Genomic DNA, 259891 nt, shown 5'->3' on the forward strand with positions numbered 1-259891 from the left:
TTCTCTCTTACATGTGAGAATCTGATCTGTTTTGACCTAATTTTTGTCTAAGGTGAAAAAATACAAAGACATGATTTCATTCTTTTCTATCTGGATACCCATTTTCCCCAAAATTGTTTCTTGGAAAGACCATCTTTTTCCCCACCAAAACTCCTTGGTGCTTGGTTTCTTGGCCCCTTGTTGAATATCATTTAACCATATATGTGAGGGAATATTCCTGAGTCCTTCATTCTGTTCTGTTGGCTTATCTGTCTTCCTATATGCAGGTGACTACTTTTAGATACCCTTTCAGAATAATTCTGTCCAGGGCTGGTGATACAGTTCAGTTGGTAGAATGCTTACCCGGCCATATTCAAATCCTGAGACTCAAATCTTGGCACCACACAAACCAAGCATAGCGATACACACCTGTAATCCCAGTATTCAGAAGGTGGAGACAGGAGGATCAGAAGTTCACATCAAGTCTATGAGACGGCTCAGCAGGTAGAAAGCCAGACCACCTGAGTCGGATTTGCAGAATCTATGGTAGAAGGAAAGAACTGACTTTTAAGATGTTCTCTGACCTCCAAACATGCACTATGGCATGTGCATAAGTGGTGCATGTGTATATGTACATACACACACATAACACACAGCACACATCCACACCACATACATGTATTCATATATACAAATAATAAATTAAATAAGAAGTTCAAAATTATACTAAGACAGGGCAAAACAGTGCAAAGGTTCCTCCACCTTATAGGCTTGCTCAGGCTGTTTCAGGTTTAATCTCTCTGATGAAGAATCCTGTGGGAAATTACCCAACTCTACTCTAGGAACCCAAGGTCAAGATCCTGCAGCCAGCTTATCTTAGCTTCTGTTTAACTGTCTGCTTGTGGAGAATCCCACTACAGCTAACTGCTTATCTTAGCTTCTGTTAAATTAGTTGGTTGGTTGGTTGGTTGGTTGGTTGGTTGCTTGCTTGCTTGCTTGCTTGCTTGCTTGCTTGCTTGCTTGGAGCCCCTGAAACTGCCGAGCAAGATACCAGCCAGGATGTGCTTTCTGCCTCCAAAAGGGTTCTCTAAACACCTGGTGCTATGCTTCATTCTTGCATACCTGAGGGTTGTCCCAGCTGGATGAAATAAAGACTTTTCAATCAACTATAAACTGAGTGGTCATTTCTGATGGGATCCCTCTAGCAATACTTAGCTGTATAGGAAGTTTGAGGCTAGCCTGGGCTACATGAAGCCCTTTCAGAAGAAGGAAGAGTAGAAGGAGGGAGAAAACAAATATTCTGTTCAGTCTCCTAAAACGAAGGTTTTCTATTCTTATATATTTCCATACCTGCTCTACAAAAGAAAAAAAATCTTTATAGCCTTGGGACCTGAAGAGTACCTGGTACACATCAGGACCTTATTATGGTTGCTTTAATGTCAACTTGCCACAAGTTAGAATCACCTGAGTAGAACGCCTCACTGAAGAACTATTCTGATTCCCTTGGTGTGGGAAGATCTGCTCTGACAGTGGGGACACCTCCTAGCAGGAGCCCAGATAAAAAGTGTTCAGAAACACATCTACTCTGCCTTTTGAAGCTTGGCCTCTCTGTCTTGTTGCAGAGTTGATGCACTCTGCTGTCGCCTCCCCAGTGAGATGGAATGACTGAAGCATGCAGCCTCAAGGAGTCCCTGACTCTCAGTGGCTCAGCTGGGATCTGGTTGTTGTTACTATTTTAAAGCTCAATAGTAAGTTCTAATATGTGCGTGTATGTGTTCATGTTCATCCCCTGGTTCTGTTTCTCTGGGGAGCCCTGACTAAATCAAAGCTCCAAATACATGTGAATCCCACCTTGTCATCCAAGACCCTGGGATCAACTTTGTGCTCATCTCTTGCCCTTGAAAGAAAGTGTACATTTCCATTCATCATTGAAAGAGGTCAATCTCCATACCACAAGAGCTGGGATCATCTTGGGGAGGTAGGAGATGACAAAGATTTCATAAAATTTTCCTCATTTCCTACAAGGCCTTCCACTATTCAGTTGTTGGCCTCAGAGTCCATCCCCCCTCCTCCAAATAAGAGCCTGGTTAATTGAGCAGAATTGTCTACTGTCCTTCAGACTGAATGCTTAGAACTCCATTCTCTCCCACCTTAAGCAGTTAATCCAGGGAATTGCACACCTACTTGTGTTTCCTGGAAGGAGAATGTAGTTCTGCTTAGTTTTTTGTTTTGTTGTTGTTGTTTTATTGTTGTTGTCATTTTTTGCTTTGTTTTGTTGTTATTGTTGTTGCCAATTGTTTTGTTGTCAACTTAATGAAAGCTAGAGTTTTCCAAAAGAACCTCAGTAGAGAAAATGCCTGCATCAGATTGGCCTGCATTTTTTTTGATTAGCAATTGATGTGGGAGGACCAAGCCTACTATATATCACTCCTGGGCAGGAGTGATGGTTTGTATATGCTTGGTTCAGAGAGTGGCACTATTTGGAGTGTGGTCTTGTTGGCTCGGGCTTTAATACCCTTTTCCTAGCTGCCTGGAAGCAGGTCTTCTCCTAGCAGCCTTCAGATGATGATGTAGAACTCTCAACACCATGTACCATGCCTTCCTGGATACTGCAATGTTCCCACCTTGATGATAACTGAACCTCTAAACCTGTAAACTAGCTCCAATTAAATGTTGTTCCTTTAAGATGTGCCTTGGCCATGGTATCTGTTCACAGCAGTAAAATCCTAAAACAGAAGTTGGTACCAGGAGTTGGGTATTGCTGTGATAGGCCTGACCATGCTTTTGTTTGGAAGAATGTGGGTTTTGAGACTCTGGATTTTGAAAGCAGTGGAATCCTTTAAGTGGGGCTTAATGGGCTATCCTAGTAGGAATATGGAAGACTTTCTTGCTAAGAGTGATAGGAACTGTACAGACCTGGCCCAAGAGGGTTCAGTGGAGAAGAATTTTAGTATATGGCACTGTTTTTGTGGTATTTTGGTGAAGAATGTAGCTGGTTTTTGCCATTGTCTGAAGAGTCTGCCTGAGACTAAGGTGAAGAGATTTGAATTAATTGCTTTGAAAAAAGGAAGTCTCAAAGCAGCCTTATATAAATTCTATTGTGTGGTTACTAAAGTTCACTCTTATGAAGAATGTTTTAATGAAAGGGAACAAGCTGAGATAGGAAAAATACAAAATATATGGTTCAAGTATTAAAGAGGCACCAGGAAATAGAATGGAGCTGAATCCTATGTTCCAGGACATAACAGATTAAGGTAGTGGGACTCTGGGGCAAGATCCTACCCAGATAAGTTTAGGTCCAGGCATGGTGCTACACACCTTTAGTCCCAGGAGACAAAGACAAGCAGATCTCTAGGTTCAAGGCCAGACTGGGACAGAGCAAGTTCTAGGTGAAGAATCCTGGCATGGTGGTACACACGGTTAATCCCAGGAGACAGAGCCACGCAGATCTCAGAGTTCAAGGTCAATCTACAGAGCAGGTTCCAGGACAGCCAAGCTTAGGCAGTAAGGGAGTTGGAAACAAAAAGCTGGTAAAAGAATTCGGTGGGGATGAGTGGGGAGGGTTTCCAGTTCCAGCAAGCAGCAGAACTCGGCAGCCTTGGCCACAAGGCTCTGGCTTTAGAGTCAAGAATAGAATCCTTCTACAACTGGGACAATTGATGCCAGTTAGTTGGAGCTAAGAAATTAGCAGTGATTGAGAAGAGGCCAGCATCACTGAAGTGAAATCTTCTGGAAGTGTTTTCTTTTTCTTTCTAGAAGTGTTTTCTGAGAGCACAAAGAAGCTGTGTTCCAGAGATAGCCAAGGTTGTGCCTCATGCTGCAACTAAACTTGGTAATGTGTAAGAATTACCCAGGTGGTGCTGGTGTTGAAGACATGAAGGGGTCATGGAGAGAAGCTGGGGCTTGGCACTATGAGAAGTCAGGGAAGACCATTGGTGAAGGTGCAGCCTCAGTTGCAATTGATGGCCCAGGACTGAAGGGGTCATGCATAGAATCTGACACTTGACACCATGAAGAGAGCCGATCAGAGGCTATTGGTGAAACCTAGTTGTAGTGGAAGACTCCAGTGTATTGAAGATGCTAGTACCATAATCACCAAGAACAGCAGTAGCAGTGGAGTAGAGTCCACCAGAGCCTAGAGTATTACAGAGGGCAGAGCTGGAGATGTGACCCAACCCTTTGGAGGAGCCCAGAAGATCATGTGTGGATCGCAGATATTGGAAGCTGTAATGTTGAAGTTGCCTTGGAGACCCCAAGGTGCTCAAGATGCCAAAGCCATAGGATATCTGCTGAGGACAGCTGCTAACAAGGAATGGATCCAGACCAGGAGAAAAAAGTGTTGCAGTCAACAAAGATAGAAAAGGAGTTGGAGATCTGAAGACTCCTTTGACCTCAGATATGGAAAAACAGAGTTTGGAGTTTGCACAACTTAAAGGTTAGAGGTATTTTTGTTTTGTGAATCTCTTGGGCACAGTAATTAAAATGTAAAACATAACCTTGGCTCTCACACAAGTTAATTAAGCAGCATTCTTCTGAGGCCCTAGCTCTGGTTCCTGCCTCCAGGTTTCTGCCTTTAGTTCCTGCCCTGACTTCCTCCATTATGAACTGTAAATTGTAAGTTGAAACAAACCATTTTCTCTCCAAGTTGCTTTTGGTCATGGTGCTTTATCACTGCAATAGAAGCCAAACTGAGACAAGGGGTTAAGGGAGGGAAGAATCTATTGCTACAAAAAGAAACTTTTCCTCCATGTGGTTTATAAAAATGTGTTGAATGAATGAATCAACCAAGATTATCACCATCAAACATTAATCAGTATCAAGGCATTACACCTGCCAGAGCTATAGCTTCCCCTAATCCCAACTCCTTCTCCTGCCAAGTCAGCTACTCTTTAATGGGTTCTTGGTTTAGCAGAAACCACAGTAAAGCTATGGGTCTGATTGAGACGCCCTGTGCATTACTGAGCCATTCCCTGGTTTCCTTCCCCCTGCATGCAAATCTAATTTCTGAGCTGCCTGTCTCTCTGTAGCCTCGTGTGTCAGCATTCAGCCTAGACCCACTGCTGATCTCTGGTCCACAGGAGCCTTTGGGCTTCTCTGGCATGGCCTCCATCCCTGAGGATCTGCCGGGGGATCACTGGATACTATGGGAGAGACAGAGAACCAGTCTCCTGTTACCTGATCCTGACTCCATTCCACAGTACTGTGAGTAGCAGCTTTTAGCCAGTGTGTTTCAGAGGAATAATACACTACCACCAGCAAGCCATCAACCTCAGCTGAGTCACTCCATTTATCTGTGTCTCCCTTTCCCGTGTGAAAACAATAGCAGTACACTCACAGGCCAGAGGCTGAGTTAGTACAGTCAGTGCTTAGCTCCCGTGAGCGGTTGCTATTATAACACACATGTGTATATTACAACTCATGAATCTCCTCATTTAGTTCTCACAAGAACCTCCCAAGGTGAGTGCTGTTCTCCAAAAAAGGTGACTAATCTGCCCATTCTGAGCTTTCTCTCTCCTACCCCATCCGTATGTTGAATTGCTGCTAGCCCTAAGAACACTAGGAGGCGGGATCTTTCAGGAGATAACTAATCCTTCAATACAGGATTAATGCCTTTATTATTGAGAACACAGAAGTCTGATGTTATTTTACTAAATGGGCATGTTGCCTAACTGGTCAGAGAAGCTTCTTTTTTGCAGTGCTGCTGCCAATGTGGTGACCTGCCTAGTCAAAGTGCTGAAAGTGAGTGAGTGAGTGAGTGAGTGCTCACCCTACCCCACCCCAGGCTCAGGGAACCGCAGGGAAAAATGGAACAACTGGAGAAGGGAGGGCTGTGGAAAACTTCTGAAAGGCTTCTGAAAGCAAGACCATTGCACTCATGAACTTGCTGGAGCTGTGTTTACCTACACACGACAAGCCAATCAAAACTCCCATCACGAGGCCCCACCTTTTTCTGAGGAGCTATTGTCAACTGATGGCTGCTAGGGGTGCAAGGAGTGATTTTTCTTCAGGGGTGTGATCACTGGTAGGTTGCCCTATACCCGTGCATGTGCCGGCAGCACTTGTTGGAATCAGTCAATCAGAAGGAAAGAAAAAGAAAGGAAGGGAAGGGAGGAGGAGCATGAAGGTAGAAGTGGGAAGGAGAAGTATTTGGGAAATGAAAGGGGGGGGCATTTGGGTTGAATATGATCACGATACATTTTATAGTGTCCTGGTTAGGTTTTGTCAACTTGACGTAAGCTAGAGCTATCTGGAAAGAGCCTCGGTTGAGAAAAATGCCTCCATCAGATCGCCTGGAAGCAAGTCCTAGTCTATTGGGCAATTTCTTGATTAATGATCAGCGTTGGATGGCTCAGCCCACTGAGGGTGGTGACACCTCTGGCTGAGTGGTATAAGCAGGCTGAGCAAAGCAAGGAGAGCCAGGAAACAGCACTCCTTCGTGGCCTCTGCCTCAGTTTCTGCCTCCAAGTCCCAAGCTTAAGTTCCTGCCCTGTCTTCCCTCAGAAATGAACTGAGACTGGGCCATGTCAGCCAAATAAACCCTTCCCTCCCCAAGTTGCTTTTGGTCATGGTGTTTTATCACAGCAATAGAAAGCAAACTAATACATATACATACATGAAATTCTCAAGGAATAAATTAAATGTATTTTAGAAGTGAGGCCACGGAGAACTGCCTTATCTCTTCCATCATCGTAGGACCATGGAAATATATATATATATATATATATATATATATATATATATATATATATATATATATATATAGTGTGTGTGTATAGTGTATATATATATTATATATGTGTAATATATATACATATATTTACTTATATATACTTGTACATATGTGTGTGTATGTATATCCTGTGCCCACCACCAGACAGATAATCCACTAATGTTTTAGACTTCCATAACAGTGAGAAATGTCTGGTATTTATAAACTATCTATGGGAAGACATTTGGGGACTTAAGGTGTTCACCAGCCTAAATGACCAAGAGTGTGACAGAGGAAGTAAAAAGCAAGGTTTAAGTTAGGGACTGTTTGTCCACCAGACCCAAGCTTTTTCTGTTGTGTCAGGTTTCTGCCAAGGCCAACTATCTCCAAGGTATGCAGTGGACAAGGCTTCCTTGTGGGGAAAAGCTAGACAAAAGTGGACTCCAGCTGGGGCAGTTACTAACTCCTGGAGGTATACCTAGGAAGACATGTAGTGAAACAAAATGACTATTAAGCCAGACCTGGAGTACACATCCTTGCCTTTGACACTCATAGGCTATGTGCAGACACAGCCAATGGTCAGTGACTTCATCCCAGAAAGAGGATGCTAAGGCCATGGTTATCATAGGAATGCTGTGCTTCGAGAGAGCAGAACTGGCAGAGTGGGGGAGCTGTAAGAAAATGCCAGAGGTCACAGAAGTTATTAACAGCTATGGGCTATGAGTGCCCTTTAAAGATGGCTTAGTGGAGACACACTGTCACTGCAACCAAGGGAAATAGGCTCAGACAGAGCAGCTATCAGACTCTTTCAGATGCCAGTAGCAGGAAACTAATTCAAACAGTGCAGGGGAAAGTAGGGGCTCGGGACCCCCAAGACCAAGTTCTCAGCACAAAGGAGATATATTTGCCCCAGGGGAACAGAAGGCAGGCATAAGAGACAGAGACAGGAGATGAAGGAAGAAGGGGAAGGGAACAAAGGAGAGGGGAGAAAAGGGAGAGAGAGAGAGGGAGAGGGAGAGGGAGAGGGGGAGGGGCATTTGTACTGGAAGGGGACAAAGGACTGCCTGGAGGAACAAAGGCCTGCCTCTGGATAGAGAGGAGACAGACTTGGCCTATAGGCACGTGACAGTTTATAAAGGTAAAGGGGGAAGCCCTGTGTTAGGATGAGGTATTTCATTTTAACTGGGCATGCTAATTAGATGTATCAAAGGTGGCTTTTGATTGCTGGACCTTGATAGTAAGTCTAAGGAAGAGGGATTGGCCATATAAGGGAATAGGCCCTGGGGGCTAGCTTCAGGAATCTAATCTAATGGGTTTTAGCAAGGCAGAGAGAACAAGGGAGAAGGGCAAGGCCTGATTGAGCCATGTTTACCTTGCTCGGGATGGCTAGGGTCCCCTCAAGCAGTCATTTGTGTTAGGAGGGAGATTTCTGGAGTCTGAAAACACACATGGAGTCTCAGATCTGCTATGTTCCCAGCAGTCTCTGTAGATAGCAGCCCTCCCTACCTGCTGGGGATCAGGATTACACCTGACCCCACTAAAGAACCACAGAGCAAGAAACTTTGTAATGAACACTCCAGGAGTCATCTCTTTGTGACCCAGCTTCATGTGTCCATCTCTGGGCCATCGTGAGAGCTGGAGGGCAAAAAATATTCTAACTGCTAACCTTTGAATAAGAGAGATGGGTGAGGCCTGGCAGACACCCCCCCCCCCCAAACAGTGTTGGATATGTTGGGGGACCTGGAAAATACAAGGTGCTGTTACCCGAAATGAGTAAATGAATGCTGGACCAGCTGCAAAGGATATCCATGGGTTCGAGAAGTACCCCAGGTGTGAATGTACCCTGGACAGAATTAGGTCAGGGCAATGGGAAGCAACGTGAACATCCCGCTGAGGCAAACATGCCGGAGGCAGGGCAGTGACAGTGACGGACAGCAAGCACATGGGGAATAGTCTTGGGGCCAAGACCAAGGTCACCTTGTTAGGGGAGAGAAGACTGGGATTCAGGAGGGAAAGGTGGTTTGGTATAATTGAGGACATAGTCAAAAGGCCTGTTCTGATGGAGCTGGTGCCTCTGGCTTTCGGGTGAGTGGACAGCTTGTCCCTCTTCAAGGGCCAGGCCCAGCAGGCTGAGGAAACCATAGCAACCACAAGTTAAGAAAGACAGATGAAAAGCTTGTAAACACAGCTTCCAGCCATGTGGCATAGCTTTGGGCTCCTAGGAGACAGCCACATTTAAAAAAAAAAAAAAAAAAAAAAAAAGTCTAGCTCATGGAGATCAGGCTGAGGAGACTATTTCTGGGCACCGCTGTGGGCCAACTCCAAGTCTGCAAAGCAGCCAGGCAAACAGGCAGCACAAACACAGGGGTCTCGGGTGGGTTATGCATCTAGTTATTCACAAGTGTTGAATGGCCAAGTTTGCTCCCTCCAGTGTTGCTGCTGCTATAGCTACTGTGCTGTTAAGCCACACACACTCTCTGGGACCCACCTCCTCCTCGAAAACTTCTGCCCCAACCTTCAGCACTGTGAAGAGAGTTACCACAGGCACAGCGTGGTAGCACTGGAGAAACCTGCCGACCAGCTCTGCCTAGCTCCATCATAAATAACCAGCTGCCTCATGCAATTTCCTGAGCTGCACAACTGGCAACGACAACCTGCGTTTTCATCCATCATCCGCAGTGATGGTGGGGCCTCAGCGGGATGCTGATAACTTCATTTTTCAAGGCCATAGCCAAACCCGGTTTTTCACTGCTGGAAAGTTAACTGTTTCTCTGCGGGTCATTTTTATGACAGGCCCCACTGAAAATAACCATTGAATAGGACATAACATCTACTTTTCTCAGTCTGATTTCCCAAAGGCAGATTGTGCATGCATGTGTGTGTGAGCGAGCGGGCACACACACACACACATACATATACAGGGAGAGAGAGAGAGAGAGAGAGAGAGAGAGAGAGAGAGAGAGAGAGCAGGAGATTCTTTTCACCTGATAAATACTTGAAATTTTAGGTGCACAGAACCCAAATAGTAACTATGGCAACACAAGCCACTCCAGTAAGACAAGGATTATTTTCAGCACAATAGCCTGGCTTGTGCTACAAAAGCAAAGGTAATATTGGCTGAAAGCAATTTCAGAATTGGGGTTTTTAAAAAAAAAATCTACCAGCATTTGGAGCTTTGTGTTAGGACTCCACTTCCACTGGGTGGCAAGATGAATTGACTATGGGATCTCCAGCATGCCTCTCAGAGAAAACGAGCCAGCTGCCTCACCCTCTTCTTAGTCATTCCCCAGCCTCAAAGCTGCGCAAACCTCAGGATCTGAGGGATCAGCACTTAGCATACAGCTTGGGAAAATCATAAAACCAAGCATCTCGGCAATGCTTTGGGGGATTGTGCCTCTGGGAACCCCGAGGGCAAAGGAATATGCTGAAGGCCTGGCCCATGGTTGAGAAAAAAAGATATCTAACCTCGCTTATTTCTCAGCTTAGGAAACTGAGACCCACAGAGATTAGGATGCTTGGTTATGGTCACATGGACTCGTGTTTAAAGCCACTGGCTGTGGAAGAAAACAAAACAGCATTTGCCATCACATCAAAGCTCAGTGCGAGGCTGGCAAGATGACTCTGCGGATAAAGGCACACACTGAGCAAGCCGGACAGCCTGAATTTGATCCCCAGAGCCTGAGGTAGAAGGAGAGATGGACTCTCAAAAGCTCTTTTCTAACTTTCACATGTGGGCGGGGGCAGGCACACTCCCATGCTCACACATCCACAGGAGGAGATTCTTGCATACTGCATGCGGAATTGAAAACCCTTGCAGTGGACTTTGGAATGTGTCTGGCTTTCTGGTGCTGGGATGGAACCCAGGGCCTTGTGCACACTGAGAATGTACCCTTCCCTAGAGCTGTATCCCCAGTCCCTCAGTAAACTCTTCATACTTGATTTACCTTACCAACCTATTGGCCACTGTCTACGGACTTATATTTTCCTCATGCATCCTTTGCAACGGCACATATCCATTCATCATTTGCTCACTGAGTCAAGCAGATCATCCAAAGAGTGTCACATTTCATTATCCAATATCGTATTTACTAAGTTAATTAGCAATTTTATGAGATCGGTCTTTAAAGATTGGAATGATGTGTGGCTCACTGGAGGCAGATATTCTAATTTTCATTTGATAACTGTAATGGGATCTCTGTAACAAACACCGTCAGCTGCTTGCCTTCCCAGGCCCATGTTAGCTGTTTCTTGGAAACTCTCTTCCAAATACCCAATCTAGAGATGCTATAATCTTTATCAATGGATAATTTTTACTGGTAAAATTATTTACTATTGGGGTGCTGGAGCTCATTGGTTAAGAGCACTGCTTGCTGTTCCCGGGGATCTGGATTCAACTTCCAGCACCCACATGGTGGCTCACAACCATCTGTAACTCCAGTTCCAGGGGATCCTACACCTACTTCTGGCTTCTACGGGTACCAAGCACTCAGGCAGTTCATGCAGAATAAACATCCATGTACATAAATTCATTTTTTAAAAATTATTTACTATTGTTTCTCATAATATAAAACAAACGCATATTAAGGAGCTAATGAAGAGACCAAACAGACGTGTTAGCAGGCTCCAAGGACAAGTTAAAAGGTACACCTTGGGCTAGCGAACAGGCTCACAGAGTAAAGGCCCTTGTCAATGAGCCTGATTACCTGAATTTGATCTCCAGGACCCACATAGTGGAGAGAGAGAACTGACTCCAGCAAATTGTCCTTTGACCTCCATTCATTCTCTCTCTCTCTCTCTCTCTCTCTCTCTCTCTCTCTCTCTCTCCCTCTCCCTCTCCCTCTCCCTCTCCCTTTCCCTCTCTCTCTGAAATTTTAAAAGGTACGACTTTATAAGAAATAAAAGAATGTTCAAAGGAAAGTGTAAAGAAAACTGGCTTTCTTCCCTGGATGGGAAAAGCTAGCCTTCCACCAGGCAGAATTCACTTGCATATCTACAAGATTATTTTGTTTTATTTTTGAGTCAAGGTCTAATGTATCTCAGGTTAGTGTCAAACTCTCCTTGTGTAGCCATGGATACATCCTGATCTTCCGTCCCCAGCTGCAGAGGGCTGAGGTTACAGACATGTGCCACCATTCCTAGTTTGTATGATGCTGGGGATGTAACCCAGGGCTCTGTGTGTACTGCTACTCAAGCACTGAGCTGCATCCCAGCCAACAAGATTATTTTGTATTGCTGCAATTTGACAGAGTTGTAAAATAACTTCCACAGAATCAGAATCAGCTAAGAGGTATATACCAAACGGTATCAAGTTTTTCTTTGAAGCACGAATATATCTTACAGTTTTATGACACTCATTTTTTATGTAAAAATGGTATTTATTTAAAAAATAATTAAATTTGTATTCAATTACTTTTTAGTTCAGCTCACACCTCACCAGATGCACACACACACACACACACAGAGAGAGAAAGAGAGAGAGAGAGAGAGAGAGAGCACTCCAGTATGCTACAAGACTCTTTATCTGTACTTCCCATTTAATAAAATAAAATATTGAAACAATGTGTGCACATGAAGGCTGACATTAATTGAATTAATCATTTGTACCGCCTGATCAAAGACACGCAAATGAAGCGGGTTTGCATTTGCCTTGGTTTGATTTTATCACATGTTTGACAAAGGAGAATGGGCTGGTTGCAGCCTTCATTTCAGGGGTTCCCCCACCCATGGATTCACCCCACAGGGGATGGAAAATGTTTGAGAGAGAAACAAAGCCCTTACATCTGCACTGCATGGACACAGGCTTTTTCTGTGTCATTGGTCCCCAAACACAGCAGAGCAACTGTTTACAAAACATTTGCATTGTGTTAGGACTTATGCTGATCTAGATTTAGAGTCAGGTCAAATGCCATTCACTTTGAGGGGTGCGAGGAGCCACAGATTTGGTGGCAGGAGGGGTTACTAGATTCAATCCCCTGGGGAGAGATAACAGAGTGACTGTGCCACAGCCCCATGCTACTGCTGGTTTCTGCTGCCGGGACAGCAACCAGCAACGTTCAGAAAAGCCTATACAGTAGGTGCTGGAAAGAACGCTCTTGCGGTGGACCAGGGTTTGGTTCCCAGCACCCACATGGCAGCTCACAATCAGCTGTAACTCCAGTTCCAGGGAATCTGACAACCTCTTCTGACCTCCGCACGTCCTTGTGTTGAGGTCTACCCATCACCACCAGCAGCAACATAGCTGTAGCCATTTTGTTCCGTGCCTGCCAGCTGTTTCATATTGTTACTGTAATGTGCCTGCCAGTCATTGACACAAAAAAATAACTTGACTCAGAGCAGGGTCATGTTGACCACATTATGTTCTTTCTGTATGTTCTGAGGTTTGTTTATCTTAAGAAATTACACAAAGTTTCAGGTAGGACCCATCAAGTTAAAGGTCAATATGAATTGTGTCTATAATGACTTGAGTCTAAGCTGACCTGCACTTCCTGCACCTGCGTATGAGCTCACTGTGCATTTTGCAGTTTTAGCCTTTATAAGCTGACAGAGAAAGACGTTTATCACTGTGGCTCAGCCCCCGAATTCTGACCTACGGTCCTGATCAATCAGTATTAGGGTATGTGTTCAATAAACCATCCCTGTCTGACTGAGATCAGTGTTTGTGTGGTTTGTGGGTTGACTCATGGACTCCAACACCCTGCATGCATGTGGTACACAGAGAGACAGCCAGGGACATTTACATACACACAAAAGATTAATTTTTTTAAAAAAAAGCCAATACAGTAAAATGGGGTCATGTAACCAATCAAATATGAGGTCAAGAAAAATTTGCCAATAGCAAAAGCTTTCTGAACAGATGACAAACATGATTAATTCAAAATCAAACATCTAAGGAACTAGGGCTTCTGGAAGTTCTTGTCTAGGCTGCAATATGCTGATTTGCTGTAGCCTGGGTTCTGAAGGCAGCATTGACACTTGACACTGTACATCCTCTCCTACCATGTGACTCCATGGGAAATACCTGGATGTCAAGTAGTGTGTCTCTGAATAGTTACAGTGTTTGGTTTTATTTCTTCACTTTTGTCTTGTTTTGGCTTTCTGAAAAAGTGTCTCACTATATTGCCCTGGCTGGCCTAGACCACTCCCTGTGAACCAGGATGACCTCAACTGGAAGAGATTCATTCCTCTGTCTCTTTCTCCTTAGGGTCTGGGATTAGACACGTGTGCCACCATGTCCAGCTAAATTAGTTAGTTTGAATTTCTGTCTCAAGCTTCAGGAAAAAATGGTTCAATGAATTTTATTTGGGGTTTAGAACAGAATTTCTAACAAGTTATAAATAGCCTTAAGCACGCTTGTGCCATTTTGTACCATGTACATCTCTGCAAAGCTGTGTTCTCAGCATCGATGATTATAAAATCAAAACATCAATCAACTCTGAAGAATGTTGAAGATGCCCTTTGTCCTGAAGCATCAAATGTTCAGCCGAGATCTAATGTCTTATATACAAATAAACACATCCACCTCATTAGTATGCAAATCTGCTTTCATCTTTAACAAATGGTAAAATGCTACATATACCAAAGAATTGTTTTAAAATAAACTTCTTCATGATTTACAAATGTTTGATTCTTTTACCCATTTTATAAACCTATATATCCAAGGTCACATAAAAATTCCTCAGGCAGAACGAGCTCTGGGCGGAGGATGAAGGGAAGGCCATTCAAAAGCACCATCTCATCCCATATAGAGAGGCCATTATCAAAGGCAAACGCAGATGCTGGTGAGGGTACAGAGAGGGGAAGTCGTGTGTGACTGGCAGAGGTGAAAGCTAGTAAGCCATGAGGGGAAAGAGTGTGAAGATTAAAAAAAAAAAAAAAGAAGGAGAGAAAAAAAAAAGAAAAAGCCCTTAATAATAAGAGCTGCAAAGAGCTCAGTGTTAGAGCGAGCTCACCATGCGTAAGGCCTGGGCTCACTTCTCAGTAACATGGAACCCTGGTATCAACCAGTGGTACTTCCAAAAGAAAGGAAATTGGAATGTCAAAGAGATATTTACACCTCCACTTTTATTTATTGCAATGCTATTCACAAAAGCCAGGAGAGGGAGTCACCTGGGTGCCTATCAACAGATGAATGGCGGAGAAAAATGTAATAGTCTGTACAGCAGAACATTATTCAGACCTAAGAAACCAATGTCTGCCATTAACAATGATGAGCCTGGAGAACAGACACAGAAGCACAAAGGCCGCTTTCTCACTCAGATGTGAAAGCTAAGAGGTTGGTCTCAGAGTCTGAGAGGAGAACAGAGATTGGAGATCAGGGAATGCAGCTCAGTAGTAACAGGCTTGCTTTTAGACTCCCAAGGCTTGGGTTTAATCCCCAGTACTAACTAATAAGGAAAAGGAAAAATGAAGGTTGCACAGAGATTAAGCCAGGGCCTGGCAGAGGAAGAAAAATAGAGAAAGGTTAAATAATGGGAATCAAAAGAAAAAGATGGAAGAGAGACGCCCTAGTGTTCTAGACTGCAGTAGAATGAATATAGTTGACCCTAGTTCAGTGTGTGAGACTTCTCTCACTTTCTTCTGATGAGAGCTGCACCTGCGAGAAACAAGACATATTCCCTACAACCTGAACCAAAAGATCATCTTTTTCTCTGAAGGTGCAGAGACCCAGGGAAGCTGAAGGAACAAGCCTGGCTCACTTCCCACCTCACCTCAGATCATGTCCCTCTGGGCATAACTCGTCCCTCAGCCAACCTCATAGATTCCAACTCTTATTTTCCACTGTTCTTCAGGCCTAATCCTAAAGCACACAGGTTTAACTGTCTATGAAGCCTTCACTTCTCAAGACTCTTGTGTCAGATGACACTTAAATAAGTTTGTATGCTCCTGTTCTTGGTACAGTCTGTCTTTTTGGAGAATCTCAGCCATAAGCCTAGTGATGGGTAGGAAAAGAGTTCTCTCATCACCACACAGCACTTTAGCACCTTCACACACAAACACACACACTAACTATATATGTATATTTATACACACACACACTATATATGTATATTTACACACACACACACACACACACACACACACATATATATATATTCATATTAAAGATGGATCAGCATCTTAGTTCTCTTCCACCTCAAGAAAACTGAAAAGATGGGGCTGGAGAGATGGCTCAGTGGTTAAGAGCACTGGCTGCTCTTGCAGTGGACCCAAGTTCAATTCTCAGCACCCACATGGCAGCTCACAACTATCTGTAACTCCAATTCCAGGGGATCTGGTACCTTCACAGTCATATGTGCAGGCAAAACACCAATGCACATAAAATAAAAGTAAATCTTTAAAACAACAACAAAGACACAAAAAAAGATCAGCTGGACAAGGTGGTTCACACTTGCTGTCGTGGCGCTGGAAACAGAGGATTAAGGATTCGAGGCCTTAGCTACATATTGAGCTAAAGCTTACCGTGAGCTAAGAGCTACGATACGTGAGACCCTGTCTCAAAAACAAACAAACAACGCTGGGCAGTGGTGGCGCACGCCTTTAATCCCAGCACTTGGGAGGCAGAGGCCGGCCTCTTTGTGTTTGAGGCCAGCCTGGTCTACAGAGAAAGTTCTAGGACAGCTAGGGTTACAGAGAAAAAAATTGAAAAAACAAACAAAATGATGATGATGATTATGATGATGATGATGATGATGAGATAACAATAATAATAAAAAAGACTAAAAAATTTGAGTTTTAATCATTTCCTCTCGCAAATTCCAACTTATTTTAAATCTTGTAGTTCTTAGGCTCCCACCCCTCACGGCATTGGTCCTGGAAGTTTATTCTCTACGCATGCACTGATAGTTCTTTACTCCTCACTCCTTCCCCTGCAGACCCTTCTTCTACACAAGGTCCAGATGTCACTGATGGGACACTGGAAAGGTGACTCAGCACTTTCTGCTCTTCCAGAGGACTGTAGCTTGTTCTCGGCATGGGTGACTCACAAGGACCTGTAACTCCAGCTCCGGGGAGCCGACGCCCTCTGCTGGCCACCATGGGCCTGCACACATGCATTTTTTTTTTTTCAAATCAGAATTTCACTGGTTATGAACTCTCTCAGATTCCGCCTATTAATACCCTCATTCCCTCCTCCTTTTGAAAAATACTTTACTGCATAATCACAAGATTTGTTTTTCCTCTGCACATTTAAGATTTTTAATTGTTTTTATTTTTGCTGACACAGAGACAATGGGGGTTGTCACCATTCTTTAAAGATCTTCTGTCTCCCGTTCCTCTGTTTTGCTTGTGATATATGCTACTGTGGATTTCCTTTTGATTCTCTGATGTGAGGTTTACTGGGCTTCTTGAATGCATATGTAGAAAAGTGTTTTCATTAATATTGAAAATTTCTCAGCCGGCATTTCTGTGCATACTACACCCTCTCGTTCTGCCTTCGACATCTCCCAAATTCTTTTATGCTTTCTATGTCTTTGTCTCTCTGATTAATATTTTAATTTTTTCAGAATTTCCCCCAAACTACCAATTCTTTCCTCAGCTACATCTAAATAACTGTTGAATCTGTATTTCATTCCTAGAAATTCTTTTTTAAGAATCTTACTTGTCATTTTCAAAGTTTTTTTTTTTTACTTTTATCTCTTATATTCTGTGACTGACAAGTCAACAATTTGCCATCTCCGTGAGTCTTGTTCTACGGTCCCAACAGTCCTGTTATCCTGATGTACTTTGTACTAGTATTCATTTGAGTGAGAAAGCGGCCTTTGTCATTCATCATGACATTTCTTAAACCTCTACATGGCAAACTCCTATAAACCTGGAGGAGACCAGTGAATTAGCTTCTGTTGAGCTCCTGTGGACTGAGACCCCACCTAACAGCACCTTGTATTAATTCAGGTCTTCGGTCATCAAGAGGTTTGACCTGTGGTTACGGTAGTTTTAATTCTTAAAATTGTCTCTGTGGGGCCCTCCGTCTAACCTAACTGTTTAAGATAGGCGGTTGTTTTCTCCTTTCAGGAGACAGGATTCTCAGCCCCCCATACAGTAAATCATCCTTTCCCCAAAGCATGACCATTTAAGATAGGTTATATCATATCCTTCACTTGAACAGGGTCCAAGTTTTGGTCTACTGTCCCCCATGACTGAAGCCATGAAAAATCAAAAGTCAAAGCTCAACAAGTTCAGAACGTGTCTAAGAGGCAAGAGTCAGCTTTGAACACTATCTTCCTTAGTTTTATACTTTAGAGGACTCCTTTATTTGCTGGCTCAGGTCTGTCTGTCTGTCTGTCTATCTATCTATCTATCTATCTATCTATCTATCTATCTATCTACTTTGGATTTTCGAGACAGGGTTTCTCTGTGTAGCCCTGGCTGTCCTGGAACTCACTCTGTAGACCAGGCTGGCCTTGAACTCAGAGATCTAGCTCCCTCTGCCTCCCAAGTGCTGAGAGCAAAGATGCACCACCACTGCCCAGCTCATATGTATTTTCAAGAGAGGGGGATGCTTGATTTTTGTTTTTGAAGGAGAGCGGGGGATGCACACATGTCTGTGCAGGTATACACAGCTGTGCACATGCAGAGGACAAAGGGAGGAGTCCGGCATCTTCCTCTTCAGGCAGAGTCTTCACTTCTGAGGCAGAGTCTCTACTAAATCTGGAGCTCTCATTATTTCAGCTGGGCTGGCAGCTATCAAGGCCCAGCAATCCTTCTGCCACTACCCACACTCAGTGCTAGGGTTACAGGCTTGTTACATGGGTGTTAGGGTCCAAAGGTGGTACCTTGTGCTTGAGCAGCAAGTGTTTTTAGCTGCTGAGCCATCTCTCCAGCCCCTCAGCACGGCTGTTAAATGTGAGCCAGCATGTTCGGTTGCTTGCAGCAGGAAGATCCGGGAAGGAACCCATGCTGGCATACTGCCAGAACACAAATTCACACAAAAGCATCTATCAGGTGAATAATAAAGGGATTGACATGGTTTTATTATACACAACAGGACAAAGGGAGGGCGGTGAGACTGGAACTATTCCTCTAAGCTGTGAACACACCGGAACAGCTCAGTGGGGACTGTGCAGGGAGGAGCACTGTCTGCCGTTCTGTGTTTGAACTTTTTGTTCAGTAAATAATGAAGAAACTCGAAATTAGGACAATGACTTGTAGTTTTTCACATTAACATTTTAGAATTCTACCATGATTCTTTTTCTTTTCCCATTTGTCATGTGTGTGTGGTGTGTATGTTTGTATATGGGTATCTTTGCATGTGTATGTGCATGGTTTTTTATGCGCCCATGAAAGCTCAAGGTTGAAGTCGGGAATTGGCCTCCATCATTCTTTCTCCTTATTCACTGAGGCAGGCTCTCTCAATCAAACCTAGAGCTCATGATCTGGATAGTCTTGTGAAATAGCCTGCTCTGTCTCTGCCTTTAGAAGCTGGAATTATAGGTGGATATCATGCCCACCCAGTGTTTATGTGGGTTTGAGGATCTAAACCCCAATCCTCATGTTTGCACAGAGAGTGTTTTAACCCCTGAGCCACCTCTCCATCTTCTTAAGTTTTTTCCTTTAAATAGTGTTTCTCAGAAAGTGATCCAAACTCTGCTTACATCTAAATCCTCTAGGTCACCTATCAAAACATGCAGATCCAAGCCACAGCCCCCACCAAGCTGGTGTCCCCAGAGAGAGTAGGGAGAAGAAAAACTTCCAGAATGTAGGAAATTGACTTTTAACCAGCTTGCAAGCAAACTTTTTGCACAATAACTTAGAACCTATGAGTCAGAGGGAAGCTTTCCAAACAGTGGAGACCATTAGTGCACACGCGCACACACATGCACAAGATTCTAAGCTGTGCTTTCTGTACTGAGTTTAAAAAGTTGGACAGGCACTGCCTTAGAGGATGTATGGCCATTATTTTAATCATATCATACCTATAACTTTATAGAAGGGAAAGGAAGTCAGTATAAATGCCCTTTCACTGACCTTGTCTGTGTGTATGTGAACCAGTTCATTCTGGCACTTCCCGACTCCAAGTAAACTGAGCAAGTGAAGTATCCATCTCAACCTGGAGACTGGGGACATGCTGTTAATTGCCACCTCCCCAGGGAGGTTCCCTTATTTATTGTCAGGACAGCAAATGCCAGAGTTCCAGCTCTCATTACATCTCAGCGGATTTGCACCAAAGGAAAAGTAGGACCACAAAGTTCTGGCAAAGTACCGTGTGCAAGATTCTGTCATACTGAGTTTTGCTTCCACAAGTAGGTTGTGGGTTGATGCTGGAGCACTTTTGCTATGCAGTTATCTTCCTTCCTTGCTCTGACGCTTGCTGCAATCAAATGTCTCTGCAGCCTTTTCCCAAAAAAATAAGTAAAAAGAAAGAAAGAGGAACAACCACTCAGTGAAGCATCAATACCAAATATGCACATAAGCATACATTATACACATGGAAATACACACATAGACACGCATGTGTGCATATACACACAATATAAATGCAGATGTATACAGACACACGTGCAAAGACACATACGTATGCACATACATATGTGCATACAAACATTGGCTATCTTTAATATATCACACATTTTAATCATCCATGTATCCCTTGTATTTCTCATTTTTACAAACTCCTGATATGGTTCTTTATCTTTTTCAGATTGTATTTGTTGGGGTGTGTGTGTGTGTGTGTGTGTGTGTGTGTAAAACATGTGTTTCAGTGTGCTTGTATCATGTCAGGTGCATGGATGTCAGAGGACAACTTTATGAGGTGTGTTCTTTCACTCCACCTTAACATTGGCATCTCTGGGATCAAACTCGATCATCAGGCTTATGCAGTAAGTGACTGGCTAAGTTCTCTCGCCAGCCTGTTTACCTCTTTCCCATAACCCGAGTAACATAAATGTGGTTTTCAAAGGGAATACCTTATCCCACCCTTACAAATGAAAAACTGTGTATCACTTGGCAAAAAAAAAAAGAAGACATCTGTGAAAATGAATGTGAGGGGAGAGAAGTGATCACATTCAGGCTCAATTCTGTTGCTGACCGAGCCTCTGAAATTGAATGAAGTTTGTTCTCATTGTTCAAAAATTTTCACACAGAGAAAGACTTGGGTGTTTCTTCTTAAAGACGCGTTGGAGTAAACTGAGTTGGAGAATGTTGGCAGATGGAAGTTTAAGGGAGAAACTTATCCACAGCAACCCACTCTTCCCACTTAGATTTCCAACAGACCAGGTACCTCAGAGAATGACCGACTTGTTTCTTAGTATCTCAGACTTGGGAGACAATAGTAGAGGTCTGTGTGAGCATCCGAGATCCCCCCCCCAAAGCCTCTTAAAATCCAGATGGCTATGCCTTGTCTCCAGAGTGACTTGTCTGTAGGCAAAGCCTGAGAGTCTGCATTTTTAGCAAGTTCCCAGAGCTCTTTCCGAGAGCCACTGAATAAATAAATCCTGTCTGTGCCCCAAACCCTGCTTAGGCAAGGCTCATCTTCTCTGCTCCCCATGAAGCTTCCTTTGCTCTCTGCCCTCCTTAATCTTTTCATCCAGTAAGAACACCCCTCTCATTGATTCCCAGTGGTTCCACCAAAATAAAACATCTTATTTTTTCCTCACTTCACAAAGACTACGCTTTGAAACACTTTCTATAGAACAAAATGCATTTATTAACTGATAATGAATTCACTTTCTCATGTTTTATTAATCAAAGACTGCCAATCAGGGCCTCCAGTCAGCACGGGGTAACTGGTGTTTCTATACTGAGTTGATCTAATTCTAGCCCCAAGCAAAGAAACCTGATGTTTTGGTTTAATTAGCTCGAGCATGTCATCTCTGGTAAATAAAAGCTGCTGGGGTTCGTCCCTTTTGAAGCCTGGAAATAGCATATAGGTCTCCTCCCCTCACTCCCCATCACTGCTCTCTGGGACCCTTGGGACTCTAAGGTGCTTAAATTGGAACCATCTGATATGTATGTCACTCCAGTGGTGGTGATTAATCACTCATTGTCTTTGTCATTTCTTCTACTGTCATCCTGAAAGAGCACAAGGTAGCCATATCTGACCTTTGCTTTTCTTTTATTGGATATTTTATTTATTTACATTTCAGATGCCATCCCCTTTCCCCATTTCCCCTCCCTAGAAACCCCCATCCTACCCCCCCTCCTCCCTTTTGCTTTTATACCATTTTAATTACATGCAAGTATTGAGGTCAGTTCTAGGTTGAGGAACTAGCAATACAATAGATGAAACTAGTCAAGGAACAAGCAAGACAATAAACAAAATTCCGTGAACACTCCCGTGACCACTGTTTCTAAGGGCTTATCAGGATGACCAAAATATCTGAGCCTACTTCCCTGTCCTAGGTAAAAGTCATTTTCATGTCTGAAGCCTACTTCCTTGTTCTAACCTAAAATTTAGATTCCTGCCTGAAATTACTTCTTCGTTCTAGCTTAATATTTAGATTCCAACTGAAATTACTTCTTTGTTCTAGAGTAATGTCAGATTCCTTCCTGAAACCCACTTTTTTTGTCCTTGGCCGATGTCATATTCCTGCCAGGCAGCCCATTTCTTTGTCCTTGGCCCGTGTCAAAATCTTGCCAAGCAGCCCCAAAAACTCTCCACCTCTCCCCCTTTTTTATTTCATAAACAAGACTGAGTCTGTCTTAGGTTGGTCTGCCAAGAATGCCTTTCTTACCCATCATGGAATAGGCATTATCAAAAGCAATGCACTTCTGTCTTAGGTTAATAAGGCTCTGTGCAGAATCTTAAACATCCTTAGCTTGCCAGCCTGTTAATTTAGTAACTCTGTCTGGGGGTCTATTTTCAGGTTCAAGCCATGTACTTTGGCTACCAACATGGTGATGTTGTTAAAGATACAATGGGCAAGAATAAAAGTATTCTCAGGGCAAAAAGAGCTAGCATGATCAAGCTATATATGCCATTCTTGAAGCTTGATCAAAATAGAAATACTGACCTCAGACCATGGGTAATTTTATCAGCAGTATCGGCGGCATCAACGCTCAGCAGAGAAGCATTCTTTAAATTCATAAGCTCACTATGCAAAGTTATAACATCCAGAGAGGTGTTAGAATTATGCCAAATACACTGCAGTGTTTTTAAACTTTTTCCTAATTATAATGGCTACCACTGTAAATTTTAGAACTAACATGACGCTCATGTGTTTTAGAACTGCATGACACTCAAGATGGCTCCTTACTCTTAAACTCTGGACCTCCTTTCAATAATTTGGATAGGATAAAGAACATCACTCCATTGTTCCAAACGCCTATCTAAATCCTCTTGTATATTCAGCACATTAGTAACTTTTTTTTTTTTTTTTTTTTTTTTGCTAAATGACCTAACAAAAGTAGCTGTCTTAACTTCTTGTGTCAAAGCAATTGCAGAAGCAGTGGTGCTAGCACTTAATGTAATTAAAGCTGTTATACCAGTAATAATCAAGCCCACTACCCTCTTGCTTCTGCTTAAAGCGTAACTCACTTCTAGTACTTGCAAGTTTTTTCAGAAGACCAAGATTCTATGATACTCAGGGCAATAAAACAAAAGCTGGTTGATAAACCTCCGTAACTGACATGCCAGGTTTCAACACACTAACACAACTAGAAAGTGTATAATCAATGCAACTTACATTAAATACTGTAGAAGAAACAAAAGTAATTTTAACTTGACAATTAAGAGAGCCTTAATACATGTACTAATACTTGTTTGAAATCCAGATCCTGCCCCTACTTTATCTCTTGCTAACATAACATCATAGAGAACTGCAGCTAACTTCCAAATATATCTCTGAAAATGTCCAGAACCAGACTTCCAAATGATGACTGTTATTTCCAATATTGGATTGATTTCTAGACCAGTCCATAATTGAGTCCAGATAACCGGTTACATTAAAAAAAAAAATACAAGAGTCATTATAACTTCTCTTTTTGATTCTCTGTTCTACAAGGTCTAAAAGCTTGAGGCAAGGCAGCTGATCCCATCAGGGGCATAGGTAAGCAAAGGTGGGTCAGGAACATATGTCCAATACAGCTTCCCAGTCACCATTGTCAGAGCACTCAGCAAGCTCATAGGTCAGCATCATTCTTTGTCCAGGCATCAGTACATCTCACCCATCGATCTGGCAGCCACCATGCTTCTTCAGCATCCTGCAGAAAAAACATAAACATGTCTTCTTCCCCATATTAAATACCTGATTGGGATCATACCATGTGCCAGTAAATGGATCCTTCCCTTTCACCTATGCGTAAGTATGCCTAGTTGTAGAGTGCCATAGACACTCAGCAGAGAGTTCCTTGGCATCCAAATTTTTTTTTAAAATTTAAAATAAAAAGAACATGATTGAAATAAATTTGTGGTGTACAGAGATATACCTCCCCCTTTTTTATTTTATGAAGATATTATTTTAAGGTTCCATGGGCCCCGTCCACAGTCCCTTGTCCTTGACAATTATAAGGAATCCCAGTAATATGGGTAATATCAAATTGCTGCCAAAATGTTTCAAATGCTCGATTGTGATAGCCAGTTCCATTATTTGTTTTTTGTTTGTTTGTTTTTCTTTTTTGTTTTTTTATTATTATTGGATACTTTATTTATCTACATTTCAGATGTTATCCCTTTTCCCCACAGCTCCCAAAACCCCTTATCCATTCTTCCCTCCTCCTATTTCTATGAGGTGTGCCCCCACCCATCCATCCACTCCCACTTCTACGTCCTCAAATTTCCCCTCACTGGGGCATCCAGCCTTCAAGGGACCAAGGCCCTCCTATCCCAATGATGTCCAACAAGTCCATCCTCCACTACATTTACAGCTGGAGCCAAGGGTCCCTTTATTTGTGTTCCCAGGCTAGCTGTTTAGATCCTGGGAGCTCTGGTTGGTTGGTATTGTTGCTCTCCTCATGGGGCTACAAGTCTCTTCAACTCCTTCAGTCTTCTCTCTAACTCCTCCATTGGGGAACTTGTGATCAGTTCTATGGTTAGCTGCTATATATGTCAAGTTTTGGCAGAGCCTCTCAGGAGACAGGTATATCAGGCTCCTGTCAGCATGCACTTCCTGACATCCACAACAGTGTTTGCATATGGTGATTACACCTGGGGTGGATCCCCAGGTGGGGCAGTCTCTGGACAGTCCCTCCTCAGGTCTCAGCTCCACACATTGTCTCCATATTTGCTTCTGTGAGTATTTTGTTGTTCCTTCTAAGAAGAACTGAAGCACCCACACTTTAGTCTTTCTTCTTCTTGAGCTTCATATGGTCTGTGAGTTATATTTTGGATATTGTGAGCTTTTGGGCTAATATCCACTTATCAATGAGTTCATACCATGTGTGTTCTTTTGTGATTGGGTTACCTCACTCAGGATGATATTTTCTAGCTCCATCCATTTGCCTAAGAATTTTATAAATTCATTGTTTTTAATAGCTGAGTAGTACTCCATTGTGTAAATGTACCACATTTTCTGTATCCATTCCTCTGTTGAAGGACATCTGGGTTCCTTCCAGCTTCTGACTATTATAAATAAGGCTGCTATGAACATAGTGGAGCATTGTCCTTGTTATATGCTGGAGCATCTTTGGGTATATGCCCAGGAATGGTATTGCTTGATCCTCAGGTAATACTATGTCCAATTTTCTGAGGAATAGCCAGACTTCTTTCCAGAGTGGTTGTACCAGCTCACAATCCCACTAACAATGGAGGAGTGTTCCTCTGTCTCCACATCCTCACCAACATCTGCTATCACCTGAGTTTTTAATCTTAGCCATTCTGACTGGTGTGAGGTGGAATCTCAGGGTTGTTTTGATTTGCATTTCCCTGATGACTAGAGATGTTGACATTTCTTTCAGTGTTTCTTCGCCATTCGATATTCCTCAGATGAAAATTCTTTGTTGAGCTCTGTACCCCACTTTTAAGAGGGTTCTTTGATTGTCTGGAGTCTAAGTTCTTGAGTTCTTTGTATATTTTGGATATTAGCCCTCTATCAGATATAGGATTGGTAAAGATTCTTTCCCAATCTGTTGATTGCCATTTTGTCCTATTGATAGTGTCCTTTGCCTTACAGAAGCTTTGCAATTTTATGAGGTCCCATTTGTCAATTCTTGATCTTAGAGCACAAGCCATTGATGTCCTGTTCAGGAACTTTTCCCCTGTGCCCATGTGTTCGAGGTTCTTCCCCACTTTCTCTTCTATTAGTGTCAGTGTGTCTGGTTTTATATGGCTGTCTTTGGTCCACTTGGACTTGAGTTTTATACTCAAGATAAGAATGGATCGATTTGTATTTTTCTACATGCTGACCTCCAGTTCAACCAGCACCACTTGTTGAAAATGCTGTCTTTTTTTCACCAAATGGTTTTAGCTCCTTTGTCAAAGGCCAAGTGACCATAGGTATGTGGGTTCATTTCTGGTTGCTCTTCCTGCCTGTCTCTGTACCAATACCATGCAGTTTTTATCACTATTGCTCTGTAGTACAGCTTGAGGTCAGAGATAGTGATTCCCACAGAAGTTCCTTTATGGTTGAGAATAATTTTCACTAGCCTGGATTTTTTGTTATTTCAAATAAATTTGAGAATTGCTCTTTCTAACTCTGAAGAATTGAGTTGGGATTTTAATGGGGTTGCATTGAATCTGTAGATTGCTCTCAGCAAGATGGCCATTTTTACTATATTAATTCTGCCAATCCATGAGCATGAGAGATCTTTCCATCTTCTGAGGTCTTCTTCGATTTCTTTCTTCAGGAACTTGAAGTTCTTGTCGTACAAATCTGTCACTTGCTTGGTTAGACTCACACCAAGGTATTTGTGACTATTATGGAGGGTGTCATTTCCCTAATTTCTTTCTCAGCCTGTTTATTCTTTAAGTTGAGGACGGCTATTGATTTTTTTGAGTTAATTTTGTACCCAGCCACTTTGCTGAAGTTGTTTATCAGCTGTAGGAGTTCTCTAGTGGAAGTTTTGGGGTCACTTAAGTATACTGTCCTATCATCTGCATATAGTGATATTTTGACTTCTTCCTTTACGATTTGTATCCCTTTGATCTCCTTTTGTTGTCTAATTGCTCTGGCTAAGACTTCCAGTACTATATTGACTAGGTAAGAAGAGAGTGGGCAGCCTTGTCTAGAGCCTGATTTTAGTGAGATTGCTTCAGGTTTTTCTCCATTTAGTTTGATGTTAGCTACTGGTTTGCTGTATATTGCTTTTACTATGTTTAGATATGGTCCTTGAATTCCTGTTCTTTCCAAGACTTTTATCATGAAGGGGTGTTGAATTTTGTCAAATGCCTTCTCAGCACCTAGTGAGATGATCATGTGGTTTTTTTCTTTGAGTTTGTTTACTTAGTGGATTACGTTGATGGATTTCTGAATATTGAACCATTCCTGCATTCCTGGGATAAAGCCTACTTGATCATGGTGGATGATTGTTTTGATGTGTTCTTGGATTCGGTTTGTGAGAATTTTATTGAGTGTTTTCGCATTGATATTCATAAGGGAGATTGGTCTGAAGTTCTCTTCCATTGTTGGGTCTTTGTGTGGTTTAGGTATGAGCATAATTGTGGCTTCATAGAACAAATTGGGTAGTGTTCCTTCTGTTTCTATTTTGTGGAATAGTTTATAGAGAATTGGTATTAGGTCTTCTTGGACGGTCTGATTAAATTTTGCACTGAAACCATCTGGTCCTGTACTTTTTTTGGTAGGAAGACTTTTAACGACTGCTGCTATTTCTTTAGGGGTTATAGGACTGTTTAGATGGTTTATCTGATCCTGATTTAACTTTGGTACCTGGTCTAGGAAATTGTCCATTTCATCCAGATTTTCCAGTTTTGTTGAGTATAGGCTTTTGTAGTAGAATCTGATGATTTTTTGAATTTCCTCAGTTTCTGCTGTTATGTCTCCCTTTTTCAGTTCTGTTTTTATTAATTTGGATATTGTCTCTGTGCCCTCTGGTTAGTCTGGCTAAGGGTTTATCTATCTTGTTGATTTTCTCAAAGAACCAGCTCCTGGTTTTGTTAATTCTTTGTATAGTTCTTTCTGTTTCTACTTGGTTTATTTTAGCCCTGAGTTTGATTATTTCCTGCTGTCTACTCCTCTTGAGTGCATTTGCTTTTTTGTTTGTTTGTTTGTTTGTTTTAGAGCTTTCAGGTGTGCTGTCAAAGTCCTAGTGTATGCTCTCTCCAGTTTCTTTTTGTAGGCACTTAGAGCTATGAGTTTTCCTCTTAGCACTGCTTTCATTGTCCCACAAGTTTTGGTATGTTGTATCTTCATTTTCATTAAATTCTTTAAAATAGTGTTTAATTTCTTTATTTCTTCCCTGACCAAGTTATCATTGAGTAGAGCATTGTTCAGTTTCCACTTTTATGTGGGCTTTCCATTGATTGTATCATTATTGAAGATCAGCTGTAGTCAGTAGTGATCTGTTAGGATGCATGGGATTATTTCAATTTTCTTGTATCTGTTGAGGCCTGTTTTGTGACCAATTATATGGTCAATTTTGGAGAAGGTACCATGAGGTACTGAGAAGAAGGTATAGTCTTTTGTTTTGGAATGAAATGTTATAAATATCTGCTAAATCAATTTGGTCCATAACTTCTCTTAGTTTCACTGCGTGTGTTTAGTTTCTGTTTCCATGATCTGTCCATTGATGAGAGTGGGGTGTTGAAGTCCCCCACTATTACTGTGTGAGGTGCAATATGTGCTTTGAGCTTTAGTAAAGTTTCATTTATGAATGTGGGTGCCTTTGCATTTGGAGCATAAATGTTCAGAATTGAGCTTTCATCTTGGTTGATTTTTCCTATGACTAGTATGAAGTGTCCATTCTTATCTTTCTTGATAACTTCTGGTTGAAAGTTGATTTTATTCGATATTAGAATGGCTACTCTAGCTTGTTTCTTGGAACCATGTGCTTGGAAAATTGTTGTCCAGCCTTTTATTCTGAGGTAGTGTCTGTCTTTGTCACTCAGGTGCATTTCCTGTACGAAGCAAAATGTTGGGTCCTGATTACGTATCCAGTCCATAAGTCTATGTCTTTTTATTGGGGGAATTGAGTCCATTGATATTAAGAGATATTAAGGAAATGTGATTGTTGCTTTCTGTTATGTTATTAGAGATGGAGTTATGTTTGTGTGGCTATCTTCTATTGGGTTTGTTGGAAGAAGATTACTTTCTTGCTTTTTCTAGGGTATTTCCCTCCTTGTGTTGGAGGTTTCCCTCTATTATCCTTTCTAGGGCTAGATTTGTGGAAAGATATTGTGTAAATTTGGTTTTGTCATGGAATATCTTGGTTTCTCCATCTATGGTAATTGAGAGTTTTGCTGGGTATAGTAGCCTGGGCTGGCATTTGTGTTCTCTCAGGGTCTGTATGACATCTGTCCAGGATCTTCTGGCTTTTATATTATCTGGTGAGAAGTCTGGTATAATTCTGATAGGTCTGCCTTTATAAGTTTCTTGACCTTTTTCCCTTACTGCTTTTAATATTCTTTCTTTGTTTTGTGCATTTGATGTTTTGATTATTATGTGACAGGGGGAATTTCTTTTCTGATCTAGTCTATTTGGAGTTCTGTAGGCTTCTTGTATGTTCATAGACATCTCTTTCTTTAGGTTAGGGAAGTTTTCTTCTATAATTTTGTTGAAGATATTTACTGGCCCTTTCATTTGGGAATCTTCACTTTCTTCTATACCCATTATCCTTAGGTTTGGTCTTCTCATTGTGTCCTGGATTTCCTGGATGTTTTGGGTTAGAAGTTTTTTTGCATTTTGTATTTTCTTTGACAGTTGTGTCAATGTTTTCTATGATATCTTCTGCACTTGAGATTCTCTCTTGTATCTCTTGTATTCTGTTGGTGATGCTTGCATCCATGACTCTTGATCTATTTCCTAGGTTTTCTATCTTCTGGGTAGTCTTCCTTTGTGATTTCTTTATTGTTTCTACTTCCACTTTTTTGTTCAATTCCTTCACCTATTTGGTTGTGTTTTCTTATAATTCTTTAAGGGATTTTTGTGTCTCCTCTTTAAGAGCTTCTACCTGTTTACCTGTGTTCTCCTGTATTTCTTTGAAGGAGTTATTAATGTCCATCTTAAAGTCCTCTATCATCATCATGAGACATGATTTTAAATCTGAATCTTGCTTTTCTGGTGTCATGGGGTATTCAGGACTTGCTATGGTGGGAGAACTAGGTTCTGATGATGCCAAGTAACCTTGGTTTCTGTTGCTTATGTTCTTGCACTTACCTTTTGCCATCTGGTTACTTCTAGTGCTACCTTCACTCACTGTCTCTGACTGTAGCCTGTCTGTCCTGTTATCTTGGTTGTGTCAGAACTCCTCAGAGTCCAGCTGTCTCTGTGATCCTGTGATCCTGAGACCCTGGTTGTGATAACTCCTGGGAGTCAGGCTGCTTCTGGGATCCTGAAATCCTGGTGTGCCCAAGCTCCTGAGATCCTGTGACCCTATTATCCTATGTTCCTGGGCATGTTAGAGCTCCTAGGAGTCCAGCCTCCTCTGGGTTTTGGAGGATTGGGTGCAGAGCTGGCACCCTAAGACTGCTCCAGGCACCAATGCAAAGCAGAAGGGTCCCGTGCCACTGGTTGCAAGGGAGTTCCTGGGTCCCCAAGGGTCACAATTACTCCCTGTTTGGTGGGGGAGTGGTGTCAAGGCCTACTCACCTACAATCCTAAGTGTATTAGAGCTCCTGGGAGTCCAGCCTCCTCTAGGTTTGGGGGACTTGGGTGAAGAGTTGGCACCCTAGAACTGCTCCAGGCACTGATGCAGATTGGAAGGGTTGACCTTTGCTTTTAAATTGTCATGTCTCACTTTTGGGCTTTAGAATTAACAACTGCCAAAAAAAATTACAAAGGCAAAAACAAAAATAATGATTTAGATTATATGTTTGATTATACAACATTTGTATCCAGGGAAGAACAACTCAGTTAAAGTCCCTCTGCTGTAAAACAGCCCATCACTCTAGATAGGAGAGTAAAGCTCCAGTCAGCAAAAACCTCAGGCCTTCCAGGACTGGTACAGACTTGAAAAGAACCGTTTGCCTGGGGAGGCTGACCAGGATGTAATTCCAGTTGACAACTTTGCCTGGCACGAAGGATGGGAAAGGAGAATGGCTGAAATGAGTCCAACTTAATGAGAGGCTTCAGATGATGCTAAGATCTTAATGAACCCAATCTGCCTTCCTCAAAGGGATGGCTTTTTCTACAGTTCTGTTTAAAACTCCTGTGTCAGTTTGAATAAAGAATTGGATAAAGAAATTTCTGCCATAGGCTCAGGCGTTTAACACTTGCTTCCCAGTTGGTGGCACTGTTTGGAGCAGTCATACATAGGTCGTACTTTCAGGAGGAAGTATGTCACTGAGGATGGGCTTTCAGAATTTAAAGACTCTCACCACTTCCAGTTCTGCTGGGAGCCTGCGTGGTTAGAAAGGGTTGACTTGGAACCCAGCATCAGACACAGGTCAAAAGATTGATGATCTCCTGCCTTTTAACTCTTTCTTACTATTTTGTGCTAAAAACTCAACTCATGATTACTTGTGGTTAAATAAGCACTAATATCTGGCAGTTAGCACATGCTGTTTAGCAGGGGGAAATAAGTAAAAGGATTTATTTCTAGTGTTCCTTTTTCTGTAGCCTCTCACTGGCCAGGGAGCTAGTTAACTCTTTTTGAACCAGAGAGAAAAAGGAAAGGAAAGATGTCACTCACACAGACACATACACACTGGGTGACATGGAAAATGGCTGCACCCATACATTTAAATAGATGGATGGATGGATGGATGGGGGAAAGCACACACCCCCAAGCCATCAATCTTATTTCTTTTCTCTGGCCTTTTTATAGACAAAAGTTCTTAGAAAATTATCTCATAGATAAAATGTTACAAAAGAGGAGTTGCAAGAGGATGTTGATACTAAGTTCAAAGCAGTGTTTCATTGTATACATTCATTATAAATCCAAAGCAGCCCGGCAGTGGGGCCCACGCCTTTAATCCCAGCATTTGGGAGGCAGAGGCAGGCGGATTTCTGAGTTCCAAACCAGCCTGGTCTATGGAATGAGTTCCAAGACAGCCAGGGCTATACAGAGAAACCCTGTCTCGTAAAACCAAATAAAGAGAGAGAGAGAGAGAGAGAGAGAGAGAGAGAGAGAGAGAGAGAGAAGAGAAGAGAAGAGAAGAGAAGAGAAGAGAAGAGAAGAGAAGAGAAGAGAAGAGAAGAGAAGAGAAGAGTTCAAAGCAACAGTTTCACATGGCCTTGTCTTATCATAGTGCACACCTGGGGCTTCATCCTCTGGCCTGAATGCTTTTCCCTTGAGCAGAAATTTGTCCCAAGCCCATTTCTCTTTTTAGTGTAACTATGAAAGCTCATTGTATCTCTCATTATGTAGCCTCTACTCACTATTATGAGGAATGAACACATTTTATTTTTTATCCTAATTTTACTACATCTTCCTAGCAAAACGACTAAAACTATCTCTTAAAATTTTCTTCCTAAAATCAAATTAGGAATTCAATAAAATCAGTAGCCCATCTAAACAGCATTAATTCATGAAAGTTCATCTTTCTGTTGATCTGCAGGAAATCTGCTCAATAGGGTAGGCTAATGCCCAGAGATTATTATATTAATTTAATAATAACAGGAAAGGCATATCAGCTGCAAGAAGCAATCCTGAGATGAAGTCACTTTGGGACCTTGCCGCTCAGAACTCACCCATCTTAGTCCATGCAAAAAGGTGGGCCACCTCCCGGAAGGCTCCCTGTCAGCCCTAGCCTTTCCTAGATGGCTCCTGACAGAGTTTCCCCTCTGCCTCATGCTTGAGCCTGGAGACGTGAGATCTCAGCTTTCTGCTCCTGCAGCCAGGTCTATAGCTTTACTCTCATGTTTCCCTGCTATGGTGAACTTTTGTCCCTCAGAAATTATAGGCCCAAAACTCATTCTTTCAGAGGTTGTTTGTGGTCATAATATTTTATCACAGCAACAACAACAACAACAACAACAACAACAACAACAAAAAATAGCTAATACCACTGCTATCTTCCAGAAGCTGAGACATGGTGACTGCCACCACACAAACCTGCATGCTTCTACCGACACTTTATTGTAAACTCCCCTAGCTGTATAGTGCATTGCAATTGAAATTTCAAAATTGCTCTTCTCACTCCATGACAGAGTCCTGAAACTTGACTTTTACATAGTAGTTTCTTCATATGATGACCTTGCACGCACTAGACAACTTGAAAATGTTAAACAGCCATAGTGGCAAGCTGTTATCTCTCATTAATCTCCTCATGTGACTTCTCAATCTACACTGAGAAGAACCCTCCAATACTATTACTAACTCTGCTTCAAATACTTTACCAAAGAAACCCCAGGAAGTTCTTCGGACTTTTGATGACTCTGGGGGTAAGGAATGCAAAAAAGCAAGACTTGGGAGATTGTTTTACTTGTTTTAAGGACTTATTAGATTTGACTAATTATGCAGCTTATCAACGTAGAAGATCTTCTGGGTGCCATGTGATGATCTGCCCCATCATTTGTGCCTAATTAAATAATGTAAGTTGAAGCTAAGAAGGCCTTCCTGTAATCAGGTTCCTGTTCGGGCCCGTTGCTATAGCAACTTAGAGCTCCAGCCAAGATGACAGCAACTGTATTACACTTCACTGCATGTTCTGTCCCCTTCAGTGCCCTCAGAGCCAGGCTCTGTACTTCATACGTACACATTTACAAATAAATTATGTCCACAACTCACTTTTTGTTTGCTTCTGTATGAAAACCAATCAAACTGATACTTTTCCAGCATCTTCCCATCAATGTACAGAGACTAAAAAATATCTTATAGGACCATGCACCTCTATTCCTTCCTCTTCCTGAGAAGAGAGATTATGATCAAGAGATTAAAAAGGAAGCCAGCTGTGGCTCACACTTTTAATCTCAGTACTCTGGAGACAGAGGCAGGCAGATCTCTTGAGTTTGACCCTAGCCTGGTTCCTAGTGAGTTCCAAGACAGCCAGAGCTACACAGAGAAATCTTGTCTTGAAAAGCAAAACAGAAGCAGAGGGAGAGAGAGATATTAAAAGAGGATATATTTACATCCACCTGGAAAGTGGAAGGTACTGTCGCAATGAGTTAGATATTTTCATCCACTCCCTTTTTTGCTCTTTTTTTTATTTTTATGACATAAATTGTGCATAATACTAAATTTGCCATTTTAGGGCTGAGGACATAGCTCAGTTATGGAGTGCTGGCCTAGACAGCAGAGAAAGGAAGGGAAGGAACAGGAAAGGGAGGAAAAGAGGGAGACAGAGGGGGAGCCGTGAGAGAGAGAAGCCCTGTGAAGCCAGTCCCCTCCTTCCTTCACCCGTCCATATTAACTTTCATGCTACTTTCCATCTCGGTGTATTGCTGCTGCTGCTGCTGCTGCTGCTGCTGCTGCTGCTGCTGCTGCTGTCTCCTGTAAGCGAAACCACACTGAATACATACTCAGCCCTTTTGTGTATAGTTCATTTTGCTTTACATCCTCATGATTGAGCTGTGTAGTAGACTGTACCAATGTTTTATTCTTCCTTCAGGCTGGAAATACTCCATTGTACATATATACCACAAATACAGAACAAGCCAACAAGATTGCCTACCAAAAACCCAACCGCAAAGAGCCCCACGTCATAAGCTCTCTCTGTACAGCCAGGGCTTCTGTGGTGGCTTGTACTGACTGTCAACTTACAATCCCCTTGAAGACAACTCTCTGGGCATGTCTATGGGAGAGTTTGTAAACTGGGTTAATTCTGGTGGGAGAATCCACCTTAAATGAGGGCGACACCATTATAGGCGCTAGGGAGGCAGGAGTATATGAGAGGAGGAAGTGAACTGTTACCATCCACCTCCCTATGAGTCCTGACTTCAAATGTGACCAACTCTCGCTTAAATGCCTGCCGCCATGACCTCCCCACCATGACAGATTACACCCTGGAATTGTAAGCCAAGGCAAACCCTTCCCTCTTTCCTTAATCTGCTTTTGATAGGGTATTTTGTCAGAGAAATGAGAAGAAAAAAAAAACAATATGGCTCCCAACCAGGTTTTATGCCAAAAACATAAAATGATAATGTAAGGTCTCCAGGTTAAAAAAAAAAAAAAAAAAAAAAAAAAAGGCTTCATTAGAAGAGAGCGCAAATCGCCTCAGCAGCCGTCTTCCAGTAACTCACCAAAATGACCAACACAAAGGGAAAGAGAGGCACTCTGTATATGCTCTCTAGGCCATTTAGGAAACATGGAATTGTTCCCTTGGCCACAAACATGCAAATCTACAAGAAGGCTGACATTGTAGACATCAAGGGAACGGGCACTATTCAGAAAGCAACGCCCCATAAGTGTTAACATGGCAAAACCAGAAGAGTCTACAGTGTTACCCAGCATGCCGTGGGCATCATTGTACACAAGCAGGTTAAGGGCAAGATTCTGGCCAAGAGGATCTGTCACTCAGTGCATCAAGCACCTGAAGAGCAGAGAAAGCTTCCAGAAGCAGGCGAAGGAGAATGGTCAGAAGAAAAAGGAAGTAAGTCAAAGAGAAGGGCACCTGGGTTCAGCTGAAGTGCCAGCCTGTGCCACCTAGAGAAGCACACTCTGTGAGGACTAATGGAAAAGGAGCCTGAGCTCCTGGAGCCCATTCCATACCAATTCACGGCCTAATGCACAAAAAAAAGAAATAAAGAACCCAGACTGCAAAGTGTTAAAGAGAGAGAGAGAGAGAGAGAGAGAGAGAGAGAGAGAGAGAGAGAGACCAAAAGACCAGTAGCCCCTCCAACTGAACCAGGAATAAATAGGAAAGACCATCAATGAAAACTATAATTGCTAACCCTACAGAATTTACATATTGCAACAATCAACTTCAAAAACAAGACAAACCAAGATCTGTGAAAAAGAACTCTTTTGAAACTTAAAAGTTAATAGACTGATTGGAAGTAATCAAAAGGCAAAATGATGGGGCAGGAGGGTAGGTGTAAATATAGATAAAAATAAATAAATATCTATATAAATATAGATAAACAGGTCAGGGATCAACCCAGTTCATTCAGGAAAGAGAGGGGGAAGTCACCAAAGAAGTAACTTTAGAAAGTTTGCCTGAAACTGAAGGGCACAAGGGACTGGTTGAAAGTACTATGAAGAAAATAAGGTCAATGCCAATTTTAACAAACCAAGGGTATCGAGAAGAGCCTGGAAGTATCCCGAAAGATAGACCTGATACAATCGAATGATACTAATAACTATGTTGGGCTCCTAGAACATTATCCTAAAAACCAAAACCACACTGGGACAATACCTTCAAGGAAACATAATTTGAATAGATTTTTATGCAGCCAAACTGAAAAATCCAGATGGGATAGAAACCTCAGAAAATATTTCTCTCTTGTACCTTTCTTAGACAGACTGGATGGCATGTAGCCCACAGGACCCAAGAAACACAGGGTCCAGCATAAAAGTAAAGCAAAAGTAACTCCCAAATTACAAGTAGGTGAAAGGTCTAGAGAAAATCTCAGTGTATATAGGAGGAGAAAGACTTCACAGAAGAAAGGTTGAGAACACATGCTATACGAACGTATGAGAAATTATTGACATATCCTTATACCCATAGATAAGTGCAGTTCTCACTCCCCGGTAACAAAGCTTCTTTTTGTGCCAGAAATTATCCCTGAAAGCCATGACTGGGCAAAGAACAACTGACCATGGGGTGGCCAATCCCAACTGATGCAACCATAGCACCACCTCTACATCAGCTTAGGGACCATCTCAACACAGCAGACAAAAAGAGTGCAAGAGACAGAGGACCAGGACACCTGCTAGGAGCTCATGTCTTCTACAGATGACAGGGAAGCTGTATCTGTGAAATCGTAACAATGTAGCTGCCTAAACAAGATCTAGTCCAGCTGGTAGTGCACGCCTTTGATCTCAGCAATTTGGGAGGCAGAGGCAGGTGGATCTTTGAGTTCAAGGCCAGCCTGTTCTACAGAGCAAGTTCCAGGAGAAACCCTGTCTCAAAAAAACAAAAAAACAAAAAAAACAAAAAAACAAAAAAACAAACAAGACCTGAATAATGACAACACATGTTGACACACCAATGTGACACACAAGGCTCCACCCCTAGATAAAGAGCTACAGGCAAGTGTTGGGGGCCGACTTTTAGCAGAAAGCGGCTATCAGCTTTGCAGCCATCTTGAGCCATATACCCTGACATGAGACTTGAATTACAATAGCCTACAACAGCTGAGAACACTCCGATAATCTTGGTTTACATACCTTGAGATTAAAGGTGCATGAGATTAAAGGTGTGTGACTTAAGAGTATGACTTAGAAGTATAGAGATCAGAGTTAGAGACAAGACCTAAGGGCATGATTATAGGTGTAACTTAGAGGCGTGGCTTAGAAGTGAGACATATAAAAGGCAGAGACAGAACAGATCAGAAGATAGACTATAGAAGACAGAACCAGATGACAGACTATAGAAGACAGAACCAGACATCAGACTATAGAGGGAGAATCAGACAGGAGACACTTAGAGGAAGAGAGAATGAAGAATAAACGGGATTGAATCACACCCTGTTTGGTCTCCATTCTTTGAGTCTGCCCTCACCCTCGCTCTTGCTGAACCCCGACCCGCAGACCGGAGCAGCAGCTTGGGCCGGGATACAGTGGCCGCCCAAACGTGGGTCGGCTTGGACCCAAACATTATTTTGGCGCCCAAACAGGGACTCGAGCTTGGGCCTCAACAGGCAAGTAATAACTGAAGAGAGAGGAGAATCAGTGTTCCCCAGGGATGAGCCTCTTGATTGGCTATTCAATACCAACTGGTCAGTCCTAAAAACACATGCATATGAGTACCACTAAATGAACTCAGTAGGTCATGTTGATATATTCAAGTGTGTGTGTGTGTGTAAAATAGAAAATGAGGCCATGAACTTGAGAGGGGAGTTGAAGGGAGGAAAAAGAGGGAAACAATTTAAATACAGTACACATATACAAATTTTAGAAAAATAAATATAAATAAAATTCTTTAAGAATTAAGATAAAAAAAATTGACAAACAAACAACAAAAACAACCTACTGGTAGGCCCATGGGAGTTCTAATAGGAAAGAACTAGGTAATAATGCAAAAATGAGAGAAAATGAAAAGATATTATTAACTCCAAGAAAAACAAAGTTATACAAGGAAGGAGACATAATTACAACATACTTTTTAGATTTTAATCAGATAATCATCATACAATATTCACTAATATAATGCAATTGTGATTCATAATCAAAGTATAATATTTAATAGATATTCATTTGACTAAAAATTATGATTTTCCAGAAAGGGTAGGAGACAAGCATTGAGACATAGTTTTCTCTCAGCTATCAACAAACTAAGAGATGGTCTCCAAATTGACTCACTGAGCAACAGTGTTGTTGGTACTTTCTTCAGTACACACGACTAGACACTTTGATGACAGCGGTTTAAAACTTTTAGGTCTAATGAGCTTTATCTGACTTGGATCCTTTATGTGGAACTGGCATAAACTCATTTTTCACCAGGGTTTCCAGGGACAGTGTGGTACTAGCAGTTGAGAATACAGGTTTGGGGGTTGGAGAGATAGCTCAGCAGATGAAAGTGGTCACCACACAAACCTGACCTGAGCTCAGTCACTGGGACCCATGATGAAAGAGAGACTCAACTCCTGGGAGTTGTCGCCTAACCTCTCCATGTATGTGGTATGCATACTCAGGTCCACCCCACCTCACACACACACACATACCACCACCACCACCATCATCTCATTTTCATGATCATGATAAAAAGAGAATGCGGGTTTCTAATTCAGAGAGGCCAAGTATTCAGCTTGACTTTGCCATTTTTTCTTTTAAAGATTTAAATGTGTGTGTGTATATATAATATGTATGATAAAATATAAAATTATATGTAATTTATTATATATATATACATATATATATATGCACATATTTAAAGTTTTGTGGTCAAGTCGACAACCAAAATCAGCCAAAATTATATACATAGTCTGTTTTGCCAGCATGTATGTCTGTGCACCACATGCATGCGGTACCTACAAAGGCCCAAAGAGGGCACAAGAGCCCCTAGAACTGGAGTCACAGATGGCTGTACACCTATGGGTTCTGAAAACTGAACTCACATCCTCTGCAAAAGCAGTAAGAACTCTTTACCAATGAGCTGCGACCCACGGGAGCATCTCACCAGCAAGAACGCACTCGGGTTCCGGATCCTTCTGCAGCAAGCGTTTATTGTATCATGAAGAGGCAGACAAAAAAACCCAAATGGTGCCCGCTTAAATAGCCCTTAAGGCGGCGTGTACATTCTTGATTGGCTGCTCGCTCGTTACTCATATAATGCCCCGGGGTTGGGTCGTGAGTTTGGCACGCTCCTAGCCTTTGCGCCTGCGCACAGAACCTATCCGCCAAGATCATCAGCGGATGTGGGCGCCATCCTGCAATAGCGATTATTTGTAAGCCCAGGCACGGCTCTCTACAATGAGCCATCTCTTCAGCCCAACTTTCCCACTTCTTTTTGCTTTGCTTTGCTTTTGCTTTTTGCTTTTTGCTTTTGCTTTTGCTTTTGCTTTTGCTTTTGCTTTTGCTTTTGCTTTTGCTTTTGCTTTTGCATTGCGCTCTGCTCTGCTCTGCTCTGCTCTGCTCTGCTCTGCTCTGCTCTGCTCTGCTCTGCTCTGCTCTGCTTGAGAGCCTTGACAGATAGCTCAGGCTGACCTTGAACACATGATCCTCTTGCTGTTTTACCCTCTAAGTGATAGAATTATAAGCATGCATCACAGTATGCCAGCTCTGGTGAGAGTGAAGTTTTGCACTATTTGTCACATAGTCTGTGCTCATTAAATGTAAGTTAGTGTGTGTGTTGTCTTCATGTTAAACTCCAGTTGCACTGGTCATCCCATAATAACAGAACCAACGGAAAGTTCATGACCAACTCAACTGAAACTACCCAAGTTTATTACAGTGGTCCATAATTAATCTCCATGGTTTCTACGGCTAATTTTGATTGTCAACTTGACACACCTGGGAAGAAAGAACCTTAACTCTCTTTGCCTCTCTTTGCCTGTGGGTATGACTGTGGGGTTTTGCTTTGTTATTGATTGATGTTGGGGGGCTCAGTCTACCTTGAGCATTGATTGATGTTGGGGGGCTCAGCCTACCTTGGGCAGCCACTGCTGAGCAGGCATTCCTGAGTTGTATAAGCAAGCCAGGGGAAGCAAGCCAATTAGTAGTGTTCTTCCATGGCCTCTGCTTCAGTTCCTGCCTCTGGGTTCCTGCCCTGGGTTTTTGCCCTGGCTTCTCTCAATGATGGACTGTGACCTATCAACCACATCAAGCCTTGTGTCACCAATTTGCTTTTGGACAGTGTAGCCACAGAAAGTGAACGAGAACAATGTCTCTAATCGTCCACTTCAATCCATCTTCCATAAGGCTGCCACAGCCTCCTTCTGGAATAAAAGTTTTAACTGTGCTAGCTAGTATCCAAAGATGCCCTCAAACCAGTCTGTCCTCCCAGCATGCACTTGACTCTCCCTCCATCAGAAGCCCAACCTAATTCCCCTCTCCATGCATCTGCCCATGAGCACTTTGACCAGCATACATAGGAGATGAGGTCTGAGGATTTGGGAGTCTAGGCATCAAGAAGACCTGGCAGCTTGTAAACCAGAAAGAACAGGCTAAGAAAGTGGTTACAGGAGCAGATCCAGAATGATGGACAGGTGCCAGACATCCCACCCCAACCATGACGTCGCCACCTTGAGACTACAAGCTTAAACCAAGAAGGGCCTCGCCCAGCTGAGCTCCAGACACACCACAGAATGCTGGGGTAAACGCAGTGGCACTGTTCCACCCAGTAAGTGTGGGTGCCTCAGTATGTTGCAGCTAGCCTTCCACTTCCTTGGCTCTTTGACCAAGTTTCTTAATGAGGCTTACAAGAAATCAGCATGCACTATGTGCCTTAGGCATGCTACCTCACCACTTAGTGGGTTAGTTTCTACATCTGCAGTGAGGCAGAAGCAGACAGGTACAAGGCTCTCAATGAGGGTTAGACATTGTCGCACCATCATTGCCTTGACCTGCTTACCTCTCCTGCCTCCTAGTCTTTCCTGGTGCACGCTCTGGGGGTACAGCCATTCTAAAATTTTGCTTCTAACATGTCACACTCCGCATTTTCCTGGTATGTATCCCTTCTGCCTGGAGTGTCCTTCATTCACCACACCTGCCATTTATCCTCCTGGGAAAGCTTTTGGGATCACCCCAGTCATTAGAGTATTTGTGCCTGTGATTGTCTGAGCACCTAGCTTTTGTCTCTGTTGACCCCTGCCTCCCTAGTTGAATTCTGAGCTCTTGAAGGATGAGTGGATATCTGGCTCACGAGACAGCGAAGCATGTATACTGATTAAATTTATGTCACCTTGACCCACACTTGAGTCATCTGAGAAGTGGGAACCTCCACTGTGAAAATGCCTCTGTAAAATTGGGCTGTAGGCAAGCTTCTAAACATTCTCTTAACTAATGACTAATATAGGATGGCCAGCCCTTGTAGGCGGTGTCTTTACTGGGCTAGTGGTCTTGGATACTGTAAGAAAGCATACTGAGCAAGCCATGAAGAGAGGGCCGGTGAGCAGCGTTCCTTCATGGTCTCTGCATCAGTTCCTGCCTCTCAGTTCCTGTCCTGTTTGAGTTCCTACCCTGACTGTTTTAAGATGATGAATTATAATATGGAAGTGTAAGCAAAATAAACTCTCTTTCCTCTGCAGACTGTTTGGTCATGGTGTTTCATCACAGCAAAAGGAACCCTAATGAAGAAATTGGTACCAGGAAGCTGGCATTGCTGTGGTGCAGCTGAGCTCCCTGTTTGGGGAAGGACTGTGGGTGGATGTTGTAAACTTGAGCTAGGAAAGCCATTGAGTATTCAAAGCTTGGTGAGATGTTGTGAGAACTTGGAGATGAGCCTCAGAGCAACGCAGGGGATGGAGGCCTGGCGTGTGACGTGATACAGGGACCAAAAGACTCTTTCAGGGCCATTTGATATTTGGAATTTAGATTCGGTGGTCCTAGTCAGCTGTGGCCAAAGAATCAGCTGTGGTTGACAAGAGAACCAGCACCACTAAGGTGAAACTTTGGCTTAACTGGGACAGTTGATGGCCATTAGCTGGAGCAGAGAAATCAGCAGTGCCTAAGAAGGGGCCAGTGTCACACCAGTATTGCAGCAATAGAAATCTTAACTAGGACACCAAGGCACACAAAGGTCTTTTTTTTTTTAGGTTTATTTTAACTGTATATAAATGTGTGCACTTGTGTGTAGGTATGTGCAGGCATGGGTGCAGGTAACTGTGGAATCAGAAAGAGATTGTTGAATTCCCTTGAGCTAGAGGCACGGGCAGTTGTGAGCTGTCCAGTGTGAGTGCTGGCAAACAAACTTGGTTCTCTGCAAGAGCCGTGTATGCTGCTAACTGTAAGCCATCTCTCCAGCACTCAGGAAAAAATTTTTTAGTATAGAATAGAGTTTATTCAGGGCATGGGGGTGGGGGGGGAGTTAAGAGGTAGTAGAGCCAGAGAAAGGCAGAAAGAGAGAGAGAGAGAAGGAGGAGGAGGGAAGTAGAGGCTGGCCATGAGCACCTGGAGACAGGGGGGAAGGGAATAGGGAGACGGCGGGAACAGGAAGGCAAGAGCAAGAGCCAGAAAAATTTTAATACATTTTCAGGAAGAGAATGAAGAAGCGGTTGCTTTTACAACAATGGTTCTCAGTAAGAGAGCAGTGAAGAAACGATTCTATCCCCTACCACATCCGAAATGTCTAGGGACATTTGGCTGTCGCACTCCTCAGGGAATGTTATACTATCTGGTGAGTAGCAGACAAAGATGATAGTCACACCAGGACAGCTCCTCACAACGGCCATTACCTTGACATAGATGAGATTGAGACTTTTTGTTTAGAAGATCATCACAGGCGACAGACAGACAGACAGACAGACAGACAATGCATATATGCATACTGCCACCTTCCTTCTTCCTACCCTTCCCTCATCATGGCCTACTATCCATTTTCTATGCATTTTGTGACAGTAGTGTGGTATCTGTTTCTTTCCTTGCTAAAAGCTGTTGATAGTGCAGAGAGTGTCACATGTCCAGAAAGGAAAAATCCCAGAGAGTCTGGTCTGAGTCACAGAGTGCTTGTGTTACATCTTGGATGGCTGGATGGACCTCACGTGCCTGGGATGCAGGCTGCCTGGCTGCCTGAAGAGCTAGCCTGAGGCTGCACAAAAAAAGTGAGATGGCGGAAGGTGACCCTTGAAGGTTGCAGGGCTAAATATAATCTAAGAGTCCTTGTATTTGTCACTCAAGGGACCTTGGGGGAGCAGAAAAGCATGAATGACATCTATATCTTTGTCCCCCAGGTTAAAAAACTGCTCAGTGCTTAAGAGCACTTGCTGCTCTTCAGAGGATCAAAGATTGCTTAACAACACTCTCACTAGGCTCCCAGCGCGCAAAGCTCCAGCTCCAAGGGGATCCAACACCCTCTCTGCCTTCTTCAATCATCCCAATACAGGTGGCATCTATTCACACAGACACATTCAGACAGTAAATCAACAGAAATAAATCTAGCCAGGTGTGGCGGCTCACGCCTTTGTAATCCCAGCACTAAGGAAGAAGAGGTAAATGGATTTCTGTGAGTTCGAGGACAGCCTGCTCTAAATAGAGAGCTTCAGCCTATCCTGTGCTACAGTGAAGATCCTGCTGATCAATGGCCCTTTTTAAAAGGACCCTTTTTAAGTGGACCCTGCAGGCGTACCCTGAGTACGGATGATGCCCACACTGCTGAGGGGGTTCGTGCTTATTGGTTTTGCCAGTTTCAAAAAGAGGCAGTAGAATGCAGAAGTAAAGAGCTTAATCTTACAGATTAGCCAGGCAGGCCTGACTGTGAGGTCTGTCACTAGGCAGTGACCCTGGAGAGATGACTTTGTCACATCTGAGCCTCTTCCATGTGATGGGAACATGCTTGGTACCTACTTCCCTGGGTTGGGCTGCAGGTCCATTGAGTATAAGACCCTAGATTTAACATACCACATCACACAGCATCACTGAAATATGTGACAGGTATCATAAAAGGATGCTGTGGCAGGAATACACAGGCGAGGGCCATTATGGGCAGCCCAGCATCCTCCCAGAAGCTTCTCTGTCCAGGTCGGATGCTGGTGAACCATGATGTTCACATTCTCATACCCTATGCCTCCAACTGCAGTGAGTGCAGCTCCCATGGGATATTTTATTGCCCCAACTTTATGGATAGAATAATGAGACACAAGTTTACTCCTCACAACCCGTTATCCTGCTGCGAAGAGGATGGGTTGTGACGAGAATGGTTTGGTTCCAGGTCCCTGCCCCTAGCTGCACACACACTGCCCTTGAATGCCTCCGGAAGGGGAAGAAATGACGAGAGCCTGCCTACATCCATCCTTCTCCTGCTCCCAAACACCTTCACCCGTAATTGCAGAAACTGGCAAATGCCTAGTGGGGAAGCACTAGCTCTCCCCACCGGGGTTCAGTGTGAGGATAAGCCTGCAAGGCAAGATCTAAAAGAGTCTGCAGAGAGCTGAGTAAGAGATGCAATGCTGAGAGAAGCAGATGAAGTTCTGAATTGAATTGAATAAATCAGGACTCCACCCTACTACCACCTGGTGACGTGGGGCCTCTGGGCCCAGAGACGTATTTTCTCAAAATTTTATTTCTCCCTGTCTGAAACAAGGCCTAGACACAATATCCCAGCTAGCTCTACAATGCTGAGCTGTCCTGGCTGGGAGAGGCCACTGCATGCTGGGAAGGGGGGGCGGGGGGGGGGGGGAGTTGGTCAGAACCTATCCCGGTAAAAGAGCGCCACCTGGTGAGGCATTCTGAGAATATTCCTAGTGGCTGCTCTGACCAGATCATTGTAACCCAAGGAAGATGCTTCCATTCTCTGCATTTCAGCATTTAGAACAGTAAAAGGATATCGGAAGTTGACAATGGTAATACCTGAGATTGTTAACCCGTTTACCCCCACACATTCTCTTACCACGCTATTTCAAAATGGGAATGTGTTGTGAAGAATGCAAAGAATAAATCTTAGTCGTGCTGATCACTTGTTCTGGACATGCTGTTAAGTTACAACGCTGCCTCTATTTTTTCCCCTTAGCTTTTGTTAACTTAGGGTTTGGATGGATCTTTTTGTTATTGTTATTGTCTTGAGACAGGGGCCCACTTTATACTCTGGCTGTAAAGGTCAGGCTGTCCTCGAACTCACAAAAAGTCTTCTTAGCCTCAGCCTCCTGAGTGCTGGGATTAAAGTCATGCACCATTACGCCTGTTAGTTTGTTTGTTTGTTTGTTTGTTTGTTCGTTCATTTTTGATTTTTAAGACAGGGCTTCTGGCTGTCCTGGAAGTCATTTTGAAGACCAGGCTGGCGTTGAACTCATAGAGATCCTCCTGCCTCTGCCTCCTAAGTCCTGGGATTAGAGACATGAGTCATCACCGCCCCACTATTTGTTTTTAATTTTAAGCACTCAACATGAGACTTTCCTGTTAGTGTGGTGCTATGCACAGGCAGGATGGCGCTAACTCTAGGCATGCTGTTGTACAGATCTTGGGAATTCATTCATCCTGAATAACTTAAATGATACATATCATTTACCGAATGCTGTCTGAATACTGATCACATGATTAACCTTGCTGAGAATGATTTATTCTTATGACTTCATTTAGCCCCTCCCCCAAGTAACCACGTGAGTAGGGAAGGAACCGGAAGACTACATCACTCACTGTGTCAGCGCCTAAGACTGTGCCAATTTGAGAAGTCCACACTAACACGTGTTATGTGAATTACACTTGATAAACATGCACTTATTAAAGCCATATGACCACCTCAGGAAAGAGAGGCTGTTCTCGCAGTCACGAAACTGTAAATGCGCTGCAGTTTAAATCTTAAGTGTACTTCAAAGGTCCATGTGTTAAAGGGTTGGTTCCTGGGCCACTGTGTCGCTAGGTGTTGCTAGGAAGAGTAGAACTTCATACGGAGCCTAGTGGGAAGCGTTCGGTAACAGTGAGAGGCAAGGCCTGAAGGGAATTATGAGACTCTGGTCTCTTCGTTTATCTGCACCTGAGGCAAAGAGCTCTCTTCCATACTGCGTGTCGCCACTACGATGTGCCTCACCACTGGTTCAGAAGCAAGAGGACCAACCATTCACAGACTGAGATTTCCAAACTGAGCTAAAATAAATGTCTTCTTTTGTCAAGTTTAGTATCTCGGGTATCTGTTGCCGCACTGGAAAGCTGGCTACACGGGTGCTTTGTGCTGAGCATCGCGCTGATGTTTAGAGGCGCACCTGACCAAGGGACTTGGGGGGGTCTCCATGCTTAGGAAACTATCCATTTGGCAGGAAACAGATATGACTAAGCACTCGTCAGATGGACATACAATATGGGCGCATCTAGAAGCCAGAAGAGCTGACTCGCTCTACAGACAGAACTGTCCAAATGGCAATGCCCAGGGTGATGCTGACACAAGCATCTGCATCTCTCCTGAGGGCTCTGCTCGAAGACTATCTGCCCCATCTTCCCTTTTGACATCTCTGCTCCTTAACAGCACCTGTGTCCTGACCACTTGATAACCAGCGCCCAACAAGAAGCAGAGCAATGGCTGCTAAGTGGATATTTATTCAGAAGAGGCCTCTAATTCATCTCTGTCTTTCTTTCCTCAGAGCTTCTTCTTGTTCCCAGTACCCACATATATTAGCCCCCTAGTTCCTCAAGGGACATCTAAGGATGTGGAGATTCAGAGGCAGCCTCCGGCCTAAACAAACTGATGGCACTGACGCCTCACAGATGCGGCTCTTCACCAGCTCCCCTGACACAAGGTCAGTTAAGTCAGTAAAGCTGACAACAGCCACAGATATCCTTCACTGAACCCTTACTCCGTGCTAGCCTGCTGCACAAACTTTTCCTATGGAGACATGACCAAATGACTGCCCACCCCAAATAGGGTATGTGCTAGTTAGGGGTTTTCTTTTTGTTTTGCTTTTGTTTTGTCAACTGACATAAGCTTGAGTCATCTGGGGAGAGAGGATGTCAATTGAGGAATTGCCTTTGTCACATTGCCTCCATCTTGACAGATGGTTGACAAGGGAGGGCCCAGGCCACTGTGGTTGCTGCCATCCCTGGCCAGGTGGTCCTGGGTTGCATAAAAAAAAAAATCAGGCTGAACAAGCCATGGGGACCAGGCCAGTAAGCAGCACTCCTCCATGGCCTCTTCTGTTCTAGCCTCCAGGCTTTGACTTCTGCTCCTATGCTGGCTTTCCTCTTTGATGGACTATGATCAGAACATGTAAGCCGAATAAACTCTTCCTCAAGCTGCCTTTGGTCCTAATGTTTACCACAGCAATAGAAAGCAAATTAGGACAGAACCCCAGTGACAGGCCAAAGTAGCAATTCTCCCCGGGTCTGCTTTGGTTACCCCAAAGCAGCTGCATTACCACATGGCTTTTCCCATATCTGTACAGATGGAGTCGTCTCCCTGTCCCCACCCCTGCCTTTCACGTTCTATAGACTCTAGAGCAGTGGTTTGCAACCTTCCTAATGGTGTAACCCTTTAATATAGTTCCTCATATTGTGGTGACCCCAAGCATTAAATTATTTCATTGCTACTTCATAACTGCAATTTCGTTACTATTATGAATCATAATGTAAATATCTGATATGCAGGATTTCCTCTGCCCTAGTACCTCCTGAGATCATATGCAGCTGGCATGGGAGTGGCTGAAATCTCAGGTGAGGGCCAGTGACCTACCCACCTGCTCCTTCTATAAGGCAGCATCAACAGAAATCACAGCTGCTCTGAAGACAATGGAGATGACCACATTGGAGGACGGAGTTCCTTAACAATTCTTTACAACATAACCTTCTTGTATCCTTAAGGTCTATAAGTAACACGTGCTATCATGTGTTGCCCACCATCATTCAGATTCTAAGGAATAAAGCATTATAGAGTTGGGCCTTCTAGAAGATGGTGTTAAGACGGAATTAAACATCCAAGAGACATGCTGGGGAAAACACTTGTGGAGGAGAGGGAGCTGAAGTGGCAAGGAGAGCCTCAGAACACATGGCCTGACGCTATGGAGAGAGAGGCAAAGAGGCTGGGCAGGGAGAGCTTCCGGCTCTATCATGCTTTCGAGCTCTGTCACTGTGAAGATAGCATCAGCATGAGTGTCCCAGCCAGGCTCAAGAGGCCACAGCTAACTGAACCCCTTGCAGAAGGTCTCCCTTGAAGTTGAACTACGTAGTGCACCCCCATGGTGACAAAAGACTCCATCCCCTGGCCATGTCCCAGCCCTAGCCCCAGGCCACAGCAAGCACTCAGCAAATACTGGTTGGCTCCTTCCCTTGTTCCTTTTGTGCAAAAGAACAGAGATTCTTCCTGACCTGTTCAAACTGATGCAGTTAGTAGGTGGCCTCGCTAAGATCTGTGTCCTGGTTTTCTCACTCCAAATTTCATCTTATGCTGAACTCTGGCTCCCCCCCCCCCCCCCCCCCCCCCCCCCCCCCCCCCCCACCTCCCATCACTCCTCTTTCTCCACACTGAGCATTCCAACATTACCTGACTGTAGCATAGGGAATCCTGCCTACTCTTTTCCTCACTCAGCTAATCACTCATTCATTTGTTCATTCATCCAACAAATATTCCCTGTGTATCTTGACCCAGATACTACTGCAGGGTACTTGGATCATACAAAACAACCAGGAGAGTCCCTCCCTTTGAGAAGTTTCCTATCAAGGGCAGAGGCAGTCTGAGACAAAGAGTGAGGAGGAAGTGTTACTGTTTCCATGGCAATGTTCTGCCCAGCATCAAAGTCCCAAGCATGGCAGAAGCACTCGTGGTTCCAGCTAGATTCTGTCACTACTCACCTTTCCCCAGTCCAGCCATTCCAAACTACTGGAGAGAGCTTAACCTCTGAAAGTACAAGCCAGCCAGAGGGCACAGGGCTGGAAATGCTAATGGTATGCCATTTCTTTAAGGAGGGAGTGGTAACCTGGTAATCACAATTCCATACAACTCAGTCAGCCAAGGAGTATGACTGGCTCACAATCCCATGTCGTAGGGATTGAGGTGTTTCTTAACCAAATGCAGGTTACATTTAAAAGGTAGGTAGATGGCTCCGTGATTTAGAGCACTTGCTGATCTTGCATAGAATCCAAGTTCCATTCCCAGTATCCACATCAGGCAGCTGTCAATCATCCATACTCCAGCTCCAGGGAAACCCAAAGCCCTTGTCTGAACTCTGAAGCCACCTGAACTCACATGTACAAGCCCATACACAAGATACACATACACAGAAAAAAAATAATACAAGTAGATCTTTTTAAAGAGATAATTTAGTGAGTGGGTTGAAAGAAGATTTTTAAAGTCTATGCTGTGTTGCTTGAGAACAATTTATGGATTCCTATTAGAAGTCCAAAACAAAATGTAAATCCATGACCAAAACAGCTAAGACAAAAAGAACCCAACACAGATGGCATATGCGGCAAGGTTGATATAGGTCCTAAAGAGAGACCTTCAGAAGATTTCAAGGGCATTTTTGAAATAAGAACGCCAAAAAGGGGCCAGAGAGATGGTTCAGTGGTTAAGAGCACTAACTGCTCTCCCAGAGGTCCTGAGTTCAATTCCCAGCAACCACATGGTAGCTCACAACCATCTGCAATGGGCATCCAATGCCACCTTCTGGTGTGTCTAAAGACAGTAACAATGTATCCACATACATGAAATAAACAAATAAATAAATAAATCTTTAAAAAAAAAAGAAGAAGAAGAACAGCAAGAAGTTCATTGGCGATGTAAACACTGGAAGCAATCCTAATATCTATCAGTGAGGGACTGAGCAAATTTGCACATTCAAAACCATAAGGTTTCTAAGCACAGCGCCATCCTACTTCTTGGAGGTTCTAAAGCACTTGGAGGATTGTTCATAAATAGTATATATATATATATGGGGGGGTGTCTCATGTCTCTTATTTTATTTTATTTTTATTTTGTATGGATATTCTGCCTGCAAACATGTCTCTGTACCACTTGCACACTCAGTGACTGTGGAGGCCAGAGAGGGCATCAGATCCCCTGGAATGTATCAATCATGCCCACCCTTGTCCTGTCCTATGTGTTTACAACTGGCATTTGTAAGCCTCCATTGATGGTCTTTGCACCCTTGTACATCATCCCCTTCTGTCCTGACTCTGGGTGGTCATGTGATTTTACTTTAGTCAATGAAACATGACCAAATGTAAAGCAAACACAGCCTAGATAAGTGCTTATCCATTGGTACCTGCCTTCACTGACTTTCTTAGAAATACAATTGCTGGGTAATACGTAAAGACAAGACAGTAGGAATGAGAAACCACAAGGGGAGAAGGATCCGTCCTCATGTCCGGACTGAGCAGCCTCATGAGGACTCCCCAGGCCGTACTCATAGAATCTTCTAGTCAAACCAAGTAATTACAAGAAACAATACATTGCTGTTGTATTACACCACTGGCTTTCGGAGCAGCTCCTGTATAACAGTGAGTACAGAAACAGCCTGCAGAATATATCTCCATCACCTCACCCCTCCATAGCCCATCACCTCACCCCTCCATAGCCCATCACCTCACCCCCCATAGCCCATCACCTCACCCCTCCATAGCCCATCACCTCACCCCCCATATCCTGTCACCTCACCCCTTCATATCCCATCACCTCACCCCCCCCCCATACCCTATAAGCCTCACTTTTTTTCTCCTTTGCTTTCCACACTTCAGATAGCCTTGGAAATGCTATTCCTTTCTGCTCCACTTGACTGGCATCCCTAGGACACCCTCCTCATGTGCGACGATCTATAGAGTAGCCTGGGCTTTCAGAGAAAAGCCTGGACACTAGGGCAGTGGCATTCACCTGCGTTTAGAAGGAACTGAGATAAAAACTCCAAGACACAGTTAGCCTCCAATTTAATGTTTACTTATTCATGCAAACAATATTTTCTGGATGCCTGTCATGTGCTAACTCACAGTATTACAGTTGTTGGATACAAGAGAGTACTAGTCTCTACTCATTGAGTCTCCTTTAACAAATAGGTGGAACTGTTGTTGTTTTAAGAAGAAGTCCGACCGCAGCTCAGAACAGACCACTCCAGACCATGTGGTTCCAAGGGGGAGAAAGTTTATTCAAGGGAAAGGGCAAAGGTGGGGAGAGAAGAGAAGTAGAGGCCGGCCATGACCACGTGGAGAGAGAGGAAGGTGGGGGAGGGGACAGAGAGGCAAGAGGGTAAGAGAGGAAGAGAGCAAGAGCAAGAGAAGAAGAGAGGGAGTAAGAGAGAGAGGAGGGGGCAAGCAGCCCCTTTTATAGTGGATCAGACTACCTGGCGGTTGCCAGGTAACTGTGGGGAGGAGCATACCTGGCTGTTGCCAGGTAACTGGGGAGGTGGAGTTTAGACGGAATACTAACATTCCACCGTTTTGGTTTAATTAAAAAGAAAAAATTAGAAAGAGGTGACTGTGAAGTAGGAATAGGGACGTCGTGATATCTGGCTACTTCCTGCTGGCATTGGGGGCGACGTGTCTCTAGGGGAAACACAGAAGAATGGGTATGGGGGTGTTTGTCCGGTCGTAGAATTGGCTGTTTCCTGTTGTCCAGGGTCCATGGAGCCATCTGAGGACAGGTCAGAAGGAGCAGGTCCAGTAGAAGCAGCTGTGTATGTGTCAGGAGATGGAGCATCTAGAAGTTGCTTCTCTGGAGTTGTTCTGGATGTGCCTGGACTTGACAAGATGTAGGGAATAAGATTAAGTACATTTGGGGAAAGAAAATTTTCCTAAGATGTACATTTGAAACCCAGAGGGATCCCACCCTTTGGAATAGGTAAGTGGGAAGTTTAGGCAGATATACTTATCCAGATGACATCTATTTGGTCCGTGAAAGGTAAATCTGAGTGGGTTTCCTGTAGTTTGTAAGTTTACAAAAGCGATAACAGCATGAGTTAATAACATAAGCAGTCTTTAAGATGAACCTTTGTTGGATCATATAGTGGCATGTTTTATTAGAGGTAGGCAAGTTTATAGGAACTCAGATATTAGGACAGTGGAGTAGCAAGAAAAGGAAATAAGAAGCATTTAATTGATGGCAACTGAGTTTAGGTAATGAGGTAACAGATAATATCTGTGAAAGCTTAGCTGTCAATGTAGTCAGAAGCCTGAAAGAGTAAACAATAATCTAGCAGTTATATATTATTTTTAAAAATGACAGAGTCCACTAGTCAACAGTTCCCATGGTCTCCATAGTTTCTTGAGCGAAGTCAGTTTGGCTTCCAAGCACAGAAGGCGCAGGGCTTTTTCTCTGTGGAGTGGATACGCGTGACATGAGAAATGACTTACCTTGGTTTAGCCAAGTCATTTGACTCACAGCATCCAGTTTAGCCCACTGCCGCTGCATTTGTTAGTGACCGTATCACCGCATGTAATCCAGGCTGTATCTTCTAGGTGTCCAAGTCTTCTGAAACCATCTTGGGTCAACTGTGACAGGCTTTGGGAGTTCTGTCGGCTACAAACTTAAATATACTTTTAGCAGACTTCTGACAGGATTGAGAGCCATAAGGTTTGGTTGTAACTGAATAGAATTTAATAGCGGTAGTAAAAATCTATTAAGACAGGATAGGAAAGAGGTTTAAGTAGCTTTGGCGGGTTCTGTAGGTAGAGAAAAGCACATTTTAGTATTAGCAAGAAAACATTTGGCTAGGAACAGAATAAGAAAGCTGGCAATAGTGGCATACGATCAAATGGCTGGAAAGTTGGGGCTATGGGCCCGCAGCTGAGGGCAGAGGTCAGGTCCGCTGTGGCGGTAGGGCGGGACTTCCTATTAGCAGCTGGAAGCCACTGCCCAGTGCCTTTAGCAGCTAGGGTCTGCACTCACTTTACAGGAAAGCTGGGGCTATGGGCAGAATGTAAGAAGTAGACCCAGAGCAGAGCTAAGGAACATAGGGGAAGGGAGCAAGCAGGGTCCTGGACCCGCTGCTTTTCAGGCGAACCAGCTGAGCTAAATGGTCACAGCCAGTCGCAAATGACAGAGAAGGCAAAATGGGGAAGAGGCCTGCATCAGCAGGTGGCCAACTGACCCTTGGGGGAGACACACTAGGGACTAGAGCTTGGAGCCAGTGCTCCTGCGAGAGAGAACAGTCTGTCCAGGCCCGGCCTGGGGTACTCAGCTGCGAGAAACTGTCTCAAGAGGAGAGGGGATGTGTCTCACCCAAGAGGAGTTCTAGAAGGAGGGTCAGGGAAGAAAAGGGTTAGCTCTGAGCTCAAGAAATTTTTCTTGGGACCATGAGGATGGTTACTCTGATCAGTGGCGGATGGCTAAAAAAAACCTGAGGTTAGGAACAGACAGAACACATGGAGGGATTAGAGCGAAAGTAGATTGGATATAGGGAATTTTTCCGTTTACCAGACTGCTGTATGTATGTATGAAGACCCTTTTAAATGACTGGGTCTAGTGTGTCATTAGGTGGCCATTTTAAACCATTACCTAGAGTATACCAAATCCAGACTTCATTGTAGAGATGTATCAATTTGGAAGGCCTCAAAGTAGGCGTTAATTTTAGAGATCTGAGGTTTTTAAGGAGACAACCCAGTGGGGTGCCTGAGAGTGCGGCCGAAGACAATGTAGCGCCTATTGGGTGACAGGGAGGGCTTACCAAGCTATCGTATCGGCGTCCCGATAGAAAGGCGGTAAGAAATCAGCCAACGGCCTGGGTAACCAGGTCGTCACGAGGTTACCCAAGGGGCTAGCACGAACTCCCGGAGTTCGGTGGGAAGCAATTTACCCTGGTACCAGGCTTTCGACAGCTGCTAGAGCTAATTGGGAGGGAGGGTGTAAATTGCTTTCGAGGGGAGGGGAGTCACCCAGTGGCCAATGTCCTAAATAGTGGTTCGGCTAGGAGGCTAGTCATAGGGACCAGGGCAAACAAATGCCAACACTTCACCGCCCAAGGAAGACTGGCCAGGTCTTATTTGGATGGCTAGGGTCCCTCCCAGCCAATTGAAATTTCCTTACCAATAAGCCGGTGTGTGTTTGAAGAAATATGCAGTCTGGTATCAGGAAAGAGGAACCGCAAGGTCTGTGTGTGGGCCTGTCTGGCTGCCTAAGCCACGTGGCGGAGTACTGTAGAGTGAAAAATTATAAAGGCCATTTTATGAAATATGTGTAGATTTTTCCGCCTTACAGAACTCGGAACTGAAAATAAGATTTCAGGCCTTCACATTCCAGGTGAAGGACACTTGCTGGATTACATTCCCCAAGCCTCACCCAAGGCAGGAAGGCATTCCTGACTACAGATAAAGATGTTATCACCTAGGTGGGGCCATAGCCCTATAGCCGGAAGGAAAAAGTGACTCTAGATCGTTTGGGCTAGATTCTCTGAAATGTTCCACTGTTCTTGGTTACCCCTCCCTTGGTCTTCCCAGTGCTATGTTCAAAATTTGTAAAACAACCAATCATGTGTAAGCTCGCGAAAATGCCTTCCTCCCCCCACCCCATGCTATAAAAGACCCTTTATCCCACCACACGTGGCCAAAAACCCTGCTCTTGGAGCTAAAGAGCATGTCGTTTTTGACCGCCGGCTCCTCCCCTAATAAACCTCTGCTGATTGCATCCAGGTATGGTTTCTTGTGATTTTTGGGTGGTCGCGATTCCGGAGGCTTGAGGAAGGGTCTCCCGAGTATGGGGGTCTTCATTTGGGGGCTCGTCCGGGATATGCGACCACCTTAATCCAAGAACCACGCTGGGAGGTAAAGGGACACCGCGGTTTTTTTCTGTCTGGTTGTTGTGTGACCTTTTGTATAAATTGCCTGGTTTTTCATGTACTGATTTCTGGTTTTTCATGTGTGGGTTTGCCTAAATCGTCTGATTTCTCGTGTGCTAGGGTTGCCTAAATCGTGTGCTGTTTTGTCTAGGTTTGTTTAAGTTATTTGGTTTCTAAGTTGTTTGTGCCCGTCTGTCTGAATTATTTGGTTTCTGAAAAGTGCACTTCGGTTTGGACTGGCAGCTGTTTCTGTCTCGTGAGGGGCAGTAAACCATTTTTGTTTCGAGAGGAGACAAATGAGTGATTAGCAGACGTGCTGGAGAGTCACTAGCTGCTGCACCCCCAGAGACGTTTGGGGGTTCATCTAGGTGCCGGAGAGGACGTGGAATCCCTCTAGGCTGGCACAGGTTTGCATCTAGGTGCCGGAGAGGACGTGGAATCCCTCTTGGCTGGCACTGGCGATTGAGACGGGTTTTTTTGTTAGTCTTTTTGTGTGTTAACAATGAAAACTAGAGAGAAAAGGTCAGAAATGGCCACCGTGGTAGTTGTGCTCTCATGGCAGTGTGTCTATTTTTGGGTTGTTCATTGCTGGTATGTTAGAAATCTGTTAGACTTGGTCCAGCATAGGCTGACCAAGTTGTCTGAATCTGTTAAATCTGAATCTGTGAAGACTGACCATGTTGTCTGGTTATTGGAGTCTTACTTGGAAGGCGAGAGGCCTTCCAGAAGGTCAGGGGATCTGACCGTTGGATTTCAGGGGGAAGGTGAGAGGCCTTCCAGAAGGTCAGGGGATCTGACTGTCAGGTTTCAAGAGACTGAGCGCTCCTACTTGGGAGAAGACGTGGAATCCTTCTCCATCTGGGGTCGTGACCAAATGTAGTTAAGTGTTATTTGTGCCACCCGTGGCAGGGGTGAGCTATCTGTGTTTTATGTACTACCCGTGAGAGGGGTGAGCTGTTTGTGTTGTTTTTTTATATGTGTGTGTCTTTTCTTGGCAAATCATCTGTGTGTTAGCTGTTAATCTACTGTGTTAAACATCTTGAGTTAAAAATAGGTAACATGATTGCCGGCAGAGAGAGAAATGAAGCCGCCGGTACAAGAATACAACTGCAGAAAGGCGGGCAGGTCCTTTAATAAGGGGCAACTACCTCAGTTCATGCTCGTGGTTCGTGTTCCTACAGCCCGCCTACCGCATGTAGGGTATGCTTCAGGTAACAGCACATGGAGGGTGCCCTCACCCAGCCCGCTCACCCAGCCCCCACTTGGCGGGCTACAACTCGTGGTTCCCCAGCACAGCAACAGCGTGCAACAGCTACCTAGTTTGGTATTCCTGGCTGTACTGGGTACCTTGAGGTCACTAGTGCAACAAATGGCGGTTTTCCACCTGCCGCCTATGAAGATAGATGAGAACCCAGGTGATAAAAGAAAAAAGAAAAAAAACCTGGCAGTGGAGCCAGGACAGCTAGACAAACAGCCACAGCAAGATTGTTCACCTGAGAGTTAATTATTTTTTTTTTTAAAAAAAAGAGAGACAAGAACTGGTTAAAACTGCTTACTTAATTTAGTTTAAAACTTACTTGTGAGGCAGTCTTGATTTACACAAGAAAAACTGATAATTCGCCCTGCTCTGTGGCTAGGAGAAGGACACCAGCAGAAAGCAGAAAAAAAGGGGGCCAGCAGTTTTTTTAGCTTCTGTAATAAGGAAGTTGATAATGATTTTTCCCAGTTTTATAAGTAAAGGAGTGCTTTTTTTTCTAAAATTACAGCTTAAAAGTTATAGGCTGCCCTGAGTCAGAAATATATATATATATATGAGTCAGGAATATATATATATATATATATATATATATATATATATATATCTCCTTCAGTTTTGATAAATTTTTTAGCCATTACTGTTTGAGTCAATTTCATTATTTGTATGAGATTTTCATTAAGATTTGGTTCAAAGATGAGAGTTCTGACAAGATAAAATTAAAGAAGTGGTGAAGACTTGTGCTCTTACGTTAGACATAAAAATGTTTACTTTATTGTTCTTGTTGTAATCAGAAATAACTCTTTAAAAGGTTTTTATAGAACTATGACCAAAGTTTCTATTTTGTTAAAAGTTAAATTCAAATAAGTGTCAAATGTAACTCAAGTTGCCTTTTAAAAATTGTTAATAACTGTATGAACCTTCAACATCTTAATAATCCTTGCTGTGAAATGCTATAGATAAGGCTATTCATTCTGATTTGGTTTCTTTCTTAGAGCTTCAGAGGTGAGCTCACATTACACCTGTGGACAAGGTACTGTTTGCAGACTGAATTAGGTTATGGTCTCTAGTGTGATGTGAACAGCAGTCATGCAGCCTCACAAATGCATCAGTCTACACAGAGTTCAAAGCAATAAATAAGGTAAAAGCCTTGCTTTCACAAGACCTTTGCAGGTTCTGGTCTTCAGATTGGGGACCCCGTCAATTGATCAGGCCGTGGTCAGCAGCAGGTCAATTTGGAGCAGATTTGACTGAGACCTCCATGTGACAGAAGGTAAGGGACACCCAGAGGCCCACGCCAGATTCCGCTGATAGGTCTTGAGAGAGAAGATTATATGAGACCCCACTAAGTTTAATCAGGACACATGAGGTTAAGCAGAGATCAGATAAGTTACCCACAGCCTTTCTAGACTAGCTCATAGAGACATTCTGTCAGTGTAGACAAGGCTCCAGAGGCTACAGAGACTACAAGATAAGTCATTGAAAGATTTAGGAAGTATACTACATATTAAAATGATTGATGGTAATAGCAAGTGAGAGAAGATTTAAAAGAAAGGAATAGAGAAGAGGAATAGAGGTTTAGTGTAAGTCTAGAAGAAAAGAGTAGAGAAGAAGAATAGAGATAAGTTGCTGTGAGTCCAGAGGAATAGAGAGGAATAGAGGAGACTAGAGAGAGGTGAAGAAAGAGAAAGGTGACAGGAAAGAATTTACAGAAAGCAGAAAAAAGGGATTCCAATCAAAGAGAGATAAAACTCTTTGAAAAAGACCAGTGTGCGCATTGCAAGTAAAGGAGCCAGCTTCAGGGTCCAAGAGGGCCCTAACAAATAGAAGCCAGGGCCAGAAAATCCCAGGCCTTGAAAAACACCCCAAGTGGCGAAGATAACAGCTCTGTGTGAAGACGGCTATTGAGATAGACGGGGCAGCTTGGAGCCACCCAACCTTTGATAGACACAGGGGCTTCCTCCAGGCCAATGGGTCAAAAGGTATTCATGGACTACCCGAAAATGGTGGACTAAGAGATGGGCTGGGTATCCCATTCATTTATGGTCATCCTAGACTGTTCCTACCCTCTGTCGGGTTGAGACTTACTCCCCAGGATTGGGGCCCAGACAGGCTGCAACTAACTGACAAGAACTCACGGGTAGAGGAAAGGCTCCTCCTACTGACTCCAGCCGGGAGCTGAGGTAACGTGCTTTACAGACGGGAGCAGTTTTCTCCATGCTGGTCAGAGACAAGCCAGCGCTACTGTGGTGGACACAAATGTCATCTGGACTGACTCCCTACCCCTGAGATCATCGGTGCAGAGAACAACCTTGGAACTTGGGGCTGACAAGAAGACCAACATCTGCATGGACAACAGGTATGCTTTTGCCACAGTCCATGCCTGCAAAGCTATATGCCAAGAGAGGAAACCCTGATGAAGCCAGCAACTGTGAGTACTCGTTGCCCAGGACACCAAAAGGGAGGAGACTCAGTGGCCTGAGGCAATAACCGGACATATCAAGTGTCTTGTTCCAGCCTGTTCCAGTTGTGGGCCTAAGAGATGGCCTCACTTAAAGCACAGAGTAAAAAAAAGAACTCAGATTGCTAGCCATCCTGCCAGATACTATCTAGAGAAAAAGAGACAATGGTGCACACAAGAAGGGAGAACTATACTCCCCAGAAAGCAAAGGATTTACCAGGCTAAATACACAGATGGACTCTTAAGATATGAGTACAACCAAGTAGCCAAGAGACTTAAAGCGTATAAGGGACCTTAGGTTCTGAGCCAGAGAAATAATAAGACTTAGAGTAAATAAGAAATACCTAGGAGAAAACAGCCTAGAATAGGGACCTTCCCGAGGTTTCAAGTGTCCTAGATAATTAGATCAGAGAGCAGTTTTAAGGTAGGTCAGGAATTGTCAGAGATATTAGAAGCTCCACTGTTTATACTGTCTCCAAAGCTCAGGACAGGTAGAGAGAATATACAGAACCCTAAAATTAAACTACCCTTGGGAACTGGCGTTGGCTAGAGTGTCCCTTGTTCTTGCTCCATACCCAGAATGCCCATTTTGTGTGAGAAATGATTTTTCAGGCTACTAAAAGACTGTTCCTGGTGCTGTGGACCATCCGACCTCCTTGAAGTTCACCATCACCACCTGTGACTGATGTCAACTGGAGAAGATCCAGATGCCTGAACAACCCCCTACTCTTTGGCTCCAGGTCTTCTGCTATTCTACAAGGCTAAAGAAGCAGCAGGCCTTGACTCCTGAGACCACCCCAGAGGCACAGGGAAAATGCTGCCTTGGAGGGTGGGACTTAGTGTGTGTACACCCAAGGTTAAATGACAGCTTGTGATTACAAGATTGAAGTTGAAATGTGAATCTAGAGTTATATAGATTTGTTCCTTTTGCAATTTCTCTTTATTATATATGTGATTTTATGTATATGTAGACAGCTATGTGCCACAAAATGTGGAAAAGTCAGAAGACAACTTTGAAAGTGTGCTACAAAGAAAAGGAAATGTTTTGAAACCCCTAGTCAATAGAATAGAGCCCAAGAACCCCTGCTAACAGATACCTAGTGCCCAAAATTGATAAATGGTAGACTTACAGCTTCGGGTTAACACCATGTGTTTCCACTGCTATCTTTGATGAAAACAAAGATTATTGTGTACTTGTCCAGCTAGATCCCGCAGGTACTCTTGAACTGAGTTTGAGATACACCCTAGATGATTCTGCAGACAGCCTATTTTCCTTGACTCTAGCTGTTACATTGTGACTAGGAGTGGCCATAGGTATAGAGACAGGTGTAACTACATTGATACAGACACCTCATTACTTTCATCAGCTGAGAGCTGCCACTGATGTGGATTTGAGAGCCCTAGAACAGTCAGTAACAAAGTTAAGTTGTTACTAGACTTGCTGTTTCTTAAAGGAGAAAGTCTGTGTGCTGCTCTAAGAAAAAATGTTACTATTATGTAGACCATTCAAGAGTGACCAGAGAGTAAATTCAGAAAAAAAGTTAGACCAGAGACAAGATAGAGATGCACAGCAACTTTGATTCGAGAGTTGGTTCAATCCTCCCTTGCTGGACCCCTTGTGATTTTACTTTTGCTCTTAACCATAGGCCCCTACATTTAAAATAGATTAGTAACTTTTGTTAGAGAAAGGATAAATGCTGTTCAGCTTTTTGTGTTGCGCCACCAATATAAGACTTTGGGTCAAGAAAATGGTAATTATGATGACACTGGAGTTTAAACTTTTCTAAAGATCCTAATCGGAAAAAGTGGGGTGAGAATAGACTTATTAATAATTGAGTTTTTATGATTAAAAACATAACCAAATTGGAAGAGGTGGGGATGTAGAGTGAAAAATTATAAAGGCCATTTTATGAAATATGTGTAGATTTTTCCGCCTTACAGAACTCGGAACTGAAAATAAGATTTCAGGCCTTCACATTCCAGGTGAAGGACACTTGCTGGATTACATTCCCCAAGCCTCACCCAAGGCAGGAAGGCATTCCTGACTACAGATAAAGATGTTATCACCTAGGTGGGGCCATAGCCCTATAGCCGGAAGGAAAAAGTGACTCTAGATCGTTTGGGCTAGATTCTCTGAAATGTTCCACTGTTCTTGGTTACCCCTCCCTTGGTCTTCCCAGTGCTATGTTCAAAATTTGTAAAACAACCAATCATGTGTAAGCGCGCGAAAATGCCTTCCTCCCCCCACCCCATGCTATAAAAGACCCTTTATCCCACCACACGTGGCCAAAAACCCTGCTCTTGGAGCTAAAGAGCATGTCGTTTTTGACCGCCGGCTCCTCCCCTAATAAACCTCTGCTGATTGCATCCAGGTATGGTTTCTTGTGATTTTTGGGTGGTCGCGATTCCGGAGGCTTGAGGAAGGGTCTCCCGAGTATGGGGGTCTTCAGTACGACGTGGTAGGCCGCAGGCGTAGTTAGTCTGCAGCAGCGGTGGAAATTAACGCAGTCGGTGATGGCAGATAGCAGCGATGGAGTCCACGCGGCGTAGAGGCAGTGGCGGCGACGGGTGGCAGGTCCAGTGGGTGCAAGGCTGCGGCGCTGCCAAGCTCGGCCTCGGCCAGAACGGCAGCGGCGGCGGTGGCAGCGGCAGTGGCGGGCCCAAGCCGCGTGGCGTCCGCAATCCTGCCTGGCCACCGCAGCTAGTGGCTGTGGCGGTTCCCGGACAGCGTGCGCCACCACAACCGGCGGCGGTGGCGCAGCAGGGTCCGCGGCAGGCCACATGTCGTCGGTCCTTTTAAACCGCCCGCCGGTGTCCCCACGCCTGTGCCAGGCCGCCTGGTTACAGCATCCAGCAGCTGCCCCGAAGTTTTCGTATCCGAGTCTCGGCACCATTGTTGTTGTTTTAAGAAGAAGTCCGACCGCAGCTCAGAACAGACCACTCCAGACCATGTGGTTCCAAGGGGGAGAAAGTTTATTCAGGGGAAAGGGCAAAGGTGGGGAGAGAAGAGAAGTAGAGGCCGGCCATGACCACGTGGAGAGACAGAAAGGTGGGGGAGGGGACAGAGAGGCAAGAGGGTAAGAGAGGAAGAGAGCAAGAGCAAGAGAAGAAGAGAGGGAGTAAGAGAGAGAGGAGGGGGCAAGCAGCCCCTTTTATAGTGGATCAACAGGAACTAATACTACCCACCCCCAAAAAAAAGCCCCTTTATAAATATTTTTTTAAAAACCAAATGATTTCCCTAAGATTAGGCTAACCAGTAGCAGTGCCAAACTGAGAGGTTTCCTTTTAGCATAACCAGCAGGTGGAAATAAGTGAGCTCTTCCCCAGTGAAGATGGGTAAATAAAACAGTTGCCAAGACTGAGTTTAATTTTATTCTTAAAAAATAAGCAGAAAGTGTAATGTCCAACCTAGTGAGCACTCATTGTTTCTCCTGTTAGCACCCACATCTCTCTTTCCCTGCTCATGTTCTCATTTCAATTAAGTAGTTTGTTTGGGGTTACTGAACTTCTAACGTCGTAAGTGTATCTGGTCAGCATAAGGTCTCAGAGGATAGAGGGCACAGGGCCCTGTGCTCACAGCCAAGCAGTAAAGAAGCCAGGAATGTTAAACACACAGGCTTGCCTCCCCTGTGGAGAGGCACATCCCTGTTTCCTGCCAGAAAGCTGGGAATGGATGCAGTTAAGAGTCTAGTGACCTGTGTTGTCTGCATGGCCAGGCCACACCTAAGCATTGTTTCTCAGTCAATAGAACCCATCTCTAGGGTAGGAGTCACAAGGACTTTACAGAGCCTGGGTAAATGCTGTGATGTCTGCAGGGCCAGGCCACACCTGACTCCCACAGACTTTTATGATTATCTCAGTCGTTCTCCCTAGAACCTTATCTTGAGCATTGTTTCTGAATCAATAGAACCCTGTTGTATGTACTTTGTAAAAAAATTTCAATGTGAACATGGCTTGAGCTTTGTTTTACACAGGAGACTGAGTTAATTATCATCAGGACACTTTTTTTTTTTCCTAAAACTTGTGCTGTGCTTAAATGTGCCTAAAATAAACTGCCCGGTGTTAGACTCTAGAAGTTTCAGCCAGTACTGGCTACTGAGTCACCACGTTGAGCTGGACTTACTTCTTATCTCATTCGGATCTTGTTGTTGTTTTGGTTTTTTTTTCCAAGCCATGGTGGTCATAGAGACCCCCACATTGAGTATTGAAGTTGGCCACAAAACTTGGGTTAGGGGCAGACGTATAAAGTATCCCTCAGAAGCCATGTGTTGAAGGCATGGTCCCTAGTCTGTGATGTTATCAAGAGGTGGTGGAACAGTTAACAGGTGAAACCTAATAGGGGGTCATTGGGAACATTGGGAACATGCCTTTGAAGGAGACATTTGGGACCTGGGGTCTCTCTCTCTCTCTCTCTCTCTCTCTCTCTCTCTCTCTCTCTCTCTCTCTCCTGTTGTAAGGTGAACATGTACTTCAGCCATGATAGTTTCCTTAACTAAAAGCTCAAGGCAATGTGTTAAGTAACCAGGACTAAAACCCCTGAAACCATGAGCTAAAATAAGTTTCTTCCCTTTATTTTATTTTTTTTATTTTTTTGGTTTTTCGAGACAGGGTTTCTCTGTGTAGCCCTGGCTGTCCTGGAACTCACTCTGTAGACCAGGCTGGCCCCCAACTCAGAAATCTGCCTGCCTCTGCCTCCCAAGTGCTGGGATTAAAGGCGTGTGCCACCACTGCCCAGCTCCTTCTTTTATTATAAGTTGATTTTCTAAGGTATTTTGTCACAAAAAAATGAAAAGCTGGCTATCACACATTCCAATTCAATAAAGCCAATGGCACTTTATGAGCTGTTTCCTGGTGTTTCTGGGAAGGAACTATCCTATAAAAGCTAATCAAAGAGACAGTCTACCTTTGCTTAGGTGTGGTACAAGGTGGCACAGCGTGAGGCTGTGACAACCAGCTAATAGCTCAACAGAAGAATCTCAATTGGGCTTGATGTTTACAGACCTGCAATTTAAGCACTCTGCAGGGAGGAGACAGATTTCTGTGAGTTTAGGGCCAGTATGAGTCTAGAGAGCCATGTCCAGGCCAATCCGGGCTATAAAATGAGACCCTGTTTCAAAAACAAAAGCAATAATAATGAACTAACAAAAACTCAGAACAGACCACAGGGTGGATTTGGCTTTCAGGCCAGTTTCATCTGCCTCTGCTCTGAAATATTTCCTAACATCGGTGGTACTTGGAGATTTGAGGAACAAGGAGGAATAAGTAAGAAGTAGCAGCCATGTATCACCCTTACCCACCCTGATGTAATGGGACATATGCTGGTCAACTCTGCTATCAGGAGTGAGCTGAGAACAGCAACACTCTACTGTGGCTACCGTAATGGATGTGTGTAGCCGCTACCCCTGCTCTCCAATGCATAGAGCACACATGTACTTTGCCTCTGGAAAGTTAAGCAAACCTTCTGACATTACACCTAAGTCATGGTCAGCTGGAGTCCCAAGGAACATGAAATTTGCCAAGACCAAGCCTCAGACATTGGGAAAGAAACTGGGGGGTGGGGGGAGCTGGTTATCAGCAAGATAAATCCCCTCTGAGCCATGGTAGCAGATGCCTTCAATGCTAGCACTGGTGGGTTCATCTGTGAGTTCAAAGCCAGCCTGGTCTACTTCAAAGCAAGTTCCAGGACATCCAGAGTTCCATAGAAACTCTGTCTTGAAAAACCAAACCAAACAAAATAAAAAGATAAATCCCCATGTGGGTTCTATCTCTTTCGTTGCAGGGACACTTTATGTTCTCCTTCTCTGAGCACCTAGGACCAGGGAATGTGCTGGACTCAAACATCTTTCTACCCTTTCATGGTCACTTACTTTTCATACCTGGGTTAGATGTCTGTCCCCCATGCTCCCATATGCTCTGACCATCCTGTTTATCATATATAATTTCATTCATTAATTTATTCATTAACAACTTTGTAGATCTCAGGTTACCCAGGCTGGCCTTCAATTAGCTGTGTAGCTGAAGATGACTTTGAAATTCTGATCCCCCTGCCTCCACTTCTGAAGTGCTGAGAGTACATGTGTGCGTATCCACTTGTAGTTTACCTGGGCTTGGATCAACCCCACAGCCTTGTGTGTACTAGACAAGCACTCCACCAACTGAGTTACATCCCCAGCCTTAAACTATCCTTCAAGTTCCTTCTATGTACCAAGTGGTGTCCCAGGCACAGCACTGACGAGCACAGTACAGAGACAAATACAGTACAGAGACAGTACAAGACAAACAAAATTCCCTGCCATAGAGGAGTTACATTCTGAACAAAAATGCATTCGTTATAACTTATATTCAAAGTGGGTAAGTGCAAAGGGGGAGCACGAGGAAAGAGGGTAAAACCATCAGGGAAATCATTGGTAAAACCTCACGGAGAAAACAGTATTTTAAGCAAAGACTTGCAGTGGTTCTCAACCTTCCTAATGCTGCTTTAATGCCATTCTTCATGTTGTGGTGACCCCTAGCATACAACTATGTTTGTTGCTACTTCATTAACTGTAGTTTTGTTACTGTTATAAATCACAACATAAATATCTGATATGCAGGATATCTGATATATGATCCCTGTGAAAGGGTTATTATTGTGCCTCCAAAGGGGCACAACCCACAGGTTGAGAACCACTGACTTAGAGGATAGGCATACACAAGCCCTCTGACTTGTGGTGAATGTGATGGCACTTGCTAAGGATGTCAAGTGAATACCCAATATGTCGGAGAAACTGAGGGAAGCCATAATGGGAGAGAATGCAATTAGGGCGGGGTAATGTTTGGGGTGTTGACTGGGTTATAGAACACCCCAAACCCTATAGCTGGTGAGTAATGGAGAATCCTCAGCAGAGGAGGAGATCTTTATCTTAGTCTGTTTTAAGCTGTTCAAACAATGTTACAGACTGAGTAATTTATAAACCATAGAAGCTCATTTGCCTCAGGGTTCTAGGCTGGAAAGACCAAGATAAAGGGTTGCATCCCATGAAAGCTGCTGGGGTCATAACTTGGCAGAAGACATTGCATGGCCATGCAGGGAGAGAAAGAGGACACAGGAAGCTGAGAATACTCCTACACTCATGCATTCGTGTGCATTAATTACCTAATCACTTCTTAATCACTTAATCACTTCCCACCACTTATTCTTGAAATGATTTAACTTTATTTTATGTGTATGGGTGTTTTGCCTTCGTATATGTCTGTACACTGTATGTGTGCAATGCCCATAGAGATCAGAAGACATTGGATCCCCAGGAACTAGAGTTATGGGTGGTTGTGAGCTGCTATTCGGGATCTGGGAGCCTGAGTCTTGGTCCTCTGAAAGAGCAGCCAATGCTTTTAACCACTGCTTCACCTCCTCAGCCCCAGACAAAACTTGCATTTTTGATGGGTTGTTTCAATCATAGCAGCAATGGCATTTTTGTTACTGCTGTTATATTAAAAGATCACGAGTCATAGTGTTCCAAAATTACCCTGAGAAGTAGACTGTTTGGCAGTACTGAAGTTTTGGCACCTATGCATTTAGCCAAGGGTCCAGACCTTCTTTGTTCGTGTAACAAACTTCACTGAGCCAGACACCTGGACAGGGTGCTAAAAGCAGCTATGAGCAGAGGTTTGAGTCTTGGCTGTCAAGAAAGGAACTGAGGAGCAGAGAATACAGATCACCAGCAGCTTACCTGTCTAAGAAGAAAGTGGGGATGTGTGCTCCTCAGCTTGTACTTTCTATTGATAAACGAATGGCCCGTTTCCTGAGGTGACCATGGTTGAACTCCATTCATAAAAGAGGAGCACCTGGTGCATCCCTTCAGAGAAAAACATGAGATTCCTTTTTAAAGAAACTAAAAGATAAATCCCATTATCAATAACTTGTAATACAATAAAATAATAATAATAATAATGTCATGCCAAAGTACATGTGGGGTCAGAGGACAAACAGGTGGAACCCAGGCATCACACTCAGGAATCATCAGGCTTAGCGGCTCCTCTACCCACTGAGCCATCTTGCCACCCCTCTCTGGGCTTATTAACATACATGAGCTGTACATAACAATGGGTTTCATTCTGACATCTTCATACATGTACATAATGTGTTTTGATCACATTCACCTTCATCACCCTCTCTTGTCTCCTCATGGATCCCCTTCCTCCTCCCTGTAGCCCAAAGCTTACAGTCCTTCTTCTGCCTCCATGTGGGGCCAGGGCAGAACCCCCGTGTGTTTAATTAATCAGCTTTGCACAATTACAGCAGTATGGATGAGGGATTGTTTACAGCAGCGTGGGCATTTTACCAGTGGTTATGCCACTGAAGAAAATGCCTCTGCACCCCCAGCAACCATGAACTACCAGATGGGCCCTCCTGCGTTCCTCCCCTCTCTGTGAGAGCATGTTGGTAGGCCCCATCTTATACTGGTCTTGTGTCAATAATCACAGTTGAACAGTGAGAAATTGTTCTTTTTTTTTTAAGCCTCTGTGTTTTGTCATTCAATAACAACCCCCCCCCCAAAAAAAAAAATTAGAGAAAGGAAAACAGAAATGAATGGCTTAAATCGAGCCTATTATCAAAAAGCCATCTCAACAGACTCCCAAGGTCAAATTCCTCTTCGGTAATACAGTTCTGCACTGTTGCATATTTCATGAAAGTGGGTCACCAGCTACAGCCAAAAGCTGGGTTGGTTGCTTTGTTGATTGGTTGGTTCGTTGGTTGGTTGGTTTGGTTGTTGTTGTTGTTGGTTGGTTGGTTGGTTGGTTTTTTTTTTTTTTTTTTTTTTTTTTGTTTTTTTTTGGTTTTTTTTTTTTTTTTTTTTTTTTTTGAGTTTGGGGGGAAGTATTTTATTTCTTTTTTAATGTGTAGTAATTTTTCTCATAGTTTTAGAAGTTGGATTTTTAAGTCAAACTGATACTTTTTGTTCTTCTGAAGGAATGCATCAGATACATTTGTTTCAAAGCCTGCCTTGCAAGCAATTCCTGAACTTAATAAAGAGAGCATTTGATTCCATCGTTTTTTTCTGCCTCTTCCCTCTTCACTACTCCCCACTAAGCGTCTTAAGGAAGAGAGAAGGCTGCAGAAAGCTTGTTTTGTTTTGGCTTTTTTTTTTTAAGCCTGAGAAACTGGGACTCCCCTGCCTTTCAGAGCACAAAGGTCTATTCTTGAGGCAAGGGGCCAGGGAGGCGGCGTAATTCAATTTTGTAGGCCACCATGTACTTCCTCCTTCCTTTCTCCTGCCAAATCAAGGCTCATACCAATCCCAGTGGACCTTAAGGGGCAGTTCTCCATGAAAAAGTGAAAGCAGTCGAGGAAAAAGAAAAGGGGCCAGCCAGAAGCAGTCCTTCTGAGAGCCTGGGGACTGCTCATTATAATTGAATGAGCCCATGAAAAGGGCCTTTTCTGAGCAGCCTGGATGGGGCCACTGGCTTGGTCTCATTGTAAATTCCATCTGTGTGCTATCACTTCCTGACCCAGAAACAGGGGAGAGGTTTTGGCCACACATTTCCCTAGGAGATGTGCCAGGCAGGCTACACGAGGCCTATAAGCTCCCAGAGTTGAAGTAGATAAAGCTTTAAGATCATGTCAGCCTGTAATGAATTCCTTTTCTGAATTTACTTACTAAAGGGTCAGTTTCTCATCCCCCCCAGATTCCTTTCAGAAACTGGAGCCTCAGTGAAGCGAAACGTAATTGGAATCGTTGCAAGGAAACTTCTGGAGGGAAACGAGCTACCTGGCTTCCTAGAAGGGGCTTATAACATGCAGACCCCCACCCCAAGCAGAAGCCAGTCGAATGTCAAATGTACAAAGGGAACTTGACTGTGTTTGAGTCTGAGAGACTGGGGTGTGATAAGAAAATCAAAATGATGTGGAATGGTGGTTCTCACACTACACCATGTTTGGGCATCGGTCTGATAGGCTGATTCAGTAATTTTGAGATGGAGTCTGAGAGTGTGCATTTCTGCATCTGCAGGGACTACATAGTGAGGGCCTCTGAGGCAGAGAGGGCTACCCCAGGCCTCAGCACCAAGCAAGATAGACTGAGTCAAAGGCTCAACAACATCTTACTCAGAGTCGGTAAACACACTGTGGTGCCCAGCTACAGACACTGGTCGTGATGCTCCATCTCATACGGGTTTGATGTAATCACATTTGACTAGAGAATAAAACAGTTGTGCAAATCCGTTTTTTAGCCTGTATCCAAACAGGACAGCAAACATGTCACCAAGGTAAGGAACACCTCTAAGCTCTGATCCTTATGGAAAACCACGGAAGCTGGAAAGTGTACCTTCTGACCCCTGCTACGGTCTACCCACTATAATAGTCAGTTGAAGTTATAATCACTTTATCTGGCTCATAGGCAGGCATCATTAATCACCACTGGCGTATGCCTCGCCCCCAAGACTGCCTGATCCCTCCCAGCCCAGCAACCTTTCTGAGCTGTTGGAACACGGTCCAGGAAGGGAGCCTCAAGAGAATTCTGAGTGCTTGTGAGAAAAGAAGACAAGAGACTTGTAACCTCAGCATCTTTAAAACACAGAATTGTTTTAGGACTGTGTTTTTATGCTCCTCCTAGGTGGAGCAGATAGGAGTGAGTTTACTTCAGATTCTTCATTATAATTGGCCATTGTTATTTGATTATATGCCTCTATGGAAAAGCATGTTTTTGCCATGTGTGGCTTGCCCTTGTGCTTGTACACTTTACTCATGCGACTCCTCTTAACCCTCAGAGAATAAACTGGCTGATGCTCTGAATACAGTTGGCTACTGCATGAGACTGTAGTCTGGTTTGTTTATCAACTCCGTTCTCCCAGGTCCCACCACCTGCAGAACGGTAAAAACTAGGCCACAATGGGAATCCCCTGATCTGCTAGTGTGTCCTTTGTGTTCATAGGACTCTGACTGGAAGACAAAGCACAAGTTCCTGCTCTCTGTAACTGGCTGTGTCTCTACTTTCGTCATGCCGCATCTTCTCATCCCCATCTCTGCTCATTCCCTGACCCAAACAGTAGAATCTTTGCTGGTCTGAGAGAGAATCCCCCTACTTCAAGGCTTTGCTCTTATCTCATTGTCCATGCCAATATCTTTGTGCCTGTGTGTGTGTGTGTGTGTGTGTGTATGTGTGTGTGTGCGCGCACGCGTGCACACACCCATAGGTCAGAGTCAGTTCTTTCCTTCTACCATGTGGGTCTTGGGGGCTGCACTGGGGTTTTCAGGAGTGGCAGATGGCACCCTTACCCATGAAGCCATCTCGCCACCCCAGTTTGCTTGTTTGTAATGCAGGTTGGCTTTAAACCCCACCCCATTTAGCCCCCCAAGTGCCAGAATAACCACTGTAGGCTACCATACCTACCTTCCATGTCCTTGTCTTGTTGTTCCCCAAATGCTTCAAGTTTTTCTGAAACCAAAAGCTGGGGGAAAAAAATCTATGTTTTGTTTCATTTTATTTTTTCTCTGACATTTTGTTTCCTGAGGCAATAAGCACAGAACGATCTGCCTGTTCAAATGAGAAACACAGCATAGCAGGGAGATGCTTGGAAATGGACAAAATAAATTTATTAAAGGAATATAATTTAGCATTTGGGAATTACTATTGCCAATTTGGCAACTGGGCATGGTGGTAAGACTGAAAGCTCTCTGCACCCACTCTCTGTACTGGGATAAGATGCACAGACAAGAATTAATGGGTATTACTGTTTCTTCCTTTCAATTTTATATCTAACTGCCTTTATCTATAACTCTCCCTCATCTACCTCTCCTCTCTCCAGACTTATTAATGTGTGCATATGTGTGAGAAAGGCTACACTATAAATAGATTTTACCAAGAGATTAATAATAACTAAATCTGGATAGTAAGATATTGAGCAATTTGAAATATTTTTCTACTTTTGCTTTTCTACATTTAACAATTTTTAAAAGAAATATGGATTACTGATAAAGACACATTTATAGGGAAGTATTTTATTTTATGTGTATAGGTGTTCTGTCTGCATGTCTATGCAGCACATGTGTACAGTATTGGGAGAGGCCAGAAGAAAGCATTGGATCCCCTAGAACTAGAGTTACAGATAATCGTGAGCCTCCATGTGGGTGCTGGGAGTTGAACCCAGGTCCTCTGGAAGAGCAGTCACTGAGCCATCTCCCCAGCCTCACAGAGTGAAGACTTTTAAATAAGGGCACTTGGGCTAGGGACATAAGTCAGTGAGTGGTGGAGCACACGCCTGGCATACATGAGGACCTGAGTTCAATCAATCCAAGAACTGAAGATGCTGGAGCAGGTGGACTCCCATGATTTCAAGACCAGCACGGGCTATGGAGTAAGTTCTAAGCCAGCCTGAGCTACATAATAAGAAAGTTCATTATTCATCTAAATGACTACCTTCTGTTAGATACTAGGCAAACAGTTTTTCCATACATGAACAGTTTCATTTAAATTTCACAATGTGTCTGAGAAATGCTCTTGCTGAGCTCATTTTAAAGATGAAGAAATAATGGGAGGAGGGGAGGCTGAGATATGGATGTGAAGTGAATAAATAAATAAATAAATAAATGGAAAAAAAAGATGAATAAAGGAGGCTTGAGATTAACTGACTAGGGAATACAATTGTACAGACATGTACAAAAATGCCTGGACACCTTTATATGCACTTATCCTTAAGGATAACAGACAGAGGTGGCAGCTATTTCAAGTCTCAAATCTCAGCCCCATATATCCTAATAATAATTCTCTATTAATTACCTAGTTATATGGTAGATAGAACAAACTGACCACAATGCTTTGGGGCTCCTCCTCTTCTTTCTTTTTACAATTTTATTTATTGTTTTTATTTTATGTATATCAATGTTTGCCTAAATGTATGTATGTGCACCATCTGTATGCCTGCTATCCACCGAGGCTAGAAGAAGGTATCAGATCCCTTGGAACTGGAGTTCCAGGTGGTTTGAGCCACTTCCCCAGCTCCCAGGGTCCCTTCTTTTAAGAAGTATATGTCCTATTCCTCAAGTCTGAGCTAGCCTCGAGATCTGCTTTGACAGAGAGATTGTGGGAGATGACACTATGTAAGCCCTAGGGGACTTGTAGACTCTACCTTCAAGAGGCAGAATTCTACCTTGGAAATCCAAGAGTACCACAGTGTGACAAAGTCCCCAAATGAAAGACCCTGAAGAGGTAGAATCTCACCCAGCCTTTGTAATCAAAATAAAGCCAACCCCTTGGCAACCTTCCAAGTGAATGAAGCCATGAAAAACACTTTCCACAGAAAAGTAGCAGAAAATCTACCCAAAGAACCCACAAAATAATGGGAAGTTCTGTGAACATGCACCACTTGATGACGTCTCAGTTAGCAAAAGACACATACGATGTGGCCCCACAAGGTTTTATTACCCAGGAAACTAGTTACATAGACATACTACAGGATGATGTCCGCATACCAAAACAACTTCTCAGAATACATCTGCATCATTCAGTGACAAGCGATTGTTGACTGAGGCCAGTAAACTGGAAAGAGATCTATTATGCAGCATTATGTAGTTGATACAGCTTGAATTTACCAGTGAGCAAGGTGTCAAGTCGCTGAGATGCCTGTGGTTTGCCATGGTTATCAAAGTAACATGATGTAGTATAAAACCTTGCAGTGTTCCTTGTGCACAAATCTAGACCAAATTCCATGCCCAGAGAAGGAACACAGTCTCTCACTCCCTTCCCAAACACTCTTCTCTAAAGAGAGCAATCTGATTGATGCTACTAAACAGATTCTGGTGAGAAAGAGGAGACTACAAGAAACAAACATTGTATCAAAAGACCTCTTTCTGCTTGCAAGTGAACTGTTTGTATAGAAAAGCTGGTGATAAACCACTTCTCCCCCTTTGTCTTCACAGCGCATTGGGTTCCTGCCCCTCAAGATCTACTGGTTTGTGAAATATATTAACTGTAGCACACCAAGTTTCAATTCCGACAGAAGGCAAGGGTCATTTACCTCCAATTAAACGTCTTCAATAACACATTCCCAAGCAAAAGGAACTTGGTGCAAGAAGGAGACAGATTAGTGCAAGAAGGAGACAGATTAGTGCAAGAAGGAGACAGATTAGTGCAAGAAGGAGACAGATTGTTACTAGAGCTGCCCTGCTTATCAGATATGAATGGCTCTAGACCATTAGGAGATCTCCAAACACAATTCAGAACCCACTGCTCATTCCAGGAGATGCATCTTCTACATGAGTAGTTCCACTGCAAAATCAGAAAGTGTGACCATAAGAAAAAACTCTTGCTTGTTGGTGGCTGGACAGCTATGGTCAGTTTTTAGAATACCAGCACATTGTGTCAATCATGATAGCCTTAAAAATAAAGTTATCGTTAACTTAAAAACACTTTGCCTTTGTTTTTATAAAAGAGGAGCACAACGATGATTTAAAAAAAAAAAAAAAACACGAATAAACTGCTCTGGAGGAGGCTGGGCTGAGATGGTGAGACCCAGGGTTGCTGACCTCAGTAGGTGGTTCTGCACCACCTGGTCAACCCAGCAGCCTCTTGGTCTTTCCTTGGTCTCTCTATTTTTCTTATTTCTAGACTTGCTTCCTCATTGGTTTCAATCACTTGGCCCCTCTGGTTCCTCCTCTTCTTGTTCTCAGTCCCCTCTTTTCTGCCTTGCCCCACACCTCGAGCAAAGCTGTTCCCCACAGGACAGCCTGCATTCCTCTGATGATGGCACAAAGGGAGCCTTCTCTCAGGCAGGGTCCACTGTGAGGCAATTTCACTAATTTCTTGTTCTCAAAGACTCCTGACTTTCTTCTGCCTCTCTCAGTTTCTCTCTGTCTCTGTCTCTTTTTCCCACCCTGCCCCCAAATGTGTTTTGATTAAAGAATAAGGGTAAATTTGGTCACCAATCAGAGTATAATACATTTGAAGCCTAGGTGACTACTGGGGTTTTGTTCAGGGATTTTTAGGGCTGTCAATGGAACACAGAGCAAGCATTCTGCCACAGAGCACACCCCACACTCAACTCACAGACAACTTCAAACCTAGTTATTTATTGGTGGCTGGAGAAAGGGAGTCAGTTTCTCTCCTTACACTTTTACATGGGTTCTGGGAATGGAACTCAGTTCACCAAGCTTACACAAGTGTCTTTTCCTGCTGAGCCATCTTGCTGGTTCGTATACAACTTCCAAATGACATTTTCAAACATTCTTCCAGAGAGTAGTCCTATATAGATCTTCTAAGATACTAAAGTAGAAATTCAATTCAAATCAACAATTACTGAACGTTTACCAGATGCCAGATCTTAGCATAAGATTTGGGCTCTGTCATCAAAGAGAAAACACGTCACAAGAAATAAAGAAAAGCAAATAGTCACCAGCCGTTTGTTAGGGGCTGCGGCATAGCTCAGTAGTAGAACTCTTGCATAGCACACAGGCTCTGGCTTCCCCCAGCACTACAGAAACAACAGGCAGCTGTTAGATGGAAAATGGTAAATGGTAGTCCCTTCAGTATCGACAATGGGAAAGAAATTCTCAGGTACTCATTTAAATATGAAGATAATGAAATTGATGACAACACCTGTTTCTCAGCATTAAAACTGAAGCGATCAAATCAGAACATGTGTGTTGTTTAGACTGCACAGTCCTGGGAGTCTAATTACTGCAAAATAAAAGAGTTAAAAGAAAAACTTTAGTGTAATTGAATGTACCTTGCAACTGTATCACTCAATTTCTGTTCTACTCAGTCATTCACTCAGCCATTCTAGACTCTAGACTGAAGCCACTCTAGATTCACTCTAGACTGAAGACTAGAAAGAAAAGGGAAACCCATGAGCCCTGAAATAAAGCACCCAAGATCTAAGGGAATGGAGACACAGAAGAGATGGAAGACGATGTGGCGTGCTGGGACAGAACTACAGACGACATATCAGATGGTAGACCAGAGATTACACATCCCAGGCCAGGGAAGGAGAGCAGCAGCATGGGCTGCTCTGGACATAGAGTGTAATAGCAGAGGAGCACTGGCTCACTAAAGTTTTCTATGTGCTAGTCATATGCTGGGCATGTGACACGTAATGGGTCCAAAAAGAGACACTGGACAGACAGACAGACAGACACACACAAACATATGGTCTATACTACTTAATATATATTTATTATATACAAATAAATGTATAAATTTTAAAAGAAATAGGGTGGCTGTGAGATGGCTAAGGCCTTTGCTGCTAACCTAGAAGACCTGCATTTGATCCCTGGGACAACATGGTAGAATGACTACTGATCAACTGACTCCCATGCTTGCCCTCTGATCTCCATACATGTGCGTGTGTGTGTGTGCATGTGTTTATTATATAATTTAATCAATATGTAATTATATAATATTAACACATTGTAATATAATATTAATTATATGATAAATCTATGGTTTATGTAATATAATTTATATATAAGTATATATTTATTAATATACACTGTGTGTATGTGTGTGTGTGTGTGTAAGCATATGCCACTGTATATTTACATGGAGGGCATGATGTGTGTATGTGAGCACATGTGTGGAGATCAGAGGTCGACTCTGTGATCAGTGGAGTCAGTTAGTGAGAACAAACGCAGATTGCTAGACTTATGCAGCAAATACCTTTACCTGCTGAGCCATCTCTCCTGCCCAAAGATGTTCTTGAAAACATCCTGCTCATTGATTTGGTGATTTGGCTTTGGTGGCCATCAAGTCTCTTGGCCTAGGAAAATTAACAGTTGGCTGCCCAGATGGGAGGAAGGAAGCCTCAGACTAAGTAGAGAGTGACTTGTCCCCTCTGTTACTGTGTGGCTCGAGGATGTCCTTTGGCTCTCTGATACTCAGACTCTTCATGGGCACCATGAGAATGTAATTCCACTTGACCTGACAAGGAGGGTCACTGGGATAAAGGTTATAGAATATGCTTTGAGGGGCTGACGAGATGACTTAGCAGTTAAAACCCCTCTTTCTGATTTCCAGTACCCACATTGTGTTGTATGCCCATTCATCACTTCAGTCCCAAGGGCTATGATGCCCTTTCTGACCTCTGTAGGCAGCAAGCATGCCTGTGGTGCACAACCATACATGCAGGCCACACACTTACATGGAAAATGAAATGAATAAATCTGAGTTTTTTAGAAAAAGAAAACAAACAAAATAAAAGGCTTCAATGTTTTTCATTCAATGTCCCCATGGTAAGGCCAGACTGACGATTCATCTGCTTACTGACTGACAGCCAGCAAGAGCCCCCCAACTAAGGTCCCAGGAGTCCTGAGAACTCCTTTCCTATGCACCACACTTGCCTGTGGTATTTATTTCTGCCCCTTCCGCAGCCCCTACCCCTGAGCTGCATGTGGTCTCCTCAGGAATGAGAATACATGCAAAGCACAGGTAACTGAAGGGAGAGCTCACCTACACAGCTTTTGGGGTTCATTATCCAGGCTGGGATAGGATAATTCACTGAAGGAGCCATTTGGGGGTCACTCGCACTCTGGAAAGACAATGTTTTAGGGTAACCCACACTCTCATAAGCCCAAGAAACATAGTGAAAACAGAAGTGTTGGCTTAGAGCCTGAATGCTTGTGGCTATGAGTTTACCTGTTCTAGTCTTCCTCTCTCATCCTAAATTCCAACAGAATTAAGGTGTTCACAAAACACCTTATCGGTTCATTTACTAAGGAAAATTCTTTAAGAAGAATAATCAAATCAGCTTGTATATTTTTACTTAATTTTAAAACTTTGTTTGATGTTTAAACCTCGTTGTAAACTACATCCTTCCAAGAGCCTGAGAGATGGCTGGATGTTGAAGAGAGAACCTGAGTTCAGTTCCCAGCACCCACACCTGGCAGTTCAAAATCACCTGTAACTCCAACTCTGAGGCATCTGACAACCTCTTCTGGACTCTGTGCAGTAGCATCTACAAGCACAGATCCATGTATGGACACAAAGTTATACACATAATTTAAAAATAATAAAATTAAATTGTTTTAAGATTACATCTTTTAAATAACTTCATAACTTAGATAACTTAAATGGCTTTAAGTAACTTAGAAAATGACCAAATTTTATAAATAGTATCATTGTAAAGACACGTAGCTCATACCTATTTCTTGTGGAGGGGCATTGCCCTGAAGTTTCTCTCACTTTAAATCTGAAGCACATATTTATCATTTTTATCTAATAAACTTGCTATCTTGGCTTCACACTGGCTTGTCCTGAAATTCTTTTCTTCAATGGAGTCAAGAATCTGACTTTATTTTTTGGCGGCCTCTAAGGAGGAAATTCCTCAGGCTATCGGTAGCAGTACTGGGCTAAATCCCCTCCTTACCAATGATCTTAGTCTGCCAACGCTGCTAGAGCCTGGGGTTTTGCCATAAAAACTGTAGTTACAATGGGAATTCCCCTAATTCAGTTAGCTATTGCTGTATAACAAATTACCCCACAACTTAATAGCTGATATCAAAATAGTTTATTATTTCTGAAGAGACTCTGGTCAGCCCAAGCGTGGCAAGCATGGCTCTGGCAGGCCTTGCCCTTTCCCCTCATTCCCTCCGCCTTGCTAAAAACTGTTAAGATTACATTCCTAAAGCTAGCACCCGAGGTCTATTCCCTTATTTGACCACTTCCGCCTCCTGAGGCTGACCAACAAAGTCCAGCTATCCAAGTATTTAAGTCCAGCAATCAAAAGCCCCCTTTGGCTCACCTAATTAACACCTCATCCTAACACAGGGTTTCTTCTTGTACCTTTATAAACTGCCATTTTCCTATGTGCCTGGTCTGTTTCCTCTCTATCCAGAGGCAGTCCTTTATCCCCCAGGGACAAATATTCCTCCTCCCTCTTCCTTGTTCCCTTCCCATTCTCCCTCTTCCTCCACCTCCTGTGTCTGTCTCTGAGTCCCTGCCCTCTGTCCCTTTGGGGCAAAAAAACCTCCTTTGTGCTGAGAACTTGGTCTTGGAGGTCCTGAGCCAATATTTTTTCTTTCAATTTCTACTATTTTACTAGTTGCTTAGATAGTTTTTCTGTATTAACTGATATGACTACCTTCATTTGGAAGGTTTACTAGGACCTAGGCCTTTTATTTTCAGGTGTTATTATTTCTTTGTTTACTAATTACTGAGACACTGTCTCATGTAGGCAAGGGTGACTTCCAACTTGCTTTGTGTCCACGGATGATTGTAAACTCCTGAACCACCTCCCAAGTGCAGGTATTTCAAGAGTATATCCATTTTATGCAGGGCTAGGGATAAAACCTAGGGTTTCTAGAAGGCTACACAGGCAGTCTGCCAACTGAGCTACAATCCCTGACCCATGTATAAATAAACCTCTGATTTTAAAAGATTAATTTTTAACAGAAAACATTGTGTAGAACTGACTCACTGGGTAAAGGCACCTGCCATCAAGCCTGACAACCTGAGTTCAATCCCCTGCAGGCATAAATACACACAATAAAAACAAAAAACAAACAAACAAAAACCAACCAAACAACAACAAACCCAATTTATGTGACATTACAAAACACATCCAGACCCTTTAGTGTACATTCTATCAGGTTTTCCTCAGTCCACAGGGTCTACATCAATGACCTGGGTCCCTGACCCTTCTGGACAGAGCCTTTCAAGGTGAGACCCCAAGACCACCAGCACCTGAGAACTGTTAAAATGCAATTTCTTGGGCCCACCACAAATCTATTGATGAAGACATTGTGGACAACCTGGGCTAGTACTAAACTTTGTTTATGTCCTGGAAACACCTGAAGAACTTAACAGCCTACCAATGCCAGAGCCCCACACTCAGAGAATCTGACTTACATACCCTGGGTGCAGCAGTCCCTGTAAGATGGTAAGTGTTCTGCAAATGATTTCACTTGAACCTTGAATTCAAGGTTGAATCCAAGGGGGTTGGGAGCTAGGGATGTCACAGCGGGAAAGTACTGAGAGATTAGAAGGCTAGTAAACACCCACCTACCCACCCCATCCCCCTGTCCCAGTGCTGTGGCTCTGACTCAAGGTCCCCCAGAGGCTATTCAAGGGCCCTACCCCTGAGCTACATCCCAGCCAGAGATTCATTCTTGCAAGAGCTCATTTCCAGTTACCTTCCACAGAGTACCATGGGAGTTACATCCCAATAAACCCATCTTAAAATCAGATCATCACAAGCCTAATTCTCATAAATCAGAGACTATCTGTGTGTATATACATACTCACAGGAATTAGCTTTCATGACCACCAAAGCTCAGGATCTGCAAGGTGAGGCCAGGGGTATGGCTCAGCAGGTAAAGGGCTTGCCATGCGAGACTGGTGGCCTGAAAACGATCTCTGGAATCCATATAAAGGTGGAAGGAGAGAATCTACTCCACACAGTTGTCCTCAAACCTCCACTTGCATGCTGTGGCACAGTCCAAAGGTAGCCAGGTGAGTAAAGTTGCCTTTTCATCTTTTTGTTCAGTTTAGGCAGAAGGATATGCTTTACTAAGTGTACCAATTTCAATGCTAATATCATCTAGAAACATACCTCAAAAAAATGGCTGAACAAATATTTAGGCATTCCATGGCCCAGTCAAGTTGACACATAAAATTAATCATCACAGGGAGTATGGACTTGAATTGGTGGACCAGTGTGTCCCATGTGCTTTTCATGAGGATCTAGGCCAGTGAAATTCTCTACCGAAAAGGCCTCTGTGAAAGCACAGGTCTTGAGGAAGGCTGTGTAAGAAGGCACATTAACATATCAAAGCTATGAATCATCCCTCGGGAAAGAAGTGACTCACAACTTTCTCAACGTTAGCGTTTGATCCCAGAATCTGTTTTTTTACTTAACACCTACCTATTCATTTCCCACGGAACTAAAGTGTTGCATAGCACATATTGGGAAATGCTATGCCAAGCCATGAGAAGATAACACAGATTTGGAACGTGGGTTGGGGCATGATGGTTTAGAGGAATCTGACGGGAGTATACAGTGATATTAAAGAAAATCCAGAAACCCAGAGCCCAGCCGTATCTGAAGTGATAAAGGTTGTTCTTGGGGGGGGGGGAGATATGATAAGATATTTAATGGAAAAGTATTTGAATATATAGTTTATAAAGAGAAAAGAATAATAGAAAATCCCAAACTTTGGAGCGTATGAAATGAAAGAATAGCCACAGATGGGGTGGGGAAAGAAAGAAAAGCTGGTTTGGGAACAAAGGTATGGCATATTGGCTAGGGGTGTAGCTTAGTGGTAGAGTATGTGCCTATCTGAGGGAGGCCCTGAATTTTGATCCCAACACCCCCAACATACGTTCACAGCTGCACACATGCACACACACAAGATAAGTTCAATTTTTGATGTGCAGTTTGAGGATCACAGTAGACATAGGGCTGTAAGAAATACACAGCAGTTATCTGAATTCTGAGATTTGTCTGTAAGACATCAAAATGATTCACCAGCTTGGGACTCATCAGCATAGAGTTGGAAACTACGTCACCTTTACCCTCTTTCCTTCAGCCAGAACAATCCCTTCTTTTTTGAAAAGGCCATGCGTTTTAAGCCAGCCGTGGGGCCTCTTGTGAATTGTACAAAGATACTTTCTGAGACATCTCTGTGCACTGTGGCAGTAGGAAGCACCATCCTTCAATGAAGGAAACCTTGGACTCTAAGTTTTCAGCCCATGTTGATTGTGGGCAGAAACATTGCAATCTTTCTGTTGCATGTAAAATGTCACCTGGGGAATCTCAAAGCTCTGAGTACCTAAAACCATCAGCTTTCAGATAGATTTTATAAACTAAAACAAAACCATGCAGTCTTTTCAATGCACTAATGAGAATATGCTGGGCATCACTGTCCATCAGTTCAGTAAGTCTTTACCATGGGCCTTCTGTGTGCATAGCCATAGTGGTCCAAGGCCTTTCCCCTCCTCCATACTGTTCTGTCTGAATCGGAGCTGTGCCCTGCTTCCCCACCAGCTGTCTGAATTATAATCAACTTGCTTAATTACTTTGGGCCTTGGCTTCCTTATTTATAAAAATGTCTTTTTTGATTATTTATTTATTTATGAAACAAATGCTTCTGAGCTCCTGCCTTGTAGCTCCACTTAGGCTAAGCATAGTGTCCTCTCACAGTAGCAAAGGATGATCCCTGTAGTCATGGAGATTAAATCTCACTGGATTCGGTGGGGCAGTGGTGGTGCACACCTTTAATGCCAGCACTCAGGGGGCAGAGACAGGGAGATCTCTGACAGCTAGAGGCCTGTCTTGTCTACAGAGTAAATTCCAGCACATCCAGGGCTACACAGAGAAATATTGTTTCAACAAAACACCACCACCACCCCAAAAAAGGTCATTGGATTCTTAAGAATTAGAGATAATTTGTGCAAATTACAAGACACAGTGGTTCATGTGTGGAAGGCACTCAATAAATGCTGGTTTCTTTATTTTTGATAAATCAAAACACACAGATCCAAGTGTTTGTGGCAGCCAACATGAGCAGCAGGACAACTAGGGCAAGCACATGTGTAGTGGCCACATCCTCTCCAAAGGACAATATGAGACTCAACACCAGCCCACTGTCCCAGGAACAGATAGGGATCCAGGGTTCTTTCGATTTTAAAGAAAAGCAGTGAAAATCCCTGTTTTAGAAGTTTCAAGCCTAGTGTGGGCCAAATACAATACCTCTGGCCCAGGGAATGCTGGTTTGCAAGCTGACAGTGAGAAGGCAGTGTCTTCAAGGAACTCTCGGTTTTCACTCTCTCTGAGACATTATGTTGAAAAGCTAATGGACCCTTGAGTGAAATCCTATTTCACTCCAGCTCAATCTCAATCAATCAGCCTAACTCTCTTCACGCTCCACTGAAACAGGAACCTGGAGTGACAGGGTCATTATCACCAGAGGAAAGGGAAATCTCACCACGGGTCATCAGCTTGCATTGTGGAAATGACTGTAAGGGGTAGATGGGAACAAACAATAGAAGGGGGCACAGCAGAGAGCAGCGAAGCACATCGGTTCGAGAATCCAGTCATGCTGATTGGATCTGAAGGCATCCACTGAGGGACAGCCACATAGACAACCAAGCACTCAGTCAGTGCCTGTAAGGTGGTCTTCCACCAGGGAGATAGATGCTCACTGTTCTCATCATCTCTGACTCACTCTTTCCACTTTATGGATTTAATATCTGGTTCCATCCTTTAAAAGAGCTCATGATTCCCCTCTGTCCTCTCTTCCTCCTGCTGCTTCAGAACAGGGCAGATGGAAAAATCCATAATAAACAACAGCAGATGTGAGAAGATAGATATATTTGTGAAGCCCTAAATGAAGCTAACTTAACAGACCAGAATGTAGCAAGTCTCATCCCTTCTAGAAGAGTCTAAGTATTCCTAATGCTTTCATTCTGCTTCATAGAAATCCAGTAAGTATACTTCTGTGCTCATGCAACCTGGTTCAAAGTTTTCTTTGTATTCAACCATGTAAGATTAACCGGATATTCTATAAGACCATGTCATCCTGTAGACCCAAGTGTCATTCACCTATCCCAGATTCTATCATATGACTTGAAATAACACGTTTCCTTTATACTGGGAGGATATAGAAACAATAATACTGGTACCCAGTCCCATTCCTTGGATTGCAGGAGACACGAATCCTGTAAAAGAGATGCTAAACTCAGTTTACAATTGGAATATATAACCTTAGGTGATGGACTGGGGAGTTCCTCAAAAAGAAAAAGTCTAGGCTGGCAGAAGAATCAAAGGGCTTATCATGTATGAAAATCTTTGCAAATTAGTGTCTCACTCAGCCTGGGATGCCGTAACCAAGCACCATAGACTAAATAGCGTAAGTGGAAGAAAGTTATTTTCACGAAATTCTGGAGATTAGTTTTTGGTGAAGGCTCTCTTCTGGCTTGCACAGGACAAGTGAAGAAAGAGAGAGAGGGAGAGAGAGAGAGAGAGAGAGAGAGAGAGAGAGAGAGAGAGAGAGAGAGAGAGAATATGAATCATTGTCTTAAACCAGGAGTTCTATAGGGTTAGGGACCCACACAATTAGTACCTCATTTCATGTCACTTAACATTAACTACCTTCTTTAAAAAAAAAACAAAAAACAAAAAAACAAAAAAACCACTGTCTCCAGAGAGAGTCATATTGGAGGTTAGGACTTCACCATCTGAATGGGAACATGGAGGGAGACAGACAAGCAATGAGCTATTCAGAGCAATACGCTGCAGATGCTAAAGGGATATTACCTGATTATTCCTCAACCCCCTTGACTCCCCTTCCCCATCATCTTCAAGTGTTCTTTAACTCTATGAAGGAACAAAAACATACCCATGAGAAAGTGTAAGTGTCTTTCAGATGCTTGAGAGCATGAAAGATTGGAGAGTGGTCTTCTGAGGGAAGAGGCTGCCACCAACACAGGCTGTAGCCAATGAGCTGTGTACTGATCAGCATGTAGAGGAGGCTAGCAGACAGTGTGGTCAGAGAGTGATGAACAGTCTGGAAACCAGTGGCCCAGTGAAAGCTGGGAATGACAGTGGGAGCAAATGGAACACTATGCCTGTGGTCAAGGGGAATCTCAAACGGCAGAAGCAAGAGATGCCAAGCAGAAAGTCTGCTGTTCCAATTACACCCAAGAGCCACTGCTACCCTCTCAGCACTTCTTACACATGCCTTCCCCATTCAGAGAATCCTTTGAGACAAGAAGAATGGGTACCAAGCTTTCTGCCAATCACAAATTGAAGTATGGCTGCAAATGTCACACTTATATTCACCAGTGAGCCCAGAAGATGTGTGCTACCTGAGTTTTCCCATCAACCTATAGAGCACACACCAGTGGGGTCCTTTTTCCCAAACTGCTCAAGCCTCTAAATATGGATTTTCTCAACACTTTGCTAACAATAGTAGCGTTTGCTATGTCTAAATTGAAAGTTAAGTTGAGAAGCTAAAATAAATATCGCGTTTCTCTTTTATAAAAATGAAAACCGGTGCTGAGGGGGAGACACAGGTCTGTGGTTAAGTGATTGCTCTACAAGTCTGAGGACCAGCGTTTGGATGTCCAGAACCCAAGTGACTGTCAGGACGGCATGGTGACCTGCCTGTAGTTGCAGTTGTGGAAGGTGGGGACAGAAATCCCCAGAGCAAACTGGCTATCAGTCTAGCCATACAGGCCAGTTCTGGGTTTGACCGAGAGACTTCAATTCAGTGAATAGGGTGCAAGAGTACATGAGAATACCTCACTCTTAGGCCTCACCATGAATATGTGCAGGTGCTTATACATACATGTGAACTGTGTACCAACACATACATGTACATCACAAACACATACATGAAAAGGATTTTGTGGGACCCTGTGTATATAACTATCAACAGCCTCTAAGTGGCCAAAGTAGGGAATTTTCATCTTTGTAGCACTTGACCTCTCCAACAGCTGCCATGTGGACAATTCCCGGCCACTCTCTCCTCCAGTGACCTCCTTTTCCTTCTCAACTCTCTGGCCACTGTTGGTACGCCATTCTCAAGCCAGGCACACATAGAAAGGCAGGAATTCTTAAAACCACACATGTACCTGTGGCACTACCAGGAACTGTTCTGAGCACTTAGACACTGGAGTGATCCCCACCCTGAAAAGCAGTGACTACAGATCAGACACAAAAGGGGCTGTACTGACCCCAGACCTCCGCCTGGAGAACCTCCACTTCTCACCAAGCACTGGGCCCTGGGCCCGCTGTATGGCTAACCTGCAGGTGTCCTAGTGAGCTAAAAGGAAAGCAACAGTGAGTTGGTCCTGCCAAGCTTTAAATCCAGACTAGCCGACTGCAGGCTGGCCTAGCTGCCTGTTTGTTTGGTCTCCTTGGTGGCCTCCTGTCTTGCCCAAAGCACTTACCACTCAGCAGGAGCATTCCCTGCACAGCTCCTTTTACTGTGCACTTCCAAGAAGGCTGAGGATCACCTCAGTTTTAACTATGTGCTTTAACTATGATTTGCACTGATCATGTAGACTGCCAATTCTGCGTTCTATGCTTACAGAGCAGACACCTGGGCTCCAGACACTGACAGCTTAGTACAGGTCCCACAAACCCCTCACACCTTGTGTTTCTAAAACTGAATTCATTACTTCCTTCCAGTCCTGCCTTCCTCATATGTTCTTTCTGGCCATCACCTGGACCTCCATCAGTTCAGTTAAACAAGCTTGAAAGCCAAAATCATCAAAGGTACCTACGCTTCTTTAAACACTTATTTGAAGCCCTTCAGGGATGACAATGAATCATACTCCCTCTTTTGAATGACTAACTTTAGCACTGGCTGGCAGGTGTGGCCTGTGTTTATTGTTCTCACAGGAGCGCTGATGTCATAGGTAAGACACTAGCTATGTGTACATCAGCTTTTCTGACTCATCTACAGCAGCCAATCCTTGTTTCTCACTCTCAGTGCTGCTCACCTGAGCTGCTGTAATCAGCATCCCTTGTTCATCTTCTGGCTTCTGCCAAGGTACTGTTTTGTTTCATTGGTTTCTTGTTCCTAGTAATGTAAACATTAAAAAAAAATTTTTTTGCTGAAGTAATAAACATCTACTGTAGACATCTTGGAAAAAATATAGTTACAGATATTCGCTGTTAGTGTAGTATGTATGAATGCATGTATGTATGTATATATGCATATATGCATGTATGTATGCATGTATGCATGTATGCATGTATGCATGCATGCATGCATTCCCGCCATTTTCCCTCAATGGGCATACCTCTTTAAATGGAAAGGATTATATTACACACATTCTTGTATGTCCTATTTTTAAAATTAGTTTTGTAAATAATCTTTCTGTCAGTAAGTCTCTTTGTTTTCATTATTAATGAAAATGTGCCATCTTACTATTAGAACCATTAAGTATTTCCTAATCTTACAAAAATACACTGTAATAAACATCTTTATGCACAGATCATGATCATATTCATGGTCTTCCCCTATGGGATTAGAAAAGCCAAAGAAGCTGCATCGTTTGAAAACTCTGAGGCCGTCATCAACCACTCAACAGAAGGGCCTGATCCTGCTACATTCCCACTGTGGGTGATCTCTGTAACGCGCAACTTAGACTGCTGCTGAAAACTGGGCAGAAAGTTATAGGTTCAAATACAGAAAGGCAGAGAAGGCTCAGAAATAAAGCATTCACAAACATTCAGGCCAATGTCTCCAATTTCAGAGTTCAGTTCCCAACATTCACATCGGGTGGCTCACAACTGCCTGTTACTCCAGTTCCAGGGGCATCCAATGCCCTCTTCTGGCCTCCTTGGGCACCTACATGTATAGACACACAGCTGGGTAGTTAAGTGTCAACTTGACACAAGCTAAATTCACCTGAGAGGAGGGAACCTTAATTTTAAAAATGCCTTACTGGAAGTGTTTTCTTAATTAGTGATGGGGGAGGGATCAGTCCATTGTGGGTGATATCAGCCATCCCGAAGCTGGTGGTCCTGGCTTCTATACGAAAGCTGGTTGAGCCAGCCATGAGAAGCAAGCCAGTAAGTAGCACTACGCCATGGCGTCTGGATCAGCTCCTGCCTCCAGGTTCCTGCCCTGCTTATGTTCCAGTCCTGGCTTCTTTTGATGATGAATTGTGATGTGGAGGTGCAAACCCAATAAACCCTCTTTTTCTCAAGTTGCTTTGGTCACAGTGTTCCATCACAGCAATAGTAACCTTAAGTAGAACATACAGAGGCAGGCAGGCACACACACACATCCATGTAGATTACAAAATTTAATGTGAAAATACAGCCAAGTTTGGTGGTACAGGTCTATAATCCCACCTACTTGGGAAAATAAAGCAAGGTGATTGAAAGTTTAAGACCTGTCTGGAATAAAGAGGGTTTAGTCCAGTCTCAGCCACTTAGTGAAATCTGTCTCAAGAGAAAAAAAATTAAAGGGGGTGGGATATAGCTCAGTAGTGTTTGCCTATATGTATGTGTGAGTCCCTGGGATTAGTAACCCCCCACCAGATTAAAATAATCAAGTTTTGATTCTTAAAGCAAGCAGCATGTAAGACCAAGGACTTTCATTTTCCACACATGACTAAGTATTTAATAGCTTCCTTCGTTAATTATTAAGGGTGATTAAGCATTTATGTTCACAGGGAAAAAAGAAGTACTGCCAAGTGTTTGCAATGCTGGATTGCTCAGGAAGTTTGGCAATGATGCTAATTTTCTGCTGCACATGTGAGAACATAGGTTGTGGGAGTTTCCAGTATTTCAGAAGAATCTTCTTGTCTTCTCCACTGGTGTTTCTCCTCTTCGTCCTCTTCTTCCTCCTCCTCCTCCTCCTCTTCCTTCTCTTCCTCCTTCTCCTTTAGTACTTCATGGTGTTGTGAGTTTCTATCACAGCTCTCTTCTATGTGTTATTTCTCATGTCAAGTAACTTTGTTTTCCTGTTTTGGATCATTCTGTTCATGCATAAATGCCATGATATTCTTGCTTAGGTCTCTCTCTCTCTCTCTCTCTCTCTCTCTCTCTCTTTCTCTCTCTGTCTCTTTGTGTCTCTCTGTCTCTCTCTCCTGTGTCTCTCTGTCTCTGTCTCTCTGTCTCTGTCTGTCTCTGTCTCTCTCTCCTTTTCTCTCCCTCTCCCTCTCCCCTCCCCCTTTCTCTCTCTCTCTCTCTGTAATCCTGGCTGTCCTGGAACTCACTATGTAGACCAGGTTGGCCTCAAACTCAGATATCTACCTGCCTGCCTCTGCCTCCTGGAGTTGAAGTGCGAGAGCTAAATAAAGGTGTGCTACCACGCATGGCTCCTTTCTTGTCTTCTGTTATTACCAAGTTCTGAGCCAGCCTAGGGAGAATGAGGGCAGCACGTATAGTTTAAGGTCCTTTGGCTCCAATAACTTGGAACCAATAGTCTGAATGACTCAAAATATCCCTTCCTTGAAATTAGGTTAGTTTATTTATAAAGATGCCTGACCCCTAAGACGATCAGATGTTTTGGGGAAGGCAGGAGCCGAAAGCAATCTTTTAGGAAGGTGACAGGGAAGGTCAGAGATTTGTCTTTATTCTACCTTGACTTCAAAAACCCAGTTCTTAGGTGACAGAAGAATATATGTGGTTCTCTGTTTAACATTAGCAGGGCAAAGAGATCAGCTGTGTTGAGAACTGTAATAACACTGCTCGGTACTGGGATGGGCTATCTGTGGCTACAGGCCTGCAGAGTCACAATAGTGAGGATATGAAGATGAAAGGCTAGTAGAAAAGAGAAGCAAGACCTTCCTATCCCAGTGACTATCCAAGGAAATAGAGGTATCTGTGCAATTTGTTCTAGCTATCAGGTCAATACAGCTTTCCGAATCTCTCCTGGGAAGTCATGCTTCTAAAATGTATATGATTACCTTGACAAACAGCTTAGGAGAGGATCTAAAGTCTGATTCCAGCCAACCCAGCTTACATTTCAAGGGGTTCTTAACAGAAACTCCCGAGAAAGGACTGTTGTACTGCACATCAGTGCATTTCCACTCTTTAGTCTATAAAAAGAAGAGAAGATTGGCAATTAATCCTATTTGACTTTGTTCACATTTCTACTGCCAAGAGGAGCAGTTACTCACCAACAGACACTAGAAACACCCAGACGCTAACAGACATGTGCAGTCAGGCCCTTGTCAGGCTTTCCCAGCTTGCCATTCCACTCAGAGAAACCTCTGGTTGAAGTATTCCCAAGCACCACAGCAGGCCTCTCCTCAATAAGCAGAGGATTTTTTTTGTTTTTATTTTGTATTTTGATTTATGTGTATAAATGTTTTGTCTGTATGTATGTCTGTGTACCACATGGCCAGATGAGGGGACCATATCCCCTAAAAATGGAGTTACAGATAGTTGTGAGCCACCATGTAGTTGCTGGGAATCAAATCTGGATCCTCTGGCAGAGCAGCCAGTGCTCTTAACCACTGAGCCATCATTTCTCCGGCTCAAAAAAGTGGAGTTTTATATGCAATAAAATCATAAGCAACAATGATTTACAGATATATTTTCAGCATTTTTTCTTGGATCATAGAAAAGATGGAATAGCCAAAGATAGAAGGAGAGAAAAAAGAAAGGGAAAATCAAGCATTGCAGTGCATGCCTGTCATCCTAGTATTCAGAGGCTGACAGAGAATTGCAAAGAGGAGGCCAAGCTGGGTGATGTAATGAATCTGAGGTCACCCTGTGTTACACAGCAAGACCTGGCGGGGGTGGGGGGTGGGGAGGAGGAGGTGAGGAGGTAGAGGAAGAAAAGGAGGGGATGGGGAAGAGGAAGAGGAAGAAGACTAAATGAAAGCAGGCTAAAAGTAAGCAAACATTTTAAGAGATAATGTGAATGGTTTATTCCAGTACTGGATTGTTTCAGCTAGTGAGCATAATCTATGTTAACATTGCTCTATACCCATTGTTTAATTCAACACAGTTATTATACATGTTCTATATGTTAGTCATGGTTCTAAAGAAGGAGTGCTTTATAGAAAACAAAACACAAGACAATTTCCTCCTTCTTGGAATTCACCTCTCAGTGGGGATAGCTTATTTAGTTATCCCATTAAGAAATGGAGATAGTAAAGTCAGGAGTGTCTAAGGTACAGTCCAGTGGCAGAATGTGTGTTCAGCATACACAAAGCCCTGGTCTGATCCCTGGCAGCAAGAAAGAGTGAAGAATGCAAAGAAGAGAAGAGAAAAACCATATATAGAAACAGAAAGACGGGGACAAATATATAGGACAGAAAAAACATTGAGGGATCTTCTAATTTTGCTTCAATCTTCTAGTTTTGTAATAATACAGTGACTTGGGGAGGAAACAGTTTATTTCATCTTAAGGCTCACTGTCTATCACTGAGAGAAGCTAAGACAGGAACTCAAGGTAGAAACCTAAAGGCAAGAAATGAAGCAGAGGCCATGGAGGAGTGCTGCTTACTGGCTTGCTCTCCATGATTTGCTCAGCCTGCTTTCTTCTACATCTCAGGCCTACCTGCCCAGGGATAATGCTACTTACAGTGGTCTGAACCCATCCAACATCAATCATTAATCAAGAAAATGATCCCAAAGAGGTGTCGATAGGCCAATCTGATGAAGGCAATTTCTCAATTGAGGGTCCCTCTTTCCAAAAGATTCTATCTAGTTTGTTCCACATTGACGAAAACCCAATCAGAACAAGGGAAGAGGATCTAAAGGAAATAAGATCCTGTCTCAAAACAGATTCTTTAGGCTTGGCTTCCTCACATAGTAAGTAGCAAGAACACTGCAAAGAGTAAAAGTAGAAGCTACCAGGCCTCTCATGACCCACACTTGGGCATGACATATTGCCACATTGCCACATTCTAGAGAACCAAATCAATCCAGAGGTCAAAGCAAGCCATAAACCCAGCCCAGCCAATGCCCCTTGTTGAGAGCAAAGTTACCAGAATTGTTGGAAGCCATTTTTGTATAACCTTTATATTGCTTCCATGAATATCCACAGCCACTTATGAGCCATTCACCATTTCACCCCCTATTGTATAATTAAGGAAAACTCACTCTGGGTTGACTAAATAGACCTGTAAACATAGGCATCAGATCTAGGAGTGGCTCTTCGTGGCTGGAGAGCTCCCCTTTACAGCTGTCTTTCAAAGTACAGGGCAGTGGTTAGATGGATGGAACCTAGTGTTCCTTCTTCTCTGAGAGAGAGACAAAGTACTGAAGAGTCCAGATGCTGGGGTACAAATCACTTTGGTTTGTAATTGAATGCTGGCTCTGACTCATTGTCTCCATGACTTGGGCTAATTAGCCCCAGTTTCACCACCTTAATAATGGGATTGATAACAATATACACAGTTCAAACAATAGTGAGATAAGACCCCCTGGACACATGCAGCTAGCTCTCTTTTCTCATGGGTTCTGCATGCATTGACTCAGCCAGAAAAGAAGGATTGTTTTCAGTTACACCCGTACTACACATGTACAGGCTACTTACATAGAATTTACATTCTTTTAGTTATAAGACAATCTAGGAATGCCTTAAAGAATACAAGCAGATATTCACAAGTTAGTACTAAGACATTTTATATAGAAACTTCAATATCTTTGAATTTGGAGATCTATTGAGGCACTTGAAATGAATCTATTGCCACACCAAAGGAGTGCCTACTATTGTTAACCTGAGTGTCCTAATTCTTTGCATTGAATCAAGCAGTCTCAAGACCACTGTGTCAAGAGCTTCTGTGGCTTACTGATACTAAGTCCTTGTGACTTCACCATTGTCCCATTGTCCCCATGGACTGCCTCAGTCAGCGTTGCCTCTGACTCCAATTCTGCTGCAGTGACTAATCTCAAGGAACTCTGTCACAACGTTGACCCTGCGCCTGCTCTTTTGTTGCACCTCGCATCCCCTTTGCAGCTAGCTTCTATTTGTGCTAGAGACCTGGTGGCCATTCATGTTTATCTACACCATTTCCTCTGCCAGTCTCTTTCAGCTATGACTGGACAATTGGAAGAGGAAATGGAAGTTTCCAGGTTAGGTCATTTGCTGCATTTGTTTCCTGTACTAGCTCAACACCCCTCCCGTCCCTCACCCCCTCATGCTTTGAAATTGCCAAAATTGTTCCAGTTCGAGGAACCACTAGGTGGCAGGGCTGTTTCATTGCCTGGCTTATCGTCTTCTTTATTCCCTTCTATACATCAACTGCACCAAAAATATAGTTCCTTTAAAATGAATGAGTTGCTTTTAAATCAACTTACTTACTGCTACGCAATTGCTGAAGAACTAAGAAAAGTCACATACTTTACTCTGAAAATCCACTGTGATGTCACTAATTCCTTTTGGAGTTCTCACAGGGGTCAGATTACTGCATAAGTTTTACTGCCTTTGGCTTGAAAGGGCGTGGGAAAAGCAAATAAACCAGTGCTTGTTGAGCACAGGGCCAGAGCTGACTGTTTTCCCTCTAGTTGTCAACGCCCAGCAGGACAAAGGTCTTTAGGTTAAGGGTTCACGGACTATTAGGCTGTTGTTTCATTAATAGGATTGTGGTCGCATCTCTCCTTTCCCAGAGCCGTGCCCAGAAGGTTGCTTTGGAGGAGATGGAATTTCAGCTGCTCACTGAGACAGAAGCAGGTGCGGGCACATCCCTCCTTCAGTTACGTCCCCACAGGAATCCAACCTGCCAGGTGGGATCCCTTAACAAAATGGACTAGGAGGGACAGAGGAGGGAGGAGATGTGGAGCGAAGGCCAAGAATGCTAATAAAGCCCTCGCCTTACAGCAGGGAGGACGGGAAGAACTGTGGTAGACAGTTGACAAGAGGAGACATACAGCTAGGTGTGGTAGTTCACACTTGTAATTCTATTACTTGGGAGACAGAAGCAAGAAGATCATGAGTTCTCGGCCAACCAGTGCTACTAAATGAGACTGTAAAAATAAATAAACAGGTTTTTAATATATATTTATCACTTAAAGTTAAATGCAACATTAAGATACAAACTCTTGGGGGCTGTAGCTGTAAGGACAGAAGAGAGAGGCAAATTAGGATAAAGGAAAAGTTAAAGCCAACTTAGGTACCACAGCACAATCCATAGAAAATATAGAAAAATCAAAAACAGCAAGGAATAGTATTCATAAGCAAGGAAAAGTTATTTGGAGGCATGAAGGCAATCAGAAAACAAAACTAAACTAAAACCACCCAACCAAACAACAACAAACCCTGAAAACACAAAGAGCTGGTAATTCTTGTGTCTACACCAGAGATATAGTCACTAGGCAATACAGTAGCTGTGCCGTGTGATTTTCCTTTTTTTTTTTTTTTTCTTTTTTTTTTTTCTTGGTTTTTCGAGACAGGGTTTCTCTGTGTAGCCCTGGCTATCCTGGAACTCACTCTGTAGACCAGGCTGGCCTCGAATTCAGAAATCCGCCTGCCTCTGCCTCCCAAGTGCTGGGATTAAAGGCATGCGCCACCACCGCCCGGCACCCTGTGATTTTCTAACCACCGCCTTGCTTTGTCTTAAGGATGGGCTGGGGGGTGTGAGATAGCTTGGAAGCTAAAGTCCTTGCTACTCAAGCTTCACAATCTGAGATCAATCCCTGGAATTCATGTACAGGTGAAATGAACCAACTCTACGAAATGACCCTCAGGCTTCCAAACAAGCCATAACATGCATACACACATCATCACTACCTTCACCATTATCGTCATCGTCATCATCATCATGATAGAATAGATGAAGGGCTGGTAAGATGGCTTATGGGGCAGAGTGCTTGCCAAGCAAATCTAGTAACATGAGTTCAATCCCTAGAACCTGCACAATAGCGGAAGGAGAAACCCGACCTTGACCTCTCTCTCTGACAATAATAATAAATTACTTAAAGAACGGGCTGGTATAAAATAACTTTTATTTGCCTGAAGAAATTGTTGTCTCTGAGACTTACTGCCTCTATCTGCTATCCTGGGCCTACTCCTGGAAGCTTCTAGCCTCTGTACAATCTTAATCTAGGCCTAGAATGTTTTCAGCATCTAAGACTTGCTGCTACTGAATAAACTCACCCTTTCTTGTTCTTTCTGATCTCTGACTGGCTAGTTCAACTCAGCTGTTCTGGCTCAAACTCCTCTCCAAGATGACTAATCCAATCCAACTTCTCTCAGCTTCTCTTGAATTGTTCTGCTTGGCCTCATACTAACTCTGGCAATCTGTTCTACTCTTCCAGTTCCTTGTTCCCTGGTTCACTCAGTCTTAACCTGTGCCTAGTTTGTTCTCTCTTCAACCTGTCTCTGTAAAAATCTCCCGGTGTAGAAACTTGTAAAACTGCCTCCTCCTTTCTCTGGGCTGATTTCTTAAATAGCTCTTTTTCCTCTCTTCTTTCGAGAGTTGGGGATATCCTATTCTGTCAAATCTTTCTCTGATTCATCACTGTCTGCCACTCAATTAACATCACTTTCAAATATGGCTGCTTCCTTCTGCAAACTAATTTTACTTCATCCTTTGGGATTCAAGGTGTGTACTAAGGGCATGTCTGTATTCCAGCCAAAGGGATTAAAGCTAAGGACTAAGCCACACCACAACTAGAAAGTTTTCCCAGCAAACAACACAATCTTGGGGTTTACAGCGTGACCAAATATCCTGGAGCAGAGAAGTAGCTCAATGGCAGAGCATATATGAGAACCTGGACTCAAAGTCTAGTACTGACAATAAGTAAATAGAAAAGAAAAAGAAAAGGCACACACACACACACACACACACACACACAGAGAGAGAGAGAGAGAGAGAGAGAGAGAGAGAGAGAGAGAGAGAGAGATGTAAAACATTTAAAGATGTGCTTGTTTACTTGGAGATGACTTTAACTTAATAGAACCACTACTGTGAGTTACAAATTAGAGGTGACAGTTTTCGTACATACATGCAACTTATTCAAAATAGGCATTTTCTACTAAGGATACATTCAGTCAATATTTTCACAGCATAAATTCAGGTTATTTATGCTACAAACTAAAATTATGTTCATCTTTCTAATAAGCTGGACTAGAGATAAAGTATGCTGTTGGTTTCATTGGTGGCACTTTGGTACGAGCTTCTTAGCATTCGCACCTATCGGCAGAATGTGGTTGATCTACAGCAGCAAGTTTGTTCGGCCTGGCCACACACTTCCTTTTTTATCTTCTTTTGAAAACCACATCCAGTCTATCAGCAGTGACTGCTATTCCTTCTGAATATATCAGAACTTGACACCTCTCACAATATCCAACCCTAACACTAAAGTTTAAGTAGCACCTCCTCTTACTTGAACCACAGAAATGGTCGTTACTGCTTTCATACAGGCTCCAGAGTGGTAGTTTTTTGTCGTTTGCTTTTTAGGTTTGAAACAAGGTATCAGGTAGTTCAGGTTGGCCTCACACTTGTCAGGGAGCTGAGGATGACCTTGAACCTCTTTCTCCCAAGTGTTAGGATTACAAACCTGCACCGTCACCACATACTGGAGATGAACTCTAGTTGGCATACAAAGCAAACACTTTGCCAACTGAGCTACACTCCCAGTTCCAAAGCAGTGAATTTTTAGAATTTATTTTTTTATGTGTGTATATCCATGTGTGTGTGTAATATATGTGACTGTGTATGGAGACCAGGAGACTGTATCAGGTCCCTTGGAGCTGTGAGTGACTCATGAGCCATCCAGTGTTGGTCTGGAAACTGATCTCTGGTTCCATAATAGCAGCAAGTAGTCCTTTCTAGCCCCAGAATGGTATGCTTTTAACTGTAAGGCATGGTGAGAATTTGTAGAACATTGGTCATTTCAGCTTACATTTGACTCCTTCATTTTCCTCAGCCTAACAGCCTAATGGGCCTCTTAGTTAATCCTAGATCGATTGTACACTGTGAACCTGCTCTGGAATACTCTTCTTCCAGATTGCTAAACAACCTGCTGTCTTCCTCCAGACTCTGCTCTGTGACCTTATCAAAGAGGCCTTTCCTGTACCGCTAGTATAACATTGAATTCTTCCCTATATCTCTAACACTCCAACTAGATAGTTTTTCTTAATAATATTGATCCTCAAAAAATGTTATTACTACATATTGTTTATTATGATGTTTTTCTCATTAGAATATATTGCAGACACCCAAGGATCTCTCCCTTGCTCTCCACTGTTGTATACCCAGAACCTAAAAATATGTCTGACATATAATAAATGGTCAATATATTGTTGCCTAAATTGACATGCCCAACATATGACTGGTGGAACCTAATTAGACAGTATAAAGACACACATTAGATACACACAAGATGGCACTAAATGAGACCCAGAGAATGTCTCTTCAGTATTTTAATGCTTCAGTATGTTAAGAAGGTCTCTGTTAGTGCTGAGTTGTCTCTACCACCTGGCCATTTATCTTCACAACTGGGGAATGGGAAGCTCTATATTCACAACCTATTAAAAGCCTTTTACAATCCTAAGATAAAAATAAATAAGCAAACAAATACATTTTTAGAAAAAATAAACAACATAAACCTTTTTATACAGAATAGTAGTTGACCAGAATTTAATAATCTTATTTACACTGATTTTTTTCATGACTTTGTGTGTGTACAGGTGTGCACACATGTCATAACTCCATCAGCACTGGAGGTTAGAGGACAACCTGTAAAAGTTGGTTCTCTCCCCCATGCCATATAAGTCCAGAGGCTAGAACTCAGATTATGAGCCTTGGTGGCTGGGACCCCCACATGCCAGCCATATCACCAGCTACTGTTGAATGCCATCTATTTATCAAGTGGCTGGCAGTGTGTTAATCTCATTTACTTCTCCCAACAAGTCTAGGAGGGAAGTATGATTTTGCAGATGAAGAAACTATAAATCAGTCTCCCTTAAGATCCAAAGCTTCCTCCACCAAGATAAAATTTACATAAAACTGGCAATTTTATTAGAGTGTATAATTCAGTGTTTCTTAGTACATTTAGAATGGTGTGTAATTTATCATTACTACCTAACTACAGAACATTCACATTCCCTGAAAAGTCAATTACCTTTACCTATCACCCCAATTCCTTCTAACCTAAGCTTTCTGACTCTACATAGTCACCTTTTCTAGACACTGAATATAAGTGGAATCGTAATCTGTGGGGTGTTGTCTGTTTGTGCTCTCTCTCTCTCTCTTTCTCTCACTGTGTGTGTGTGTGTGTGTGTGTGTGTGTGTGTGTGTGACTGGAGATTGGACCTACAGCTTCTCACATGCTAAGATAAAAAGGTCATTATCACTGAGCTACATCACAGGCCTATATGTGGTCTTTTGCATCTTGCTTCTTTCATGTCACCCAGGTTTGTCCATATTGTAGCATACCTGTGCTTCAGTACTTTTTATGAGGTAGCTTATGGTAGGGTTCTTACCTTGCTCATGTAAAGCACTGGGTTTGCTATCAGGCACCACAAAATAAAAAATGTTTCAACAGTACTTTTTAATGACTAAATATTAACCTGTTGTGCATACACCACATAGATAGTGTTGTTTCTAGTTGGGGGCTATATGAACTATGTTTGTGAACAACTTCTTGTTTGAACATGTTTCCACTTCTGAGTATACGCTTGCTGATAGAATGGGCAATATGGTGAATGTATGTTACATCTTTTTCAGAAAAGCTAAACTGAATTCTAACGTGGCTGTAACATTTTGCATTGTCAGCAGCAAGATTTCATCGCTCCACATCCTTCCTGTAACATGAGAGATGACTTTTGCTATTCAATCTTGCCATTTGAATAGTTATCATAAAGTTAGTGTTAATCTCCCTAATGATTGGTGGCAGTGGCCACTGATTCATGTACTTCTATTGGTCATTTGTGTACCTTTTCCAAAAGCTCTGATGCAAGTCCTGTGTGAAGCAGGATGAAAGAGAAATTATGAGGACCTGAGAAAGGAGCCTCTCTCAACAGTTGAGAGTCATATCCCAAAACACTTAGCAACTGCTTGAGACCTTCCTCCTTTTCCATCTCTGAACCTACAATTTTCTAGAACTCCCATCAGAAACTCCGTTTAGTAAAGGGCATGATGTCCTGTACAACCCTAGTGGCTTCTATTTTATCAGATTGTAATCCCATCCAAGGTACTTCTGAAGCACCCTATAGTCTCATTCATGAGAAAATAAAGGAAAAAGCTTTCTTTTCCATTTGATGTAACTTCAGAGCCACTATGATTTGTTATTCTTAGTTCCTAGGCTTAAAATCCATGCTAACACTGTCTGTAATAAAGCTTGCTCTTTTTTTGAGAGGTCTACACTATGCTTTCAAGTGCTCTTTACTTTTGTGTGTGTGTGTCATTGTTGTTGTTTTGTTTTTTGAGACAGTATTTCTCTGTGTAGCCCTGGTTGTCCTGGAACTCACTCTGTAGACCAGGCTGGCCTTGAACTCTGAGATTCACCTGCTTCTGCCTCCCAAGTGCTGGGATTAAAGGTGGGATAAAATGTTACACCCATCACTTGGCTTTCCAACCCCAGCCCAGCCCTAAACACTTATTTATGGAGGTAAGGCTCTCATGGCACTCTTGTGGAAGTCAGAGGGTAACCTGTGGGACTCTGTTCTCTCCTTCCACAACGTGGGTCCTGGGGATGGAATTCAGATGGTCAAGCTTGATGGCAGACACCTTTTACCTGCTGGACCGTCTAAGTCAGACCTTTTTTTTAAAAAACTAAACTACAATACTCAATACTACTTTATATTATATTGGCTGGTCCCAAAGCTTCCTCTTTTAAAATGTTACATTTGGGGTTGGTGAGACGTCATAAGTGGGTTGCTTCTGACCTCAAGTGTGGCACGCAATCTCCCTCCACACACACATGAAATAAATGTAACTAAAATATATGAAATGTAACCTCTGGAATATAAAGAAAAACACGAAATAATAGTGTAATAACAGTCAACATAAAAAAGCGGTCTGAAAACCTCAGACTCTGGGCTATTCTCTAGTAACAGCCCAGCTCGTTGGCTCTTGAAGAAACTAAGCCGGGCATGGTGGCACACACCTGTAATCCCAGCATTCCGGAGGCAGAGACAGTGGCTATCTGTGATTTCCAGGGCAGAACAGTCGACAAAGCGAGCAGGCCAGTCAGGACTACACAGTGAGACGTCCATCTCAAAAATAATTCCAAGTAAAAAGTGTTGTACAAGACTTTGGAAATGGGGGGTGGGGGAAAGAATCTCTTTAGACTGGGTTTCTCTGGCTTTAAAACTGGAATCAAGTCCCAGTCTCATCCAAATGCTCGATACTTAAGGCAAAAAGAATAAAACAACTGAACTGATGCAGCGCTCGCTAGGAGAACGCCCTCCACAGAGGTTACCTCCGGCCAGGTGACCGGTCGGCAGTTCTTCCTATTCCGGGTCACAGTGCAAACAACTGCGCACAGCTTTACGCGCACACTCGCCCACCCCGAGCGCGGGAGCACCGTGACCCCCCCCAAGACCTGACTTCCGTTTCCGGGGTGACAACTCGGCTTCCGGCGGCGTGCTCTGAGCGCGCCGAGCCCGCAGGTGCGGCGACCGGAAGCGTCTGTGTTTGCAACGGGTAACTGGCCGCGGGTGAGAGTGGCCGGGTGGGTCAGACGGAGGGAGGTCAGTGGCGGCTTTGTGTAGGTCGGTGCTAGGACGGAGCGTCTGGCCTCTCTCAGGGCCTCACAGAGGTTGGGAGTGAGAGACACATCTCCCTCCAGTCGGAGCAACCCTTCAAAACTCTGCAACCTGTCTGTAGGAGTTCTATTCACAGTGGCGAACAGTGACATAGTGTGACCGCGTTAACCTTTGTGGCCTGTCCTTGGCACAGCATAAGGACAGGGAAGATGTTAGCTTAAGTCACAACGCTTCCATCACGGCGTGGAGCCTCCATCACCTTAACATCTATCCAGCCCCTTCAACCTACACAAAAACTCCCACAGGAAGTCTGTTTTACTAGCTTCCGATATTTCTAAGATCTCTGGATGCACATCATTGGATCTCAGCGTCACCATGTAGTGGGCTTTCAGATCCTTGTAATTGTTTAGATAGTGGAAGTTGAGTTAATCTTTAATTCACTGCCCACTTGACTATACGGCAGAAAATAGATACCTCACTCTCACACTAAAAGTTTTGATCATTAGTCCAGAATTGTATTATTCGCATTAAAACCTTCCAACTTTGGGAAAGAGGGATATATTTAGTTTCCAGTTCGAAACTAGACAGGATTAACTTGCTTTAGGGTCATTTGGACCTGTGAGTGAAGGAGGCAAGAATTCATAACTTTGAACCACCACAGCCTCACATGTTCTGAACTGCTAAGCTGAAAGGACAATATAGGAGCTTCTGTTTTTATGTTTGCAAGTATAAAACGGTGCTTACCAACACAGATGACCCTAAGCCAAGTATTGCATTTGGTGGAAATACTCTTGGCTTGTCTTTTCTCCTGATGAGCCTGTATATTGCTTGTTTAATCATGTTTCACTGCCTGTAATCCATGCCCTTATTTATATGACAATTTTAACTCTGGTACGTACATTGAAATATGAAAAGAGACTGAATTATTTTCCTTTTACTTTTCTGTATTGCCTTTAGAGACTGTTAGGCCTTTTAGAAACATTTCGATCATGTCTGACACTCAAGAAGCTACCAGTGAGCACCTGGATATGAACTTTGATGAGGACAAGAACCCTGTGCCTGTGACAGAAAGGGGTGTCAGAAGTGAGTCTGAGCATCTCCAAGTCACTATTGGGGCCACTGTACCTACTGGCTTTGAACAAACAGCTGCAGATGAAGTGAGAGAGAAATTGAAGTCATCTTGCAGAATCAGCAAAGATCGGGGCAAGATATATTTTGATATTGCAGTGGAAAGTCTGGCTCAGGTTTGAACGAAACAATATTTAAATTAGTCTTTTAACTTGGTTATTTTATGATTACTTTTCTGGTTTATAGACCACCTCCTTTGGAATCCTTTACTTTGTTCTGCTTAAAGTATCTGCATTTTCTGTTGTGTACTGATTTGTGAAATTGACTAGTTTACTATATTGGTGTTTATAATGTCTTTATAATGTATATCCAGTTTAGTACATTTTAGCATTAGTTGACTATGGTTTAGAAGTGATCATAGCATTTCTTGATGATTTCTTGACCGAAATGAAATATGTACCAATATTTATGACACGTAAATTTACTTTAGCAAAAGTTTGGGTATGTAGAAAAGCTGAGGTTTTTCTTTTCATCAGTGTCAAAGACATTGTTTTTTAGAAGATTTTTATTCTTATTTTATGTGCATTGGTGTTTGCCTGCATGTATGTCTGTGTGAGGGAATCAGATCCCCTGGACTGGAATTACGGACAATTGTGAGTTGCAATGTAGGTGCTGGGGACTGAACCTGGGTCCTCTGGAAAAGCAGTCAGTGCTCTTAACCACTGAGCCATTTCTCTAGCCCCTTCAAAGACATTCTTGATCAAAAGTAATTATACATGATTACAGATGAGAAGCAGAGGTTAGCAAACTGCCATCCCATTGAAATAAAAGCTACTAAATTTCTCATTACCACACAGGTGACATCTGGAGATTCTTTAGGTTTTGTTTTTGTCTTGCTAGTGTATCCCAAGCTACTAGTATATAACATATAGTAGGTGCCCACAAAATACTTGGGGTATTTGTTAGTAAGCAAGTATTTTTGTGAAGTTTGGGTTCACAGTTTTGTGAAGATTGGGTACTGTTGTCATCAATCCTTAGGTTTAAGAAGAAAAGGAGGTTGAGACAAAGTCTGATATAGCTAAGTTAGTCTAAATTTCACTATACAGCTGAGCATGCTGTACCTTCAGAAAGCTGGGATTGTAGGCATGTTCTGGTATATCTGTTTCAAGATCCATCATCTTTGCCCCTGAAGTATACAACCAAAAGAAAGGAGAGCAGAATGATGAAGTCCCACTTGTGTTCCCCTCTATCCCTTCTCCAGGCCAGTGTCATTGCCTACATGACATTTCGCACTGTACACTTTTATCTCAGTGGCCCTTTCTGTTCGGAAGAGCGGGAATCCATGGGTAACCAAATAAATGGACTCAGGATGGGAACATTTTGTCTTTATATTTTCCCCCTCTCTAAACCAATGTTGTTGCCTGTATGACATTTCAAACTGTTATACTTTTATCTCAGTGGCCCTTTTCCTGGGAAAAGCAGGAATTGGTGGGTAACCAAAGAAATGGAACACTCAGGATGGGAACATTTTTAAATATAAAATACAGACATGAGGTACTGCTTTAAAACTATTTTACTTAGTTAGACATGGTAGCTTACTCCTGTAATGTCAGTACTGGGGAGACTGAGTCAGGGGAATTGTAAGTTTGAGGCAACCCAGAGCAACATAGCAAGACCCTATCTCAAAAAGATAAAAATGAACCATTTTTGTACTTACTTTCTTTTAAATATTTAACTATAGATAGCTTGTCTGTTAATTCAAAAATATTTTCAGAAGTTTGTTTCTAACGTTTGTTTTTCCTCCCTAGGTTCATTGTCTGAGATCAGTTGATAACTTGTTTGTGGTTGTTCAGGAGTTTAAAGATTACCAGTTCAAAGCTACAAAGGTGAGTAATTCCAAGCATGGTCTTTCCCAGAGAGCTGTTCTCTGCAGTGTACTACCTGCTTGTCACACTGTCACTTAGCCTTGCTATTGGTTTATTTGTTTACAATGTTGAAAATAAAACAAGAGTCAAGCATGTGATCACAGTAAGCCTTTTCACTGAAATCCAGAAATCTCTTTAGAGCCCATCCCAGAAGCTGCTTTTAAAGCTCACTGTTAAAGAAAAAACCAGAAGTTATAGGGAAAAGGTCTTAGATTAGCTCAGTGGATAGTACACATGGTATAGGACATGTGGTTTGAAATGAGAATTGCTTCCAAGATGTGAACAAAAGACAGAGAACACAAATAGCACTCCCTCCCCAGTTTTCTTTTGTCCTGTGTTAGCTTCATGTTTTAGAATGAAGCCAAAGCAACATTTAATACCCCTTCATTTGTTGGGACAACAGCTTTGTCTCCAGCCTGTATTTATCATCCGAGTCCTAAATATTCAGCTGCTGTTTAAATTGAAAGGTTGCAAACAGAATTTGGTAACACTTTAGGTTTTTTTTCTTATATCTTTTTCTGGCCAAGTTTCCAGAATCAAGTGCTTATTATATTAATGTCTAATTTAGAGCTAATCTTTCTTAAAAGAACTCTGGTATGCTGTCTAATTCTCTGTTCTTTATTAATTTTCCAGATTATTTTAGAAAGCCAAAGTATCCCCAGATCAGTCAAACTGATCTGGGATCAGGGGCTTAAGTGATAGAGAACTTTCTTCATTAGATCCTAGTAAAAAAATTTAACAGTAACTAAAAGGCTAACAGAACACATAGCTTACCAAAAATTCAAACAGCTCTAAAAGAATATCCATTGAAAATAGCTAAAAGTTGTATTGCCTATAAAAATAACTTTCAACATTAGAACCATTAGAATTATAATCCTTCAGACTCATTTTTTTTCCCTTAGCAATGTCCTGGTGTTTTGAACCCTTGACCTTTGCATCCTAAGTGAGCACTCCCACTGAACTATATACCCAGGCTCAACTCCTGAGATTTCTGGCAGTTACTACCAACTGAATGATACCTAAAACAATTTTAGAGGCAGTCTTTTGAAAAGTTACACTGCTAAGTATTTGGGAATTTTGAAGGTCAGTTTTATGTATGAATAAATGTTATTGGACATCCTATCTTAAATTCTCTTGCATTTAAATTACCAGACATTATTAAATTCTTGGATTTTTGTCATCTTAATTTTTTGTTGTTTTGTTTTGTTCTTTTGATACTGGATTTCTCCATGTAGCTCCCTGACTGTCCTGGAACTTGCTCTGTAAACTAAGCTGTCCTCGAGCTCACAGAGCTTTGCCTGTCTCTGCTTCCTGAGTACTGGGATTAAAGGTGTGTGTAGCCTCACCCCATCCCTACCCCCCCAGCTCATCTTAAAATTTGTACAGTTGAGGCAGTTCTGATCTCTAATAAATTAGAGGTAAATTTGATGAACTTTAAGTCTACATGAGTTAATCTTTTAAAGTTTCCTTAGAAATCACTGTAAAACAGGTTTTGAAGGCAGAGGAAGGATGGTAATCTTCTATTTCCTGTTGCACAAGCACCAAGATTTGAGTTCAGTCCCTAGCATCAGCAAAAAAAGCTGAGGGCAGGCAGTGTAAGGTGTAACTTTATCACTAAGGGAATAGAGGAGACAGCCTAACTGAATGAGTTCCAGGTTGAGTGATAGGTCTTGTCTCTTTGTTTTGTTGTTGGTTTGAGACATGATTTCTCTGTGTAGCCTTGGCTGTCCTGTGGACTGGACTGTCCTCAACATCAAATCTCTGGCTGCCTTTGAGTGCTGGGATTAAAGGCAGGTGCCACTACCATCACCTAGCCAGAATTCTTGGCTCAGAAGGTGAGTCCAGCCTGGCAATGGTGGTTCACACCTTTGATCCCAGCACTGTGAAGCAGAAGCAGGAGGATCTCTGAGTTAGAGGCCAGCCTGGGCTACAGAGTGAGTTCTAGGACAGGCAGCACACTACACAAAGAAACTTTGTCTCAGCCGGCGGTGGTGGTGCACCCCACCCAGCACTTTAATCCCAGCACTTTAATCCCAACACTTGGGAGGCAGAGGCAGGCGGATTTCTGAGTTCGAGGCCAGCCTGGTCTACAGAGTGAGTTCCAGGACAGCCAGGGCTACACAGAGAAACCCTTGTCTTGAAAAAACAAAAACCAAAAAAAAAAAAAAAAAAAAAAAACCCAAAAACTTTGTCTCAAAAAAAAGAAAAAGTGAGATGCAAAGCAATCAGGATAAGACACTAACTTTGACCTCTGGCTGTCATATTTGCACTTGGATTTACACAAATGTATACACACCAACATGTGCATATACCACACACTCAGACAACATTTTTTATAAAAGTTTCAAAGGAAAGAGTAGAGTCTAAGATAAAATTTCAAGTCTATGTAAAGCAAATTCCTGTATCTTAACTATGAAAAATTGTTAAACACTTCAGGTTATGAGTGTAAATTGCACACACCCCCAGTGAAATCTTATTTTTACTTATTTTTTTATAAGTATGCACATGTATAATACAAACTTAATTTTGTTTTTTACTAAATTAACATATAAAATAATGGGTAAAGTTTGGTTGGTCTTGTTTTTTTATTTGTTTGGTTTTTGCTATGTTTTAGGGGGCATTTCAGGGTGGTTTCCTGTTTGTTTGGTCTTAGTTTTGTCATACTTCTATCATGCATTCTTTTCTTTCAAACATCTCTTTATATAACGACTTCTCATGCACTATGTTTTCTCTTTTGGAGTTTTAAGGGTTTTTTTGGGGGGGAGTGTTGTTTGTTTGTTTGTTTGTTTGTTTTTGACAGGATCTCACTATGCAGACCCTGTGCAGACTTACTGTTGTAAAATTCACTGTGTAGAATAAACTGGATTCAGATTTACTAAAATCCATCTGCCTTCTGCATCCTGGGATTGAAGGTCTGAACTAACACATATGACTCTTGTGCTTTGCTTTTTTTTTAAATAGTTTATAACTTTCATATATGTGTATATAAAATATATATTATATATAACATATACACACATATACATATATCTACAGCTATTAGCTTTATAAATACAACTTGGTATTATCTACCTAACCTACTATTTTATATTTTTTTTTATATCTGCTATCATTGTAGATGAAATTGTCATTTTTTTTCCTTATTTCCATTCTGCCTTCTGATTTTATTGACTTTTTTTAGTGTTGGCCCTTTAAATATTCTTTATCAACTTTTACTTCTACACTCTGACCTGTAAGTATAAGAGATGAGGACTACAGCATTCTTAAGTTACTTCTCTTTCCTATTATGTGCTAATGTGTAACTTTGCTTCTGTTTCATAGTCATAACCCACACTTTGTTTTTATTTTAGTCTTAAAGCCAAATGGAAAAGGACTTCGTGTCATTTGCAGTTTGCTTGTTTTACTCTGTAGCCCAGGCTAGGCTTGAGTCTGAAGAGATCCTCTTAGGATTGTGAGCATGAGCCATATGTCTGGCTGGCTCTTGTTATTTTTTAATGGCATGAGTTGAGAGATGTCTGTATGCTCTGTCAGTAGATGTAGCAGACTAGTAAAGAACTAGTCTCCCTGTCTAGAAAGAACATAGTCATCTGTTCATTTGAGTCCATCTTACTGAATATTTCTCCCTTATTGTTGCTTTCAGATTTTTTTTTTTTTTTTTTTTTTTTTTTTTTGGTATGTGATGACCAAAAAACAAGCAAACCTCCAGTCTTTTAAGTTTAAGTGTCTTTTATTATTGATAATTTCTTATCAGGACATGTCAGTCCAGTTGTTTTCTGGAAAATACCTTGAATTATTATAAATTTGAAATCTCTTAGGTAAATAGGTACATGTTAACTATTTTCCCTATTTATCATTTTCTTTTCATTTTTTTTTTTTTTAACTTTTTTGCTCATTGCCTTGCTATTTGCTTTTTCCACATCCTTTTCTGTGTTTCAGCAGGCTTCTGTAACTATTGGTTTCCCTGTGTTTTCACTGGTATTTATACGTGAGCACTCATACCCCATCTTATTCTCATTTTTAGATTTTTTTAAATGTATGGGTATTTTGTCTGTGTGTATACGTGTGCATGTACCTGGTGTACTAAGGGAGCTGTAGCCCCTAGAACTGAAGTTAGGGATATTGTAAACCACATGTGGGTGATGGGGTCCAAAATTGGGTCCTCTGCAGGAGCAATAAGTAGCCTTAATCCCAGAGTCATTTTCTAGCCCCTTCCACCTTATTGTTTTAAGATAGGGTTTCTCAGTAACCCTAAAACTCACTGTCACCTAGGCTGGTTGGTGAGAAAACTTCAGGGTTCTTTTTCCTGTCTCCCCTGTCCCAGCACCAGGATCTGAGGCACACACACATTCCTGCTTTTTAAAATGGGTGCTGAGGAATTGAACTCAGGTTCTCAGACTTGTGCAATAATGGTGTTACCAACCGCACCATCTGCTTAGCTCCCTAAACTTATTTATTTACTTTACGTTTTCTTTAAACTCTGTCAACTCCATCTCCTGGTGACTCACCGCATTTCATCTTTGCCAAGTCTGCTATGAGGCCTTATTTACTAGACATTGTCTCATATTTTTGATGTCACTGTCTTTTGTTTTTTTGTTTTGCCTTTAAATCATATTTTTTTTTAACAGTGTTCTAGGGCTAGTTTTCTTGTGAGTATTCTTTCCTACCAGTGTTTCCTTCCCCTGCATTCTTTTGTTTATTTTGTAATTTCTGTGTTGATAAAGTTTTGAACTTTGGAATTTTGGGATGAGGTAGTTTCTCTTGGGTGAGACCATGAGGAAGAGCTGTCCTTGGACTGACTGGGGATAAACAGGTCTTTTTCCTCCTTCCTTTGTCTTTTGTTTATTGTTTTATTGAAGTATAATTTTCAATCCACTGAGTGAATTGTTATAACCATTACTTCCTCCCTGGCCTCATGGCATTGGAGACCATAGAGTTATTCATCAAGCAAAGCACACGTAACTTTTGTCAGTGAACTATAGATAAAGATACTTTGAAGAAGTGAAGTTATCTAGCTGAGTGCTAGATTAGGGGGTAAATGTGGCTGATGTGACAGAGAAACTTGAGTTTTTAGTTTCCTAAAGGTTTGTTTTCTTTTGAAACAGAATCTCACTGCATTCACACCTGGCCTGGAACTCTCTTTGTAGACCATGCTACCTCAAGCTCACAGAGATCCATCTGTTTCTGTTTGGAAGTAAAGGTGTGCACCACCACACCTGGCTTCTTGATCTTTACCTCATTTAACCATCTATACTGTAGATGTTTTATACATTGTATAGCTCTGTTCGGCTAGTGCTTGCTCTGTAGATAGCAGTCCTTCGAACTTCACATTTACATATTGAACCACACTGTCCATTAACTGTGTCTTTGTTGTTTACTTTTGGAGTACTAGTAGTTGAATTTAGGACCCACGCACTGTATCACTGAGTTCTATCCCAGGCCCTCCTTCTTTTTATTATGGTGTTAATATGTTATCTAGGTTGTCTCTGAGCCCACTCTGTAGTTCTGAACTGTGACCTTGCCTTAGGTTCCTTAGAAACTGGGATTATAAGCTTGTGCCAATAAACCTAGCCTGGCAGCTGTATATTAACCACCCTTTATATGCCTCTGCTGTTGTAGGTGTGGGCCCTATAGCAAAGGTCAAGGTAGTTAAGGTCTTTTTACCATGGACTTACAGGAGTGGCCTTGCTAGTAACAAGTGCATAAGCCTCGTAGACCATACTTAGTACTGTAAATAATGTCCAAGTGGAAGGGAAGAACTGCACAGGGCAGCACCACCAAACTTACTTTTAAAAAAGATAATCTTGCAAGCCAGGTGGTACATGCCTTTAATCTCAGCATTCAGGAGGCAGAGGCAGGTCTGTGAGTTCTGGGCCAGCCTGGTCTATAAATGATTTCCAGGACAGATGGGGCTATATTGAAAAGACCCTATCTCAAACAAAACAAAAAATTAATCATACTATTTAAGATCTGGACAGATGACATTTTTAAACTTCTTACAGTTTTTGCCCGAATTCAGAAGATCTCAAAGGAATTCATTTAGACGTGTTGTCTTCTTTCTGTGTGCTGCCTTTTGTCCACCTGCTTCCCCTCCTAGGTAGTTTCCCAGTGTTGCGCATCTGCTCTGCCCTCTGCTCTATTCTTTAGCATCGTAATGTCTATATACCATTAAAACTGGAATTTTCTTCATTGCAGGTATTATTTTGTTTATCCTTTGGTCTGTACTCTCCCACCATCCCCATCATAAGGACCAGAGTTTCTACAAAGAAAGTAGGCACTTATTTGTTCGGTTAAAATGATGAGAAACAAAATGGTTTCATTCTCCATCATTTGCAGGAAGAAGTTCTAAGAGACTTTGAAGAACTGGCTGGAAAACTCCCATGGTCAGACCCTTTAAAAGTCTGGCAAATTAACACCACTTTCAAGAAGAAGAAAGCAAAGCGCAGAAAGGCAAATCAGAGTGCAGATAAAGAGAAGGCTGACTGTGGACAAGGAGACAAAGCAGATGAGAAAGACGGTAAGAAAAAGCATGCCAGCAGCACTTCAGAGTCACATATCTTGGACTATTATGAAAATCCAGCCATCAAAGAAGAGATATCAACCTTAGTAGGTGATGTCTTGGCATCTTCCAAAGATGAAACTGGTCAAAGCTTAAGAGAAGAAACTGAACCACAAGTACAGAAGTTTAGAGTCACCTGCAACAGAGCAGGAGAGAAACACTGCTTTACCTCCAATGAGGCTGCAAGAGATTTTGGGGGTGCTATTCAAGAGTACTTTAAGTGGAAGGCTGATATGACCAACTTTGATGTAGAGGTGGGTATTACCTTTTAATGATTAAGAAGATCTGTAATGTGGCTGGGGAGATGGCTCAGTGGGTAAAGTTTGCTGAGCAAGCATGAGAACTTGAGTTCAGATTCTTGGCATCCACATAAAAGCCAGGGCAGATGTATGCATGGTAACCCTCGCACTGATAGTTAGAGACAGGCAGTGCCCTGGAGCTTGTTGGGCAGACCAGCTGAAACAGCAAGACCCAGGTTCAGTGAGAGACTCTGTTTCAGAAATAAGGTAGAATGGTAGAAAGGTAATGTAAACTTGTGACTTATGCACAGTCACCCACAAAAGTCACCCACAAAAAAGTTCTCATACATTTGTAAAATTTCCAGACAAACGTAGCACAAGGGCCGTTAAACAGTAGCAGTAAAGCTAGGAGAATGTTAGGAATAGCATGACCCGTGGAGATAGACTGATAGGTATTGATTGAAATTTTTACTCAGTAACTCTCTAGAATTGGACAAGATTGTCTTTTTGAGCCCTTGTTTCAAATGGAGCCGATAATAGTATATACTTTTATGTTCTGTACTATGGAAAGCAAATGAACTGGTTTCAAGTGTTTGGTATAATATGTTGGTATATGGTAAGTGCTCAATGCATAGATGCTGTCAGAACTCGAGTAGTGGTGGCACATGCTTTTAATCCTAGCACTCAGAGGCAGAGGATCTCTTGTTAAGGCAAGTCTGGCTTACATCCTGAGTTCCAGAACAGCCAGGGCTATGTAGAGAAGAGACTGTCTTGCGAAACCCTCAGGTGTGCTCTGTTTCTCTTTGTGTCTCTGACCTTGGCATCACCATGTCCAGCACAAGTAAGCACTTTTTTTTTTTCCTTCAAATTTCGGTGCTGGACTCACTCATACCCACAACTTTGGACCAACATTCTATTTCTAAGCTATATCCCCAGTCTTCTCATTTCTAATCTAGTATTTTTCTATATTATATGAACTTCTAGATTGTAACTTTACCTAAAATAAACTTCTATCTTAGTTGGAGAGTTCTGCTACTAAACAATAGTAGAATATAATTTTCAGAACCCTGTGTCTGGGTTTTAGGGCTAACCCTCATCTAGAGGCTGGTTAGCTTGATTATCCTTGTGACTACTGGGTGACTTACATTGATAATGGTAATTGGAGTTCTTTAAATTTCTGGTGGTTTATCTAGGTCCTTAGCAGTTGATATTTTTACTAAGAAGTCAATTTTTGTTTCATTTGGGATACTCAAATCTGGGGCATGTCACTCTCTTTGTAACTTTTTTTTTTTTTTTTTTAAATTGTCAGACGAGAACAATTCCCCATTCTGTATTGTCTTACACAGCTGTGAGAAGAAAGAGGCTAACGAAAGCCATGTCCAGAAATTTGCAAGGTAGCACAGAAGACACATCCTATGTGAACTGATGTCTCTGTGTCCCAGCTCACAGGGCTTTATAGGAAATGAGGCTGAGTGAATAAGATGTGTACGGCAGGGCCTTTCATGTTGGAGTGTCAGCTCTTGACCTCTGCCTTTGGTAAGGCCATGAGGAGATTCTAGGGGGAATACTGGGGAACATTTTATCTTCTTAGAATATTTGTAAGTTAGGAAAACTAGGACAAAGGTAGTTATAATCAGACATTGTATGTGACATGGTGTCAGCTCTGGATAAAGGGTATGTTTGAGAGGCCACTGTAAAAGTGTTTGAAGTGTTTTCCAAAAAATAGTAATTTAAAAAATATATGGAGGCCAAGTGTGGTGGCACATGCCTGGGATCCCAGGCTCAGGAGACAGAGACTGTCAGATCTCTAATTTTAAGACCAGCCTGGTCTACATAGTGAGTTCCATGCCAGCCAGAGGGCACAGTGAAACCCTGTCTTAAAACAATAAAATACATACACACCTCCCTAGGCAGTGGTCATGCACACCTATAATCCCAGCATTTGGGAGACAGAGGCAGATGAATCTGAGTTTGAGGCCAACCTGGTCTACAGAGTGAGTGAGTTCCAAGATAGCCAGAGTCACACAGAGAAACCCCGTATTGAAAAAAAAGAGTGGTAAAAAAGAAACCACACATACATATTTTAAATCTATACCATCAAAATATGTTCATATAATAAAAACTGGGAGATAACTTATTGACAGCCAGCATATGTATATGTATATATTCGTATGTGTATATATATATATGTGTGTGTGTATATATGTATACATATATATACACACACACAAAGAATGTAAAATAAATAAAATATTTTAAAATTAAATGAAAATAGTATATATACTATTTTATTTTTCTTAATTCCAAAAATGATACAATTAACTTATAAGAGTAGTGGTTAGATTAATGATCACCCCAGGAAGGAGACAAAAGGGAGCTTTCTAAAGGGTACTGATATAGGTCAGAGCTCACTGAAATATATATGTACTTAAGATTTAGATACCTCTGGCCTCATGGTAGACAGATTTGCCACTGGCTGCCGACCTGAGTTCAATTCCTAGAATGCATGGTGGAAGTTGTCCTCTGATCCCCATACCCAAGCCACATACAAACAAACTAAATAAATAAATAAATGAATTTTATATACTGTATAGTAAACTTGCAAAGTATAACTCAGTCAGAAAGTTTGTATGGGCTGGCAAGATGGCTTAGCAGTTAAAAGAACTGGCTGCTCTTTCAGAGGATACAAGTTTAATTCCCAGCACCCATATGTAGGTACCTTGAAATAATTTGTAACGTCAGTTCCAAGGAATCACACATCCCTTTCTGGCTTCCATAGGCACCGAGTGTGCATGTGGTGCACAGATATATATTTAGGCAAAACATTTAGGCATATAAAATAAAATTTAAAAATTTTCTAAAAAGAAAGTTCTCTGTGTGGTGGGTGCATGAACAAGCCATGCTTGGCTTTTACTTGGGCTCCAGGGATATAAACTCAGGTCTTCATACTTGCCAAGCAAGGACTCTTTCCATTGAGTCACCTCAGACCCAGCCCTGAATAAGACAGTTGTTTTGTTGTTTTTATCTTAATTCAAAAAGTCTTAATAAGGCAGACATGTATCTCTTTCTTGTGTTATGAGCAGAGGCAAGAGGATTTTGAGTTTCAGTCCAGCTAGCCTATCTAAGAAATTCAAGACAATCTTTGCTTTAAGGCTCTGTTTGTTTTATTCTTTTAAATTTATTTATTTATTTATTCATTTATTTATTTATTTATTGTTTGAAACAGTCTATCTAGTCCTGGCTATACTGGAACTCACTGTGTAGACCAGGTTGACCTTGAACCCAGATCCACCTGCCTCTGCCTTCTAAGTGCTAGGATTAAAGCACTTGGGGGGAGTACCACAGCTAGATAAGGCCCTGTTTGTTTTTTGTTTTTTTCAAAAAAAAAAAAAAAAAAAGGTCTTGTTAGTAGGTGCAGTTTGAAGACTGTTGACTTTCTGACTTTCTCATTTGTTTCTAATTTGATGTAGGTTCTCCTGAACATCCATGATAATGAAGTCATTGTTGCTATTGCACTGACAGAAGAGAGTCTCCATCGCAGAAATATCACACATTTTGGACCTACAACTCTTAGGTCAACTCTTGCCTATGGGATGCTCAGGTAACAGAAGGGAATTTTGCTGTCCATATTGTAATGAACACTTTGCTCTGAATTAAAACACTCATTTTCTAAAAGGAAAAAGAAACTTTTCTTGGTTAGAATTACAAAGTTCCCTATTTTCCCTTCAGTATTCACTGCTCTCAGCTTTTGATCCAGAAAAGACTCTGTGGGTGGTGTATTAGTATTCTTGATTATAAATGTGAGAGTGGTGGTTGTGTGTGTGTCTTCAGTGAGGAGCTGTTTCTGTTGAGAAAGGATGTGCTTCTTTAGGCAAGAGAGTCAGTTTTGCTGTGCTTTCTTTTTATGCAGTGAAGCAGGTGAGATTCTTGAAACGTGTAAGTGAGTACAGAACTCGTATGTTGAGTGACGGTGCTGGCATGCAGCTTGGTAGCCTGAGTGCTGGGATCACAGTACATAGCACCACACCCTGCTTACTCATAGTTATAAATGTTACACTGGCAGCAACCTGGTGATCATATTGGGACTTTGAGAAGTGCAAGGCAAGCAGCCTGCCACTGTTGTCAGTCTTATGTTCTTGCTGTTTTCTTTCTCAAATAAGTCCTCCCCTCCCTCCCCCCCCAACACACACACACTTGAGATTTCAATACTGCAAAATGGGCTTGACATGGGACACCAAAGATTATTCATGTGCTCAATGTGGCAGCATGTACACTAAAACTAAAGCAACTCAGAGAAGATTAGCACGGCCTTCATTAAGATGACAGACAGGTTTGTGGAGTGTTCCATATGAACACAAAAGAAAAAGAAGAAAAGGTTTACTCATGCTAGGGAGACGGCTCAGAGGTTTAAGAATGCATGCTGCTCTTGCAGAGGACCTGAGTTTGGTTCCTAGCATTCAGGTTGGTAGATAACAGCGACCTGCAACTTCAGCTCCAAGGTATTCAACATCTGTCTTCTGTAGGCACCAGCACATATACATACTTTAAAAATTCCACCCACACATATACATACTTTAAAAAAAAAAAAGTGGTAACTGACTTTGGGGATATAGAGATGGCTCAACAGTTAATAGTTTGTGCTGTTTTTCCAGATGACCAGAGCTCAATTCTAGGCTCCCATGTCTGGCAGCGTACAACCGACTTTAATTCCAGCTCCATACCCTCTTCCAATATCCTCTTCCGGCCTGTCTATGTGAACACAGAGATACTAACACATATGTATAAATAAAAAATAAAAATTTCTATTAAAAAGTTTTGTTCCTGAGGACTAAATGCAGAAACATAGACAGGCTATCTTACTCTGTACAGTCCTGGCATGTTCTAGTGCGCTATATAATTACATTTTCTTCCTTTTCATTTTCTGCTGCTTTTGTCGTGATCATGTGTGGTCTCATAGTCCCTCACAATTGGGGCACATTAGGTTAGTAACAGAAAATTTAAGAGAAACACTTCTAAGCTTCATTCACTAAATGACATTTCTTATCTGCCTCCAACTATGATTATAGAAACCATCATACAAAGAGTTATTTGAGTGCTAGTATTAAAAAACTAAATAGAATAAAAAAGTAATGGTTTGGCTGAAGAGATAACCTAGTGCAATTTCTGCACAAGCCTGAACCCAGCCTTCCACATCACTATTGTCAGTAATCCTAGCACTGAGGAGGCTGAGACAGGATACCTGGGGCTTTCTGGCCAGCTACTATAACTGAATTTGTGAGCTCCAGGTTATGAGGTAAAGAGCAATTGAGAAAGGTGCCCAGCTGAGTGTGGTGGCACATACCTTTAATCTCAGCAGTTAGGAGGCAGAGGTGGGTAGAGTTCTGTGAATTCTAGGCCAGCATGGCCTACATAGTGAGTTCCAGGATGGCCAGGGCTCTGTAGAGACCCTCTCTCAAAAAATCAAAACAAGAGGCATAGGGGTGGGGATGCCCAATGTTGATTTCAGATTTTTGGCCTTCACATGCATGTTGGCAGATACAAGTGTACATACACATGCACACGTACACATGAAGTGATAATATGCTGAGGATTACGGTGGTTAGAGAGATGAGCAAAGATCATACGAGAGCCACAAAAACCCTTGAAAGCATCTCAAGAAAGGTAGAAACTAGAGAGATGGCTGTTCTTCCAGAAAACCTGGGTTCAATTCCTAGCACTGACATGGTGGCTCACAATTGTTAATAACTTGCCTCAAGGGATCAGATGCGCTCTTCTTGCTTTGACAGGCAATGCTCACATGTGATGCAGATATACATGTAAGCAATACATCCATATACATAAAGACTAAAAATTAGTAAGTGTACAAACTAGGTGATAGAAAATGCAGAGGACTGCTTTCCTGTCTCCTGAAAACTATGTGTTCTTGCTTAGCTCACCTGTGCACATGGCTGCCCGTCATTTAGATGCATGTACCTCCGGTTGCACATGACTGGGTCAAACAACCCAGAGCTACTTGCTCTTTAGTCCACATTCCTAAGAGGATTTGAGTGACATAATTTGATCAAGTGCCCAATCGTGGCCCATTAACAATGACTGGCATTACAGGCTTGCCCAAGAATCTGTCTTATGAGGGAGATCATTCACATGCATGGTGCAGGGTCTCAAACAGAATAGAACAGATTTAATCAGATGACTCTTAGTGACCTGAGGACTGGTAAGTAACATTTAGAGCTATTCACAGTGGACCTGTAGTCTGCACTCTCCTTATTTTGTCCTAGGAAAAATGTTTCTTTGCATCATTTTGTCTGTTAAATGGTTATAGGATTGTTTAAAGCATTCAGTGAAATAACAAGTGAATAAAGTTAAAGCAGTTATTTTATGTTAAGGACTGTATCTCCACAGTTAAATCCAAAATCAAAGGATACTAAATGGTTGTCAGCAGATGTCCACTAAAAATCTTCCTCCCTCATCTCTCTCTTTCTCTGCCAACCCCCAAAAGCATTGTACTCATAGGTGAGTCGTGCTGCTACTGAGTGCCAGCCCCAGGCTGACTTTCTAACGGTAAATTGCTGACCCTTCATGCCAGTGTGCTGACCCTATGCTTGAAGGCTCGTGATCCTAACCTTCAGGAGTTTCTGCTGTGAAAGCCTTAGTTCTTGGTTGATTTTCACATGTGCTGAACTGTTTTCTCTTTCCAGGCTCTGTGAACCTAAACCTACTGATGTAATAGTGGATCCAATGTGTGGAACTGGGGCAATACCAATAGAGGTAACAACACCTTTTTATTTTCACATAAGCAAGCGATCTATTCAAAATGTTCTAGACCCAGTGGGCAAATTGGATCCAATGAGAAAAAACCCAAAAGTTTGAAAAAAAATTCTCATAGTCAGGTTAAAACTTTTCTATCAAAGCATTTCAACCATTTCTTTCAAACAGCCAAGTGCCATATGATTATCATAGTGAAATCTTTTCTGGATCACAAAGGAGCTGAGAATGACAAACTGATAAGCCTTTTTTTTTTCCTTCCCTGTATCAAATGGATGAGGTACTAGATTGAACAGCAGAGGATAACTGAAGGGATCACCAACCTTCACATAATTAGATGTTCCTGGAGTGAACAAGTTTAGTTATGAAAAGGAGAAACCACAGTGCAGCTCAGTGCTAAGGCACCTGCCTGGCTTGCCAGACAGATATCTTGGGCTTGATCTCCAGCACTGCAAAACAAAAATAGAAACAAACCCATAAGAATACCTATGAGTATTCTTTATGTTTGTTTTGAGACAGGGTCTCACTATGTAGCCCTGGTTGGCCTCAAACTCACAGAGATTCACCCATCTCCTCTAGGGCACAAACTACCTGGTGGTTTTTACTCTTCCTTTTTTTTCAACATATTTTAGGAAATCTGACAAGGCTACATACCCAGTGACCATTAATAATTTTCAGAATTGCTACAGTACTCATAAAAAACTACAGAAGATACTGGGTGGTGGTGGTGGCACATACCTTTAATCCCAGTACCCAATGAGGCAGAGGCAGGCAGATCTCTTTTGAGTTCCAGGATAGCTAGAGCTACACAGAGAAATCCAGTCACCAAAACAAAAACAAAAAATTAACAGAAGGCAAAATAAGAAATGGGAAGATGTTTTCTTTTTCTTTCTTTCTTTCTTTCTTTCTTTCTTTCTTTCTTTCTTTCTTCTTTCTTCCTTTAACCCTTTTGAGGCAGGGTTTTGGTGTGTAGCACAGGCTCACCTTGAATTCATGATAGTCCTACTATCTGAGCCTCTCCCAAGTGCTGGTATTACAGGCATGAGCCACAATACACAGTGGAAAAGGTAGAGAACCTTCAAGATTGAACCACATCACTTGTGTAAGGGACCATACAGGAGCTCACAGTAAAGTCACTTCAAGTTTTTGTGTTTAACACAGTGAAATATTCTAGACTATACCAAAAGCCAGGGAAAAGAAACTTCACAGAAGTTCCACAGATTGGGTTGAGTGGGCAGAACTTGGACAATTGAGCAAGCCCAAAGCAACCCACAAAGGGAAAAATAATCCAGAGTGTAATTAGAAAATATATGGTCTGACTTTGATCAGGAGTTAAAATCCAAGAGGAAAATGCAGATAGTTTAAATGTCCCACTGGTGATGGCTAGGGGTGACTACTGCCTGAGATCTGCACAGGGAGCTGAGTTACCACAGTCAAGAGATCTGGAAACACAACTAGTTCTCCATCATTAAACCATGACTTACCTACGAAACGGCAGGTAAAGTGACCATGGATCAAGAAACATGCAATCAAAGTAGACATCAGAATAAAAAGAGGGAAAACCAGACTGAGCCATTGCCATGTAAAAGTAGGCATGAGAACCAAAGTAGAAACTTCAGCAGACATGATGGAAACTGTGAGGGGTCTGTGTACAGATGTGTCCACTAAAGTATCTAGTACCTGTCCTAGAATACACTGAACTTTATAAGTACAGTGAATATAGCCTGAGGCAGGAAATCCATACTGGACTAAACAGTAAAATAAAATAACAAAAGGTTGGCAAGCACAAATCACCTGAGAACTTTTACTCTGTGGGTTCTCTGTATTCCTGCACACTCAGTTTTGGCATACTTGAACATTGCTTTTGTTTGCAGTCATTTTGGAGTAATAAACCAGAATGTCATCACCCTTAAGGATTTGGGCAAAATACAATTATGAAGTTCTGTATTCATGCATGCATGTCTTTGTGGCAGAAACTGTACCAGAGTATGTCACTTCATTTCACAAATAAGTCACTGCTTGGCATTTATATGCTACTGACCTTTTTACTTAACTACAAAATCTTTTCAGAGATATGGTGGTTATCTTTTAAAAGCTAAACTCACAATCCAAGACAGCATATATCTGGTTAGTTTGGTAAATTTTTAAAAATCATGTTAATTAAGGGAATGCAGTCCCTTTTATGTGCCAGCCATTGCTGGGTAGGGATAGAATAAAATACTAGACCTATCTGGAAGGAATTCCTGGATTACTTGGAAGGCAGAGGTGATAGACATAGTTTAAAATGGGCTAAGTCAGCAACAGAGGTGTACAAAGTGCTTCTAGGGCTGACATTGATGTCATGGTGGTTGACATTGGAGCCACATTTCTAGTGGGTGAAAGTTCAGCAGGCAAAAGAACAGGGAGGTCATTTCTGTCAAGGAAATGAATGGCACAGATTGCCATGTTCCTGAGAGTTGGCCATACATATTGACTTTCCCTTTTCTCTTGTGGCATGTTTAATCAACACTCCTGTCTCATAGGGGGCTACTGAATGGTCTCACTGTTACCATATTGCTGGGGACAACAACCCACTGGCAGTGAACAGAGCAGCAAATAACATCTCATCTCTCTTGATTAAGAGCCAGATTAAAGATGGGTAAGTTTAACGACCATTTCCATACTTTATTGCAATTTTATTTCTCCTTTTTTGTTCATTATTTTTTGTGCCCTTTTCTAAAATGGTACAGTATTGTATAGGTTTTATTATTTAGATAAGGCGCATGCCTTTATTCCAGAGGCAGTGGCAGATGGATCTGAGTTCAAGGCCAGCCTGGTCTATAGAGTGAGTTTCAGTACAACCACAACTACAGAGAGAAACCTTGCCTTGGAAAAAAAAAAAAAAAAACTAATTATTTAGAACAAAGTGAGTTGAAAGAAGCATGAAAGCCATTACCATAACTTCTAAATTACCAGTTATCTATATTAGTATCCATGGCCTGTTTAAATCCTCCAATTGCTTTGCTTTTGAAGGATGTTGGATTGGGCTTTCTGTTTGTATCTATATATGTGTGTGGGCCTAAAAGTGCCATGGAGCTGTGTCACGGTGTGGAAGTCAGAGGATGACTTATGGGAGTTGGGTCTCTCCTGTCAGTCCAAATCAAATTCCCTTTGTCTGGTAGGGCAGACCCCTTTGCCAGCTGGGTCATTTCTCTGGCCTTTTAGACACTTTTTTTTTTTTTTTTTTAATATGTAAACTCATTTTCCCTGGTGCTTTCTTAACCATACATCCTTTGAAAACCAGTCTTAACCATTTAAAACACTTGTATTTCAGTTACAGACATATTTCTTCCTAACTTTTTTTTTTTTTTAGAAAAACAATCTTTAGAAATTCAGACTGCAGAATGTTTTTTATCGCACTTATTTGTATGTGGACATGAGGGTAGAGGTTAGAAGTCCAACTGAAAGATTTAGGTCTCTCCTTGTACCACAAGGACCTTGAAGATCAAGCTCAGGTCATGAGGCTTAATAGCCGCTACCTTTATTTGCTGAGCCATCTCATTAGCCTGGGAGAATATATTGAAATATCTTTCCTTTGTCTCCACAGAAAAACATCCTGGGGTTTGCCCATTGATGCTGTTCAGTGGGATATCTGCAACCTCCCACTGCGAACTGCTTCTGTGGATATTATTGTAACAGATATGCCATTTGGAAAAAGGTAGAAATTGGATTTTTCTTTTTTAAATAAATAGCATGAGTTCACTTGTCATTATACTGTCTTCTCGGTCAGAAAAACATACCGTAATTCATTTCACCCATTGTGCCATTACATGGTCCTATTCCACTCTGTAGGCTGAGGAGCATTTGCTTCTTGGGACAGCTTACTACTCAGTAGTTTGTCTTCAATGAGATAAGTTAGTTTTAAAAAAAAGTGTTCTGATAGAAAACACTATAAACACTATAAACTAACAGTTTCCTTCATTGGCATAGAATACTAAAGTTCTGGCCTCTAAAAGATGACTTCTTCATACCTTAGATTTTGTTCTTGTCTCATGTAAGAAACTACCTATTTACCTTTTGCAACAGCTTATACTTGATCCTCTTTTATAGGATGGGCTCCAAGAAGAGAAATTGGAATCTGTATCCAGCTTGCCTTCGGGAAATGAGCCGTGTCTGTCGACCAGGGACAGGTAGAGCAGTACTGCTCACTCAGGACAAGAAGTGTTTTACCAAGGTACTACACATGACAGTTGAAATCACTCACCTCCCTGCTTGTACACAATACATAAGTCTGGTGTATACAGAATACAGAAGAGGGTGTTGGATGGGCCCCTAGAATTGGAGTTACAGTTGTAAGCCACAATGTGCCAGAAACTGAACCCAGATCCTCTCTAAAACCAGCAAGTGCTCTTAACGTCTGAGTCAGCTTTCCACACTATCACCCATAGCTTCTAAGTGGAAAGATTTCAGGTTGTTTTAGAAGCAGACTGGTAGCCTAATGACTTATGCTTTTTGTGTGTGCCAGGCCTTATCTGGAATGGGACATGTGTGGCGAAAGGTCCATACAGTCTGGGTGAACATCGGGGGCCTTCATGCTGCAGTTTATCTTCTAAAACGCACTCCTCAAGCCTTTGTTCATCCTTCAGATCAAGATGGAGAAAGAGACCCTCCTTGGTAAAGAAAAGAATGAAGACAACTTAACAGTATTTGTAGTTCCTAACACTGGAAACGTCAGCATAAAGAACTTGCTTTGGGAGAATAGCAGAAAAGTAACTAAGTATTTATTACAGGTTACACTGCTTAACTACTCCAGAATGCTTTATTGTTAGCAAGGTGATTGTAATGGTATTTTCTTTAGAAGCCTACATTGCTTGGCTTCTAAGTTTCAGAACACTTTAAGCCATATTGTATTGCTTGTGCAGCCTACTGTTCTATGATCTAAATTCTTTGTATCATTTCAGAAACAGAAACATCCCTCAAGACCTAGTTTATCATCTGCTTTAAAATAAATACATACAACCTAAACAGGGCAAAGATGCTTTGTGTAGTAAGATGCTCTTAGACATTACTAAGTAGTAGAAGCATCAGTAGATGAGGTATAAGACCAACAAGCCTAATTAAAGGAATTTCTCTTTAAGTATATGGAAGTGTTACTTTTCCAAAGCCCTCCCCACTCCCGAAGGCTTGACAGTCTTTGGGGGTGGTAGGAGCTAATGTATCTTTAAATGAAAATGTAAATTATACTGCTTACTCAGGACAAATGTTTTACTAAGGTACCACACAAGAGTTAAAATCACCCACCTCCCTGTTTGTACACAATATGTAGGTCTGGTGCCCTCAACAGACTTGGGAGCCCTGTTATTCCTGCCTAGCTCGTTCTGTTGTTCTCTAGTTGTACTGATTTTTCCTCAGATAGTTCTATGAGAAATGAAATAACCTTATTACTTATCAGTTCCTTAACAGTGCCTCCTAAAAGCAATCCTTGTTTGAGCTTTATGGAAAGTTATTTTGGAGATCTGGCTTCTTTCAGCTTAGATTTTCAGTGTGATGTTTCTATTTAGAACAAAGGACACAGACAGTACTTCCTTTGAGAACAGAATCCACATTGAACCACAGTCTGTAGCCAGTGGCCTTTCAGAACTACTTACTGGAGAATGAACTGGGATTATGAAATTTTTAAAGGTTTTATACCCTAGATAGGCAGTTTTGCAATTGACAAAATACATTATTGATTGAACATAAACTTAAATTTTCATCTTTGACAAAAGAAATCATTTAAACCTCAAACCAAGGTGATCACAGTAAGATATACAACAATGGTTGTCTGTTTCATCCCCGTTTACCAAGTTCATAATCTTTGCTAGTAAGCATTTAATATTTACTAAACAAATGAACTACTACTTTTTATATGCTAAGTTCTCAAGTTAATACACCAGGTTTGTGTTTGGCTCACCATTAGAAAAACTGACTTAAGACACTGCAAATATAGTAGACACTGTCATCTTCATCTCTGGTTGGTAAATTTTGCTTTTCTGGTTACTAGAATAGGAAATAAGCTATGAAGTTTTTCCACTAGACAAGGTTTCGTCAAATAGCCCTGGCTGGCTTCTGCCTCCCAAGTTTTGGGAATTAAAGACATGCAATACCATACCAGGTGAAAAGCTTATTTTTAAATTGTGTTTGTGTGCAGGTATGTGTATCAGTACAGGTGCCTGTAGAGGCTGGAAGCTGGAGTTATTGGCAGTCTATGAGCTGACTGGTGTGGGTGATGAGATGTGAAGTCAAGTCCTCCTCTATAGCAGCCTAGGTTCCATTATCACCTTTCAGTTTTATTTTTTTGTTTGGTTTTCTTGTTTGGTTTTTGCATCAGGGTAAAGGTCTTACTCATCAGTTATGAAGATGTTAGCCACTTAAAACACCAGTTTTAGTCCAAGTTCTTCCTACCTGCCTTCTGTGACCCACTTAAAGCAATACATACTTTTCTCAAATAAAACCTCCAGTCCAGCCTTCTAGACTCTTTAGGAGTCATTGTTTGCCATGTACATCTTTGTAGAGAAACCATTTTTCAAAATTTAAAACCTTCCTTTTTTTTTTTTTTTTTTTTTTTGTTTTTCGAGACAGGGTTTCTGTGTAGCCCTGGCTGTCCCGGAACTCACTCTGTAGACCAGGCTGGCCTCGAACCCAGAAATCCACCTGCCTCTGCCTCCCAAGTGCTGGGATTAAAGGCATGCGCCACCACCGCCCGGCTAAACCTTCTAATTCTTATCTATTCCTAAAATTTTGAAACACTAACATCAGATTTAAGATTTTTTTTTTTTTTTTGGGGGGGGGGGGGTCCTGTTTTCAAGACTAAACCAGGGATGTAGCTCAGTGAAACTGAATTTCTGGGTTAAAAGGCCCAGATGGTTTTCATCTTCTGTATTTAATTGATAGGGGGTAGGTATTGGTCAACTGGAAAGCAATGTATCATGGAGTTATTTTATACATCTTCCAGAAGTTGGTCCAGGTACATTTTGTTATGACCAAATCTAGAGTCCAAATTGTCACACTCCTAACCATGTACAAGTTCCTTCAATTTTACCTCAAAGTTTAAATTTAATCACACCTGTCACCGATTTACAGGTAATAGGCCAGCTTCCCTCCCTTCCCGACAAAAGGGATGCCCAACTCCAACTGTGAAGACCCAAACTTGTCAGTCTTTCAGAAGGATATTTTAAAGTGTAAGTGCATGCCCCCCTCTTTTGTTTACACCACAAATTTGTGCTCATTGGCACAAATGAGTGCCAATGAGCAGTGCCAAGGCATTACCCACTTTATTTTTCACCATTAGGGCAAATGTCAACATAATTGTTCTGGAGAAACCAATAGATTAAAAAGTCATTCCACACTTTGACTATTTTAGGACATGTTTATTGCCAAGCTTTCACATAAATAAATACAAGCACAGTGACAAGTCCAGCCACATTTGTAAGCTTCATCCATTTGTAACATACATCTATGAATTATAGATTAGAGTTTATATCTGTGGGAAAAATTTTAATATAACAAGCTCAATATAATATTGCTCAAAAGAACCACTCTGAGCATTTCTTTTCATCTGGCAGATACTCAGCAATGTCAACTCTATGGTTTTAAATTTTCTTAGCTGTTATACTTTTCTCCAACTAATACAGCAAGCAAGTAGGTTGTTTCCCTTCTGAAATACTTCAGCTTTTTAATTTCTAGTTCAAAGCTTCTGACAGTTTTGTTTCACAAAACATGAAAAAAATCTGCATTGAAAATGTTTAATAACATTCAAAACAATCTTGACACTCACTGGAATGACTCCTTTCAAAATGACTACATGATATTGCTGGTGCCAACACTATTTAAAGTTAGTATGTTGCAGAAGACATGCCATATTAAACTCTCTTTAAAGACAGTACACTTTCTTAAAAGTTTGTGGACAATCACTTCCACATGTCAGTTTTATATATCATCTTAAAACAAACAGTGTTAATGAAACAACTAAGCATCTTAAGGGGGAAATGTTCAAAACATTTTATGACAGTAAAACACCTTTATCCTCATGTATGACGCTTACAAGACTTAAAAATGATAATTGCATAACATGGATTATGGAAGATGTAATTCATACAAAACACATGTCCTATCTAAACTACCTTAGAAAAATCCAAACTGCACAGCAGTATTTAACATAGTGACGGTATTGTCACTGACCATCGTGCCTCTGCTTGCTTTTGAGAATGTAAAAGGCAACATCTTGGGATTATGAATATCGTGTTGATCTTGAAGACCTGTTGCTGCTCACACAGTAGGAACACAGCTTTAAACAAGCACTGTCCTGTCCTCAAGGAACAATCTAAAAGAGGAAAAACAATAATTACACAATTACTATTCTTAAATAAGATTTTTAAAAGCCATGACAACATTTAAGCGGGACCAAATGTTGTATAGGGTTGAGGGCAATCAGTGAAGATTCCTTAAGAAGTGATGTTTTGAGACCATTCTCAGTAGCTCAACACTTGGTCAAAATTTTTAATTCTCCCCTCAGAGAAATTGAGTAGTCACTCCAATTTCAAGTTCCTATAAACTTACCACCAACCTTATAGTACACTCTAGATCTCTTAAAATAATATTTCTATCAGAATAAAGCTGGTAAGTATACCAAACACTAGACTAGTTTCTATCCCTAGCCCTCAGTCTGCTAGTATATCCATAGGAAGTTGCTTAAGTGCCACTGGTACCAACAGCCTCTGTTAGGGTGAATAGTACTTCATGAGATTTTAATGAAGGGCCAATAAAGCCCACTAAAGGCTACTGAGTGAATTAAAAATCCACCCAGTGGAGTTAGTATTGGTTATGTAACAAAATACTCAACTTTATAAATATGAAGACATGTTGCTATTGTCAAAAGGAGATCCAAACAAGTATTTCTTTGAACAAATTAATATGTAAAAAAAAAAGGGGGCAATAAAAGAGGGCTTCTTTTTTTTTTTTTTTTTCAATAGGCCAGCATTACTTGAACAAGGTGGGGAAAATGAGTCTATAATATCCAAGAAAACACAAGTATCTCCAATTCAAGCCTAAAGGCCACTCCATGCTCACTAGCAGGGCTAATCAGAGTCAATTCCTTAACCCACTCAAATACAGTCCTGAATATATGTTCTCCGACATAAAAACTAGTATGCACTAGGCTAGCAAACTGTCTCAACTTTAAGGTCAAATGCTTGACTCCTAGACTTGTGACCCAGTAAGAAGGTGCTCTATAGTTAGGGTTGCTAGGTCAAAGTAGCCCTTGTGCCCAATTGTCATTCTAGACCAACAGTTGCAAACCATAATTATACAGTTCCACCAAACATGACAAGTAAATGCCTTATCTAGCTCAAATTTTGAATATTAAGAACAACTCACACCTAACTTTCACATTAAGTACAAATGTTTAACATATATAACAAGTTTTTGCCATAAGTACTGAAATCATATGGCATCACCTGGTAGGAAACTAAGTTTATTTAAACAATAATCAGCCCAAGGTAAGCCTAGCACAGGATCAGGATAGCTGCAATGGTTAGTGCAGGGAAACCCAAGGAAGTGCTTCTGAGTATATAAACCAGGAGACCTTACAATAGGAGCTTTGTTTGTATTTCATGGGCTTTAACTATCACCTGAAAACTTATTTTCACAAATCACAAAACCACCATTTGTTTAGTTTCCAACTCTGCTTATTAACTAGAGAAATCCATGTCCCAATTTGATGGGAGAAACTTAAATATTATTTGGAATATTTTTATATCCCTGTGTGTATGCAGATGGTTTAAAGACAGGCAACCTTAACTGTAGTTTCTTAGTTGTCTGCCTTGTTTTTTGAGATATGTTCTCACTCACCTGGAGCCTGCCAAGTAACTGGGCTTGTGTGGACAGCAAGTCCTAGAGATCCTTCAAACATGCTCTAACAGGCCTGGCTTTTTAAAAATGTGGGCTGTGGTGATATAATTCAAGTTTTCCTTGCTTGAAACACAAACATTTTACCAATTATTACCCAAGCCCCCTTAATATATCCCCTTTAAAAGAATCTGACCTGCAAGTTCCAAAAGTATTACTACATTTTGTTTTTCCCTTTCACTCTGGGTTTGTTATTGGTTGTTTAAGAGGAAAGAAAAAACAGTTCAGGCTGAGCAGTACTTCTAGCCACACTTTTAACCTCAGTACTCAGGAGACAAAAGCAGGCAGAACTTTACATATCTAGTTGCAGGCCAGCCAGAGACTTAGTAAGACCTTGCCTCAGGAAAAGTATTTGAAACTATTGGTTTTTTTGGTTTGTTTTTAATATATATCCACAGTAAGCAAATTAACATGAAAAGACAGAATTTTTTAATCTGACCTTGGCTGTCCAGAATTTGGATTCTTTGGGTTTGAGACTAGAAAATCCAATTAAACAATGCAACAGATCCTGGTCCTAAACATACCATATTTTAAAAAAAAATGTTAAGTAGAAAACAAAAAGCCTGAATAGCTCTTTTACAGGGGAGGGACTCATTTAACATTAGTCCCACCTCACTCCTCCTAACTATTTTATTATATGACCCATTTTAAAAAAAAAATTAAAGGACAAATCTCAGTAGCTGCCCTTGAAGGCAAAAAGCTACGCCTCTGAAGCCATGGGAAGTTAGACACGTGGCAAACATGAGGCCACGTGGTGGGAAAGAGGCATTAAAGAAGCCCAAAGTGTCAAAAGAGCCAATTAAGTTGACCAGCAGCAGAGACAGAAAAAGAATACCCAGACCTCAGAAAGGTAGGCAGATTTAGCCAAATTCCATGGCGGCTCATGGGGATTGCTTCAATTTTATAAAATCTCAGCTCCCTACATTTTTTACTTCTTCTCCCCCCCCCCCCCCCAAAAGTGTTTCCCTGTGTATCCCTGGCTGTCCTAGATAGAACTTGATCTATCCAGGCCTGTCTCTACCTCCAGAGTGCTGGGATTAAAGGCATAAAGGCAAGCACCACCACTGGCTGGCTAAACTCTGACCCTAAATTTTTGAAATCCAAATTAATCAGTACTTGTTTTCATATTTAGTAATGGCTGCAGACTTAGCTTTCAGCATAGTATAGATGAAGCACAAAAATTAAGTAAAACAAGTAGTTTAAATAGGCTATGAGAGGTTCAATTTTAGTGTAAGAGAAAAACCATTAAAGTCTGCATTGTTCTTCTATTACCCCCAAGTCTGCAGTAATGGCTCCTCTGTCCACGGTTACACTTCAAATAAAAATTAGTTCCTTGGTAGCATGTCTAGTGCTTAAAGAGTAATTAGATTATTGGCTACCATATTGGAACAATACAAAGTATCCCATTGCTACAGCAAATTCTACTAGATAGTATTCTTTATAGAGCACAGGCACAACACAACAACCTAAAAAGCAAGCTTCACAAATACATTTTCGTTGCTTACTCCATTTTATTTGTGTCTGGCTACAAGTCAAACAAAAGTATAGGTCCTGAAGAAGCTTCGCAAAATCACATTTAAACCAGCAATAACACGAATAGTGCCATGAATCAAGCCAGTCCAAGGGAAAGCACTGCTTAAATAGAAACAAATACAGGCTCACAGGACCTTAGGTCAGGAAAGACAACAAACATCTGAGCTTTGCATTCCAGAAGGAACTACCTTTTACAGATGTGTACAACAAAATTCTAGTAAGCAGTAGTCAATTCCACGTAGCTCAAGAAATAAGTGTGTACACAGGAAAAAATGAAATACACCCTTAAGACAATCTCAGCCTGGCAATATGTAAGATACATCAGGCAATATTGGGGAAGGAAACATCCACCTGGAAACCATTAATAGTTAGTAGCTCAGTTTATAAATGGAGAAAAGGAAGAGAAGCATTCATGGGAGTGGAAAGCTGAGCTTTAGGTTGTATTCTCAATACGTCTATTGTTGTAAAGTTCTTTGGACTTTGAATAGGCCCAAGTGTGGAACACAACCTGAGAGGGGTGGTGATAGAAATTGATAATCAAGGATCAAGGCAAAGAATCAACAAAGTGTACTAAGGAGTTATAAAAGAACTGCAGTGTTCAGGCCCGAGCTACAGCCTCCATTTGTGGTGTATGTAACTAATCTGTCTGGTTTCATGAGTCATCAGACTTCTAAGATCAGGAGAGGGAGAATGCCAGTGCTCTGTCTAGGGATTGGATAAGCCAGTACAACAAATGAAAATGGGGCTAAATAAAATGTGTGCTGAACTAACTACCTTTTGATAAGGCCGTAGGAGGAGCGGGAGAAATGGGCATGAAGTACTGGGTTCTTTTAAAATGCTTAAAATTCTGGCTATATATTTCTAACTTGTGACACCGTAAGTTCATACTGTAGCAAGGATCTCAAGTGGGAGAGTTTAAAACTCAGGTGAGCATGTCTTTAATCTACCTCGGTGAAAAATACTCCAAGGCGGATCACAAGCAATAATAACCTGTAGTTTTGCTGCATAAAAACCCAGGTGACTTGCCTAGTCTCCCATTTTCCTAATTTGCCCCTATTACAATACTTCCCGACAAAACCGAAAATCTGAGGGAAGTCTTGCCCCTCCACTTTTACACCCATTCAACAGCCCGGCAGGACAACGCCCACACACCAGGTTAGCCTTTAAGCCTGGCCAGAAGACTCCCGCCCATCTTCCAGAAAGACTCGAGTTGCAGATCACGAGGGAAGAGGGGGAAGGGAGCCTTTCAGGCCCAGGGCGGTCCTCAGAAGACAGGAGGCAGCAGAGAACTCCCAGAAAGGTATTGCAACATTCCCCTCCCCCTTCGAAGAAGGGTGCGGCCTTCTCTCCGCCTACACCATTGCAGCTCCCTTATTAATAACAACTCAGGCCGACTTTTGGAGAACAAGCACTTCCTGCCTCCAAAACAGCCCCGCTCCTTCCTCCACTCCCCGGAGTGCGCGATGTAGGTCTGGCACAGTACGCCCCTCTGTGGGCTACAACTCAAGGAGGAATCGCGCTTGCACCCGCCCCGCCGCACAGACCGACTGCCCGTCCCCGCCCCCGGCGCGCGTTTCCTGCCACGTTGCGCAGGGGCGCGGAGCCAGACTCTGCGGCGCGGGCCGGAACCTGTGAGCGCCTCCCTGCCGCCCCCGCCAGCCAGCGTATGGACTGAACTTGCATGAATGTAGGCCAATTGCAAAGGCCAGTTTTCTGGGCCCCGAGAGCCAATCAGACGACGAGGCCAGGCCGGCGGCGGGTAAAACGACTCCCCCAAAGGAAGGGGAGGGTGGGAGGCAGCTCGCGCGCGAGCCACTTTTGCTGACCCTCCCTCCCCTCCCCTCCCCCGCCCCGCCAGAGGCCGACCGCGCCCGCACGTCCAGCTCTCCTCACCCCACCTACCTCCCGCCCCACCCAGTGGGCAAGCGAGACTGCCAGCGGCTGCGCACTCCGACCGCCGTTAACTGACAGGCGCCTCACTCCAACCAAAACACGCCATTTGTGTTTTCACACACGGCGGGAGGAGAAGCAGCCAATCAGCGACGAGACGTCGACCGGAAGCGCTACTCCGCCCCCCGTGGGAGCCATGGCCGCGTCCGGTGGAGGCTTTTCCGATCCCCTCTCCCTCCCCCTCCGGTTGCTGCAGGGCGGACCGCATTCCTGACCACCACCCGCTTGCCCCTTTCAGCGTAACGAATCGTACCCAGCTCTCCCACAAAGCGGTTCCACCGTGCTCGGAGGGCCCACCGCGGCCGCCCGTCCCCGCAAACGCGCCGGGCAACCCTCCCGCCAGAGTCCCGATCCCCTACCTAGCCGAGGCTCTCTGAGGAGCCGGAGCCCCAGAGCACAGCCTCTTCTTTAGGCGGCCCCGGCAGCCACCCCTGATTGGCGGCGAGCTGGCCAATAAGTGTGGGGCGGTGGGCGGAGAGGCCAATGGCGCGGCGGGAGGGGGCGTGTCCCGCGTGCCCCTGGCGCCGGCACTGGGAATCCCCGTGCGGTCAGTGGCGTTTCCGCTCGGGCAGCGGGCTGAGTGAGCTGCCGCTGCTGCCGCCGCTGCCGCCGCCGGGGGAGGGGCGGCCGCCGCCCGCCTGCGCTCAGAGACTCACGCAGCCCTAGTCCCGCCAGTCCGCCAACACAGTAGTGCCGGCCCCCCTCCGCCCCTGGCCCTCCCCCTCCCCGCCTTGGGCTCGCTCCGCCTTTTCTGCCCCCCACCCCCACCTCACGGGTACGGGCCATTCCCGGCCAGGAAACGCCGTGGCGCCGCGTTGGGCCTAACTCGAGTCTCGCTGCCTCCCGGGAGTGCCGTGCGCCGCAGCCCGGGCCCAGGCCCCGGCAGCGCCTGGGTCAAGGTAAGGGTCCAACAGAAAAGAGACACCGAACCACACGACCGGGCCCCGGGGGAAGAAGGGTCACCTCACTCTCCCTGCGTTCCCTCTCCTCGGGGTCGTGGGCCTGGGCCTTCCCAGGCTGCTAGCAGGAAGATGCTTGCCCTTTTCGTCTTCTCGGCTACCTTTACACACCATTGCACCCCTCTTGCCCAGAGAGAAAGGCTCCTCTTAATCTAGTCGACCCCACTATCTTTTTTAATGTCTTCCCTGGGTCAGGACTCTTCCCCTCCCCCTACTCTGGTCTCCCCTTTTTTCTTGGGTACTGCCTACTCCACATTTATACCCCTTTCAGGAGAGGCCTCAACCCTGCTCTCAAAATACACATACTTTTTTTTCTGTCCCTGAGCCCCCACCTCCACCCCTGTTCTTGCGGCCTTGTGACAACTCTGATCGCTCGTGGGGGCCCAGTCCTCCCCTCCATAATCTTCCTGAGCGCCTCCCTTCTGGTTTTCCAGTTCCTATCTCAGATGGCTGCTGCTTTTCCCACACCAAAGATATTACCTTCGCCACCCCCACCTCACATTCTTGGACTCCCTGTGGCGTATGCCCTAGTATCCTTGTGATATCCCTGTTGAATTTGTAGGGTTCTGGCCTGGAATTGAGCCAAATTTTGTCGTTTTCCCTGCCTAGGGCGTGGAGAGCAATCTTTTAAGAACGACTTTAAAAAAAGGGGGGGGGGGAAGGAATGTGCCCCTTATGAATCCTCTTCCTCTGTGCGTGCAAGCCAAGATCCTAGGTGAATGGTGGTGGGCAAAAGCCCTGGTTTTAGTAGGTGAATCGCTCTGAAGGAAAGTTTCAACTGCTGGGAAAGCCCCTTCTATGCTAATTTATTCTATAGGGCGCCTTTGCCTTTTTCATTCTTAGGAATAAGGGATCTTTCTCCTACATACTGATGCTGCAGCCCGCCCTGCTGGTCTGGGTCAGGGGTGTGTGTATGACCTGCATTTTCTGCTTTCTCATGTTACTTGTGTAACGTGTTCACCAGCAACTCATTTCTTGCCCAGAGCTCTGGGCTCTGGGTTTTGTCTATACCTGAATTCCTTTTGCCAATTGTTCCTGTGCTCAGAATACTTAAAAATATTCAGGTTCTCTAATTACCTCCATACCTTGACTAAATTGTTTTTAGATGACATATTTAACCAAGGTCATGTTTACATTACTTCCTTGGGTATATGTTAAATACCTATACTTTTGATTGGGGAGGATCCAGATGGAGGAGGTTCCAGGAGGAGGTTTGTGTGCAGCATATTGAGAGGAAAGTGTTTTGATGGTTAATTTTATATTAATAATGGTTTAGGTCGCTAAGAGGAAAGCTATAAGAGGTAATTTTAGATGTGTGCAATCTGACCTAGGACTAAAGCAGAGAATACTGACATAATTAGAGATTTCTGAGCTTGGAGGACACAGGAATTTCTTTTCCTTGGATTTCTTCCAGTTTTCTCAGGAGGATCATTAGTTCCCTGGCCAAAATTTGTGGCCTGTTATGGGATTAGAGGCTTTAAGGTTATTCAGATTGTCATGTGTAGAATATTGAATTATGTTCTTTGGTAGGACACGACCCAAGGCTCTTGTTCCTAGCAGTAAATTTAAATTTGATTGCTGAATGTTTGGAAAATTGGCTTTTTAAAAACTAAAATTTAATGCTTACTCCCAAATTGCTGGTTTAATTAAAAGGAATATTTGGAATTTGGTATATGTTGATTTTCTAATCAAAGATCTCAATTTTAAACAGTGACCTTAGGAGTGTTTCTTTCTAAAAGCATGATTCCAGCCCTTCCAGCATGAAGCACTTGTCCAAAAAAAAAAAAAGTGTGTTAAGAAGTGGGGGTGGGGTAAAGAAAAGGTTGCTCCTGTGTTGGATCACAGGAGTGAGTATACAAGGCGGCAGCAGCTGCTGGCTCTGGAGCTCTGGTTGCTACGTGAGAAGCTTGAGTAGTGCTGGCTGCTGTCTCCAGGGAAGGACAGCAGTGCAGCGTCCATTAATGCTGTTGGCTGCAGGGAACTGCACTTAGCGATGGCTGCTCAGGACTGGAAAGAAACCTTGCTTGCTTTCCTGGGAAATTGCACTGCTGAGCTGGTTTGCTTTTTGCTAGTGAAGAGACCAGAATTGGCAATTCATAACTGTATCCATTTATGGATATCAGCGTCTGAAAACTGGATCAAAGTTAAAGACTTGGGATTTTTTGTTTGGGAACGGGTTGGCAGCTTTTTGTTACTATCTGAGGTTTTACCCTTCATGAGACTTAAAGTTCATTAGTGTTTTGATCTTTTTTAAAAAGACTAAAATAGTAAAGATTTTTCTGAGAACAAGAATAGGGTGAGGAAGATCTTTGTTTTGTTTTTCCAATGCAACTGACGTGTTTTCCTCCATCTTTTTAATTGTTTGAGTCATTTCAGGTTTGTATTATCTCTCTCCATGTTAGGCCATGTTTATCTTCATGAAAAGATAGATGTTCTGCTAAACATCTTACTATAATTGGATGCCTAAACTAAGAAGAGCTGCTTTTGGATTAATACTGTTTTGTTCTTAATTTCTAAATTAATCTGTAGACCTCTCCAGATTAGATATACTTAACTGATATTTGACCTATAAATTGGATTAATCATGTATGTGCTAGATTATAGACTTTCCACCGAACAAAGATGTGTTTTGGCAGTAATCCATCAGAAGCACAGAAGGAATATTCAGAAATTGAGTAAGTTTAGTTCAAGATACTAAGAAGGCAGCAAGAGTCCATTTTAAGTTTTGATTACCACCAACCCCATGCCCACCCTACCCCTAACCAAACAACCAAGGTGATCTTTGATTAAGCCTTTTTAAGTAGTAGTTTGTCTGGCAAGGAATATTTGAAGCTGAACCATCACCCAGGCATGTACCACACATAAAACCGAAGGGTTTTTTTCCTCCCTAAGATTATTACTGCAACCAATACCTTTTCCTTCAGGATTGTGTTTGTTCAATTTTGTACAAATGTATTTAGATCCCATAAACATCCATAATTTGTAGTAATGGCTCTAGCATTTGTAGCAAAAACGAAGAAACAATGGAGAGTATTTTGCATTCACAAATGTCGTTCATACTGTTTTTCCAGTGCTAAAAGCAAAGTCCATAAAACAAAACTTTCTTAATGATTGTTTTAGATGGTAGTAATAATATTTTTGTTACGTAGATAAGGTGCTGTTATCCCATAGGTACGATTTCACTCATACTGACTGATAATAGTACAGTTCAAGGTATTTACAGTTAAGGTGCAAGTGTTTTGAGCTTAATTATAATATGCAAGTTTCCTTAGAAAATAATGACTACCACTTTTATTTCCTGTTTTTTGGAACTGATTGTGGTGTCACAGTAATCTCTGGAAGATCAAGAGGCTTTTTTCTTAGAAGGATTACTTGAACTAGCACACTTAAAAATGCCTACATCTTTTGATACTGCTTAGTATCTAGGAGCTTGCATACTTTCTGAAATTACTGACCCTTTTGATGAAGGTGGAACTTTGAAACATAAGGCAATAGCAGTCAGTAATTATTGAGTACATATCTAAGAAATTAGATCATACATAAAATAAAATTTTATTTCAACTTTTGGCTAAACTAGTGATTTGTCAGTTTAATTTGAAATTAGGAGGTCTGGCTAATGGTGAACTTAGACTGGAAAATATGTGTATAATAGTTCAACTGTTAGGCATTTATAATTTGATTTAAAGTGTCCTTTCATGTTGACTTAGAAAAGAAGAGTAATGCACCTATGAGATAGATTGGTAGTATTCTGGACCCCAGAGATTCTAACACATCAAGTAAATGGCATGACCTTCACTTGGTATTGTGATTCGTTTCTCTAGTGGCTGGAATTCAGAGAAGTTGCAAAAGGTGGAGGGAATACCCTTTCTTTCACTTATCGACACATACTTTGTTAAATCATGTAACCTTAGTGAAATTGTACTATTTTATATTAAGTTATAAACTGGGTAGAGATGCCAGTAACCGTGAGAGTTGATTCTGTTAGAAAGCATCCTTTGGACGAGTTCTTACTCAGTACTTGAAGAAGGGAGCTGTGAGGTACACTAAGAGACAGTGAAACTAAACTAAGTACAGTCTGTATGTTTTTATGAGTGAGGGTTCTCAAACCCCTTCCTTCCCTGTTTCCAATTTTTATTTTTATTTGCAGAGCATCTAGGGAAATGCCTGAATGTAAATTTTCATAAAGTATCTTTGATAAGATGTCAAGAAAATGAAACCTTTTTTTGGCTTTTTTTAATTCTTGGTATTTTCAAAACCCTAAGAGAGGTCAGTTTTGTTTGCTGTATGTGCGTGTATGTGTGTGTGTGTGTGTTTTACTTCCATGTCTCTTCTGTCTTATGGTGTGAGGCTTCTCAGAGTTTTCATGGCACATTGAAGTGATAATCATACATGTACACACCCAGAGATGAGGAAACCTTTTAGCCTTCATGTTAGGAATTACAACACAAAACAGCTACAACAAAAATATCAGTGGCTATAAGAATTCTGGCTAGGGAATCAAGGAGAAATGCCAGTTCCTTGCTGCTCTATTTGAGAACTAGGTGGAAGTATGGGAGGAGCCACAGACCTCTGCAGCAGGATTTGGTGAGTGTAGAAAAGGAAGATTTTTGTTTGAAATCGCCAGCTGCTTATGTCAGACTGACTCCCTTATTATGCCTCCAGTAGGCCTGTCAATATGGCCAAACAGCTAGATAAGTGCGGGGCAGGACAAAGGGCTCTTTGCACAGCAGGGAAGCAGTGTTGGTGGGGGAGGGGCCGGAGGTAGGAAAGGCAAGAGAAGATATTTTTTTTCCCCCCAGGAGATTATTCACTTTTGTTTACAATTAAAGAAACTGTTTTTAGTTTTCACTTAAGCCTTCAATTTATGCCAAGCATATACTTTTAAGCCTAAATTTCATACATACTAGAAATCTGAAAGAACCTATCCTATCTACCGAGGGGAGGAGGAAAGCTTTGTATGGATTAAAGTGAGTTCCATGTTCCCTGTCCTTCTAAATGTAAGTTGCCTCCTTAGTGGACCAGGTCTAGAGCATCTGCTAGCCAGATATTAGCAAAAATTGGGATGACCTATTCTGTGTGAATTAAATTTGTATTTCCATATATGTAGTATGTTTAGTTGGGTTCATATTTGACAAGGTGTACTGTTTTCCTTTGTGCAATAATTGCATATTGTAACTTTGGTTTTATTTTAGTAAGAGGAAAAGCACAGTCCAACATTTCCATGTTTGATCATTATCATGTAAAATGTGTACTGAAAAAAAAAGGTGTTTTTTTTTTTTTTTTTTTATAACAGGGCCTTTTAGCTCACATCTGTATGTTCTGTACTCAGGAAGCTGAATCAAGAGGCTGAGCCAAAGATTGATGCCAGCCAAGCTATAGAATAAGACTCTTGTATCAAAAAACAAACAGAAATCCCCCCCCCAAACTGCACGGGAGCGTGCGCGCGTGCGTGCGCGCGCACACACACACACACACACACACACACACACACAGAGCTACTGTATTGTTTCAGTCTTTCTCCTACTTCCTGCAGAATCTGATGAATCTGATATGCTCTGGAGATTACTACTTGTCCCCATCTTTTAGTTTAGGCTTAATCCTATTAGTTTGTGCTTAGCTCTCAGCAAAAGGTGATTACATCTTGCTCATTACTTAATGAAAATTATGGTGTTATATCTCTTATAGGCAAAACCATGAGCAATACTGCCAAAATTAGGTTTCTGTTGAAGGTGTCATTAAAATGTTAAGAGTCTGTCCTGAATCATTCAGCTGCTTTTAAAGTAAATGTCAAATGTTACATGTATGCTAGTTCTTTTTAAAAATTATATTTACAAATTAGACAGTAGTTATTTAGATTACAAAAGATTCTTCCTTATAAAGTAGTATATGACAGCTCATTTCCACAAATGGTTTGTTTTAAGAGAATTAATTTTTAGAAATCCTTGAAGTGTTTTTCTAAGAGCACATCTGTTGCTTGAGTGAGATAGAGAACTGGAATGCTGATTTCTTTTTACGGATTAGCAAAGAAGACGTTGTAAACTAACATAACCAGAATCCTGTATATAACATACATTGACCAAATTTTTTTTGTTGTTTTGTTGCTTCATTTCTCTCTTTTGTAAAAAGAAATACAGCATGTTGCTCACTAACATTTTAAGTATGGCAATCTTGGCAGTTACAATACACAGAATATTTTGATCTGAAAAAAAAAAATGAAGAAACTGGTAGAAGGCTCAGTTGGTCAGGTATTTATAAAAAGAGTACTTGAGTTCAGTCTCCCAAACCCACGTAAAATTTTATGTGTCATGAGTAATGTATGTTTTTAATCCCAACCCTGGGCAGGCAGAGATGCCAGGTCTCTAGGTCAGCCTGGCCTACTTGGCCAGTTTAGACCAGTAAGAGACCCTGTCTAAGAGTTATGGGGAAAGAATGACTGAAAAATGAAATGAAGTTGTCCTCTGACCTGAATATGCATACCCATGTGCACACATGCCCAAACAAGAAAGTAAATTTGTGTTACTATCACTGCTGGGATAAGTTTCTCATCAGCAAAATAGCAAAACATTTATATAAACTCTAGTGAGGTATATTATACCTTACTATAGAAATTTAGATGGTCTTTTCTTTTTATAGTCTGTTAACATGGATTATTCCTATAGGTTTGTAGGGACTAAAAGGAAGCTAGTTCTTCTATACTCACTCAGTCTCTCTACCAGATACCGATTGCTAGCATTAGGGTTCCCTTCCAAAATATTAGAAATCTCTAAAATGTGGCTTTTATTGCTTCTGTTGACTGAATCAAACTAGAGACCTAAAACAGATCTTGACATAAGTGAGATAGTAGGAAACTACGTCTTGATTCTAGTAATATTTATAACTTGTGGCTTCCCAAGTAGCTAACTAATTTCATTTTCATAAGACCAAGGCAGCAGTAGGCCAGCATGGAGGTGAAGCACACACAGCACCTCATCTTGCTGTGCAGCTGCTCCACCTTACTTCCTGCTATTATTATCCCACTACGCCTCTTCCCAGCAAAAAAGAAACTAGGACAAAGGGGGGGAATTGAATGAGCAACTGTAGTTTATATATTATGGTAGGTTGTGGATTTGTTTATATGTTCTAAAGCTAGTACTTTTAAAGTCTAGTGACAAATAACTTTTATGTCCTCCACTCTTGTTGGTACACTGTTTCAGATTCTTAGCTTACAGAAAGGTTTTTAAAGCATGTAATTTCATTGGCTGTTTATAGTTATTACTAGTACCAGATGTCACTGTATTATAAGATGAAATCCATTCTGTTTTGTAGTTTATATTGGAGATTACCAGTGTTTGCAGTTTGGATCTCTGACTAGAATTAAGAATTTTAAGATTAAACCTTTATATATAGATATATCAATTAAATAGCTATTTGAATACAAAAATTTCATGCCTGAATTCTTTGAAACCTTTTCCAGCACTACTCAAAATGAAAATTTTATTTTTATCATTTTTGTTGTATTGTGGTGCTCAGATTTTCTCCCTCTTCACTCCTGAAATGTGGAGACTTGGACCTCCCAATAATTCATATGGTGCATGTGTTCTGCTGTTATAGTAAGAGTGGGAACTTTGCAATTCTTAGACATTATGATCTGGTTAGGATTTTCTAGGATTGTGCTAATGTCAGTGCACAGGGTTTTATTATTTTATGTTTACATTTGTTGTTGATTTGTATTATGAAGTTGTTTTCTCTCCCAACTTTTTTCAAGAAAAATTTTTATTCTTGTCTTGTTCTTATTTTTATCCCATACTGAAAAATTCTATTTCCTATTACCAACCATAGCATATAGTTTTGTGCCTTCATGGCTTCTGCAAAGGAGTGCTATTCGATCTACAGTTAACAATCAACTGAACACTCTTGGTATCCAAGCAAGGTTTTACTTACGAAAAAGAACCTTGAAGGATATATTAGCAATTAGTTTTCCTCTGCATTTATTTGTTTTTCCCCCCTATGGACTGTTGAGAATTAGCTTGTTTTTAGGGGGGAAATAGTTATATTTATTTAAAAAAATAAATGTGATTATTGACATCTGAGATAGAATCAAAAGAGTGCTTTTTTTGTGGATTTTTAAGTCTTGAACTCAGGACCTTGCATGTATTGGCAAGTGCTGTATATATATATGAGCCCAGAAGGATACTTAAAACAACAACTTAAATTTTATTCTGAAGACAAGTGTTTAATCTCCTAACATAGAACAAAGATAGGCTTTTGAGGCAGTGAGATTGACTACAGGGTGAGTAACATTACATTGCTGTATGAACACATAAATTTTATTTTCTCAATTCTGTAGCACAGCCATGGAAATGGGTGTGTTTCTGTGCCCACAGCCTGAAAAATGTTAGCTTTTGTTTTGTGTTTAAAGAACAAATCTGCCAGCACTTGGGAGGCAGAGGCAGGCAGATCTCTGAGTTTGAGGCCAGCCTGATCTACAGAGTGAGTTCAGGACAGCAAGGACTACACAGAGAAACCCTGTCTCAAAAAAAAAAAAAAAAAAAAAAAAAAAAAACAGAGCTGGAAAAAATATAGGTGCAATTCTAAAATTGAAGTCTCTTTTAAAATAGTTCTGTTCTTTCTAGACAAATTTATTTATACCAAATAGAACTTTAATTTATAACCCAGCAAAAGTACAAAACGGGGTCAGGTTGGTTATGTCAAAGAACATTTTAAGATGGAGCTAAAAATACATGAAATTGTTAGGATGTTTGTGTTTGGGCTACTTTTATTCAAAGAGTGTCTATGTTTAAAAATCTTAAAACAAAAGTTTCACAGGTTAAACAATCACTTTATTGACTGCACAATAAATAAGTAGAAGTACCAAAGAATCAAAACAAGTAAACATTAATAACATCATATATATTGCTCAGAAGTCAGTGTTGCTATTTAACAGAACAAGTAAATAAGAAAGCTAACTCCAAGGCACTTTTACTTTGGGATCTTGGGCTTAATTGACCTAAACCAAATGCTTTTATTTCACTCATATACTTGATGCTTAGGTAATTAGGCTTTACAGTATTGCTAGTCCTAATGGATCAGTTCATGATTTGAGGAGAAATCTAGCCTTTTTTGAGAAACATGGCTCTGGGTTGATGTAACTTTCCTCTTATAGTTTATTATGAACTGTTAGTATGAAAAGGAATGGCTGGAAATTTGCATAGTATACAAAGCAACAAGAAGTAGGCATACCCTACTTTATAACATAGCATCGTGGGAACTAGACAGCTCAGGATTGAGAGCACGTCCTGTATTAGGATCCTAATGCTGTGACTCTCTAGTACAGTTCCTTATGTGTTGACCCCCCAATCATAAAATTATTTTTATTGCTACTTCATAACTGAATTTTGCTACGGTTATGAATCATAAATATCCATGTTTTCTGATGGTCTTAGGCGGCCTGAGGGAATTACAACCCTCACAACATATGTTAAGAACCACTGTATAGAGGATCCAAGTTTGGTTCCTAGCACACTCAAGCTTAAGGGGAGCTGATGGTCTCTTTTGGCCTCCAAGGGGACCACATTCATGTGCATAAAATTTAAAAATAAATCATACAGAGTTGCAGTGTGCTAAACAAGAGAGGTGAAAAGTAATTTTTTGGTGGAATGAGTTAGTTTTGCCTAAATGTGTAATAATAGTAATGCATTTCTATTGCAGAGGATTCAACTAATATTTTAAACTTTTACTTACTTTTTAATTACTGGTGTTTTGTCTGGCATCTATGTTTGTGCACTGTGATTATGCATGATAACCTGTAGAGGCCAAAGGTGTCAGATCCTCTAATATTTGAATTTACAGATAGTTGTAAGCCACCATGTGAGTTCTAGGAATTGAACTCTGGTCCTCTTTAGCACCTCAGTTGATCATCTTTTTTGAGAATAATGAGAGGAAAGGCAAGTGTTCTATCACTACACCCTAGACACAAAATAATTTTTCTTAATCATTTTTGAGGAGGAGGGACCATACCACATCTTAGTTTCCCTAGAACAGACTATCAACTGTGGAGGAAACTTAGTCTCTACCTTAGCAAACCGGTTTTCTTTGTAGAGTTCTGATTCTGTGATAGAATTTGTCTGTTGGTCTCTTACTCTCTCCTGTAAGCAATTTTTAAAATGTATTTCCTTTCATTAATAGTATGGCAAGAAGAAGCTAGAGATTATATAATTTTAAAACTTTATTATGAAAATTTAAATACAGCAGACTAGGAAAAATGTATTTCCTTTTGATTTTATTAAATTGTTAGTTTAAAATACCCTATTTAGAGTGGGGCATGGTGGTAAAAGCCTACAGCTCTTGAGAGGCAGAGGCAAGTAGATCTCTGAGTTCAAGGTACTTGGTCTACAAAGTGAGTTCCAGGCCTACGCAGTGAGATCCTGCCCCAAAACAACAACAGCATCAACAATAGTGGCCTACTTGGGATTGAGGGTGTAGCTTAATGGTAGAATGTGTGTCTAGCATACACCAGGCCCTAGATTTTCCCAGCACACCCTACTCAAATTCACTTGGTTAAGATAAGGGCCATAATGGAACTAGAGAAATGGCTCAGCAGTTAGAGCACTTGCTGCTTTTATAGAGAATCTGGGTTGGGGTCTCAGCATCCAGAAGGTAGCTCACAACCCTCTGTAACTCCAGTTCCAGGGAATCTGATACCTTCTGGCTTCCATAGTCACCAGACATACCTGTGGTTCTGACACATACATACATGCAGAACACCCCGTATAGAGTGAAATAACTTATTAAGGTAAGGACAATACATTGCACTTGATTGGTTTGAGTCAATAGTTTTTTTCCTCCCTTTCTTTTGTGTCTTGTGTAATTTTTTAAAAAAATTTGTTTTTATAGAGTTTCTAATTTTTGGATTTTAAAGGCTAGGTTGTCATTAATACATTTTATTGTGAGATATCCTTATACCTACATTTCATATGAATTAGTGATGAGGTATATTGCAGCATACTTAATAATGGTAGTATGTACTTTGTTGAGTTTCATAGAATTTGCCTATTATGATATTAAGCAACCATTGATATTTGTGGCCTAGATCAACCGTCCTCAAACTTTAAGGTCTTAAAAGCTGAGTTCCCAACGAATTAATGTTTGAGTAGTTCTCTACACTAAGATTTTGTACTTGGAGTTAAAACCAGAATAATTCTGGAGTGATGGCTTAGTGATCCAGAGTGTATGCTGCTCTTTCAGAGAAAGAGTTCAGTTTCAGGCACTCATGCAGGAGCTCACAAATGCCTTCATCTAGCCTCCTTGGGCATGCACACCTGTACACATAAGAGATGAATCCTTAAAATTTTTAATTACTAATAAGATTTTTTAAAAAGATTTATTACATATACAGCATTCTGCTGGCATGTATGCCTACAGATCTCATTATAGATGGTTATGAGCCACCATGTGGTTGCTGGGAACTGAACTCAGGATCTCTGGAAGAGCAGCCAGTGCTCCTAACCTCTGAGCCATCTTTCCAGCTCACTAACAAGGTTTTTAAAAACAAGGAGTATTGTTGACATGCCTGTTAGTTTTTTTGAAACAGGGTTTGTCTGTAGCCCTGGCTGTCCTAGAACTCACTCTGTAGAGGAGGCTGGCACCTAATTTACAGAGATCTGCCTGCCTCTGCCTCCTGAGTGCTGGTATTAAAGGCTTTCACAACCACCACCCAGCTTGATGTGAGGTTTTTAATAGACAGTAATTTTCTATTTTTCAAAAGACAGCAGTTTCAGAACTGCTTCTTTAATATTCACGACAAGCTGAAATCAGCAGAAGATATCAATATCCTCATGGACATAGTCAGAAAAGGGGAAACTCAGGGTGCCCCTTGAGGGAGTCTAGCTGTGAAGTATTACTATTTTGTGCTCTTGGTTTTGAATATGTTTAATGTGTTAGCTATCGTTCTACTGCTAGTATTTTGGACATTCAGATTGTACTGCCTTTAGCTGTTGGCTAAATAAATCTTTTAAATTCATCCTTAGTAGCTTCCTTGCTTGTTTCACTGCTCCCTAGTTCTAATATGACCTAACGTTTTAGAATAATTTTTACCTTTTTTCACTCCAAACAGTTGCTGGGATTTGTGGGTGTGCGTGTGTGGAGTGGGGGTGTTTCGTTTTCCTTTTGTGACAGGGTCTTGGGCACAGACTTGCCTAGAACTCATGTCTTCCTTTCTACTTTGGTGGTCTCACACAGTCTTAGCTTGTTTTAATGGTAGATGATCCTTAGAGACAAGAAATGTTCATTGTTGTTTAATTGATGCTGTTTCTAGATCTTTTAAGTAAACAAGGCTTTAAAAATTATTTATTTTTAAAATACCTAACCTCTGGTATTTCGAATTCAGTACCACATAGTTAATGTAAACTAATCTTTTTTTTCTGTGCCCACTTTTTTTTGCCACTGTATACTTGAAACAGTTTTAGATTAGTAGAGCAATGTGATTACTAAAAGTTGAATGTCTTGTTTTATTCTGTTTACTTGATTTCTTTAAAGCATATCCCTTCAAACATAGTCAACTAAATTACAGCATTTCAAAATTTTTTGGAGTGTTCTCTGTGGATACTTAGTGAAGTTGATTTTTATTTCACTTTCAAATTTTTCAGGGATTACCTTTTGCTTTGCATGTAAATAAAAATATTTTTCTAGTTATGTAAAATTTAGAAAGCTAAGTATGATCAAAATAGCCTCTTTCTAGCCATAAGGTCTTCCATTTCCTCTTTCTGTCACACACTCAGATTCACCTATTTATTATAAACATCAGAATATTTTTTGCATTTACATTTATTTGTGGGGAGGCATACATATCTACGTGCCTGAAGTCAGAAGTTAACTCGTGAGTATTCTGAGGATCAAACGTGAGCCATCTTGGTAGCTCAAGGTGGTATATTTTCTCAGGATACTTCTGTTTTAAGTGTCTATGGAGTGAGTTTATTTAAAACTATCTCATTTTAGGTTTTTCAATAACAGATAGTTTTATGCCATAAAAACAATGGCATAGAGTTTCTTAGAAACCAGAATTTCTTGACTTAGTATAACTTACTTGGGATAGAAATCTGCCTTTTTATTCTAAGAATGTTTGTTGAAGTGCTAGGTCGTGTTTGTTCCTGGTGGATACTACTGCTGCAATAGCTCCTCAACAGACATTTCTTGAATGTTTATTAAAAGTACCTTTTTATTTCACTTCAGTTTCAGATGAATTCAGATGTTTTAAAATCAGTTAAATGTTTTATTCTTGCTAACTGTGATATCCTAAGAGTTATGGTTTCACATTTCAGCACTATCAAGTTGTAATAAGTAGACTAACATTAAATCACAACAGGTGAGTTGGTAAAGAAATGATTACAAGAATGTGAAGGTTCTATAAAAGGGAAAAATGGGGGGTGTGAGAAGAATATTCTGGATATACAGTATATATTTGTGTACATAAATTTAAATTAAAAAGAAAGGAAATAGGTACACTTTGAGTTGTCCCACTTCAGCACTCACAAAAAGAGATTGGAGCTCTGAAATTGGATAGACCTTAATTCATGTTCTGGTTGTACTTCTATTAATGTTTGTGCACACGTTAATAAAATAAAACGTTCAGGTACTTGAAGACAAGTAGAAGGTGCAGGATCTCCTAGAGGTAGAATTATAGGTATTTATGAGCAACCCAGCATTTGTGCTGAGAATTGAACTTAGTTCTTTTGCAAGAACAGTATGCACTCTTTATTAACTGCTGAGCCATCTCTTCAGACCCAGATTCTAGTTTGTTTTTTTTTTTTTCGAGACAGGATTTCTTTGTGTAGCCCTGGCTGTCCTGGAACTCAGAGAGCCACTTGCCTCTTGACTCCCAAGAGCTGGAATTAAAGGCATGCACCACCACTGCCCAGCCAGATTTTAACTTTATTTATTTATTTATTTATTTATTTATTTATTTATTTTGTTTTTTTCGAGACAGGGTTTCTCTGTGTAGCCCTGGCTGTCCTGGAACTCACTCTGTAGACCAGGCTGGCCTGGAACTCAGAAATCCGCCTGCCTCTGCCTCCCGAGTTCTGGGATTAAAGGCGTGCACCACCACCGCCCTAACTTTTTAATTCAAGTGTCTTGGCAAGTTTAATTTACCCTAATAGAAATAGTACCTTCCTCATAGAGTTGTTATTATGAATGTTACATGGAAATGGAGTATAGAAAAACTTGATGGTACAGAATAATTAGTAAATAGTGATTTTTCATTTGAAAGTTGGTATTATTGCTATGAGTATTTGATTAGTTTTTAAACTCTAAATCAACCTTACTTAGGATTATGTTCATATGTTGTAAATAGCACCTGTTTTTCTTTATTCCATTGATTATATGAAATAACTAATTGTTTAAAAAGGAGTAATTGGTACTTAGCTGAAATTTGAAGCTTCTGAGAGATTTGGGTGGAATTCCAACCTAGGGTTTTGTCTGTACTTAGCAGTTTTGCCACAGAGCTCCTTTAAATTAAAAATCTTTGTAGCTCAGGTTGACCTTGAACTTGTGAATCTGACTGCCTCCAACTAAGTTTCACTACATGTTTTCATCATCATACTCAACAGGTCTCTCATTTTATAAATATGCCAGTGTTTACTTAAGAAATGTAATCCATAGGTTAAAAACTCCTGCTGTGCATGCCCAACTAGAATTCAGTCTCTAGATCTCATTAAAGTTGAAAGGGGAGCACCAACTAGCTCCCAAAAGATGTCCTCTGGGGTCAGCAGTAAAAGCACTGTCTTTGTTCTTCCAGAGGTTCTGAGTTCAGTTCCCAACAACCACATGGTGGTTCACAACCATCTGTAATGGGATCTGATGCTCTCTTCTGATGTATCTGAAGACAGCTATTTTATTTGTGTGTGTGTGTGTGTGTGTGTGTGTGTGTGTGTGTGTGTAGCACAGCCTGGGCTTCAGAATAAGGTCCAATCTCAAAATAAAAACAAAACTCCAAACAGAACTAGATGTTTTGGTTTCTCCCTGTTGTTTACTATATGTACTATGAGCCAAGTTCATCTCCTGACCATCACATATTTCCAGTCAACAACAAAATGGAGTGGCTCAATAAAAGAATATAGTGACCTATATAGATTAGGGGGTTTTTGTTTGTTTTTCCGGTTTTGTTTTGGTTTTGAGACAGGATGTAGTCTTGGCTGCCCTGGAACTTCCTTTATAGACCAAACTGAGATATATAACAATTTTAAAGTTTTGAAGAAGCCTACAGCCGGGCAGTGGTGGCGCACGCCTTTAATCCCAGAACTCGGGAGGCAGAGGCAGGCGGATTTCTGAGTTTGAGGCCAGCCTGGTCTACAGAGTGAGTTCCAGGACAGCCAGGGCTACACAGAGAAACCCTGTCTCGAAAAAACAAAACAAACAAAAAAAAGTCTACAAAGTTTGGAAAGCCTTCTTGACCAGAAGATTGAGGAAGTAAATTTGTTAATTGTTAATAGTATGTATGTTCCATATATGCTAGATCTTTGAGTTGGCTGAATTTTTGGTGAAGCATCTCATAAATATCAGATCCATGCCAGATACTGAAAACTTATCAAAGAGAACTGAGCTGGTACTTAAATATGCTTGTGTATCACTGAAGCACTAGCACTATTAGTGACATGGAACAAAACTGTCCACTCCTTACCTTCACTTGAAATGCTTGCCTTAGAAAAAGAGAAGGTGTTCCTTGTTTGTTTTCATCTAAGCCCCTATTCTATTCCTTTTTGTATTGGAAAGCTACATACCAAAATTTGTAAGTTGCTAAATTCTTAGAGCCATGCACTGAGGTGGATTATAAACAGATTTAATTAGAATGACCACACAGCTAAATAATAGACAGTATATCAAATCTGTTGATTTCAAGATCGTTTCATTATACCATGTCATTCTCCTGATTTCCAGAACATTTGACTGTACTGATAAAATCTGCACTTTCTTTTGTTTGTTGTTTAGACACATTTTGATTTTTCCTTCAGGCTGCTTCTTCAGAGAGGAAATGAATGGGAAGTTATTGAGTTAGCCCTTATGATAGAGATCTTATTTCCTTAGTAATGAAAATATCTATACACAGTAAATCACTTTTAAGTCTCCTTTATTCCAGCTGGTTACAGTTCAGAAAAGGGTATATAGAGCAAAAACTTGAGTTTCTGTGTACTTTAGATCTTTTCTTTTTTCTTTCTTTCTTTCTTTTTTTTTTTTTTTTTTTTTTTGGAAAAGGTGTATGGTCTTTATCAGGTTATTATGGATATCAGTGACCACTTAAAATAAGTTTAAGAACTACGCGTACCCTAGAATTTGTTTCTTAAGAGAGCAACATATACCAGACTCAACTAATTTTTTGGTCTGAAAAGGGTAAAAACCTATTATGAAGCCCACCAGTTCTTGTCTGAGCAAAGAAGTGATTTCTAAATTCAGTTCCTGTTTTTGAGAATTCAAATAACTTTGCTTAATAGGCACTGGAGTCAGCTTGGTTTTATTTGTATAACACTCCATTTGCTTTTGATAAGCTTTTAAAAGAATACTTATTAGAAAGAGTAACAAGTCTGAAAGTCATAAAAGAGTTCCTAAATTTGAATTTTAGAAGAATAAGGAATGGTCACAGCCCCTTAACATTTGTCTTTGCCTTTTCTGTTTTGTGAGTATATTAGAATGCAGCAAGTTGATAGCCAAAGTAAGGACCAATATATTGTCTCTTTTGAGCAGTTTATTAAAGTAGGAATTTGTAAGTGCATATACTTAATTAAGTATACGTATACTCAAGTAAAATGTATTATGTTTGAAAGCTAGTAGAACAAAACAAAGCTAACAAAACAAAGTTAACAAATATTTAGGAATTGGCTAAAGTTTGAATATTAATTGGTACTAAAGCAAATGGAAAGCCAGTGTGTTTGTTTCTTCTGAGAGTTAGAATTTGTAATTTGAAAGGCAATCTTGAAAATTAGAAATCTGAAATTTATAGAATAGTCATACTAATTTTGTCACAATTTGTGACGAGTGGTAATTAACCAGGGTATACATTGCTAGTGTAAGGACAGGAAATAAAGGATCTTATTCAGTATTGCTAGTTTTCCATAGTTTAATTTTGGAGTGTTTTTCTAAATAGTAGTAATAATTTTTGCATTTTTGTTTGTTTGATACAGGCTCTCACTATGTTTCCCTGGTTGTCCTGGAAGTCTATGTAGACCAGGCCAGCCTCAAACTCACAGGTATCTGATTGCCTCTGCCTTCTTCTGAATTTGGATATCAAAGGCATGTACCACCACACTAGCCAATTTTTGCACTTTCAAAGATTTTGGTTGGTTAGTTGGTTGGTTGGTTGGTTGGTTGGTTGGTTGGTTTTTGTTTTGTCCTCAGAAAACTGGAGTCTTCTGTGTTTTAGTTGTTAATGTTCGTTTATAAGAGGTCTGTTGAAATCTGGAGCATGGATTTTTTTTTTGTTGTTATTGGGTAGGTGAATGTGTGCATGTGCTCTGTGCATATGAATTGGGGCACCTATGTGGAAATCAGAAGACAACTTGCTAGGGTTGGTTTGGTTCTCTTCTACTATGTGGGTCCTGGTCAACAAGTGTCTTTACTCACTGGCTCTGGGACATGGAATTTTTTTTTAATCTTTAGCCTGTGTTGTGGTATATAGGTTGTACACTTGGAAGGTGATGATGGCAGGGCAACCAAGAGTTGAGGTTCATTTATACATCAATGGCAAAACACTCCTTTAGAAATATTTGCTGAGGGCTGGCCACATGGCTCAGCAATTAAGAGCACTGACTGCTCTTCTGAAGGTCCTGAGTTCAAATCCCAGCAACCACATGGTGGCTCACAACCATCTGTAATGAGATCTGATACCCTCTTATGGAGTGTCTGAAGACAGCTAATAATTTAATAAATTTTTAAAAAAGAAAAAATATTTGCTGAAGAAATATTCAAATATAGAAGGTATTTTAATGAAAAAGAAAATAGCTAGTGCTTGGAAATTCTAAAATACTTTGTGTTTTACTCCATTCAGTGAACTCCCTCCTTTTTTTAGGCTATGGCCAGAAAAACAACAAGTGATTCAGGATACAATACAATAACTACAAAAAATGTTAATATGGTATGTGATAGTGATTGTGTTTCTTTAGGAATTCAGTAAAAGTATTATATTTTATCAGTGCCCTGAAGCTAAATTTTCAAATTATCAAGACAAACATTTTATTCTAAATACAGTGAACAGTTCATTGGAACTAGATCAAAAATAAATATCCATGTAAGTTTTTCATGTCAAGGTCTTTCGCTGCCTATAATCTAAATATTTTCGATGCTGTGATAGGGACTGTCAAAGGTCCTGGATCTTAGACCAAACCACTAGTTAGCTAATTTCATTTATTCTCATGGGCTTCTAGAGAAGTATGTTCTCTATACCAAAGACTACAGTTTTGTCAGTAACTTACAGTGTGAATAATACCAGCTAATTTTTGCCAAGGCAACCTTTCTCCCAATGTTTTTTGTTTGTTTGTTTGTTTGTGGTTTGGTTTTTTTTTTTTTTTTTTTTTTTTTTTTTTTTTTTTTTTTTGCGGTAGCTCTTTTTAAGCAACCAAGTATTCTGAGGTTAATTTCATTGTCTACAGTTACGAGGTTTACTTGGGTAATGGGTGATGTAGTATTGTTTTCATTGGTGTTTATGGCCTGTTTTCTGAAAACTAGACTTCAAAGTTATGTTGGCTTTACATTTAAAATAGGAATAGTTTAAACAGTACATGTTTTTAATCTGTGACATTCAGCCATTATTACTGATTTATTTATTTTTTCCCCTGTGGAGTAAATGAGTCTGTCACCACTGAAAACTCCCTAAGTACTCAAGGAGACCACTAAGTAAAACAAGAACAGCTGGTCACCAGTGATATGATGTGATATAACTAGTTTTTATCTTTCCAGAGATAGTTTACAGAACACCACATGCATTTTTCTTTCCTTGATTTGAGGGATTGTTTTCCTATATTTTACCTATTTTTTTGTGATACAAACCAGTTTATAAGTATGGCTGTTTTTTTATATGAGAAATTTGTATTCCCAGTAATGTAAGGAAATTTATCAAGAAACTCATACAAGATAATTAAAAGTGATTTAAGAGAATTCATCCATTGAAACATTTTAAATAAGCACTTGTATAACTCACACCTGAACATTACTCAGCAGTCTAGTAGTTGGCTTACATAAGCTTTTTATTCATCTGAACCTTGCAAAAGAGCGATGATCTTGATTCCCTCCATGAACTTTATTGTTAGAATACGTATGCCTTCTCATATCACCAGTTAAGTAAGGTACATCTGTACTCAGATGTGAGTGCAGAACTGTTATTTTTACAACTTACTATAAAATAATCCTGGGGTTAAATAACATTTAGCCATCTCACCATGTTAGTCAACCCCAATGTATGTGGGAATATAAAGTCACTTAAATTTTCTGGAGGATGGTTCATTAAGACTATGAAACCTGCTCATACCATCTTAGCAGTTCTCCTTAGAACAGTTTGTCCTAAAGACTTGTGTGTGTAGTGTCAACAAAGTTCTCAGTAAGTACGTGAATGGATGTTCAGTACAGCACTGCAGAGTACCAAAAATGAGCATCTGCCTGCAGAAGCATTTGAAGTACATATATATACAAAAATAGGTCCCATTAAATATGAAACTAGTCAGGCTATTCCTTTTCTCTTTTAAGAGGATACATGAGAATTTTACTTTGTTTTTCATGTTCTTCTAATGTTGGGTTTTTCTGAGATACAATATCACTGTGTAGCTTTAGTCAGCTTGAAATTTGGTATGTAGACTAACCTTAAATTTAGAAAAAGTCATCTGCCTTTGCCTCTTCATGTTCAGGGACTACTGCCATGTGCCCACCACACCCAGGTTATGATTGTATACTGTATAAGCATTCTTTATAACAAGTTAATTATAAGGATCTTTACTAATAGAGCCAGACAACTGCAGTGAGGAAGCCTCCTGTACACATTAGAGTATTATGCTTAAGGTTTCTTTGGTGTTACTGTCCTTAGCTACTTCGTTAGGAATCAGAACATACATGGTCGAGTTCATCTCTTCATTTTGAGAAATCTTTCTGTCATATTTACCTTTGTTAAGGTAAGAAAAAAATTGTGTTTTCAAAACAGTATAAACAACTTATGTAAGAAACTCCTCTGGTAAACAAAGAAGTGTATTAGCTTTTAAGCACTCAGGAGGGTTACTTTCCCTTCAGAATTTGACTCAATTATAAAAAGAAACAGTTAAGAGGTTTTTTTTGGTTTGGTTTTTCTTTTTTCTTGTATGTGGTTGTGAACATGCAGTGCTTGTCATGTGAGTAAACCCAAAGAATTAAGAAACATCTTCAGGGACAGGGTGAGGTGATGATTTCACACCTTAAATCCAGCATTTGGGTGGAGGAGGCAGGATCTCTTGAGTTTTAGGAGTTGTAGGCCAGCCAGGACAACATAGTGAAGCTGTGTCTCCAAAAAAAAAAAAAAGAAGAAGAAGCAGCAGCAGCAGCTACTGCTGCTTCAGAGCTGATAATGGGGCTTAGTTGGTAAAAGTGCTTACCTACCATACACAAAGCCCTAGATTTGATTTCTACCACCATATGAAAATTGGTGTTTTGGCACATGCCTGTATTAGCATGCAGGGGGTAGAGGCAGGTAGATTGGAGTTTGAAATCAATCTACAGAGTACCTAAGATGGAAGACACACCTTCAGATAGCTTTTATGTTCATAGTAGTTACTGTTTGTTGTTAATGATAAATAAAGGGAAAAGTGGAAATCTGCATAATACAAAACTCAAGGTAAACCTACATAATATAAATTCCCCCAAAGAGCTGGGAGTCTTATTCTGGACTTGTTTACTATAGTGCCAGTTAATAATCAAACACTTTTAATTAGATATTGCTATCCAGGGTAATTAGTTTAATAAATAAAAGCTACACATTAAAATCTTAATTTCCTTTTGAACTCTACTGCTTTATGTGTGACTTTCTTGTGAGTAAATTTCCCCCCTTTCGTTGTCAATCATACAACCCAGAGCTTATTGAATGCTAGGCAAGCACTCTACCACTCAGCTATACCTTCAGTCCCGTAAGTTAATCTTTTTGTAATTATGTTTTTGTCTGTAAAATAATCAAGGCTTGGTGATGTCTCAGTGGTTAAAGGTACTTGCCTGAGATGCATAGGACTGACTTTGAGTAAATCCATGCAAAGCTGGACACAGTTCAGGTCTGTTACCATAGCCATAAGAGAGGCAGAGACAGGAAAATCACCTGAAGTATGCAGGCCAGCTAGCATGTATACACGGCAGTGAACAGGAGACCCTACCTTAAAGCAAGGACTGATAACTTCGGGTTTCAGTCACTTCTCTAACCTGCATACTCATTTACACATATGAGCATGTGTTCACACAGAGGTTTTTTTTTTTTAAACCATCTTCTAAGTCCTAAAATTATATTTCTATGAAATTGAAAATTTTATTTATGTAAGCCAGTACAATTATGAGGTATGCTTCCTAGTATGTGTAAATAACTCTTATCTAGAAAAGGTAAACATATAGCTTGACCTCTATTATAGCCATTATAAAAGAAACCAAAGGGTAAAGAAGAGTTAGAAGAAAAGGAAATTTTTATCTTGGCTTGAATCGTTAAGACACATATTTCAATTTATGCCAATCTATTTCTCTTTCTTTTTTCTACGACTCCTGGATCTTTTGCCTGTATTTGCTATCTTCTCAGTTAAGTCCAACTTACTATTGTCTAAATTAGATGAACTTTTCACCAGATCTCTGAATATTCATAAATATTCATGTAATATTTATCCTTTCTCTCCCTTTTACGGCTTGGTTTGTTGCATTTTGAGACAGTCTCACTATGTGCCCAAGTTGACCTGGAACTCACAGAGATTGCCTTTCAAGGACTGAGATTAAAGGCTTTTACAAAACACCACACCCAGCCTGTACCTTTGGGTGTTTGTTTGGGTTTTATTGTGGGGTCATTTACTTCTTTGTCATGTTTTTTCCCATTTCCTCTAACTGTATTTTTTGGGTGTGGAAAAGTGAAAGCTATTTTTAGCCACTTTAAGGTTATTTGTGATAGTACTTCTTCATAGATTCTTACCTAATTCTACAAGCTTTGTAAACTCCTGCTGCAGATTGTTCTCCATGTGTATCTTAGAGTCATCAGGAGCAGGACAGTATTCTTTCTGTTGGACCTATTTGAGACATATAAATTGCCAAGCAAGTTGGGACCTGTCAGGATTCACAGAAAATTTGAAGCAGGAAGAAAAAAATAAGTATTTTATTTCGATGCCTTTAGAAGTCATCTGTGTAATACAATGTTTCTGAAGTCATTGAACTAAATTATAGGCTATATCACACAATTTCTAGCTCCTTATGTAATCATTTTTCCTACTATCCTTTTCTTCCAAGGTTAAAAAAAAGTAGTATGTTATGGTACTGCTAATTTTTTCCCTTGGGATAATTGGATTTGGGTTAGAAATGGATAAACAAATAATTCAGATGGTACATGAGTTCTGCAGAAAGCTGATTGTATGGGTAAAAGCCTGCATTTTGAATGGATCTGTATTATTTTTTTGTTTGTTTGTTTTAAATGAAGTATAGAAGGAGTAAAGCAGAAAATAGAGCTTGTTGAGAGACAAGCTGGGTTTGTTAGTGGATCCAGGATTCTGTAGATCTGATGGGTTGTTCATTAATGGGAGAATGAAACTAAATCATTTTAAAGTCCTCAAGAGTTCCCATTCCATTAAAAAAGTTATTTATTTATTTATTTATTTATTTTCCCTCTCCTCTACCAGTCCCACCCTCTCAGTCTCCTCTTTTAAACTTTATAGTCATATGAAAAACTGATTTAAGAGAAAATTCAACTTACATATACAGCATTTTAGATAAGCAGATTGAAAGATCAAATCATAAAATTACTATTTTTTTCTCCAATCCTTCTGCAATTTTTCTGAAGGTAATTTTTTTTTTTTTTTTTTTTTTTTTAGATAGGACTCACATATCCCAGATTTGCCCAAAATTTGCTATATGTAACCCAGAATAACCTGGAACTTCTGATAATTCTACCTGTACTTCCAAAGTCCTGGGATTATAGCCCCGTTACACCATGCCAAGTTTGTGCAAGGCTAGGAATAGAACCCAGGGCTTTGTGATACCAGGCAGGTCCCCTACAAAATAACACCTTCAGCCTCTTTGTACCAACTTTATCTCTTAGTTACATTACTCATTAGCCTACTAAAGAATTTTCAGAGCTGTGCTATCTATGTTTGTTAATTTTCATTATGTAATTATGTAAATGCAGGGTTGAACATAATGCTTTCAGTAATATATATGTGTAAGAAACCTGAGTTTTGAGTTGCGTCCCAGTTTAAGGGTGGTTTTTAAAAAGAAATTTGGTTTGAGACTTCCTATAGATGAAGTTCACTAACCTAAGGTCTTTAACAAAGTAAGAAACAATATTATATATGAAAAACCTAGTACTTAAACTGAAAAAGAAATTGGGCCTATGATGACAATTCTAGGGAAGATTTTTAAATCGGGTGTATATTTAAGTTGAAGTCTAAGTAAATCAATTATAATCATTGACTCCAGTAAGATCTGAAGTTATGCTGCCCCTTAGAGTGGAGGCATTGTATATGACATTGTAAAGATATGTTAACTTTTATTTTGACCCAAGCAAGAGTAGATTTTCTTTTTTCTCTACTAGATGACATTGTTTTATATATGGAGTTCCATGTAATTTCAGAAATACAAAATAAACCTCTCTGGCCCTAGATTAGTCTAAATATTTATTTTTATGACTCATAATTGGGTATCAGATTTCATGGTAGTTTTTATACAAGACTATTGTGTCCCAGGTTTTTCTTAGGAAACTGAGGAAAATTAGTATAAATTTTTACTGTAAAGGTCTTACCGTTACTCTGTTTAGAGACTTCTGTTTATCAGAGTAAAAATATTTTGGTGTTTCATTTGAAATATAATTATGAGTGGTGGATACTGTAAACAGAGTTAAAGGAAAGCAGAGGAAGACAAAGGGCATTCTCAGAAAAGGGCTTGGGATGTGTGGGGCAAGGATGTTCCCTTTATTTTATCAGAGACTGAAATGAAGAAATTTGACATTCTGGTGGCTTATGGCGAGGGGAGCTGCTCAGAGGTTGCTTCTTGGCTGAGTTGCTGTCTGCAAAGGCTGCTAACAATCGCTTGTCTGGCAGCAGATCTTGTTCATCAGGATTGCATCATCTCTGGGAGAGTGGCCAAGGTCCACAGCCTCAGTACAAAGACTGTCTGAAGCATACGAGGCCTGTTCTCTTTCTAAAGCGGCACTCTTCTTCCTGCCAGTCCTCTTCACAGGATTGCTAAAGCAGACTTATGCGTTTCTTTCATTGGATTGGCTGTTTATTGGGCTCTTGTATCCCAGCTGCTTCCGCCTCACCTGTCTGATACATTTCTTCTGAAATCTCTTAAAAGTCTAGAAACTACATATAAATGGTAACTCTCAAAAGAGTACTCAGGATTGGAAGACAGGCTGGGTTTGTTAGTGGATCCAGTATTCTCTAGATCTGGTGGGTTATTAATTGATGGCAGAGTGAAACTATATTTTTACTTTGCCTCTGTCCTTTCTCTTGCTTCTGCTGAAGACTCAGTTATTTCATTTCTTCCTTTTACTATCACCTAACTTCTTTTTAAATTGTGAGTATACTTTTGAAAATATTTTTCTATAGACTGCTTTGTTTTCCAGATTTTTAAAAATTGGAAACACACACACAAACATAAATGTAAAGGGCATGCCCTCTAATGGTTGGTGACTCGTGAACAGCTCTCTTTCCATGTATATAACCTATTAATATTTTGGATATTGAGAGCTCATTTTGGTCTGTACTATATTTGACTTTGTGATGAAAACATGAATTTAAGAAATACTTGATTACCTACCTCTGTCCTTTTTTCCTCTTTCCCCAAATCTAATAGGTTACCTATTTTCCTTTCCTTTTGAGGATATAGTAAGTTGATGGAATTGACCACAGGTAGAACTGAGTCCCCTCCCCCACTTTTTTATCAGGAATGGAATGAGGGAAAAGAAAGGAGTCATAATCTAGTATATTTTGCTAGGCCCATATCCAAAGTAAATCTGGTATTTGGATGAAAAGAGGTCTGTGCCGCGTATGGTGGTGTATGCCTGTAATAGCACTTGGGAGAGTGAGCCAAGGAGGATACAAGTTTAAGTCTGATTTATGCTATAGTGACTACTTTAACAAAAAAAAAAAAAAAAAAAAGCAAACTAAAAGTTACTGAGTTTAGAAATGGTTGATGAAGAACCCCCAAGGGAAGACAGAAAAACTTGAGAATTGCCAGGGAAACAGTTTTGATTGAAGGGAAGAGAAGGGCATATCTCACCACCTTGGAACCAAAGCCATTTCCTTCCCTCCCTTAGTTATTTTGTGTGCGATGGGGCATGCAGGTTAAAGGGTTAAACTTAGTTGTAAATGGAAAGTAGGCTGATTAACAAGGCAATACAGAAAAAAAATTTTATCTGTAGCATTCCACTTTTTAAGCACATAAATGTTTCTTCATATACTAAACGGTGTCTCAGCCTTTTCTAGGGTTTCAGAGCTACTGGCAGATAATTGGGGAGACATCAAAGGTGACTGCCCCAAATCCTTTTCATTAGTTGTATTTTGAGTTTTAGTAAATGCTGAACTTGGTTACCATGATGAGTTTGCTCAGTAAACATTTCTTGAATCCTTGATATGTCAGGCATAGTATTTGGCCATTGGAACTACAGCAGTGGGTTAAAAAAAAAAAAAGGTTGGTTTTGTTTTTAAAATCCTGCCATGGTTTGTGTTCTGGTGATAAGAATTTAACTAATGGAATAAATGATATTTTGAAATTATTTTTGTCTAAACATAGTTCTTACACATCTCCAGATTAGGGGATTAAATTAATATACACTAGCTGTAAGCTTGATAAACTAGAGTAAATGTTTTCTTACATGAGATATTATAATAAAAGATTGTATGTATATAGATAATCTAGTAAAAGTTCTTTATCACTTAAATAGCTGCATTTCACATTGTTCTTTCAGTGAAGGAACTATATAAAGAGAATTTTATGTTATTAGAATTTGAATTAGAAAACATCATAGGGGCTGGAGAGATAACCCAGCAGTTAAGAGCCTTGGCTATTCTTCCAGAAGTCCTAAGTTTAATTCCCAGCACCCACAACCATCCATAATTGTAGCTTCATGGGAGCTGATGCCCTTTTCTGGTGTGCAAATGTACATTCAGACAGAACAGCCATAGAGAGATAGACAGACAGAGAAACATTTTTAAAAGAGACCCCGTTATTATGATTTAGGACAACATGGTCAAGCTGGCCTACTAAAATTGCCTTATCAGAACAGTAGCAGTAGTATAGTTATAGAAAACTTGGCAAGAGGATAAAGAATTTACAAAAAGTAATTAATAGGCTAATTTCTTAATGTTTCTTAAAGCTGTGTATCACCTGTCCAGATAGCTAGTGTAATAAAATATCTCATCACTGCATTTGAGACAAGGTCTCACTATGTAGTCCAGGCTGGCCCCTCTTGAACCTTCTTCCTTAGCTTATTTAATGCTGGGATTACTGCGTGTATGCCTAGCTATTGTGTTAGCATTTCATAAGCCAATGTAGAAATAGGAGACACTACCTGAAGTAACTTTTCCATCTTTGCTTACAATCTTTTTTCAAGTTATTATCAGAGTGGAAAAATTAACTATCAGGCCTAGATATGTTTGTCTGTAGATAATAGGTTAGATGGATAATAATTATTTTTATGAATATATGTTAGTGGTAGCTGTAGCAAAGAATTATTAATAATGTTATTATTCATTAATAATTAATAATATTCATTAATAATGGATATTTTTAAGGCCTTTTCTGACATAGAACACATGGTTTGAATTCTTCTGACTAGTCAAGTTATGATCATCAGACAGATTCTGGTGATTATCTGGTCAAACAACTTCTAGACTTTTCTTAATGCAAATTAACTAAAATTAGAGGGAGTGCCCTTTGCTATGCTCTTTGGGTTTATTTGTAGGAGTTCTCTTTGTTTCACCACTTGCAAATTTTGTGTCATTTCCCCAATTGCTTTGGTGTTCTTTGAGAGTTTTTGTTTAGTTATTTGGGGGGGTGGGGGGGTGGATATTTATTTGCAAGTTGGTTCAAAGACAGCAAATGGAGCGGTCACACTGATCTTGAATTTGCCTTTTAGTTTTAGTCTTTTGCCTTTTAGTTTTAGTCTTAACAGTGCCACCCTGAGTTGGATGAAAACAGGTGTTTTGCCATATCCTGTTTGAAGAGGACCAGGTCCTATAAAAAGCTGCTTTAGTTTGGTAGCTTTCTCAAGTAATGGTGCAAAAATAATACCTTTATGTGGTCTTCAGAATTAGTTTTCTTTTACCACATTAATGTGTCATTTATCAAAATGAAATTCACACGTCTCAAATCAGTAACTATTTAAAATTGTTATTAATTCCTAAATTGATTTAGTTGGTATCATATACTTTTTGTTTTATTTAGCTGTTTTTTAATGGTATTGATAATTATTTGACTTCTTTCTTTTTTGGTTTTTTAGAGACAGGGTTTCTCTGGGTAGGTCTGGCTGTTCTGGGAACTCGCCATGTACACCGGGCTGGCCTTGAACTCAAGAAATCCCCCTGCCTCTGCCTCCTGTGTGCTGAGATCAAAGGCTTATGCCATCACCACCACCACTTGGCTGATAATTATTTGACTTTGTACTTCTTAGTCTAGGTCTTTGACATTATATTGACTTCCACACACATAAATGCTTCTTGTCTCATCCTTCAGTGGCTCTTGTTAGATTAACATGAAACCACTAATGTGGATCACACAGATCCTGCTTTTAATGTGGATCACACAGATCCTGCTTTTACCTCCAAAGGCCTTAATCTGCTTTCCCCATATTTACTACTTACTGATTTTTTTTCTTCCTAAATAATGCCAGTTTATGGTTACCAAATCAAAGTATGTTCATTGCTCTTTTATGCAAAATAATCTTTGTCATACAATGTTGCTTAGGATTTTTGTTATCTTTCAAAAAGAAAAGCACACATGCACATTCTTTTTAAAGTGGTTATTAAGTCACAAAAAGTTGAATAGGAGGTAAACATTTCTGTATGTCCTCTATACCCACACATGCTTAGCTCCCTCTCTCCACCCTCTCATTTATGTTTTTATTCATATCTGTCAGTATATAGTGCTGCACAGTTATGGGGTTTAGATAATTGCATGATCTCTAAGACTAGTTAAGACTATTTAAAAGAAGTCAGAGAGGGGCTGGAGAAATGGCTCAGCAGTTAATTAAAAACAGTGGTTGTTCTTCTACAGAACCTTGGATTCAATACCTAGCACCCACATAGCAGCTTACAACTGTGAAACTCCATTCTGAGGGGATTCAGTGCCCTCTTCTGGCTCCTCTAGGCACTGCATATGTTTAATATCCAACATGCAAGTGAAACATAAATTTTTAACAAAACAAGTTGGGGCGTAAGAAATGGCTATCTGATCAAACAGCTAATTGATATCTTCTACCAGGTTTACTTTAGAAGGGATAACTGAATATTGATTAAATTATGTTTATTGATTGCCTGGAAGAAGTTTAAATGAAACTTTTAAGGAATAATAGTTCTAGGATACTTCTGGTAACCATTCTGAATCTTAAAAGTTTGTTTGGGCCAGGTTCAGAACTAAGTGTTTTAGATGACAGAGGTTCTGGTTAGTCGACAAAATGTTGGACTGGGTATGAGGACTATCTTGTACCTCACGGGTACAAATTGGCATAATTATGCTCTAATTGTATTTTGAGAGAAAAGTTTCATTTTAACAGGAAGGGTGATATGTAGGAGGAGATAAGGTGGGAGGAGTACTGAGAGGAAGAGAAGGAGTAAGAAGAGGAGGAGAAGAAGGAGAGGAGAAGCTAGGTGATGAAAGAGAGGGGGAGACAGGGAGGCAGATGTTCATGTATCTCCACCAGTCAAAGATAGTTGATATATCTAGGTTGGGTAGTGGGTTACACCTCTGATTGAGCAATACCAAACTTATAAAGCCTATGATTAACATTTTTTTTTAAAAAAATGTATATGTGCAAAAAGAAAAAGGGAGCATGGGATAGGGGTTTTCTAAGGGGGGGAATGGGGAAAGGGGATGGCATCTGAAGTGTAAATAAAATATCTAATAAAAAAAGTTGTCGCTGCACGCAAGTTAAAAAAAAAGTTTGATATATCTTAGGCTACTGGAAAAGTGTTCTGCTGGGCAGCTAAAGAGTGAGGAACGTGTGCTTTTTTAGTGAGCCAGTCAGACAATTGTTTTCACTTTGGCAGAAAAGAAAATAATGAAAATAAAAATTTAAAATTAAGCGTAACTTTTTACTAACCTCCTTTGTAGAACATTAGTAAATTAGAATACATAGTAAGCCAAGATATAATTTTTTAAAAACCTTATTCCTATTCAGGGAGCTGGAGAGATGGCTCACTGTATAAATAGCACTTGTACAACTATGAGGACCTGAGTTCAAATCTCCAGCATCCATGTAAAGAACAGGAGGTTATAGCTTCACATGCCTCTAACCAGTATTGGTAGGTAGATAGATCCTATAAGTGGGTCCTACAAGTTACTGGCCAGCCTGCTAACCGAGCCAAAACAGTGATTTTGCAGTTCAGTGAGAGGCCCTGTCTCAAAGGAATAAGATTTGAGAGCCATAGAGGAAGACAACCAGAATCCTCTTGTAGTGGTTTCCCATGTGCATTCATGAGTACTCTCAAGCATACACTGTGCAGAGACACCACAAATACAAAAAGTACTATTCTAACAGTACAAAATACACTACAGCATTTAAGATAAATTTAAAAAATTCTCTAGTCAGTCGTTATTTGCATTTTCTGTGGCAGGATTCCTCATGTCCGTAACATGTTGGCTGAGGCTCTGCAGTTCACCCCCACTCTTTGAGTGGTCAGTCTCCATTAATTGGACCCCGTGATTCCCACCCTTTGCTGTCTTGGACGTCATGAGCATTGCAATCCCTCTGGGAGTCACCACACCAGATACATCCTACTCAGATATGGCTGCTGGATCAGAGTAAGTGCTATTTCCTAGATAATAGGATTGCTACAAGTTTGTGTGAGGATGGATTTCTTCTGGGCAGTTTATAAGCTATATGTAATATTTTCTTAAAACCTATCCCACTAAAGAAAACATTAGGCTTGCCCTCCCCCCACCCCCAGTTGGAGGGACAAAGAAATTAGAAGGGGGAGGAAAGGAACTTTTCAGGAGGGATTTCTGGGTAAATAGAATCAAAGTTGCAAAGCAGTGGTTACATTTTCCTTTGTTTTATGGGTGGGGAAGATTGAAATGAAGTAGGTGTTACCACCTCCTTCTAAAGAGTTAATGATTATTCTGAAGAGAGATAGGTTTTCTTTACAACTGATTTTCTTTGAAGGCCTCTTCCTATGTACTTATCATTATTTTAGAGTAAAGGGGCTGAAACTTTTAATGGGCAGACTGCTTAACCAGCTCACTCTGGGGTAGAAGGCATGGAGAGCTGTATCATCTGTTTTTACAATATTCGTTGCCTAGAAAGAGGACCTTCAAAGTCAGTGGTACCAAACTTGTTTTTCAGCTAAGAGCAGCGTTAGGAATTCAGAATTTGTCGAAAGGCCCAATCCCTAAAATAGACTCAGTTCTTTGAAGAATTTAAATGCCAAATGACAATGAAGGTAGGCCTTCATTATACAATTTTATATATTATTCAGTTTAAAATTTTTTAGCCTTTTGTATCCCTTCTCTTTAAGTTGTCCAAGATTGCCCCCGCTCACAGATTCCCCCCTCTTGTCCTTTTACCTCCCTTGTACCCAATCTTCCTTGCTTACAGAAAGGAAGTGGAAGCCCCCTACCTTTCAAGACGAAGTGGCACTACACCAGGATGTGAAAGTCCAGCGAAAGAGACCCAAGGGGCCTAGGGGGCAGCACACCCCCAGAAGCCAAGTCTATTCCAGGCAGTACCAGGGATTAGGGTCTGGGCTGGAAAAATCCTGGTGTTTTGAATATGTTCAGGTCCAGTTCAGACTCTTGATCCCACAGCCACTTCTTGAGTGAGGTGGGTGTTGCTCTAATTCCCGTTTCTCTTGCCATTTTCAGTCCCTGGGAATTCTTTCCCCTTCAGCAAAGCAAAGCGACTGTTCCAGAATTCTGGGTTGAATGGCGTCCCTTGTTAATAGCGGTTTCCTTAAAACTGAGGATATTATTAAAGAGCATGTATATTTCTTCATAAAGCTACCTATGGTTGACTTTTATTGTCTTCCTTAAAGAGAAAGACATGAAACTACCCTAGGAAGTAATATATGATATTCTGGGGTAGTCTGGAATTGAAAGTTATTTTTAAGCTTATTCCCATAAAACAATGGGAGGAGGGAGGGCATAGGAAAGACTAGTTGTCTTTCTTTATTGTAGAGGTTTTTTTGTTGTTGTTGTTTTGTTGCTGTCATTTGGGGTTTTGTTTTGTGGTTTGGTTTTGGTTATGGTTTTTGCATGCCAACAAGATTTAGTTAAATACTATTAGCTAAGACCAATTGTGTAATTTTTCTCTAAAGTACTTAAAACTCTGTGTTATTGGCTAGCCAGATCAATTGTATAGTGGTTATAGGTCTTTATAAAGTCAGATAATAACTTACTGCAATGTTAACAAATAATATATAAGTAGACAGCATTAATATATATATGAGAAATAAAGAGGTTAAACAAGTTAACTTTGGAATTGGTAGGTAAGGAAAAGACCTAAAGCAGTTATTTTTAAACAGATAATTTCTTCAAAGTATAACGGTAACTGCACATATGGTCTGGAGAATCAAGAAATAATGCAAGAATGAAAGTAGTCTGGTCTGTACTATGACTGTAGTGCTATGCCCTAGAACTTTCTAAGGGTTCTCATTCAGTGTCTCCAGACAAAATTCTGGTAACTATGGTCAACAACCAATTTTACATTTTACATTTCTTGTTGGTTAGTTTTACAAAGGGTATTGATGATGTCAATCATTTAGCTTATATGCTAGTCTGTTACTAAATATTGATATTTGTCCTTACTTCATCATGCCTAACCATTGTTCCGAGCACTCTCAAGATTAAATGTGGTATTAAGGGCAACATTTGACCAAAGAAGAAACCTATACTTTGCCTTTTGAAAATTTTAACTCTTGATTGTAGTAGTTTATATTTTACAACTATATACATGCACAAAGTTACTTGTGGGAAAACTTGTAGATACAACGACCGCAAAAAGATCTTTGCATCTCTTGCATGACCAAATATCAGTTACTTTCTAAGAGATGGCCTTATAAGAGACTGCATATTGCTCATTGAACATAATTGATGGGATATATCTGTTACAAGCCCAATTTCTCTGTGTATGCCCAATTCTTTAAACATTTTAGTCACAGGAGAAAAAAGGATATAATCATATGCATAAAATGGTTGTCTAATAAAGACATGTAATCCTAATACTTCTTTTTTTGTGTGTTATTTTTTTTTTTTTTGTGGTCCTGAGGCTTGAACCCAGGTCCTCAGACTAGATAAGCACTCTATGACTGAGCTACCTTCCCATATCCTATACCGTAAAATTTTAATTTATATTTTAAAATGCACATAAAAATGTATAATTTCTAACCAATCTAGACATTGTAAAGTTTCCTCATTAAAGATATGTTTAAATTTTAGATTAGGTATGCATAACAATATTTTAAATGGCTGTGCTTAAGCTTGACTGCATACCGCAGAGCAGTAGGATGGCCTGTTAACCTCCACAATATACGTTTTATTTTTATTCCCTAGACTTGCACATGAAGTGCATATGTTCATATTTACCCAGTTTGGAGATGGGTAAGATATAACCAACATAGCTCCATCTCCATGGCCATCTTTTATTTCATGCAACTTTTATTTTTTTCTGTCCCACAAAAAACTTCATTTCTAATGAACAACTTTCTTATTTCACCCCATGTGTTTAATGGTATAAAATCCCCTACATAAAAATATGTACAGCCCTTTGAATTACTTACCTAATAACATACATAGTCAATAACAATGTATAAATCCATTACTTTCTTTTAACTGTCCATCATAGAAACTAAATTCTATCTTCATTTTATTAATGCTTGTCTGCCTTTGGTTTCATTTAGGAAACCCTACCCGTTTCCTAATATTCAGCCAATTGCCTCAGTGACCCATGTTCAGATCATCCTTTTCTCAAGAATACTGACCTGCATTCTTGATATATATTCCCCTTCCAGCCACTCCCACTGCCAATTCCCATTTTGAAGACCCTCTCAATTACTAAAGTGCATGCACCTCACTAACAGAGAATAATTTCCTCTGTCTAAGTTCCTTACCTAGAAATGACCTTTGCTGTTATTAATAAGACCCCTTCTCACAGTTGTGGACCATAAAACTAGGTGAGTTCAATACATATCTCAGAGTCTTCTTTCATCCCTCACTTCTCAGTTCATGTGCTACATTGAATTGCACAGTTTACTCCTGCTTAGTATTGTGTGTTTTGTATATCTTGAAGCAGGAAGGTAGTTATTTGGAACAAACTTAATTATTTGATTCACTAAAACTGTTTGCTCTCTGGAGTTGTGTTAACACTGATTGTTGGTATTGCTAATGGGTGAATCTTTGTTCTGATTAATATACATTACAGATAATCCATTCTCAACTTCTGCCAACTCATACAATTACATTCTTTAATTATTCTTCTAAAGGCCATAAAACTGAACCAGGTAACAAAAGTTGAAGTAAAGAAACAAGGAAAAAAACCTATTTTATCCTTGGCTATGGATACCTCTTTTTTTCTTTTTTTTAAATCAAGTAAAACTTATGTAAAATTTATGGCCTTGAATGTAAAAAACAAAAAAAAAACAAAAAAAAAAAACAAAAAAACAAAAAAAAAAAAAACATTCCTAGGCTTAAAGGCCTCAAATACAGTTTACAGATAGAATGTTCTTTCAAGTAATGCATAATGGGAAAGGAAGAGGCTTCGGAGTCAGACACCTTTGTTTCAAATCCTGACTCTATCAGCATACATACTTAGAAAAATTATGCAATCTCACCACCTCAGCTTCACTTCCCTCTCTATAAAAAGGGGTTGACCATGTTTAATAATTATAGATATGAAATGAATTAATACATGGAGACCCAAGTAATAAATGATTCATAATGGTAGTCATAGTTACTATTTAGTATTAAACAAATTTAACTCCCAAATTCAGTTTTATTTTGAAGTTCTATGTTATTATCATGCAGCCGTTAAACAGTTTCGTCCTTAAATATGCTTGCATGTCCTTGGTGGATGAGAAATTCTAGTATGTGAAAGGTATTGGGGGTTCATCAAGATGAGAGGTGTGATAAATATAAGATGCCATTGTTTTTGCCTGTACTTTCTTCAGGGTATCCTGTCTTGGTAGTGAATGGAAGAGGGCCTGGTCCCTGGGGCAGTGCAGAAGGCACTTTCATCATCTCACTCACTGCAAATGTCATGTGAGGTTTCATGGAAGTATTAAGAGATCCAATTAAGAAGAATAGTTCTGAGTCTAAACCAGCCCAGAGTGGCTTCTCTAGGGGAAACTCCCCGCTCTGCTGGTACGTTTGTGTTTGTCATTAGGGACACCTTGTATCCCAGGTGCCTGCCTTGAGACATCTGCCTGTACTGGCTTCATGTTACACACAAATCCACACTCAATAACACTATTATTTATAGGCTTAGTTATGTTAAACAGACTTTCACTAAGTTCTTATTCTAGTGGCTGGTGGTTGTGGAAAAAGAAGGGATTAGAATGGGAAGTGAACTGTTAGTTTAAGGGGAAGAGTAGGTGTTATGCTATCATGCGTTGCTTTTCGCCTTTGTGCAGCCCTGAATCTGTGGAGGCTAGTCCAGCAGTTAATGAGAAGAGCGTGTATTCCACTCATAATTATGGGACCACTCAGAGGCATGGGTGTCGAGGACTGCCTTATGCTGTGAGTATGCACTTGTTTCTCTCCAGAGCAGTGATCTTCCTGGAGTGTAATCCATTCTTATACATTGTGACTTTCTTGAAATGTTTATATGCAGCATGACGAAGTTGCCCCTTTTGCACTTCCCTGCCTCCAGCGGACGTCTAGCCCTGCATCATTGTTCTTGTTTTTATGTCCCAGTTGACCTTGGCATTTTGTTTTATCACTTTCCTGGTTGAAGCCAAAAAACGAAGGGTACTACTTTCTTCTTTCTTTCCATATGTACCATACTTTAGGGGAGAGAGGGGCCAGTGTTTGGACACTGTTGATTTAAAAAATCTTATTTTCAGGATCATAATTACGGAGCCCCTCCTCCTCCGACACCTCCTGCTTCTCCCCCTGTCCAGACGATCATCCCTCGTTCTGACCTGAATGGCCTGCCGTCGCCCGTAGAGGAACGCTGTGGAGACAGCCCGAACTCTGAAGGAGAGACTGTTCCTACCTGGTGTCCTTGTGGTCTTTCTCAGGATGGCTTCCTTCTCAACTGTGACAAGTGCAGGTAAGATCCTGTTTCATCTAAATTCAAACCTGGGTTGCTGGGATTAGGGTTTCTTATCAGTAGGGAAAAGCTCAAAGTATTCTTTCTTGTGTTTGTTAATGTAGATGATTCCTTAGTGCTCCTTGGCTCGAATTCTCTGCACTAGGTGAGAATTGCTGACAACAAGGAATGAGAGATTGATGTTAAAGCTATTGAATTTGATATGAAATTTAATGTCCTGGAAACATTTGGTAGGTGGGAGGGAGGGGGTAGTATATGCAGAGACACTTCTCCCATGTATGATGTGATGTGCTGCATGCTGCTGGAAGGACTACTTTAAGTTTATTTTCCCTCTTTAGGGGAATGAGCAGGGGGAAGGTTATTAGACTTCATCGGCGGAAGCAGGACAACATATCAGGTGAGCAGAAGGTGGGTTAAACCCACATTTTAACTGTAAATATTTTAATTTAAATGTTCTCCTATAGTACATAGCTATTTTCACATGAACAAGTTCTTTCAAAAGCACTGTACCTATGTGGAAACTTTCTTAGACCTGTAACAGTCAAATTATTCTTTGTGAGCTCCAAGAATATTTTTTTTTTCATTAAGTTACCCATATATAGTTAAAGACAGCAGATTGTGGAGACTACTTTGAAGGGAAAAAATTGATGGAATACAGAATAAATCTTACATCCTTCATGCCAACAACAAAAAAATCTTGTTTTCAGAAGAAAGGTGGGGCCTATGTAGAGTTATAATAGAAATAATTTCTTACTAGATGTAGGACATATGGAAGGGAGGAAGAAGGTGATGTTAGTGCCTGAACTGTATAATGACCTTTTTTTCAGGTGGGGATAGCAGTGCAACAGAAAGCTGGGATGAGGAGCTTTCTCCTTCCACTGTGTTGTACACAGCAACACAGCACACACCTACAAGCATCACCTTAACTGTTAGAAGAACCAAACCCAAGAAGCGGAAAAAGAGTCCAGAAAAGGGTCGTGCAGCACCAAAGACGAAGAAGATCAAGGTATGTAATATAAAAAGCCTTGAATAGAAATATGTCTGAAATAGCTCAAACATTTGATTAGAGCAAAAATACTCTAAAATTCTTTGAAGAAATTTGATGCCAGTGTTTGGCCACTTTGTTTCTACTTCCAAAAATCAGCTGATTTTTCTGTACAAGCAGACCAAACTCTCTTCTAACCTTGGTAACCATCACCACAGGCTGTTTCTTCTACTTCAACCACCATCCCAGGTATGGAATGCCAGTTCTTCCTGTAAAATCTCATGTGAGATGCAGCCTCAAATCTAGGCTTCTACTATCTTTGCAGCATCTTCCTACTTCTCTGCCACAAAGCAATCTGAAGTTCTTGTCTTGGTTACATGGCTGACCTCATGTCATTAGGCTGATTGATGTGCTGTATCTAGACTAAACAACAAGAAAACATGAAGAAATTTATCTTGAATGGTCTAGGTTTTCTTACTGTCTTGGTCAGTTTTCTGTACTCTTAGATAAAGGGTCTCTAGAAGAAACATTTGTCTTTTCTATTCTTTCTTCCTCATCATAGCAACTTGGTTGCTCCTAGGTCACTTGCCCACTCTTTGTAAAAGGGACTGGTCTTTGTTTCCTTCTTAGTTTCAAAACTGATAATCTGCAACTTTAGGATTGTAATTACTGTCTGCTCAGAATCAGCGGTTTGTATGGTGTATAAGTGGTACATGCTTTTACCTATTAGTTGTCTTGTTCATCAAAGTATTGGAATTCATGTCAGTGTTTATGAGCCTTTGAAGTGTCCTTTTTCTTGACCCTGGTTTGAGGTATACTGTTGTATTTGTACACAGAAAATGAGACAGCATAGAATACTGGTTAGTGCCTTAGTTTTAATCGCATAGGTATAACTGTTCTTCTTGGTACCAAGTTTTGTTTTGTTCTACTTGTTTTCCTCTTTGGGATAGGCATTTCAAGAAGGATCCCGGAAATCCTTTCGGATGAAGGTAAGGGGTAACCTTTCCTGATGCTGCATTTTACGTTTGATCTTGCATTTTGGTTGGCTTCTTTCCTGACATTGTTGGTCTGGGAATCTTGGAGTCTGCTTTTCACAAGGTTGTAATGTTGCCATTCAGTTTTCGTAAAGCTTTTCTCCAGAGTGGATTTTCTTGTCTATTTTATGAAATATTTTCATATCTTTGTTAAATTGTGGTAGTGTAGTGGGTAAGTCACAGTTTTTTAAAAACAAAACAAGACTAGTCTATTTTACTCCAGTGATTGGACTCAACCTCAGGAGTGAGAATTCTCTGGTGATGAGCCAGGCTCTCTTGTAAACCCTCCTTGACAACTTTAGCTTTGAATCACTGTTTGAAAGGATAACTCTTTATTAGGAAATTGGTGTTGTTAATATGTGATAGTCTTATTAAAATAGTACTATTTTTCTTGGCATATTTTTCTTGGTGGAGATTTATAATCCTTCTTATAAGATAGTAGGACTGGTGTCTATGTGTCTGTATGTTTGGAGCAGTAATGTACTTTGTAGATATTGGCTGGGTTTTGTTGTACTGGTTGGTTTTACCAAGTTAAAGGAAAGGAGATTTGGTTGTCCTTTCTTGTATCTTCTTTTGTCCTGCCCTTGAGTATGTTCACATAACTCCCAAAGTTTAGGATTTAAGAGCTTTAGTTGAATTTGAGTTGTAGTTTGGTTCTTCTAAGTATTCATGTCCCTAAATCTCTTAAGTTGACTATTACATAAATAGTGACTCCTTGAGTTAGGATGAATTTACTAGTATTACTTTGTATTTAGTTGGAGTACCAGTTGATGTTGTCATTGATGTTGAGTGACATTTTACTTTAAATTTGAAAGTCTGACCTCTTATGTGGATAGGATATTCTTTAATGAGATAGGTCTACAAGTTGCTATATGTATTTTTAACTGCTCATTTCATTTTATTTCAATTACTAAGAAGGACCTTATAGAGAATTTGGGGGCTAACTGTAAGGCCTTCTTTTTTTCCCCCTGCTATCAACTAATACTGTAACTAGCTCCAGTTTTGAAACCTTTAGAAAGCCATCTGTTTTTCTCAGAGAAGTCTGCATACACTTTGATTTTGCTTACAGTTTCAACACAGGTATGTTAAAATTTAAATAGGAAAAAAAAAAGATTTACTTTAATTATAATTTTTAAGTTGGGTTAGAAATTTTGTCCTCAGAATTAATGAGAACTTTCATAACATGCAGGTAGTAACTATAGGAATATGTAGAAAATACCATTTGGATTTTTAATCTCAAAATCAAGAGCTTTCCTATAAGACACAACTCTTAGCCAGGGTTTTGGGTCAGCAATGTGAGTGAATAGGTAACGGAACTTGCCGCCAAGCCTGACAACTTGAGTGTGATCCCTGGGACACTTGTGGTGGAAGAAGAGAATTAATTCTCACAAGCTGTCCTCTGTGGCACAGGCATACCAGTAAAATAAATGTTAAAAATAAAACAGTGTTTCTTCAATATGTTTGGATAAGTAATTTTGTGTGGTAATTTACATAGAATGATGAAATATCATTCAAAGTGTATTTGATAATGGTTCCAAATGGTAACTTTCCCTATGAGTGGTAACATCATGAACTAGGTAGTGCTATTAGAAATAATAGGTGTCTCAAAAACAAATAGGTGACTCATTTCCTAATACAAATACAAACCATTTGTGCTGCTATACTAACAGAAATGAATATTAATCTATTTTGAAATGTTATGCACTATGACAAGTTAAGATTTTTTTTTTTGTCTTTTTATGATTTCATCCCCCCTAAGGAATTTTATGTCAATCTTGATAGATTTTTTTTTTTTTTAACTACTGAAAATGGTCAAAAAACCAATAGTGGATGACGATACTGACTAGATTACATTCTCACTTTATAAACAAGCAGATGATTTTCTCATTTGAAGGTGTCCAAGACCTCATAGTTTATTGATAATAGAAGCCAGAACCCCTGATTTCAGTCCATTGCTCTTACACTACACCAACTGTCAAGTAAAAACAAGTATCTTGCTATCCTGCCCCCCACCCCATATTCATATATGGTCTCTTACTAATTCACTTGATCTTTGTTTTCTACAGAATTCTCCCTCTGAAGCACAGAATTTAGATGAAAATACCACTGAGGGCTGGGAAAATCGGATAAGACTATGGACTGATCAGTATGAAGAAGCTCTCACTAATCAGTACAGTGCAGATGTACAGAATGCTCTTGAGCAACATCTCCATTCTAACAAGGAATTTGTGGGCAAACCTGCTATTTTAGACACTATTAATAAAACTGAACTGGCCTGTAATAATACAGTAATTGGTTCCCAAATGCAGGTAAGAACTAAAGCATTAAAGGCACTAAGGGATTGAAATTACTTTAATACCTGAAGAACCAGAATGGGACAAAATTATTATTCCTTACCAAATAACAAATGAACTACCTTCCTGCTTATCATCTTTGACCAAAATCAGATTATAGTAACTAAACTGTCTAGACTCACGTTTGAGAAATGAGGAATCACAAAAGATTTATAGAAACCTATATATTTATAAAGTAGACACAGCTTCACTGATTTCTTAAGTTTTTGTTTGATCTTACCTTCTCTGGGACCACTAGTCAGAACATGTTTCCTGGGAAAATTGAGCTTATGTCAAAAAGAAATTTTCTGATCTCCAGCCTACATAATACACTGATAAAACCTGAAAGAAAGTATGGGTACCATTTTAACAGTTATGAAACACTGTAAATGTTTCCCACAATGCTATTGCTATTCTTAAAAGTTAACACTCTGTTTTTATTCAGTTACAGCTGGGAAGAGTTACTCGTGTTCAAAAGCACCGGAAAATCCTGAGGGCTGCAAGAGATTTGGCTTTGGACACTCTTATAATAGAATATCGTGGGAAAGTCATGTTACGACAACAATTTGAGGTCAATGGGCATTTCTTCAAAAAGTAAGAACATCATTCATTGAACACTGAGGGCTTGCATGGTTCTGGCTGACCAGTCATTCAAATAAGCTGTTGGTACAAAAGGGCAAATAAATCTGCAAAACACCTAGTATGTTTACTGGTGATGACTCTTTTCCAAACCCAGCATTCCTTGCTTTGTGCTTATTCATTAATGAAAACAGGCAAGTCTGTGGTGTTTGCTAGCTTAGGTATTGCAAATGACTATTCCTTATTGAGTCAGCATATGCATCACATTTGTAGTCGTGGGGTAGCCCTTTTGTGTTGAGAATTACAGGAATTTTAATTATATCCCTAGACCATATCCCTTTGTGCTCTTCTACTCAAAATTCAATGGTGTAGAGATGTGTGTCGATGCTCGCACTTTCGGTAATGATGCTCGGTTCATCAGAAGATCATGTACACCAAATGCAGAGGTAAGCTATCTTTAGCAACTTTCCTTTCAATGGAACCACCAAAGGACACGTTTACTGAAGAAACAATCTGAAAACTTCACCCAGATAAAGGTCTGTAGCTAATAGTTGTATGATTTCTAAATGCAGAAATGAAAAAGCAGAAGTGTGGTGCCATATGGAGATGGGATAAAGACAAGAAATAGGTTTTCTTTAGAGAGGACAGAAATGAAAAAAGGCAAGTTAGTATTTGCTAAGAAAACAGACTGGATAAGAAGTCTATAAATTGAACTGAAAAAATGCCATGTGGTAGTAGTTGTCGTTAATTCCATTTGTCTTTGCTGTTGTGGAAAACAGAGTTGTGAAAATTTCTAAACGTTTCTAAAATTCATTAATTGATGTATTCAAAGTAAGTGCCGTAAGATTAACACAGCTTTGTTTGCAGACTAAGAAATTTTTTTAATTCTTTAGCAGAATGCAGATACCTTTAACATATGAAATAATAGTTTCACCCTGATTTCTAATATTATTAGACTTTTCTATTTTAAGGAAGTCTAATAGATTGTTCGCTAGTGTACTGTCATGAAATGATAGAGGTAAATAAAATAACAGACTATTCAAAATAGGCAGAAATCGTTTGGATCACGCTTTTCCCATTTATGGAAAACTTGGTTTTGATTTTGAAGGCAAACATAATGATGTCTTGTCCATACAGGTGAGACACATGATTGCAGATGGGATGATCCACCTGTGTATCTATGCTGTGTCTGCTATCACCAAGGATGCTGAAGTCACCATTGCATTTGATTATGAATATAGTAACTGGTGAGACCTCAAACATTTTTACCAACATGAATGGCCTTATTAAGATTTTGAGTTTGTTTTCAATTCTTGCCGCACCCTCCCCCCGCTTTGCTTTATCTTTTTTTTTTTAAAAAAAAAAAAAAACAAGTAATGTATTTTTTGCCTGGAATCTTTGTGATCTTTTAGCACATAGGAGGCAGAAGCATGTAGATCTGTTTGAGTTTGAGGTCACTTTGGTCTACATAAGGCATTCCAGGCCAACCAGACCCTGTCTCTGAAAGAAAAATAAAAGCAGTAGAGAGAACTGATTTAGTAGGTTTGTTTTCTTTCCAATTCTGTGCATAGGTTATCAGAGATATACAGAAAAACTGAATATTTTTTAAAGTGTCATACCAATTCTGATTTATTCAAGAAAAACATCAGAGGAAATTATTATATCAATATTTCAATAAAATGAATAGTTAATATGTCATAATATTCTGTTTTCAAGAATACTGAGATACTTTTGGTTGTTTCTTTGGCATAGTAATTACAAAGTGGACTGTGCTTGTCACAAGGGAAACCGGAATTGCCCTATACAGAAAAGAAATCCCCATGCTGCAGAACTGCCACTCCCACCTCCGCCTAGCTTTCCCACCATTGGAGCAGAGACCAGACGCAGAAAAGCACGGCGGAAAGAGCTGGAGATGGAGCAGCAAAATGAGGTTCCAGAAGAGAATCATGACCCACAACCACAAGAAGTTCCAGAAAAAGTAACTGTATCCAGTGAGCATGAGGTAATCTCCCTGACCAACTCAGGGTAGTCTGATCCCATGTGTTGTTTTAGAGAGCTGCACTAAAACATTTATTGCTATTTACATACATCAACATTAGTATGCTTATTCCGATTTTCTGTTCACTTTATAATATCCAGAACCATGAGCAAAGCCTGGGTTTAGTGACACACTACTCCAGTATTCAGGAGACATAGGCAGGTGGATCGCTGTGAGTTCTAGAATAGTCTGGGCTGTACACAAAGAAACCTTGTCAGAATAGGAAGGAAGCGAGGGAGAAAAAAATGAGACCTGATACAGAAAGAAAAATAATAATATCAAAAACCATTTTTTAGGGCCTAGTATGGTGATACACACATACAATCCCAGCATCTGTAAGCCTGAGGCTGGGTGATTATGAATTTGAGGCTAGCTTAGGCAGTATAGTAAATTCCCTGTCTCAAGAAGCATACAAAAATAAAGCATCCTTTGACTCATAAACCACCTGTTTACCATACATAAGGACCTGGACTTAATTCACAGCATAGAAAGGAGTGGGGAAGTTGTGATGCCAGAATAAAGCTGGTTGATGCTGCTCAGAGTTTGAATGTGATCTAATAGTGCTTCTGTCTTAAAGGAAGTTGACAATCCAGAAGAAAAACCGGAAGAAGAAAAAGAAGAGGCCACAGACGACCCGGAGAACTCAGCTCATAGCAGGAGGGTAAGTACCGTCCAGTAAATGTCTCTGCAGTTTTCCTGACTCAGGTTTTACCATAAGGTACGTTTCATTACGTTCTTTATTTGTCTACATGTAGGCATGCTCACAGGCATATATGATAACTCTTTGTTAGTAGCTTTAAGACATTTCCTTCTAACAATTGGATTTCCCTAAAACTTGGTGATGAAGACCAATGTTGGTTAAATTAGTTTTCTTGCTTTTTTTGTGTGTTTATATATATATTTTAAAACTAAAATCAAGTAGAGCTGCTTATAGCATATTTGTCTATGCTATCAAACAAACACAAGGTCTTGAGTTCAATCCCAAATTACTGGGAGAATAGGAAGAGAAATGACAGAAATGCCTAAGAAAAAGAACTTGAAGGAGGCCAGGTTTACCTGTGCTCAGGTTTCACAAGTCCATGTCTGTTGGCTTCTTTGCTTTGGGAGCAAACAGAAATATACCAGTAGGAGTTCCCTAAAAGAAAACCTACTTACCTTTTCGCTACTGGGAAGATAAGAGGAAAAAAAGTCAAGGGGCCAAAGATAAAGTATACTCTTCCATAGCCCCCAATAGCTTGCTTCCTCCAAGAAGGTGCAGTTCCTTGGATCTCTATAACCTCCCATTAGTTCTCCAAGCCTTTAACTGAACATGAGCCTTTGGGGCACATTCCATATCCAAACTGTAGTAATTTTGTCAGATTGATTAAAGACATTTGCTAATTGTGTTCATTTGTTCTTAGGAAAAGTTAAAGACAATTTACTTTGGTTTTGAGCTCTGAAAGTAGGACAGAAATTAGTTGTAGTTGCTTTATGCACTAAAATGTGTCAAGATAGCTCATCTAATTTTAAACATTTTGCTTTTGAATTTACTTTCTTTTACAACTGTTTTCTATATTTAAAACAATTATATAAATTTTTTGTCTTAAGGTTTAGTGATACATATGCTATCTTAATAATACTTTGAATAAATTCTTGTAAGCTCCACTAATGTTACTTCTGAAATAGCTTCTGGTTGATGCATTGTTGTTGTTGTTTTAATACTCTCCCCCCAACCCCCTACCCAGACTCGGGAAGACAGGAAGGTTGAAGCCATCATGCATGCTTTTGAAACTTTAGAGAAGAGAAAGAAACGGCGGGATCAGCCTGTAGAACAGAGCAACTCAGACATAGAGATTACTACTAGCAGTTCAGAGCTAGTAGTTGGAGAAGAGACAAAAACTGCAGCCCCTGAGTCTGAAGTTAGCAACTCTGTTTCAAATGTTGCCATCCCAAGCACCCCACAGAGCACTGGTGTGAATACTCGGAGGTCTTCCCATGCTGGGGTAAGAGGGAAAACTCTTAAAGTCTTGTGTTCGCTAGTGTGTCAGTTGCCTTTTTTTGTAGAATAGTAGACGTTAGTATTTTCAGCATTGCTCTGTATCAGGAAAAGCAAAGCTATTTTGATCTCAATAGCTAATTTGTGGGATGCAGAGAGACAGGTGAAGTCAACATTTGAATAACAAAGTCCCTTAGCACTTTAAGAATCTCCCAGATAAGCACTGTGATAAGTTCATAGCATCCTTTGGCTTGGGAGAAAGCATACTGAACATGAAGAAGGCTTCTCCTAGTTCAGTCTTCATCCCTAAGGGAAGAAACCAATTCTTTGGGTCTCTCACGGATTCTCTGAATAGCTTAGGTACATGACTGGTCTTTCAGGGGCTTCTCAGGACTAGTATTTAACGTAGAACCTCTGGGTGTAAAAAAGAAACAAGAATTGTCTTTCCTAAAAACCATAATATTAGGTATCTAGCTTTAACTGACTTTTGACCTATTTTATTTTATAGTTGTTTATTAGAAATAGAATTAACTAAGCTAGATGTTTGTCTATGGCCTATTTAGGTAATAAAGTCTATACAATTTTGCACTTAAAGATTACATTTAAAAAAATTCTTTTTGTTGTGTGACAGGGTCTTCCTATATAGTCCTGGCTGGCCTGAAACTTGCTTTGTAGACCAGACTGGCCTTAAATTCACAGAGGTCTGTCTGTGTCTGTCTCCACCTCCTGAGTGCTAAGATGAAAGATATGTGACACAGTGCCCAGTTCAGATTTATTTATTTTTAAATTTATGTGTGAACAGTTATATATGTGCACCATGTATGTGCCTGGTACCCACAGAGGCCAGAAGATGGGATTGGATCCCCATCTAAAACTAAAACTCTAGTTAGAAGAGTTTGTGGGCACTGAGAACTGAACCCCCAGGTCTTTGCTGCAAGAGTACCAAGTGGTGTTAATTGGTGATTCATCTTTCCAGTCTCAAGGATTAATTGAAAATAACAGTAAATACTTTTTCCCCCCCCCCACCATTATCATTTAGAGTGTTTTAAATAGATAGAAAACTAAATAAGAAACGGGTAAGACATTTCTGATGCTGGGTGAGAGGTGCCTTGTCTGATCCTAGTACTCGGCAAGCTAAGGCAAGAGGATTGTAAGCTAGAGGCCAACCTGGGAGATTCTATCTGCAAAGGAAAAGAGAAATTTATAGTAAACATTTAACCTTGATATTGTTACAGGATGTAGCTGCAGAAAAGCCAATCCCCAAACCACCTCCGGCTAAGCCTTCTAGACCCCGACCGAAAAGTAGAATTTCTCGGTACCGGACCAGTTCAGCCCAAAGACTAAAACGCCAGAAGCAAGCCAATGCACAACAGGCAGAGCTGTCACAAGCTGCCTTGGAAGAAGGAGGAAGTAACAACTTAGTAACTCCTCCTGAAGCTGGAAATATAGACAGTTCAGGAGAGAACAGACAGTTAACAGGGTCTGACCCAACTGTGGTATCAGTTACTGGATCCCATGTCAACCGTGCTGCATCTAAATACCCCAAAACCAAAAAGGTAAGCGACATATAAATTTCTTATGGTAAGGAGTATCATGGTAAAGCAAGAGGGCTTATTATCCCCAGGGAAGAAGTAATCTTAGAATTATTAAATTGAATATTCTAGATAAATGTTGTTTATGTGAAAGCTGAAACCATCCTACTTACCTTTGTTCACTTGATTTTAGATAGAACTTAAATCACTGATAAAACAAAGTATTCTTTCTCTGTGAGCATGAAAAAGGTACACTCTGAATGCTCAACCTCACTGTGGTTGCTGCATCTGTTCTAGTTTTTAGTTGAGGTTTGATTTGTGGGCTACACTATTGCTTCTGGCAGCTATTACAAATGCAGTGGTAACTAATGGTTTTTGTTTTGTTTTTTAAACATTTAGTATCTAGTTACAGAATGGTTAAATGACAAGGCAGAGAAGCAAGAATGCCCTGTTGAGTGTCCTTTGCGTATCACCACTGACCCAACTGTATTGGCAACAACCCTGAACATGCTACCGGGTCTTATTCATTCCCCATTAATTTGTACCACCCCCAAACACTACATTCGCTTTGGCTCACCCTTTATGCCCGAGAGGCGTCGAAGGCCCCTTCTGCCTGATGGCACATTCAGCTCCTGTAAGAAGGTAGGTGTCCGTCTGTCTGTCTGTATCTCTGTCTGTCTCTTTCTGTGTGTGGGGGGTGTCTCTCTCTCTCTCTCTCTCTCTCTCTCTCTCTCTCTCTTTCTCTCTCTACCTGCCCATGAATGAAAGTATATTTAATACTATAGGATGCATATAGTTGTAGCATATTTGACATAATTGTTTAGATAAATCGTGAATCTCTAGATAATTTAGTAAGTTTATATTGTATTGTTAAACAGGGAAATAAACTCTTTAGGAGCCGCTATGGTCAAGTTGGACTATATACTGCATTTTTGGTGCTCAAACTTGTGACTGTTTACCTAGAAACTTTTCAGGTTACTGACTGAGAGCACAAAGCAATTGATGTGATAGATGTGTTTTGTATATGATTTTATGGTACTGGTTGGTGTGAGTATTTGTGACTATTGTGTGATGTTGGGCCCCAAATAATTAGAGAACCGTTATATTCATAAAAGAGATAAGATTGTGATTGTAACTAAGTAATCAATAACTATTACTTTTTAAAGGAGTTTAGACAAAAAATTATTATCTTATAATTGTTGTTACTTGGTCAATAACAATGAGTTAGAGTACTCATTCCCTGTCTTTCTGGGGCTCTCTCATTGTTACTGTTTTGGGTCTAGCACCAGTATTGTTTGGTAATTGTTTGGGAATGCACTTTATTAATTCCCACGTTTATACATATGTTCTAAGGGTATCTTGGGAATAGATTGTTCTTCAAGCCTATAATGCTTTTCAGAATTTTCAGAAACATAGGACACAGTTTACTAGCTCTTCCTTTAGATAGGGTTCTTTTCCCTGGAACACTCTTTTTTCTGATTCCTAAATCTGGATTCAGGCTGACACATGAGGATGCTGCGTGTAGCTTATTTGATGTGATGAAGTCTCCAATTCCAAGCAGGTCTTCTCTGATTCCTCCACACCTAAAAGTTTTTTTTTTTCTTTCCCCAAGAATATAAGCTATTTCTTGGGGACGGGAATATGAAGGATCAACAGAATGGCATGGGATTTGGAAGGGAAACAAGGAAACTGCGTAAGGGAAAGGCAGTGCTGCTGAGTTAGTTATACTGCAGAAGCCTAAATGCACATCCTGCAAAGGAAGGCACTCACTTGGTTTATGTGGGGAAAATTCCCAAGTAGAAGATTTTCTGAGAAATTTGACCACAAAGTTCTTGTCAAAGGGATTTTGGATGATGCAGTAACGTAAGTAACTTGGTGGCATAAGTAACAATAGAAAGTGTTTGAAAATCTGACCACTATAGGAATTTTGTCTAGGTACTGAAGAGGAGTTGGGTCTCTAGGGAATTCACTTATACCACTGACTTAGTTTCTCTTGGGTCTTTGAAGTGTTTATTGGAAAAGGAAAATGGTTTGTTGTACAAAAACACTATTGCCCATGATAATCTGGTATGATAATCATGTGTGCCTCCTGTTAAATCATTCAGAAGGCCAAGACAAGGGGATTGTGTTACCAGCCTGGGCTGCAAAATCTCACCTAAAAATCCAAAACAAAACATGATTTACTGGCTAGGTTAGAGATAGCACTCTCTAAATCCAGAATGGCAAAACAGACTTCATCTACCTACAGGTTAAACACTGTTAAGTTCTTCAGTAAGAGGAAGCTAATGTGCTGGCTAAGTAGGCAGACACTTGAATTCCATCCCTAGACTCATGTAAAAGTGGAAGGAAAAAACCTGTTTATACAGTTGTCCTCTAACATCCACACAAACATGAAATCTGCAGTCCCTACAAAATAATGATTTCTTAAGATGTAATATTTTTCAAGTAATAGCAGAATCCTAACTGCTTTTATGAAGAGTGTTGAAAATTTGAAAAGAAGGACCCTGTCTCTATCTAAGGCTATATCTACTCAGTTTATTAGGGGAGGGATATATTCCTCAGTAGTAAGAGGCACTGGTAAGACACTCCTGTAAAAAATCCTAAACTCTGCTTATTAGGTTTAAAAATAAATAAGAAAGTAGAGTCATACTGGTTACAAAAAAGGAAGATTAGAGTGGATGGGATAAGAATAAGAAAGAATGGAAATAAGAAAGAATAACTGTGTGTATATAGAAAAGTATAGACCTGTTATTGTGTGTGTGTGTGTGTGTGTGTGTGTGTGTGTGTGTAGTTAGTATGTGCTAAGAAAAGGAACTTTTTAAAAAAAAAAAAAAGAATTATTTTATGTATATGAATACACTGTAGCTGTCTTCAGACGCACCAGAAGAGGGTATCAGATCCCATTATAGATGGTTATGAGCCACCATGTGGTTGCTGGGAATTGAACTCGGGACCTCTAAACAAGCAGTCAATGCTTTTATTGAGGTAGTAAAATCAGGTTGTAAAATCTATTCTGGTGTCTTAAGAAGAGTTACTGGGGGCTTTGGAGAGATGTCTCATCAGTTAAGACCACTTGCTGCTCTTGCAGAAGACCCAGATTTGGCTCCTAGCACTCAAATGGTGGTTCACAACTGCTGCAATCCCAGTTCCAGAAGATTTGATGCCTTCTTTTGACTGGCATGAAGAATCAAACATACATTCAAAGCAGTCACATAGAAAATAAAATTAATCTGTTTTTTAAAGGAAAGATGATGATAATTTAGGAGAGATTAATATAAAGATTGTTTTAAATAATGTGGACTAACATTTGAAATACCTTATTGGTAATTATGCGGGATTGCAATCTTTTTGTTTATTTCTTGCTTTTCAAACTAGCAGAGATCCAAGCACACAAACTTGTTTAAAACTATAACCTGCATAGGTGATCTACTTGTTTGAGCTTTTGGTTTTGTTGTTTCATTACTATGTATAGAGGGGATAGGTCTCATGGGGATGTCTCCCACCTGATCCCAATTGATCAAATGGAGATCATCAGGCTTTGCAACAAACATTTTTACTAAGTGTTCTCACCAGCTCTTTGATTGAGTTCCTCTTATCTGGCTGTGTTTTGTATTTTGCTTATTTATTTACTTACTTACTTTTAAAGTATCAAAATAATCCTGGCTTGTCTATAAATCTATGTAGAATAGACTATAGACTGCCTGCCTCTGTCTCTTGAATGCTGGGATTAAAGGCATAGACCACAACACTTGGCAGTTATATCTGCAGTATCTCCATTGGCAACACATGGAAAGAAGTTGAATTTTACTGAACTCTCCATATTGTATTCTCCAAGGCTCTGTCACCGGGCTAGTTATCCAGCCAGCCATGATTCTTCTACAAGCTGGATAAGCACTTTAACCACTAAGCTGTATCTTCAGCTCTGTATCACTCATTGTTTTTAGAAAGAGACTTTTACAGTAAGGCTGCTTCATTAAAATTAATCTTAAAATTATTTGTTATAGCCAGTGATGTGGCTCAGTTGGAAGAATGTTTGCATATCGTGCCCAATGGTGGTAAGGGATCCACCTCATAAAACGGAGTGGCTGTGGTGTAGATTTGTTGACCTAGCCCTTGGGAGAGGTGGAGGCAGAAGAATCAGAAGTTTGAGGCCAACCTCATAAGACCACCTTCCCTTCCTAAAACCCTTATTTACATTGAAATTCAGTTTAAATTGCTGCTTTAATATTTCTTGGGGGGAAAAAACAGACTAGATTCTACAACATAAACATTTTCTGGGCGGAGTAAACTAAACTTTTTTTTTAAGATTTATTATGTACAGTGTTCTCCCTTCATATATGTCTGCATGCCAGAAGAGGGCGCCAGATCTCATTACAGATGGTTATGAGCCCCCAATGTGGTTGCTGGGAATTGAACTCAGGGTCTCTGGAAGAGCAGCCAGTGCTCTTAATCGCTGAACCATCTCTCTAGTTCTGTTTTGTTTTATAATTAACATGTGAGCCTTTAGTCGGTGTCCCTCTTTGTTCTGTGTAAAGTCATTTGGACATATGTAAAGAATACTTTATATCCAAGATTCCTTAGAAAATTACTATGGTTTGCATTGTTGTTTTATTTTATTTTCCTTTGAAGTTTTGTTAAAATTTGTTCCCTTAAACATTAAACATATTGTTAAAATTAGCAGGAGAGAGGTGAGTAATCATAGGTAAATGAATGGGTATATTTAAAACAGATACATATTCAGAGTCACCTGAATCATTGAGAAAAGACGTTGAAAATGTGGAGTGTTTGCAGTGCTATGCTACAAGGTTTCGTTGCATATTTGAGATCATTGGCTACAGTGTACAGAGTAAACTCAGTCTTTTTGTCTCCAGACCAGAAGCAAGTTCAGAAATTTACCCAAAGTAAGGCATGTCTAGTAATTGGGAGAGTGGGTTTCAAACTAGGTCTTTACATTCCAAAGCTTAGTTATTTTATTGTTCTCTCTCCTTTTTCAAACATGCCTCACCTGCCTTTAGGCCTCCTAAAAAGCTTTTCGCTTCAGTATACTTTACAGAAAACAGAATTGTTTTAAGACTTCGGTTATTCTAAATAGAATTTGCATAGGTGAACAGAATAGGAAGAAACGGTCATGTTCCTTTTTTATGAATCAGGACACTGAAGAAAGGGTTACTTGTTTTGACTCTCTTTAGCCTTATAGACAAGACAGGCAACACCTTACTTCTCAATGTCCCATCTGGTTTTATATACATTCCCCCTTTTTCTAGTCTTAAGGTCTAGAAAGTAAACTCTGATATGACTTTCTTACACGAAAAAATATTTTTTCATAATGTTTTCTCCTTTTTTTTCCCCCCTTATTTTTTGTGGAAAATAGAGAAATCTCAAATTTGAGTTCCTGTCTTCTGCTCTGAATGGAAAAATAAATTTAAAATAACCCATATGTAATATAAATTTTAAAACTTTCATATTCATAACAAAGGATTTTTCATTTGTCCTCCCAGGCTAATAGCCCCCATCTATGAACAAGGGCTTTAGACCAAGCTGACTTCAGAGGTCTCCTGTACATTCTAAGGATCTCTGCTTCTGATAACCTGAGTGTTGGGACTCTGTAAGATACATACACACATACCTATTCACTTACCTCTATTTACTTTTTTTCTTCAATTTAATAAACCACAAAGCTACACAATAGAGATTTTTTTCATAGTAAAATTTCCTTGGAGTTTTCCCAGGTTCTAATTAACCATAGGCCACAGATCTTCTAGAACTACTCTGTTGAAGATTATATTTACTGACTTATGTTATTCTCTAAAAGTATAAAATTATATTAGTTCACCTTTTCCTATTTGGAGACAGTCTGGCTGAAATTAGTGTTTATCAAAATTAGATCTGTCTTATGTCAAGGACAAGAGAGCCACAGAATGGTGAGCAACTGTGTATCTTAAAAAATAATCACAGATAATAAATTTCCTTTTCTACAGAATACCTAATCTTACTTTGTAATTTTTGTAAGCTTTCTTATTTCTCATCCAGATAAATTACATATTAGCTACTAAAAAAAGTGGAGAGAATTCTTGAAAAACTTCTTCCACTTTATTTTTTCAGAACCTCTTTTTTTTTTTTTCCCACCCCTTTCCCTCCTCAGTGATTTGCAGTTACTCGGGCAGAATTTGTACAAACAACTTGACAGGGAAAAGAAGCTCATATGCAGATCATCACTAAAAACCTTTTAAACTGCCAGCCTATCTTTAACAATTATACTATCCTAAGCAGTGTGGAAAATTGAATGGTTACTATTTTTTTTTTTTTTAATTGGTTGATAGGATTCCACAGCTATTGGAGTTTTGCCTAGTAGAAAAACACTGACTTGACTGTGGGCAGTTTAACTTTGGTTGGTAGAGTGCCTCCCTTGTTCCAGTCCCTGTCACCACAGACATAAACTTGGTATTATGGTCGAAGCCTATAATCTTAGCCCAGAAGGTGGAGCAGAAGCATCAAGTTCAGGGTCATCTTTAGCTACTTAGGATGTTTGAGGCCAGCCTAGGTTATACGAGACTATTTCGAAACTAATCTTAATTGAAAAAAAAAAAAAAAAAGGAAAGAGCAGTCAAAGCCAGCTTTGGTTGCACGGGCAGGACCCTGTCCAGAACCACTATCAAACTGTCTGAATGTATTTGTGCTATATTTCTCACCAATTAATGTGTAATGATTTGGTTAGTGCACTGAAAATAGGTGTCTTCTAAATGGTTATTGAAAATTCTATGCATTCCCTCCCCCCTCCATTATAGCGCTGGATAAAGCAAGCCTTGGAAGAAGGGATGACTCAGACATCATCTGTGCCCCAAGAGACTAGAACACAGCACCTATACCAAAGTAATGAGAATAGTAATTCTTCTAGTATCTGTAAAGATAATGCAGGTATGTATCTGATCCTTTTCTAAATTTGACATGAACAGTCATCACTTGAGGTTCACAGTAAAATTTTCAGTGTTGGTTCTCTGATATAAAAAGAAATAGTGTTTTCTCTAAATAGTTAATTTACATCTGTCTTTACAGAGGAAGAGAAAGATCTCGAGTCAGGGATCAGTTTTCCCAGGACGACAAAGAAGGAACTAGACAGTATACAGATAACAGCAGAAATGGTTATAAAAAAGGTTAGATATGTTTAACGTAGTAAGTTTAGGAAATATTTATTTGTATTTATAAGGGGAGACAGTAGAAAGTGGTGGAACACTAATGTTTAGGGGAACAATTGGAAATGTTAAGTGGATTGTTGGGTGGGACCTGAGTAAAGGGGCAGGAAATAATGGCACCAGTGAGGAATCGCTATTGTTTTGTTTTTTTCAAAAGAACTTGCCTCCCAGAACAATAAAATTTCTGAGATAACATGACTTTAAATCATTAAGCTATGAGCCAAATGGCTATGAGAAAAAGGATCTGATCTGTTGTCTTTTGCTGTGTTTTATTGCAGGCTTCTAGCTGAAGTATTGGTATACTGACTTATGATATCCAATTTGTTTGTTTACTTATTAGACAGGGTTTTTCTGTTTAATCTAGGCTGGTATCAAACATCCTCCCTGGTACTCAAATTCAGATCAGTTTTCTGATTATTGTGTAATCAAAAAATGCCATAGCTGGGTATGGGTTATAATTACAATCCTAGTACTTGGAAAACAAAATAAAGCAAGAGGATTGCTGCAAGTTCAAGGCCAGCATGGGGTAAAAAGCAAGACCCTGTCTCAAAAGGAAACAGCAACAACATTTACCAATACAGATTAGTTACTAAAACTAAGGCTACAGCTAACTTAATAAATACTTCAGACTTTTGTTTTGGTTTATTTGGGCGGGGTGGGGGTGTTTTGGGATTTTTTAAAACACTGTTGAATTTAAAAGAATTTTGTTAAGTAATTGCTTTATATTAAAATTCTACTTTCATCTAGATTTTAATCTGTCCACCTAATGAAACATTCATTCAGGTTTAGATTAATAAAAGTTTTTAGGCAGCTTTCAGTTGTGTCAGCTTACTGACAACTTTTAGAGTATAATTAGAGTAGCTGAATTAGACTATAATGTGTGCTTTACTCTATCTGGTGGGTATGTTGCACACATATATAGTTGATCTTGGAGAACAGACTACATGTCCTGGCTATCACACGCTCAGAGGGTTATTGTCTTTGTTACTACAAAACCTCAGTGGAATGGACTGTTAGTCATCAACTTTTATGGCATTTCTAGTCTTCTCTCTAGCAAGCAGTGAGAAACATTGTCACAAAACACCTTGCCCTTAAGCATCAGTATAAATGAAGAAAAGCATTATATAAAGAAGTCAATCAATAGTCATCACTGAAATGTTGTGTGAATTGTATGGAATTATTTTGTTTGTTGAGTTTCAAGAGTTTTGTTTACGAGAATATGGAGGAAAGTTGGTAAAGAAAGTGAGGAGATATGTTGACACAGTAGATTTAAAAATTAAATAGACCTGTATTTGAGAACTAGTTCTCTACCATGTGTGATGTTACTAAATGTCTCTGAATTTCTGTCTCTGAAATTGTAAATGCCTGCTTTATAAGGCTAATAAGAAACTAAATAATTTTTACTGAGTGCTTTGTTCAGTATCAGACCCATAATCTGAATTACTGCTTTCATTCTACATAGAATGCTCTTTCTTGTCACATATGAACTACCTAAAGGTAATAAATTCTTCCACTTGGAAAAATCTTACTTTTCAGGCCAGCTTGGGCTGTATAGTAAGACTATCTCATAAAAAAAAAGTCAAAGGATGTTAAAAGCTAAAATTTAATAAAAATAAGATGTACTGCCATTGACATAAGGAAGAGATGGGATATTCGTTTATAAATAACATGCATATATCCCTAGAAATACCTTAATGAACTGAAAAATTCAAAACTAGTAACAGTTGAATAAAATTCTTGGTTAAAAGTAAATACCTCTTAAATACTTAAGAAAATGAATGAAGACAGGTTTTTGTCATCCTCAAATTTAACAAAACTAAGAAACTACCTGGGAATGGCTGTACTTGGATATGTGATGCAAACCATTATTGTATTATCATACTTTGCAAGTTTGAGCATAAAGGAAATTCTGTACTCAATAATGAAAGAATAACTGGTATACATTTGTATTCTTTCTACTCCTATGATTTCCTAGAGCCATCTTTAAAATTTTGATTCTAAGTTTATCTAAAATTTTTAAAATAAAACTTAGAAGGTAATAATAAGTACTTTGCTGAAAATATGCACTTAGCTTTCCTGTGACACTAGTGGCTAAGTTATCATGGCAGATGAGAAGATGGAACAGAACAGCTACACTAGGCTTTGAAATAGGAATATGATAAATTGCTCTAATATGAAAGTTGCTTTCTAAAAAGGAAAGTTTGGATCTTTTGCCAATGCAAAAGATTGGCAAACTTCAAGCTTGCCATTTTCCTGCCTCCCTCTCCTAACTGCATGTACCACCACACCCAATATCTTAATTCAAACAGTATTAACTCTTGTTTCTGTGATCATGCTGTCTTTGAGTTAATGTAGAAAGAAAAGATTTTTAGTAAAATATGATATAGCCGTATTGTAGTTCATCATGAGCTTTAGAAATATAATCCTAAACTCACTAGTTCTAGATATTATACAAGATATAAAAACCAAATATTTAAGTGCAAAAATACTTATAATTACTAGTGGTTGCAAGTCTCTATGACAGTTTTTCTAAAGGCCAGAACTCCAACTGATGAAAGAGTAATAGAAATTGTTATTTGATCTGTGTTCATATACATGATCTTAATAGTTTACACTGACATTTTTAAAAATTGTGTGTGTATGCACTCGCTACGACACATTTATACACTTGATATTTCACATAGCTTTTAGGGGATAAGTGGCAGAACCTTCTACCTTGTGCGTCTTGGGGATCGAGCTTTGGTAATCAGCCTTAGCAGCAAACCTTCCCTTTCTGAGCCATCTCATGGGCCCTTTTAATTTGTATTATTGGGTTGAGGTTGTTGCTCAGTAATAGTACTTTCCTAACATGAGAAAAACGCCTAGTTTGATCTCTGGTTCCACAATCTTTTAAATAGTCTACCTTTGTTTTATCAAATTGATTTAAGACCACAAAAAAGGATAGCATTACATGTAAATCAGATTTACTTATCTTCTTGAATCTTTTATCTTCAAGACAAAGGATAATTATACGACCAGTTTTCTTAGAACTATAAAGTTGCCTTGATAATTGTTTTGAAATGGAGAGAACGATGTAACATAGCCACTCATGAATTTTATAATGAATTGTCATGTTTATAATTTTTTAATGAATTTATCTTAAAACATTTGCCAGCTACATTTATTATAAAAACTAAATTTTAAGATGAGCTCTCAAGCTGGGCTTTAATCACAGCATGCAGGACAGAGGCAAGCAGATCTCTGGAAGGAGACCAGCCTGGTTTACAGAGCAAGTTCTAGAGCAGCCAAGGCTACACCCAGAAACCCTGTCTCAGAGGGGTACAGAAGTAAGCTATCAAAGCTAAGAAAATGGCTCAGTGGGCAAGAACCCTTTCTAAGTTAGCCTCAGATACTACGTTTGAACAAATTGAATTCCCAGAATCCATATAAAAAAAAAATGGATGCATATTCCTATAATTACCACATTGGGAGGCAGAAACAGAGCTTGCTGGCTAGCCAAAATAGTGAGGTTCATATCCAGTGGGAGACTGTCTCTAGGTACAAAGTGGAAGCAGTTGCATAAGACATCTAATGTCCTCTGGCTTCTGCATGTAGCTGTACACTCCCACCCACATATAGATTTGCGCACATATGCTATACACTACCAAATTTTAAAATGTATATGTGAATTTTCAAGTTACTCCATTGTTTTATTATTTAACGCATTCTAGAATTTTTAGCTATAAACATACTTCCATCTTCCAAAAGGAAGGATGTATAAGTACTAATAAAGAGGAGTGGCCGTCGTCATATGCAAGTAATAGAGTGAGATTCCTAGAAAAGCTGAGAAAATTGGCTAGGACAGTATATAAACATTTCATTATAACATTGGACAAACAGAGAGATACATCCTATTCACAATAGTAATAAAAAGTGGAGAACACTGAAATCTACGCTCTCAGTTATGAGGAGGGAATCCAAGCTTGAATAGCTAAGAGAAATTATGCATAGTTATTGGTGAGGGTGTTCTTCCCCCAGTTATACCACCAAAGTACTGAGATTAGAAGGGATTTTTCTTATAATATGCACATGGCTGTCCAATTAGAATATTATGCTAGTCTTTCCAGAAATATTTTGGAGAAATAGAACAGGGAACATTCCTAGCCAATTTTTAAAAAGACAAAATATCAGTATTGCTAGATGTTGTATGTACCTAGAATATAGTACTGGATAGGCTAAAAAAGGAAAATACAAGTTTGAAGCCAACCTAGGTAACATTACAAGACCCTGTTGCACCGAAAAGGGTTATGTTAATATTGATTATATATTACACAGGAAATTGAATAACTTTCAGAAACAAGACTTGTATATTTAAAAACTAATAGGAATAAGCTAGGGGGAAAGCATTGTAGCTCAGTAGTAAAGGACTTTCCTAAAATAGACAAGGACCCAAAAAATGTGTAATAATAGTCTAATGGGGAAAATTGATTTCTTTTAATTCCATGAAGGAAGATTAAAGTTGTTGAATTGCAAAAGATTTTGGTTTTTCAAGACAGGGTTTCTCTGTGTAGCCATGGCTATCCTGGAAGTCACTCTGACCAGGCGGGCCTCAAACTCAGAAATCTGCCTGCCTCTGCCTCCCAATTGCTGGGATTAAAGGTGTGTGCCACCACTGCCTGGCACAAAAGATTTTCAAAGGAAAAGGTAGTAGGTATTTGCTGCTAGTAAGGTGGGGTGGGAATCAACGCCCTAACGTTATTTGTAGTGATTATATGTACTTCTTTCTTAAGAGTTTAATTATAATTTAGAGGGTCAAGGGGGGATGGCTCATTGGGGGCCTGACAACCTGGGACCTACATGGTGAAGGAGAAAATAAGTTGTTCTTTGACTTCCGAATGCATGACATAGCCTGCATGTATACACACAGACACACACGAAATAAAATATTTTTAAAAAACTAAATAGGAATTAAATGTTTAAACCTAAAGGTGATAGGCCAGTAGGTGGTATTTTCATAGTTCAGGGATAGAATTGCAAAGTCGTAGTTAGATTTATTCAGCTTAATAAAAACATTAAAATTGACAATAAACATTTTTAGATTTAATTTTTATATATGAGTGTTTTACCTATACATATGTATGTGTACCACATGTTTGCTTGGTATACATGGAGTTCAGAAGAGGGTATTAAATTTCCTGAAACTAGAATTATAGATGGCTCTGGGCCGCCATATGGGTCCTGGCAACTGAGCCTGCTTCTTCTGTAAGAGTAGACAGTGCCACTGCCATCTCTCCAGCCCCAGTAAATAAATTTTAAAAACTAACTAGTCAACGGTTGGTGGCAGAAGTCTTTAGTCTTAGCACTTGGAAGGCAGCAGCCAGCCTGGTCTACAAAGTGAGTTCTGGAACAGCCAAGGCTACAAAAAGCCACTTTTAAAAGAGAGACCGAAAAGGTTAATTTATAACGTTTTTTTACTGTCAACATCTTTATTTTTATAACTCTAAAGATGAGCATACTGATACAGTATAAGCTGGACATTGGAAATTATTCACACAAGTAAATGCAGAGGTAGTAAGCATAAGTAAGTGCGTGGATGCACATGCATGAAGATTAGAGGAAGTGATCAGGTATTTTGTTCTTCATGCTGTTGTAGCTGACCTTTCATATGAGTATTCGTGATTCAAACTTACATTCTCAAGCTTATTCAACTCCCACCTTAAAGTCATTCTTGAAAAGAAAGAGAGAGACATCAAAAGCCCTGTTATTGTACTGACACATAAGTAGAGAACAGTTTTTGTTTTCATAGTAGACTTAACAGTTGTAAAAAAGGAAAATACTTAATATTCGACATAGCTTAGATTTTGACTATTAATGACACATACATATTTTTAAAGAGTATTCATAAATCAGGCATGATAGCAAATGTCTGTGATGCCAGCTTTTGGAAGGCAAAGGCAGGAGAAGGATGCTAGTTTGAAGCCAGCCTAGATTACCTGGCCACTTCAAGGTCAGCTCAGTTTACAATAGTAGTATTTTAAAAACATGCTACCTACCACCAAAGAAAGAAACTTAAGCACTAACAGAAATTAGTGGGAAATCATTTTAACTTATGTGTAATGGGTAGCAATGGGTTTAAATGCATGAATGTTTGCATAATCTTGGGTAGTATTGAGGCAAGGCTTTAAAAAATGGGTATTCGTGTTAATACATATCTGACAACTCTACAATAAAAGGAAAACAACAAAGACTACTGACCTATGAATTTAGGCAGTCATTGGGTGGGTTTGTTTGTTTTGAGTATAGCATCTTAGGTGTTCATTGAATATCAAATATATATCACATTCATTTGTGTAGCAGTTTCTCCTAATTTTCCTACAGTAATCTTCATCACAGAATGTATTTAATAGTTTCATTGTTGAACCCTCAGTACAGAGTTCTTAAAGATTGGGTTTGAAGTCTTTAGAAATGCTTAAAAATTACTGTGCAGATTAGTCTTGAATTACATGTTTGTTTGTTTGTTTGTACCTAGGCACGTTAAAAAGGATAAAACAACACATGCTATAAAGACCAAGAGGAAAAAGTATTCTTTGAATGTAGGGAAATGAAAAGTCCTAAGAAACAAGAAAAAAAAAATTATTCATTTAAACATATTCAGTGCCTCACACCTCTTTGTATTGGCTACTTTCCTAACTCCAGTAGTTTTGCACTTGTAGTTACATACTGGCACTGTCACCAGAGGAATCTTCCTAAGCACATCCCTGATCATGATCCACATTTTGCCTTGTGGATCAAGGCCTGGTATGATTGTCATTGTTTCCACCAAGCCATGGTGCTACATTTTAGCATGCTTTTATTAAGACTGTTTAGAGAATGACTGGAGATGAAAGGTCTATTGATAAAAGTCCTTGTCTAAGGTATAATATGCCCCAGATTTGATCTCTAGCACTGTAAGAGGCAGGGGACCATGGACCAGTTGCTTCCATGTCTAGACTCTCTATATGCATCAGAGTCTTCATCTTCGATACAGGGTGATATTAATAACAAATGTTGGATTTATAGATATCTTACATTTTCATATCAAGCACAACATACAATGCCTGGTAAACATCACCTAAACAGTGATGTTCTTTTATTTGTTTTATTTTCTAAGAAATGGAACTCATAGTGTTGTTCAGACCCAGGCTAACCTTCAACTCTTGGGTTTGAGCAGTCCCTTTACTTCAGCTACCCTAGTAGCTGGGACTATAATTCTTGAACACAGAATCTCACTTTTACCTACTTTGAAGGTTTTTTATGTGTTTATCAGCATTCCTGAGGGGCCTACACTATGCATGTAGACTTCAGAAAACAATGTTTGGAAGTCAACTCTCTTTTTCCACCTTCATATGGGCTGCAGAATTGGATAGCAAGCACCTTTACTTGTCAAATCTCCATGGTCTCTTCTTTGTAGCTACTTGAGTCATTTATTTATTTATTTATTTATTTATTCATTCATTCATTCATTCATTTTAGGCAGGATCTCACTCTGTATCCCAGGCTGGCCTAGAATTTGCTGTGTAGACTAGGCTGGCCTAGAATTTGAGATAATCCTGTCTCTGCCTCAAAAGTGTAGGATTATATAGTCAAGCTTAAGCATACCAATAAGAAACTTACATTAAACATTATTTTCCATGTTTTCTCTGAGGTCTTTGAAAACAGAATATGTAATGGCCCTTACATACATGACTTTGCCCTGTAGTACATATAGTGCATACTAAGTAAGTGATTGATCTTTTTAATTGTAAGTACTCACTTTTACTTAAAAGTACATTTTCCTGAGGTATGTTTTGTCCTGAAGGTTCTCTTAAAAAACTGACAGTACATAAAACATGGTCACTAAAATACTTAGTAACCTGCTTTTTAAAATGGCTCTAAGAATACAGTTAGCCTGATCAAAAGAAGTCTTGGTTTTTTTAATAGTTGAAAAGTTTTTAATAGAAAGCATTTTCTTTTCTAGCCCCTAGTGTTTGTTCAGTACTTGAATACTAGGAGCTATATGATATGAGATGCAAGATTGTGTGTCTCCTCCTACTCAGGAGTGTTTGCAGGAAGAGCTGCTGAAAGAGTACATCAGTAAATACGAAAATACAAGTATGACAGCCTAGCGGGTGATAGGATAGAAACGAAGCAGATTCTCTAAAGCTCAGTGGATGAAAACCTGTATTTCACTCCAGAAAAAAAAAATAATGCCCTTGGCATTGACCATTACAATTGTCTATATTCCTGTGGAGTTCTCTGGGACATGGAATGTTTCATAAGTTATATTCATGGAAGTGATTAGAAGTTTGTTTAAGCAGCTAAGCAGTAGCAACAAATGTCTTTAATCCCAGGAAAAGGCAGGTGGATCTCTGTGAGTTAGAGGCCAGTCTGATCTACAAAGCAAGTTACAGGACAGCCAGGGCTACACAGGAAAACCCTGTCTCGAAATCCCCACATCCCCCACAAAAGAAGTATATTTAGGCTTTTGGCTTAATTGGGGGAGGTTATTTAATAGGATAAGGCATAGGATCCATTGCAGGTTAGAGGTTAGTGCCTTTACTACCTAGCCTTCCAGTAAGATATGATTCATCTCTCATCCAAGCCTTGTGTTTCACAGACTTACTGAGCCCATTAAAGAAATGGAAGTCTCGATATCTGATGGAGCAGAATATCACCAAGTTGCTTCGGCCTCTGTCTCCAGTTACACCACCCCTACCCACCTCAGGCTCCAAGAGTCCTCAGCTGACCACACCTGGCCAGACTCACCCAGGAGAAGAGGAGTGTCGAAATGGATACAGCCTCATGTTCTCACCAATCACATCTCTTACTACTGCTAGTCGTTCCAACACTCCTCTGCAGTTTGAGGTGATTGGGATTTTGGTGTTGGGGGTGATTGATATGAAAATTATCATTTATATCTCTTCATTTCAAATACAGTATAATTTCAGATGTTTTTAACTGTTTTCCTTCATCTCTACAAAAATCATTAACCTAGGTCACTGTGGGCTGGTAGCTGGTAACTTCCTGTCTTGGCAGCTCCTGTTGTGCCAGAATAGTAGCACTGCTGCCATGATCCCTCCTGTTTTCTTTTCATGTTCAGTCCTTCAATCATATTTTAGGGAGTACACATACAGGATCTTTATCTGTGTTGGTCAAAAGAGGTGTTTAGGTGCTTGTGGTACCAGCTAGTTTCACAACCCTGGGAGCCCAGAGTACACAGTAAGCTCACATCTGTGTGTCTGGACCTCTAACTGTAAAGTGTCTTTCCCAGGTCTTTTGGTAGCTTTACTGTGGCTTCAGGGAAACAGAGACTTAAAAACATTGGGTGGTGCTGCTACTGCTGCTTGCTGCTGTTACTGTTTCTGTTTGTTTTGATTTCCTACTCGAGGTGATTTTTTTCCCCTCCCTGTTTGTTACAATATATTAGGACTAAGGTAGAATAGAGGCTAGTAACACACGTTAATGGTTGGATTATATTAGAAATATATGTAATATCTGATTCCAAAATTGTTATATTCAGTCACTTAAATAAGTTTGAGTGGCAGGTATGAATATAATCCGTGTGTTTTTGAAACTCATTTTCATGTTGCTTTAATTAAATGGATACTTGTCAGGAGAAGAGGACTTACACTTCTGGATGTTGTGTTAATGAAGTTAAATATCTTAACAGATCACACTTCTCTTAAGACTTTTATGACTGTGTAAGGATTAACAACACCTGGGTTCTAAAGGCAGCTCAGTGTGCTGCTGTACTTCTAACTCAGTCCAGTATTAACTTACTGTAGAACAAGCCTTTGAGTGGAAAAAAATGTCATCCAGGTTACATTTGTTTTTTCTAGGTAAATTATCATAATTCTTCGTTCTTCTTTTTAATTGGTTATTAAAAGAAGAATTCAGACCTTTCTAACTTTGTCTACTTAACACCACAGTTAAGCTTTTGTTAACAATTTCACAGTAAGGTATCCAAAAGAGAAGTTGTCCCTCTGTGCAATCAGTGATAGAAGTGGAGTTGCACCTTTCCATGGCATGTTTCATTATTAGTTTGAAATTACAAAAGTAAGAAGTCTTGCAAAACAATTTTATATGTTTCTTACCCTTGCTGCATTTTAATAACTATAAAACAGCATGTAAATGAAAGGGGGTTTTTTGTTTGTTTTTGTTTTTTTGAGACGGTTTCTCTTTGTAGCCCTGGCTGTCCTGGAACTCACTCTGTAGACCAGGCTGGCCTCAGACTCAGAAATTCACCTGCCTCTGCCTCCCAAGTGCTGGGATTAAAGGCATGCACCACCACTATTTAAGATAGAGAACCTAGGTTTTAGTGTATCAAATACCAGGAAGCAGGCTAGCTCAGCAGTAAAGGCACTTCCTGCCAAGCCAGACTTCCTAAGTTCAGTCCCTGCAACCCACATAGTAGAAAACCAACTTCACAAGTGAGTTCCCCACATAGACACAAAATAAATAAATGTAATTTTTAAACATTAAAACAAGGGACTAAAGATAGCTTAGCAGTCACGAGTTTGTCTCTTCCTCGGGCACCTGCACACATGTGCACAGACACATTCATACATGATTTTTTAAAGGAAGTTGAAATATTTTAGGGGCTAGAAAATAGCTAAGACCACTTGGTGCTCTTTCCAAGGACTGGGCATTGATTCCCGGCACTCACATGGTGGTTCATAACCCTCTAGCCCCAGTCAGTTCCAGGGATCTGATGCCCTCTTCTAGCTTCCATAGGTACCAGCCACACGGGGCACATGTAGGTACAACACCAGTACATACATAAAATAAAAAATTATCAAGAAGGAACAAAATGTGTTATGTAGCAAAAAATTTAAATGTATGATTATAAAGTACCAATTTAATAATGCACTGTCACCATTCTTATTATAAGAACAGCTTCACCATCCTACCAGTCTCACCATCATTCTGATAGCAATGGTTTTTCCTGGTTTTAAGTTCAGAAAGGTTGGTTTGCAAACTGTTTTTCATCAAAAATTACAGCAGTTAGTTGGGCGCTTTGGCCATGCATCTATAACCCCCACGGTGTGAAAACATCGAAAATTTGAGCTACATTAACAAGACCCTGTCTTTTAAAAGGAAAGAATATATTGAAAGATGATATAATACAAAATTTACTTCCACATTGTTCTTTAAACATAAAATTATTATTTGGAAGAAGAAAATGTTGAAATTATGTTAAAAAGTTAAAAAAATAAATTAAAATGCAGGCTAGAGTGATGACTGTGGTTAAGAGCACTGGCTGTTCTTTCAGAGAACCCAGTTTTTCAGAACACCCACATGATTCCTCACAGCTATCTGTTACTCCAGTCTCTGGGGATTTAATGCCCTCTTCTGACATTTCCTGGCATTGTTTGCATGTGGTACACAGGCAAACAGGCAGGCAAACCACTTATACACCTACAGTAAAAATAATATTTTAAAATTTTTTTTTAAAAAAATAAAGTGACAGTGAAACATCAGAAAGTATCAAAAGTAAAACCAGCTTCAAGTAGAGAGAAAAAAAATTTGAATAGGAAACGTGTTCATATCTAGAACTGAGGGGATGAGATGCACAGTCACAGAGATTGAGGGGAAAGAATCTAGAAGGAAAACAAAGCCCTCTGCTTTGTACACCCATCACCGTCCCCATTTCAGAACATTACTATCCACCTTATTTTGCTCAAACAGCTCCATATATCCTATCATGGTTTAGCCCATGTCTGCCTTCTGGGCCACAGTTGTTGATAGTCTGTATATTGAGAACCCTCCTCTTACCCCAGTGCCTGGTACCCTGAATCCTTGTCGTAACTGTATTATCACTTTCTTGTTGTCCTTCACACCATCCCATAAAGGACTCACTCTCCAGTTCCCATGTGTTAGAGAGGTATTACCTTAGCTAAATGTCCCATCCCATGAAAGTCACAAACGAAATATATGTATATATGGACTTGGGGTTTTTTGTTTGCTTTTTGGTCCCTAAAGTACAATGGATTTTAACTCTTGTTAGATGTGTGCAGCTGTGTAACTATCACTTGAGAGGAGCTGACCATCTTTCTCTCCCTAGATAGGCCTAAAGCTAGTAAGAGAATGAAGAAAGACTGTAGTCAAAAGAAGTATGAGGTGAAGAAGCAGAGTTCCTCTAGGAAGAATAAGGAGTAGGTTGTGCCCCCCCCCCACACACACACACCATAAGAAACATTGTAAGCCCTCTAAAATGATTCACCTAAGGTATTCAGTTATAGCATGAACATAAACATAAACAGTATTCTTTAAGTTCTTTCCAAGAAGACATCAGGAAGCATTTAGCTAACCACACTGTCTGTAGAAATGAGTTCTGCAGTTAAGTATTTACCCTATGCATTCTTAACCACCCACACCCCCAATTCCCTCCCCAAAAAAGTGTGGCTAATAGGCATGCTTACCTCTTTTCCTTCTGTTTTGCTTCTTGACTTGAAGGTAAATAACAAGATTCTTTTTCCTCCTCTAGAACATATAACAAGATTCTTTTTCCTCCTCTAGAACATATCCTTCCCTGAAGGTTCCCCTGCACATAGGTCTAAGTCCCTGTTACCTGAGATAGTTACCATACCATCTCAATCATACATGCAGGCTAAGAGTGAGTGCATGGGGCAGTCTTGAATGGGGGGAGAGAGGGGCAAGGCTAGAGGGTGGCCTCTCATTCACAGCAAGTAGAATGAGTCTTACATAAAACTGACTGCATAGGACCATGGGAAAATGAGTAGCTGTGTATATGTTGTGGGATTGCATTTGTTGTCATTTGGGGGAAGGGTTGGCTGAAGAGTTTCGTTAAAGAAGAGAATCTTCAAAGGATGTAGATTCTATGTTCATGAGAGCATTGATAGAGAAAGTAATGAATAACTTCTGCCTGTTAGCAAAGAAACTGGAGTTGGTGGGCACTGTCTCAGTCTCATGTCAGCACTGTATTGTTGGGGTTAACTGACAGCTCTATATGACCAGCTGACTTTAGGTGATAGATGAGCAGCTTCCTTTAGGGAATCCAGCTTGCTTTTTTTTTTTTTTTTTTTTTTTTTTTTTTTTTTTTTTTTTTTTTGGCTTTCCTTTATTTCCTCTGGAGTGCCTTGTTGGGTATAAATATGTAAGGAAGCTTAAGCCCACATTCTAGGTTACAAACCTTCTTTTCTACAGACGCTGGGATACGGTTTCTGTACAGTGATTGATACCTATTAGGAAATCAGTTTCAGTATTTTTCTTGGAAACCCTTCTACTCTAAAGATCCAAAATCGGGATTTTAGTGTTAGCTTTTGTTACAAGCTTTAGACAAATGTAGTTATTAATCCTATAAATCTATGTGGAGCTTTTTTTCCTGTTAAAGAGAAAATTATAATCTCTGTAACCTTTTAGAAATTAACTGACATTTATTCTCACTTTCCAGAATAATTAGGGCCCTACTCCCTGACTAATCACCAAATTCTCAGTCAGTAGGATATTCTGTAAATCATCATGAAACTGAAGATTATATTCCACTAGTTTACTAGTTTACTATAAACTAGTAAACTATAAACTAGTTTACTAGTTTACTATAAACTAGTAAACTATAAACTAGTTTACTAGTTTACTGTTGATTTTCTGGGTGTTGAGTCCATCTTGTTAGAAAAGTATAGATTGTTCTGTCCTTGGTTGCTAAAGACTCAATATAGAAAGGTTTTGATACTTGACATTGTTCTTGGATTTCTGGTACTGTCATTTTAGGCAATTGATCTGTCTAGTAGAGGAAATCTTGGTGTTAAGCAATACGGATAAGCAGTAGTAGGTGGGTTTTATCAGTGGTGCATTTAAGCCTGTACCATGTATTTCAGTGGTAGGCTTTAACAGTTCGTTAATAGATTGATAGGCAGCAGAGGACACAAAGAACTGAACAGACAGAAAGTTGCATGAGAAACATAATTCAAGGTACAAGTGAATGAAGAATTGATTAGTTGCCGCCTTTAATGCTACTGTCCTACTGGGTAATTTACCGTGCTTGACTTTTTAGCTGCCTCCTGCTTTTCTCCACCTTCCCTTACACCTTCCATTGATACTAATTTAATAATGTATAACATCACAAGCCAGCAACTTAAGACCTTTCTATAGTGTGTGTGTCTACGGCTCAGATATGCCCCTGGCTACTCCGCCAGTCCCCAAGTATGCTATCAGATGACCAGTAGCTTCATGAAGGCTGAGCAGACAGAGTAGTCATGTTTGCACAGTTGTCTGATGCCTCCCTTTTTAAAAGTCCTTTGAATTTTTCTTTTTTACCATATCCCATATCTCTGTTAATCTTTATTCTTTCAGCTTTGTCACCGAAAAGACCTAGATTTGACAAAAGTGGGATACCCAGACTCCAGCACTCACAGCTGCGCTGATAGGCCTTCCCTGCTCAACTGCAGTCATCCTGATCTGGCTTCTCATCCCTCTGTTGCTCCCACCTCTGAGGCTGGCTTCCCAAGCAGGAGTGGAGATGGTCCTCAGACCTTGCTGAGAAACTCAGACCAGGCGTTTAGGACAGAGTTCAATTTGATGTACGCCTACTCCCCTTTGAATGCTATGCCTCGAGCAGATGGACTGTATAGAGGGTCTCCCTTGGTGGGGGACAGGAAGCCTTTACATTTAGATGGAGGATATTGTTCCCCTGCAGAAGGCTTTTCCAGCAGATATGAACATGGCTTTATGAAAGACCTCTCTCGGGGATCCATGTCACCTGGTGGTGAAAGGGCCTGTGAAGGAGTCCCATCTGCTCCTCAGAACCCACCACAAAGGAAAAAGGTAAGTATTCATGTTACTCTTCTAAAGAATATTAGTCAGATAATTCACAACTTTCTAAGCTCCAGTGCATAACACTTGTCCTACTCTTTGCTATAACCTCTGAAATTTAGTTCTTTTATTTAATTGCATTTACTTCTTTGGTTTATGGCAGTGGGGGGCATGAACATGCCAAAGGCACATATATAGAAGTCAGAAGATTACTTGTGGGAATCAGTTCTTTGCTTCCACCATGTGGGTCCTGGGATTGAACTCAAGTCGTCGGTATTGGCAGCCACAGCCTTTATCAATTGAGTAGACTCTATTAGTATAACTGGTAAGTGTTGTGAATAGCCAGCAGGACTGAAGTGTAGTCAGTGAGAGAGTCCTTGTGTAGCATGAGTAAGGCTTCTGTCTCCAGCATCCAAAATACACATAAAGCAAATCTCCAGCCTGGCCTAGTGGCACATGTCTATGAACCTAGCATTCTGGAAATTGAAGTGGGATTAGAAAGCTATAGCCATCCCAGGCATTTTAAACACAGCAAGTTTTACATGACTGTTATATACAACTGAAAGGCTAGCACACTGGAAGAATACTGAAAGCTTTGGTACTCATAGAATTCAGTTTGAGGCATAGCTTTAAGACCTTCAGATGTGTTTTCTCAGACAGACGTAGTTTTTCTCCTTTGTAATCCCAGCACACCCATTCGTGATGTTGAGACAAGAGGATTGAGAAGTTCTATGCCAGAGGCTAAAGAGCTAGGTCAGCAGTTAAGAGCATATACTGTTCTTCCAAAAGACTCAAGTTAAGTTGCCAGTGCCTGAAGTGGTTTACCAATGCTTGTAACTCCAGCGCCAGGGGATCTGATGCCCTCTCTGGCCTTCATGGTTGCATACCAACCCAAGCCACATAGAGACCATGTTTTGTTTCAGTAATTCATTTTGTAGTCACAGTAGTTGTATAATTAGGGAATTTCCTGTCTTGCACATGAGAAAACTGAAGCTAGTTAGCTTGTTAAACAATAACAAATAAACAAAGGAGCAAGGGCACTATCCTGATTCTAATTCCAGATTACACAATCTAATTGTTAATATAATATGCTATATTAGATTGCCTCCTAGAGTCTGCCCTAATAGAGCCTCAGTAGAAAACAGCATTAATAAATTAGTGGTTGTAGTTGCTCCAAAGGAGTTGTTCATATCTTAGCAGAGTATAAGTTAAAGAATGAACAAGAAGTCTTTTATTTAGCTTGTTTGAGGAGTAGAAATTGAGAGGTGGCAGGCTTAGCCACATTCCAAACAATGAGTAGGAATCAGCCAACAAACCTAGAGGAAGATGTCACTATACAGTTCAGCCTGTGACACTGCATTGGGATGGAGATGGGTTCTGATAGTTGACTGCAATTATAATGCCAGGGAGAACCAGGAAGCAGGTTCAGAGAGCAGTGGGTAGACCAGACCTTAGAGAGCAGAGCGTGTCATGATAGCCTGAGGCCCATAAGTAATGCCTCTTCTAAAGAAGCACAAAACCTAACAGCTGCTTTCCCTTCTCCCCCCTCTTAAATATTGTTTTGGGAATATTTTGGGTTGTCAAAGTGACTTGGATGAATTTATTGTTAGGGATTAACAAGGCTGAGGTATACTGTATATGACAGTTTCACAGAGAAACAAATAGAGGCTTGTGACTTTATTTCAATTACAATAATGTTCCTTATCCAAGTTTATTAACTTCTCTCCAAGATTATATGTAAAATTGCACACACAATTATTTTTACTGTTATTTTTGTGATATTTCACACTTGGGCACAAAATTAAAAGCACTTTGGATAGGAGAAGGAAACACTAGCGCACAATAGGGGTGATGATGGGGCCTCAAAGCCTTACATGAGCTTCTGACTTTAAAATTACATAACATGACAAATATCTTTGCATTTCTGGTTTCATTTATTATATATACAGGTAATTAAAGTTGGAATTTGTTTCAGAAATATTTCTAAAATATTTGGGCACCTGTGATGGCTGATTTTTTAACTAAATGTTAGCAATAAAAAGCTAAGAAATGGATGGCTTGGAGAGATGATAGCTCTGCATGTAAAAGCACTTATTGCTCTGTCAGAGGACCTAACACCTACATGCAGCAGCTCATAAACACCAATAATTCCAGCTCTAAGGCAGCCCACATCCCCTTCTTCCCTCTGAAAGTACATACATACAGGTAAATAAAATAATATTTTAAATCTAAACACACTGACAAACCTGACAAATCTGAGTTTGATCCCAAAGACACATAGTAAGTGGGATTTTGTTTTGTCTTTTAGTTAAATTATAATTAAAGCTAAAGTGTATATGTGATATACCTGTGATATCAAGACCTGGGAGACTAAGATAGGAAGCCTAAGTCCGTTGCCTGACTGAGCTGCAAAGATCCTGTCTCACAAACTTACAAATTAACCAAAAAGCAAGATTCAACAGTAGATTTATAGGCAATAGAATACAGTAGTGAATGGATAGGAAAAGGGTTTTTTGTGATAGCAGGGGAAAAAATTAGTAAATATTAGAAGGTGGTTTGAGGATTGGGAAAATGTTTCCAGGTTACAGACAGGTTGCTGAAATATATAAACAATAATTTCTTCTTACTTTAGTTCTTTAATACCTCTATTTCCTTATATGTAATACAGATAGTCTTAAATCCCGTTGTGTATCTTCAAAATTTGACTATTAAGAACCCTGAAATACTGGCTTTTTCTTGTTGATACCTTATTTGTTGTGGGTTATTTGTATTTGTTTTTAATGGAGTGAGTGTTCCTAAGGAATGAACTTTTTTCCAGGATACAAAAGCATTCTGTCTTTCTGCCCTACTTCTTACAGATGCCCCTATTGTTGGGCATAACTGACAGTAGGTTACCAAGGTGATAGTAATCTTGCAAGTTCTCTGAAGAAAGTAAGAGGATATAGTCTATTTGAACACCATTGTTTGAAAATGACATTAGAATATTCTTTTGTCCTCATCAGTTTCTGACTAGCTTGAGTCTGTCGCCCTGCTCAGATCTCTTTTATACCTGAAAAAGATTGTCATATAGAGACTAGAAAGATCCCTCAGTGATTAAGAGCACATAGTTCGGATCCAGAGGATCAGAGCTCAGTTCCCAACCCCCACATCAGATAGCTCACAACTGCCTGGAGCTCTCACTCTCAGGCACCTGCATTTAACATGTGCAGACATAGAGTTTTAAAATACAATAAAGGTTGTCATTGTTGATGCCTGCTTTGTTTGCATGTCTTGCTACTGCTTTACCCAGGACTCTCATCTTTTCTTTCGGTAGTAAGCCACTCACTAATGACACTGTTTCTTTTTCATATTTAGGTATCCTTGCTAGAGTACCGCAAAAGGAAACAAGAAGCTAAGGAGAATTCTGGTGGGGGAAATGACTCTTCACAGAGCAAAAGCAAGTCTTCAGGAGCTGGGCAAGGCAGCAGTAACTCTGTTTCTGACACTGGTGGCAATGGTGTACAGGGATCCTCAGCCCGAACCCCCTCGTCCCCTCACAAAAAATTTTCCCCGTCTCATTCCTCTACATCACATTTGGAGGCGGTAAGCCCGTCAGATTCCAGGGGCACTTCTTCCTCTCACTGCAGACCTCAAGAGAACATCAGCAGTAGGTGGTAAGTTTATGTTTAATTAGATTTATAATTAAATTCAAGTAGGAAGTTATACATTCATTTCCAGTTTTACCTAAAATTTTTGGCGCACTTATCTGAGACAGGCAGTCAATCTGTCATCTGTCCTGTTCAGCTAGTTAGTGTAAGCCACATCCTCACCCTTCAGAGATTCACTGGACAGTGCGATTTTGGGTGTCCATAAGTTATTTTATTTAGATAAGAGGTAAGTAAACAGTCCAGCCAAATTGCTCCCTTCCCCCCCCCCTTGGTGTGTGGGTGTGTGTGGGTGTATGGGTGTGTTTGTATATGCACCCTTGATCACTCATACGTGCATATGGAGGTCAGAGAACACTTGAAGGAATCCGTTCTCCCTACTACTATATTGGTTCTGGAGATTGAACTCAGATCTTCAGACTTGACCTTTACCTACTGAGCCATCTTGTTGACTCTAGGTTTCTCTAATTCAAAAGAAACTATGTCCCATGCTACTAGCATATACAGAGCAGCAAGATGTTCTGAAAAGAGTTGTCTAGGTTAGGGGCTGGAGAGATGGCACAGTGGCTAAGTGTCTGACTGCTCTTCCAGAGGAGCAGGGTTCAATTCCCAGCACCCACATGGCAGTTTACAACTGTCTGTAACTCCAGTCTTTGACACCCTTATACAGACATATATACAGGCAAAACACCAATGCACATAAAATAAAATTTCAAAAATTACTATCTCACAATTTTGGGGTGGCGAGATGGCTCAGTGGTTAAGATCACTGACTGCTCTTCCAGAGGTCCTGAGATCAATTCCCAGCAACCACATGGTGGCTCACAATCATCTGTAATGAGGTCTGATGCCCTCTTCTGTCTGGTTTGTCTGAAGACAGCAATAGTGTACTCATATACATACATACATACATACATACATACATACATACATACATACATGTCTAGTTTAGAAGACATAAAAATGAGTAATATTAATGATAAGTTCTTGTATTGATCAAGATAGCTTTGGGGTTTTTTTCTTTTGCAGTTTTTTTGAAGCAAGGTCTCTGTAGTGCAAGCTAGCCTTGAACTCTTTGATCCACATGCCTCTGCTTTCTGAGTGCTAGGATTATAAATATGCACCACAGCTGGGGTATAGCACTCATTTTTTTTTTCAGAAGTGGGGTATCTACATTTGGAGATCAAGATGACCTTATTTTATGAGAAAGGAGCTCTCACTGAACCTGGAGCTCACTGAGTAATCCCGAGTCTCTGGCCAGTAAGCTCCAGGGGTCCTCCAGCATGGGATCTTGAAATGAGCCTGGGGAAGGATATACAGGTCTCAAAGTATTATAGTCATTAATCTCTAAGAAGCCTATATTAAATTATGGTGTATATGTCAAGAAGAACAGTTTCAGAGGTGGAAATTTCACATTCAAACAGTTTAAAAGAAGCTAATATCTTTAATCTACTTTTTCCAGATTGCTTTCTTACTGCCACTACTTATACACATTCCATAGTTTGAAGCAGAGGAAATGCCTTGTTTTCAGTAGGTCCTGAAGAAAATAATATGAGGATGGTTTAAGAGTCTATACTACACCGTCTTTATCATGGTTATTTGTTTGAGATTCTTGGCCCTTAATTTCTGTTCCTTAAACTTACACTCTGGTACCTTTGCAGGATGGTTCCTACATCGGTTGAACGACTCAGAGAAGGAGGTAGCATCCCTAAGGTTCTTCGAAGCAGTGTGAGAGTTGCCCAGAAGGGAGAGCCTTCTCCCACATGGGAGAGTAACATCACAGAGAAAGAGTCAGGTGAGCCAAGGTCTGAACTTCACAGCAAATGCTGGGATAAAGTGAGCCAGTTTCTGACATACTTGGGTTCTGCTTTATGCTAGCTTCCAGTTCCGTCTTACTCTTTGGGCTACAGTATACATGAGATCTAGCATTGCTTGCTCTCTGTCTGCTCTTTTCCCAAGGGATACTTTTCTGTAACTCTCATCTCCAATGTTCCGGAGCTCCACCTTCATGAAGGATGAAGAGAAAGAAGGAGACGAGAATAAGATGAGGCATTTAAAATTTAGCGCATAGTTAACCACTTACTTTGCCCTTCTGGCATGCTGCGCTCACTTTTTCACAGAGATCAGCATGTATTGATGATATGACTGAATGATATCTATTTCCTATGTATTCTAAGAAGCCAAGTTGATTCTTCTAATGCCTTCCAGACCCTGCAGATGGAGAAGGCCCAGAGCCATTGAGCTCAGCACTCTCTAAAGGAGCAACTGTTTACAGCCCTTCCAGATATAGCTACCAGGTAAGTCAGAGACTTCTGGGCTCCAGAGAGAGAAGTGCCGATGGAGTTTCGATGCTGTGTTCCTAGTCGTGATACACTGTCAGTTGCTTAACGTCTGCATAGTGTAGCCCCTGTAAGTAAGTCATCTGCTTACCTCGGGGATCTCAGTAACGCAAATGAGTTAATCAGAGACCTGCATTTGATTGCCTTTGGTATTCATTAAAATGTTTGGGGGAGGAGCAGCCTAATGAGATGGCTCAGTGGGTAAAGGCAGTTGCTCTCAAGCCTGATCACCTAATTCCTATACCTCACACAGTAGAAAGTTATCCTCTGTCCTTCACAGTGCTGTTACAGCACATACTTGCATGCATGTGCATGCACACAACCTTAGTAATGTGCAGAATAAAAGTGGACTGAGTCAACTTTCTTATGCTTTCCTTCCACTCCTTTAAGCTCCTGCAGTGTGACAGTCCACGGACAGAATCGCAAGGCCTCCTTCAGCAGAGTTCGTCCCCCTTTAGAGGACATCCCACCCAATCTCCAGGATACAGTTATCGAACTACTGCACTGAGACCTGGAAACCCTCCCTCTCATGGTTCTTCAGAATCATCCCTCTCTTCCACATCCTACCCCAGCCCTGCCCACCCTGTGTCTACAGACTCGTTGGCCCCATTTACGGGGACTCCAGGGTATTACAGCAGCCAGCCGCATTCTGGAAACAGTACTGGCAGCAATCTTCCAAGGAGGAGCTGTTCTTCGAGTGCTGCTAGCCCTACCCCACAGGGCCCCTCAGACTCACCGACCTCAGACTCGGTTTCTCAGTCCAGCACAGGAACTCAGAGTTCCACCTCCTTTCCTCAGAACTCTAGGTCGTCATTGCCATCAGACTTACGGACTATCAGTCTGCCCAGTGCTGGGCAGTCAGCTGCCTACCAGGCCTCCAGGGTATCTGCGGTTTCCAATTCACAGCACTACCCACATCGTGGGAGTGGGGGTGTACACCAGTACCGACTCCAGCCACTGCAAGGGTCAGGAGTCAAGACTCAGACAGGACTTTCCTAGGGCTTCTGGATATGGGCAAACTGAACTTAATGAGCCCATAGCTGCTTCCTTCCAGCTGCCTCTGGAATCAAGGCCGAGCATATTGCTGGGGAAGAGGGGTACAAGGTGCCAGAGGAATGGGTCTGGTCAGCAAGAAATGAGACTTGTGGTCATGACTGGCCTCCGGCCTTGGAGAAAGATGTAAATCTTGTCTGAAGCAGAGACTATAAAGAAGTTTCTCCCTGCTGTTAAGGGTACATTGTTAACAAGCAAATGGTGTTTCAGTTAGTAACGGTTCTAAGTGCAATGACTTGTGTTGAAGCCTATGTCTCCCATCCTTGCCTGTAGCCTGTAGTCACTTGTGCAGTAAGGACATCTTTTTCAATAAAAAAATTTTTTTTTCTTTTCAAAAGAAAAAAGTGGAAAGAGCCAATCTTAAAGCCCCAAGCCATCTGAGTAGTGTTAGGGTTTTATGCACTTAAAGAGAAAAAGGTAGGTATGTAAATGTTGGCTGTGAGACAACCATTCCTAAAGCAGATGCATGGTCAAGGTGTATCCACCTGGAGTGCTCCCTACCTTTGTCTTAAAGCCACCAGGAAATGCAGGGAGAGGAATGCTGGGTGCCTACTCTGACTGAGGCTGGCCTGGCTCTCTGAGAGGAGGATCTCCTGGGTATTTGGGAGCAGATTTGGGATGGACTGGGCTCCAGCTGTTACCATCCACTCCTCCTTCCAAGGTGTTTCACAGCTTAGTGATAGCCCTGTGACGTAAGTAGAGAAGTGAGGCAGGCCAGTTTAGGAAGCATCCAGTGGTCTGGGTAATCTCTGAATTTTAATTTTCCTATTCCCAGTTAATCAGGAGTTGCTGTCCTAAGAGCAGGATGGCCTCCATGACTAAAAAGCATGCACTCATGACTGCAGGGTAAGAATGGGACAGATAGGGTTGTGGCGTGGCACCGACAGGGCTGTGATTGTGTGTGGGGCCTGCCCCACGTTTCTATGGGAGATGCTTGATGACAGTGGGCAGGTGAGAGTTAACAGGTCACCCCTACCCCTAACACTGTTCTGTATGAGAGACAAAGAGCAGACTGGCTTCTCCCCATCAGTGCATTGTGCCTGTTGTACACCCCTGGAGGAGCCCTGAAGCCAGCCCAGGTGGGGTACACAATCTTTTTAAATTCCATATGGTTGCCAGCTTATTTCTTTCACTTGTTTACTGTAATACCTGGCGTGTTTTTATTTATCTAATTTTGTATTCAGCTATAACCATGGTAGGGTAGTGAGTGTATGACAGTGTGATCCCTGGTGCTGCAGTGGACCGTACTTCTTTTGGACAAGATATACTGTGAGTCTCCCTCCTTACCTCTAATTGTTTTCTTTCCCATTCCCTAGATCTTTCATCTCCTTCTTTTCTACCCTGACCTACAACTATCATATGCACAGTCTTCTCTCTTTGTGTGTGACTGTTACAAAATTTCACTTTTCAAAATTGAAATCAGGTGTTTGCTCAAATGAGGGGAGATTTTGTTTTGGTTTTATTTGTTTTTAATGCTGAACCCTCAGCATAGTACTTTTTGTTGTTTTCCCCACAAACCCATCAGTCTGGGAGAGCATTGGGAGTGGAAATCATGTTGCCTGGGATGCCGGTTTCTTTGTATATTATATAAAACGTATGTAAATGTCTCTCCATTTGGGCTGGGGTTTGCATTCTCCCATTGGCTAAAAGCCAAGGGGAGAGGCCAGCGGGCAGGCGGCCCTCACCCTGCCTGGCACGTGCAGAGACCCCAGCCACTCTGTGTGGGCAGGGTGCTGTCAAGACCAGACCTCTGGGGGGGAGGGTGGGGGGGAGGGGGGACTCTTGGAAGGGAAGGAGCACCGCTTCTTCCTCAAGTGGAGTGTTTACACCTTGCTGTAACATTTGAACTTTCACAAGAGATGTAATAATTTTGATAATAAAATTCTTAACCATAATCATCATAATGTTAAGAATGTATTTGTTCACTTCTGGAACATCATTTCCCCTGATTTAACCTTTCCTGACCAAATGCAAGGTGGGCCTGTGTCCTGGGGTGCCATTAGTGGAGTTCTGCCTAGAGTAGAACCAAAACTCCTGGCTGGTCCTCCTCTGCCATCTGTGATTGAGAGCAGACCTACGATAGTAGCACACACCTCTGGAGGCTGATATGGAAGTGTCTTGGTGTTAACTCAGTAGCTAGATATTGATATTTCTCATTTAAAAGCAATGCCAGCCATTATTTGTAGTAAAAGGATATTATGTTGATTAAAATGGAAATGGGTCTGAACAAAGCAAGGTTTCTTCTCTCCTAGAACTTATGTGTAGAGGAGAGGTAAACACTAGTGTGTAATTTTAATATTCATTTGCAGTTTATTGTGCTTGGTTTCACCATGGTGATATCCAACAGCCCAAGACACTGACTCTAGAAGTATCCCAAATAGCCTTGGAAGAGCACCCTAGGAAAAATAAACAATCACATTCCCCTGACACTAAGCCTGCATGAAAAAGAGACAGTGCAATCACATTCCCCTGACACTAAGCCTGCATGAAAAAGAGACAGTGCTTGTCTTCTGTGGCAAGTGTCAAGGCCAATAGTACCAGGGGGAACTGGCCATGAAGCAGCTCTGACCTGATCAGTACCCTGATGAGGCCAGACAGAAGAAAACACAACAGTCCACTGGCTCCTCACTGGTGCTGTTACATAGTGCCAGCAAAGCTGAGATCATACAAAGCCCCTGTTGCACGAATTCTGTGCAACAGGATATCTATGAATGTGGCCCATTGTACTTGTAAACCACAACATCCTGCTGCAGTGCCCCCCCCCCCAAAAAAAAAAAGGTGATTTAAGGTATATACTTTCTCCCCATTAGAAAACACCTCTGTCCATGTTACTGTTTTCTGGACAGGTCACTATGGTTTAAAGAGCCATGCTTGTTTGTCAAGTCAGGAAAAGTTTCTAAGGAGTTGACCCTGAAACTGAGATGTTAGTGATTGGGAGGCGGGGCATGATCTATATGGTTTACTAGTTGTTGTTTTCTTACAATTACTCTCTTTTAAGATTATCTTGATCCTGGTTGAGGGAAAAATTAATAGAAACTGAGAAAACTGTTTCCAGACATTAACAGTTGTCCAGGCAAACGATGCAGTGGCCTTTGTGACAGCTGTTCTTGGTTGTCAGCTTGGCTACAACTGGGATTATCTAAAATGCAAAAATGGAGGGCATACATGAGAGACTTTTATTTTGAAGAAGGAACATCTAGTCTGGATCTTTAAGATAGGAAGGCACACCTTTAACTGATCTCTAGAGCCGGAAAAAGGCATGCCTTTCTTTAATCTGGAACTTGAGGCGGGAAGACACACCTTTTAATCTAAGGTGGTCAGCATATTCTGCTGGAAGCCTCTCTCTGGATATGGAAGAAGGAAGCTTTGCACTTTGCCTCCTTGCCCTTGTCTTGCTAGCAGATCCATTCTTTGACTGACATTAGAGCCTACTTCTTCAAGAGTCCAGTGTACACCGAAGACCTGCTGAGACATCCAGGCTTGAGGAGTGTGCAACTACTGGATTCTTGGACTTTTCTGTTGGTTTAGCTGGACATTATCTGTAAGTCATTTTAATAAATTCTCTTTCTATACATAAGAGGTTCATTCTGTAAATTCTGTTACTCTAGAGAACCCTGGCCTTGTGTTAAAATAGCCATAAATAGGATAAAAAGTACCTGAAATCAGATATATTTTGCAGTTGCACACTAGGAAATTGGCAGTGAATTTGATTGGCAGTTTACTCAGTACCTCTAACCAGCTGTGTTTTGGTGAGTGTGTAAGGTATTCAAATATGGTAACTGTATTGTTTCTAAAGTAGTTGGAAGCTAAGGATCCCTAGGGTATTTTGGAGTGGATGTTCTAGGAATGCCTAAAATACCTGTCACCTCCTCCACTTAATTCTGCCTCAGATAAGAAGAAAATACTTTGCATGGTTCTTTCTTAAAAACAAGCAGGTTCATGTTCATTGTAGCATTTGTCATAATTTTGTGAGGGAATCGGGCCAGACCCAGGAAGGTGAAAATGAGAACTGAAACACAATATTGAGACACACTTCATGACTTCTGTTGTGAATAAACCTGTTTCCTATCAGGCATGAAAGGTGTTTTTACTTAATTGGAAGGTACAACTGTTAACTGCTTATTGGGAATTGGTGTACCTGCTGTTATCGAGTGCAAAGCTGAATGCTTTGCTTCTCATGGTAGAAGTTGAAGCTGAGCTTTAAATCAGTCACTGTCTGTGTGTGTGTGTGTGTGTGTGTGTGTGTACGAGCGCACTAACCAAAAGAGGACAGCAGATCACTTAGGACTGGAGTTACAGACAGTTGTGAGCTACCATGTGGGTGGGTGTTGGGAACTGAACCCTGATCCACAAGAGCAGCCCATGCTCTTACTGGCTGAGCCATCTCCAGCCCCAAAGCTTAGTGATATTAATGGTGTAAGGTAGTCTCTTGTTGGAGCCATCACACTCCTAACTCTTGCCTACCTACTGCCAGGGTCATTGGTTATCATTTACATTTAACAACATGTAATGAGGACTCACAATTTCTTAATTTTTTTTTTCACTTTTTAAAAGAAGATTTATTTTTACTTATATGAGCACACTGTAGCTGTGTTCAGATACACACCAGAAGAGGGCATCAGATCCCATTACATATTTTGTATATGTGTGTATGTCTGCACATATACAAGCAGGTGTGTGCACATATGCAAGCAGGTGTGTGTATGGAAGTCAGTTCAACTTACCTAATCAAATCAATTTTTTTTGTTTTTTTTTTTGTTGTTGTTGTTGTTGTTGTTGTTTTTGGAGCAGGGTTTAAATTTATTTTTTTTAATTTTTTATAGGATATTTTATTTACATTTCAGAAGCCATCCCATTTCCCCACCCTAGAAAACCCCTATCCCATACCTTCTTCTTCTTTTTGCTTTTATACAATTTTTTTAATGTCAACCAAAGGCTTTATAAGTTTGGTAATGCTCAATATCAATCAGAAGTGTAATCTAATACCCAATCTAGATATATCAACTATCTTTGACTGGCAGAGACATGTGAATATTCACCTCCATGTCTGGCCCCCCTCTCTCTTTCTCTCTCATCACCTAGCTCCTCCTCTCCTTCTCCTCCTCCTCTCCTTCTCCTCCTCCTCTCCTTACTCCTCCTCTTTGTACTCCTCTCACCTTAGCTCCTCCTACATATCACCCTTCCTGTTAAAATAAAACTTTTCTCTCAAAATACAGTTAGAGCATAACTATACTAATTTATGTCAGTAAGGTGCAAGATATACCTAATACCCAGTCCGTCATTTTGTTGACTAAGCAGAACCTCTGTCACCTCTCCTAAATAAAAGACTTAGTTCTGAACCTGGCTCCCCCCACCCCCCTTGGCTTTAGAATGAATGTCAGCTGAAAACCATCCTCTCAAATCTTTTCTCTCAAAGTAAATAGCAAGGATTGGCTATGAGACTATAAGTTTTCAACCCCATCAGAAATCCAGAACTGAGTTAACTGAGGTTATGGGAAGCACAAAGCATAGCTTCTAAAACATAGCCAATTTGTAGAGACCACTGGACACCTGGACAGTCCCTATACTACAGAATGTTGGAGCATCTGATCTTCAGCCTTCTGGTCCAGGATCATCTGACAGACCTAGTGATGCAGAATTATTAAGGACTGATTACTCTGTCTTGGCAGATATAATCAGTCAACTATTCTGCAAGTGTGTCCTTTTCTGGACAGTATTTTGTCTGTAGATGGAAAGAGGCAATTCTTGCCTAGTTGCTGTCTCACCACAATTGGAATAACTCCAAAGATGCTCAATTTCTTCTTGGAATCCAAGACAGGAAGCTGTCAGGAGCAGACAGGTCTCTAATCAAAATGAACATTAATACAGAAATGTTTGTAACGTCAATTCTGTGGATTTCTGATGTTTTGAAAACCAACTATCCGTGTAAGGCTATCTGGGCTGTTGTCTGTTAACTCCTCTCAGCTATTTCTAAAGAAAATATAGAAAACTCCCTAACAATAAACTCAAAGCCATGAATTTGTTATAGGCCCTTAACTCACAGTCTAACCATCTCAAATAAGTTTAAAAAGTTAAAGAAGGACTGGGTCTAAGCCTTGTATTCCTAAATGTGTTGTACAGGTGCAATGCCTATGATAGTAACAATATTCATCTCACTTTTATATTTATAAGAAGCTCGTACCAATAAAAACCTTAAATTTGAAATCAAAGTAAATTTTGTACCATTTAAGAAATTGTAACTTCATCTTAATAACAATTATACATATTTCTACCAGTAAGTTATAGCTATGCAATAAATCCTAGCTAGTCCTCCCTGTTCCACCGAAACCACTACTTTTCCCTAGAAGGACGAAGAGTCGGTACCCCTATTCCCTGGGCTTGGGGACTGAGGTGGTTAATTTTTTAATTTTTAAAAGTTAGAAATACCCAAGTCATTTTGTGGAAATGTTACTGCCTAACAAGGAAAATGTGAAAACCCCTAGAAATACCACGGGCCCAAACTGTTCCTACACCTGACTGCTGCCTTTTCCACTACTCCTGCCCTTTTGACCTATAGAAAACTCTACAGAGTTTTGCTAATGGAGTGACCATTTGCTTCAAAACTGTACTGAAACAACCTCCATGGTACACAATAAGGCTCAGATGAATACTTGGAGGAAGGAGTAGTCATAAAAAAAAAAAAAAAAAAAAAGGCTTCCTATATTTTTACCTCCCCCTACGTGACATCCTAAAATGACAACATGTTTCATAACAGCATTTGTTGCAACGAAACTGCAAAGTAACAAGTTTACATCAAACAATGGTCATCTCTTGATGCCACTAAAGCAGACAGTAGCAGCTTGGGAGTGGGGGATCAAATTGAGTTGTTTACGGAAAGGGAATTGGACAGGAAAAAGTTAAAAAATAGAATTCGGGAGGCAGAAATTCCTTTAAGTATCTTAGAAACTAGCAACTAGGATTATCCCATAAAATCCAGAATGTTCTATCTAAGGATACTTAGTAACTCCTTTTCCTAACTCAGGAAAGAAACAATTGTATGTGAAATTTCTATGCCAAACTTAAAGAACTCAGATTTTCAGTCTATATATTTTATTAATTCTTTACATACCATAAAAGGAGAGTTCCCTCAAGATTGAGAGGAAATCTTGTCATATGTCTCCTTTCTTCAAGTGTAAGCAAACTTAACTCCTGTTATAAGGAGTAACAACTCAAAGGTTAAGAGCACTTCTGTTCCCAGGGACCCCAGTTCAATTCTCAGCACTTGGGTGGTGACACATAACTATTTGTAACTCCAGTGCCAGGCAGTCTGATGTCCTCTTCTGGCCTCTGTGGGTATTTCAGGTCTGTGGTAACATGCAGGGGAAATTCTCATAGATATAAGTTGAAAATAGTATAAGGCAAATTTTTTTAATACTCTTAACCAACTGATCATAGGTTACCCTAACCTACCTTAGCTTCTCTCAGAATGCTTACATTGGCTTTCAGTTAGGGAAATTACCTAACACAAAGCCTGTTTTATAATAAAGTGTCAAATGCCTAGTGTAATTTAATGCTGTCTGAAAATGAAGAATAGAATAGTTGTTATAATACTGTGAAGTTAGAGTCATAAATTAAGCTGTCCTAAGTGAGGATCATCTAGATATCGAGTATCATCTGTAATTTCAAGAACTCACTGAAGGTCTTGGAGCATATCACCCATACACTTAAATTACATTCTTTTATAAAATGAAATATATAGGTAGAATCCAACTGGGAGATGGTCCATATGGGGATCATAAGCTACTGGCAAAGAAATCAAAGAGCTAAGTTAGTGGAGGGATGAGATGTCTCATGTACGATGGCAGGATGACAGGGTGTGGTGCAGATGTCAGTTTTTCTAACCTATAGATTAATCTAATAATGCAATTTAAGTTAGAATCCAACAGGTTATTTCTGGACATCTGTGACCTAACTTGTAAAGAAAGCTATGATAACCATGATGATGGTGGTGTTAGTGTGGAACGGTTGGCAAACTGATCACCGGGACAGAACAGAAGCCAGAAGTCGTCACACAAGTGCTCATCTGACCTTTAAAAAGATTTAAAGCAATAGAGAAGAGACACTCATTTCAACAAATGGTTCTGGGATAACTGGGCATCCATCTACAAAAGAAAGGAGAGCTGGGTATGGTGGCACACACCTGTGATGCTGATACTGTGGAGGTAGCTATTTTTCACATTTATTTCTCTGTGTTCTGTGTGTGCATACATGTATGTCCATTGTGTACGTGTGGAGGTCAGAAGATGACTTAGCAAAAGTTGGTTTCCTCCTTCCACCATGTGGATCCCAAGGATCAAACTGAGATCATCAGAGTAGGCAGTTCCTGAACCCACCGAATCATCTCTCTGATCCAAAGGTGGCTTTAAATTCAAAAATGATGTGATCCATGAAGAAACAACTGTCAAGATGGACTTCATTAAAATTAAAATATGTTCTCTGAAGAAGACATCATCAAGTAACAGAAGAGAAAAATAGATTTACAAAAAGTTATCTGATGAAGGGCTGTTAATTCAAAATGAACAAAGAAACTTAAACCAAACAGGCAAAAATAAAACAGGCAGTGGTGATGCACACCTTCCCAGCTCTTGTGGGGGCACAGCAGGGAGAGGCAGGCAGATCTCCAGTTTGGAGGTCAGCCTGGTCTAAGAAGTGTGTTCCAGGACAGCCAGGTCTACACAGAAACCAGAAAAACAACAAACAAAACTGAAACAGGCAAAAGATTGGAACAGACATTACTGTGTATGTACACAGCAAGTAACATGTTTAGAAAGATGTTCAGCATACATCCTGAGAGACTTGGAAACTAAAGTTGTGAAATATCATCGTATACATATGGAATGACCAAATAAAAACATGAAAATAAATCCCAGGGAGGCTAACAGAGGCTCATTTCTGGAGAGCAGTTACTTCATAGTAGTATGGCAATTTCCTGAAAAATATACCTTCTTTTCATACCAAGTGAGATGCTTGCAAGCTGGATTCAGCATATTGGTAGAATAATAATGCATCCCAGTCACGTGGGGTATATGTTATGCTCAACATAGCACACCAATAAGGGCTGGTGAGATGGCTGAGCTATTAAGAGCACTGACTGCTCTTCTGGAGGTCATGAGTTCAAATTCCAGCAACCACATGGCGGCTCACAACCATCCATAATGAGATCTGATGCCCTCTTATGGGGTATCTGAAGACAGCTACAGTGTACTTACATATAATAAATAAATAAACAAACAAACTTTTGGGCCGGAGCAAGCAGGGCCAAAGTGAGAAGGGTTAAAGGAAAAAACACACAGCAAACACCAATAAATGTTTAACACATAATTTGAGCACTTGGAAGGCTGAGTTAGAAGGATCCTGAGTTGTGGGCCAACCTGGACTACACATTGGTACAGAGAGGGTGATTTCACCTTACATACAGAAACCCCTAAAGATTCAACACAATGCTGTCAAGAGAAAAAAGCCAGCCACAGACGAACACTGCACGAGTTCACTTATATGTGGAATCTACAAGAGTCATGTCAGAAGTAGAAGGGTGGCTGTCAGAGCTCACAGGATGGGAAAACACGTTAACCTTCAGCGTGAGTAAGTTACCCAGAACCAGTGTAAAAATAGTGGCTGGAATTTGTTTTAGAGAAGAGACCTAGAATGTTCTCAACCACAAAAATGAAAATAAGAAATGTGTTCATTCTTAGACTGTATATGTATGTAAAACATTGATGTTCTGAATATGTAGTTTCTCAATCATACCTCAAGGTCATAGAAGGAGACATGATTTATTAGAAGCCACATACAGAGAAGAATCTTAAATTTGTTTGTTTTTCAAGACAGGTTTCTGTGTAAAGCCTTGGCTGTCCTGGAACTCATTCTGTAAACCAAGCTAGCCTTGAACTCAGAGATCCACCTGCTTCTGCTCCCAAGGGCTGGGATTTTACTGTATTAAAAAAGCTAATCTGAAAAGACATAGTGTATGGTTCCATCTGTGATATTCTGGAAAAGGTAGGACTGGGGAGGCAGTAAAAGGATGAGGTGTGGAAAGACAGGGAGAGATGGGAGTAGTTTGGAGGAAGGGAAACTGGTTTATTTGTTTGATGCACAAGTGGATATGTGTCAAATCTTTCTCAAAATTCACAAGATGTATGGCATGAAGCTGTAATGTGAACTGTGAACTTCATATAATAATAAAATGTCAGTGTAGGATCATGAACTGAGTAGTCCTGTTGTCTTTTATTTGATACTTTATTTACATTTCAGATACCATCCCCATTCCTCCCATCCATTAATCCCTTATCCCATCCCTCCTCCTTTTTTGCCTTTGTATTGTTCAAATTACATGCAAGTATTAAGGTCAGTTCTAGGTTACGGAACTAGCAATACAATAGATGAAAATAGTCCAGGAAGACAGTAAACCCAGTTAATCAAAGAACATGCATGACAATAAATAACAGAGTCCCATGATCACTCCTGTGATCACTATTTCTAAGGGTTTATCAGGATGATCAAAATATCTGAGCATATTTCCCTGTACTAGTCCAAAGTCATTTTCATGCCTGAAGCCTACTTCTTTGTTCTAGCTTAACATTTAGATTTCTACCTAAAATTACTTCTTTGTTCTAGCCTAAGATTTAGATTTCTGCCTGAAATTACTTCATTGTTCCAGCCCAATGTCAGATTCCTGCCAGGCAGCCCCAAAAGCTCTCCACATCTCCAGCTTTTAATTGCATAAACCAGACTGAGCCTATCTTAGGTCGTTCTGAAAAGAAAGCCTTCCTTACCCATCGTGGAATATGCATTATTATAAGCAATATCCTTCTGTATTAGGTTGGTAAGGCTCTGTGCAGAATCTTACCTGTCCTTGGCTTGCCAGCCTGATAAATTAATAACTCTGTCTGGGGATCCATTTTCAGTTTCAAGTCATGTACTTTGCCTGCCAGCCTGTTGATGTAGTTAGAGACAAGCTTTAACACAATGGCCAGGAATAAAAGTATTCCCAGGACAAGAAGGGCTAGCCTGATCAAGCTATATATGCCATTCCTGAGGTTTGACTAAAATGGAAATACTGACCTCAGACCATGCATAATTTTATTGGCATTATCTGCAGCATCAAAGCTCAACAGAGCAGCATTCTTTAAATTCATAATCTCACTATGCAAAATTGACACTCCCAGAGAGGTGTTAGGATTATGCCAAATACCCTATAGGTGTCTTTAAACTTTTTTCTAATTATAATGACAATCATTTTCTTAGCATTTCCATTGCTCCATAGAAACAAACATTTAGTTGAGTCAGGCTTACAGTTTCAGAGATTTAGTCCATTATCATTATAGCAGGAAGGATGGCAGCACGCAGACAGGCATGGTGCTGGAAAAAGAGCTGAGAGTTTTGCATTTTGACCTGAAGCCAACCAGGTGAGACTGGCATCCTCAGACACCTAAGAGGAAGCTTTTTTCCACAAGGGGTAGAGCATAGGATGAGACCTCCAAAGCCCACCCCCACAGTGACACACTTCCTTCATCATAGCTACACCTATGCCAACATTGCTACACTTCCTAGCGCCACTCCCTGGGCCAAACATATTCCAACTGCCACACCTGTCCAGGATGCTATTTGGTGGGGATGGCTCTGTATCAGGTAGGAATATGAAGAATGTTTTCCATCATCTTTGCCATGAATTTAAAACTACTTTAAATAAAGCTTGTTTAAGTGACAAATACTAAAGACAGCTAGCACAGACACCATTGTATGGGTCATAGGAGTTTGAACAATAGCACCAAAGAGGCTGGAGAACAACAAAAGCTACAATTGAAGAAACAAGCTACAATTATCTTAATTGCCCTAAGATAATTGAAGCTCCACATTAGGGGGAAAATACATATGTGGTTAATTTTTGTCAATTTAACACACTAGAGTCACCTGGGAAGAGCTGAGGAGTTGCCTCCATCAGACTGACCTTTGGGCAATGTCTACGGGACATTTTCTTGATTGCAGATAGTGGTGGTTTGAATAGGTATGGCTGCCATACCTATGACTCAGCTGTTTGAATGCTTGACCTATAGGGAGTGGCCTTGTTGGAGTAGGTGTAGCCTTGTTGGAAGAAGTGTTACACTGTAGAGGTGGGTTTTGATAGTCTCCTATGCTCAAGCTATACCCAGTGTGGCAGTCTTCTTCCGATGCCTTTGGATCAAGATATAGAAGCCTCAACTCCTCTAGCACCATGTCTGCCTGCATGCTGTCATGTTTCCCGCCATGATAAAAATGGACTAAACCTCAGAAACTATAAGCCAGCCCCAATTAAAATACTTCCTTTATAAGAGGTATCATGTCATGGTGTCTCTTCACAGCAATAAAACCCAAAACAAGACAGGATTTGCTACCAGGAGTAACCATGCTTTTGTTTGGAGGAATGTAGACCTCTGGACTGTGGATTGGAAAAGCAGTGGAATGCCTTAAGTGAGGCTCAGCGGGCCGTCCTAGTAGGAACATGGAAGACAGTGGTGCTGAGTGTGTTTTGAACTGTGTGACCTGGCTCAGGTTTCAGAGGACAAGAATTTCCATATGTTGGCTAGAGATCATTCTTGTGATATTTTGGTGAAGAAATGTAGCTGCTTTTTTGCCCTTGTCCAAAAAATCTGCCTGAAGCTAAATTAAAGGGTTTTGGATTAATTGCATTTGCAGAGGAGATTTAGAAACAGCCTGTGGTTATAAATAGTAATGCTTATAAAGACTATAAAAGGGCATCAGGCTAAATCCTGTATTCAAGGAGATAAGTAGATTAAATAAAAAGTGCATGTTGAATAAAGGGTAATAGTAATCAGGGCAGGCCCCACCCAGCTAAACTTCCAATTTGTGTAAAAGGATTAAAGAAAAACTTCTGTCCAGGAGTGGTACTACATGCTTTTAATCCTGGTACTCAAGAGACAGAAACATGCAGATCTCTTAAGTTCAAATTCAGCCTGGTCTACAGAGAAAGTTCTGGAATACCCAAGCTTAGTCAGTGAAGGAAACCAGAAGGCCAGTGAAGATGTAATTGAACAAGGGAGCCATTTTCCAGCCCCAGCCAGCAGCAAAACTAAGGAAAGTGACTGAGGCCAGTTGTGTGGCAGGGGTGTCCCTGCATGGAAGCCTAGAGAGGCCATTGCATAAAGCACTGAAAGTGAAGCCTAGATTGGCTTGGAGACCCTAAGATGTTAGAAATGCCAGAGCCGTAGGATACCTGCTGAGGAAAACTCTGGAGTGGAACCAGCCAAAGATAAAGAAGTGTGTTGCAGTCAACTGTAGGAAGCCGAGGTTAGCGGTGATACATTCTGCCATTGCAAGATGGCGCTGACATCCCGTGTCTCCACAAGTAAACAACTGACTGTGCAGGTGCAAAAGGCAAAAAGCTCGCCAAAGTCACTGCCCATCCTGGGGTGTATTATGGGTAATGAGTGAACAGCCCATCAGAAGTGAACACGTCACTCTAGGGTGTATATAAGCAGTGCCTTTTCCCGTCTTTCTGTCTTTCCGTTTCTGCTTATACAAGAAATAAAGCCTCGCTGTAGTAACCACCCGAACACTGCCTCACGTGTCTTTTTCAAGGGCGAAGGGGACACAGAGGGGCTCGGAACAGTCAACAAAGCTGAAAGGAGTTGGAGAGCTGAAGAGTATTTTGGCATCAGACATGTGGATGAAGTGTTTGGAGTTGTCCAACTAGTTTTTGATCATGCTTTGGTCCAGTATTTCTGCTCCATTTCAGAATGGTAAATATATATATATATATATATATATATATATATATATATATATATATCCTAGGCTGTTAAATGTTTTGAAGTATGTGGTCTGGTTTTTGTTTTGTTTTTTAATGGGGCGTTACAGTTAGTAGATTACATGAATCTTAGAAGAGACTTTGAAATTTGGACTTATAAAATTGGTGAGACTATAGGACTTTTGAAGTTGAACTAACTGCATTTTTCATTGTATTGTGGCTACCAGCCTATGTGGGCCAGGAAATGAAATGTGGTAGTTTGAATAGGTATGGCCCCATAGATTCATGTGTTTGAATGCTTGGCCCATAGGAAGTGGCACTATTAGGTAGGACCTTGTTAGAGTAGGTGTGGCATTGTTGGAGGAAGTGTGGCACTGTGGGGGCAGGCTTTGGGTCTCCTGTGCTCAAACTACACCCAATGTGTCAACTGCCTTTAGATCAAGATGTAGAACTCTACAACTTCTCTAGCACCGTGTCTGCCTGCATGCTGCCATGTTTCCCTCCATGATAATAATGAACTGAACCTCTGGAACTATAATCCAGTCTCAATTAAAATGTTTTCCTTTATAAGAGTTGCCTTGGTGTCTCTCCTCAGCAGCAAAGCCCAAACTAAGACACTGATTGATGCGGGAGGACACACCCACTGAGGGCCATATCATACCTAGGTCCCCTGGGCCTAAGCTATGTCAGAAACTAGCTAAGTAAGCCAGTCAGCAGCATTCCTCCATGGTCTCTGCTTTGGTTTCTGCTTCTTCCTGTCCTGGCTTCTCCAGCTGGTAAGCTGTAAAGTATAACCTGAAATAAACCCTTTCCCCCTGAGTCGCTTTGGTCAGAGTGTTTGATCACAGCAACAGAAAGCAAACTAGAACACAAACTTAGTAGATTTAATCCCAGATAACCAATATAAGACATCCTGAGACAGATAGTGCCTTACACTTGCACTTGCAAGGCTGAGGCAAAAGGATCACTGAATCTGAAATCAGCCTTGACTGTAAACCAGAGGTTCTCAACCTGTGGATCACAGCCGTTTAGAGGCCTGCATATCAGATATTTACATTATGATTCATAACAGTAACAAAATTATAGATATGAAGTAGCAATGAAATAATTTTATGGCTAGGGAGTCACTAGAACATAAAAAGCTGTATTAAAGGGTCTCAGCATTAGGAAGGTTGATAACACTGTTGTAGACTGAGTCCGTAGCTCAAAAAAACAAACAGAAAACAATTCTAATTAAAGTATTGGGTTTTATTTTGTGTTACATTTTATTTAGTGTATATATGTCTGTGTGCCATGGCCCCAGTGTGGAGGTCAGAGGACAGCTTGCGTGAGTCCATTCTGTCCTTCCACAGTGTGGGTCCTAGAGGTCAAACTCAGGTCACCCAGCTTGGCTCAGGTACATTTATCACTGAGTGATCTCACTGATCCAGATAGCTGGATTTTAAAGAAAAGGAAAGATTCCTAAGTAGTCAGCAGTCCTGGTGTGTGTGTGTGTGTGTGTGTGTGTGTGTGTGTGTGTGTGTGTGTGTATCTACATGCTTGTCTTGTATTTTATAATGGAATGAAAGTTAGACCACTTCAGCTTTTTGAGGCTCTTTATTTTTCAGAAGAATAGGATATCTCTCCTTGTTGCTTTCTTGTAGTCAAACACAGAGCCCTGTCTATGCTAGGCATTCACTAATGGATCTTTCTGCCTGGTGTAATCAATATGCAAGAGTTAGGCGGGATGTGGTAATGTGCTTGGGAAGCTAGTACAGGAGGATGGTGAGTCCTAGGTTAGCCTATACTACATAGGGAATTTCAGGCTAGCCTGGGTTACAATTGAAATTCCAGACCAGCCTTGGTTACATAAGGAGAACCTGTATCAAAAAAAAAAAAAAAAAAAAAAAAAAAAGAGTAGATTTTTGAAGAACTTGAGGGAGTCTGCCATGAACAGTTCCTTGGGGTTTTATTTGAGTTTTGCTGACCAAACCCTGACAGATGGTAACTTAAATCTCATTGGCTGTGTTACTGCTACCACACAAAACTGCTAGTGAATACCAGACTAAGTAGGGTTTTAGCCATAGAGCTTGTTACGAGCAGTGTGCATACAGTACAACCAGAAGTAAGTACCAGCTGTTTCCAGTCCTCTTACTGGTGGTGTGTCAAAGGAGTTGAATATGAGATTACACTCTACAAAAATAGTACTTTTAAAAGCCAGGACACTCGGTGTAGAGCAAAGGGTGCCATGGATGATAAAATAGAGATTTAGGCAGAGCCTTTGTCAGTAGTAACTATGCATTAGTCATTGGGAGAAATCCCATAGCTATCTACGGGGTGGATGTAGTATTAGCTCTGATAACTGTCAGGGCCCAGAAATGGTTTTTAGTTATTTTAGGGAAATGGCGGATTACAAGTTTGAAAGAAGATATGTGCAGGGTTAGCCTGGAGCACATCAATGACCCAAGGATATCTAAGACAATTAGAGTCAGCTTTGAAGGACTCTCATCAACATAGAGAAGAGACTGTTCATGAAAGATGGGGTTCTCCTCAGAAGTGGTTAGGATTTTAACCTAAATTAAAGACAGTTAAACATGTTTAAATCCATGGATTCATGACCAAAACAATTGTTCATTCTGGAAGATACTAGGAAGACCACACCCTACTTAGTTTTTATTTATGTGTGTGAGCCTGAGCAATGGACATGCATCACATGTGTACAGGCATCCACAGAGCCCAGGAAAGGGCATCAGATCCCTGGAACTGGAGTTCTGTGAAGTGGCATGTGTGAGCCGGGAACTGAACTCAACCTTTAGTAGTGTAGTGAGTGAGTGCTCTTATCCACTGAGCAATTCATCTAGTCATATTCTAGCCTTTGATTTGTTTAAACTGGTAAAGAAGATTTCAGCAGTTACAAGTATGTATAAGCTTTCCTTTGTGGAAATATTCCCATAAGAAACTAAAGATCTAAGCAATAAGCATCAGCAGATGTTGACAACAGAATTGATATAATCTTTTGATTTAAAAAAAAATCTATCAAAAGTCATTAAAATATGTGTATCAGCAGCTGGATGGATGACTCAGTGGTTGAGAGCACTGGCTGCTCTTCCAGAGGACCTGGGTTTGATTCCCAGCAACCACATGGTGGCTCACAACCATCTGTAACTCCAGTTCCAGCGGATCTGGTGTCCTGGCCAATGTGGATACCAGACATACACATGGTACACAAACATACATGCAGCCAAACACCCATACACACAGAATAAAAATGTAAAACGCATATACACATTTGAGTTTGACTGAGCATCTATGTTCAATTACCAAATTGCTTGAAATTAAAACCAAAAAAAAAGGCAAAACCCAACTACCCAACAAGAGAATGTTCACACACTACTGACCATCATCATCCTAGCAATCGGGCAGCAGATGCAGTGACGTCACTGCCACGTACACACCTAATCTGCACAGAGAGCCCTAGGCCAACCACAATACCAGAGTGATATCTTGTTTTTAAAAAAGCAACCCACCAACTAAGCAAACAAACAAAAATAGAAACCAGGCCTGGAGAGATGGCTCAGCAATTCAGAGCACTTACTGCTCTCTAAAGGACCCAGGATCAGTTCCCAGCACCCACATGGTGGCTCACAATGCCTGTCACTCCAGCCCCAGGGGATCTTATGCCCTCTTCCAGCTTATACTTTGTACACATAAACTCCCAAAGGTATACACACACACATTATAAACAAAAATTTTTTAAAACATAAAAGGGATTACCCAGCAAGAGAGAAGCCAGACAAATTCCTCTTTGCATGCTTGGTCTCAAATAAGTAGAGGAAGATAGTTCATTTTTAAAAGGAACAAGCTAAATTTGTGAGGGTTTCAGTTGGAGCATAAACAGAAAACATAAATACCTGGGAAGCAATTACCATACAAGTCAAGCCACAGTCGCTCTGAAGAAAATGCTGAGGCCGTTTTTCAGCACCACACGAAGGGCTCCTGGGGTGCCTCACAGGATTCTCTTTGATGGTGTTTGGAAGGGTGTTTTATAGTTCATTAACGTGTGCATTTGTTTTATGCTGTGTCTCTGTAATGCTTAATCAATGACAAGCCACTAGAAATTGGCCCGAGGTGGTTGATTAAACCCACAAGTGGTGTGTTTCTGTACACCTCAGGCCTAGGTGCCTAACCAGCGTGGATGTTCACTCAGGGCTTTGTTGAGTGAGTTAATGAATTTGAAGACATTCCAGTCCACCTAGTGAATCCTGCAGCCAGGCTCCATCTGTTAAGGTGCCAGCAGCCAGCATCAACCCTACCCTAGTGCTTGTGTCACCACAGGACTGACCTCCCAGAATGAATGTGCATTGCTCATCTTGGCTCCCAACACCTTTCTTGCCCTGCAGCCTCTTCCCAGATCTCTTCTCTCACAGCCTGGGCCTGTCTGCAGTGTTTTCAGAACACCTTTCTCCTTTATAGGCAAGCCTCACCTCCTTCATCTCACCCATTGGCTCTATTAGGATCTCACTTCCACTGAAGACTGTGTGTGAGTGTGAGTGCGGGGTGTGTGTGTGTGTGTGTGCACGCGAGTGCACGAGCCCACATGACAGAGTCTCATAGGTGAGGCTTGCTTCCTTCTTCCTTCTTCCTAGCCAAGGATGACCTTGAACTCATGATTCTCCTGCCTCTCCCTCTCTTGTGGGAAGAGATGGGATTGCAAGACACACACCACCTTAACCTTACATGCCTTTTAAATAACTACTTAATCCCTCTCGTCTGGTTGTGTTAAGGTTCTCATTAGATTTCCCAGACAGTTGCATCTTGTCCACAAGATTAAAATACCCTTCCTCCTGAGGCTCTGGGTCTTTTACTGCTTCCTTTAGCATAGCGGTTCTCAACCTTCCTAGTGATACGCAACCCTTTAATGTAATTTCTCATGTTGTGGTGACCCCCAACCATAAATTATTTTTATTGCTATTTCATGACTGCAATTTTGCTACTGTTATGAATCATAATGTAAATCTCTGTGTTTTCCCACAGTCTTAGGTGACCCCTGTGAAAGAGCTGTTCAACTCGAAGGGGTCCTGACCCACAGGTTGAGAACCCCCACTCTAGACTCTCTTGTCACCATTACCTTTTCATTCTCTAGCAAGCTTCTATGTCATTAGGCTGCTTTGTAGTGCCTGGCCCTCCAGGGCTAACTTATACCACTTCTCCCCCAAATTGGGGGAAACAGGTGTATACAGGTTCCTCTCAAAATCTTCCTGGGAATATTCAGGTGACTGTCCTCACAGTCTCTTGTCCTTCTGCTTTACAAAAATCTCAGTCCTGAGTGGTAGTGGTGCACACCTTTAATTCAAACACTCAGGAGGCAGGGGCAGGGGCAGGGGCAGGGGCAGAGAGGCAGAGAGGCAGAGAGGCAGAGAGGCAGAGAGGCAGAGAGGCAGAGAGGCAGAGAGAGGCAGAGAGAGGCAGAGAGAGGCAGAGAGGCAGAGAGAGGCAGAGAGGCAGAGAGAGGCAGAGAGGCAGAGAGGCAGAGAGGCAGAGAGAGGCAGAGAGGCAGAGAGGCAGAGAGAGGCAGAGAGGCAGAGAGGCAGAGAGAGGCAGAGAGAGGCAGAGAGAGGCAGAGAGGCAGAGAGGCAGAGAGGCAGAGAGAGGCAGAGAGAGGCAGAGAGGCAGAGAGAGGCAGAGAGGCAGAGAGGCAGAGAGGCAGAGAGGCAGAGAGAGGCAGAGAGGCAGAGAGAGGCAGAGAGGCAGAGAGGCAGAGAGGCAGAGAGAGGCAGAGAGAGGCAGAGAGAGGCAGAGAGGCAGAGAGGCAGAGAGAGGCAGAGAGAGGCAGAGAGAGGCAGAGAGGCAGAGAGGCAGAGAGAGGCAGAGAGAGGCAGAGAGAGGCAGAGAGGCAGAGAGAGGCAGAGAGAGGCAGAGAGGCAGAGAGAGGCAGAGAGAGGCAGAGAGGCAGAGAGGCAGAGAGAGGCAGAGAGGCAGAGAGAGGCAGAGAGGCAGAGAGAGGCAGAGAGAGGCAGAGAGAGGCAGAGAGAGGCAGAGAGGCAGAGAGGCAGAGAGAGGCAGAGAGAGGCAGAGAGGCAGAGAGAGGCAGAGAGGCAGAGAGAGGCAGAGAGGCAGAGAGAGGCTTAGAGGCAGAGAGAGGCAGAGAGGCAGAGAGGCAGAGAGAGGCAGAGAGAGGCAGAGAGGCAGAGAGGCAGAGAGGCAGAGAGAGGCAGAGAGAGGCAGAGAGAGGCAGAGAGAGGCAGAGAGAGGCAGAGAGGCAGAGAGGCAGAGAGGCAGAGAGGCAGAGAGAGAGAGAGAGAGAGAGAGGCAGAGAGAGAGGCAGAGAGGCAGAGAGGCAGAGAGGCAGAGGATCTCTGTGAGTTCTAGGGCAGCCTGGTCTACAGAGTGAGTTCCAGGATAGCCAAGGCTGTTCTTATAGGACAGAAACTATAGGACTCTGTCCTGAAAAAGCCAACAAAACAACGGGGGGTGGGGGGAGGGAGAGAAGACTCCAGTCCCTTAGTTCCTCCACTTTCCCCTTCCACGAGCCTCTTTCCAGGCCCTCCTAGTCTGACATTCACTCCAGGTCTCAGGGCAGGCCTGTTTCCTCCTCAGCCTTCCCACCCATTGACAGGCACTGTGGCAGACCCATGGCCAGCTGCCAGGCCTGTTGCAGACTTAACTACTTGGGCATCCATTTCTAACCTCTACTGTCGTCTCAGCCTCTTGGTTCACCAAGAAAATAGACTTCAACAGGCCAGAGCTCCAACTGTAACCCAAAACATCTTTTCAGTCCCCACCTCTGCACTCTGGGCTGGCTCCCACCCCTCCAGAGCTGGCCCCTTTTGCAGTCCTCTCTCCCATATCCTCCACACACCTGTGAACTTTGAAAACACCCACATATTTAGAGACTGTTGCCTCCTCCGGGTAAAAATCTGGTTCTCCTCCTCTGCTGGGTAATGATCATGAAGGAACCCTTGGCACTGAGTTCTCCCTCTCTGCCCGATGATGGACAATCTCCACTCTGTCACCAACTGCTCTTGCCCCAAACAAACCTCACTTTGGCTGTCCCCAATGTTCCTACCAACTTCCTGGTGGCCTCATCGTCAGCCCCGTCATGCTGGATCTCTCTGCTCATCCTTGGTTTCCATAGCAGCACACTTGAAGTTCTCTCACGAGTTGGTACTCTTCTGTCCTCTCTGTGTATGTCTCTTCCTCTGACCGGCCTTCACACCAGGCATCGTCTCACCTCCCCTAGTGGCTCTTTACCCTGTGCAGTCAGTCACACTGGGTAGACCGATCTACACTACTGATTGCAACTATGACCCGGGTGCTGCTACCCACCACCCGCATCTGTCAGGACAGCCTCCCACACATGGACTGATCAGATAAGTCTCCTGACATCTTAGCAGATCTTTCTAGTCCCTCAAAAAAAAACCCCATTTTTTTCAAGTTCCCTGTCTTCCTCAATGTCACTGACACTGTATCTTTTATCCCAAAACCAGTTACCAAGTGTCCTCAGCTCCACTCTGGAGCACAAGTTCCTCCCTCTCTCAGATCTATTGCTGTGACCTCGTGTCACACCAGGTGTCTAGTTCTCTCTCATCCAAACTGTCGCCTCTTTAAATTGTGCCATCTCAACTTTGACAGCACATCTACTAAACTTGAAGCAGTGTAGAGATTAGTATGACTCTTGTGCAAGTATGACACAAACTTATGAAGCATTCTATATTTTAAATTTTTTACATCTATATCTATCTATCTATCTATCTATCTATCTATCTATCTATCTATCTACCTACCTACCTATCTATATCTAGGGGAGGGCATAGCCACTGTGCACATGTGAAGGTCACATAACAACTTTTGGGAGTTGGTTCTCTCCTTGTGCCATGTGGGTCCTAAGGATCCAACTCAGGTCACCAGGCTTGACAGTAGACACTTTTACCCACAGAGCCATCTCTCAATCCAAAATCTGTCTTTTTTTTTTTTTTTTAACGTATTTTTATTATTTTTTTCAAATTTTTATTTATTTTTATTTTATGTGCATTTGTGTTTTGCCTGCATGTATGTCTGTGAGGGTATGTCAGATCCTCTGGAACTGGAGTTATAGACAGCTGTGAGCTGCCATGTGGGTACTGGGAATTGAACCTGGGTCCTCTGGAGGAGCAGCCAGTGTTCTTAATCACTGAGCCATCTCTCCAGCCCCCAAACTTGTTAGTTAAAAAATATTTTTAAATTTACTTTTTCATTAATTGATATGTGTGTGGGGTGGGGGTGGGGGTTCCTGTATGTGTGTCTGTACACCATGTGTGTCTGGCAATCTTGGAGGCCAGCAGAGGGCATCATGGTTGTGAGCTGCTTTGTGGGTTCTGGGAACCCTGTCCTCTACAAGAGAAGGCTCCTTAACCACTTAACCACTTGCTTTAACCACTGAGCCATCCTTGCAGCCTCCCAAAAATGTCACCTTTTGACCCATTTATTATCACCACACCGAAGGAATCTTCCCGAAAATGTGAGTCCTGTTTAAAATACTTCTGTGAACTAGTCATGGTAGCTGTGGTGGTTTGAGTCTTCAGTATTTGAATACTTGGTCCCTGTTTGGAAGTTGTTTGGAGAGAATTAGGAGGTGTGGCCTCAATGGCAGGGTATGTCACTGAGAGGTGGGATTTAAAGATTTCCAAAAGATCATGTCATTCCTTGTGTGTTCTGTGTCCAGCTTGCAGTTCAAGATCCAAGCACTTAGATACTGCTCCAGGCTCCTGCCACCTGCTCTGCTCTGACAGCATGTATTCTAACCTTCTGGAGCCAGAAGCCCTAAATAAAGTCTTTCTTCTACAAGTTGCCTTGGTCACACTGGTTTATGACAAAAGAAACATAGCTGACACAGTGGCATTCACCTATAATCCCAGCTGAGATCAGAAGACTGCTTTTGAGTTCAGTCTAGCCAGGGCTACACACCAGGACCCTGTCTCAAAAACAAACAATCCCTGTCAGGGCTGGTGGTAAACACCTTTAATTTCCATACTGGGAGGTAAAGGCAAAGAGATCGCTGTGTTCCTGGTCAGCCTGGTCCACATTAGGCTCTGGTCTGCCCTCCCTCAAATAATTAAGCAATCTTCCACTACTCTTAAATCTGAGCTTTCTCGGACCCTTGTGGACCCCCACGCTCATCTCTGACCCTTCCGCACCTCACATTCATGCTTCACCTTTCCCATACTGCTTCCAGTCTCCCTGGGAGATAATCCACCCACCTGTCCCTCAAGCTGCTTTCTCTTCCGCTGTGGCCTGCCTGTCACTCATTCCCACACAATGAGATTTTGTCCTGATACACGCATTCCATCAGAAGCCATGTTAGTTAGGTACCTCCCCTAAGAACACCCACAAAAAGCTGGCATTTAGCAGAACCTGCCATATTTTGATATGCTCATCTCCACATCCAGATGCACCTTTAGAATGGGTCTTTGTTTGTGATGTGTGGCCCACTGGGCAGCTTCCACATGATCCCCGATCACCTGAACACCCCGTGTAATGCGGCTAATGTCGGTATTCTCATCTCTTCAGTATGGACTCTTATTTTCTTCCCTTTGTGTAAGTATTGTTCTAGAAATAGGTATTCTGACTTCTCCAAGTCCCCACAGGCACAGAAGAGTGGAGCGTTGTTACTGCGGTCAGAGTCCTGCATGCAGAATCAAGACTGTGCCTCCAGAAGTGTTCTTCAGACTGCTGCTGCTGGTGTCTTCTTTTGCCGTGTCACAGAACCCTGGTTTCATTTGTGTTGGCAATGTGCCCAGTTAATGGTTCCAGCCTCTTTCAGTTACATGTGCCAGGTGACTCAGCTCTGTGTCATTTCCAGGCGGCTTCAAATGGCTCATAGACCAAATGACTGGAGCGCCAGCAGCCACATTAGGCCTTGGGATACTTTTAAAATTAATTAATTAATTAATTAATTAGCTCTCTCACTCTCTCTCTCTCTCTCTCACCCTGGCTAGTCTGGAACTGGATATATAGATCAAGATGGTGCCAAACTCACAGAAATTCACATGCCCCTGCCTCCTAAGTATTAGGATTAAAGGTTTGTGCCATCATGCCTGGCCTTTTAAGTTTTTATTTTAATTTGTGTTTTATGTGCAAGGTCATTTTGTTTGCATGCATGCATGTGCTGATATTATGTGCATGCCTGGTGCTCATGGAGACTGGAAGAGGGTATCAGATCTCCTGGAACTGGAGTTGCAAGATGCTCCTGGATGCTGGGACTTGAACCCAGGTCCTCTAGAAGAGAAGCCCTTGCCTGTCACTGCTGAGCCATCCCTCCAATCCCAACCCTACGTCTGTGAGGGATGTTTGAGGAAAGGTGACGCTAAAAGTGGACATGCAGACAAGACTCAGGCTCCTGCTCAAAACATGGGCCACAGTCATCTCTGAAAATACCCAGACATTTTTTCTTTCTTGAGACTAAATCTCTTCATGTAGTCTAGTATGACCACGAATTTACAATCCGCCTGCTTCAATCTCCTGAGTTCTGAGATTACTAGGCCCCAAGTGTTTGTTTGTTTGTTTGTTACTGTGGTGAGAGAAACTGTCATTAAGTCACACTGAACACATCAGCTCTCCATGAATATACAGCCATTGATTTGAACAGTTGGGCTGTAGCCCACCCATGAAGCCTTGGGTCATGATTCAGGAGCAGCAGCCAGCATGGGTGATATAAATTGTGTCTTTATTTGAACATCATTCCACCTGCACTGAAGCTCAAATCCAGCAGCAGCAGAAGGGGGCGGGACCAAAAGAAATGTTACCAAATTGGACAAGTGAACATCAAGGACACATTCAGACAGAACTTACTAGTGGGGCACAGACAACACCAAGCTACCCTAACACACAGCACAGGTCCTTGGAGGACTGCCAGTCAGAGTCCTGGGAGGGCTGGCCGTTGCTGCTCACTTCTCAGGAATACTCCTGTCCCACCCAAAAGCTAGCTCCAAGCCAGACAAGGATCCCCCCAGAAGCCTCTTGTGCTAGAAGGAGTCCAGCCCTTCCAAGAAGAAGGTTTCCCTTTTTCAATTCATACCAGAGGCTGGAGAAGGACTAGCCCCTCTGTGTTCAAGAGGGGCTCAGCTTGTAGAGGTTTCCTGTCCTCCCAAGCGCCATCTGCAAACTCATCTTGGCTCCAGCAGGCCCCAGAAGGATGTCAATCTTCCCCACATCCCTGTGCCCTTGGGACGGCTTTCCTCCATAGCTCTGGTCCTTAGGGGGCAGTGTTCGACTTCTCATAGCCCCAAGGACTAGTCTAAACAGTACTCTGAAGCAGAGGCTGGACCCCATTGAAGTTATAACTGCTATTTCCACACTCTGCCAGGAGCAAAGAAATCCAGTACCACCAAACACTAGCCTCCCCATCAGTCACAAATGGCCGAGGATTTTCAGGGACCCAAAGTCAGGAAGCTCTTGGTTGGTGATCAGAAACAGAGATGTTGATCCCCATAGCCTATCCTTTCCCAAAGGCTCACCAGCCCTAATGTACCATGCCAACTGCTGGGAGATCAGCTGGAGCCTCACCTGAGTTCTTGGCTGAAGCATCCATTTTCTCTGTCCCTAATCTTCTAAGTCTTCAGGACCACACTTTGGTCCCCATTACTACCTCTCTTCTTTCCCCCATGGGGATCCTGCAGACTGCAGGCTTCAGCCCCCTAGCCTGAACTCCACACTGCACCGCTGGGCAGCAGCTGCTTGGCTGGAGGGTGGGGAGAACACTGATGTCCTTCCTCCTCCTCATCTTGATTAGCCAGCCTCTAACACAGCCTGGCCTGCTCAGTCCGTTATACACACACAGTCCTCTCCAAAGGATCAGAGCTGCTGCAGACCCAGAGCCACTTGTCCTCCAAGGGGTCATTTCTAGCCTGTCTGCCAATGCACGAGGGACCCCTTGGGCAAGCAGGTGTCCTTAGGAAAACAGACTCTCCAAGCACACGAATGGCTGCCCTCCTCAACCTCCAGATTTCTTCACCCCTATTACCTTCTACCTTCTCTGTTTTGTTCTTGGTCACTGTGAATTACACCTCCGTTTCTCACTCCCCAGGCTTCTTCATCTGCTGCCCAGTCATGGAAACCCTATGCCAGTTCACCTCTCCTTATCCATCACTGCTTGTGTCTCTCCAGATCTCTCTCTCTCTCTCTCTCTCTCTCTCTCTCTCTCTCTCTCTCTCACCATCCCTCCCTTTTCATGCCTGTCTTCTGTCTCATCTTTGCCTTGCCCACTTCCCAGTCAGCCACCCGCTCCTGCCCCTCTCGTCACTACCTGGACCCTCTCCTCTGGTTTGAAGCTAAGGAACTGACTCCCTGCTCCCTTCTTCCGACAAGGCTCCCCTAACCTCCCTGTCCATTCCCAGTCTCCTGGCTACCTGCTGAAGATGACTCCAGTACTCTGGCTCCAGGAAGGGATCAGGTGGGGACAAGTGTTGGGGAACACAAAGGCAGTGGCCAAAACTTAGGAGGAGGTGTCTACCCTGGAAGAGAGAGGAGAAAATGTGGAGATGGGATCTGGAAAGTTCCAAGTGTCAGGAATCCTGCCAGGAACCAGCATCAGATTCCAGTTAGGGTCCTGCCGGGGCAGCCTTGGGTCATGGGCCTTGCTCAGGAATCCTAACTCAGCTCCAAGTCCTATGAAGATGAATACAAGGACAGCAAACTCATGGACTAGCCACTCTTCCACTCTGGCTGAGGCCCTCGAAACACACGGAAGTGATAAGCCTCCTGTTCAGCCTATAGGAGGCACACATCCCAGACACAAGGACTAGGCTGCAGGCAGTGCCCTAGGAGACATTATGTTAGATGAAGCTAGTCTGCCACCCCTCCACTGGGGACTGAAGGCTTGTCTATGATTAATTAGATGGCTCTGCCACCAGATCCATAAGGTAACCAAAGATGGTCAAAAACTACAACAAAATAAAAAACAAAACAACAATAACAACAAAAAAACCCACCTGGAATCTCCCTCATTTTCTCTCTGCTAAGGGGGAGGGAGTAGCTCCCCACAGCGGGAGAGGAAGAGAGATCTTCTCATTTGCCCTTCCCTAATACACACACACACACACACACACACACACACACACACATACACACACGCTCAAGAGTGCACACACTCACACACATACACACATACACACACACACACACACACACACACACACACACACACACACACCTACCTCAGCTCCAAGCACTGCCCATGAAGTTGCAGACCCTGGGCTTATCGCAAGGCGAGAAGTGGGCAAAGAGGAGAAAGAGGCAGGGACAGGGTAACAGGGCCTGGGGTGGGGACAAGGGTACCCTGTTCAGAGGTGACCTGCAAGTTCAAGTTAGGCAGAAAAGTATCAAAGACGCAAGACAGTCTCTGCCCTTGGCAGATGTCTGGGGTGTAGGAAGCATGAGAAGGAGAGGGGTGACCCCTAGGTCCCCACCCCTGTGCCCCCTCTCCACAGCCACCAACCCTGACAATGGGCCTGAGAAGTCTATGCTGTACAAAACAGGCCAGGCTCGAGGAGCAAGTCACCAGTGAGATATCCCAGTAGGAAAGAGGCCAGGCCAGCCCCAGGCTGGGATGTTGACAAACTCCAGCTGCTGCCTCCTCCCACAGCCTCCAGAGCCCGTGTCTCCCCCCTCAGACTCTGAGGTGTTGAGGGACTCCCAGCAGCGGGAAGGAAGACCCTATCTTTACTCCCTCTGCACGGCTCAGATTCCTTTGAGAGCTGGGTGCAGGCTTGATTGAGGGAGGCAGAGGAGGCCCCGTTGGGGGGCTGGTGGCACCTGGAACTTTGTGGCAGATGTGGTGGGACCATCATCAGCAAATAAAAATAAAGTAGGAAAGAGTTTGGCCCTCCTGGGGCAGTGTCTTGAGTAAGTAAGTCTCTTTAGGAGATCAGGACTGACAGGCAAGGACACAGCAGGCAGCCCTCCAGATTGAAGGGGTCCAAGGAGATTGCACTGCAGAGCCTCCTTTCCCTGGGGGTCCTCAGGGACCTCCAGCTAGTCTACACAGGAGAGAAGGAAACCAAAGGACCAGAGAGGGAGACCCAGGCTCCACTAGGTCCAATGGAGGCAGGGCCAGAATCAGGCTCTCTCAGGATCTCAAGGGCCTCTACTTTCTGCCAGGCTGCTGCCCAGCCCCTGCCTCTCTTCAGAGCCCGGAGGTCCATGTGCAGTCAGTTCGAGATTTGGGTCTGGAGCTTGAACGCAGGAATGAGAGGGCAGCAGACAGGATATGCTGAGGTCAGGCCAACTCTGGGATATAATCCTGGCTTTCAGGGTCCCTGTGTGTGAGCAACAGGGCATGGTAGGACTCCCCAACCAGAGACATCACCTCCTGGCCGCAGCACAGAACTTACTGTAGTGCCCACAAAATCTGTGAGAGGGAGAGAGGGAGGGAAAGAGAGAGAAGGAGGGAATAAGGGAGGAAGAAAGAAAGAGAGAGAGAGAACACGTTAGAGCCTGTGAGGTCACAGCTGCTCCCTCAGCCACTCCCCAAGACAGAAATAGCCAGGAAGTGACTAGAACCAAGTCGTTGGCTGGCAGGTCAGCTTTGAGTGCACCATGTCACTTGTGAGCTGTCATGTGTGAAACAAAGACTGTCTCCCATGTCACTGGACTATTCCGAAGGGTCAAAAGAGATGCCGTGTAAGTACTTGGCACACAGCAAATGCTGGTGGCTTAGTTTAGTTTGTACTTTGGTTTGGAACTGACCTACAGTATCCACCTTCGTGCAGCAGTTGAGGAAGCAGATGTCTGGAGTTTTTCCATATCACGAGTGTAGGGAGTTTTATTGGTGGGAGGGGGTTGTTTTTAAGTCTCTTGTAACCTAGGCTGGGTTTGAATTTACAAGGTAGCAGAGGCTAGCCTTGATCTCCTGATTCTCCTGATTCTCCTGCCAATGCTGTCAGAGTACGACGTTTACAGGTATGCACCACCATGACTGGCCTCCTGTATCATTTTAACAATGAGCTCTAGCTGGGAAAGTTGACTCCTATCTTAATCTTAACACTCAGGAGAGTGAGTGAGGCAGAAGGCTTGCCACAGGTGTGGGGACAGCCTGGGCTACATAGTGAGTTCCAGTGCATCCTAGTCGACACAGCAGAGTCATGTCTTTAAAGTAAATGAACTTGTAAGGGAGCCATCTGAAAACAGGAGAGATACACTGAATGGACTCATCCACTGAGGGTTACATCCTTCCATTGCCAGGGTAGCATCAGAGAATCCACATAGGCTTAGCCTTGCACTTCTGGAAGTTGCCACCAGGGGGAGGTACTGACCTTAAACCAAGATCAAAGACATAGCATTGTGGGAGGGGTTATGGGAACTTTTAAGGTCAGATTAGCAGAGGAATGTCCCAGGACTATAATAATAGGGGGCAGAAAATCTCTAGCCTCATTGGGCTGTGATATAGGTAATGTGGAGTAGAACCTTGGTTCTGGACTCGAACCTGCATTCAAACCCTGACTTCACTACTTAGAGAGCTTGGAGCAAGTTCTCCTGCTGTCTGCACACCATCCCCCACCCCACCCTTGTTCTCTTCTGTAAATCGATGTTCATGATGCCTGCCTGCAGAGGCCTGTTAGACCTGACAGCTTTCAGCATTCCCCAAGTGCCAGCCCCTGCTGGCCGCTTTGCATGCACAAACTTTCCTCTCAACGTGACAGTCCTGTTGTCCTCTCAACAGAAGGATCTGTTCTCATCACCCTGGTTTTATGAAGTATGGGAAACTGAAACTCAAGGTCAAGTAATTTCTAAGCTTAACCTGCTTCCACTGTAATCTGTGCTCACCATCCAAGACTTCAAACACAACACTGAGGTCTCCTGCCAGACGAGTAGACACGCAGTTACGTGTGATCATATTATCATTTAAGCCCATGGTACGGTGAGCAGAGACCCTAAGAAATGACTATAAAGAATGTACGAGCTAAACATAGGTTGAAGTGTGGAAATCACTGCTCTGAGGCTCAGTCTTAGGACCGTGTGCCCATACGCACAAACCTCCACCACAATGGCTCTCTCAGCACTAGGGGTAGGCTGACAGAAGACTCTGCTTGGCTTCAGCCCTTTGGAGATTATCTGGCACTGTCATTATATTTTATTTCTGAAGACCCCAAGGAAAAAACTTGTGACTGTGGTGTGTGTAGAGGCGGAAGAAAGATGTTCACTGTAGCGTCGTCAGGAAACCTCAGACCTTCCTGGCATATGTGGGTACCAATCTGCTAAAAGCAGTTACCTCTGAGAGTCTGGCTTTCTGTATAAATTGTTTCTTGTTGATTTGAGACAGGATCTTAATATGTGGCTCAGGCTGGCCTTGAACTCATAATTCTCCTATGCCAGCCCCAAGAGAACAGGGATTATGCAGGCATGTATGACTGAAATTGTTTCTTTTTTTTTTTTTAATTAAATGAAATTTATTACGTATGTTCGTGTGTGAGAGTGAGGGTGTGTGAGATCAGAGTACAGTTTGTGGGGTAGGTTCTCTCCTTCCATAATGGGGTCTAGGTACCAAACTCAGTTATCGGGGTTTCATAACAAACCATCTTGATGGCCCTAAATTATTCCTTTGTTGTAGTTTACTCTTACTTGATGTATGCAACATGTAATACACCAGTTATACAGCATGATGTAATAAATTTGTGAATGGTACCATTCAAAGCTATAGCTGTTGATAATTTGCATAGACTACAAGCCCCAGTCTTGTGCCCTAGATTCCTCCCCTTCAGACCCAATCCCAGGTGACCACCCTTCCAGTTTCTATATTTATCATTAAAAAAAGATTATTATTAAATTTTTACTTATGTGTGTATCTCTGTGTTAGTGTAAGCCACATGTGTTCACACAGACGCCTGTGGCAGCCAGAAGAGGGCTTTGGCTCTCCAGGATCTTGAGTCAATGGGCAGTTGTGAGATGCCCAACCTGGATGCTGGGAACCAGACTCAGGTCCTCTAGAAGAACTGCAAGTGGTTTTCACCACTGAGCTCTCTCTCCAGCCACAGTATTTCTTTGTTTTTAATATATATTAAATACATTGGTTATAAATTTAAATATATTATTAAGTTGTTTAATTAAATATATTATTCATATATTATATATTATATGTATTGAATAAATATATATTTAAATATATTATTATATTTTTATGTAACATTATACAAGAACATATATATACACACACATATATATATACATATATATGTGTGTGTATATACATATATATATAAGAATGAATGACCTGGTGTGTTGGTGTAGGTCTGTAACCTGAATACTTGAAGGTATGATTACAGGAAGATTAAGGCTATCTTTGGTCATGTAGTGAGTTGAGCGCCAGCTTGGACTATGTGAGATGTTGTCTAAACAACAACATGTGTTGGGAATGGTGACTGTCTTCTGTAATCCAAGTATTAAGGAGGTTGAGGCAGGAGGATTTCTGTCACCTTCAAGCCAGCCTGGTATGGAGTAAGGGCTCATTTCCAATTCTTAAAATTTCGTTTAAGCCATGCATCCCTTCGTTCTCCTTGGTTTGGGACTTAATAAACACACTGCTCTTTCACTTCTGAACTTACCTTTTCTCTCTCCACGTGTTGTTTCTCAGTCACCTCCATCCCCTCACTTCAGAGTGTGGGGCATAGGATGAGAACCCACAACCTTTGAACCTCAGCCTCTTCGCTAATTATTTTCAGGTTCTCAGTGTGCATGCGTGCATGCTTGAGTGCGAGCGGGCCTCTCTCTCTAAGCCAGGGGACCATTTTCCAGGGTCTCCTTCCACCTTGTGGGTCCTGGAGATCAAACTCAAGGGACCTTTACTGTTGAGCCATCTTAATGGCCTCTGTGTGTAACTTTTTAGAATCGTTTTTAAAAAGTTTATCTTAAGTGTATGGGTGATTTTGCTAGAGTGTATTTATGGGCACCATGTGTACAGTGCCAGAGGAGGCCAGAAGAGGACGTTGAATTCCCTAGAACTAGACTTAAAGATGGTCCTGTGGCCTCATGTGGATGTTGGGAACCAGCCCAGGTCCTCTGGAAGAGCAGCCAGTGCTCTCAACGGCCAAGTTACCTCTCCAGCTCCCTGTGTGTAATTTTTGCTTCACTCCTTTTATTTCATCTGCAGTTGTCCTTCCCTGCCCCGCAGCAGGCCTTGCCCTCTCGTCCACACACTTGCCTTTGTTCTCCTGTTTGAGCTCCTCCTGCAGCAGGTCCGTCTGCCGGTTGCCCAGCACGAAGGCCAGGAAGGACAGGATGAGTGCGTTGAGGATGCCGATGATGGCCAGAATGTACGCCCAGCGCACCGAACAGTCCCCCAGGGAGTACTTCCCCGTCTTGGCCCCGCACATGTCCCGGATGGTCTCAGCATCCCAGCCATCAGGGAAGATCATGCAGCCCAAGACGAGGCACAGGGCTGGGCATCAGAATCGGGATCCACACCGAGGTCGAGTCGGGAAGAAAGAGAAGGCATTATTACTCCCTAGAAGTGAGAGGACAGGGTGGGACTGAGTCCTGGGAATTCCCCCAGACCTGTCTAGCAATCTGAATGTGTGATAACTACTTCGCATGCATTGGGAGAGAGATGTTGGCCCAAAGAAGCAGAAATTGGAACCCCTGACCTCTCATGCTTCACCCTGCCATTAGGGATTATGAAACTCTCAACACCAGGCCATGCTCCCTGACAGCCTCCAGTTTCTCTTACTCTCCCCCATCCTCATCACTCCAGTTTGTATGAGTTTGCTTTGGTTTTGGTTTTAATTTTGTTATTCATTCAACAGCAGCTCACCGACACTTTGCATTCATTCTAAGATGCTAGGCAAACAGACTGTGGGGGACCATAGCAGGGCCAGCCCATAGATTCTCCACCTCTAGCTGTGACTGGGAAGTGGGAGTTGCCTGGCTTATGCTTTCTGTAGAATAGGAACCACGGTGCTTTAGAGACATTTAGCAAAATGCCAAATTGTTCAATCTTTGCTGAGGGTCAACTGTGTGCCAGGCACTAGAGCAGAGCTCAGGGAGGTTCTTGGATCTGTGTCTCATGGAGCTTACATAGAAGAGAGGAAAGTTGCAGTGTAGAGTTTAGGATTCAAATGTTGGCCCAGCTCTCTGCTAGATTTGTGAGCCTCAATTTCTTTATCTTTGTGCCTCAGTTTCCAAATCTGTAAAATGGGAGTGGTTAAGACTATTACCAAATAATTGTAAAAATGACAGGGGGCCCCAAAGTGTTTTGCACAGTAACTTCCATATAATGTTAGCTATTAATATCAAAAATCAAAACTACTCATAACAAGCAGTTGCCAATGTTGCAAAGGACTGCAACCCTCTGTTCCCAGCACCCACATAGCAGTTCACAGCTACCATCTATTACAGAAGTTCCAGGAGATCTAACACCCTCTGCTAGCCTCTGTAGGAACTGCACACACACACACACAGAGAGAGAGAGAGAGAGAGAGAAAGAGAGAGAGAGAGAGAGAGAGAGAGAGAACATATACATACATGCAGGCAAAACACTCATACACATAAATTATAATTCAAGGTCATCTTCATCTGCACAGTCACAAAGCCAGTTTGGCCAATATGACACCATCTCAAAAACCAGACAACAAACAAACAAAACAAAAACTCTAGTCAAAACAAGAATAATAATTACACAAATAAGGAAATAATTCAGTAGGCTTCAGGTGAGATAAAGGTAGAAAGGGGGAGTCAGGATGACCCTGTACAAATAGTTCCTTCATCCAGTCCACCCACTTGGGTTAAACTACCGAAGTCCCCCAACAGCAGCCTAGGCTGGGAGGGGCAGGGCAAGTCTGAACCAATCATCTCACTGCATTCCTTTGGTAACAGTGGTTGTCTATGTCTATGAGTGGCACAGGGCCCCACAGCAGGCCAATCAGAGGCACCAGGTTCAATGGGCGACTGAGAATACTTGGTCAGCTCAGTCCCACTGCAGTGTTAGGTCTGCAGCTTGCACAGAGCCTTTTGAGCTGTGTGGCCCTGGACTGCTCCAGGCCTAAGAGCTTAACCTGGATATTAAATGTCATTAGGTAATATTAGTTTGGTTGTTCTCAGTTCTGTTCACTATATGTGGCCCATCCAGTCCCCACAATGGGAGAGGGGGGAGGCTTTGACTCTCTGTCCCCCATCTCCAGTACAAGGGAGTGCTCCCTAAGCCCCCTCCCTCCCCAGAGTTCTGCAAGTTGGATTCTATCCCACACCCATCCTCCCTGCCTGATATAATGTCCCCAGCAGCACTGTCATCAATCTCTCATTCTACCAGGGCTGCCTTCAGACACAGGATCCCCCACTGTGATGGGCATAAAAGAAATCTCCAGCTCCGCAGCAGGACCAAGCCAGGAGAGCTAGAGAATTAAAGTCTGAAGATGCATCTTGGTGCACAGATAGAGAAGCAAGTGCAGACCCCCACCCGGAGCAGAGGGGTGAACAGGAGCCAGAGGTTAACCCTGGAAGGCTCAGGCACCCATGGACATTTACATTTGGTGTTGTGGAAAACAAAAAATAGGCGTGGGGTTAAGCCCCGAGGTGCTCTGTCATTGACATGGAGGGGGAGGAGAAAGAGGAGGAAAGGGAGGAGACTCGGATGTCATTCTTCCTAGATGCCCTTGATTTGTCTCCTCATCCCTGGGCTCAGACTCTCTAGCAAAAGACAGCAGTGGGATTAGAAGCTGGCAGGGGACAGACACACCATCCCTTCAGTTGCTTCCTGCCCTCCTCTCCCTAGGTGCCAGAGTGGCTGGCCTCACTGTAGTCTGTTTTTGCTAGCTCCTGGTGCATCCTCATCTCCATGGAAACCACTCCTGTATCCCGGAGCTCTAGCTTCCTCCGCCTTTCCAATACGGGCACTGAGACCTCAGTGAGATGTTCTTCCCTGTTCTCTCTCTCTCTCTCTCTCTCTCTCTCTCTCTCTCTCTCTCTCCACACACACACACACACACACACACACACACACACACACACACACACTCCTCACTTCTCTCCACTGGTCTCTATCTTTCTCTCTCCCACTCCTCTCTCTCTCTCTCTTTCTCTCTCTCTCTCTCTCTCTCTCTCTCTCTCTCTCTCTCCCACCCCCTCCACACACACACACACACACACACACACACACATACACACACGCCCCTCTCGTTCTCTCTTTTTCTCTGCCTTTGTCTCTACCTTTTCCTTCCCTCTCTCCCCCGTCCCTCCCCCACTGTGCTCAAGCCTGAGCTCCAACCCTCCTTTCTTCCTTTTAGTTAACATTTGATCCCTCTATTCCTTATTTTTTCTTCCATCTCTGTTATCTATCCCCTCATCCTGTGTTCTCTCTCTCTCTGCCTCTGCCTCTGCCTCTGCCTCTCCCCTTGAACACCTCACAAATAAAATTCTGGGGTCCTTGACCCCATACTGTGTCCACAGGAGCAGTCTGTCATAGACACAGGCAGGCATGATGTCTATCTTCAGCATGAAAGGAGGCGTAAAATCAAGTCACCCACTGGTTGTCATGTATGTGACGGGCTGCCTCAAATGAAACAGACTGGGAACAGAGGCCAGAGCATCAGGGGCAGCTGGAGAATGCTGAGACAACCTCCCTACCTCCTTGGCTCCGTAGAGCACCCAAATGATGGCTATGGGACCTCAGGGGCTTCTCTAGAAATGGGAGAGAACCAGAGGCCAAGCCACTCTAGAAAAGCCAGGCTGAGATGGGTTTTCTTGGGTCAGGAGGGAGAGAGGGGACCAGAACAAGTCAGCCTCACCCAAGCGTCTCAAGTATGGGATGGCATACCACAAACAAGACAGGCTTCAGCACACACACCTGCCAGATGAGGTCACGGAGGTCTGTGGTCTATGAGCCTCTTTTGGAAGTCAGATGCTGGTTAAAACACCAGCTGCTCCTGAGTCTGATACTCAGATGCAGGGCAAGCATGTGGCAAGAGTTCTCAACCTTCAGCCTATAGACTTTATGGCAGAGGTTGCCATCCCCTGTTGGATGCTTAGCTTCGTTTCTGGCCTCCACCCACTAGATCATTGGCGAAAATAGGTACTGTTTTAAAAGTCTGTGCAAACATTTGACCAGCATCCCCTGAGAGTGATGACTGCTCACTAAAAACCACTGGTGTAGAGGCATGGGTTCTGGGATAGACCAGTCCTACTAGTGTAGAGGCAAGGGTTCTGGGATAGACCAGTCCAACTGGTGTAGAGGCAAGGGTTCTGGGATAGACCAGTCCTGCTGGTGTAGAGGCAAGGGTTCTGGGATAGACTAGTCCTGCTCATTGACCCTAGAGTCTACTGGTGTCCTGGGCTGCAGGCAGCTAGCAGGCATTATGACAAATTTAGATTGATAATATCAGACTGGAGTGTAGCTCAGTGGAAAAGTGCTTGCATAAAGACCCAAGTTCAGTGCCTAGCACTGTAATAGTAGTAGTAATAATAATAATAATTTGTCTTTAACAATAACATTGAAGATGGGTATGATGACCCGCACTTATTATCCCAGCACTAGGGACAATGAGGAAAGGGCATGAGTATGAGACTAGCCTAGGCCACATTGCAAGACCTTGTGTCCAAAGATAAATAGCGTTGAGCATTCAACTATAGGCCAGAGTGCTAGGTTCCCACATTGTCTCACCGTCTCATTTAATCCTATAAAAAAAATAATAAGGCTCTGAAAGATGATTCTGCAGGTAAAGGGACTTGCCTGTGCAAGCCTGGTGACCTGATTTTGATTCCCAGATGGAAGAGAAAACTGACTTCACCAAGTTGCCCTCTGACATGCATATGCAGTCTGTGACATGTGTCCCCACATGTACACATCATGGTGGTATGCACAATAATAATAAATACTTTTCTGAATCTATGAGGTGGACAAAAACATCACTTACAGATGAGGGAACCGAGGCTTGGAGGGACAGAGTCTCTTACTGAATGTCATCCAGCTGGGAAGTGGCGAAGCCGGCATTCAACCCCACACAGGGGTTCATGTTTATCTTTGGACAGGCCTCTTTAAATTTTTTAATTAATTCATTTAATGTGTATGTGTGTTTTGCCTGCCTTATGTTTGTGTACCTGGTAGCCACAGAAGTCAGAAGAGGCTATCTGATTTCCTGGAACTGGAGTTATAGGTGGTTGTGAGTTCCCAGGTAGGAGCTGGGAACTGAACCCAGATCCTTGGCAAGAGCAGCCAGCACTCTTAACCACTGGGCCATCTCCCAAGTCTCTTGACTATACTTTTTGTTTCCTTTTTCTCCATGTGTTTCTCTATCCATCCTGACGCATGGAGTACAAATGTAAGGTCAAAGAAGGGATCTTGCAGTCAGTTTCAACAACGAAGATAAGGCTCACATCTTAGGAGTGCCGGAGCAGAAAGCTGAAAGTCATTAACAACTTCAGGAGCCACCTTCAGGCTTGCCTAATTCTTGGACATTTGTTTTACCTAAGAGTCTAAAATCGGGGCTGGAGAGAGTTTGCACCCACACTGGGCACTTAGAACCTTCTATTACTCCAGCTTCATGGATCGGATCCTGTCCTCTAGTCTCTGTGGGCACCATACACACACACACACACACACACACACACACACACACACACACACGAATAAAAATAAACCTTCAAAAAATAAAATTTAATTGAAAAAAATTCAAAAATAGAATTTAAAAAACTTCCTAAAGATAAACTAAATCTTAGATTACTAAACCATACTTATTTGAGGCCTTCCAATTGCACATAAACCTAGTTCTAGCAGATATAATGATGTTTCTTTTAATTTTTAATCATTTTTGGGTTTGCTTATTGGATTTCAAGACTGAGGGGTTTTTTTTGTTGTTGTTTGGTTGGTTTTTTTGTATGTGTATGTAGCCCTGGCTGTCCTAGAACTAGCTCTGTAGACCAGGCTGGCCTCAAACTCACAGAGATTCACCTGCCTCTGCCTCTGCCTCCCAAGTGCCAGGACTAAAGGTGTGCGCCACCACCACCTGGCTATTTTTGTTTATTAACAACCTTTCAACAGTCATTGGGGAAGTCCCTTCACCTCTCTGAACCTTGGTTTTATGATGCTAAGAATAGTGGTATCTACTTCTCAAAGCTACAAGGCAGGCTGAGTGCTTACTAACATCAATACAGTGTTCACTCTTCTGAACGTGCTTATCCCTAAATCCATTTATATCTCTTTTCTTGAAGCCATATCTAGCTGCAAGAAAAGCTGGAAATATTTTCCTTTCTTTCCCTCTCTCTTCCTCCCCGCTTTTGTACATTGTTCTCCCTTGTACATGTACAGGAAAAAATACATACAATGGGTTGACTGTGATAGTCATCCTTACAACACAGGTGCGAGCGTGTCTATTACAAGGGATATGTTATATGAGTTATAGCATTACCATGCTGATTCAATTTATTTCTCTAGAATATTACTAATTCAATTGGCTTTTCTGTTTCTAGTTTATTGATACAGAGGCTTGAATGACTGGTTTTAAAAAAATTTTTTTAGCTGGGTAGTAATGGCACATGCCTTTAATCCCAGCACTGGGGAGGCAGAGGCAGGCAGATCTCTGAGTTTGAGGCCAGCCTGATCTACAGAGTGAGTTCCAAGATGGCTTGGTTGGGCTACAAAGAAACTCTGTCCTGAAAAACCATAAAACAAGCAAACAAACAAAAACAAAAAAAGAGAAACCTGTTAGACTAGGCATGCAGTTCCGTGGGAGGGTTCTTTAGCAAGCGCAGGATCCCCAGCCCTGCAATATGGATTAACCTTTTTTTCTTTTCTAGTATATACAGTTGATGCTACAACTTTCCTTCTTAGCTCTTCTGCTCACAAATCCTGTTGTGTTTTCATGTAATTACAAATATTTCACAATTCCTGCGATCTGTTTGTTGGTCCGTTTATTGATCTACATGTTGCTTGATAGAAATGGCCATCTCTGTGAGTCTCAGGCCAGCCTGGTCTACTTAGTAAGTTCTTGGAGGCTAGCCTAGGCTGTACAATAAGACCCCTCCCCTCCATCTTTTAAAAAAAATTAAAGATTTCTCTGATATCCGAATGTTATCAAATCTTCCGTCTCACTTTCTGTTGCTTCTGGCTTAAGTCAGTGTGGTTCCTAGCTTTGTAATTGTAACAGCGGTGTGGCTTTGGGTCTAGAACGTGGGCTGCCATAGTGAATGTTCCACGTGAGCCTGAGAAAAGTGTGTTCCCCGTGGCTGGTGAACGCAGGAGCTTCCAGCCAGCTATTGGATCCAGTGATTGATGCTGTTGCTGAGTCGGTCGTGTTCTGAGAGATTTTCTGGCAGCTGGACTTCTTTTCTTTTCTTTTCTTTTCTTTCCTTTTCTTTTCTTTTGGTCATGGTCGTGTTTTAAAACAAGGTCTCATGTAGCATAAGTTAGCCTCAAACTCACTCTGTAGCCAAGGACGATCCTGAACTCCTAATCCTCCTGCCTCTACCTCCCAACTGCTGTTACTGTGGACACATAAGACCAAACCTGGTTTTATATATTTACTGTTAATTCATGTTTCTGTATAGCTGAAGTGGGTTCTTGGTAGACGGCACACAGGTGAGTCGGTTGTTTCCACCCATTCTGATGATGCTCTTAATTGGCACACTTAGGCCCCTGGCACCCAGGATGCTTGCTGGTGTTGCAAGACTCAGCCGTACTCTGTCTGCCATGCTTTCCTCTTTGTGCCCTTGTTATTTGTTTATTTTTTTTAAATGAAAGAACAAGAAAAATGACCCTTTTAAAGAGCCTGACAGCATTGCATTTGGAATCCCAGTGCTGGGGAAATGGAGAAAAGGAGATTCCTGTGCTCTCTGGTGAGCTAACCTAGACTAATTGGAGAGCCCTGATCCCAATGAGATACCTGGTCTCAAAGAAAATAAAAAAGCTCCTGAGGGATGACACCTATCACCTGTGCGCACATGCATATGCACCTGTTCGCGAATGCGCCTGCGCTCGCTCACACACACACACACACACACACACACACACACAACTCCTTATAAGACAGGTCCACCACAAAGAGAGTCCCTCAGCTTTCCCTTGTTTCTCCTTGTTTTGAAGTCGTGATCCTCCTGTTTCAGGCCTCAGAGTAACAAGGATAACAGGCAAATGCCATCACGCCCAGCCTCCTTCTTTGTTTTGAAGGTCAACTCCATGGAGTACTAGCTTTCAGGACTGAAGATCCACAGCGGTGGAACACTTGCCAGGCATCCACCACCGCAGGGTCCAATCACCAATGCTGACACTGAAAAGTCCCAGGCATCCACCACCGCAGGGTCCAATCACCAATGCTGACACTGAAAAGTCCCAGGCATCCACCACCGCAGGGTCCAATCACCAATGCTGACACTGAAAAGTCCCCTCTGGTCTCAGCACATCCCAGGTGATGCTGATGCCTCCACTCACATGGAGTCTCCTGTGCACCTTCCTCAGCTTCCCACCTGCTACACGCCCTCTAATGCTCAGATTGCTCTCATAGCTCCTTCTCTGGCTTCTCTGCTGCCTGTTCTGTGATGGTTGATGTCCTGAGATGTTCCCTCTTCTTCCTTACCTTGTCCCTTTTCTGTCCTCACCTTGTCCCTGGGTAACTCTATTCACACTAAGGTTCATATGATGATACCTCAGATCTTCAGCTTTGACTCCAGTTCTTTCTCTTTGACTCCAGACCCCAACATGCAGCCATTATTGGATCTCCCCCTTATGTATCTCCCAGGACCCCAAAATCCAACATTTCCCTGAGAGGAGCTCATCTTTCTCCACCAGAAACACAGCCCTCCTCTTGTATCCTCTGTGAATGCTACTTCAGAGACTTGGGCACCCACAAAAAAAGCTTTGCACCTGCTTTATCCTCAGCCCACAGACAAACCCAGTGGTCTCCCAAGTGGCCTCCTCTCCCTTCCCTTGCCTGGACAGTCACTTCCACATTCAGTTTTTCAGCCCCCTGCTTCCTAGGGAGCCTTCAGACAATCCACCCTCCCAGCAGCCACCTGAGCTTCAGAAGCCCGCCAGACCCTGCTCACTCCTACTCCTAAAAGTGCTTGCCATGGCCTGTAAATAAGACCTGAGCTCCAAGGCTGGACCCTCAAGGGTATGAAAAGCTCCTCCTCCAACCCTCCCAACTTTCACTTCTCTCTCTCTAGCACAGACCTTTGGTGGCAGAACGATTCGACCATGAGTCTCAGAGTAACTATTAACAATCACGAGCATGTCCTAAGTCAGTGCACACACCTGTGCCCACAACACCCTTCCAATGGCTCCAAAGAGGGGTAACCTATTTGTTACAGTTTAAACATGTTTCCCAGCATCATGGATCATAACATTGAATGGTAATGCTGGAAGGGGTGAGGCACCTTTCAGAAGTGTCAGGTCCTTGCCGCAGAAGCAGATCCCCACAGAAGTCAGTCCCTTCTGCTCCCAGCCCTGTGATGCCTTCTTTATGTGACTCAGTGCATGCAGGCCCTTACCAGATCACCAGCTCCCCAGCCTTGCATTATCCAGCATCGAGAACCAGCTGGGCACATAGTTCAGTAATAGAGCATGCTTGCCTAGCATGTGTGAGGTTCTGGATCAATCCCTAACACCGTGCACATACATACTCTTAAAAATGGCTTTATGAGATACAACCATGATCACCAGGAAAACAAAAAGGGGTGAAATCTTGTTATCCAGGCAAGGTAGTACACACCTGTAATTCTAGTGATTGAAGAGGAGAAAGAGAGAAAGCAGGAGTTCAAAGCTACCCTCAGCTAGACAATGAATCTGAGGCCAGCCTTGACTACCTGAGATTGTCTCTAAATAAACAAACAAATAAAGATATTCAAACATAATATGTCCATGATCTCAGAACTCAGGATGGAGACACAGGAGGATGCCCATGAGTTTGAGGCCAACTGGGTTACATAGCAAAAGTCTGTCTGAACAAACCAAAATAAATAAACTTCTGTTCATTACAAATTCCCCATGTAACATCCTCTTTCTGCAGTACAAAGCCAACTCAGACACCACAAGTCTGATCATTGTATATGAAAGGAAACTCAGAAATGATGGGAAAATCCCTAAGGACTCACAATCACTGTGATAATCAAATTCAGCACCAGGTATCTGCTCCCTCCAAAGGAGCTGAGTGGTAGAGTGAGTGAGGACTTAGGTCATCCTTTCCCTATTCATTCAACAGGACATTTGTGAGGACATGGTGGCTCGTACCTATACTCTCAGCACTTAAAAGTCTAAGACAAGGCCAGGCAGTGGTGGCGCACGCTTTTAATCCCGGCACTTGGGAGGCAGAGGCAGGTGGATTTCTGAGGCCAGCCTGGTCTACAGAGTGAGTTCCAGGACAGCCAGAGATACACAGAGAAACCTTGTATCAAAAATTCAACAAAAAAAGAAAGAAAGAAAGAAAGAAAGAAAGAAAGAAAGAAAGAAAGAAAGAAAGAAGGAGGGAAGGAAGGAAGGAAGGAAGAAAGAAAGGTCTAAGACAGGAAGATTGCCACAAGGCTCATTCTAGTTGGCCTATATAGTTAAGATGCTACCTCAAAAATAAAAAGCACCAAAACCAAAACAACAACAAAGCAATAGGCACTTACTAGGCACCTACTATATGCTGAGTGCAGCCTTCAGGCCCAAGATTCCCATCATGTTCCTTAGGCACAGGAGAAGCAATCAGATCTGAGTTGGGGATGCAGTGGACAAGGCTGGGTTATTTTTCTGAAAGCTTCTTGCTTTCATCTTTTCCCCCTTACTTCTCGTTCCATGTGCTTCATCATTATCTACTTTAATCCCAGAGCAGTTTAAATACTTCAGGGCCTCTTAAAGAATAACACTCCCACAGTGTGGAGACACAGCGACAGCAGCAGCTCACGCTCTGGCTGCGAGCACCTAAGGCACGGTCACACAAGCGCTGGAAGCCAAGAAAGGTGAATGCCTACTCAACTTTTCTAAAACAAAAAGAATTATTTATTTTGCTTTAGCATGTTACCTGTATGCGTATTCTGCCCACATGTGCGTCTGCCTTAGCTGTGCACCCTAGGGCACCTCTGTGACCCAGTCACTTCATGTGGGTGCCATATAAGGAGACCCCTTTCATCTTTTGAGCTCTAAGACACTGAGCAAGGTCTGTTATCCAGCATTCCCAGAGCCCAGCACAGCGACGTACAGAGGAGGTCTTCAGTAAAGTGTCAATGTGAAAGGAGGGAGACAAGCATGAAGGAAGCATGAAGGAAGTAAGGGAAGAGAAAGGAAGAAAGAGAAAGAGAGAGAGGCAAGGAGAGAGGGGAGGGAGTCCCTCCCGTATGCTAGGTGTGCTAGCAATGTACCTAAAGAATCCTAAAGTTTTATCTATCAATATGCATTCAATGTAACTAAACAGCTAAATTTCACTATATGAATAAAATCTAAAACCAATCCAGGTGTGGTAATGTGGGCCTGTATTCCCACCTCTAGAGAGGCTGAGGCAGGAGGATAGCTGCAAGCTAAAATATAACTGGAGCTACCTACCAAGAGCCTATCTAAATAATTAAATCATTCATTCCCAGAGGCAACCTGAAGCAAAGTCCAAGGATGTGGAAAGGGGGCACAAGTCTTGAGTTCCTGTTATGGCAATTCCTGTGACCTCTGATCCCAGAGCCTGCGACCCAGGTGATAGTCACAGCTTGAAGCTGCCCTCCTCTGCATGGCACTGGCTAGCACTCAGCTTCCGCCTCCCCTGCCAGTCTCTGCACACCAGGTGAAGCCTGGCATGTGCACACACTTACGACTGGCTCAACCAGGGCTGGGCTTATCTTCCTTCTGGGGACAGAGCAGCCTAGGCTCCCACTGTGTGGCCACTCAGCCGTTCCTTCTCTCTGGGCATCTTCATTCATAAGGAAGTTAGGCAAGCCAATAGCTCCCCCCTTCTGCTGATGGCTGATGACTTCTCAAGGCTTGCAGTCATCACGATGAGTTCAAACTCAGCAGCAAAGCCTTCACAAATAGTTTCCCTCGGGCTGTCTCAAGTGCACACGGGACTACACACAGGAGTCACATTAAAAACCACTGTTCTATTCTTTTCTGACATCCTTAGAAGCAGCTACAATCCTATTTTGCAGATGAGCAAACAGATTTAGAGAGGCAAACCCACTTGTCTGAGACCACATCGCTGGGAAGTATCGGCTCATTCCTCTATTTTGTTATATCTGAGGCACTGGAGGTTGAACCCAAGGCCTGGTGCAGTGATGATGATAGATTCCCAGATTTTCTGCTTTGTCTACATAGGGTCTCACTGCATAGCCCAAACTGTCCTCCAACTAACTCATCCTCTTGCCTCGGGTCTCTCAGGTGCTGGCATGTGCCACCACACACTAGCTCCTCACGCAGCCCTCAGCCAGGCTGCAGCCTGGGTCTCTTCTCTCCTTCCTGTGGGTCTCCTCAGCCCCGTTTCTGACTCCTACAGCTCTCACCCATTGACTGCGAATTCATTTCCCATGTTCCAGCTGAGCAACAGAAGGTTCTGGACTCATTAGTACTCACACTGAGACCCAGCTTCTCTGTGCTAGACGTGTGAGATTGGACAGGCCATTGTAACAGAAGGGTGGGGCAACAGTGTGAAGGCATCTGGCATAGAAACTGGTGGATAAGATGGCTGGGGGAAGTCACTTGCCTCAAAACCTGGTGAGCTGAGTTCTGTCTCCAGAAGGCATGTAGGGATAGGAGGAGAATCAACTCTACGAAGTTGTCCTCTGACTTCAGGTAGGAGGACTGAGTCACAATAATGATTCTGTGACCCAGTACATCTATGGCCTTGAACAAATGGCTTTTTAGCACACGCTCGGTAAAGTCTTAGAATATGCTAACATTGTTTCTTTTGGAGACAGAACCTCACATAGCCCGTGTTGGCATCTAAGTTACTATGTAGATGAGGCTGACCTGTTCTGGGATCACAGTCCTGGGCCACTACTCAAAGCTAATAGTTTTTTGAGTAGTTGTTAACAGTTACAGTAACTTCTAACTGCTCACTCAAGTCTAAGCTCCCCTGCCCAGCACTCTGTGGTCCATCTTGAATCTGTTGCTCTGACAGAGATATGACACACAAGTCAGATGTGTCTGTCCACCCAGGGCCTCCTGTGTTCAGACTGAACTCGCCCACACCCTGCACCTGCCAACTGGAGATTGGTAAATCTCCAGCCTTGATTCCCAGCTAAGCCACAGCTGGCCTTGACTATCTACACTTGCAGTTCAGCACACATCAGAGTCCACAGGGGTTGGGGACACCTGTCTGTGGTCATCTTACTCCCTCTTTTACAATCTCTGTGGGGACTCACCTTTCTCATCGTTGATCTATGTTGCAGGAATGGGTACATTTGGGTCTTGGACAAAGTCACCATGATTCATTAGGAGGAAGCTACCTGGAACTTTTGCTCTGCCATCATTCTCTCTGTGTCTCTCTCCGTGTGTGTGTGTGTGTGTGTGTGTGTGTGTGTGTGTTGAGACAGGGTTTCTCTTTGTAGCCCTGCCTGCCCTAGAACTCACTGTGTAGACCAGGATGGCCTTGAACTCACAGAGATCCTACCTCTCTCCCTAGTGCTGGGATTAAAGGTGTGTGCCACTACACTTGAGTGCTGGCATTCATTTTCCACTCATTGTTAAGCTTGAGCTATGTGAAGTTGGAGCCACTGGTAACTTTATTATTATTATTTTTTTACCTTTAAGAGGCAGTGGGCTAGGGGATAGAGAGATGGCTGAATGGTTAAGAGCATTAGCTGCTCCTCCAAGGGACCTAGGTTCAATTCCCAGCACCCACATGACAGCTCCCAACTGTCTGTATACAGGGAATCTGACACCCTCACACAGACATACATTCAGGAAAAAAAAAAAAACAAAAAAAAAAAAAAAAACAAAAAAAAAAAAACAAAAAAAAATGCACATAAAATAAAAATAAATAAAATTGAAAATGAAAAAGAAGAGGCAGTGGGTTTTAAAATGAACTGGTACAGGGACCAATAGAGGAGGGTCTTTCAGATGTCACCTGAGCATCTGGAGTCACCCTGAAGCCAGAAACTCCTGACTTTCAAGTCACATGAGACAATAAACCCAATGCTGCTTATTTCATTTTATTTATGATGGTCTGAGCTGAGTTTCTGTCGCCCATCCCTCCAGATGGGCGACAGTTTTCCAATGAGAAGGTGTTCTTCAAAATGTGTGGGGGTAGGGAGTCCAAAGGAACAAGGATCAAGTGACAAGCGCTCTAATTCCTATATGACAAACAAGGCTTTTGATCCTGTGCTGTCATTTTGGGTGATGGCTATGATCACTTTCTGATCATAGTGATCTCAGACAAAGAGTTGTTTGCAGGAGTCCTACAGGCTGAAAGATAAACTCCCAACCAACTGACCGTCCCTCAGCCCCAGATGAGAAAACTGGGATTAAAACTGAAAAGGCTTATTTAAGATCATGAAGGAGGTTGCCAAGATGGCTCAATGAGTAAAAGCACTCGCCACCAGACCTTAAAACACAAACCCCAAAGCCCCATGAGATGAGAAAAGAAAACCAACTCTTGCAGGTTATCCTCTGACTTCCATGCATGCACCACAGCATACACACACACACACACACACACACACACAGAGAGAGAGAGAGAGAGAGAGAGAGAGAGAGAGAGAGAGAGAGAGATCCAAGTAAATATGAAAAAGTAAAAAGACTGTAAGTTGAGACATTTTTTAATCCATGCTTTGCAGTCCAAAGCTGGCCTGTTTCCTAGAGCCACTTTATAAAGTGATGTGTATCAGTCACTTAACTAGAGAACTCAGACATTTCTGAGGAAAATGCAACCAAGTTCTTAACTCTGTCAACTGCCTCCTCAGTCCTTAGGAAAAGGAGAAGGTTTTGGACCAGGAAATCAAAAACAAGCAAGCAAGCAAGCAAACAACAAAACTTGCCTGTAGAGTGAATTTACTCTCACATGGTGGTGTGACTTTGAGTAAGTCTTTCCCAGGTCTGTGGTCAGTAAGTCCTTCTCTGAAACAGGGGGAAATGAAGGTGGAATTTGAAGGTGGTGACCGCTAAGATCGCTAAATTTCAGTGATTGTACTGTGGGTTTGTCCATCAAATCCAAGGATGAAATCTCACACAGATTACAGAGAATTGGAGGGCCAAGAGGTCAGCACCCCATCCACACAGTCCAAATTAAAGTTGATGAGTTGGGTTTCTAGGTGAGCATATATCTTTCCAGCTTGCCTTCAGGGGAGAATACAATAGAAGAACGTGACGTCACCTCTGCACACCACTAGAAAAGGCGGAACAATATCCCCACTGCCTTCATTTCTCTTTCCCTGTTCTTTTCGATGGTTCTTAAAGAGTCCCATTAAGACAGGTCCAGATCCGAGAGCTGGAGAGACTGCTCCATGGTTAAGAATGCCATCTTCTCTTACAGAGGACCAGAAAATGGTTCCCAGCACTCATATCAGAGAGCTAACAACTACCTGTAACTCAAACTCCATGGGACCCAATGTCCTCCTCTGGCCTCCACACTCAACTGCCTTTGAATGTACCTTATCACCAACACTACCCCACACATATACATGTAATTAAAAATAAAAAGAAATCTTCAAAAAAGAATGTCCATATCTAAATATACACTACCTTCTTCCAATCGGCCATCTTCAGACCTTGGACGTCCCCCAGTCGGACAGACATTCCTCCCTATGTTTGTAAGAGTCCATTTGGGGAAGCAAGCTAGCTTCATGGGCTTGACCTCACACCTGGCCTTCATCCCAAGTGACAAGTCTTAATTTGATCACTACTGTATCACTTGACCCTGAGTGACTTCCAGCCCTTTTGAAAAACTCACACTCTTCCTTGAAAAGATGGAGATTTCTTTCCAATGGAAAGATTCAAGTGAACACATACCGCGCTCCAGAGCCAAGTCCTTACAATGCTTCCTTCAGTGGGATTGCTTGCAAGCTACTATCGATCACCTTTCCTTTGGGGCCCCTTTTGGAAGGCTGAACACTTGTTGAATGATCTGAAGTGCTTACTGCAAAGAAGCCACTCTAATGCACCATTATCAAGCCTTCTCTTTTCTTTCCTATACCTGGAAGGCTTCAAACTTTCCCCTAGCCTCTACCCATCTTCTTCCCCACCCTCCTGTTCCTAGGCTCCACTTTGCCTGGCCCAACTCTCTTTTCCTTTTCTGCAATTAGGCAAATGTCCAGGTTGCTGAGTTTTCAAAATGTGGCTGCGATCGAAGAGTGGGTGGGGACACGGGACTCTAATGGATCAGGGGAAACTGTCTCAGCATTTCTTATTCCCAAAAGGCCTTTCCCCGAGCCTTAGGGGAAGATGACTATCCCAGTCAAACGGTTCAGAGATTTCAAAGGTCTCATCACCATTGACTGTGGCACAGAACACTTCCTGAATGAGGGTCGGGGTACATTTGAAAAGATGGAAATCCTCTCTTCAGAGGCTTATGTTGCAAGCTTTCCACACACATCTTCCCAGTACCAAGACCACAGATAGCCTCCTCACTCTCATGACAGGATTTCTCCTCTGCATCATTTTACAGATGAGAAACCAAACCACACACACACACACACAAAAGCCAATAATGCCAGTGAGTTCAAGGTCCAAGACAAGTCTCTCAGGTCCCCAATTTCTGCATCAACCCCAGCATAACAGAAATTGATCACATTTATAGTAAGCCCTCACTCAGGAAGAAAAATTGTCTTCCTCAAAGGCAGCCAACAGAGACCTTCCTCCCGATACACAAACATAATGCTAATCCATCAGTTGACCCTGCATTTCCAAGATGACGAACCCAAATACCAATTCTAAGGATTGTTCCCTGCCCAAAGGTGGCTCTCTGTGTTGAATGTTCTCCCCAATAGCTGCTGAGGGCTGGCCATGAAGTTACTGTGTAAACACAGAGAAGAGGAACCTAGCTCTGACTCTTCCAAGAAAGAGCTCACATCTCTAGCGTCTTTCCTGAGGGTCCTGCACCCACTCCTCCCCTACCTGCCAGGAGCTGCATCCAGGCGCAGATCTTGTAGACAGTGGCGGTGTTGCAGAAGAAGAAAAGAGCGAAGCAGGTGATGCAGCCGAGAATCAGCACCATGGAAAGCAACACGAAGAAGGCGGCCGCCTTGAAGGCGCTGGACGGGATGGTGCTGAAGTCGGTGAAAGAGCCCCGGCAGGTGAGCTCACGGCCCGCTAGCCCGCTGCCCACGCAGTAGTGGAAGAGGCCGAAGTAGCCAGGCTTGGGAGTGCTCACGCTGTCGCCTACCCAGTAGGGCTGGATGAAGACCACCACGTTGATGATGGCGAAGCAGATGGTGAAGATGGCCCACAGCACGCCGATGGCCCGCGAGTTCCGCATGTAGTGCTCATGGTAGAGCTTGGAGGCCTCCTGCGAGGGCAGCATGGTGCCCGGGGGCGGGGCCGGCGGCAGCGGCTGACAGGGGGCCGCCGGCCCAGGACTGACCACCGGGCTGCGGGGGCGGGAGCTGGGGACGCACGCAAGAAGCAGCCCTGAGTCAAGGAACTCGCAAGGGCGGGGTCTGAGGCGGAGCTGGGGACCTGGGGGTTGACTGGGGAGCTAGGAGGGGGTCATGACAGTGTTGGGGCGGCGACTTGAAGGCCTCCTATTGGGGGGCCTGAAAAAGAGTCATGGGAAAGTTGGGGGGGGCTGGGATGAGAACATGAGAGCTGAAAGTAGGGGGTTGCCAGAAAGTGCTCGTGGGGGGAGTTGAAGAGGGGGCTTGGGAAGTGGTGCTGGATTAAGAAGGGGACGTGGAGAGATGTAATGAAAGATGGAGATCAATACTGGAGCATTAACAGGCACCAAATAGAGGGGGCTGCAAAGGGCATAGTGGAGCTGTTATTAGGGGTAGCTGGTCTGGGACTGGGTGTCTAAAGGGGACCTGGAAGCAGATAGATGCTTCTCTATAAGGAAGAGAAGAGGTTGTCAGGGGCTGGTACTGAGGGCACGAGGAAGGTTACAGTAGGGCCAGGCAGAAGACAGGAGCTGGTACCCAAGACTAAGTGTTGGAATCAGGATGAGGCTAGTGTGGAATCAGGGGCTGACACTGCAGGGTCTACACTCCTGGCGGGGATTGAGGGGTGCTCCTTAGAAGCTGGGGCTGAATGTCGGCTGCGGGGGGGGGGGGGGGGGGGAGGATAGTGTAGGATTGGGGGGCCAGGGCCGGGAAGAGTGGCTTTCCAGGCCAAGGGAACAAGCGATCGAGGCAGCGTCGGCGAATCTGGGCCTGGAGGGGCGGGCAGTGGGCAGGGGGCCGTGTCGGGCGCGGGGGAGCGGCTGGGCCCGGGTAGGGCCAGAGCTGGGGGGGTGGCTGCCCCGCGTCCAGGCCGGACGCGCGCGGAGGCTGCGGCCGCGGAGAAGGGATGCGGGAAGACCAACCTGGGCTGAGTCGGGGCGGCTGATCCAGGACCGGCAAGGCTTAAGCTCCGGGGCTCGATGCTCCTGGCAGCGGTTGCCTTGGCCCAGGCGGCGTCCTCTGCGCGGCCTCCATCTTGCTCCGGCTCTCCCCGGGACGCGCTCCCGCGCCGAGGCGCGCGCTCCCGTGCACTGGCGCGGCGCAGCCGGGGCGCGTTCCCGCGCGGGCGTAAAGAACTGAGAGGAATGGAACCGGGGGAGGAGGGGAAGGGGCCCTCCAGGTCCTAACAGCCAGAGGTACAGTCAGGCACGGTGTGACCCTGAGGGTCCCTCAGCCAGAGCCACAGCCCCTACCCCAGCCCAGACTTCAGGCCTCCTGACTACTAGGACTCTCTTACACCAGCCTGAGTTGTGGGGTTCCGGCTCCCCCACAAAGCCCGTGGAAAATGGGGGAAGGGACCAAACGAGGATTATTTGATAGGCGTTGAACTCAATCTCTTGATTCCAGATTACCACCTACCATCTATGACAATGCCTTCCGTCTCTCCATTCTGCTCCACAGCCTTTGCGTCCTAGAGGAGTTGAAGGTTTCCAGAGTCTCTAGGAAACTGTCAACACCCCACTGGGAGAGGGAAACTCCTAAACTGTTAAAACCACCTACGCTAGGCCTTGGGGATTCCTTGGCCCACAGCACAAGGAGATGGGGCCAGGGAACAAGACCCAGCTGAATACCAAGAAACAGGAGGGAAAGTTGTGTTTTTCTATCCAATATCCTTCCCCCCGTGCCCAATCGATGCAAGCCATGAGAGTTTGCACATCATGAAGTCCTAAAAAAGCAACAAAGCCTCAAAAGTCAAGGGGTGGTGATGAGGGCCACAGAACACCCCCAGGGACACTCCTGGGAGGCAGCTTGACTCGTGTTTTCTTAGCCTTTGAAAACCCAGATACAAAAAAAACTAACACTCACCTTGAACTTGAGCTATCTGGACCCGTTTGACTCATCTATAATGAAAGTGGACAAAGTATGCCCCAATTTTAATAGGGGCGTGTGCGTGTGCGTGCGTGTGCGTTGTGTGCATGCACATGTTAGTGGATTCCAAACACTGGACCTACACACATATATGTTGAAACTCATATCTATATGCAAAAACTTATGCAATATTTTTAAATGTCTTTTTCCAGTGGGATAAGGGACTGTTCTTTTGGTCTTTGGTAGGCTCTTTTGTTTTCTGTTTTTGTTTTGTTTTTTCTGATTTAATATTTTGTAAAAAGTCTTTCTCATTTTGGGGAGATTGTGTTCAGACAGGGTCTTGCGAAGTAGTTCTAGCTGGCCTGACCTCACTATGTTAGACCAGGTTAGCCTTAAACGTGCAGGAATCCTCTGCTTCCATCTCCAAGTGCTGAAATCGCAGGCGTGCACCAACAGGCTTGTTCTGTGCAGGCTGGAGATCAAACCAGGAGAGAGCATTCTACTAACAGAGCTACATCCCAGACCAACATTTTCAACTTACAAGAAACGTAGCAACAGGGTAGGTTTGTTGTTTATTGTTGTTGATTAATGTCTTTATAAGAAACAGGCATTTTGAATCCCAAATTATAAAGGGAGAATGGATCCACCAAATTCCACAACTTGAGACTTCAGGTCCATGTGAATTCACCATCCCCAGGGACAGAGTATGGCCATGAATTTGGTTTCTCTTTCCCCTCTCTTTGAAGGAGGCTTCCTTGCCACCTACCAAGCATCCTGTGGTCCTGGAATCCTGAGCGGGAGGGAGCAGCACAATATCTCTTCCCACTTTACCAGATGGGGACAGAAGCCAAGGAAGAACACTGACATGCAGAGTGGAAGGAGAAATGCTGTCCTGTCAAACTGTCATGAACTATCTCACCCATCTAATAAGCAGGTGAGGCCCCTGAAGGGTGGCACTCCAACACGGGTACTGGAGTCACAAGGACTGGGGAGCAGAAAGATGTAAGGAGAAGGGCTGAAGGGTCCTGCTGCAGATGCCTTCCAGTGCTTTCCAGGCTCTCCTGCCCTGTCCTCCACTTTGTCTCAAATTGTTCTCTTCCTAGCCTGCTGAGCCAAGCCAAGCCACCCAGAACAAAAGAGAAGTGAAAAGGTTCACTGAGAGTTCATGCAAGGTAAGCTCTGTCCACACCTCTTTGACAATAGTATGCGGCCCATACAGCCCTTCTCATTCAGCTCCCGACCGATCCTGGGGTAAGCCAGTAAATTTGGTTTATGCTTAAGCCAGTTTCTCTTATGTTTTGTTGTTGTTTCCAATCTAAATAGTATTAAATAATTCATCTGCAGTCCTCCAAATGAGATAGCAGGAGTTTATATATTGATTTAGTTATTTGCTGTGAGACAGGGTTTCCTGTAACCCAAAACTGGCCTTCGAACTCAAGATGGACTGAAGATGACTTCAGACTTCTGATCCTCCTGCCTCCACCTTCCAAGTGCTGGGATTGCAGGTATGCGTTAACCAGCTTCAGTGGGCTTTTGTTTGATGTTTTTAATAGAAGACTGTCTAATACATGAGCTACTCACAACCAAAAGACTGGAATGTGAGGCCACCAACATCTACCATACATGTAGTCTGTGTGGCTCAGAAGGATGGAACACTACATTCTCCGGGGAGGGGAGGCGTGAGAGGATTAGACGGCAGGACACCACAGGGAATGGTCGTAAAACTCCTGGGATCCTCCTGCCATCGGCCTCACATATGCTAAGATATAGGGGCTGCACCCCTCCCAGGCATGTTATTGGTTGTTTGTTTTTGTTGTTAGTCTGGGTTTTACTCTGCATCCCTGGCTGACCTCCAAATGTAGCAATCCTCCTGCCCTCAGCCTCTCAAGTTCTGATGTTACTCTTGAGAGTGTCTTATTTTCTTCATATTGTAAAGTAGAGAAAAACATACTGCCTCCTCACAGATGCTGGGAGGATTAAAAGAGATAATGTAGTAGAAAAGAGCTTTGTAAGTGGAAAACGGAAGGGCTATATATAAGTGATTATCATTAAATTTTAATAATAAATGACGTCTCCAAAGAAAGATACAGCATGAGCCTTGGAGATGCACTTGCTGAGCTGTAAGGGCCCTGGGACAAAGACGAACTTGAGCAGTTGCAGAGAGGAAACATGAGATTCATTTACAAGAAAAGCATCTCATGGGACCCCAGGAAGGCAGAATGATGGAAAGATCATAATGGAACCAAAAAATGGAATATGGTAGTGTGCATCTGCAATGCCAGTGCTCTCAGAGCCTGGGTAGGAGGAGGAAGACCAATTGAATCATCTCACTGCAGTGATAACGAAGACACGCAATAACAGGACCGTCACTATGTATAAGGCTGGAGGTGTAGTTCAGTGGAGTGTTTTCCTGGTGTTCATGAGACCCTGAGTTCCATCAGTAAGGAAGGAATACACCCAGACACCTAACTCTCAACACAAGGAGATTTATCACCTGGAGGGGCAAGCAGGAGGGTGGGGAGGTTGCAAAGGCAGACAGCAACAGCAGCAGCAACGGCAGAGTAGCCAGTGTCAGTGTAAAATGTGTTTATCCTAGGCACTTTGGAGATGAAGGCAGAAGGATCAAGAAGTCAAGTTTATCTTGAACTATATAACAAGCCAATCTGACTACATGAGACACTTTGAAAAAAATAAAAATTAATCTGAGCATGGTGGCACATGCCTTTAATCCCAGCACTCAGGAGTCAGGGCTAGTAGATCTCTGTCAGTTCAGGACAGTTAGAGCTGTTACACCGAGAAAACTCTGTCTCAAACAAACCAACAAAAAACTAACAAACAAAAAACTTAGTGTAGTAGTAATTTTTTAAAATGAAGGGAACTGGAGAGGTGGCTCCAGATGGTAAAGCCATGTTGGTAAGAAGACCTGAGTTCAATATCCATGTTAAAAAAAATAACAACCGATAACAACAACACAAAAGCCCCAACCAGTTTCGGCAGTATACACACAGAGACAGTAGAGACAGCAGGATTCCTAACGGCTCCCTGGCAGCCAGGCAAGTGAATCAGTCAGTCAACCAAATAAGAAGTGAACAGCAAAATAAGAAGACAGTCTACATAAAATAAAATTCTGACCATCAAATGCTTTTTGCATGCTTCTCATGAACACACACACCACACTACCCTACACCACACAACCACACACACCACACATACCTATTACAACACCATGCACACATCACACACACTTACACCACACACATCACCACACACATAACACATCAAACACACACACACCACACCACACACCACAGCACAAACACCACCACACACACACACACCACATTACACACACAGCACATACACATACCACACACACCACATTACACATACACACCACATACACACCACACTCACACATATCAGCACAACAACACCACACACACACCACACACACAGTCAAACCCACACACACACACACACATAACAACCACACAACACATATCACAACACATCACACTTACACACTATACCCCATATCACACTCACACCACACCACACACACCATATCACACATATGCACCACACACACACACACACACACACAAACACACAAGGAAAGGAATGAAGAAAGAAAAAGATCAAGTCAAGAGACCATAAGTCAAGGACCACACTGGAGGAGAACCGAGAGCAGAGGTCCCCCAGGTTCACCCAGCCACTATCCCCGCCAGGAAAGCTCTGTATCCAGCCTATGTGACAGTGGACTTGTGATTACAACATCTAGGTCCCCATATCCTGTTCTCGTACTGTTCCACTCCATACCTACATTAGCCCTTGACATAGTGATGCGACTGAACTGTGTCTGTCACACTGTCCCTGTGTTAAAGTCCCAACGATCAGCAATGTGACTGTGGTTGGAGAAGGGCTTGAAAAAGACCATGGTAAAATGAGCTGCCATGTGTGGACATCTGATGACTGGCATCCTTAAGAAGAAGTTAGGACCCAGAACTTAGACCAGCAGTTCTCAACCTTTCTGATATGCTTCAACTTTCATACAGTTCCTCTTTGTGGGGACCCCCGGCCATAAACTTATTTCATTGCTGCTTCATAACTGTAATTTTGCTCTGTTATGAATTGTACTGTAAATATTTGATATGCATATGGTCTTAGGTTGACCCCTGAAACGAAGGGTCCATCCTCCAAACAGGTCGTTATCCATAGCTGATAAACCTCCAATGACTTAGACCAAGAGACCAGCATGTGAAGTACACAGCAAGGAGGCTAAGCGGAGAGACCTCAGGAAGCTGCAACAAAGTTGATTCCTGCTTAAGACACACAATCCTGGTGAACACGGTGGCACATGTCTTCAATCCCAGCACTTGGGAAGCAGAGGCAGGTAAATGTTCTGTGAGTTAAGATCAGCTTGGCCTACATAGTGAGGTTCTAGGCCATGGCTCTAGACTAAACTATTGAGACCCTAATACATACATACATATACACACAC

General features: G+C 41.7%; 3 protein-coding genes and 1 long non-coding RNA gene across 17 annotated transcripts; 2 read left to right on the forward strand and 2 right to left on the reverse strand.

Moving 5' to 3' along the window:
* The first annotated feature begins 91230 nt into the window (after positions 1–91230).
* On the forward strand, positions 91231–119976 carry Thumpd3 (THUMP domain 3 tRNA guanosine methyltransferase). Of its 6 annotated transcripts, none has more exons than XM_076940224.1 (10): positions 91231–91326; positions 99265–99551; positions 101184–101261; positions 107634–108110; positions 111566–111696; positions 114794–114863; positions 117383–117498; positions 118447–118557; positions 118950–119073; positions 119365–119976. In XM_076940224.1, the coding sequence occupies exons 1-10, from the start codon at positions 91293–91295 to the stop codon at positions 119515–119517; spliced, it is 1581 nt and encodes a 526-aa protein (XP_076796339.1). In that variant the 5' UTR covers positions 91231–91292; the 3' UTR covers positions 119518–119976. The 6 variants fall into 6 exon arrangements, with proteins under 6 accessions (XP_076796339.1, XP_076796340.1, XP_076796341.1 ...); XM_076940225.1 differs by having other exon boundaries at positions 91242–91379; XM_076940226.1 differs by lacking the exon at positions 91231–91326 and adding an exon at positions 98106–98211.
* A 2257-nt stretch (positions 119977–122233) lies between these two features.
* Positions 122234–128775, reverse strand: LOC143443500 (uncharacterized). Its single transcript, XR_013112560.1, has 2 exons — positions 128627–128775; positions 122234–123201 (listed from the first exon to the last, which is right to left on the reverse strand). It is a non-coding gene; the product is annotated as an uncharacterized LOC143443500 (long non-coding RNA).
* Positions 128776–128981: 206 nt separating this feature from the next.
* On the forward strand, positions 128982–205181 carry Setd5 (SET domain containing 5). 8 transcript variants are annotated; one of them, XM_034511228.2, is made up of 23 exons: positions 159205–159391; positions 160185–160409; positions 163750–163942; positions 164212–164317; positions 164644–164852; positions 165191–165249; positions 165680–165858; positions 168938–169180; positions 169650–169798; positions 170112–170229; positions 170921–171030; positions 171536–171785; positions 172399–172482; positions 173546–173803; positions 175032–175352; positions 175728–175970; positions 182114–182243; positions 191133–191380; positions 196829–197299; positions 200642–200940; positions 202593–202726; positions 203140–203228; positions 203661–205181. In XM_034511228.2, the coding sequence occupies exons 3-23, from the start codon at positions 163851–163853 to the stop codon at positions 204267–204269; spliced, it is 4401 nt and encodes a 1466-aa protein (XP_034367119.1). In that variant the 5' UTR covers positions 159205–159391; positions 160185–160409; positions 163750–163850; the 3' UTR covers positions 204270–205181. The 8 variants fall into 8 exon arrangements, with proteins under 8 accessions (XP_034367121.1, XP_034367123.1, XP_034367119.1 ...); XM_034511234.2 differs by lacking the exon at positions 163750–163942 and adding an exon at positions 164412–164548; XM_034511235.2 differs by lacking the exon at positions 163750–163942 and adding an exon at positions 164957–164997 and having other exon boundaries at positions 164701–164852.
* A 23587-nt stretch (positions 205182–228768) lies between these two features.
* On the reverse strand, positions 228769–254986 carry Lhfpl4 (LHFPL tetraspan subfamily member 4). 2 transcript variants are annotated; one of them, XM_034512315.2, is made up of 4 exons: positions 254445–254686; positions 253043–253530; positions 236255–236491; positions 228769–232468 (listed from the first exon to the last, which is right to left on the reverse strand). In XM_034512315.2, the coding sequence occupies exons 2-4, from the start codon at positions 253446–253448 to the stop codon at positions 232368–232370; spliced, it is 744 nt and encodes a 247-aa protein (XP_034368206.1). In that variant the 5' UTR covers positions 253449–253530; positions 254445–254686; the 3' UTR covers positions 228769–232367. The 2 variants fall into 2 exon arrangements, with proteins under 2 accessions (XP_034368206.1, XP_076796342.1); XM_076940227.1 differs by lacking the exon at positions 228769–232468 and adding an exon at positions 254941–254986 and having other exon boundaries at positions 236415–236557; positions 254445–254704.
* Positions 254987–259891: the final 4905 nt, after the last annotated feature.

Source organism: Arvicanthis niloticus, chromosome 9, assembly GCF_011762505.2.
Source record: "Arvicanthis niloticus isolate mArvNil1 chromosome 9, mArvNil1.pat.X, whole genome shotgun sequence".
NCBI classification, from domain to species: domain Eukaryota; kingdom Metazoa; phylum Chordata; class Mammalia; order Rodentia; family Muridae; genus Arvicanthis; species Arvicanthis niloticus.

Coding starts and splice junctions, on each gene's coding strand:
- Thumpd3 (XM_076940224.1), top strand. CDS start 91,293: ATGGAATTTCAGCTGCTCACTGAGACAGAAGCAG. Junction 91,327..99,264: donor GCTCACTGAGACAGAAGCAG/GTGCGGGCACAT, acceptor TATTGCCTTTAG/AGACTGTTAGGCCTTTTAGA. Junction 118,558..118,949: donor GATATGCCATTTGGAAAAAG/GTAGAAATTGGA, acceptor CCTCTTTTATAG/GATGGGCTCCAAGAAGAGAA.
- Setd5 (XM_034511228.2), top strand. CDS start 163,851: ATGGAAGTATTAAGAGATCCAATTAAGAAGAATAGTTCTGAGTCTAAA. Junction 165,250..165,679: donor GAAGCAGGACAACATATCAG/GTGAGCAGAAGG, acceptor CCTTTTTTTCAG/GTGGGGATAGCAGTGCAACA. Junction 200,941..202,592: donor GAGAACATCAGCAGTAGGTG/GTAAGTTTATGT, acceptor GTACCTTTGCAG/GATGGTTCCTACATCGGTTG.
- Lhfpl4 (XM_076940227.1), bottom strand. Junction 253,531..254,444: donor GCCGCCCCGACTCAGCCCAG/GTTGGTCTTCCC, acceptor GTGCGTCCCCAG/CTCCCGCCCCCGCAGCCCGG. Junction 236,558..253,042: donor CTGGATGCAGCTCCTGGCAG/GTAGGGGAGGAG, acceptor TCTCACTTCTAG/GGAGTAATAATGCCTTCTCT.